This window comes from Biomphalaria glabrata, chromosome 17 (genome assembly GCF_947242115.1).
Source record: "Biomphalaria glabrata chromosome 17, xgBioGlab47.1, whole genome shotgun sequence".
Lineage (NCBI taxonomy): Eukaryota > Metazoa > Mollusca > Gastropoda > Planorbidae > Biomphalaria > Biomphalaria glabrata.
The window spans coordinates 5,201,782-5,475,622 of NC_074727.1; the positions used below are offsets into that span (position 1 = coordinate 5,201,782).

The 273,841-nt window shown below is 36.4% G+C and overlaps 13 protein-coding genes and 1 long non-coding RNA gene across 25 annotated transcripts; 5 read left to right on the plus strand and 9 right to left on the minus strand.

Moving 5' to 3' along the window:
• Positions 1–2,218: 2,218 nt before the first annotated feature.
• On the minus strand, positions 2,219–10,698 carry LOC129923696 (zinc finger protein mnm-2-like). The gene is made up of 4 exons (XM_056016052.1): positions 10,454–10,698; positions 7,356–7,498; positions 2,969–3,018; positions 2,219–2,862 (listed from the first exon to the last, which is right to left on the minus strand). The coding sequence occupies exons 1-4, from the start codon at positions 10,682–10,684 to the stop codon at positions 2,855–2,857; spliced, it is 432 nt and encodes a 143-aa protein (XP_055872027.1). The 5' UTR covers positions 10,685–10,698; the 3' UTR covers positions 2,219–2,854.
• A 2,246-nt stretch (positions 10,699–12,944) lies between these two features.
• On the minus strand, positions 12,945–13,990 carry LOC106061123 (uncharacterized). Its single transcript, XM_056016195.1, has 2 exons — positions 13,223–13,990; positions 12,945–13,064 (listed from the first exon to the last, which is right to left on the minus strand). The coding sequence occupies exons 1-2, from the start codon at positions 13,988–13,990 to the stop codon at positions 12,945–12,947; spliced, it is 888 nt and encodes a 295-aa protein (XP_055872170.1).
• Positions 13,991–19,874: 5,884 nt separating this feature from the next.
• Positions 19,875–48,764, minus strand: LOC106060475 (uncharacterized). Of its 2 annotated transcripts, XM_056015930.1 has the most exons (18): positions 48,730–48,764; positions 46,403–46,671; positions 45,321–45,390; positions 43,966–44,077; positions 43,178–43,232; positions 40,612–41,694; positions 39,530–39,605; positions 38,757–39,367; positions 38,433–38,511; positions 36,501–36,606; positions 35,562–35,674; positions 34,322–34,413; positions 33,595–34,209; positions 33,289–33,400; positions 29,091–29,244; positions 28,511–28,613; positions 26,491–26,620; positions 19,875–24,581 (listed from the first exon to the last, which is right to left on the minus strand). In XM_056015930.1, the coding sequence occupies exons 2-18, from the start codon at positions 46,595–46,597 to the stop codon at positions 24,463–24,465; spliced, it is 3,825 nt and encodes a 1,274-aa protein (XP_055871905.1). In that variant the 5' UTR covers positions 46,598–46,671; positions 48,730–48,764; the 3' UTR covers positions 19,875–24,462. The 2 variants fall into 2 exon arrangements, with proteins under 2 accessions (XP_055871905.1, XP_055871906.1); XM_056015931.1 differs by lacking the exon at positions 48,730–48,764 and having other exon boundaries at positions 19,875–24,578; positions 46,403–47,028.
• Positions 48,765–53,789: 5,025 nt separating this feature from the next.
• On the minus strand, positions 53,790–61,875 carry LOC129923794 (DNA endonuclease RBBP8-like). Of its 3 annotated transcripts, none has more exons than XM_056016511.1 (7): positions 61,519–61,875; positions 60,551–60,678; positions 59,250–59,454; positions 57,890–57,992; positions 56,816–56,963; positions 55,809–55,912; positions 53,790–55,614 (listed from the first exon to the last, which is right to left on the minus strand). In XM_056016511.1, the coding sequence occupies exons 1-7, from the start codon at positions 61,584–61,586 to the stop codon at positions 55,609–55,611; spliced, it is 762 nt and encodes a 253-aa protein (XP_055872486.1). In that variant the 5' UTR covers positions 61,587–61,875; the 3' UTR covers positions 53,790–55,608. The 3 variants fall into 3 exon arrangements, with proteins under 3 accessions (XP_055872486.1, XP_055872485.1, XP_055872487.1); XM_056016510.1 differs by having other exon boundaries at positions 55,788–55,912; XM_056016512.1 differs by having other exon boundaries at positions 55,788–55,912; positions 60,551–60,683.
• Positions 61,617–68,172, minus strand: LOC106060476 (uncharacterized). The gene is made up of 7 exons (XM_056016196.1): positions 67,975–68,172; positions 66,211–66,268; positions 64,221–64,330; positions 63,408–63,646; positions 62,333–63,295; positions 61,736–61,878; positions 61,617–61,656 (listed from the first exon to the last, which is right to left on the minus strand). Exons 1-7 carry the CDS (start codon positions 68,039–68,041, stop codon positions 61,617–61,619), a joined length of 1,620 nt encoding a protein of 539 aa, XP_055872171.1. The 5' UTR covers positions 68,042–68,172.
• A 272-nt stretch (positions 68,173–68,444) lies between these two features.
• Positions 68,445–77,233, plus strand: LOC106057720 (splicing factor 3B subunit 6-like). The gene is made up of 4 exons (XM_056015885.1): positions 68,445–68,552; positions 74,730–74,848; positions 75,304–75,442; positions 76,987–77,233. The coding sequence occupies exons 1-4, from the start codon at positions 68,529–68,531 to the stop codon at positions 77,074–77,076; spliced, it is 372 nt and encodes a 123-aa protein (XP_055871860.1). The 5' UTR covers positions 68,445–68,528; the 3' UTR covers positions 77,077–77,233.
• Positions 77,234–78,982: 1,749 nt separating this feature from the next.
• On the minus strand, positions 78,983–97,944 carry LOC106052020 (serine/threonine-protein kinase mos-like). Of its 2 annotated transcripts, none has more exons than XM_056015887.1 (7): positions 97,680–97,944; positions 85,134–85,772; positions 84,835–84,963; positions 82,327–82,472; positions 81,291–81,462; positions 80,611–80,705; positions 78,983–79,449 (listed from the first exon to the last, which is right to left on the minus strand). In XM_056015887.1, the coding sequence occupies exons 2-7, from the start codon at positions 85,705–85,707 to the stop codon at positions 79,198–79,200; spliced, it is 1,368 nt and encodes a 455-aa protein (XP_055871862.1). In that variant the 5' UTR covers positions 85,708–85,772; positions 97,680–97,944; the 3' UTR covers positions 78,983–79,197. The 2 variants fall into 2 exon arrangements, with proteins under 2 accessions (XP_055871862.1, XP_055871861.1); XM_056015886.1 differs by lacking the exon at positions 97,680–97,944 and adding an exon at positions 90,234–90,464.
• Positions 97,945–103,748: 5,804 nt separating this feature from the next.
• On the minus strand, positions 103,749–111,101 carry LOC106052023 (uncharacterized). The gene is made up of 3 exons (XM_013207267.2): positions 110,732–111,101; positions 108,379–108,531; positions 103,749–107,292 (listed from the first exon to the last, which is right to left on the minus strand). The coding sequence occupies exons 1-3, from the start codon at positions 111,012–111,014 to the stop codon at positions 107,054–107,056; spliced, it is 675 nt and encodes a 224-aa protein (XP_013062721.1). The 5' UTR covers positions 111,015–111,101; the 3' UTR covers positions 103,749–107,053.
• Positions 111,102–111,356: 255 nt separating this feature from the next.
• LOC106052022 (uncharacterized) lies at positions 111,357–116,414 on the plus strand. Its single transcript, XM_013207266.2, has 3 exons — positions 111,357–111,678; positions 113,043–113,195; positions 114,267–116,414. The coding sequence occupies exons 1-3, from the start codon at positions 111,429–111,431 to the stop codon at positions 114,467–114,469; spliced, it is 606 nt and encodes a 201-aa protein (XP_013062720.1). The 5' UTR covers positions 111,357–111,428; the 3' UTR covers positions 114,470–116,414.
• A 5,331-nt stretch (positions 116,415–121,745) lies between these two features.
• On the minus strand, positions 121,746–143,569 carry LOC106052016 (uncharacterized). 2 transcript variants are annotated; one of them, XM_056016103.1, is made up of 6 exons: positions 141,429–143,569; positions 134,010–134,147; positions 132,438–132,653; positions 131,871–131,955; positions 130,304–130,501; positions 121,746–122,500 (listed from the first exon to the last, which is right to left on the minus strand). In XM_056016103.1, exons 1-6 carry the CDS (start codon positions 142,998–143,000, stop codon positions 122,418–122,420), a joined length of 2,292 nt encoding a protein of 763 aa, XP_055872078.1. In that variant the 5' UTR covers positions 143,001–143,569; the 3' UTR covers positions 121,746–122,417. The 2 variants fall into 2 exon arrangements, with proteins under 2 accessions (XP_055872078.1, XP_055872077.1); XM_056016102.1 differs by having other exon boundaries at positions 132,438–132,656.
• A 59,865-nt stretch (positions 143,570–203,434) lies between these two features.
• Positions 203,435–211,771, minus strand: LOC106071357 (uncharacterized). 3 transcript variants are annotated; one of them, XM_056016305.1, is made up of 2 exons: positions 211,686–211,771; positions 203,435–208,626 (listed from the first exon to the last, which is right to left on the minus strand). In XM_056016305.1, exon 2 carries the CDS (start codon positions 208,463–208,465, stop codon positions 204,590–204,592), a length of 3,876 nt encoding a protein of 1,291 aa, XP_055872280.1. In that variant the 5' UTR covers positions 208,466–208,626; positions 211,686–211,771; the 3' UTR covers positions 203,435–204,589. The 3 variants fall into 3 exon arrangements, with proteins under 3 accessions (XP_055872280.1, XP_055872281.1, XP_055872279.1); XM_056016306.1 differs by having other exon boundaries at positions 211,701–211,767; XM_056016304.1 differs by having other exon boundaries at positions 211,505–211,765.
• Positions 211,772–213,515: 1,744 nt separating this feature from the next.
• On the plus strand, positions 213,516–243,923 carry LOC106071358 (uncharacterized protein C2orf50 homolog). 4 transcript variants are annotated; one of them, XM_056015942.1, is made up of 5 exons: positions 213,516–213,735; positions 216,373–216,528; positions 240,816–240,974; positions 242,534–242,573; positions 242,739–243,923. In XM_056015942.1, the coding sequence occupies exons 2-5, from the start codon at positions 216,488–216,490 to the stop codon at positions 242,928–242,930; spliced, it is 432 nt and encodes a 143-aa protein (XP_055871917.1). In that variant the 5' UTR covers positions 213,516–213,735; positions 216,373–216,487; the 3' UTR covers positions 242,931–243,923. The 4 variants fall into 4 exon arrangements, with proteins under 4 accessions (XP_055871917.1, XP_055871916.1, XP_055871914.1 ...); XM_056015939.1 differs by lacking the exons at positions 213,516–213,735; positions 216,373–216,528 and adding exons at positions 222,620–222,885; positions 223,997–224,180; XM_056015941.1 differs by lacking the exon at positions 213,516–213,735 and having other exon boundaries at positions 216,321–216,528.
• A 1,725-nt stretch (positions 243,924–245,648) lies between these two features.
• On the plus strand, positions 245,649–253,687 carry LOC129923693 (uncharacterized). The gene is made up of 2 exons (XR_008775693.1): positions 245,649–247,920; positions 253,224–253,687. It is a non-coding gene; the product is annotated as an uncharacterized LOC129923693 (long non-coding RNA).
• Positions 253,688–257,155: 3,468 nt separating this feature from the next.
• LOC129923808 (uncharacterized) lies at positions 257,156–271,627 on the plus strand. Of its 2 annotated transcripts, XM_056016550.1 has the most exons (9): positions 257,156–257,269; positions 259,100–259,191; positions 259,651–259,811; positions 261,777–262,023; positions 263,325–263,600; positions 265,837–265,989; positions 266,868–266,897; positions 269,602–269,653; positions 271,482–271,627. In XM_056016550.1, exons 1-8 carry the CDS (start codon positions 257,259–257,261, stop codon positions 269,643–269,645), a joined length of 1,014 nt encoding a protein of 337 aa, XP_055872525.1. In that variant the 5' UTR covers positions 257,156–257,258; the 3' UTR covers positions 269,646–269,653; positions 271,482–271,627. The 2 variants fall into 2 exon arrangements, with proteins under 2 accessions (XP_055872525.1, XP_055872526.1); XM_056016551.1 differs by lacking the exon at positions 266,868–266,897.
• Positions 271,628–273,841: the final 2,214 nt, after the last annotated feature.

Here is a 273,841-nt window from a genome sequence, read left to right on the forward strand (position 1 = left end):
TACTGAGAAGGTGCGCACTGGTAGAGATAGACTGAGAAGGTGCGCACTGTTAGAGACTAGACTGAGAAGGTGCGCACTGTTAGAGACTAGACTGAAAAGGATGTCAACATTAGGAAGAAAAGAACAAGCTCCGCCGAAGTCTAGAGCCGATATGAAGAGACTGTGCTAAAGACAAATGATGTTTTATGTGCTTGTGATGTCCTGTGAATAAACATCGTTGCCTCGTTGAGTCTTCTCCCTTAAGTTATTTCAATATTATGTCAATCAACGTAGGCCTATCATATCTCATGATTCATTCTAACCTGCCAGTTCTCAATGTTTAAAGATAGACAAGATGTGTACCTCTGACAAGACACACTAGTGCTTTTAATTGTTCTTCTTTTAAACCCTATCTCTAGAGACATTGACTGACACTGCCGTATAATGAACTCCTTCAGGCAAGCACTTAAGTAACTTTGTTGTCACTTTCAAATGAGGTCAGTAGGTTTCTAGATAAAAAGGCCCACAGCTCAGGGTCTTATCGAGCAGACGACGCCCAAAGTCGCCATTGTACTAATATTTGTATTTTCCCCGTTCATCGATTTTATTTGCTACTTTCTGACTGTCTGTGCAAACTGGCATTGATATCCGTGGCCAGATATTGAAAAGAAAGATCTATAATCTGAAACTCTTCGAGTATATTTTCAGGACTTCTAAAGCAAACAGATCTCAAGGCGATTTTGAAGTGGAACGATTTTGAGTTTACATTTGTGTCTAAATCTGGACTCTTTTTTTCTCCCTTTCAAATTCAAGCTTCGATTGTCAAGCTAGTATGTCCATATTTAAGATAACATTTTTTTTAAAAATTTCTTTGACATGTAGCGTGTGCATATTTGTACAGGCTAAATTCACATTGTACTCTCGTCTCTGGGTGGCCTAATGATAATCTGGGGAATTCTAGAGCAAATGATATAAATCCCGAAAAGGGTGTCTCGACAAATGAGCTTCTGTTTTGATTCGTTAAAACGTATATTCACCAGCCACACACGATTAATGTTTTTTATGGTAATTCGTGTAGTATTTTTCCAAACAAAGATACCGTGTGTTTTCACGAGATTTAAAGACAGAGGCGCCCGCTCGGTGGTATATTTTTTTAGATTATTAGAAAGCTTATTATCAACTCTGTCTGTCTGTTTGTCTGTCGAGCACAAGTTTTTTTACATGTTATTTCTCACATTTCCTTTTGTCTGATCAAGTTGAACTTTCTACAATTATTTATTGCCCCTCATAAAATATGTATCATTACCATCGAACGAATAAGTTATCCTAGTCATCTTATATCAGATTATCAGTATACATCCTCAAATCTCAATTTAGTCCATAAAGACAGTAGCGTACAAGTTTTTTTTCTCATTTTCTCTCCTTGGGAGATAGTTAAATGTAAGTTTCGCCTCATAGGCCTATTTCTTTTATTATATCCCCTTCAAGCACGATGGGACGGACTAAGAAGGTCTGAGAGAATCAACTGACAAATTTTCTTCTACAAAAACAAACAAACAGAAATATCCACTAGAAAACAAAAAGAGTGAGACATTATCGATAATCGGCTACTAAATTTGTTTTCCAGCTTAAAGGAATGCCAAACGATTCTCTGAAATCGCTCTTGTGACTTATATAACATTTAATTTTAAGTGTGAGAACCACTGGCGATTTGCTCTCTAATGTTTTTGACAAAGTTTTGTGGAACTGCGCCATGATCCCGATAAATAAACATTTGCTAAAACTTGACTCTGTTAAGAATCCAAACCGTCACGCCTGATAGCTTTGCGAATGGTTGCAGTGGAACCAGCCATTTGGTCGTGGTTCGCCCGTCTCGCCCAATTGATTGAGTCTGTCCGTTTGTGTGTCTGCGTTTGTGCTTGTGTAATCTGGAGCTATTTTTAAAACGAAGCTGTCAAATAAATCGCTTCAGGCCAGGTGACACTATACGGCTGTTCTCACATGGCTGAAATGTTTCAATAACAGACTAATGAGATAGATTCACAGTAAGTAGCCACGCGTAAAACTAACAAGCGTGGAAAATAAACGAAGTAGGGGGGGGGGAGGGCTGCCAAGAGGATAAAAAACAATAACTCGTAAATACTAAGAAAAAGGTACGAATAAGAAACGGGAAAGGGGCTATAACATATATTACACAAAAGTTTCCAAAAAAAAAAATTATTGTTTTATTCATGTTGAATGTAATATGATATACAATCAATGGTAATAGCATGTCGTAGATAATTTGCAAACATTTACTAAACATGAGAATCGAAGACAACATGTAACTTACTTTTACCGAATGGACCTCATTCACCAATCGTAAACAAACAACATTTAGCCACATGATTCTCTATCTCATGTATACAAATTACGCAATCCATAAAGGCTGTCACGTGATACGTTTTTTTCTCTCAATGTTTTAGCAATATTATCACGTGGTTAAATGTTGTTTGTTTACGATTGGTGAATGAGGTCCATTGTTAAGTAATAGTTCTTGTTTTATTTTACTTGTATTTTGTTAATGTACTCTGTCTCCCCTCCTCTCTTCCCTACCTCCCTTGTTCTCCCTCCTATACTTCTATTACTCTTCTCCCTCCATCTCTTTTTTCTCTTTTCTCTCTCATTCCTCCCTCTTCCTCTTTCAGTGCCTGTCCCTCTTCCTCCCCCCTCTTTCTGTCTATCCACCTCTCTCACTGTCATTTTTTCCCTCTTATCTACATGGCAATTCTGGATTCATCAAAGTAAGCATCATTTAGTCTTGTACTTCCAAAGGCGGCTCTAGGTAGATGACTCTGGGACACATTAAACTCCACACCTCTGAAACAGGAGTCACTCAAAAAGCTGAAGATATAAATACAAAATAAAATTTTAACATGCAGCGTAAAAAAAATTCTCAATTCCGTAACCTCTACCTTTAAGATTTAAAAAAGAAACTGACTTTTGCTACCTGTGAAGTTAACTGCGTGGGTTTTCAGGTGTGTGGTCAAGTTTGACGATCTGTAAAGAAATAGGCAGAAATAAGATTTCTAATACATGTGTGAAGGTGAAGCTTTGTGTTTGACTTTTTAACAATGACTGGGTTTTAAACATAGATTTTAAACATTGACTAGTTTTAATCATTAACTTTAAACATAGTCCGTTGTGAAACATGGTCTGGTTTGAAACATGAAAAGTAAAGTTCGTCTTTTAGACCTTGCGATCTATAGGGCAGATGACGTAAAGATCATCTGTTTCTGTGGCCTACGGTTAACGAAGGTCGTCATGCTCTACTTTACCCAACTAATGTCAGGCACCCATTAGAGTCGGCTGGTCTCAGTGGAGCCCTAAAAATCCCGAATTAAAAATCCAGGTCTTCACGAAGATTCGAACCTTGGTTCGGAATCCAAATGCTTTACAACTCGGCTGCCAATTCCCTGGCTTCAAACATAGTTTAAACAAAAACTGGTTTCAAACATAGACTTTAAACAAAGACTGGTTTTAAACATAGACTTTAAACAAAAACTGGTTTTAAACATAGACTTTAAACAAAAACTGGTTTCAAACATAGACTTTAAACAAAGACTGGTTTTAAACATAGACTTTAAACAAAAACTGGTTTTAAACATAGATTGGTTATTTATTACAAGCAGCCTAAGTTTGGAGGTTCGCAAGCACTAAACAAAAACTTATGTCAAGGTTTATATGATAAGATCATGGCTACGAATATCCAAAGTACACATGCGTTCATTAGATCATTTTTTTGGGCCATTGATGACACGTGTAGCCTACATTTAGACATTTAAAGTTTAGGTCTCGTGCAGTGCAAACAATCAAACAGTCAAATATTTTTTTATAACTATTTTTATGATTGTGGTCATAAATTCCTGACGCTGACAGCGTTAAAATCAATACTGAAGAAGTCGAATGTCGTGAAGTGAATCCCGTTTCACTTCCTACACCGATCTAACGATAGGAGGCCATCATTCTACAAAGTTCTCTGACACGATGTTATCGGCAACGTCTTTCTCACAATTCTTAGTCTTAGACATACCCAGGGCCGGATTTAAGCGAGGGCAGGCAGGACAAGTGGGTCACCACAACAGAAACAAATTCGAATTTCGACTGGCCAGAACTTTTTAGTTACTGTGTATATTGTATGTCTTTATTTCGCATTTTTACAGACAATACTTTAAATCTTACGATTGACAACACTATCTTGGTTGAGAAGTGTCCGCATGTAGCGTGCTCGTAATTTTTAAATGCAGCTTCGGATACACTGCAGTGCGTCAGTCTAAGGCCTTACACTCCATAAACATAAACATATGCATATTAAATATTTTTTTTATAGAAGGAAAATGAAATTTAATTTACAAGTCTTCTTATCTTATCTTATATGATACAGACGTTACTTAAAAAAAAAGAATTTGATTACGTCCTACGCGTCATGCATATTAACCAATGACGTAAATTCTGCCAAGTCACTGGTTTTCCTGGCTAGCTCAGGCAACCCATTCCATGCTCTAATAGCACTAGGGAAGAAGGAGTATTTGTACAAATTTGTCCTAGCATATGGAACGAGAAGTGTTTTTCTGAGTATTTTATTAAATTTTGTTTTTGTATTTGAAGATTATGGTTCAGTGTTTTATGTTTAATTGCTACTTTACGTTTAAGTCTGTAACATTAGTTGGGTAAAGTAAAGCACGACGACCCTCGTTAACCGTGGGCCACAGAAACAGATGATCTTTACGCCATCTGCCCTATAAATCGCATGGTCTGAAAGAGGAACTTTACTTTTTTATGTTTCAAACCAGTCTATGTTTCACAACGGACTCTGTTTAAAGTTAATGATGAAGTCTTCTATCTACTCTATTTTTTTCGTATTAAATTTGAAAGGCTATTAGATATAAGTATTACTATTAATAAGGGGATTTTTAAAATTAAACTTTCTAAAAGATACAGGGGCCTCCGCAAAAATCTTGCCCCGGGGCCTCTCCTTACTTTCATCCAGCCTCGGACAACAAATTATTATGTTCTACGTGTATCCATGTGTGAATTTAGTCGTGAAGGCTAATTAGAGACTAAAACTCTGCTAAGTCGTTGGTTTTCCTGTCTGATTCAAGCAACTCATTCCATGACAGGATCTAATGGAACTAGAAGAGAAATAGCGCTTATAAGAATCGTCCCAATCCTATGGCTGCTTGGTCGTCAAGTAAGCACTTCGGACTATAATCAAGCTGGTCCTGAATCGGAACCCTGCCCACTTCCATCCTTTGCCGTCCGGCACGAGGTTTGACCTAGAACAGGGGTTCCCAACCTGTGGATCGCGACTCCTTTGGGGTCGATTGACGATTTGCCAGGGGTCGCCTAAGACCATCGAAAATATGGATTGTTATTGTCTACTCTTCTATTGCTGTGTTTGTGTAAAGGGGGAGGGGTCGCGGCAAAGTGAGGAATTGTAAAAAGGGTCGCGGAGCTTAAAAGGTTGAGAACCGCTGACCTAGAACGTAACGATCTTCATTTCTGAAGGAACGAGCGTCCAAGACTTATACGACAAAGAAATATGTCATATTTATTGACATGTCCTTCTGTGCATACTATTAGGTTATGCTTTTGTATTTGTAAGTTATAAATATAGTTTGGTGTATTCTGCATAATTGTTTCAATACTTTTTAGTCTTCTGTCCTCAAGTGTCCCTGAGCTTAATTAGTGTTACATGTGAATATTCATTTGTTATAAATCTCTAGACTCTTTTTTTTTCCGTTTGTATAGTTTCTTTATGTTCTCAGAAGTGTAGTTTTATTTTGTTTGATTTCTAAAAACCTCTTTAGACACCTTTCATGCATGTCACTATAATAAACCCCTGTCTACCTGACATGTTTCTATATTTGTTTGTGTCAGGGGTGTTTTGCCCCCTTTAATTACTACGATTATCAAAGTAAATGGCATCAAAATGTTTTGTTCTTTTCTTTCTGAAAATTATATGAGGGGGTGTGTGCTTGACAATATAGTCTGTACTTGTAAACAACGTAATCATTCATTCGAACCAATGGCTTTATATAACTATGGCGAGGTGGAAGTTTTAATTGATTATTACCTATGGTTATTATTATTTTTATTACGCTGGAATCGCTTGTAGCCACAATTAGTGCATTATCCGCCTACAAATAAAGTGAATAAACAGGGGAAATCACCGCATTATAAGTTTATAAACATATTTTTATTGCATTCCCTCCCTTTAATTTCGTTATCCATTTCGTGAAACACTATTATTGTATTTTCACGTTTCTCACTTTATTTGTTTCAAATAAATGGTTAATTATAAATTACATCAGCATTTAAACAGTTTAGTTGTGGGGGTTTTTTTTTGTCTAATTTTATTGTGGAAATACTATAAGCACCTAGAAAAGTTCATATTTCATTAAAAATAATAGACCTTTGAATTGAGTCACCATAATAACCATTTATCTGGCAGAGAAGAAACAAGTCACCGAGCTCAGTAACAGAGATAAGTACAACTTCTTTCGTCACTTAAAAGTGAGTGTGTGTGTCAGAGAGAGAGAGAGACAGAGAGAGAGAGAGAGAGAGAGAGTATGTTTCTGCCGGAACATGGGCGTTGTCTCATTAAGTTTTAAATTGAGATTTCGACACAAAAAGACTGAATTTTTATCAGGACAATTTTTTTTCATCACTGATAGCAAACATTTTTTAAAATCACTTTATTTCTTAACACCAAATCTGTTGCTTGCCCTTGCATCGAACTCATTGTCTTTTCTTTTTTTTTTTTGTTTGGTAAATAATCTCGTCAATCACTGAACTAGGTGAAAATTAGCAATCTGTTTCTTTGCGACTCAAACCAACAATGTCGCCATATTTTTTAATCTTCTGTTTTACACGTAAACCACGTCGCGGGCCGGATATAACCCGCGGGCCATAGTTTGGGCATCACTGTAGTAAATGATTTTGGAAGGTGAAAAAAAAAAGGGAAAGTCTTTTCCTGGTTAAAGGCTCTTAAAAATGATTTATCTCGAACTTTTTTGGACACTCCGACGGGGGAGGGGAGGTAGCAATGCAACAAACAGATAATCTTAATTTATATTGAAATTTGACATTTTTGCGTACAGCCCGATCTGATTAATCTAATCTAATTAATCTGATTAATAATCATATTTAAAAAAATGAATATAATCTTATTTAGCAATTCGACATCATAATCTTGTTTCCCTTTTTTGCTTAGATTATAATTCAAGACTATTTCCTTTGCAGTCCTACAACATTGAAGAAGTACATATATATATTACATACAATCGATGGATTGCGTGTCTACTCTAAGGAGTTCTGGAACTTTAGGGTCTTACCTGTTAAATGCTTTTCTGCATACGGGGCAGACAAAAGGTTTGTAAGCTGAATGAGTCAGTCTGTGTCGCGTGAGATTCCCTGGCTGTCTAAATGCCCGGCCACACAAATCGCAGACGAAAGGCTTGTCGCCTGTGTGGATTCTCTGAAAACCAATAATATAGGTTTTATGACAAAATTTAAACTTGATAGGTGCTAAGCTATTTTGAGATATGGGGTCCTCTTAATGTCCAGAAATGTCAATGCCAAATATCATTTTGGGATACCTAAAGGTCTAAATGGATATACTATAAAGAAGTGTATAAATAGTGAAGTAATAAATCTTTGAATTTAACTCATTATTATTCATAAGTTTGGGATCCTCCAAGAAAGTTGAGGAGGCTTGATGGATGAGTGGTAAAGCGCTTGGGTTTCGAACCGAACGGTCCCGTGTTCTAACCCTAGTGAAGACTGGACATTTTAAAATTTCGGGATCCTTAAGGCTTCGCTGAGTTGAACCTGCTCTAGCCTTTAGGTAAATACTGAGCTGATAGGTTTTATGGTATAAGATTTACCATGGCCTATTATTATGAAGTGTGTGTGTTTCAATGGGAAGAGGTTAGCGATTTTGGTTGGTGGCTATGTAGTGTGAATGATGCAAGATAGACGGCTATGTCGTCAGCGGTCTAAGGTAGGACAGACGACTCCTAAATGTCAGAGTGAAATGTCATGTTTTTGTATTGAGTTCGATTTTGTTATAAATACCATTTTATATTGTTATAAACCTGGTGATGACACAGATGGGGGTAGTGCTGTGTGTGTTCTTAGCCTACCCAAATCGCCCCAGTCCAGCGCAGGACGAGCGGTCTTCTGTGACCAGTGACAGTACACGCCAGTTCGGCAAGGAGCAGTGTGTAAATATTACGCACGCAAGTCACAGCGATTGTGATCATTCTGAGTGGTCAAGAACGTTCCATCTGATTCTAGGCCAGTAGAGACACTATATAAGAGCGAGTATGTCAGAAAGACTGGACTTCACGTTACCTCGCAATGTGACCAGTACGAGGCGAGAACCAGCGCGGTGTGTGAAGTCAGGCGGAGCAAGACTAGGTTTTTGTAAAGACAGTGTTAATGTTGTTGCCAATTGCGATGTATTTGTAATTAAACTGACTGATACTTTGGAGCCCTGAGTTGTGAGGTTCTTTAGTTCGTTGTGTCATGTGGTGCAGTTACAAGAGAGCCTGGATAGTAGGAGAGATCGTAACAATATTATTACTAAAGTCTGCCACATTTATTTATTTCCTCTCAAGTTAAAACCTGTCTATATTGTAATAAAAGTTATATTTAGTCTTGATCACAAAGAAGTTATTTAAAGTTTTAAACTAAGATATACTGCGATTTAGTTGTCTACCAGCAGTTTGGTGATACAAGTCAACGACCACCAACAACACTTGCTTTGAGACGAAATAAAGTTAAATTATTCAAATGTTGTGTATCTCATTAGTTGAACTGTGCAGTGCAGTCCAGATGCTTTCATTAGATGTAAGGACGCAAGTACAATAAAAACATAAAAAAAACAACAACGCATAACTTGGTTTTTGATCAATGTAATGGCATACCAAAAGTATTGCATTAACTCTTTCTCTCCGTAATTATTTACCACATTCTTGTGGAATCAACGTTGGTATCGTCAGTTAGGAGAGAAAGAGTTAATTTGCTATTGAAATATCAGTACATTAAAAACAGAGGTCTTCACCAATCTTAGGATTAAAATTTCTTACGTTTCACAGAACAGAGGACAAGACTGGGAGACTATCAGGATAGATATGGCACTAAAATATCACTTACAAATATAAAACACAATTACTCCAACCACCCCTAAAAATAAATACCTAAAAAGACACAAAGACAAAAGCACATTTCTTATTTCATACAATTTCTCCTTTTTTTTCCTAGAACCATTACAGCATGGAATAGGGTTGCCTAAATCAGCCAGGAAAACAAATGACTTATCAGAGTTCAAATCTCTAATTAACACACAAGACGAATTAACACAATCATTCGCGTAGGACGTCATTTTCTTCTCTTTCTGAAGGAACGTCTGTAATTTATAAGGTAAGATTTTAAAAAAAAAAGCGTAGTCTTATTTCTAATAGGCATTTGGTTAATCCTTGTTTAGCATTGATATTAATGAGATAATAAAGTTGATGATTATTAATGAGATAATAAAGTTGATGATTATTAATGAGATAATAAAGTTGATGATTATTAATGAGATAATAAAGTTGATGATTATTAATGAGATAATAAAGTTGATGATTATTAATGAGATATTAAAGTTGATGATTATTAATGAGATAATAAAGTTGATTATTAATGAGATAATAAAGTTGATGAGTATTAATGAGATAATAAAGTTGATGATTATTAATGAGATAATAAAGTTGATGATTATTAATTTGATAATAAAGTTGATGATTATTAATGAGATAATAAAGTTGATGATTATTAATTTGATAATAAAGTTGATGATTATTAATGAGATAATAAAGTTGATGATTCAATAATGTCCCTAGCTCGATCACGAAAATATAACTCTATCCATGAGTTGCTCTAGGCAAAGACCTAGACCAAAGGATGGCTGCCTGGTCGTGCGGTTTGTGCTCTGGACTGTCGTTCAGATTTATCGATGTTCCAGGGTTCAAACCCTGCCCGCTCCCATCCCCCGTCGTCCTGCGGGAGGTTTGGACAAGGAAGTAATTATCTTCAACTCTGAAGGAACATCCGAAACATGTAAAACAAACAAAGACCTGTTGATGTTGGTCTAAAGTAAAAAAAAAACTTCCCCTTTCAGACCTTACGGTCTATAGGGCGGGATGATGTTAAGGTCTTCCGTTTATTTGTCCAACGACCAACCGCCTTTACTTTCCCCAACTAATGTCAGGTACCCATCAGAGATGGATGAACTCAGGGGCGGCCTTAAAAAATCCCCAAATTCAAAATCCCATTTTCACCGAGATTCGAACCCAGCACCCCAGGTTCAGCTATTAGTCTACCAGATGATGTTGGTCTACCTGGTTAGATATTAGAGATCTGGAACAACATTGTGATTGACCCTTACCTTGTGGGTGAGCAAAGTGTTGCTACGCGAAAAAGCCTTGTGGCACACCTCGCACGTATGCTTCTTGTAAAGGCTAGTCTTGGCAGCGGGCCGCTCCTTCGGTGTCGGCACAGAGGAGCGCCCATTGGATGACTGCATCAGGGAATTCCCACTTGGCGCATGTATCATCATTGCTCCGTTTTCCCCCAGAAACCCTTTATTATGAAAATCGTCGTTCGCACTCAAGTACATTGTGTTGAAATCTGATGCTAGTGAACTGTAAAAAAAAAAATATAAAAAATTCGCATGAGTTGGCAGACTTTAAGTCAATGATTAACATGTATGACTTAATTGACTCAGGGACAAGCGTAGGACGTAATCATCCTCTTGTTTTGAAGTAACGTCTGTATTTCATAAGATAAGATAAGATGAAATAAGATAAGATAAGATATATTTATTTGTGTAAATTACTGGGCCTATGTACGACTATTGTATTTTTATTGTGTTAAAACAATTAATTGAGGATTTTCACAAAACAATGTCAAGAAGCTATAATAAAAGATGATTGTTATCAAGCAATAGAAAAAAAAAAGAATACTTTTAAAAAAGAAAGTTTATTTAAGGAAAAGAACCGCTAATTACTGCCATTTATATGAAAACTATAGGGTTTAGCACCCTTTCTGCTTTATTAATTAATTAATTAGTGCGCGATTTCTCAGATATAGGATTACTGATCTGAACCCTCCGACATGTAAAATGAGAACGAAGAACTAAATGATTAATTAATTGGTTGATTTTTGTATTTAATCGTACATTGTCATCGGCTATGAATAATTATGTAAAATTTCAACTTGATCCGAGAATGGGAAGTGGGAGAAAAAACAACAACCTCATAACATAATAAGGGGATTAAATCCATATATACATCCACATCTCTCATTAAGTAGAATTATTTCCCTTATTTCGATATCAAACATAATAATTAATTAATTGTGCACAGTTTTAATTTGGGAGAAGAATCATACTCAAACTTTTTACCAGACAGACACGGTGAGTTGATATAATCTTTGTAAAAATTAGTTTTTGCTGCAAGCTATCAAATTTGATTCTATGGTGTTAAAAAAAAAAGTGAACTAAATGTATCGAACTGAATACTTGACTAACCAATACTTTCTATTTTCTGTGCACCGGATACACCAAATAGCTAGCTATATAAAGTCATAGATGAAAATATCCAATTAAGAAAAAAAAAATGTGAAGAACTTAAACTGTAAACCTTTAAAAGTATAGAAGCATTATTGCTTTTTAATCCATAACAGATCCACAACATGACGACAAGATACCAATAAAAAGCTGTAGATTTTTTGTTACTATATAGTACACTGATGACACATTTTTTTGGTTACCTATGTCTTGCATACAATTTAATTTTAGTAGTATTTTAATACTGCTAATGTTATTATTATAGCCATAGCTAACTTTCTTTTATGTATCTGCAATTTATAAGCTATTCCGTTTAGAGCGCAAACATAATTTCAATATAAAGGATTAGACATTCACTCGAGGACAGAAGTGCAACTTTAAACTACTTTAAAAAAAAAAAACGAATGGACAACACCTGGATGCTAGTGTGCATTTTAAAATTACTGATAAGTGCACATCCAATAACAAAATTACTCTAAGAATTTCAGCTCTCTTTTTTGTTTAGTTGGCAACATTAAGGTTAAATTTAGTTCCCTTGACATAATTTAGTTCGTTGAAAAATCTCCATAACTCAATCATATCTTAATCTTTACCAAGACAGCAGTATTCTTCAACTAATAGCATCGGGTCAGAGAGTTCGTGTGCTCCTTATCAGGGGTTGCCGGCATTTCTGTCTGTTCTGTGGTTCTATTATTAGATAAACGCATGTCTTCGAGTCCGAAGATTAATGAGGAATGCAGTATTTGCAGTGGCTACGCAGCCCCAGCAGTGACCTACACATTTTGGCACATCCAGGGCAAGCATAGCCTTGTCCGCAGGTGGTCGATTTAGATTTTCTTTTAGCAGTCTGCGCCTGTCCTCGGCAGCGGATTTTCATTTGGTCTCAAATGTGTATCCCGCGGCTTATATGAGTGACCTGCAGCTGTCTCGTTCTGAGGCCACATGCAGCCAGGTGCTCTCTTCTATGTCAGCTAAGGCAAGTTGGCGCCTAAGCTGGTCCTTAAAGCGTTTCCGTGGGGCACCTCTGTTACGTCGACCCCCTTTTAGCTCACAAAAAAAAAAGTTCCCATACGGGTTGCGTGCCCTGCCCAGCGTAAATGTCGGACCATAAGAAGTCCCTCTATACTGTCCATATCGGCGTTCGATATATATATATATATATAATTTTCACGCCTTGTACGAGATTCTACAATAGAGATGATAATGGCTACAAACACAAATTTCATTCTTTGCAACTTTATGTACATGAACCATGACCTCTGTGGAAAAAAAAACTACTTTACTAATTAAATATGATTGCATTTTTAACTCACATATCACAGCCTGCTCCAGCCGGTCTACGGTCCTGTGTCCAGGGAGGAAGGATTGCTTGTCCGGGTAATAAATGAGGCCAATGTACATAGTCCTGAGAAAATCTCACGCCAGCCAACTAAAAGTAGAACACAAATTAAAGAATAATTTCTTTTTCAACTTGCTGAGATGTGGGCTGGGGAGAAAGTGGGGCCGAAAAGGAAACCTTAATGTTATTTATAAAGCCTTTAGTCAGTCAACTTTTTGTTTGTTTGTGCTGTTTTAATAATCTATTACCTGAGGTTCGAACTCCATTTCTTCACGTTGTCTGCAACGAATTAATCCGCTTGTGTAATCGTGATAAGAAATGTGACGTCCAACAGAGCACTGGCCTAGATAGTTTTGATGTTGAAACATTTGTTTGTAACGTGTCGCACTGTGACCGTAAAACGTGCATTCTGGTGCAGGCGGTAAACCGATTGGTAAGCTGCTTATGTCGGACTGGTAACAGCCAGTGTCCGCTTGGGATCCTCTCTGACTGGTGGAGTGCTTTCCAAGAATGTCTCGAATCGAGTAGATTCCGGAATGTTTAAAAGCATTGTTATCTGGCTTTTCGCATTCTCCTTTCTCCAGACCATTTATCTTGATTCTTTCACTATTACTTATTTCAAGTGAGTCTTTAAAAACATCGTGACCATTTAGGACTTCAGATTTTGTTCTCACTAGTTCTTCCGGGCAGGAGCTGTCCGGTTCTGTTTGTTGTAACTCGACACATGGAGACGAGCCCAACGCTTCCGACTTCACGCCATTTTGTTTTTTTGTTCTGCGCAGGGACTCTGACAACTTCCGGAGAAAGTCTGGAAACGGTATGCTGGTGTCTACAGATAATGGCGCTCCATTTCCTCGAGAAAACGAAACTGAATGAACGTTTCCTAAAGTTTTCTGTGATAAACTTTGTTTCACAAAGCCGCAGTGTGTATTAAATTGTAGCGGGATCAGCGCTTCCTCTTCAGGGGTTAGAACTCGTCTTCTACTTTGCGTTGAGAAATAAGATTTAGAAAACATGATATTTTGGGATGGGATTTCTCTTGCAAAGCAACTAATAATAGATCTACATATATATATATATATATATATATATCTTTATGATCTCAATCACAACCAATAAGTAGGTTGTACCAAATAAGAAAAAATAAACAGGAATACCAGACGAACGAGCTAACTACACGGATTTGATCACGCGTCTTTTAGATTTTATTTTGTTTCAAAATGTTATGAGGAAAAAGGTTCAAGCCCCGCCTTAAACCAAAATGGCAGCTTTTTATAAAGATGTAAAAGGGGTAGTGTATATTGTATGCCGAGCTGTCAATCAAACCTTCTGGCTGCTCTACCAGTGGTCAACTAATTTAGTTTCACACTTTCTATTCGCTAGTGTGTGACCATTGATTTGGTCAGTTCGAAGCTTGATGTCACGTGAGGAGAGGCTCTGTCCAGCCGTGGAGAACTCCTTTTTTTTTACCTCTTTGTAATACAAATTTACATTGAGGAGAGGGGGGGGGCGATGTTTGAATCTCCGCTTGACCAGCAGGATCAGATACATTTGACATGATTTGAAATTTCAACAGATTTATTGTAGGTCCTAATACTAGATCTATATTGGCCGCTTTCAGTCGTAAGACTAATGATAATCTACATTCCACTTAAAACTGAAGGCATTCCTTGCTAAAAGAAAGAGATTAAAGTGTAGCAGCCTAAGTTGAAAAAAAAAAACCTTTATAAAACAAGGTTACAAAGACAGTTTGTGTGGAAACACAAACTCTAAATCGGCCCCCAAAGTGGTCCACCCAGGCAGGTAAAAAGGCAGGTTTCAATATGTTCAGAAAGAACACCAGAATGAAATTCTATCAAAGAAAAATGACAGAGAAGAATGGAGAAAGAAGGTTGGCAGATCTTCTGTGGTGCCCCAGCGGTCCAGCAGACCAAAGGATAGGTGAAAGTGAATGTGAAGTTAGATGGGAACCTGACCTAACAGATATCTTATAATGAATATCTAATTGATGTAATTGTTTTCTAAAGGGTCAACCTCTTATTCAAATCCTCAAGTAAAAAAATATTTCTGTAAAAAAATAAAATTCATTTAGTAAGGTGTAGTGTGACACGCATGCAGTACACGCGGTAATATGAAAAACTATTTATTCATTTTTGTTTTAAATTATATCCAGCTTATATGAATACTAAATAGATTTTTTCTCTTTAAAAAAAGGAAACTTGTGTGTGTGTGTGTAAATGTATAGTTAGAATGACAGAACTTATTTAACTTACTAATACATTTGTAAAAAAAATATATTTTTTTGACAAAAAATCTAAAACCATTTGCATAAATGTGTTTAAAATATTGCAATATCCCCCTATTATAGAGACTCCAATGTCTGTTACTATTAATAGTGAATAGTAGTAGAAATGGTGTAATTTTATGAAAAAACTGCTTGCATAATTAGATTTTTCGCTTTCAGAAAAAAAAAGTAGCCTTTGCATCAGAACTTTGAATGATCTAAAATATTATGATGTCGGATTTTCGCTATCTTTTCTAGTTTCTGAGATCTAAACGGGACGGACGGACAGACGGACGGACAGATAGGCCACACAAAACTAATAGCGCCTTTTCCCCTTTCGGGGGCCGCTAAAAAATTGACTTTCATAACTAATAAGCACTAATGAGTAGTGAAGTAAAGTTCCCCTTTCAGACCTTGCGATCTATAGGGCAGTTGATGTAAAGGTCATGTCTCGGTGGCCCACGGTTACTAAGGGTGTCATGTGGTCAGCACAACGACCAACAGCCTTTACTTTTCCCCAACTAATGTCAGGTACCCATTAGAGCTTAACGAATAGGCCTAAGGATGTATTAATATTATTGTTGTTATTGAACGCATTGAGCGTTCATAACAGCGCTATAGAAATAAAATTATTATGAATTTTCACATGGCGTCTAGTGCACTCTATTTATAACAACTAACTTGTCCTACTATTAGCTTGTGGGTGTGCTGGCTGATTGCTCATTTAACGCTAAAGCGCTTGGCTTCTGAACCGAGAAGTATCTGACTTTAGTTTTGGAACGTAAAGACCTTTGGCCACAATAAATCTTGATGACCGTCGGCCATAGAAAAAGATTACCTTAACATCCTCTGCCCTACAGATCGCGACTATTAGCTTGCTATCTCTTCCTGTCCAGAGTACAAAAAAAATAAATTGATGATAAATGATAGCCCAATATCAAGTCGGAGGCGCTGTGGATGAGTGGTAAAGCACTTGGCTTCCGAACCGGAGGTCCCGGGTTCGAATCCTGGTGTAGACTGGGATTTTTAATTTCGGGCTACTTAGCTCTAATGAGTGGGTACCTGGCATTAGTTGGGGAAAAGTAAAGGTGGTTGTTCGTTGTACTGGCCACATGACACCCTCGTTAATCATGGGCCAGATGACATTGTCTGTTCTATAGACCACATGGGAACTTTATTTTTTAATATCAGCTTTATAAAGTAAAAGTAGACTTTGAAAGTTAAACTCTTTAACATATAGTTCTGTCATAACTTCTGTCTAGCTCCAAAGAGCATTTGACATTTGCTTGGAAATGTAGGATGTCTGCCTGGTCGTGCGGTTTGCGCGCTGGACTGTCGTTTGGATTTATCGATAGTCCCGGGTTCAAACCCTGCCCGCACCCATCCCCCGTCGTCCTGCTGGAGGTTTGGACTAGGAAGTAAACTATCTTCAACTCTGAAGGAACATCCGAAACATGACAAACATTTTACTAACATCTTGTTAACGTACTGACACTGAGCCAAGCATATTACGCGTTTGTCGTTGCTCTAGCCACATGACACCCTCGTCACTCGTTGTAAAACAGAACCGTCAGTGTACTTCTATATCTAAACAAGAACAGCATATAAAATACTTAAAACAACAACAACAACAATACCTCTTTTATACAACTATACTACAGCTTGTCTTCGTGTCCAAAAATTAATGACAAGTTCAACTTATAGAGCAGAACGTCACACTTGATTTAACGTCCTCTGTTTCTTATAGAGCGATTATTTTGCATAGAGGTAGATTATATTAGAATTAAAACTTCATGTTCATTAGCATACGATGCGTAAAATTATTCTTTAATTTATTAAACTCTGCATTAATAATCCCTTACATTCGGAATTTCCCGAACGCTGTAGCCCTTTCAAGAATGCGATAGCCCTTTCATAACCATTGTTGGATCTATATCTAGACCAAGTTCAAAAAAACAAAATGAAATTTATTTAAAGTTTTATCAAGATTGGTCAAGCGGTTTTTATTTCTACACGGGGACACATACATACATACATAAGCCAAACATTCTACTTTATATATTAGATCATGGGCGTAGCCAGGATTTTTTTTCGGGGAGGGTTTGGGGGGGGGGGAGGATTCCCCCCCCCCGACACCCCCCCCCCCGCGGAAAAAAATGTATATATATATATATATATATATATATATATATATATATATATATATATATATATATATATATATATATATATATATATATATATATATATATATATATATGTGTGTGTGATTGTGTGTGTGTACATAATTAATCTTTATTACATCTGACCCTTTCGGAAGACGTTTATTGTTCATTGTAGACTCCCCGCCCTTGCTAGCAAGAGGGTCTGGGGGAGTTCGCAGCGCTCCCCCAGCGCGGGGCGAAGCCCCGCCGCCGGGCACTATTTCTGGTATGAAAGCCAACAAAATGCATATTCTGAGGTATCTAGAGTGCATTATCTTGCTATTAAAAAGTTTTATTTTAAAAACCTAATGTGCTATTCTTACTGACTTAGACCCTCACGCGCCGTTCGGCGCATTTTCCGGCAAGCTGTTTCCGCAACTCTTATTTTGCGTAATTCATTTTGTGTGAGAACATGTCCCGCAAAACCTCATGCGAAGCTCTGTCACAACCTTACTAAGGATTCGACTCCCAGTTCGGCATATGATTTCTTTGATTTAGACCCGATCTCTATGACTGACTCCTAAAATCTTTGTTGAGACACATTTAATGTTTTTCAATTTCGGCAGAAGACTATTCACACTTTATTAATGGAGCCCAAGCCACTGGTAGCAATTTGTAACCTTTCTTGACTACGCTCTTGGAATTAAATGCCTGTATTTCGCTTTAGATTTTATATCGAAAAGGAAAGTTTTTTCATCAAATCATCTGTTGAGGGGTTTTAAACTAAGAAATCTCTGGAGTTTTTTTTTTGTTTTGTTTTTAATTCAAAACCCCATTTAGCTACGATCATAGAATTTGGTGACTGTAGTTTGCTTTAAAATAATATTGAAGAGAGAGGTTTTCAACTCTAAACGCTCTGTAGGGGAATTTTAAACTCAAAACCATCTGGAGGGGTTTTAAATTTTAAAGAAAAAGCCATCTGGAGGAGGGGGTTTTACACTCAAAACCCCTTTGGCTACGCTCATAGATTTTATAGTGTGTAATTTGCTTTTTTTTTACATTGAAGAGGTACTTTTTAGCTTCAAACCCCAACTGGAGGGGGGGGGGTTTGAAACTCAAAACCCCTTTGGCTACGCTCATAGAATTTTGAGTGTGTAATTTGCTTTTTTTATTTTGAAGATGGGGTTTATCGTAAATTTTGGAGGGGGTTTTAAAATCAAAATCTTCCTGAACTGTGCTGTTGGAATTTGGGGATTGTTGTTTCCTTTTTTTTTTGTTTTGTTTTATAGAAGAGGGGGATTTAACTGCAAAAACCTCTGGTAGGGGGTTTAAAATTCAAAACCCCCTGTAGGGGGGTTTAAACTCAAAGCCCCCTGGTAGAGGAATTTGTATCTCAAAACCCCCTGATAGGGTTTTTTTAAATCTCAAAACCCCCTGGTAGGGGGATTTTAACTCAAAACTGCTTCGGCTGTGCTGTGGTAAGTGATGATTTAGTATTAAAATCTCACCTAAAATAAACAAAATGAAAGCAAAAATCAGTCACTTAATTCCGTCCCCCCCCCCCTACCGAGGGGGGGGGGGGGTTGAACCCCAAGAACCCACCCCTGGCTACGCCCATGTATTAGATATATGTTTAAGAAATTATAAAAGTCAGAATAGAGTTTTTCAGTTATGGCCAACGAGCTAGTAACTTTTTTTTTTCCCAACAATATACATCCATTATAAAAATTTCTAGAAAAATCTTTAGAGCCGGTTTTTAAAAAATCCTTTTACAGGTTACATCGTTTCTCCGTGAAGTTCTGACTGCCATAGAGCTCTTCAAAGCTCATAAAGACAATTAGATTAAAGGCTCTCTTGTTAATAACATGTCTATTGACATGAGCCTTAGTTGAGTATTGAGCTCCCTTAGTTCTAGTCAGGGTCACACTTAAAACTTGTATAACAACGTATAATCTTGTTTACCGCAACGGTAGCGCTAGTTTTGTGCTAACTAACTTATTCACCTTCCGCCGGGGAGATTGCCCCTTCTGTTTCATCAGAATAGAATCCTTACCTGTTTGTCGTACTCACCGCTACGCAGATTAAGTAACGCGTAATTTTTGGCGTATGCCAAGCCGCTAATTCCTCTTTCATTGTCATGGGACTGGTCAGTACGGCAGGGCAGTGACCAGGTTACCGGCGTGAGGCTAAGTTCTGATCGACAGCGCGAGCCATCTCCACGGTGTCTTCACGCCTGTGTTCAACATTCACCACGTTACCTGTACCGGGCGATCAACAAGGCTTTAAATTATGTATTGTGCTTATTATGAAGAACTCTGTTGGCCCATATGTTACATTCGAAAGGGTTTCGACAGTTTGATCTATTTTTATCCATTTTGGAATCGTGTTTTGTTCTGAAAGCAACTAGATCTAGGTTGTATTAATAATAATAATAATAATAATAATAATAATAATAATAATAATAATAATAATAATAATAATAACCTTTATTGCCCGTAACGAAATTTGAAATTTGTCTTACAATTTGTGCATTACACCAAACAAAACATTAAAACTATTTTTAAAAAAATGTACATTGACACCAGACTCACTCATAATGGACCTCAGTCACCAATCATAAACAAATAACATTTAGCCACGTGATTCTCTATCTCTTCTATACAAATTAGTAATACACAATGGCTATCACGTGGCAGTTTTTTTTGGCGTTGTTTTATCAATATTATCATGTAGCAAAATGTTGTTTGTTTAAGATTGGTGAATGAGGTCCATTTACATGCGAAAACTTTATATCGAATTGTTTCTATTTAATGATTTGATTGCCAGATTTGCAAAAGATTTTTTGGTGTCTGTTTGTCTTTGCCATCTCTTTTGTGATGGTAAAATCACAAAATTCTGACCCAAAGGGTGATATTTTTTATTTCTAGAATCTTTTTAGCTTTTTTTTATGGATGTTTGTCTCAAACAGCTGCACAAATAGGTTTTTTTTTTTTTTTACCAATTACTTAACCAGCAGCATTTAGGATCCTAAAATGATATGAAATTCTTAACTTTCTGTATTCTAACATTGCTCTGAAAGCGGCGCTCGGGTAAGGCTATTAGACAAAAGTGTAGTTTGAGTCGAGTGGGTTGCAGATTAAAGAGAAAAACAAACTGTATTACGCATGATGGTTGACCTTTGACCTGATAGTTGATCACGTGGTTAGCTGATTGTGGTCGTCTGCCCACCTATGAGCTTTCTAGGATGCATTTGCTCCCGTGAAGGCAAGAATCGACCGCATGGTGTTCCCACTAGTGCTCTTACAACAAAGAAATGCCCTTGTTCCTAAGTAAATAGACCACTCCATATGTCCATCAGGGAAAGATTGTACAGTAGTTGTTTTTTTTTTTGTTTTTTTTTTGAGATTTCATAAAGTCTCTAAGTCTATCTTTACGTAGAAATACAATACGTGACGTCAGCTAATGCATGCACGAGTTCAGGTTTTGTATTCAATGTATTCTCAATAGGACAAACAAAAAAATGAAAGTGAAAGGGAGACAATCTGAGTCTCATTCTTATGACAGATTTTTACAAAAAATGCAGATTCAAGTTGAACCAAATAAAAAATGTAATAAAAGAGTCTTTGAGAACAAAAGCCCATGTATAGCATTCTGTCATAGTTCTAAATACAGTGAATAAAATTAACATAAATAACAAACAATAGAAAAAAGAATGCTTTTTAAAACCAAATCTTGTCTAGGGGAAAATAACCGCTCACTATGTGGGTTAGCCCCCATTCTGCTTTATAAAACCAGATTAAATAGTGGTAAATGATTAACTAATTGGTTAATTTTTGGATTGATTCGTGTATGTTATCGACTATGAATAATTATGCAGAATTTCAACTTGATACAAGAATGGAAAGTGGGGGAAAAAACTACTCAAATGTAATCAGGGGACTAAATTCATATTGCATATATATATATATATAGGCCTATATATTTATATATAATGATAAGGCTAGTCTTCGAGTTCGAAGATTAGTGAGGAATGCAGTATTTCCCGTTGCTATGCAGCCCCAGCTGTGACCTACATATTTTGCCACACCCAGGACCAAGTATAAAAATAAATGTAACATATAATATACAACAGAATATATTATATTATTATAATCACATTTATGGCACTATAAAAAATAAATGTAACATATAATATAACAATAGAATATACTATATTATTATTTAAAAAGTATGGCTGTATAAAAATAAATGTAATATTCAATATACAATTAAATATATTATACCATTAAAGCCACAATTATACAATTTGATAGCAAATTATAATTTACCTTAAAAAAAAAAAACTAGTTTGTATATATTATAAGAAATGCAAACATGTCACCAAACTTTACAGTCACTAAAAATGTGGGTCTTGCTGTTCGACATATCACAAACAGAAGACAAACATTTCATTTCATTTAAACATGCTGCTAAAAAAAAATATAATATAATACATTGTGGAAGAACAAATAAAAAGTTTTTATAGTAAAATGTTTTTATAATAAAACAACAAAATTTTTAAAAATCAAAATATGAAATCAAAATATGGTCCCTAACAATGACAAAATGCAAAAGTTTTTTTGTCCCATGAGAAATAAATTGAATGCCTTCAAGATTCCCTTCTTAACAGTTTGTAGAACACAATGCGAGAAATGCAATCAATTAATCAATCATACATCAGTGGCAAGAGATCAATCATATAACAGAATGGTAACATTTAGCAAGTTTTTTCTCAAAAAACAATTTAATATTGACTAAAAATAAACAAATGCTGTTTTTTTTTTCAAAGCAAATTTGATTAATCATATTCCCAAAAAATGGAAAATAATTTTAAAAAATTATATAACACCAAAAAAAAAAAAGCAACTTAATTTAATGTCATAACTGGCACAATAACAATTTATAGAACGTACCTGGCACATTGGCATTTTTAAAAACCATACCTGGCACATCAGCTTTTAATAGAAAAAACATGACACAGCAGCTTTTAACAGATGATAGCTGGCAAATTAGCTTTTTATAAAGCATACCTGGCACACCAACACTTAATAGAACATGTTTAACAAAACCTTTTTCCTTTTAATATTTGTTTGTGTGTCCTCAGGAAACAGAAGAACCTCCGTTGCAAGGCACAAGTTTGTAAAGTAAAGTAAAGTCCCCCTTTCAGACCTTGTGGTCTATAGGGCAGATGATGTAAAGGTCATCTGTTTCTGTCGCCTACGGTTAACAAGGGTGTCATGTGGCTAGCACAACGACCAACCGCCTTTACTTTTCCTTAACTAATGTCAGGTACCCATTAGAGCTGGGTGGACTCAGAGGCACCCGAAGATCCTGAAATTAAAAATCCCAGTCATCACCAGGATTTGAACCCCGGTCCCCTGTGCGGAAGCCAAGCACTTTACCGCTCAGCCACCGCACCTCCTAGGCACAAGTTTGGCAGACTTGAAATTACAGAGTTTATTTAAACTGTCCATAACAAAAGCTTCAGCTATTTTACTGATGAATTTACTTTCTATCATGGATAAGGTAAATGGAAGGGACGGCAAAACGTAAGGAGGTCAGTGAAGATCTCAGGTGGCATAGTCCAGTGTTGAGCTCATGAGACCACGCACTAATAGATGCTGAAATGTAATTAATACTGCGATGACAAAATTATTATCTCTTCAACTCTATCAAAGACAAAATTTAGTTAATGACTAACAAGGGCAAAGAGTTCCATCATTTCAAATAACTAAGATTTTGATTTTCTTAACAAAAAATTTGGAATTTTCAAAATGGTACAAAGTAGCTTGAATAGAAAATACACCCCAGACAAGTCAAAGATCACAGTTTCGAGACTTAATTCAATTTTAGACTAATTAGTTAACTCTTTCTCTCCTAATCGACAATACCATCGTTAATTTTGAACTCATTAAATTAAATTAATGTTTAATTTTTTAAACTTGGCTTTGAATTATATAAAAAGAGCATGCATTTCCCTTTAATTCTATACCAAATGCAATATTTTCTGATAACAAACAACAAAGCTATTGAAGCCCAATCAGGGGTAGTGAAATAGGAATAAGCAAATGAAGAATTCCTTCAAAACGTGGAAAAATAATTGCGGAGAGAGAGAGTTAATGAGAACTGAACGAATGAAGTGCTAATGGGTACATAAGATCTGTTCAGCATAGTGTGCAGGCATTACTGAAACTGATGTAAATTATAGGCTGCAAACAAGTGTAAATCATTTTAAAGGTTTGTAAAGGAAATGCTAATATAAACATAAAGTTATAATCTCAAAAAACATTAGGATATATTCATATAAAAACTATGAAACAGTAACAATTAAAAGAATGGTAAACAGTATGCCACAGGATTAACATGCCCACATTATATTTTATAGTGGTCTAATAGAGGGCATAAGAAATGAAGGGCAACACTCTTAAGATACACTGATGTATATAACATGAATCTCTTCAAAATTGACATCTTCAACAGTTGACAGAAAAAAAGCAATCAATAGGCCAAGACAAAGATGGAGGACAAATATATAGGAGAAGTCCTGGCAGAGTATGAACACATCAGAAGTAATAAAAAAAAAGGCTGAAGAGGTTGCAGCATCTAGTGATTAGAAATGCCTAACCTGTGAATGTATATCAAGGATTAGCTTCTTTAGTCACATAAGAAGTTGCAAAGGAAAAAGATTGTCTTCATATGTAAAATGCCACAGAATTAAAAACTATATAAATATACATTTAATATCTAATGTAGAAATGCATTTCTGAACACACAGTAAAGTGGATTGCTGTAGCTTACAAAAAAACAACAACATTTGATTACTTTTAAAACAAAAAACAGTAATCCATTTTTTAACTATTGCAAAATAAATTGCTATAAAACATAAAGACAAAATGAATGTTATGAACGGTAGCACAGATTCAACAATTTTAAAGTCCAAATACTCTAATACAATTTTTTTTAAAAATTGATAGCAAATAAAATGACCTAAAAGACCAGCTTAGAGAGTGGTTCCTGATGTTTAAAGCTCAGTATTTTTTTCTTGCATGTCTTCCGATTTAGACTTGAACAATTTGTCAAATGGTTTCCTTCTCCGATGATGAGATGGGGATTCATTCTGTTCACTAGGTCTGTTCTCTGCTAGAAAGAAATGAAGAAAAACATCTTTAGGACAAGCTTTTCTTTTCAAATGTTTGACAGGTTTTGGATGTTCCATTAGAGTTGAAGAGAAAGAAAACATCTTTAGCACAAGCTTTTGGAGTTGAAGATAATCGACTTCCTATCCAAGCCTCAAGACTTACTTATTTTGACACCTTCAACCAAATCACAGAATGAAGATGCATTCATGCATTGTTGTGACACAAGGGTCAATGTCACATGGTGCAGTTAGCTCAGGTTATCACCCCCTACCCACCCGGGAAAAAAAAAAACTCCCAATAAAAACTATCCTTAGTTCTTTTTCATGAACAATAATATACGAGCTAGTTAACTACATTCCTTGATTATCATACAACTGTAAAATTGGATGCTACAGAAAGATCCTAGGTATCACATACAAAGACTGCATCACAAATAAAGAGATTAGAGACATAGTACAGCTATTGCACCCCACAACGATATCCAACGATGCTCTACTGGATAAAGACATTTATGACAGGATAACAAAGCAATGGGCAAAAAAGGATAAAAAGCTGAAAGTCTTCCACCTCTCTGTTGCCTAAGGAGGATCTTCAAAATAAGGTGGCAAGTTAAAATAACCAATGAGGAAGTGCTATGGTGTTATCAGCAGCAGACGCCTTGGCTGGCTTGGCCACGTTCGTAGAATGCCAGTACGTCAACTTCCACAAGAAATTCTGTATGGTGATCTAACAGAAGGCAGGCGAGACGCTGGTCGTCCACTTTTAAGGTATAAGGATGTATGCAAACCCAACATGAAGCTCTTCAAAATCGACAGCTGGGAAAAAAGTGGCACTGGAGAGAGAGCATAAAGGAAGGGTCATGAATTGCAGATGCCATACACTACAGAAGCAGAAAGAAGGGCAACAGTGCCGGATGATTACATATGCCTAACCTGTGACCGCAGCTGTGTATCAAGAATTGTCCTCTTTAGTCACACAAGAAGTTGCAAAGGGAAAAAATGGTCTCTTCAGACGTAAAATGTCACACACATGGACCCCACAATGACCTGCTAACTAGTATTAAAAATGAAAACTAAGACTCTATGGCCACATTAGAAGGTCCTCAAAGCTTGCAAAGAACTTCTTTCAGGGAACTGTATCAGAAAAAGAAATGGTAGAAAAAGCGATGGGAAGACAACATAAAAGAATGGACCAGCCTGCCATTGAGAGAGATTCTATTCAAGGCAAAAGAGAGAGGAATGGAGAAAGACAGTCAGCAGATCTTGTGTGGTGCCCTAAAGGTCCTACTAAGGGATAGGTGAAAGGTGACGAAGGTGAAAATTAATGTTGATTACATTTTAAAATCTAGTTATTATGACATTTTATCAATAGTTATTACATATATTAAAATGTAAGAGTGTAAAATTAGAAACTGACTTAACATCAACTTTAATAGTCAAACCGAGACCAATCTTTATTAAGCTTAAAGACTTTTAGACTTTACTGAAACGGTTTTACATTATACTAGTATTTCCCAAACGTTTACTAGTGACTGTCTCAGAGACCTGAAAATTTACATTCTCCACCTCCTTAACCCTTAAGCCGCGTGTGGTAGTTTAGCCTCCATTGTTTAGGCACTCATTGTAAAACAGCTCAGCACTTTAAGGGTTAATTAGCTAAGGGGTCAAGCACTGCAACATCTCATTAAGCATGCACAATAAGCAGACACAAAAATAACACATCAAAAACTTGCTAAGTCTTGTCATGAAAAGAATGAAAAATTTTTTAAACAACCAGAACAAATATGTTCATTAGGGGTTCATGTAATAAATGAACAAAAATAAATTACTGATAAAAGTTTTTCCAAACACTGAATGACAGATTGTGTGTTATTTGATAAAACTTGCATTTTTATAATGACACGCACTTACCAGTTTCAGGAAAATCTATTGTCCAAAAGTTTTCTGGTGATCTAGGCCGAGGATGCTTGTCTCGATGACGTGAACTTTTATTTATCTTTTGTTGACTGACCTCGTCAGGCAATTCAAAACTTTGATAATACTAACAAAAAAATAATAATTTTAGACTGTAAATAATGGGAAATTCAATAAATTGTTATTTAGATACAAAAATTTATAGTTCATTAAATGAATACTTTGTATTGAAATTAAAGTCGTAGTCGTAAGAAAAGAAGTCAATGAACTATGTATGGTTATTTGATTAGTTAGCCAATTATGTGCTAGACATGGTGAGTATTATCCAAAGCTCTTTGATGTGATTTTTTTGCACTGTCAAATTTAAAACTTATGCATCTACCTCAGTAGTGTTACCAGTTGAAAGGAATCCTGGTAGTATCTGTCCTGGTAATATCTGTCCTGGTAGTATCTGTCCTGGTAGTATCTGTCCTGGTAGTATCTGTCCTGGTAATATCTATCCTGGTAGTATCTTGTCTACTTTTCATTTAAAGGGCATGATTTTTTCCTCCTAATTTTAGTTTTCGAATGTAGCCATGGATAGAAAGTCATTGCAGTACTATGAACTCCTTCAGATGGTTAGACTAATTGGTACCAACAATTATTCTTTTCATAATTTATCAACTACTTTTTCCTCCTTGTTTCCCTGGCTTACTGGGTCATTAAAAGTATTTATATTTATCTCCTAGATGGAAAGAAAAAAAAATGCACCCAGAAGATTTTCTTCAAGGCCCATTCAAGGGATTTAAATAAAGGAAACATGGATAGCACATCTGCTATGGAGTTAACTTCTCTTATACATGGAGTTAACTTCTCTTATACATGGAGTTAACTTCTCTTATACATGGAGTTAACTTCTCTTGTACATGGAGTTAACTTCTCTTATACATGGAGCTAACTTCTCTTATACATGGAGTTAACTTCTCTTATACATGGAGTTAACTTCTCTTATACATGGAGTTAACTTCTCTTATACATGGAGTTAACTTCTCTTATACATGGAGTTAACTTCTCTTATACATGGAGTTAACTTCTCTTATACGAATTACTTTAATAGTCAAACCGAGACCAATCATTATAGAAGGCCTCACCATTGACTTGCAACCTGTGGGCAGTTTAGACCAAGTGTCACATCATTGTTTGTTAGCTATTGTGACATGAACTAGTTGGGAATCATGGAGAACACCTATTTATTCTATTTCACGGGGGAAAAAAGTGAAACTTAGTTGGGAATTATGGGTTAGCCTCAGTCTGGGGTAGACCACATGGTCAGAGATGAGTTGAGCTGTAGTCCTTGAAAAGAAAGGCTGTATATTGTATGTTCACATAAGAAGAAAACTTGAAGCATTTGTAATAGTTCAGTATGTTCATGACTTGGATTAATGTTTTGTGAAATATCATTCACTGTGCCTTTAAGACTAGATTGTATATTTACTCTTTATCAATAAATGTGTTCTGTTTGCTAATCAAGAACTTAATTAGTGAATTTTAATATTTGTTGTGCTGCACTAGTTTAAGTAGTTATAGTAGACATAGGCGATCACAAATCAAGTGAAGAGAAAAACATTTGCCACACAGCTGTTATTTTAATGAGCACCAGAAGAGGTGTTAAATAAGATAAGATAAGATAAGATAGGATAATTTTTATTGATCCAATCAAATGGAAATTTAATAAAGTCCCATCGTGACACCAAGCTAGTAGCCACATCAAAGGTCTGATGTTACTACCTTCTATAATGATTGGTTTCGGTCTAACACACTCCATTGGCCCAAACCATTTTGGTTTATAAGCCCTTACAGTGGCTAGAAAAATCAGTGACTGTGCCACTTAAGCAGGTCCAGTGCTGGACTAATATTGTAAGATTTTATGAAATAAAAGAGATTTAGGAGATTTATACATATTAGAAATATTCTTTAGTTCAGAAACATATATATTGCCTGAATCAAATCAATCTACAGCCAACATTGACCTACTCACCGAAGAACATTCAGTACAAGTTGATCCTTTTAGTTTTTTTCTGGCCTCTTTACCTCTGACAAGTTGGACATGAGGGACTTCTTGAACAGTTTTCTTAGGAACTCTTTAATAAACAACAACCAAAAAATAATCAAACTTTTTCGGAAGTCAATTTTCTAATACTAGGGTTAAATATAACATAGGATGAAGGGTCGCTTAGAAAGATTAAAGCCTTCTCATCATGGTCAAAGTATGAAAAATTTAAAAGAAACTTTAATTAATTAACTGAAAAAGCGTGGTTTGATATTCGAACAGATAAAATAAGACTTGAATCGTATGCCAGATAAATGTATCGGAACACTGAAATTTAATCAATTTTTAATATTACTATTAAACCTTTACAATAAAAATAAGGCTGCATTCATATATTAACTCATATACATCATAAAATTATTTTTTTTAATAAGAATTCTCAATGCATTACTAAAAAAAAGGGGGAGGATGCTTCCTTAACTATTATTCATATGAGTTTACAATGCTCAGAAGTAACTGTTTTGATCACAGCTTTAAGGGGTTTTCAATATTACTAATGAGAATGCACCTGTCAAAGCTGTCCATAGATAGATCATCGAGGTGATGTTCACCTGTACATTCTTCATTCACTACATCTACATCAACAACAGTAGCTCTACCCATCTCGTCTTGTGTCAGATCTATGACATCCACGCAACTCATGTCTGCTACTTCACAGTCACCTGAATAAAATATATTCATATTCATTCATATCATTAACAAACAATCTTGATGATATTTAACTCATTCTCTCCTAATTGACGATACCATGGTTGATTTGACAACATCAAACTATTAGTTTGCGTTATATAACAGAGCGTCCATTCCCGTTTAATTATATACCAAATAAAATATTTTTTGATTAAAAAGTTATGGAAGTTTAATCATAAGAGGAAAGTGAACTCTAAATGAGCAAATTAATAATTCTGTAGGAACATGGAAAATAATTATAAAGAGAAAGAGTTAATGAAATTGGAAAATAAATAGAAAAACAAAAACAAAACACAATCCAATCTTAATTGAGTGGCTTCCAATTATAAATTGCCTCAAAAGAGGTCTAAAAATATGTTTATAAATGACAATTTTGTAATTCCAATCTAGGATTCTCAAATGAAAAAAAAGGGGACTAACTTTTAACAAGAGGCCAAATAATGTCTAGATGAAGTGGTTCTCTATCAATCGAAAGTATAGAATATGAATTTTTATCTTATCTTATCTTATATAATGTTAAGACCTCTGCGCGGTGTTGATTCTTGACAATCTGTCTAGTGTAGATCTGACTGTAGGTAACGCTGAACTCAACACTTCAGTAACACCGGCGAAAGGCCGAAACAATCAAATAGGTAGTCGACGCTGATATGTTGTTCTACAAATATGTTTAATACTCAAAAGGGGAAGCGTCCGATGTCAATAATGTCGTACTCAAGTCTACTACTCTACAATAAGCGTCCTCCTTCTAGCGTCGTTTAGAGCGTTCTTATTTTTTAAAAGATCTGTCACGTCACTTGTCGCTAATTAAAACTTTACCCTATTCCCGAAACAAATAACTAATTCCTAACTACTTCCTAATCATGTCATAACAATAATACAGACGTTACTTCAAAAAAGAAGATGATTACGTCCTACGCGTCATGCATTTAGTCATGCATATTAACCAATGACTTAAATTCTGCCAAGTCACTGGTTTTCCTGGCTAGCTCAGGCAACCCATTCCATGCTCTAATAGCACTAGGGAAGAAGGAGTATTTGTACAAATTTGTCCTAGCATATGGGACGAGGAATGTGCCTTTATCTTTGTGTCTTTCAGAGTATTTTATTAAATTTTGTTTTTGTATTTGAAGATTATGGTTCAGTGTTTTATGTATGAATGCTACTTTACTTTTGAGCCTTCTGTCCTGAAGGCTTTCTAAATTTAGTGATTTTACTAAAGTTGTTACTCTAGTCAAATGTGAATATTCGTTTGTTATGAATCTCACTGCTCTATTTTGTGTCTGTTCCAGTTTCTTAATGTTTTCTTGAGTTGAGGGGTCCCAAACGGAGGATGCATATTCTATTATTGGCCTAACCAAGGTTAAGTAACATTTTAGTTTTATGTTCTTATTTGATTTATAGAAATTTCTTTTAATAAATCCTAATGCTTTGTTTGATTTTTTTGTAGTTTCATCAATATGTGGATTCCATGATAGTTTTTCATTTATTATAACACCTAGGTATTTTGCGTTTTTAGTCTGTGATACTGGTTTGCCATGAATAAGATAAGTGGAATTAATTTGTTTTAGTTTTTTTGTTACTCTTAACAACTGACATTTTTCTGGGTGGAAAGACATGCTCCAATTTGATTCCCATTTCTGTAATTCATCTAATTCTCTTTGTAAAATATCTGTGTCTTGTGTTGTTTTTATTGTTCTATATATTATGCAATCGTCTGCAAATAATCTGACTTTTGTTCCTGAACTAATGCAATTTGGTAAATCATTTATGTAAATTAAAAATAGTAGTGGACCCAAGACTGTACCTTGAGGTACACCTGAGTTTACTGTTATCGGTGTTGATTTAGAGCCATTTATTATTACAGTTTGTTCTCTCCCTATCAGAAAGTCTTTAATCCACTGATGCAGTGGACCATTAATGCCGAAATATTTTAATTTTTTAAGCAAACTATGGTGGTGAACTTTGTCAAAAGCCTTAGAAAAATCTAGTAAGATAGCATCTATTTGTTCACTATTATCTAAACCTTTTGAAAAATCATCAATTAGTCCTATTAGTTGTGTTTCACATGATCTATATTTCCTAAAGCCATGTTGGTATGGTGTGAGGACATTATGTTTGTCTAAGCGGTTTATGATGTTGCTACATATTATGTGTTCTAGGATTTTACATGTGATGCTGGTAAGTGATACTGGTCTGTAGTTCCCTGTGTCAGATTTTTCTCCTTTTTTAAATAGGGGGGTGACATTAGCTTCTTTCCAGTCCTTTGGTACTCTGCCCTGGTTAAGTGAAGCCTGAAAGAGTATTTTGAACACTGGGGCTAGCTCATTACTTAGTTCTTTGAGTAATCTAGCTGGAATACCATCAGGTCCAGAAGCTTTATTTGGTTTGGTGTTGGCTAATAGTTTTTGAATTCCATTTTCTTGTACTACTATATCTTCTATGTTGTCTACTTGGTTCAAATTCAGTAATATGTCTTTGTCTCCTGGGGCTGAGAATGCTGATGCAAAGTATTTGTTTAGAATGTTTGCTTTAGTTTCATTATAATTATGTATTATGTTATGTTCATCTTTTAATGGCGCTACGCCTGTTGTTTCCATTTTCTTAGACTTAATGTATGACCATAGGTTTTTGTTGTTATCTTTAGATATTACATTGTTTATGTATTCACTCTGCAGCTGTCTGCTTACTTTTTGGGTTAAGTGTTTAATTTTTATATACTTTTTGTAAACTCTTTCTGCATTAGTTTCTTTAAATTTTCTACAGAGGTTTTCCTTCTGTTTACAAAGCTTCTTTAGTCTATTATATGAACAATAACTTGCTTAAATAGGTTTGCTAGAAATCTATAAAATATACATTTATAATAAACCATTACTGGATTTTTTAAATTCTTAATTTTCCTCATAAACAACAAGCTTGAACTGACACTGCAGAACTAAATTTCTTCTGTACACAAAAACTGATTTAGTTTCTTATCTGTGCACAAATGGATTATGTGTCAAGACTTGTAAATGCTGTCAAGTGTGTCAATTATATTGGGAAGAACCCCAGCATCGGGACTAAATGCCTAGGGGATTCTGTGACCTGACACCAAAAACATTTCACAAGCAATATTTTCTTGTATGTCATCAACAACTGTATCTTACAAAGTTGGCAGAGGGCAAACAATTCAAGAATCTTAAAATTCTGCATATTTTGTGGTTTAAAAACAAGTTTATTATGACATGTTTATAAAACATTATTATTTCTGCTTGGTGGAGGTTATATTTCCTAAAAGGGATAAGATATACAATAAGAGGTATTTGAATGAGCTCCTTAAGTTCAGCATATTTCTCAGCATTGCAATAAAAATGAGATTCTTCTTCTTTAGGCTAATGGAACATTTTAGTTCAACACAAGTTCCATCAGCACACTCCCATGATAGCTGAGTCAAAGACTCCAGGACCTGATAAAAATACTGTGTTCTTTGTCAAAAAATAAGTAATGTCAAATAATGGTAAGGAAAATTATCACTTAATAATTAAAGAAACCTATATGTGCCTCATTAAACTTGATTCAAACCAATATAATAATTTGATCAATTATTTGTGTACAATCCACAGCTTCACTTTGTTACTTGCTACACTGGCAGGTTAACTACATTAGATAAGTCAAAATTAAGTAAAGTTCTATTCAAACTTTGATGTAAAGTAAAGTAAAGTTCCCCTTTCAGGACCTTGTGGTCTATAGGGCAGAAGATGTAAAGGTCAACTGTTTCAGTGGCCTACGGTTAACAAGGGTGTCATGTGGCCAGCAAAACTAATGTGGGTGGACTCAGAGGGGCCTGAAGATACCAAGATTAAAATCCCAGTCTTCACCAGGATTCAAACCCTGGTCCCCGGATCGGACGCCAAGCACTTTAACACTCAGCCACCGCGCCTCCTAAAACTTTGAAGTGGGTATAAAATTATTTGTTTTCCCTTATCTGTGATCTATTATTAAGGGTGTTGTGTGACAAGCTTTACAGCCTTATGTCTTACCAGCTTGTTCTTGATTCTCCTGGCACAGTTTGCCAACTACAAAATCTTGCATGGAATGAGTTTGTTTGTTTTCTAAATTCAAAGTACGACTTGAATCTAAATGGATGCAAGGCTGAAAATAAGAAGTTTAAATTAGAAATGTTTTAAAATTAAACACGGTATTCAGTTCAGATGATATTTGTGTGTATGTTTATGTACGTATGTGTATGTATGCTCAACTTTATCAAATATTTATTGCCATTGTAATGTACTGACATCCGCTATAGGAAGAAAAATTATATAAGAATGAAAACTGTGAGTACTTACTGTCGGCGCCTCATGTTTTTCTTCTGAGCTCTGGTCAGCCATCTCTATTTTGTGTTCTGAAGTCAGCGGCACAGATTCTTTCCATACTTTGGCATCAGCTAAAGACAAGTGAGTTATTTTTTCTTCGGCATCTCTTAACTCTAATTGAAGTTTCTTGAAGCTGTTTAACTGAGGATTATTTTGAGTGGAAGATGCATTTTGAAACAAACTTTGTGGTCTCTCTAGCGCAGACAAACCAGCCGGGTCTAAATAATCATTAATCTTTCCTCCAACTGAGTTTTTTTCTTGATTTATGGCTGTAAAATTTGGGGTTGTGGAGTTTGGTTCATACATTTGTGATTTATAAGAATTTCTACAGCCAGCAGAAGCCACTGAGTCTGGACCACTATAGCAGCCTGGACCTGTTTGTAAACAAACTTCCATCTCAGCAGCCACGGAAGGGACAAGTTTATTTTGAGTAGAAACTTGTAGAAATTCTCTGTGCATCCTTTCACTTTTGTTTTTTTCTGCTTCTGAAATTGGAAACGAAGATTTCTCTGATGTTTGTTTCTCCTCTATATCCACAGTATCTAATGACTCCAACGTAGGCTTTATTTTTTTCACTTCTGGTATTTCCTGGTCAAGTGATGAGAACAAATTTAAATTTAGAAGTAAATTTGAATTTCTCGCAAAAAAAAAAAAAAAAAAAAAAATGTGTTTGGCATTTAGAGTTTTGAAAAGGATCTACCTCCTGATAACAGTTGCAACGCTTCCTCTGACTTGAAGACTGCGGCAATGAAGAATGAAGCTCACCAGCGTTCTGGTTGCAAATTGTGTCCACTGTAAGAAGACAGATTTGACATAAGAAAACATATTCAGTTAATCAAAACCTTGAGAAAAAAAAACAGCTTTATTTCTTCAGATTTAGCAGAACACTTTTTTTTACCCCCAAAATATATAGAGCCTTTTATACACCCATACTGGTTCTATTGAAATGTATTGTAATCTTACAGTATCTTAAAGAACTTAAAAGCAATAAACAATACAAAGTACTAATGTGCACAGACAGTAATGAATTATTTTACAGTAGTTTCTACTCAAAGCCAAATGGTACATGGAAAGTAATGTTCACGTGGGTTTTTTTTTTGGTTTTTTTATCCAATTGTTAACAATGGAGTCCTATGGCCAGCACACAAAGTACCACAATATACACAACAAATGCTAGGAACCAGGCAGAGCTCAGAAGCCCTACTTTCATTTGGATTCTACTTTAAAATTCTTTGTTTGGCAGCCAAGAGCTTAACCACCTGGCCCCGTGACTAAAAAGTTAACATGTTTTTATAATTAAAAGTTGTTCATGAAAAAAAAAAACAAATTGATTAAGTCCTGACAGTAAACAATAATAATGAATAGTCTTTGAGTTTCAAAATTAAGTATTTCATGTGACTACCCTGATCCAGTTGTTACCTGCATATTTTGTCACTTTTAATGCAAACAAAGCCTTTGTCTGCCAGGAAGCTAATAAGATCTATTTTCACTGTCTGGGCTTGTCTTCTACAAGGGTCTTCTTTGGGTCTCAAATGGAAGTTCTCCAACTGCCGCTTTTACAGGGCATTAGCTGTTTTCCTCTATGCAATGTGACGGTCCCAAGCCCGGCTGAGAAAGGAGGAGGTTGGGTGTAGGGCTACCCTACCATGTAGAAAAACCACTAGCTACAGAAACACCAAACCAAACCTATGTGAAAAACTGCAATACATCCAGCCTGGGCTAAGTGTTTTTAAAGTGAAAACTATATTGTGCAGACCAAAACCCCCTTTAGACTAAATGTCTACCACAATAGTAATGAAATATCTAAACATTGGTAAAAACATTCTATCAAAAACACAAAGCAGAAAGTTTTTTCAAATCAAAATAAAACATACTAAAGGAAAAACCAAAAAGCAACAACAGATTAGAAGACTCATACTTTCTAAGAACAGAAATATTACCTAGTGGTTGTAAATGTGATTCTTTTCCTTTTAGCATTGCAATGAAGCATTCTTTGAGAACATCAATTTGTTTCTGCAAATGAATGCAGCTAGAACAACAACATTCCTTCAAACTGAAAAAACAACAACAACAACAACTAAACTCTTAAAATAAACATTTTATAATAAAATTCTTGAGCATATTTGATTTATATAACTAAAATTTTTAAAAAATATTACATTAAGTGTTGATAAACTCACTGCATGTTAACTTTTCCTGAGGTGCAAAACAACATAGAGTAACCAATTAGATTATAACTATAGGTTACGATCTAAGTTCTAATATAAGAACTTGGAATAAAAAAAAAAAGAAATTTTTTTCATGTTTTTGTATTTAGAGTTAAATAAGTTTTTAAAAAAAAAAGTGTTGTCTGATATCAATGTCAGGTAAATCTTATAATGAAAAAAAGAAAAAAATATTTAAGAGAATGAAAATTAAGAATTGGCACTAAGAGAATAGAGTTAGCTCCTCTACTTGACATTAAGAGAATTGAGTTGATTCCAATGTACTATAGAAGAAAGTTGTATGATGCCTGTTCTGTTAAAGAAAGTTGTATCATATCTGTTCCATAGAAGAAAGTTGTATGAAGCCTGTTCTGTACAAGAAAGTTGTATGATGTATGTACATTAGAAGACAGTTGTATGATGCCTGTTCTGTAGAAGAAAGTTGTATGATGCCTGTTCTGTAGAAGACACTTAATTGTATGATGCCTGTTCTGTACAAGAAAATTGTATGATGCCTGATCTGTACAAGAAAGTTGTATGATGTATGTACTGTAGAAGAAAGTTGTATGATGCCTGTACTGTAGAAGAAAGTTGTATGATGTGTGTACTGTAGAAGAAAGTTGTATGATGTGTGTACTGTAAAAGAAAAATGTACAATATATGATGTTTTCCTACTTTTTGTTTTCTTGATTTGAAAGGTGATATAACATCTGTTGTGAAGATCTTTCTGCAAATGTCAAGGAGTAATCTTTCTGTATTGTTCTGCTTTTCCCACTTGAATCTTAAATGCAAAGAAAATGTATTTTAAGGTCCAGATAGAAGGTAGAAATTTGAATTTTGCAACTCCATCGAAGCAATTTATTATTTCTTAAGAATGTGAAATTAAAGAAAACCTTCTGATGTAACTTTCCCACAAATATTCAAAGATCAAATTTGTTTTCGTGACAAATATAGTATGATAATATTTTGCCTTTAAGTTTTATTCCTGTGTATAACCTTTCTAAGGTGCAGTATGGCTGCCTGGTCATGTGGTATGCACTTGGAATTGTCCTACACAAGGTCTGGGCCAGGCCCAACCCTTCAATTGTGACAATGAAGACTTACAGACGAAAAAGACAGATGAATGATTTACGATGATTCAAATTGTTTCTGATAAATTGTTTTAAATTCTCTAAGCTAAACTACTTTACATTTTCCAAACGTGAAAATGTAAATCCATAAGGCGCAAGCTTTTTGGTGTCTCCAGTTGTGTAAAAAAAATATGGAAGTATTGATGAGCAAAAGTATTTTAATACACCTTCTGATATTTGTGTGTTTACTTGACAGCACTGTCAAATCAGAGTTCTTTCCCTTGTAGCACAAGGTCATTTTATATTTAGTAAGTAACTGTGATTTTTTAATATGGCATACTTGACATTGTTAATTTTGTCTTGTGATATCGAAATCTCTCCAAAAATTCCTCCTTTCATATTAAGGTTCCAAGTAATGCCCCCGTTTCTTTATATCATTTTTTTTATCAACTTTTTATATTTTATTGCTTAAAGAATTTAATAGAATATTAAGATATTTAAAAGTTGGTTTTGGATAAACTTCTCATGAATTAATGTAAGAAATAGATTCACGGGTTTCTAATGAAATGATTCATAGTCTTCTTCCTTTTCTTTTAACCTTTCGTTGATGTGGCCCTCGACAAGAGTGTTGGAAATTAAAATGGCCGAAGAAGATTGAGCATCACTGCTTTAATGGATAGCTGACATTTCTTGGGGAAAAGTAAAGGCGGTTGGTCGTTGTGTTGGCCACACGGCACCCTAGTTACCCATGGGGCACAGAAACAGATGACCTTTACATCTTCTGCCCTATAGACTGCAAGGTCTGAAAGAGGAAATACTTACTATCTCATGTCATGATGTCGAATGTGAAAATGCAGGGGTCCCTTAAGAGGTAAAGACCCACAGGCCCTCTAATCCTTAGCTAGGCCACCGTACAGTATGTTTTGTTTTGGAGTTGGCTGAGCCTTCTTAGTTGAGTGGTGTAAGAAGTTACTGGTATATGGAATGTTTTTTAAAAAAGTTAGTTTTTTACATTTTTAACTTTCCACAAACAAGAGTCCAATAGAGAGCTAAACAAGATTTCAGGGTTCAAATAAAGAGTAAAAACTAAAATATAAGTAGCACTTTCAGACCTTGTGATGGTAGAAGATGTGGTAAAGCTTGTCTGTTTTTGCGGCAGGTAGTTAACAAGGATGTCATGTGGCCAGCACAATGACCAACTGCTTTTACATTCCCAACATAATTTCAGGTACTCATTGGAGTTAAACGGACTCAGGGACATCCTAAAAATCACAAACTTCAAAATCCCATCCTTCACCAAGAATTGAGCTCAAGAACCTTCAGTTCAGAAGCCAAGCACTTTACCACTCTGCTGCCACACCCCGTAATGATGAGAGCTACTTAAAATTGAGCCATATAGTTAAGTGCAACAGATAATGGATTCTCTGAAGCGTTGTAAGTCATAACTTAACCACAGAATTTGTTTGAAGTCAATCTACGGTGATGGATGGAAAATTCTACATTTTAAAAAGAGACTTAAAAATAAAAGGAGCTATACCTGATAAACAATTTGGTGACTCAAGAAAGCGTCGTTTAGCTTCTGATGGTACAGTAGTCAGCCATCGAGATGAACAAGACTAAAAATGTATGGAGAATTAAATTGAGCTGTATTGAACTCTATATATTTGTATTTATATAAATTTATATTTATATTGTTCAATGACACTTCAATATTGAAATATCAACATCTTTAACGCACTACAGCCAATTAAAAGAAAACAAAAAAATTCTCATTAAATATAAAATTCTCAATAAAATGTAAATCTTTCATTATTACAAAAATAGTGCAATGTACAAATGAAAATAAAAGACATGCTCTTACGATGGGACTGGATGGTGAAGTAGGTGATGTCTCTTCATCATCCTCTATAACAATAAAATCAATATCAGCATCTGTAGTCGCAGGAACATTTTCTTTATTGACGTCAGAAGAAATTACACGGTCCTCCAACATCGCAGAAGATTTTTTATGGACATCCAAAATGGAAGCATTTGACTCTTGAGAAGAAAGCGAATTGCTATCTACTGCTGAGACATGCCTATCAATGTTTTCAGGTGAATAGAAAAATGAATTTTGAGAGGTTTCAGAAGGTACTAGGTTGTTTACTAAATTCACATGAAAATGTAAATTATTGGTGGACTGGAAGGATGTTTCATTTTCAGAAGTTTCAGGAATTACAAAATTTTCTTTAGTGATCATTCCAGTGTCTGGAAGAGAACAAATTGTGTTGTGTGATGCTTTAGTTTTATCAGTTTCACAAGTTAAATTTTCTTCAAAGACTATTCCAGAATCAAGCAAAGAAGAACTTCTGTTGCTTATAGCTCTAGTTTCATCTGTTTTGCAAGTTGAATTTTCTTCAAAGACCATCCCTGAATCTGGCAGAGAACAACTTCTGTTGCATATCGCATTAGTTTCATTTCTTTCACATGAATCTGAAAATCACAATTAAATATTAATCCATACTTATTATACTATGTTTCACTAATTCTAAAAATACATTTCAAATATACTTGAAGAAAGCAACTTCAACATCAATAGCTTGAAATAAAAAAATAAGGTTGGATACTTTTAATATTTTCTAAGACACTGCATACCTGAGTAGTCATTTTTCTCAAGGAAGCTGAGGTCAGAGGTTGAAGGTGACAAGGCCAACCAATGAGGAGAATGTGGCTACAATTTAAAAAGAAAATTATTGAGAATTTTCATCTCGGAAGTTTTTATTCTTTTAGTCTCTCTTATCAAGGAATCATATTTAATAAAAATATATTCTCTACATACAGCCAAAACTTGTTCAATCAAACTAAGAATTAAACAAAACTTTTTTACTAAAAAGTTATAAATAACTGAGGATAGATTAATTCTACCATTTAAGATGTTTACATCAATGTATATAAATGCCAGATCTTCTCTTAGGAAGAAAAATCTGTAATTTAAAAAGGTAAGAAAAAAATGTTTATTATCAAATATTTTGTTATCTATTTACCATGTCTGATATGATTTTATGTTAAGTCCAGCTAAAATACTGGAAATAAACGAGTTTGATATAAATGAAAGAAAAGTGGTAACCAATGTAACAAGGTTTGACTATATACATAAATATATGTTTTAAAAGCCATTAAAACTCTGGAAAATATATATATTTCTAATTGGAGAATATTAATTTTCTAATATTAAAATAAGTGATATTCAGAGCTGTGAATTTCGTTTTTGTTAGTTCTTTTTTTTTAATGCAAACCAAATACTTAGGTTCTTATAATTTTTAAGCTTTTTTTTAAAACACCCAACAGTATTGAAGTATGTTTGTGGTAGTAAAAAAAAAAGAAGTAAATTTCCCCCTTTCAGGACATGTGATCTATAGGGAATATTATGTAAAGGTCATTTGTTTCTCTGGCACATGATTAAAAAGGATGTCATGTGGCCAGCACAACAACCACCTGCCTTTACTTTCCCCAACTAATATTAGTTTCCCATAAGAAAGAGGTAGACCCAGAGGCGTCCCAAAGATCCCAAAATAAAAAATCCCAGTCTTCAACAGAATTCGAACCCGGGACCGCTCGTTACGAAGCCAAGCGCTTTACCACTCAGCCATCACGGCACCTTTAAGACAGTAACAATATAATTTTATTTGATATTCAGATAAAGGCATAAAAGAATAAATGTAAAAATATATTCTTACGGCAGAACTTAATGATGAGTGGCTGCTTTCATCATCCTCTATAACTATAACATCGCTGACATTGTTCAGAGCATTGCTTCTTGGACTTTTTGGGATGTTGTCCTTCTGCCCCGAGAAGCTTCTTGGTGTATCTTCTTCACTACCTTTGCTGTGTTTAGCCTCAGAAGAAACAGAGCTGTCGTCTTTCACTAGCATATAATTTGTATCAAAATTCATCAAGAAATCATCTAATTTTTCTGTATTTTTTGAAGGAAGCCCTTTATTTTCTTCTAGCCTAACACAATTTAAATCTTCGCTTTTACTAGAAACAGAGGGACCAGGGTTTGGGAAGGACAATAAATTATCTATTTTTGCTATGATGTTTGTTATATCAGTGCTTTTGTCTGCTAAATTTTCAAAACTTTTAGTATGTAACAACTTCAAACAGCCTTTATCCCCATCTGAGTAAGTAGGGCTAGTTGTATTTTCAGATGTTTCACAGGTAAGCAAAGTTTCTGCTGATACTTGCAGATAATCAGAAGGAACCCATTCATCTGTTGCAGATATTGTTAAATTATTCATGTCAATGTTTACTGAATTTACAGCTGGTGTAGATGCACATTCTAAATGAGGTGTAGATGATATAGAATGAAATGAGAAATTTGAACATTTATTGTCATTAGCTATTCTGTCATTCTCTGACAGTTGTTGTCTTATTAAAAACTCAGGGCTAGTACTAGTACATCTGGTTAGGTCTGTTCTAAATTTCAACTGTTGTTGTTCTAAACTGCTAACACTTATCCCGACAGAGATCAGTTTAGGTGAGCTGTCATCATCTATTGGAGAATCCGCAGCCAGTTCTTCCATCCCCAAGTCTTTTTTACTTCCGTTTATCAGCACGCCATTTTCAAACAGCTCAGCATTGGTGTAGTGATCCGTACTGCCAAGGCCACAGGAACTACTTTTCTCTGCATCACTTTCTCTATTATCCCCAGAATTCTCTTCACTAGAATAGTGTGAGCTGTAAAAAACGTTTGTTTCATCATTACTCTTACTTTGGTCTTCAAGTTCCTCCACAAGAGTGATAGTGTCCCCTGTTCCTCTCTGTTCATGAAAATTAAAAAAAAAAAAGTCACATACAAAAAATTAAGAACAGACTTAATTATTCCAATTATTACAGAAAGCGGAGTTGAAAAGGCTATAATGTCAACAAGGAATAGCAAGAGGATAATAGGTAAGACAATAAAAACAACTTAAAAGCTGTCAATAATGATATAGGCTTAGAGGGCAAAGATGAAATGTGTCAAACTGAATGGAATTATCCAGGGTTGACATGGGCCAGATTGAATAAAATTGCTCAAACAATTTATAATTTATAAGATAAGTGTCACATATTAAGGCATGTCATTGTTGCTAATAACAACGGAAGTTGTGTAGACTATTTTTTCCAGAAAACACTGATTCGAAATCTTGCTGTAAAGCTAAAAATAACTTGGAAAAGTCCAAAGGGGCTAAAAATAAACTTAGACTTCACATCAAGCAGAATCTTAATTTTTATGAATTTAAACTTTGCACCATAGACTTATATCTAGTCTGGAAACCGGAAATTAATTCTTATCCACGAGTGATCAATTCACAGACCTATACATATATAGATTTTTATGTACGTAAACTCTTTTTTTAGGCTATAAGGGGAGTCACCCCAATCAATCTTTTCTGTCTTAAAAAAGTAATGATCTTTAGTTTTCAAAGTTTAGAAATAATGCAAAATCATTTCTGGGATATTCACGCCACTATATGAAACAAAGCCATTTCCTGTTTGTTTCCAATGAATTTCAAAGCCCTAGATGGAAATAATTCATGTTGATTTAAATAATCTTATGTACCTAGATCTTTCTAGATTATGTATCTAAAAATTGCAAAATAATAATTATGAGACGAGAGTACTCTTATTTTTGATGTTCAATTACTAGATCTAAATCTAAAAATTAAATTATATGTTACATAGGTTAGGGTTGAAAAAACAACAACTTTACTTCTTTTAACTACTTTACAAAACAACGCCTTGATCCAACTTTCTAAAAAAAAAAATCTCCACGTCCAGTCTAGATATAGTATATATAAGTCTTTGCATTAAATGTACACATAAGGGGAGACAAGAGGTTAAATCAGCATGTTGTTTGTTGTGGTTTATTTCAATAGTTTTACTGAGGATTTATTATTTCCATTCCTTTACATTGTCACTTATTCGGTGAAAGAGTTTATTCTACAATTCTAGTTTCTGATTGAGTTATTCCATTTTCAAAAGAGGATTTTGGTACAATAAAATCTATTGTATGAATCCCTGTCAATGCTCCTATGTTGGGACACTATGTTATTAAACCTAAAACATTATAGTTACATGACATCAGTCATTACAGTGATATAGTTATAGCTGCCTGTGCATGCAGAATGCGCTGAGGTGCAGGAGGTTTGGGCTAGAAAGTAGATTACCTTCAACTCTGAAGGAACATCCAAAACATGTAAAACATTTACATTTTAACCTTTTACTATATATTATATGTTATCCACAAATATATATACCTACCACATCATATGAGCTAATGATAGAACAATCTGTATCGGGATGCACATAATCACTCCTGATGAAAAAAAAACAAACTTACTCAACATTGCTACCGTAAAGTTTATAAATTATTTTTTTTTATTTTACATTATAGTTTTTTTTTATATTTTTACTTAACTTAACTTTAAAAATTTGTGGAACCAGATCACTAAAGGCTAAAAGTACTGACACAGAGTATAATCAAATGGTGAAGTCTTTTTACTTTATTCTAGCTCATTAATGGTCTGACCTAAAAATAACTAAAAGTAACTAGAAATTTATCAACGTTGGTATCGTCATTTAGGAGAGAAAAAGTTAACATTGAGATACACATTCATTAACATGTATGTATAGACAGTCAGTTCATCCTTGTTTGTTGTATGTTTGTATGTTGTGAAGCTTAGTGGATTCTTCAAAGATTTTAAAAACCAATCTGCTTCCCCAAATAGCTTGATATTGCAAAAATTGAAACATATAACAAATAAAAAGGTTCTGCCAAAGAGTTGTAAGTACAATCTGCCCGTCTGATGATTTGTTCAGCATGTCAAAGCCTAAAAGAACATGTAAATATATCAAAAAACTTTTTCAAGCAAGTCCTATAGGGCTCACTTCCAGCTGATAGACTGAGTGAATGACATTAATGTCATTAATGAGATGACAGGCCAATCTACCAAAGTGTCAGTTATCTACTTCCTGGAAGTTACAGGATAGAATTTAATAAAAAAATACAATGTCTACAATATTTAGAACTAGCAGATTCGAACTCATACCAGTCATTCTCCTGTCTTGATCTCTGACATATACTACTAAGATTTTCTAGAACATCCGTCCTGGATGTGAAAGTATTTTCATTGGAACTGGAAACTAGAGCATTTTCAGACACTAAAAAATATTTATAAGAGATGAAGTTAATTAAAGAAAAAAACAATTTTAAAAAATAATAATAAATAAAATAATAAAGTAAAATGTTATGATAATAATACAATTATTTGCAGTGTATTTATGTGTATTTATAATATCAGAAAAAGTATCAATTTATAAAAAGAAGCTTTCAATGACCAAATCTTCTGGTGTGGCCAGGGAAAAAAGATAACTTGTAAGCATTTCAATATTTATGTACCAAATAAACATTAACAATGTTTGAGGACTACTGAGTCCAATGCATTGTCTTTTAACAAAGCTATTTGAGGACTACTGAGTCCAATGCATTGTCTTCTAACTAAGTTATTTGAGGACTACTGAGTCCAATGCATTGTCTTCTAACTAAGTTATTTGAGGACTACTGAGTCCAATGCATTGTCTTCTAACTAAGTTAGATTGACCTGAAATTTGTGATGAATGCACATAGACATGAAAATCAAGAAGCAACTAACCAACACTGAACACTTGAACCATTATCTTTAAATACAAAGAGCCAAATTAAATACTCAGAAAGACACAAAGATAAAGACACATTCCTCGGTCCATATGCTAGGACAAATTTGTACAAATGCTTCTTCTTCCCTAGTGCTAATAGAGCATGAAATGAGTTTCCTGAGCCAGCCAGGAAAACTACTGACTTGGAAGAATTCAAGTCATTGGTTGACATGCATGACTAGATACATGATGAGTATGACATAATCATCTTCATCTGTTTTTGATAGGATTAAAAAAAAAGAGAGTTCTTAGCAGTTGTTTTTTTTAAATACGAGATTTAAGCTCAAGAATTTATTAATAAAAATGAAGATATGATAAAGTGTTTGATAGCTTTTTTATTATCAGTTTTTATGCACTAACAATGAGATGTATAATTCAAACCCAGTACACCAACACAGGGGAAGAGCAGTGGCTGAGTGGTTAAGTGCTTGGCTTCTGAATCTGGAGGTACTGGGTTCGAATCTCTGTGAAGACTGAATTTTGAGATTTTTAGGACGCAACTGAGTCTACCCCTCTAATGGGTACCTGACTTAAGTTGGGGAAAGTAAAGCCGGTTGGTTGTTGTGCTGGCCACATGACAACCTGCTGATTAACCGTAGGTCAAAGAAACAGATGACCTTAATATCATCTGCACTATAGACCGCAAGGGTCTGAAATGTTATTTTACTTACACCAGCACAGACACACTATGAATATATGGTAGATTTACCTGCATTATCAAAAGTGTCCAAAAAGCTCAAGTCCAAAATGCTCAAGTCAGTAGGAAACAACAAAGGTGGCTGAAAGAAAAGGATATATATATATAAGTGCTACAAAACATTTACACTGTTGTGTTTAAAAAAAGGAAATCCAACACAATTTGTCCTGCTGTCATTACCTCCCGCAGATTTGCAGCAAATAAATGAAGCAGAAATTCCAAATCACAAATATCCTAGTATTGAAACTTTTGAAAGAGCAAAACAAACTACCAAACTATCGTGATTACGGTTGATTACTGTAGTTCTTAATGAGATTGTGACAGAACATCACATGAGGTTTTGGGGGACATGTTCTTCGACAAAATGAATCAAACATACCAAGAGTTGCGATTATGCAAGGCCTGTAAGGGTTACTTTACTTTTTAAAAAATTATAAATCCTTTATCTTGCAGTAAATAAAAAGTATATTTGTTTTGGGAAATTATTTCTTTTTAATTAAGAGATTTCTGTGAAAGGTTCTGTTATTAACCAGTTGAGCTTGAATACAATACTAAAGTGTTTGATAAGTGTTGTAGAGAGATGTGGTTTTGTTGGATGTATGGCTGAGTTGTATATACCACTTGGCTACCTCCTAAATCATTTAATAACTAAGAGTAAAGTAAAGCAGCCCTTTGGGATCTAAAGGGCAGATGATGTTAACTTCATCTGTTTCTTTGGCCTGTAATTAATGAGCAAGGTGTCATGTGGTCAGCACAACAACCATCTGCCTTCACTATCCCCCAACTATAGTCAGGTACCCATTTGAGTTGGGTGGACTCTGGGATGCCCTAAATACAAAGAAATTCAAAATCCCAGTCTACACTGAGATTAGAACCCAGGCCGAACCACTCAGCCCTGTGATTTAATATTATAAGCCTGTCACAACCTTTAACCAATATCTGAAGAAGAGGGTTCTGGAGCTAACTATTTCAAATTGTCATTTAATCACTAAGTATTCAATTGCTCTATAATTGATGTCCTCTCTACTAAAAATACCTTCGAAACTTTTTTTTTAGTAAAAAAATAAAAATAAATAATAATTTTAAAAACTTACAGAAGAACTGGGAGATGGAGTATTTGTTTTGTCATCTTCGTCATTAATTACAATGACATCATCAAATTTCTCCTTTTCTTTAACTTTGTTATTCCCGACATACATCAAATGTTTGTTGATCTGTGCAGGAGTTGCAATAGGACTGCTTAATACCTGATCTAAATGGCTTAATGCATGTTCTGTATGTCTAGCCATTGAATGTGAAGACTATAACAAGCCTTCAGCGCCATTAATTTCAAGTTTTGTATTGGCAGAAGATTTGACTTGGTCTTATAATGAATATTTGATATTTACATATTATGATTATGTAAATTAATATGAAAAAATAATTATTTCTAAAAATAATAGACAAATACTTTTGCTGTGAAATTAACTTTGTTTTGGCAATTGTAAACATAGAGTATTTTTTTTATCAATTAGACCACATACTGTTGATCCTAATTATTATCAATTGTTTGATCTTACCTTATCTTACAAAACTCAGACATTACTTCAATAAAGAAGATATAATTACGTCCTACGTGTTTCATGTGTCAATCTGGTCAAGCATGTTAAAGCAATCAGTGACTAAAACTCTGCTTAGGCATGCTTTTATAGTAAATACTTATATAATATAGGTCAATATATCATACTAAAATCTCAAAAGTCATAACCTTTATAATGGTGAAAATACTAGACTCTAGATCTGTCAGGAACTAGAGTCTATATATATACTATTACCTATTAAGAGCTTTTAAAAATGAGATAAAAAAATAAATTATTCACAGTGAATACAGAACATCACAATATTATGAATAAATCTAGAATTTAGACATTTGTACAAATGCTCCTTATTTCTTCCCTAGTGCTATTAGAGCATGGAATGGGTTGCCTGAATCAGCCAGGAAAACCAATGACTTGGAAAAATTTTAGTCATTTTGGTTAACATGCATAATATGGCTAGATTCTAAGATTGACCTAGGAACACATATATAGTTACTAGTACAGTCATACAGCCAACCTCTACAATACCTTGCTTATGCTGATGACATTGCCTTATTGGGTAAAGAAACCTCTGACATCGCTAGAGCCTTCATACAACTAGAAGAAGCATCTCGACCAGCAGGACTTGAGGTCAATGACAGTAAAACCAAGTACATCACAATGACAAGAGACAATCAAACAAAGGGACAAAATATCAAAATCAAAGACCACGAATTTGAAAACGTCCAAACTTTCAAATATCTAGGAAGTACTATTAATTTCAAAAATGACCTAGTAACAGAAATAAAGGAAAGAATAGCAGCAGGCAACAGGGCATTTTATAGCACCCACCATCTACTTAAGAGCAAAATGATTTCAAGTAAAACCAAGAAAATAATATACAAAACTATAATAAGACCAGCAGCAATGTATGGAAGTGAGACCTGGACACTGACAAAGACATCTGAAAATTTACTTAACACTTGGGAAAGAAAAATCCTTAGGAAAATCTATGGTGCCATACAGGATGAAACAGGGTGGAGGACACGCACTAACCATGAGTTATATCAATTATATGAAGACCCACCAATAGTGAACGAAATAAAAAAGAACAGACTACGTTGGGCAGGTCACCTTGAAAGAATGTCAGACAACAGAGGGGCGAAAATCGTATACAGGCAAAAACCAAAAGGCAGGCGACTCAAAGGCAGACCCCGAATGCGATGGATAGATGACGTGGAAGCAGATCTGAAGCAGCTTGGGGTTAGGGCGTGGAGACGAAAGGCCCAGGAGAGATCTGAATGGAAGGATGTGTTAATGCAGGCCAGAGCCCTCCATGGGCTGTAGCGCCACTGGGATGGATGGGATGGACAGTCATACTGGCATACACCGAGGACGTAATCGTTGGACATATCATAATTATCTTCTCTTTTTAAAGTAAGTGTCTAGATTGAGATTCTAGATATAATCATAGATCTATATATTTATTATTATTAATATTTATAATTATAAGATATGACTAGACTAGTCACTCTAGACCTTACTAATACTAATAATTTAAATAGATCTAGATCTATATCATAGATCTATATTGATCATGCATGTCAATCTGTATTTGAAGATAGATAAGAAACTTTTGGACTAAAGTTAAAAGTAAATCAATTTTTAATAAAAAAACATGAACATCTGAATCAGATTCTGATGATCTTATTATTATATTATTGTAACTGTGAATTATTTTTTTTTTATTATTGTTATAAAATAATTATAACGTTTTTTTGTGTGTGAATGTGATTAAAACACAATCAATAAAAAAAATATAGATCTAGACCTAGATCTTAAATCTAGATTCTAGATAGAGAAACCTGATTCCACGTATCTTCTAGTCACGTATATTAGATCTAGAGTAGAGTCTCTCAGTCTATAGTCTATAGATGTAGTCTATAGATATAAATCAATGTTTTGGTTTCGTTTTGGTGAAAATTCCGGGAAATCCATATCTAACTTCCTCTTCTAGAGAGCTTTCCCGCAAGTAAAACAAAATCAGATCTATGATAAAAATGTTTCTCAAACGCTTGCGTTCGCTGGAGATATTGGGGGAGGGGGGGCTGTATATAATAGGCTACGACAGTGAAGTCCTATTTGTAATGAAAATGAAAAGAAACTTGAAGACACGTATTACTATATTACAATACATTTAGCATCCAATTTAGATGGTCATTAAAGCTTTTCGCTCCAGTTTTTTTTTTTTTCGAAAATGGTGTTTTATTAATAATTTAAATGTTTGTTTGTTTGTAAAATGTTTTACATATTTCGGATGTTCCTTCAGAGTTGAAGATAGTTTACTTCCTAGTCCAAACCTCCCGCAGGACGACGGAGGATGGGAGCGGGCAGGGTTTGAACCCGGGACCATCGATAAATCCAAACGACAATACAGCGCGCAAACCGCACGACCAGGCAGCCATCGTTTTCAATACTAGAAAATTAGTTTTCTGTAGACATTATAGGAGCTTGCTGCAGGTTCTCCCTCCATCAAGCAGGGAGTGTATAATGAGAGAGAACAGGGTTGGATAGGTAGATGCAAGAATTTTCCTACATTTTGAAATTGAGAATTTTCTTTTTCATGGTAAGCTGACTGAATTTACCTCTAGGCGACATGAGCTAAAGGTTGAGGCCCCCACCCTCGAAAAAAAAATTTGAGAAAAAGCCAAAGAATAAATTGCCTTAGGGCTAAAAATTATTTTTGCCCTTGATAGATTAGTCAGCAAAATTAGATTGTTGCCACTCCTTGATCATGATCACATTCTTATATGCTTGTGAGTCTTGGACGTTGACTGCAGAGTTAGAGAGGAGGTATCCTAGCTATGGAATTGAGATGCTACAAAAGGATCCTAGGTATCACATTCAAAGACCGCATCACAAACCAAGAGACAGGGTTACTGCAGCGATTGGACCCCAAGATGACCTGCTATCGTAAAAAGCTGGTAAGCTTAATCTCTATGGTCATAATACAAGGTCTTGGGGGCTTGCAAAGATCTTCCTCCAGGGAGCAGTGCCAGGAAAAACCGAAATGGCAGACAAGGAAAGCGATGGGAAGAAAGCATAAAAGAATGAACGGGGCTGTTATCGAAGGCAGAGAGGAATAGAGCTTGTTAATCTAAAAACACTACACTTAATAACTATAAACAACCACAACACTCTAACGCTAGATTCAAGAGTCCATTTATTTACACACACTCATAGTACGAGGTTACACAACACTGTGATATGAACTTTCTTTTCAAGGGGAATAACTCTACATACTGATAACAAACAAACAATGTTAACATTAATTACAATTTCTTTATTTTTTTTCTTTCTTTCTTTCTTTCATTCATTCAATTCTTCCTCTTTTTCTCTTTTTCATTGCAATTTGGAAGGCTAAGTAAAACTGAGTATATAGGCTACACAACGAAACAAAAATAGATGATAGTAGGCCTACCTCTGACTACCTCGAAATATAATTTTAAAAAAAGAAACCTTTGCAAGTGTCCTTGTCTACTTTATACAATTCAATCTTCTCAAAACATCAAGGAGAATGTGTAGAGTGAGATTAAAGAAAAACAAAAAAATGTCAACTTTAAAAAAGAAATGTAGCACTGTCTAGTAGGCCTATGTTCAGAGTTGCCTTAGCATTAGGCCTACATTCAATAAAACTTGTACAGCAAAATTTTAACTAATCAAAATAATAAATTTTATGTATGCATAATGTAATAGTGTAGGCTACGAACATCAATAACATACAATAAAATGACATGATATTAGACCTGCACATGTAAATGAATAGATTTGAGCAGTTATATGTCATATGGTAAGAGGAGTATTCTGGAGATAAATAACTTAATTGTAGTACGTCTTCTGACAGTGTGTGTGCATTCAAGAAATAGATCAAAATTTGAACAAAAATGAAAACAAAAAACAGGTATCAGAGAAACGTAAGCAAAGTACTAGTGGGAAGCGAAAATAAAACCAAGAACAAGTATCATAACAATGAGAGAAACAAAAATACGGTACATCATGTTGCACAATATACAAATAAATGTAAATTAGAAACAGACAGATTTCAGACTGTCTTCTTTATGTGCCCGTCTCAACTGATCAGCATTCATATTTGGTGTTTGGCAATGCAGGGCCTTGGTCACTCATCACGGCGATTCGTGTACCTTCGTATCTGGTCAAACATTGGCTGTAAGTTGAAAAGTATCTAAATGTCAAACTGTGCACACCGAATGGAGTCAACATGGGTTGTCGACATAGGGTTGATAAGACTAGGAATAGAATCAAATATCCTGAGGATTGGGGGGGGGGGGTAAAACACTAGGTATGGAGCCATACAGCCTAAAAACGTAGGGCTTAAAAGACGCCATGAATGGAGTCAATAGTTCTGAGGATGTTGTGGTGGTAAGCTGTCCCACCAAAAGACTTGTACTGTCAGACGTCACCTTGTTTCTTCACTGTTTCTGTATTCTCTGAGGGTAACGTTGGTGTTAACAGTGGCACGTGTAGATAGCATCTTTCTGTTGGTGGTGTAGGCACTAACCAGAAATACACGTAGTCTCATACGCCCAGGTTCCAAAAAACGTTCTTCCCACACAAAGATGATTAAATGTAGTGGGGTAAAGAAATGTTGACAATGCTCTGGAGTCTGATCAAATGTAGTGGGGTAACAAGACTGGGGGGGGAGGATCTGTTAACAAGCTGCTCTGTTGCAGTGCTGTTTTCAAACTTGATACGCGTCGTATGAATCAAGAGTGACTCAAAGGCGATACGAGGAAGTAATGCCAGTTGTTAAGGAAAACAATGTCTCTTTACACAGAAAACTTGTGGCTAGAGCAGATAGATTCACACTGTCTCCGACTAACACACAGATGTTTCCTTCTGGTCGCTAGATCAAAGGTCACTAAGTCAAAATATTCTGCCTAATATTTCGACACAGGTGTGTTCAATTTGGTTTTTTTTTAGTCACATGAACTGAAAGTAGTCTCCACACACACACAGTCAGCTACAGTATGATTATAATTCTCCCTGACCGTGACCTTGAAGAAGTATTGTCCTAACTATACTAGCAGCTCTACTACACATGTGTAACTTCAAAATTCGTGCACATTCTAGAAGCAGGTCAGCCTTGAATTTCTCTACCACTGTCAATCATAAAACAATTCATCGCTTTGCTGAAGAGTGCACTGCCCTCATAACCTCGTTGTGAAATCTTTCTCTCTGTGGTCTCCAGTAAACGGACAAATTCCCTTTTCGTCCTCTACAACTTTGAGCGTTTCTGTCAGATTCTCCCAGCTGTCTGGACATTTAGACAAAAGATGTCTATATGACCCACAAGATATACATCTCAAAACATTTCCATCACGACCTAATGGGTTTAAACCTTTCTTTCTTGGTTGAGAGAACTGATCTCGAGCAATGTTTCTGACTTGACCTTCACTTCTAAAGTGACTTCCACCTTTATATAGTCTACTTCCATGATGTTCCACTTTCAGCTTGCTGGTGTATTTCAACTGCTCTTTATCTCGTCTTTGAAAGCTCTTGAAGTTTTCACGTCTGCTGTGGTTCAACTGTTGTTTACCTCGTCTTCCCAAACTGCTAAACGGTTCATGTTTCTTGAAGCCAGCCGCCCATAAAGCCTCCTCATTCTCTGACAAACACCTTGGCTCAAGTTTGATACAGGCATCGAACTTTTTCCCTTTACTAACTTCTCCTTTGAACTTTCTAAGAGATGCCTTCGCTTCTTCATACAGCGTCTCCCGACGAGCAACTTCTCAGTTTGCCTCATTCTTGCCTTTCTGAGCAGCTTGAAGGCCAGAATCTCAGGTAAGATTTTCATTCGTTTCTGTTCTAATCTCCTATACTTTGTATCAGATTCTGAGATAAAATCATGTATGGATTGATTTTCCCTTTGCCTGAAGTTTTCAAAATCATCAAATTTATCAATACTGTCTGCCAAGTCGTCTTTGGCCAAGTTCGTATCTAGAAACTTCAACAGTTTCTCGAAACCTTCCTGACACTTGAGCTCCGACAGCTCTAATTGCTCAAATACCTTCTCTCTAATCCTTGACTCACTGCCTTGTGGTAATGAAAGGGCTACGGCTATCGCTCTCTTCTCTTTCTTTAGCTCCGTGATTTCATTCCACGCTAGCAGTTCTTTCTTATATAATTCATAAGACATTTTTCAAAACGGATGGAATTTCAATTCTTGTAGCCATTATCGCTTTAAATAGGATCAACTAAGTAAATACGTTTACTTACACGCTCTGCTACCACTTGTTAATCTAGAGACGCTACACTTAATAACTATAAACGACACCAACACTATAACGCCATATTCAACAGTCTATTTATTTACACACCCTCATAGTACGAGGTTACACACAACACTGTGATATGAACTTTCTTACCAAGGGGAATAACTCTACATACTGATAACAAACACATACACACAATGTTAACATAGAGAAAGACAGTCAACAAATCTTGTGCGGTGCCCCAATGGTCTAACAGACCAAGGGGTAGGTGAAGTGAGGAGAATATTTATCAATGGCAGGCCTGTTCTTATTCCCATTTCTTACAGGAGGTTCCTTCAGAAAAGTTTATGTCCTGGCCCAAATCTCCTGCTGGACATCAGTGTTCACATTCACAGACCATCCAGATGACGATGAGCTGAACACATGTTAGGAGGCCATCCAATGGAGGTTTAGACTTCAGCACAGTTTGTTTCCCTGCAGCAGTATTCCAAACTAGCAAGCAATAGCAGTAATAAGAGACTGATGAGCTGAAATGTAGACATAATCTTCACGACATTTGACCCCATAAGGCCTTGAACACATTGTTTTAGAAACTGCATAAATTTTGAGCATATAAAATTAAACCCAACACAAAGTAAAAGAGTGTAAACTTATTTAATACATGATCACATTGTTGATACAAAATAAATTGTACATTTCAAATATAACCAAAAGACATACACAGATCATTATTTTAAACAATTTCTTTAAAACACCAATCAATTTAATTATAAGTCCCCAAATTCTATTCATTTGAAATTTATGACAAGAGATCAAGGTAATAACTCAGAGAATTGCATTCTTTGAAATATTATCTTATACAAATGGATACAAAAAGTACACTTGTCTTTGAAGCAGGAATGTTAACAAAGCAATCTCAAATACCCATAAGCTATGACTACTTAAAGGTCAGTTAAACACCAATTGTAAAAAAAAAAAAAAGAGTAGCTTGGACTTGGAGTGAGCACAGTATCTTTTCTTAGAAAATACATCTAACGGACGTTCTTTCTAATTCCACTTAGTGGACCAAGGCGATGTACCATTCATCCATCCCAGTGGCGCTACAGCCCATGGAGGGCTCTAACCTGCTTCCACACATCCTTCCATTCAGATTTCTCCTGGGCCTTTCGTCTCCACGCCCTAGCCCCAAGCTGCTTCAGATCTGCTTGCACATCATCTATTCATCGCATTCGGGGTCTGCCTTTGGGTTGCCTGCCTTTTGGTTTTTGCCTGTATACAATTTTCGCCCCTCTGTTGTCTGACATTCTTTCAAGGTGACCTGCCTTACGTAGTCTGTTCTTTTTTATTTCGTTCACTATTGGTGGGTCTTCATACAATTAATGTATCTAAGGCGATGAACCACTGACATTAAATGTACTTGTTTGTATGAAGGGCTAAAGTTTGGAAGAGGTGGGGTGGTGTGAACAGCAGCACAAACCACCATCAGAAACACAGAGCTAGATGGACACTGATGACCTAAATAGTCATAGTAAAAATCTAAACTAAAATCTAAATCTAAACTTGGTTGAGATTTCAAGTTTAAAACTTCAGCTTTGGAAGGCGAGCACTGTAACACTTAACCACTATGCTGTAATACCGGTACAATAAACGTGGCAAGTAATTATGAGTTCAATTGAATTTGTTTAGAAGTGTAATTAAATATTTATAGAGCAAAGCTTGTCTTTAACAACTATGTGCCTAACACTTTATAACTGAAACAGTGACTACCTATACATTAGATGCCCCCAACCATCTCCAACAAGGTTTACCTATTTTGGCGCATATACCCAGCATAAATTAAAAAAAAAGTAACAAACAGTCAAACAAAATTGTACACCCTGCACATTTATATACGCCACATGTGCAAAGTGTGACTTGCCGAAACAGCCAGTACATAAAGTTGTTGCTTATCATGGATATTGAAGATTATCTGCCCCATCTGTACTATTTGTTTTCTTTTCAAAGCCTAACAGCAAACTATAGGAGGTATAAAGACCCACCGGTGTGTCAATAGTTTCAGTTAAGCTATGTTTATGAGTAAAATGAATTTTGTTTACCCAGCACAGCTGCTATTCATTTGTAAAAATTTGTATAACCCGCAGGTTATATGCACAAAAATATTGTACTACTACCTAGTGTATTATTTTAACTTAAGCCTGAGTTTTCTTTTGTTATTTAGCTTTGACAAAGTTGAAAAAAATCTACAATAATGTACCACTTGAAAGTTTCATGGCAACAGAACACTTGTCAAAAATTTTACTTAAATTCACAAAGTAATTTCCATCTGGATTTTACATCAACACATGACACTATAAATTTTCAATATATATATATACATTATGTGGTTGCAATCAAGACTTGAACTTGTTAAGTACAATCACAAACCCTGTCTCTAGTTTCTTTCTACTTTTTCTACCCCTGAAAAGAAAGAAAAAAAAAATAATTAAAAAAAAATGTCAAGAACAAAAAGTTTAATTTTCAATGTCTTCAATGATTGAACTTTTCATTATAGACAAAAATCCATTTTATCATATAGATCTAACTAGAAAGTTAATTGAACAAAATAACTTTATAAAAAAAAAATGATTGACCTATAAAAGCTTCTAGCTTACAGGAAAGTCTTCCTCATTTCGAGATTTGAAACGCTTTTCAAGACGTCTGCGCCTGCGAGGGTTCTTTTCACTTTTCATTGGAGTTTCACTTTTTTGACAATGACCTAAAATTTGAAGATATAACTTGCATTAAATAATGCATCATTATGACAAATATCTCAGTCAAAAAGCTACATGGCTGAGTTTCAGAAAAGAAAACAGAAAAAATAGCAAGGGATATGGTACATCCAAGGTCAGAATTATGGTACATCGAAGGTCAGAGATGACAAACTAAAGTTAGTAGCACTAGATGTCAAAAACATTCCACTACAAGCTTTGTAAAGGCGTTTGAATAATAGAAATGTTAACTGGTATATTTTTTTAAAGTTTAAGATGAAATTTAAAACAAAAATTACTTTATAAGCATGCTCAATGTACTCTGGACTGATCTCTTTTGTGGAACCTTCAGGGAGGGGCTACCTGGGTGGTTTCCTTGTGGTCCTCGACTGAAAGCCAAGTGGTTTATTCCACTTAGCCACACATTCTTAGAATAAAGACCTTAAAGTAATTTAGGAGATGTCATATAGTTTTAAGGAAGATGCTGTGGCTGAGCGGTAAAGTGCTTGGCGGAGGTCCCTGGTTTGAATCCTGGTGAAGACTGGGATGTTTTAATTTTGGGATCTTAAGGCGCCCCTGAGTCAACCTAGCTCTAATTGGTACCTGACATTAGTTGGGGAAAAGTAAAGGCGGTTAGTCGTTGTGCTGACCACATGACACTCTCATTAACCGTGGTCCACAAAAACTGATGACCTTTACATCATCTGCCACATAGATCACAAGGTCTGAAAGGGGAACTTTACTTGTATAGTTACAATGTAATATTGGTTTACGATAGTTGAAAATATTTAACATAATTCTATATTAGATGGGTCAGTCTTATAGAGAAGGGATAATAATGTATAGTTAAAAATGAACAAGTGATGCATATATTCAACCTTGACAATGATATATTGATTGACAAAACTTACTCTTATCATAAAGTTCTGCTGTGTCAGGAAAGCCTATTGACCAGAAATGCTCTGGCGTACTTGGTGGAATATACTTGGCGCGATGTCGGGAGCATTCATTCATCTTTTGTTTCATGGCCTCATCAGACAAACCAGAATTTTTATAATACTGGAGAAACAAATATAATATATATAAATGAAACCAAAAAAAAAATAAATCTTAAAACAATCTTTAGATGACCATTCTACAAAACTGAAAAGTAAACATTGGTCAATAATAAACTTAATACAATCCAACTTATTATAGCCAGCTTTTTGCTGCTGAGCTGTGAGCCCTTTTGCAGATTGTGCCAAGGAAATATATGTTCATTTTCAGAAGAAGCTTAAAAAAAAGGATGTGCAATAATTTGTGTGTCCCAGATGTTTTAAAGTTGATAGTGAAAAGCAGACTAGAAGTGTCTGTTCCATTTCACCTAGTATCTACACTACTTTGAATACTGCCCTGTCTGTCTACATGAGATTCTTTCTGTCAAGCAGTTTAAAATTATAATAAAGCAAAGATATTTGATTGAACGACCGCAGTTTCTAACAATATATGCACCACTTGAAATGAAACAAGCAAAATATAAAGGGGAAGAACTCCGCCCTTAAAATTATATCAATTATATTTTCCTTATTTGATATCAAACAAAATAATTAATTACAAATAATTAATTGAGTAATTTTGGATATTTTTGTATAATAATTATTCTTTTGTTAAATAATTGCTTAAAGTATCAAACTGATTGGAGAATGTGTGAGGTAGAAAGAGCTAGTTTAAGAGGACTAAACCAAACAAAATTTAGCCATATCTGTGAATACTGAAGTATTTCTTTCCCTTGTTGGTATCAAACTAAATAATTAAATACCTGTAATTAATTGTCTAATGGGTTACTTTTTTTAAAAATGATTCATGTCTTGTCTATGCCAATGAATAATTATGCAAAGTTTGAACTTGATCCAATAATGGACGTGGGAGAAATAACATGTACACACTTTTTACCAGACAGACAGAGTGAGTTGACATAAGCTTTCTAAACTTAAAAACCAGCTTACCTCATAACATTCCTGACAACTAAACCCTTCCAGTTTTTTTCTGTCATCTTTCTTTCTTACAACCTGCACATGAGGGAACTCGACAACAGCTTTCTTAGGTACCCTGTTACACAATACAAATACATGTAAATATTTGTTATTGAACTTAAAGTAACTTAACATCTTTTATACATATTTAGAAAACATTAAGTGATTAGTTATATCTCTTAGAAAAAGAAAAATGTTTTTTTTTTAAACTTGAAGGTCAAGGTCAGTACAGACTCAATTACAACAGAAGAGATTACCATGGCTATTTCAGTCCTAAAGAACAATAAATGCCAGACCTATATATATGGTGTCAGTGGATATGCTAGGAGGGGAGAGCGGTGCCTTGTTGACAGAATGACTAATCTCTTAAATCTATGTTGGTTAACGTATAAAGTCCCAGAAGACTTGTCTTCCTAAAAGGTGGGCAATTCAGCAGATTGCATCTCTTTACCAATAGTCCAGTATAAGACATTGGTCCCAAATCACCCCAATAGAAAGAAAACTATCTGGAGAGCTCCCTGATTTGGAAACCACTGCACAGTTCATCTCATGTATTGGTCTAGTCATCTGAACACTCCAACATAACAATGACAACGAAGAAGAAGAAGAAGAAGCAGATTGCCAAAACTGGAGTGGTATTACCCTCCTCTTTGTCACTGGCAAGTTTTCAGCATGTTCTACAGAGACTTCAATAGGTTGTGGATGAGAGGCTCAGAGAAGAGCAAGCAGGATTCAAAAGAAGCAGATCTTCATTCGACAAAATATAATGCAACAAAGTCTTGAATACCATCACTGGCTAATGATCAGTTTCATAGACTTCACAAAGAGTTTGATAGTGTGCATGGAAAATCGCTGTGGAAAATAGTGAGAGAATATGGTAGCCCTGAAAAATTTATCCAGATCCTACGAAACCAATCTAGCCACTGAATTAAAACAGAAAAAGAAAAAAACAGTTCTTTAACAAAGAAAGGAGTAAAGTAGTGAGAGAGTTAGAGAAATCAACAATTTTTTTTGTTGCCCACGCATATCAGCAAGCCATTAAAATTCAATGAATTAGAGTTGGTATAATTTTTCAAAGCTAAAAATTACATATGAAAACTTACTAAACTGAAACACTTTTAACATTGAATAACTAAATTTTATCCTTTATTTACTTTCTCATCGTACTAGAGCATTGAGTGACAAACAGAGGATGAGATTTGCAAGTTACATAAAACAAGAGCAAATATCGAACACATCACTCCATCAGTAAGAACTCATCTGTCAATGACATCTAAGATTAGCACTATGAACCATCTGCCCATAACATTCCAGATTAGTAGAAAGGATTCACCTGTCAAAGCTGTCCATGAAAGATTGCTCTACTTGCACTTCTTGTTCAGTTTTAGCCTGTGCAAAATCTGTATTTGGATCCACTAAAGTGTTTCGATCAATCTCTTGCAAAGCCCCATCTAAATCTACAAACACTTCTTCTGCTGTGTCTTGAATGTCCACATCAATAAAGTTATCTTCATCATTTTTGTAAACTGATTTCACATCTAAATGAAACAAATTTGGTAACTGACTAAAATGTTGAAATACAATGAAATAACAAGAAAAAAGAATAAAAAAAAACAGCACTTGGGAAATAAATAAAAAAATGTTTTGTTTGTTGCTTATCTTGCTTAACCAAGTTTTTGATGCATAGCAATTTATATCAACTATTTATATTTAACCAATTGGAATTATTCTTGGTAGTAAGGTCACAAGAATGACCTTAGCTTAAAGAAAAAGAACAGACGTGTCAAAGGAAATTTAGATACATCTCTGAGAGACATCTTAGTATATAAAATAAGTCAATGACAGAGTGAGTAGGTCAATAATAACAGATCCATCCAATAAGGCGCAGTGGCTGAGCAGTAAAATGCTTGGCTTCCGAATCTTGGGATTTTTAATTTCAGGATCTGTGGGTGCCTCTGAGTCATCCCAGCTCTAATGGGTACCTGACATTAGTTGGGGAAAAGTAAAGGCGGTTGGTCATTGTGCTGACCACATGACACCCTCGTTAACCGTGAGCCACAGAATCAGAGGACCTTTACATCATCTGCCCTATACACCCTTATAGATCGCAAGGGCTGAAAGGGGGAACTATCCAAAAAGTTCCAAGTGAAATGTATAAAATCTAGTGCTGGACGCTGCATACAAAATCCTTTTAATGACCAAATATTCAGCTGTAGCCAGAGGAAATAAACTTGTGTGTATTTCAATACCTAACAACAATGTTTGAGAGCTACTGAGTCCAATGCACTGTGTCCTCTACCAAAGTTAGATTGACCTAAACTTTGTGATGAATGCACATAGACATGAACATAAGCAAGCATCTAACCAATAGCAAACAAGAGTTCTAAGCAGTTAGAAGTTTTTAAATAAGAGATTTAAGCTCAGGAATATATTAATACAAATGAAGATTTAATAAAGTGTTTGATAGAAATAAAATATATTATTGAAGTTTCCTGTAACTAAATTGAGTTAATCTAGAAAAAAAATCATACCCTGCACATTACAAATATTTTACAAGATTTTAAAAGTCTAACAAAAAGTATAATTTAACATAAAATATTTAAATTTTTCAAGTATTAAAACAAAACAAAAAACCTTTCAAAGATGAACTGTTCAGACTTTCTGTAAGGACCTTGTCAACTTTGAGCCCCAGCATAGAGTGAGTCTGTTTGTGCTTGGGCATAAATTTAAAACTGGAAGGAATACTACAGTGAAGTTGTGAACTGCCCTGCCGGAAAAGTGAAAAGGATAGTCAATATCGGGTAAAAGTAAAATTAATAACCATGCTTAATATAAACAAGAAAAAAAAAAAAAAAAGAAATAATAACTGAATCAAATTTTCATTACAGAAAAATAATAATAAGGCTTGTCTTCAAGTCCGAAGATTAACGAGGAATGCATCTAGCTACGCAGGTGATAACGTGGTCGAGAGGCCAAGTACGCTTGAACTTGGCTTGGCTACATAGAAAGGGGCTCGAGGTTCGACACCAGACTCGGGCAAAGTTGTGTTTACTGAGCGCCACTGGTCCACAAATGAGACTGGACCAAAAGTGCTCTGAGCATGCTATAAGCATGAAAGTAGCACTATTTCAAAGCTATAATAATAATAATAATAATAATAATAATACCCTTTTAGGACAACATTAAGTCAAAGATTGCCATAAACAATGAAAGGAAAAACAAACTGACAAGCCTGTGACTATCTGAATCTTCATGACCAGACTGGTCACAGTTGCTTTGCTTTTAAAAACAAAACAAACTTTTTAGGTTTTTATTCCAGTAATTGTAAAAAAATTGGTAATTAAGTGAGCAGACTTTTCCTGCCTCCAATAAATCTGATCAGAAAGATGCCTTTTATTGAAAGGACATATTTAACAATAAATGAAACCATGTTTATAGTGTTAAACAGTGACCCTGTGACCTTCTACTTCTGTTCATCTACAGTAGATGAGTTTTAGACAAATGTAAATCCCATTATTGTCAAGCTTATATGAAAATTACATTTTGTAGCTTTGACAAAGTGTAACTTTAGGTTAGAATGTAACTATATTTAGAAAATATACCCGTAGAGTGTGCTGAGGGCTCGGACCAACAATCTCCTCATCAGAATCCTCTTCCTCATTTTCATCATCCTGGAGAGTTTCTTCCGACTTGTCGCTTTTCAAGGGGACAGTTTGATTTTTGCTATCTCCACCAAGTTGCTCAGCAGCAACATTGAAATTTTCCACTGAGTAATTGGGTGACTCGTTCACAAGAGTCCTGCTGGAATCTGAGTCTAACTGAGAGGATGCTGGCTGGGTTTTTGATGATGACCCTTGAGATCCCAAGCTCTGGTTAGCAGTGTAAAATTGTGAGACAAGATTGGGAGCTACAGTTTCATCCAAGTTGTCCACTGACTTCTCCAATATTAATCTTTCAGTTAACTGCATTTGAGGAAAAAACAAGATAATATAAATATTCGATGAAACTCAATGAGAAATAATGAAATATATTCAAAAGAAAAAAAAAAGGAATAATGGATTTTAAGTAATAATTATTTTTCTATTGCTTCATAAAATTTCTGTCTCTGTTTTAAAAGTTTTTACAATTTTCTTTAGGCATGGTTTGAACTCAGGATAAATGGATAAACATGAAGACGCTTTTGTCTTAATCTATTTAAATGTAAAAAAAAACTTATCAATACATTTTATCATCATCTAAAGATTAACAATAGTCTATTAGAAAATGTTCTAAATATTAATATTGAATATTGATACTGAATTTGGCAAATAATCAAAATTTTACTTAGGTCACACGTGAAACACTAGAATGGCAAAGGCCTATGTGCATCAACACTAACAAAATAAAATAAAATAGAAAAAAAACACACAGGCTAACCTGAGAATGAGAATTTGAAAACTCTGAAAGATGGATATTTGGGTTGATACTGCCATTAAGATTGAATGTCAACACATCTCTGTCATGCTCTTTTGCTGAGTTGATGACATCTTTTCTAGCCAAAGTTGTTTTTGTACAAAAAGGTGCTACCGGAATTTGAAATTCAGATTCTTTCACGTGACTGGAAGAGACTGCTTCATGTCGTTTCTTTTCTTCCACAAAAAAGGGGAGATTATTTTTTTTCTCAACATTCATCAACTTTGATTTAAGTTTGTTTTGCTTGCTAAGATGTTCTGGAAAGACTTGACTTAGTGTTGATTGATAATTGTTTTGAAAAGAAGATTTTTGTTTACCTGGAACCTCTGTGTTCTTAACCATAGATAGACTTGAAGTATCTTTAGCATCAGTGGATTTGGATGGACTGGAAGTATCTAAATCAACTTTACACAATAAATTGTTGTTCTTTTCCTCGGCCCTTACAATTTGTGTAAAATTTCCATCTTTGCGTTTGCTACTAATACAGGTAACATTTTTTGTTTCCTCATTAACAGAGTGAATAGTGTCTTGCCCTGGAAATTTATTCACTATTTTTTTGGGAGTCAGATTTTGTGAAACTGGGTTACATTTGTGCACATGTGGTTTAGAAGAAGCTCCCCTGCAAGCAACTGTTATTGAGTCTCCATAATCTGGACTCACGTGTCCGCATGCACCTGTTTTTAAAAAGTCATCCATTTCAATAGTCTCAGGAACAATGAGCACATTTTGACTTAAAACGTCTGCTGCTTCTTCATCAGATTCACCATTTAAGACAACTGGGTTCTCTTCCCTTGTCTGACTTTCTAGCTTTTCTGTTTCAGGAACAAGAACTTTGGAAGAATTTTTCTCCAAAGAGGTATTACCTTCTATGCTCTCGGTGTGTGACAGGTCCAACAATGTCTTAATTCTTTTTGTTTCAGGCCTTTCCTGGAAAAATAAAAAATGATATAAAAAAAAAAGACAATATTAAAAATTGAATATTTTAATTCTAAAAATTAGAATATGAAATAATTTAAGATAATTTATAAATGAGATCCACCTCTTGATATCGATTGCGCCGTTTATTTTCCCTTGTGAGTCGTAACTTTGAACTATGTTTCAGATTAGAATTTTCCTCTTTAGTAAATGATTCATTCCTGCTTTCATCGGTGCTAGGACTAGAATGGGACTCTTCATGCTTATTGTTAGCTCTACTTGCAGGCAGCTTCAGCTCTGAAGTGTTTTTTGAATCTAAAATTTCTATTGTGGTCTCAGCATTCTGATTCAGAATCTTGGCTCCTTAAAAGGAATCAGATAATTAAGTGAATTTAGTTATAACAAAAGCTTTATAATAATAGGGAATTGGTGTAAATAGTGTAAAGTTAATGAAAGTTAAGAAAATGTTCCGTGTAATTTTGTTTAATGACAAATTGTCCTGGCATATGTGTGTACCAGACTTTTTTTTTTGTAGTGCAATTTGCTGTTAAGGTGCACAATTCAACCTCCTGTTAGTCACTTGTGAGATTGTCTCCCTTTTGAGTGCGGAGATACAATTTTATGATTTCAATCCAAGTTTTTGTTGAATTTGATATTATTTAAGCTTTTCTTTTAAAATAGCTCAATGTCGTCTTGTCACTACTATGATGCTCAAAGCTGGAAGTATTTTAGCCTTTTATACACTCAAAAGTTTTAGGTTAAAAATGTATTTTTCAGAGCAATCTCTGCTTACTTTAAATGAATTAACAATCAATAATCTTTTAACTGCAAAAAAAAAATATAATAATAATAAAATAACACTAAAAAAATATGATTTTTAATTTATTATTTTTTAAAATGCTAATGTACTTTTCAAAAAAAAAAAAAAGAGACATACTTAAAAGTTGAATAGTGGAGTCTTTTTCCTTTATCAGAGCATTGAAACATTCTTGTAGGGTTTGATTTTTTTCTTGTAACTGAATACAAGTTAAACACTGTTCTTTAGGTCTGAAGAACAAAATGTCAAGATAAAACAAAAGTTCTCAAAAGAATATCTTCCTCTAAATGATAATCAGAGTATATAATATGTAATTTATAAAGCAATAATAGCAATCTAATTGCAAAATTAACTATTAAACAAGAAAAACATAAAAAATACTTAGCTTATAGAAGTGTAATTGTAACAATTAGTTAGGAACAGTCATGTATTTGTAAATTCGTAATAGATCTATACTAACAATAATAAATCTGTGTGAGTAGAAATATTTTTACCAATTGTTTTTGTTAGCGCTATGATCCTATCACTTATCTGGACCAGTTTGGGGGGGGGGGGGGGGTATATCTTGACTTTTAGGATATCACAAGTTCACGCAACTCTTATGGGTACTTGGCTGGATGAATACCTCCCAGCTAGAAAATTAGTGGATAGTTGGAAATGCAGAAGACGTATTCAGATGCAGTCTTTTATGCATCATGGCACTAGACTAACTGATAAAGCTGGCCTCTCCACCAACCGACAAAACATTCAACGTTTTCATCCCCTTCCCCCTTGGTTTCGCCCAACAACCACAGACATACGATTGAAACTAGTAGACCCTAATGCAACTAAGCTTAGTCGTTCATCTAACGACCTTCAAATTCTATCACTGGAGACCATTAATGCCTTCAAGCCCAGTGCTATTTTTGCATATACTGATGGGTCACATTGATAGATTCTGGAAGAGCAGGCTAGGGAGCCTACATCGACTTTCTTGGCTTTTACCCAGTAAAAACCTTTTGACCATGTGGTAGTGTTTGCAGTTTTGATGCAGAGACCATGGCAGTCTGTGAAGCCTTTAAGGTCATTGACTCTCAACTCGGAAAGGGACATTTGAGGGCAACACAGATTGTTGTGGTCACTGACTCAAAATCTGTACTACAGGCTTTGCAAAGCCCTGGACCATGGCCCACCAATATTGACAATGTCATTTTGGGCTCACACAACATAAAGCAGCGCTATGGAACCCCTATAATAATGCAGTGGGTACCGAGTCACATAGGCCCACCAGGGAGGGCAAATTCCACCAACTGAATAGGCTGTAAGTTTTCATCATGCCCTGGCTATAATTAAAAAAACAGAAACGAAAAAGTGGTTTGAGTGCTGGGACAAGTCCCAAAAAGCCTGTGGAGTCTGGGAGTGCATGAGGCGCCCTGACCGCACTTCCCCGTGGTGGAGGCTGTCCAGGCCTGAGTAAGCTATTATAGCACAGTGCAGGACAGCCCACTGTCCTGTTGGCTAATATTTCTCACGGCTATGGCAAAATTTTGATTCACAGTGCCCCAGCTGCGGGGAAGAAGAGGAAACCGTGCTTCATATTCTGTTTGACTGTCCCAGACTTGCTGATCTCCGTCTCGACAGGTCTGGGAAACCAAAAATTCTCGACCTGTTTGGTGACATATACGCACTACGCAAGACAGCAGGGTTTCTGTCCAGGGCTTTTGCAAGAGAGGATTTGAGCCTCTCAAGCCCTCACTCAAATGGAGTTTGAGGATGATGATGATGAATGGGTACTTGTTTTTAGTTTACGAAAGTAAAGGCAGTTGGTCCTTTGTCTGGCCTCATGACACCCTCATTGACTGTCTGTCATAGTAACAGATAAGCTTTTATAATCTGCCCCTAGATCACAAGGTCTGAAAGGAGTACATTACTTTATATTGTGTATCATCAATATTAAGACTTTAAGGACATTGGTACCCACATTTCTTTACAAACTACAATTAAACCTAATGACTGATTTTCTAAACTGCAAAATGCAGGTTTTGGTTTTGTAAGTGACATGGACATACCAACAAAAATCTTTTTTTTTTAAGTTGAAGATCTATTTATAAAAATAAAAATATAAACTTACTGGTTACATTTCAGGTTTTTATTTTCTGAAGTCAACACATCTATTTTGGCATTTAAGTCTGGAAAAAATAAATTATAAATATTACATACCGGTATAGTATTATCTATAGTGAATAATAATTAATAGATTTCCAATATATTTCAATATCAATAGTACATTAGTCTAGTAGGTATAGACAATATATTCAGACTTTATCAACACCACTCTTTGATCACGAAACATGAAAGGGACCAAGATGCCTGTGAGTAGTCGCTACATGAACTCTTTAAATGTTGTGTCTGTTCTATTTATATTATTATTTGTTATGTTTCTGTTGTGTTGTCTTTATTATTAAGTGAATTAAGTCTCATTCTCATGATCAAGTTGTGTATTTCTTTTTTAGATTTTAGATTCTAGTCTTAAGTCTAGATCTAATAATCTTTAGAATCTAGATTCTAGATCTAGACTCTTATTATATAGATATCTAATCTATATTAAATGTATATTTTATTATAATATATTTTATTAATTAATTTTATAAACTAAGTTAGATGTATAATATTCTAAAGTTAAACTGACAATACTAAGACTTAAGACTGAGAAGACTGCTTGACAAGATTGATCCTTAGTCTTAGTCCTTAATATAATTATATTATATATTCTAGGTCATCGACTGGTTGGTTAATGTCTTTTTCTAATAAGAATGTTTGTTGAAAGTTTAGTGCAGCTTGGTGTAGTTGTGTCAGGTTACATTTATTCCAGAGTAAGATTTTTCTTTTTGGTTTTGTATTGGCTACTGCTTTATTATGTGTTGTTTAATCTAGTTGGCTTTTTAATGATTTGATCTAAACTTAGGTTGTGTAAAGTTTCTATGAAAAGCTCAATTTTATGTCCTTAAGGTTTTGGTGTTTATCTATGGTTAGTGTTTTCCAATTTATATCAGGTAGGTTGAAATCACCCATAATCCAAAAAACTGCATTTTTATTTGTCTCTTTAAGTGTAGTAATCTGATTACATAGTTCCTGCATGTATTCTAAACTAGAATTTGGTGGTCTGTAAATGCTGCCTATTATTAGGGATGTTGAGGTGGTATTAATTTTACAAAATGTTGATTCTACATTTTTTGAGTTAGGTAAGGTAATTTCTTCTGCTATAAGAGTGTTTTTTATTGCTAAAAGAACTCCTCCATGATTATCAGCCCTATCTTTTCTAAAAATTTCATAATTACTATTGAAAATTTCTGCATTATAAATTTCAGGATGCAGCCAAGTTTCTGTTCCTGCAATTATGTCTGGTTTCTCACATTCTAATAAAATTTCTAAGTCTGCTGTTTTGTTTCTAATGCTTTGAAAATTTATAACTAAGGTTTTAAGGTATTTTGGTATTACTTCTTTAGTAGGTTTGTTTAGTGAGGCTGTTGTATTAATTTTAGTAGATTTAGGTTTAACAGGAGTGGATCTGGCTAGTGGTTGGTGAGTTTGGTTCGGGATGGTGTTTAGGATGTTGTATGGGCTAGAAGTAGAAGTGTCCGCATCAAAGGACTCAAACAGTCCTGATGTAAACTGAGGTAACCCACACGATACACAGTGCCATGATGCGTCTACATGATGCGTCTGTACTAAACTGTACTTAGACTCTGACTCTAGTCTAGAGTCTTAGTGTAGCGGGCTAGCCTCTAGACCTAGATTAGTAGTTACTAAAGTAAGACTAAGTTACTACTCTTAACTCTACTAACTAGGACTAGCCTCACTACGACACTTCACACTAGGAATAGATCTACCTCACCTGAGACAATGTTTTTATGTATGCAATAAACTTGTTTTAATGCATTAGTGAGTGATAATGTTTCCATAGTTTGATAGTTCCGTTTTAACCTTGATTGAGCATTGAAAATGATCTAGTCTAGATCGATTGATCTGATCTAATCTATTGTTATTGTAGACATCGGTTCCTTACGTCAAATTTCCCACAGTTTTTTTTAGTGGAAAGAACTCTATAGACTAGTATAGACTCTATAAACTAGATCTAGTTCTGTTATATATGTCAGTCTTGTCTAACATACCAGTTGGGCTCCATTTTATAGTCTTTTTTTTTCCCCTTTGATCTAGATGTAGGTCTAGATCTAGTATGTTTCAAAACTTAGATCTAGATCTAGATATCTAGCTCTTTTCTTCATGTTCATACAATTAATGGTCTTAATCTAGAGGTCTATCTTTACATATTCTAGAACTAGATTTATAATTTATAAGATAACTCTTGATGCTCAACAGTGTAAAATCTAAATCGTAAAAATGTAAACAATAAAATCTGGTCATAACATTGCTTCCTTAGAATTTAAGATGGCGATGAACAAGAGAGGAAACGTAAGATAGCTTATAAATTAAGAAAAAATAACAACACAAAACCGTTATCCCATAATTAGATTTAGTCTTTCTATGTATCATCAATAGTTTCAGCACTTAGCTTCACAATTGTACGAACTAAAATCTATCTACAGTAACTTACGTTTATCGAACAAGTTAAGCTCATTCGCCGACATTTTTTATGTTTGAATTTGTGTATCTCCGTAAAAATTAGACCTAGAAAAAATCTGATTATATCTATGAACTCCTCATCCATTTTTCTTAAAAAGTAGACATGTTTTATTCTATTGCTACTCAAAGTTAAACTTATATTTGATGTTAAAGTGGGTCAGGTCGATGATTTCAAAAGCTTAAATTATCGAACACTTTTTTACCTTTATCTTATCTTATCGAACATATTAAGAACTTATCGAACAAATGAGAAGTATGGTGTTTTAAAAGTGTTATAATCTTAAAATTTTGTGAAAAGTATGGTGTTTCAAAAGTGTTATAATCTATATTTTTTTTATTTATATCATTTTCTTTTTACGCCATGTCAAGACAGACAGATTTTAGTCATTTTCACATGGTCCACATCGAAGGAATCTATCTATCACTGATCAGCTCTGCTTAGAAACTGACTGTGCTAAGCCCAGTAACGCATTACCGTAGTACTTATTTAGGTCTAAGCTATTTTGAGACATAAGGCCATTATTAAATTAAATCCAGATATTATCTATTTGAGGGAGAGCCTAATAAGCTTTGGTAGCCAATAGATAATCCTCCCCAAGTCATTGCAGGATACAACAGTTTACTTGGTTGACCTAAAAACAAAACATACGGTACGCGGCCGTACGTAACTAGCCGCCGATCTAGCACGCTCAGTGTATGTAACAGCCCAAAAGTCAGTGCTAGATATTTTTCGATCTGGGCGGGGAAGGGGGGGGGGGGTGCTGAAAAGCTATGGTAGCCTTGTTACCTATAGATGTAGATAGATCCGCCCTCCCTAAACCACCTGGTTGACCAAAAAAAAAACACCGTATTTTAGAACACGCTTAGTATTTGTCACAACACACACAAACAACATATCTATATATCTATCACGCGTAGTGTTTGTGACCTAATTAGCGGCTTGACCTTAGGTACTCGAATGATGGCTCCTCCCCCTTTCCCCTCAACATTGTTCTTACTACAACTTTAACAATGTTTTGGGGCTGCGTTGGTGGCCAGGTTTACACCTGTGTGTTGGGCTGTCACTGACCTTTTTTTTTTTGTTGTGTGTTAGTCTGGTGGCTGCGTTTGGATTGAGTCTTGAAATTTACGTTGTTAATTTGCACCAGGGGTGCCACTTTTCCGGAATAACCCGGAAATCCGGGTTTTGAGGGGTCCGATTTTCCCCCCTCCGGGTTTGCCTTCTACAATTTTGTTAAAATCCAGGGTTTTAGTTGATTTAGATTTTTTCGAAATTTCTGGTCATTTTCTCCCGTTAATTTTAGTTTGTTAGTTCCGATCGCGCGAGCCGCCATTTTTAAACAAAATCGACCCGTCTCATATCTCGCGATTCGCGAGACTTTCACTTTGCATGCGCACTAAGCTTTATTTACCGGTACAGTATTTTTTTTTAAGTGACAAAAAAGTGTAAACATTCTAGATCTATAGAGAATTTCTAGATCTACGGAACGCGCCTCGAATCGGCTCGATTTAGAGTCTAGATCTATTTCTTTGATCAATCTAGAACTGATCTAGACTGTAAAGTCTTGTATTTAGTATAGATATAGTCTAGAATAGTCTAGATCTACTCGCGTACCTAGCGGCTAGTCCTAGATCTAGAAATAGAAAGAAAAAAAAATTCACGCGTGAGAAATTATTATTTTTTTTCTTTCCGTGTTTTATATTTTAATATTTGTATAGGTTGCTTATAGACGTAGGGCCTTAGCCTATGTCTAGACTAGTCTAGAGCTATATTGGTCTAGAGTATTATATATGTAGGATCTAGATTTAGGATATTTACATCGTTTTTAGATCAGAACTAGATCTAGAATCAATGATTGAAGAATTAAATTAGTAAGTTTGCGTTCGCCTGAAGACTTAGACTACTTAGAGGCTAGAAAAAATAGATCGATTGGTCAATAGATCTTGATTTATACAAATAAATTATAATTATGTATAAGCAGTCCAGCACATTCTAGCCATCTAGGTCTACATTTAAATATTAGAAACTAAATCTAAATGTTCATTTTGGAGTAAATCTGGACTAAATCTCAAATCAATTTGATCTTGTTACAATAGATTTACAGGTCCATGCATGTACATTGATGGAATCAGTTTGATCAATGTTGATTAAAGTTTAAAGTAGGCTGCTTCAAATGAATAATGAGGGAAAAAATGTTAAAGAGAGAAACATCATTTAAAATAACTGTGTTTGGGGGGGGGGGATGTACAAACATTGTTAATATAAAATTGTACTAAATCCTGTTAACTTGTATTACAAGCTTTATCAATAAATACACACAAGCTCTATTTATTATAATTATAGGCTTACTAATTACATATTTAAAACATGGGGGGCATATTATGATATAGATCTAGGTAGTAATTTAATACTGTTCTTCTTTCGTAAAATTTTGGTGCTTAAATTGTATATGCCGTACGTTTCAGGGTTGGTAAAGTTTAGGGTTTATGATTTCAGGGTTTGTAAAATTTGGAAATTCGGGTTTCAGGGTTTACTTGGTCTCATGGGTGGCACCCCTGATTTGCACTGAAAAAGTGTGAATGTTGGAGAGTGGAATTGCGTAAGAAGAAAGCGCGGGTAAGGGGGTGTAGGCAGAATAAGAGAGTGGTTAAATGTGTTATTGTTATTATTTTGAGTATTTGTGATGTTTCAAAGGAGTGTCTTTGTAGCGCATTATGAGCTTTATCATACTTTATGGTACATGGTACTTTATATATAATTTTTTAGGCCCTGCGCCACACGTCTAGATCGAGAAGCACAACTGACTATGTATTTGAGGCTGACGTCACATTTTAATGGTCGATCAATTATTGATGATCTCTTGATACAGTGTCTGGACTGTTTCTCTCCCCCCCCCCCCCCTTTTTTTTACCTACCAAAGACATTTTTATTTCAAAATACCATATCTACATTCTATACCCCCCCCCCATCCCCCCTTTAGCCCTTTCGTTTTATTAATATCTCTTCACATCAAGCACATGCGCTAGGTATTGGTTTATAAAACATAATTCAGAAGTTAATAGAATGGGGCATCTGAAAAAAACAACAACACAACTGGATATATTCTAAATTCATTGTTCCTGTGTTATATTCTATAGTTGTTGCTGCTATGGTAGCACAACGATGATAATAGCATCAAACTATATGTGTCATAAAATCAAGCTTTTAAAATGGGTACAATTAGTGCATATCGATGTAAATCTATTTACTTAGAAAAATATAGCACATCTACGGTAAACCACAAATAGCTGATACAAATTGTAACACATGGGTAATTTATATATGTACTTTGCATTACATTATTTTTAAAAATAACAATTAAAAAATATATAATTTAAATATTTTGTGTTCTTTGGGTTATATCCCTTTGATGTTTATTTTTAACATTAAAATGGCGTTCGATATCTTACGAAGCTGAGATTGCTTATATAAAAACTGCTATTATCGAACACCCCCTTTTTAAACCTCAATTTTCATGTTTAGGTAGCAAAGGACACTTTAAAGAAAATTGTTGTAAATATTTCTCAGCCTAATTAGAAGCGTATTATATAGGTTTTGTTGAGCTGAACATCATTGGCATTAAAAAATACCCTTAACCCGAGACTCACTTCACTCTTCCCAAGAGGTCAAAAAAAAGTGAAATTTTTATACCAATATTACCAATGCACTTTGAATATAAGTAAAAAAATTATCCTCGGGTGAAAATGAAACTAAATATAACTTAACTATAAAGAAATGGACGGTGCACAATAGGAATGGACTAGTTTCGTCATAATCATCGAAATAAAGGAGAATTTTAAAAAATACAATGGGGTGTTCGATAAGTACCTTAAAACGAAGGTGTTCGATAGATGTAAGTTACTCTAGATCTATATTTGTTTTATAGTAGAGTCTAGATATTAGAGATGAGTAAGTGACTCAAAAGTTATTAAAGTTGACAAACACAAGTGACAAGTCTCACTGACTCAGTGACTGACACTTTGAGCGTAAAGTCACAAGAGAGCGTAATTTATGTAAATAACTAGATTCTAAACTTTAAAAGTAGATAGTTGTCTACAGTCTACTTTCTGAGACTGAGGTGAGACTAGACTTCACTAGACTAGGCTACTACTAGGAGTAGGAGTTCTAGATATATAATTTATAATAGTCTTATCTTATTAATTTGTACATTAACAATACAAACGTTACATTAAAATTCAAAAGAAGAAGATGATTATGTCCTACGAGTCATGCATATTAACCAATGACCTAATGTCTGCTAAGTCTCTGGTTTTCCTGGCTAGCTCAGGCAACCCATTCCATGCTCTAATACTACTAATAGTGCTAGGGAAGAAGGAGCATTTGTACAAATTTGGCCTAGCATTAATGGTGATTAATGGTCTTTAGTCACCCTACTAACATAAAACTAGTTCTATGTGAGTATGTCCCTAGCCTTGTGAGGCTAGTGTGACTAGAGTAGATCTAGAGATCTATATTTTGAGGATTTCATCAGTAACTTTAAAAAAAGGATTTAAAAAATTTCAGTCTTTACTTTTAAAGAACTAGTTTTGAATCTTTACTAATCTATAGATCTACTACTCTCTAAGTTTAGAGCAGGGGTTCTCAACCTGTGGGTCGCAACCACCTACGTTGTCCAATGACAATTTGCAGGGGGTCACCTAAGACCATTGAAAGCATGATTTTTTTTAATGTAGTATACCTTTTGCACCTGCCAGAAGTCCATTCACAGTCAAAGATGAAGGTGTTCCAGAGAAAGAAAGAGTCTATTTAGCTCTATAAATTGCGATTAAGCAAAAATAATTTCTTTTTATTGTCAGTAACTGAAATCTGGTGTAGCAGTCATAACCTTATTTGTTTACTTTCATTTTCAAATTTGTAGTAACATATTTTTTGAGTTACATGGGTTTTCCAGACTATACATAACAATTATTCACATTTGGATTACATTTTATACAATTAGAAAAAGCACAGTTTTTTTATGTTTTTGAACAAAAATAATTTTACTGTTGGGTCGCCGCATTGTTGTGAATAGGAAAAAGGGTCGCCAAGCTAAAAAGGTTGAGAACCGCTGGTAGATAGTCTAGGTGTGTTAGCCTTTTTTTTTTTTGTGCTAGTACTAGTCTACTAGTAAATCTAGTTCACCTGCTTGACTTATTATAGAAATCTAATTATACTGATTGAAGACTATTATGGACAAAGGTACTGAAAAGTCTAGTAGAGTGATCTGACAAGTTTAATCAAATATTCATGTTTTTATATATATATATATATATATATATATATATACAATTATGTAGATGATTTTAGATGTAGTTTACCTAACATAAAATTTGAATAAAAGAAATTAAACATTTATTACTTTTCTTTGTTATAGCACGGTAGCATTTTTTAAACACTGAAATAGATCTAGGTATATTTTAAATATGTCACTGAAACTAAATGTTTGTAAAATGTTTTGGATGTTCCTTCAGAGTTGAAGATAATTTACTTCCTAGTCCAAACCTCCTGCAGGACTAGGGGGGATGGGAGTGGGCAGGCTTTTAACCTGGGACCATCGATAAGTCAAATGACTTTCCAGTGTGCAAACCACACAACCAGGCATCCTTCCAATTATAGTATTTCTTTTTCTATTTAGTTAAGTTTGTGAAATCAATGGTGACATTAAATGTTAAGACATGCCTTGCCTGATGTGCATAGACCCATTCCATTTTTAAAATCTTGAATCTTCTAGAACTTCATTGTTGACTGAGCCTTTTGATGACAGAATTAGCTTTGTGGGTGTTATTTTCTTTAATTTGCTTTATTTTCATTCTTTGTTTTTTTTTGTTTTTTTTTTGTAATTGTATGGCAACCTTAGCTCTTCCTAGAATGAGACTAGAATGTTATGGCCTAGAAATTCATATGGAAATGTTATTAAAATGGGAATGATGTTTGTAAAAATGACAATTGCACTATCTAATCAATAGGTGCGCCTGCCGCCAGAGGTCAACAGAATTTTGTATGTCAAGAATCTTCCCTATAAGATTTCTGGGGAGGAGATGTATGACATATTTGGCAAGTATGGAGCCATCCGACAGATTCGCGTGTAAGTTATTTTTGGTCTCAATAACTCAAATCATACTTTCATATTCATAAAATAAACAATTTTGTAAGTGAAAGAAAAAAAAACATCTGTAGTTAAAGATGGCTAAGTGGTAAAGTGATTGGCTTCAGAACCAAGGGGTCTTGGATTCAAACATCTTTGAAGACTGCAAATTTGATCTTCAGGATTTTTAGGACGCCCCTCATGTCCATCAAATTCTAATTGGTATCTGACATTAGTTAGGGAAAAGTAACTTAAAGGCGGTTTGTTGAAGGGCACATGAAACCCTAGTTAACTGTGAGCCACAGAAACGGATGACCTTTACATCATCTGCCTCATAGATCACAAGGTTTAAAGGGGGAACTTAACTTTTTTTTTTTTTATAGATATATTTTTCTAACCAATTAGGCCTACATTTGCTCAGTTTATTGTATTTTGTTTATTTTCTTGCTACACAGAGGGAATACCCCGGAGACAAAAGGCACAGCGTTTGTTGTTTATGAAGATATATTTGATGCAAAGAATGCTTGTGATCATCTTTCTGGTTTCAATGTCTGTAACAGATACCTTGTAGTGCTCTACTATCAGTCCACAAGAGTAAGTTGCATTCTTTGTCCTTTTCACACAAAGCCAAAACAAAAGTTTTCACCAAGCCTAAAACAAAGTGCAATTGTCTTAAAACTAGTTTGTTTTATATATCATAAAACTATAAATTATTTATTAAAACTTATGACCATTCTATTCATTTTAGATATAAATGACTTTTTTTTTTGACTGAAATAAAAACAAGATTTACAAACATTTAGTTTTAAATTTTTTTTTTCATTGAGTCTTCCAGCAAAAAGAAGAAAAAAAATGATTAAAAGTTACATAAATATGATCTCTGGTTGTAAAACAAACAGGAAAATATAAGTGGGAAAAATTATATCCTTAGTTTGGAAAAGTTTTTTTTTTTATGATATCAACTAAGAATTTATAACAGGGTTCTCCCTCCCTCAAGGATCTCCAAGAAAAGTATGCAAAATCTGGAAAAAAAAAATGTGTTCAGGTTACATGTTCTGAGAAATCTAATCTAAATGCTTTGCTTTTGTGAAAGGTTAAAAAAAAAAAAAACGTGGCACAGTATGCATTCATAAACTATAAAATTTTTATGCAAAAAAAGTCTAAACAAAGATTGGAAGTGATCATTTTGTGAAATTGTACATGTGTTTCACCTTATAATCATGTTTTTTTAAGTTAAAATAGTTTTTAACTCAACAAGGATTTTCACTACAATAGTCAGTGATATATCATTCCCAATTTACTTATTATGACCTAATTGATTATTAGAATTTCCATTAATATCTTACACAGACATAATTAATAGATCATGATGGCAATTTTTATTTATTTATTTATTTTAGCCAGTAAATTTTGGTTTGCCTGTACATATGTAAATGTATGATTTCCTTTGAAAACATTTCAGGATATTTATCATTTTTTTTTTAGATTACTTACAAGTGTTTGTTTTTTTTAGAATCCATTTTGTGTACCAATTCACCTTTTCCTGAAAAATTCCTGGATATCTCCTTAAATACCCCAGTGCCAATTTAACACTGCAGGGGGGGGGAAGTTATGAACATAATTAATAACAGGCTAACTCTTCATTAGGCGGTAAACAGAGTAGCCTTGTTTCAGTGACCAATGGCCTATGATCATAATACTCTGCTGCCTAGTACTGGTACTATAAAAAGTCCTTTGTAGTTGATGATGACCACCTTAGGGAGCTAAACACTAAACGTCTCATTCAAAGAATACATATTTGCCATAAGTTCACTTATTCTGGTTTCAGTGACTAGATTTGATTTTGTAAAACATTTTGTGTTTTGGATATCAGCTTTTAATCGTTTTCAGTGTGAGAAAAAAAAATCTCCTGCCCCCTTCATTTGAATGTAGATAAAAGAAATACTGCTGTTTAGAAAGTAAACTAATCTATTTCTTTACAACTGCCACAAGTGATCCCAAATGTAAGAGATCTGCTTAAATTAATACATGTTTACATCTCTAACTTGGACATTGCAAAAACAATCCACAAAGGGATGTAATATAAATGTATGGACACCAACATTAGTGTAACATCCTCCATTTTTTTTTTTGTCCAGGCTTTCAAGAAAACAGACACAGACAAGAAGAAAGAAGAGTTAAATCAGATGAAGTCAAAGTATGGTCTGTCCACACCAGAAAACAAATAGTTCCGTTTTTTATTTTCTTGTGTTCATCTGTAAATAGCTCATTGTTATTTTACTGGCATCTATTTGTGTTAGTCCAACAAAGCGCTTGGTTATGAGATATGTCCGTGTCATTTGTCATTAATATACATGCTGTCATTAAAATGTTATTTTCATCTCATTTCCAGAGATTTTTATTTATGCTTGCTTTTTTTTTTTTTTTGGTCCTGAAAGTGATATGTGATGTAGCATGGAATGTCAAATTATCATCATTTGTATGTAGATTGAAGACAATTCCTCCGGCTCAGCTAATATTCATGAGAATAATTATACCTAAGCTATGCTACATATAAAGGACTAGGCTGGTGTGAATGTTAAATTAGGGTTAGTGCTAAACGTAAATTACACACCCAATAATATACAAGACCTACTGATGCATTTAGTTGTATTCAATGAGCTAATCCCATTGACTAAATGGAAAAGTGGTTTGAGTGCTGGGACAAGTCCCAAAAAGCCCGTGGAGTCTGGGAGCGCATGAGGCGCCCTGACCACACTTCCCCGTGGTGGAGGCTGTCCAGGCCTGAGCAAGCTATTATAGCACAGTGCAGGACAGGCCACTGTCCTGTTGACTCATATTTCTTGCGGCTATGGCCAAATTTTGATGATTTACGGTGCCCCTGCTGCGGGGAAGAAGAGGAAACCATGCCTCATATTCTGTTTGACTGCCCCAGACTTGCTGATCTCCGCCTCGACAGGTCTGGGAAACCCTAAATTCTCGACCTGTATGGCGACATTTATGCACTACGCAAGACAGCAGGGTTTCTGTCCAGGGCAAGAGAGGATTTGAGCCTCTCAAGCCCTCACTCTAATGGAGTTTGATGATGAATCCCATTGACTCAGGTAGTAATAAAAAAACCTTGTGTTTAAAATATTTGCCACATATTTAACAAAATGTGATATTGTGCAATGCCATATTTGTTTAAAAAAAAAATTAACCATTGGACCCTTTTTTTTTTTTTTATGTTGTCACCTCCACATAGGTGTACGTAATATCAAGGAAAAATAGGTGACCAAGTTATTTTGTTAGTAGTATTTTCTTTTCAACCTCACTACATATGAAAACGTTCACATACAGAAATCTATTAATAGTAGACTATATATATAGACTTGGGTTGATCACCCAGTTTAAATGTGTTGTGTTCTAGACCTCTTTAAGTCTTCTTTCAAGACATTAGAAGCCACAGTACTATATTATACTTTACATATACTCTACAGTAAAATATGGGGGATATACAAAATAACACGTTTTCACAGCTGTGATCTATGATATTGATAACAGTTGTATAGTAATTTGTGAAAGTATATTCGCTATTATATTTGAAGTATTGATTAATCTCACTTTGCGACCCACATAAACTAGATTAAATGATTTGTCTTTGTCCTGCAAGGATGCCTTTAAAAAAAAACTCCAGTCGCCTATCTCTGCTTCCCTCTAGAGGTGCTTGCTAGGCATGTTGAGTCCAAAGGAGGACTGCAGTATTTGCATGTGTGTATGCAGCCTAGTTGTGATTACATTTGAAATCTAATGAAGACAAAACTTTTTCCAATGGTCGACACCTGTCTTCAACAGTACATTTTTTTGGGGGTCTCAAGTGTATTTCTACTCATTTGTAAGAGGAGTCAGCTGTCTCTTGTGAAAGCTGCCAGCTCTCTACGTTTGTTAAGGCAAGGCTCCTGAGCTATTTTTTTAAATCATTTGGGGGGGGGGGGGGTACCTCCTTTACACTGTCCCCTCTCAGCTCGTGTTAAAAAAAAATTGCTTTTAGTATATTTTTGTCTAGAATTTTTTCCCCCACATCTTATTAGTTGGAAAAAAACATTAAGTAGGCTTATTCTATGTTAAACATATTTACAGAAATAAGAACACTGATTGATGCTGCGAAAAAAAACTTTTAATGGCACAAAAATATTGCATAGAATCATAGAAAAAAAAAATCTTTTAGACTTGATTCTTGAAAATAGTACAAAATTTATACTTTGTAAATACTTTTTTTTTTTTAAATGTTTTTTTAAATGTAATTTATCTTTATCTCTGGTATACTAGTAGTATAGAAAACAAATGGACATTATGTAATGGAGAATGGATTAATCGGCTTGCTTTTCTATCCAGTCTCTTTGCCAAGAAATGTTTTTGAGATTGGCCAAACACTGCAACACCTCGGTTGCACTTGGCCTGGCCATAGGTTCAGAGTCCCAGCACTGTGTGTAGAGTTCCTTGTATTTGATCTCCATGATGTCGTCTCCAGTGTAATGGTCAGGTGGTCTCTTGTTGGCCTTGACCACCTGGTAGATGAGCCAGTGGGGATTAGCACCTATATGAGGGGTCTCCCTCGACACCTGAAAACATTGGGGCCAACATTATTATTTTAAGTGAAAAAAAAAATTTAATTGATTAACAATAAGATTAAAATTCATTAATTAGAGAATAAACATTATTTTAAGAACCAACATTATTATTTACTAAACGCTTAATGTGTATTGTTGGGAGTAGCCATTTTCAGCTCCAGAGTAGGGATTAGCACCTATATGAGGGGTCTCCCTCAACACCTGAAAACATTGGGGCCATTATTATTTTAAGTGCAAAAAAAAAATTAATTATTTAACAATAAGATTAAAATTCATTAATCAAAGAATAAACATTAGTTTAAGAACCAACATTATTATTTACTAAACGCTTAATGTGTATTGTTGGGAGTAGCCATTTTCAGCTCCAGAGTTCAATATTTGGGCTTCTGTAGATGCATATGATGCTTTCCCTGGTCATGGCCACATTCTCATATATAAATGCAAGTCTTGAACGCTGACTGTTGAGCTGGAGGATACTAGCACCAGACTTGAGATGCTAGGTATCACTTTTAGTTTTGAGTTAAGGCACATCGGCACAAATTTAGGCCATGTCATGCCCGGGTATCACTTTTAAAGACCGCATCACAAACGAAGAGATTAGAGACAGGGTTACTAGAGAGAGTGGACCCCACGATGACCTGCTAACTTTTGAAAAAAAAAAAAACAAACGGAAACTACAACTCTATGGCCTTACTACAAGGTCTAGGGGGTTCCTTCAGGGAACAGTACCAGGAAAAAGAAGAAGAGGCAGACAGAAAGCTATGGAAAGGCAACATAAAAGAATGGACGGGCCTGCAATTGAAAGAGGTTCTATCTAAGGCCAAAGACAGAGAGGAATGGAGAAAGACGGTTGACAAATCTTGTGTGGTGCCCCAACAGACTATGGGATAGGTGATGGTGAGGGTCATAATGATGTAATTAAATTAAGCTATGGCTGTTTGCATTCTAAAGATTGCATGAATTAAACGATAAATTGAATAATGAAGACAAAAAACAACAGCTGAAGGTTACAATAGAGCAGTGATGTCACAAGGTCACTCATTGATCAGGTAGAACTGTGCACAAGACAAGAACAGATGTTAAGTAGTTGGATCAGTTTTGTTTCCCAAATATGTGTAAGCTAAAATGGTATAAACTGCCATCTGTACCTACCAATTGCCATAACGTAATTCCCAGGGAATAAATATCAGCTTTATTCGAAGGATAACATCTGTTCATTAGCTCTGGGGCTCTGTAGGCCAGAGTTCCTGTAAATATATGCAAGGGGAGGTAATTAAGACTTAGCTTTTTCACGAGAATTTTTTTTTTTTGTCTAAAGTAATAGGCCTATTATTCTAAATATAGGCTATTAAATATTAGTAGTAGTAGTAGTACAAAACTGAGCTTCAAGTGCATGATGAAGTCAAGCTACTTTAGTTGAAGATAGCGTTTATTACTTCCGATAACCCTCTTGTCTTATCTTATAAACTGCAGACGTTTCTGCTATAGAGAGAGTAATTATATCCTGCGCGTATTCATGTGTTAATTAATGATCCATATTGATTAGAGACTTTGCTAAGTCATTGGTTTTCCATGCTGATTCAGGTAACCCTTTTCATGCTTTAATGGTACTAGGGGGCACTTCGCGAATTAGTCATAGCATATGGAATGTCCCTTATCTTTATTTTAGGTCTTTCTGAGTGTTTCATTAGGTTTTATTTTTTTTTTTCATTCGTAAATTGTGTCGGTTCAGTTTATATGTTAATATATCTATTCATCAGCTATTTTTGTGTTCAAAACCACAGCTATACAGACTAGCTAACGTTTAAATAGTTATGCAAAGATTAAGTCACCTAAAAGCTGTGTGTATTCCACGTCTTCTTTCGGAGCCCCCGAGCAGGTCTGTGTCAAGCTGCCAAAGTCTGCCAACTTGCACCTGTCATCCTCTGTCATCAGGACATTTCTTGGTTTGACATCTAGGTGCACCACATTGTTGACGTGAAGGTAGTCTATGGCACGAGCAATCTAGAGACACAAAAGTTGTGGATGCAGTGGAAAACAGATCAGAATAAGAGCATACATTTATAGTTTGCTGAAAACATGGACCAAAAAATTTGAACTTTTTGAGAAAAACAAATATCTTTGGCCCTATAAAGACGATGTTTTCTCATCACGACCCATGTTATGTGTGACGTTTTTTTGTTAACTCTTTATCTCCATAATTATTTTCCATGTTCTGACAGAATTGTTTATTTTTCGCATTTGTACATTCCACCCTGTTATGACTTAATTCAAATAACAATTTTGTTTTTTCTCAGAAAACGTTACTTTGGTATAGAATTATAGGAGAATGCATGCTCTTTTTATACAACACAAATACACGTTTATAAACCAAATATAAATTTAATTTAATGGGGTCACATCAACGATGGTATCGCTAATTAAGAGAGAAAGAGTTAAACTATTAGGCCAACATTTGATCATCTGTTCATTAAACAACGGAGAAGGGTCAACTATTTAAACTTGTGTATGAAGTAATTGGAGTGTAAACGTGGTCATGCGGTAGGCGCGCTAGGCTGTTGTTCGGTTGTTTCGATTCTCCCGGGATCATATCCTGCCGGCTGTGGGAAGTTCGGACTAGGAAGTAGATTATCTTCAACTCTGAAGGAACATCCGAAATATATTTAACAATTATCAAAGTATAGTTTTCACTAAGTGGACGGGGAAACTACAAACAAAAAAATACAACTCTCCAATTTAGTCTACATTTAGTCGCCCTAAGTTGCCCTCTCGTCAAGGAATCTTGTATAAACTTCTACTCAATGCACGAGGAAGTCATATAGTTTATCTCTAGTCTGACACGCTCATCTTCCATTAAGTAGCACTCACTTCTGAAGCAAATCGAAGCCTGTCCATCAAGGATATGTCGCGGTTGACGTCATCAAGAACAGATTGAAGCGTCCTGGTGCTGACCAGCTCCATCACAATCAAGGCGTCACCTCTGGACCCCTCACACATGTTAACTCCCAATACATCTGAAAGTAAAGATTCAGGTCACGTGACTATGACAGAAGTGGGTCCAATATTTTACTAATTCAATTGATCTAATGGGAAAAGACGAGTTTCTTTGAGCGTTAATGAATTTCGTTCTTTTCAGAAACACTTAGCCAGAGAGACTAAGACTGCTTTATTGAACCCTCATGAAATTGGTTGTGATTACAAGATGACTCTTTTCTCCAATAAAAACAACAACTACAAAAACATTCACATAAATAGAACAGACACAACATAAAGAGTTCATTGAGTGACTAGACTAATATTCAATATTCGACTGGGTTTGCTTTCCCGCAGATGGTGCCGGGGGATGGGCCTCAGTGTAAAAAAAAATGAAATGGTACAACACGTTGGTCACAAGATCGAATCTTAAAGACATGAGCTGAAGAGCAAAAGGTCATTAATAAATAAAAAGGATATTAGAATTTAATCTTGCATTATATTTTATTAAGACATTTTTCCAACTCAATCTTTAACTTTCTATCTCAACATCAAATTTCTCACCTTTTAATTTTCTATCTCACCCTTTAATTTTCTATCTCACCCTTTAATTTTCTATCTCACCATCACATTTTCTATCTCACCATCACATTTTCTATCTCACCATCACATTTTCTATCTCACCATCACATTTTCTATCTCACCATCACATTTTCTACCCGTCTTCAATTTTCTATCTCACCAAAATCTGACCCAGGAAACTACAGACCAGTATCACTTACCAGCATCACATGTAAAATCCTAGAACACATAATATGTAGCAACATCATAAACCACTTAGACAAACATAATGTCCTCACACCATACCAACATGGCTTTAGGAAATATAGATCATGTGAAACACAACTAATAGGACTAATTGATGATTTTTCAAAAGGTTTAGATAATAGTGAACAAATAGATGCTATCTTACTAGATTTTTCTAAGGCTTTTGACAAAGTTCACCACCATAGTTTGCTTAAAAAATTAAAATATTTCGGCATTAATGGTCCACTGCATCAGTGGATTAAAGACTTTCTGATAGGGAGAGAACAAACTGTAATAATAAATGGCTCTAAATCAACACCGATAACAGTAAACTCAGGTGTACCTCAAGGAACAGTCTTGGGTCCACTACTATTTTTAATTTACATAAATGATTTACCAAATTGCATTACTTCAGGAACAAAAGTCAGATTATTTGCAGACGATTGCATAATATATAGAACAATAAAAACAACACAAGACACAGATATTTTACAAAGAGAATTAGATGAATTACAGAAATGGGAATCAAATTGGAGCATGTCTTTCCACCCAGAAAAATGTCAGTTGTTAAGAGTAACAAAAAAACTAAAACAAATTAATTCCACTTATCTTATTCATGGCAAACCAGTAACACAGACTAAAAACGCAAAATACCTAGGTGTTATAATAAATGAAAAACTGTCATGGAATCCACATATTGATGAAACTACAAAAAAATCAAACAAAGCATTAGGATTTATTAAAAGAAATTTCTATAAATCAAATAAGAACATAAAACTAAAATGTTATTTAACCTTGGTTAGGCCAATAATAGAATATGCATCCTCTGTTTGGGACCCCTCAACTCAAGAAAACATTAAGAAACTAGAACAGACACAAAATAGAGCAGTGCGATTCATAACAAACGAATATTCACATTTGACTAGAGTAACACCTTTAGTAAAATCACTAAATTTAGAAAGCCTTCAGGACAGAAGGCTCAAAAGTAAAGTAGCAATAATACATAAAACACTGAACCATAATCTTCAAATACAAAAACAAAATTTAATAAAATACTCTGAAAGACACAAAGATAAAGGCACATTCCTCGTCCCATATGCTAGGACAAATTTGTACAAATACTCCTTCTTCCCTAGTGCTATTAGAGCATGGAATGGGTTGCCTGAGCTAGCCAGGAAAACCAGTGACTTGGCAGAATTTAAGTCATTGGTTAATATGCATGACTAAATGCATGACGCGTAGGACGTAATCATCTTTTTTGAAGTAACGTCTGTATTATATAAGATAAGATCACATTTTCTATCTCACCATCACATTTTCTATCTCACCATCACATTTTCTATCTCACCATCACATTTTCTATCTCACCATCACATTTTCTACCCCAGTCTTCAATTTTCTATCTCACCATCACATTTCCTATCTCACCATCACATTTTCTATCTCAGACCATCACATTTTCTAATCTCACCATCACATTTTAATGCAATGCATTACATTTCCTCTCCCTTTTACTCTCTGTGTGTTCAATGTGAACTATTAAAGAACCATAATAAGTAAACTAATCTCAGAAAGCGCTGCAATGAAGTCACTCACTGACAATATTTTCATGCCGGAGATTCATGGAGAAGGCGAGCCTCTCTGCTTGCAATATTTCTCTGTGTATCCCGGAGCCTCGCCTCTTCTGTACAACCTTGATAGCCACTGGGCGGCCGTGTAAAAGACCTAAAAAAAAAGGGGGTGGAGGGAAAGGGTTAAATTAGAAGATTTATATTTTACTGTAAACATTTGGAAAATAGGAACGCGTTGAAAATTTTGATCTGGGTATAAAATATGCTATTGACGATAAATGACGATAATATTAATTTAATTGTGTATACTTAATTATTAATCACCTTTATAAACTTGACCAAAAGCGCCCTTTCCTATAATACTTCCGAAAATGATGTCACAACGTCGGATCAAGGGTTTCGGTGAGGGAGCCATGTTAGGGGTGTACCTAAGCACGCCACTGCTGGATCGCCTTCGTTTGAAGATGGACTGGTAATGCTGCTGGTTGCAGCTCTGCAGGGGGTCTTCTAAAACAACCGGGACGGATGAGCGCTGAGAAGCCGACAGTGGCGAAGATGGGCATGGCCAGGGTTTACTCCGGATCACAGGCTCAGGGTTCCTTGGAGGGTCGGCACTGCTGAAATATCGACGGTTGTCGTGAAAGGCAGGAGCTTGATGCTGCGTAGAGGCGAAAAGGTTGGCCGGCGTGGAGAAGGAGGGAAAGTCCGATGAGAAATTGCCGTTGCTGTGGTCGCTGGATTCCTCTTCAATCTCTGACGTCCACTCTGCTTGGGAGTCGAAAACTGTCCGGCAGCGGTGCACGATGACCTCTGGCAGAGGAGGATTGTCAATCGTAGCAAGAGACAAGCGTTTTATGAGGACATGTCGGAGCAAGTCCGGAGAATTATCGCTGAGCATTCTTGAAGAATGTCTACCACCTCATGTACACGAGAAATGGGGGGCCTCTCGGTGGGCTAGGCTGCCTAGAAATAGAACATTAAAAATTTAGGTTTTAGTTATTATAAGAAATATAACACAAGGCAAACGTTTTTATATACCAGGTATAAAGACGAACATTTTCAGTAATAATTAAATTTCTTAATTTATCACAGAAAAGTGTTTCAGGTAGGCCACACAGACTTGTTTAAATCAGGAGGAGGGCCGGCCTTAGGCATAGGGAGCCGCCAAGGGCCTCCGATTGGTGGGGGCCTCTGACAGGACCCAAAATTCGTATAAAGAAGAAATAGCAACACTTGTGCCCAATGCTGTTGGAGTAGACTAGGTTTTAAATAAATTGCGTAATATTTTTTTCGCTGCTTAGTTTATATTTTTTTCAATTACATTTGGAGCCACCAAATTCACTTCGCCTTAGGACCTCCAATTATCCAAGGCCGGCTCTGGCAGGAGCTAACAGTTTCTTATATTATAAATTACAGATATTCAAACAACAAGACCTAAGGTTCCTATACTTCATTAAAATTGTCTTCATGTCAATTAACAGTGTAAAACGTCATTTAATCCTTTGGTTTTCCTGTATCATTGGAACACCTCGCTCCTTAGACTACTCATCCTTCATCTTCGTAATAGAAGACATTGCCATTATTTTCATTATTAGTTTATGAATTGACTTTTAAAAAAAATCTGGATAAAAAGACACGCTCCATTTCCATTCTCATTTTCACACACGCGCACGCACACACACACACACACACACACACACACATTTTTACATTATAAAAGTAAACGAATGTCCTGTTCATATAATTGTGATTATACACAGTGACAGTAAAAAAAAAAATGCAGCCTTTCATATTAAATAGTTTTTCCATAGGCATACAAATAGATTAGTACTTTACTTTACAATGCACAAAAGGAAAACTTCAATCGTCTATAGGAGCCAATGATATTTTGGTCCACAAAATTATGAAACCCGAGAATATAAACAAATTGATTGACGATACATCGGATGCGCGCGATGTAAGTACACACACACACACATCTGATACATAAAGGGCCTACACACAAAAATATGATAGACACACACATCTGGTACACATTTGATACACAAGTTTGACAAACACACACTCATATCTGGTTCACACACACACACACACATCTGGTACACAGAAACATCTCAAGCTCATACAAGCTCATCGATAACGCACGTGCAGAAATAGATGAGTGGTCAGAGTGGTCACACGAAACCAAACGATACTTAAGACAATCATTCGGTGAGCTAGATAAGTTCTTAAACATACTTTTTTTGTTTTGTTTACCCCAGCGATGTTGCTGTAGTACTGGCTGAAAAATAACAATGACTCCCCCCTCCCCTCCTTTATGTTTCTCCCACAACATCCACATCACGAACGCCAACAAACGAGCTGAAAAAAACAACAGGATAATCAACGCAGGGCGAAGAAATGTGATGACATGATTCTCTCCATTGTAGCGTTTCTCGAAAAGCACATGGCAAGAGTGTGTAATACTGACATTCTTGCGCAAACGGGTCTCCCCAAAGCTCAAGACAACGCCGCCTTCGCTGGCTAGGTCATGTTCGCCGGATGGAGGACAATCGCATCCCGAAAGTCTTTCTTTACAGGCAACTCGCGTCTGGCTCAAGATAAACTGTTCATCCCCACCTCTGTTATGTGGATTTAATCAAACGTGACCCTCAAAAGAGTGAACATTGATACTCACCATTGAGAAGACATAGCCCTAGACCACACTACGCGGAGAGAGATGGTGACTAAGAAAGCTAAGGACAGCGAAAAATCATGAGCCTCAGCTCTGTAAGAAAAGCGTTTACCATACGACAATTGTTGGCCCCTCTACCGCCAAAACAAAAGCCTTTTTAACCTGCCATAGATGTGGAGGGGAGTGTCTCACCAAAATAGGACTCCACAGTCACATGAAAAAGTGTTATACGAAATGAACCATAGTCGTTACGACTGAAGGAGGCCAACCACATAGCAGCTCTCTGTAACACTCGTCTGTGAGTTGTTAGGAATAAGTAGCAAACTAAGATTACTTAGTTCATTAACTAAACGCTTGGCTTCCGAACCTGGTCTCTTGTTCGAATCTCGGTGAATTTCGGGATTTTTGGGGCGCCCCTGAGTCCACCCAACTCTAATTTGTTCCTGACTTTAGTTGTGGGAAAAAAAAAGTGGTTGGTCGTTGTGCTGGCCACATGACACGCTGCTCGTTAACCAAGGGTAGTCCACTAAGGCTTCATGTGTAGTCCACTAACTAAGGCCTAATCAGTATCGGTAGTCCACTAACTAAGGCCTCATGGGTAGTCCACTAAGGCCCCATGGGTAGTCCACTAAGGCCTGAGTAGTCCACTAAGACCTCATGATTAGTCCACTAAGACCTCATTAGTAGTCCACTAAGACCTCATGAGTAGTCCACTAAGGCCTCATGAGTAGTCCACTAAGGCCTCATGAGTAGTCCACTAAGGCTTCATGTGTAGTCCACTAACTAAGGCCTAATCAGTATCGGTAGTCCACTAACTAAGGCGACATGGGTAGTCCACTTAAGCCTCATGGGTAGTCCTCTAAGGCCTCTTGGGTAGTCCACTAAGGCCTCATGGGTAGTCCACTAACTCTAAGGCCTAATCAGTATCGGTAGTCCACTAACTAAGGCCTCATGGGTAGTCCTCTAAGGCCTCATGGGTAGTCCACTAAAGCCTCATGGGTAGTCCACTAAAGCCTCATGGGTAGTCCACTAAAGCCTCATGGGTAGTCCACTAAAGCCTCATGGGTAGTTCACTAAGGCCTCACGGGTAGTCCACTAAGGCCTCATGGGTAGTCCACTAAGGCCTCATGGGTAGTCCACTAAAGCCTCATGTCCTCATCAGTAGTCCACTAACTCTAAGGCCTCATGGGTAGTCCACTAAGGCCTCATGGGTAGTCCACTAGCACTAAGGCCTCATCAGTTGCAAAGCAACAAAGTTATCTTACAGAAATAATGAAAGCTTTGGGCACTAGCTATGATCTGGATGATCGCAGCCACAAAGTTGTCTCCTCTCTACACAGCTGATGAATCAGAAGTGATCAGCGCCATTGAAGTTTTGGCTATTGTGTAGCACACTGTGCTCCAAGCTTTCTAAGGGTCGTCGGCTCCTGTTTCCATTTGAAAATGTTCCATTCTAGATAATCATGTAGATCAGCGGCCCTAAGTAGCTAGACCTTGCAATATAATAGGAAAGATTGTGTAAAGTTCATCTGTTTCCATGGCCGATAGCCAACGAGGGTGAATGTGGCCAGCAAGAGACGACCAAACCGTCTTTATTTTCCCAACCGGGTAGAATCACGCTAAAAAATTCCTAAAAATTTAACGGAATTCGAACTCGGACTTCTCGGTTATGAAGGCATGCGCTTTATTACATCAGCCACATTGCTGACATATGACTTAGAGATGACATCAAATGTCATAGAAAATGTGTTGATTTAAGCACGAGATACTTAGATACAGCCTAACAGTCTTAGCGTGTTACCATTAGGTAGGTAGGTCATCTTGTTCAGACACATGAAGCCTTAACATTCTCACAAGACTTTGAGTACCTCAGATTCTTTATCTTCACAACTGATAGATCTACACAGCTGTTATGGTGTGTGTGTGTTTGACGGTGGGAAGAGGTTAGCCATTGGTTGTGAATGATGCAACATAGGTGGCATTGTCGCCACTTGGACTAGGTTAGGACAAACGACTCCAGAACGTGAGACTGAAAGGTCGTGTAAGTGTAGTGAGACTTTGTTAAAAGATATTACTAAAGTCTACTTATCTTATATAATACAGACGTTACTTCAAAAAAGATGATTACGTCCAACGCGTCATGCATTTAGTCATTCATATTAACCAATGACCTAAATTCTGCCAAGTCACTGGTTTTCCTTGCTAGCTCAGGCAACCCATTCCATGCTCTAATAGCACTAGGGAAGAAGGAGTATTTGTACAAATTTGTCCTATGGGATGAAGAATGTGCCTTTATCTTTGTGTCTTTCTGAGTATTTTATTAAATTTTGTTTTTGTATTTGAAGATTATGGTTCAGTGTTTTAAGTATAATTGCTACTTTACTTTTTGAGTCTTCTGTTCTGAAGGCTTTCTCAACACATTTGATCACAAGTTTAGTTTGTTTATATTATAAATAAAGTTCTATTTAGTTTTGTTCACAAAAGAAAGTTATTCAAGCTATTTCAAGTTTTATTAGATAAAATATATTACGCCTACAACGGTTAACCCTTAAAGTGCTGAGCTGTTTTAGAATGAGTGCATACAAAATGGAATTACAATTATGATATTTAGAGGCTAAATTACCTCACGCGTCTTAAGGGTTAAGTTGTAAAAACGCTCAAGTTGTAGGCCAGCAGTTCGGTGCTACTACAAGTCAACGACCAGGGCATGGGTCAGTATAAAAAACGAAGAATGAAAGTGAAATACTTACAATGAGGTCAGTATCAAACGTACCGCTAGTGATCCCTACATGAGAACATCATATTTTGCATTCGGTTGTTCTCATGCAGTGGGGTGAAATGCGACGTAACTGTCCCACAATCGAGTTGCTAGACTAGAGCACGGGGGATCAACTCCTGGCGTCACAACACATCATGAGTTTGACAACATTTCGTGAGTTGTTATTTGTCAACAGGGGTTGAGTCCCCTTGTATTATCTCCCTTCTCCCCCACCCCCTGTCCCTTTTCCCACATATCATAAACTGATTAATGTATATATATATAAAAACGATTCCGTGTATATGGACGTGTGTGGTGTGTGACAATGCGATGTGTGTGTGTGTGTATGTGTGAGTATGATGTAGTTATTTCCCTTTTAATAAAAGCGATGTTTCTGTATTAATGGTAAGTCAATAACCTTGGCCTGTCTTAACCTAAGAGGAAGAATAACAAGAGGAGAAACAGCGCGTTCTTTTTTGTGTGACCAAAACTGATGCGAGGTTACGATTGCGCTGTCTAGGGGGACAGTCAAGCTGAGCGTTTCTTCGGATGTCGTTTTCAGTTATACTAGTCCGCGCTTGTCCGCGATATAATCCATCTATTTATAAGCAAGCACTTTATAAACATTACATTTTATAATTTGTGAATAAGAAAAAAAAATGTTGATATGAAAGACTTGCAGCACATTTAATTAGTTATACATATTTGCATGTTTCGGACATTCCTTCACACAGACCTGTGACGTGGCAACGAGCCATTGGTCTAAACTGCCCACAGGTTGTGACGTTGCAGGTCAGTGTTCAGGCCTTCTTTAACGACTGGTACACTGACATGGACCACTGCTTCCTTCAGAACTGTCACCGATCGCTTAGAAAAGGGTAAAGGGGACACAACTCTTCGCTAAGAAATAGCTTTTCTTTCCACGATGTAAATGTACGAAAGCCTGGCTTAGAAAAGGGAAAACAACTCTTCGCTAAGAAATAGCTTTTCTTTCCACGATGTAAATGTACGAAAGTCTGGCTTAGAAAAGGGAAAAGGGGAAACAACACTTCGCTAAGAAATAGCTTTTCTTTCCACGATGTAAATGTACGAAAGCCTGGCTTAGAAAAGGGAAAACAACTCTTCGCTAAGAAATAGCTTTTCTTTCCACGATGTAAATGTACGAAAGTCTGGCTTAGAAAAGGGAAAAGGGGAAACAACACTTCGCTAAGAAATAGCTTTTCTTTCCACGATGTAAATGTACGAAAGCCTGGCTTAGAAAAGGGGAAACAACACTTCGCTAAGAAATAGCTTTTCTTTCCACGATGTAAATGTACGAAAGCCTGGCGTAGAAAAGGGAAAAGGGGAAACAACACTTCGCTAAGAAATAGCTTTTCTTTCCACGATGTAAATGTACGAAAGACTGGTTAATAAAAAATCTGATTGAATTTTTACAAATCTTATGGTGAGTAACCATGTAGGTCTCTTCAAGGATCCTTGGTCTCTATATTTCTCCTACTTTCAATTCTCAGCGCAAGTAAAAACTTTGCACCATTATCCACTAAAATACACGAATCAATTGAAAAATGTGACCAATTTAAGCCTTTTATCATAATTATTAGAATTTTTTGTTAATACAGACGTTACTTCAAAAAAGAAGATGAATACGTCTTACGCCTGTTCCTAGGTTAATCTAGCCATGCATGTTAACCAATGACTTAAATTCTGTTAAGTCGTTGATTTTCCTGGTTGGATCCATACTCTAATGGTAGGCTACAAAATATCTTATAAAATCCTATAGTTACTTCAAACGAGAAGATAATTGCGTTATACGCCTTTCTTGTGTCAATCTAGCCATACATGTTAATCAGTGGCTTTAACTCTGCTATGTCTTTGGGTTTTATGTCTGATTCAGATAACCCGTTCCATGCTCTAAAGGTAGATAGTATGTGAAAATCTAATTTTCAATAGCGCTTTTTGGTTTACATATCTAAACGTGACAGACGGGCGGACGGACGGACACACCACATAAAACTAACAGCGACTTTTCCACTCTTGTGGACTGCTAAAACAAATATATGTAGTAACAGACAAGCGGAGGGAAATAACTCTTCATAAAATGCACTCAGGGGTCATAGTGTACAAGCATTTATTTCCCCGCCTAAGGGAAATAACTCTTCATAACATACACTTATCTATATAAACTATACGCGCATGTATTATTGGTATATACATTTTAAAAAATCTAAAACACTTAAAGCTAACAGTTTTAATCTATTTAGCGGTTCGCGCGCGGAGTGGCCTATTTCAGTGTTTTAGATAGTGGTCATTGAAGAGTCAAGAGAGAGCTGAAAACTTATGACAAGTGAACAGGGGCGTAGCTAGGAATTTTCCATCATTTGGAGGCCCCTGGGGCTTGACCTTTTTTTTTTGGGGGGGGGGGGGGTGCTGCATTTTGCGTAATATTTAATATTTAATGTAAAAAAACACTCATTTGGGGCCCCCTTCAAGTGGGGGCCCGGTGGGATTTTAAAATTCTCTCCCCTCCTCCCCCCACCTTAGCTACGCCACTGCAAATGAAGTGAATCAAAGTGAGTTGCTAGATGATCCTACAAATTCAGTACAAGGTACAAAAGTTTAAATTACCCATACTTAGTTTTACATACCCACACTCTCAAATACTACACTCTAGAGATAGTCAGACCTGGGCTTTCAATAAGAATACAAGAGCAGACAATAACCCAAAATGTGAAATGACGTGTCCGAGTAGAACATCTGGCGCAAATCGACTAGACCACATTAGGCAACGATGACAACACACTAACCAAAGAGCCAGACAAGTGCTTATGAAACCAGAAGGTTTTAGAGTTAGGCCTGTTGTTCGTTTCAATTTTTTTAGGCAACGATCTGATTTCTCTGGACAACGCTTATCTCCCGTTTATGGCACTGTCTCTATTAAATACATAGAAAGACAAAAAGATAAACACATTCCTTGTTCCATACGCTAGAACAAGTCTGTGCAAATGTTCCTTCTTCACTAATGCCATTAGGAAATGCAATGGGTTGCCTAGAAAACCAACGACTTAGCAGAGTTTAAGTCATGGATGTTAGATAATAACATGAAAAGCGTAGGGCTTAATTATCTTATTTTTAAAGTAACCTGTGTAATATATAAGATAAACTTAAACCATTTCTTCTTTGCAAAGCCATATATTTATGAGTTTATTAATTGTATTGTATCCAACACTTTGTTGATGTTATCGTACCTACTTCGTCAAATCCCCTCGACATTTAAATTGCTTGTTGTTCTTCATATAGGCATTTCACTGTAGCTTAGTGGACTAATAGTGGTGGTTGAGTAGTAAAACACTTGGCTTCAGAACCTAGAAGTTCGGGGTTTGAATCTTGGTGAAGACTGATTTTTTATTTCAGGATTCTTAGGGCGCCTCTGAGCCCACCCAACTCTAACGGGTACCTGACTTTAGTTAAGGAAAGTAAAGGCGTTTGGTTTTTATGCTTGCCACATATGAACCCTCGTTAACCGCCTGCCAGTCTGCCCTATAGTCATTCATTTCTGGAAGAAGTAAATTCATTATTTATTTTTATTTGCTACAATAGTTAAAATATATATATCAATTAGATCAATGGTTTGAAGAAATATGTTTCTATTTTAAACACAACTATGCAAAATAAAATAGAGATTGTTATTTCATAAGGCTAATTGGAAAAATGGATGGCATTAACTTATCCTTTTATCTTTCAAAGAAAAAAAAATCCCAAAAATTTTAAATAATAGGATATAATAATGACAGGAATGTATAGGAAGGTTGCAAATCAATCGTTCGAACGCTAGGGTCTAAGTAGGTCTACATTGCCAGATTTTTTTTCGTCAAAAAATAACACTAGATTGTAATCCTTAAAATCATTAAAAATATCCAGAGAATAACCCACAATGCACGCACGCTGTTGCAGACGTCATTAACAATGCGTCAAATAAACTGAAACAGTGATTCTTACATTGTGCGCTGAGGCGCCCTGGAATGGCTACAACTTTCTAACAGGCTTCGTATTGTCATAAGCAGGGGCGGAGCAAGTTTTCATTTTAATCCAATACGAAATAAGGACGAAATAATAAATACTAGATCTAGCAGTGACTTTTCCAAAAGACAACATAAGTTGGCGGCAAAAAAAAACAAAAAACGTAGGCCTATAGCAACGGTTAGTCTATGTATAATTATTCTCTCGATTTGGTTTATGTTCTTCTCAAATAAGTTGTATAGTTATTCTACTGAAACAGAGGGTAGTCTACCAGTGCAAGAGGAAGAACATCTTTGTGCTAGTAGGCCTACACTGAGAACATTAATGAAACGGTAGAACAAGCTTTAACTCTTTTAGAGGACAAAGTTATCAGTCCCAATATATAAAAGTTATTGTTTAATCTAAGAGAACAAATTTATCAGTCCCAATATATAAAAGTTATTGTTTAATTTTAGAGGACAAAGTTATCAGTCCCAATATATAAAAGTTATTGTTTAATTTTAGAGGACAAAGTTATCAGTCCCAATAGTCACTTTGTCATTTCATCTTATACACGGCTGAACGGATGTAAAAGACAATAATTTATACCTCAGGCTATTTGTGTGCGGCGAAGACAAACTTATAAGAAACATAAGTATCTTCAACAACAAGGTTGACTTTGCTAACACAAAACTAGCTGGTTCAAAGGCTATACACCAGATTGGGTCTAAATGTGAGAGGACAAGACATTTCGTTTAATCTGTTGCAGCACTGCATGTGACTTTGATGTTTTTCTATGTAATTTATCAGACGTACAAGAATGTCACCACTGCAATGTGGACTCTTGTGGTGCTTCGAAAGAGGATTGTTTTGATAGCTAATGTTCTGTCAGCCAAACTGAAGGAAATTCAAAAATTTGAATTACGGACTGGACATAATGACTAACATAACCCGACATTATCTGAAAGTAAATGGATTCAAAAGAGTAGAAAGTTTCTAAAAAAAAAAAATAAAAAAAAATAAAAGCAATAGATACAATTAGTGGATAGCAGTAGCTTAGTTTCATACAAAGAAAATTTAACTAAGAAGCCTCGTATACATTATTTGTTACAAATATATAAAGAGAGAAATAGAAAGAGACAGAAACGAAAGAGAGAGGAGAGAGAGAGAGAGAGAGAGAGAGAGAGAGAAAGAAAGTTTTTACAAAACTTATATTAACTCACTTAATTAGTTAGTGGTAATCAATTATTTTTGTTTCATAAAGAAAAGGGGAAATAAAGCTTGCAGTATTGATAAAAATGAAGGAGATTGGGCGGTTCTTCAATTATATAAGCTTTGTTTTTTTTTTAAAGTATTTTTTATATATATTATTTTATTTAGAACTAAGAATACTATGTGATAAATAATAGCATAATAATAATAATAAAATAATAAAGTTAAGTAATTTTTAAAATTGTTTTCTTTAATCAAGGGTTAATCAGATTATTTTCTTTTTTAAATATTTCCTTGACGTAAAGCAGACATTCAGTTCATCATGGAGTATTAAACATACGGCCCCGCGAAATAAAACATTGCGAGAATCGCTGAACTCAGCTACGTCACTGGCTTACCCCACCCCTTGATTTGTCATACTAATCTCATAAGCCTTGCTAAATATAGCACATCTGCGGGAATCTGGTTGGAATGAAAGAAGTTAAAAAAAATAAGGCAAGTTTTTACAGAAGATCGACAAATTACGATTCATCGAGATGTATCAAATTTGTTGTTGTTGTTGTTGTTGTTTTGTTGTTATTGCGTTCATAACATGATAATGGCGCAATATCAAGTTTTTCTTTTCTGGTCAAATGTGTACAAAGAGTCTTGTAAATATGCATAGTGCAAAGCGCTTTTTTTAAAGGGATGAGCAATGACCTTTGAACTCCGCCCTTGTGTAACGCACACATACCACTGTTTAGTTGTCGCTGTCTTAGGACAGGTATCCCAGAATGTGAATAATTATCTGAGGTGCAGGGTTTCACCATTACGGGATCTACGTAAATGCCATTTTAGAAATTGAGCAGAATACAAAATCACTCTTTTGTGATTGGTCACGTCTGCACCATTTTCTAGCTGCCTTCCACTTGATACTATGAAGAGCCATGCAAGTGAGTGGATAATCAATTAACTTTAATTGTGAGAATACACGTTAGCGCTATAAGGGCTAGCCAAGTCATAGACATTGACTCACTGAGGCTAGATTGAAGTACCTGGCTATTAAAAAAACGAGACCGAAAGAGTGAGAGACAGACAGACAGAGAGTTAAAAAGTAAATAAGAAAATACAAGAATGAGAGAAAAAAAATTAAGCCTACTCGGAACAGAGCAACGAAACAAACAAACAAAGCATGTTAAGTAATTTAGACTTCTACACAGTGTAACTTGTAACCTGTTTAGTAAATTGGATTTAAATTGGGACTTTGCATATTAACTCTACTTTGGACATTACATATTACCTCTTATCTTCTTCTTCTTATCATTTATATAATACATAAGTTACTTGAAAAAAGAAGATGATTACATCCTACGCGTCATGCATTTAGTCATGCGTATTAACCAATGACCTAAATTCTGCTAAGTGACTGGTGACATCACATATTAACTCTTCTTTGGACATTACATAGACATTACATATTAACTCTACTTTGGACATTACATATTAACTCTACTTTGGACATTACGTATTAACTTTACTTTGGACATCACATATTAACTTTATTTTGGACATCACATAATAACTCTACTTTCGACATCACATATTAACTCTACTTTGGACATCACATATTAACTTTACTTTGGACATTACATGGACATTACATATTAACTCTACTTTGGACATTACATATTAACTGTAATCTTGATCACACAGTTATTGTTGTTGTAAACCTTCTTTAACAAACGAGCTCTCGTGACCTACAACATATATAGGTTATGTTACTTACAAATTAATAGCTTGTCCACAGAACGCAACAAAATGGGAACCAGATAGAGTCAGAGAACTCGGAAGTAGGACTATCAGGAAAAATTCACAGAAGTTTTGAAAGAGATTTTGATATGTAAAATACTGGACCCTTTCTTTATATCACTTCACCCTTTCTTAGTATCGCTGGACCTTTTTAATATCACGGACACTTTTTTTTAGTATCACATCAGCCAATGTTGTGTGCAACTAATCTTGACATTTTCATTCTCTTAATTGTATTCATATTTTAAAAAGAGGTTTGGGCTTTTATTAATCTTTAGTCCACAAGAGCAAGTAGCCTACAAACTCACTCTTCATTGGATTATATGTAGACCCTGCTTGTTAAAACAAACAAACAATTTATTTTGATTTAGATGTTACATTTTTCATTCAGGTGTTAGCTGAAACATTAAAGGCCTAGGTCTAGATTTGAAAATCCACTTACCAGTGTTATTTTAAAATGTCAACGATTTCTTTAAGATGTGTCCAAATATCGATGTATTCTTTAGAAAATAAAATGACACAACTTTAGAAGAAACACAAGTCCGAGTTATTTGGTTTCAAATCCATGTGTGAATCAATGTCATACTTGTACACTTCTAACTTGTACATTACAATGGTGTACACTTTGTCTGAACTAGTATCGAGGGGAATTTCACATACAACAAATGAACTGTATATGCTACTAGAATCTGCTTGCACATCGGTTGATTGAGCTTCCTCATGTAGCTACCAAAACCCCTGCACAAATTAGATCTATATATATATATACATTTAATATAGACAACCAACATTCAGATAACACATTTGAAAGAGCTGTGCTTTTAAAGGACATTTCCAAGAACGGTTCTCAAACAGATGTTCCTAAAGTCCTAGCATATCAGAAATGACTTTTTGGTTAGAGATGTGCCTAAAAATGATTATGTCCTAGCCTAGCAGATCAGGGTTTTCGATTAGAGATGTGCCTAAACATGATTACGTCCTAAACCAGCGTGCCTAAATGCCAGGGCTCGAACCGTGGACCAACGAAATGACAGTCCAAAGCGCGTGCCCAACGACCAGGCAGCCACGCCAACCAAAATCTTCTGCAGGATGAAGTCTTCAGAAAAATTAATTATTATTTTTTGATTAAAAGCACATTTGTAGAGTAAGTTTATTTTGTTTCTAAAATAGTCAAATATTTTTGGAAAGAGAAATTTAGGCTTAAAAAAAAGGCAAATTGTTATGCTATCAGTATCAAGACATCAGTTTTAAGAGACTTAAACTCTGCTAAGTCACTGGTTTTCATGCCTGCTCCGTATAGCACTAGAGAAGAAGGAGCACGTTTATGACTTTGTCCTAGAATACGGAATAAGAAATGTTCCAGCATCTTTGCGTCTATCTGATGATTTTGTTATGCTGTGTTATGTTTTGTATTTGTAAATCTTTGCTATGTGTTTTAAGTATTATTACTGCTATACATTTCTGTCTTCTGTCCTGAAGTTTAGTGATTTTGCTAATTTCTATCTTCTGTCCTGAAGTTTAGTGATTTTGCTAATTTCTATCTTCTGTCCTGAAGTTTAGTGATTTTGCTAATTTCTATCTTCTGTCCTGAAGTTTAGTGATTTTGCTAATTTCTATCTTCTGTCCTGAAGTTTAGTGATTTTGCTAATTTCTATCTTCTGTCCTGAAGTTTAGTGATTTTGCTAATTTCTATCTTCTGTCCTGAAGTTTAGTGATTTTGCTAATTTCTATCTTCTGTCCTGAAGTTTAGTGATTTTGCTAATTTCTATCTTCTGTCCTGAAGTTTAGTGATTTTGCTAATTTCTATCTTCTGTCCTGAAGTTTAGTGATTTTGCTAATTTCTATCTTCTGTCCTGAAGTTTAGTGATTTTGCTAATTTCTATCTTCTGTCCTGAAGTTTAGTGATTTTGCTAATTTCTATCTTCTGTCCTGAAGTTTAGTGATTTTGCTAATTTCTATCTTCTGTCCTGAAGTTTAGTGATTTTGCTAATTTCTATCTTCTGTCCTGAAGTTTAGTGATTTTGCTAATTTCTATCTTCTGTCCTGAAGTTTAGTGATTTTGCTAATATCTCTAGTCAAATACGTCTGTTCCAATTTCTTTATTCTTTATGTATAAGAAGAAGATGCAATTAGGCTAAACCAAAATAATAAAGATAATAATAATAATAAATGATAGAATTTTTATATAACACCCATAAGATACAGCGATAAAGACAGACATCCTCCCTTGTAACTGTTAGATTATGTAATTAATTTTATTAATTACAGGGGAATGGATAGGAAGGAATACCATCTTAGTCTGTATGACGAATATAAAATTAGAATCGCTGTAAAAGTTCGCTAGTTAAGATGTGTGTGATGTTGATTCAAGTGGCTACTTAACTTGCCCCTGCTGCCCCTTGGAACTCCAGTGTGTGTGTGTGTATTTGAGTATGTGTGCATTTGTTGTCTTCACTGAAGATAGATATCTCAGAATAAAATCATCACATCTCCCTAAGCGAATGTTTCTCAGTAAACATATAGGTCTAGTTGTCAACGACTCACTGGTTGTCTAAATGCGGAACTAAATAATGCCTTTTTATTACTTCGCTTATACCAAGTCTGTCTGTCTGGTAAAAATCCTATAGGCCCACACGTTATTTCTCCCATTCTCGGATCAAGTTAAGACTTTGCACAATTATTCATTGTCGATGACAACACATGAATCAAACATACAAAAATTACCAATTAGCCTTAATTAAATAATTCAGCTTTGCATGGAAAATTTACTAATCTAAAGGGAAATAACCTTTGCAATAATGAGAGAATAGAAATGGTATGTCTATGAATAATAAATATGGCAGCGATTGAACAGTGCTCTCCCCATAAAACGCGAAACATAATCATGATATAATCGAGTGTTGTTTTTAAGTTTTATATTGAACTTGTTAAAATATATATTTAACTAATGTTAGACTGGGCAAGACCGAATTTCCGACACTACTAGACTTAGCGACAACCCACGGACTCTTAAAGAGCGCCTACACATTTCAAAAATAGAATTTTGAAAAAACAATATGCATATTAAATTTAAGAAAATAAGAGAAATTCCATTTAAAACCGTACAGGCCTATTTTTAGATTTATCAATGTTTATAAGAACATTTATATTGAGGCTTGAAGTGGGTTGGGGCCCACACTTATTTAATTAACATCTTGCACTGGTCTAAGTCTGATTTTCATAAAGGGGGTCTTCTGTGTAGCTTAATTGATGTAATACCAAAGTGTTTCTAAGCTATTTTGCACTTTATAAAAGTATACTCAATTTTTGTGCACTTAAAGGACTTCAGAATGAAATCTTTAATCTTTAGTTGGCAACAGTGATCTTTCAATCCTTGACATTTAGTTCTTTGTAGGCAATGTAGGCTATGGTTCAAAATCTCTACCTATCTTCCTCTTTCTGTTTTCTTGAGGTTCCATTTTATCGCCTCTATATTTCCCTTTCAATTCTTTTTTTTCATCTTAGTGTAATTTATTAGCTTAAAGAACTTATAAGGCGGATCTTAAAAGTCAAAATGTAATTAAGGAGCAGATTAGGTCTACTATGATGATTTATAGAAGAATGAAAATCGTTTATTCATGTAGGGTTGGACCTGAAGAAAAACCAAGCATAGCAATACATTTAATGTAGTTTTTTTTTGTTTGACCTAATACACTAATAAATAGCGGTGTTCCTACATTCAATGCTGTTCATATAAATATGATCAAACCACAAACGGACAGAAGCCATTAAAGAATGGAATTTGTTGCCTGAATCAGACTGGAGAGTTTAAATCATTGATTAACATTCCCAACGACTTTGACTCATTGATTAACTTTCATGACTAGATTGACGCATGCAATGCGTAGGATAGAATTATCCTCCATTTAGAAGTAACGTCTGAAATCTATAAGATCAGGTTTTGTTTTCATACATAGCAATGGGCAGATGGGGGGGGGGGGGCGGCGTTCTAGGTATATGTTGAACGAACGATGTGCTCTTGGTACTTCTGATACACGATACTAAATTAGCGATAGTAATTTTACACTATCTGATTTACTGGCATTGTTCATTGTTTTCAAATGTTTAATTTTGTCCTTTGGGCCTGCACACAATATTTTTGTCCTGCTTTGATGTGTGAAATAAGATCATGACAGTCTTCACAAGGCATGTCCGTTAAATAATAATTTATTTTTGGGTTTTAACTCAGCTTTGTTTACCTAGAGTGCTTTCCCTTCAGTGCACTGTTAGACTTTAATTAGAGCAGTGATTCCCAAAGTGGTCTATATAGACCCCCAGGGGTCTACGAAGACTTTCAAGGGGTCTACGAAAGTGAAAAAACAAATTGGGGGTCCATGAGATGTCCAAGGGGGTCTATGATAATAGATTTCATATAAGCAGGTCGTGACTTTAATTTTTGCATCCTATTAATGTAATTCTTCACACTATATATAATTTGTAACTTAGTTAATCATTTAAATATTTATCCTGCTATTCGAACGAAAGATTGTTGTATATAATTTCAATACTTATTAAAATAACTTAATTTTGTCTTCATGTAAATAATGTTTAACAAAAAGAAATGTAGACTGTCTAGCGTTGATTATATAAAGTTGTACATTCTTTCCTTGTCAACCAAGCGGTTACCGATTGCCTTTTTTATGACGATATGAAACTAATTACGATTGAGGATCATCTGCGACAATATCACCCTGATAAAAAGATATAATTTGAAAAACTTTTGAACATTCAAAGATAAAGTTCAGAATATACCCACAAAATCTCTATTCAACATCATGTAGAGAAGATGGTGGTTTATGAGTCTTACAATATCTGTTCACTTATAGCAAAATAAAGGTGTGGTGGTAGTGGTTAAGCGCTTGGCTTCCGTAATTGGGGTCCTGGGTTCGAATCTCTGTGAATTTTGAATTTCAGGATTTTCAGGGCTCTCTGAGTTCACCCATCTCTAATGGGTTCCTGACTTATGTTAGTAAAAGTAAAGGCGGTTGGTCGTTGTTCTGCCCACATCACCCTGCTCGTTAACCGTTGGCCAAAGAAACAGATGACCATAACACCATCACAATGTCTGAAAGGGGAAATTTACTTATTTATGGGAAAATGCGGAAAAACACCATAGGTAAAACATTGATTTTTACCAGCCGTTGTACTTTTAAAACCTGTTTTACACAAACCCACATCTGATATTATTAAAAGAATTTCTTTAAGCAACAATACAGTTCAAGGTTGCTTCGGTGGCATAAGTTATAAAATTAAAAGCTTCATATGTAATTCTTTGCAAACGACATATATAAGTTTGGGCTCAGCAGCGTCACAGGTTCTGACAGGATGTAGTGGTGTGTGCTGCAAACTGCATTATGGTCGCCGGCTCCTTATTTTTCCTCAGGTTAACCCACAAAACCTTTCCCATGTTTGAGTTGCAAGACAGGAGAGTTTTGAATTCAGTTTTACTTCTGCTAGGTGGGTAGCCATCCAAGACTAATGAGCCCTTCATGCGCGAAGCTTACTGGTTTAGGCGACAGTCACTCGCCTTCGCTCTTTCTCCCGATAATGATAACATCTTCTCGCTGTCTCAATATTTGAGCAACTCTACGTCAACAAATACACGAGAAACTGCTTTTTGCGAAAACTCTTACAATGATACTTAAGGCCATTGTGTTTGGAGATTCCAGCAATACATAAAGCTATTTTAATTGGTTTTGAATTTTATCAATAAAAAGAGAGATCTCTAAAATCTCTAATATGTAGCTTTAAATTACTTTTTCACTTTTCAACTCTCTACAGATAGAAATTAGGAGGCGTTTTGGCTGAGCGGTAAAGTGCTTGGCTTCTGAACCGGGGGTCCCAAGTTTGAATCCTGTTGAAGACTTGGATTTTTAATTTCGGGATATTTTGGGCCCCTCTAAGGCCACCCAGCTCTAATGGGTACCTGACATTAGTTGGGGAAAGTAAAGGCTGTTGGTCGTTGTGCTGGCCACATGACACCCTCGATAATCGTAGACCACAGAAACAGATGACCTTTACATCATCTGCCCTATAGACCACAAGGTCTGAGAGGGGAACTTTACTTTACTTTTTCTACAGATAGAAATTAGTTTTAAAAATGTTGAATTTACAAAAATTTGAAAGTTAAGCAGGGGGTCTACCGAAAACCAGAAAACATGGCAAGGGGTCTACGAGACAAAAAAGTTTGGGAACCACTGAATTAGAGCATATTTACAAAGCCACATTAAGACAAAAAGAACATGAGAGTCATTTTAAAATTTCTATTCCTTTTGTCAAAAGTAACTGCTTTAATTGTATACCGGCATTATCTAAATATATTTTCAAATTGATTTATTATAAAACCTACAAAATGTTTTTTTTTGTTTCCTTTTCTAGTCTACAACTAAATACGAATATAGAGCAGATAGATTTGTACTTTTCTGATAACATTAATTCATATTTTGAGATGAAGAAAACAAGTACACAAGAAGATGCATAAAATTTCATTGTATTGTAATAAAAATCATTTGAGAAAACTGGTTGAGATGATCAAGTACATAGTTGTCTTGTGTACAAGTGTAAAATAAACACTCATTTCAAGGTAAAAGGATATGTCACTTTAAATATATATATGAGAAAATATATACATGGGAATAAGTTTGGAATGTAATGTAAAAATTGCAACAAAACTCACACACATTTTTGTAACAATGTCTTAATTCCTGACAACAGATAATGTAGCTAAAGCTAAAGTCATTTAAATTTAGTTGCATAATTTAGAAAAAACAAACAACCACCTTTTAGTGATACGAAAGAGATGACAAGTACAATGGTAAATGACAAGTAAATTATGTGACATTGAGTAAAATGTTCAGAAAACTTCTCAACTGAAAGAGCAGAGAAACTAACTAAAAAGTCAACAAACAAATCTTTACAGGCTGCTGGCATTTAAAAGAAATATCTGTTTAAGATCTGAATAGCTATGAAATACAAGAAACACTGGTAATGAAATTTCTGGATGGTTGCTTGGTGATGTGGTATGTTTTAACCATGTCTAAAAGTACATTCAAAAAGTCTGAAACAAAGAAACAAACAAAAAAAAAGACAAATTTAATGTCCACTAAATAAATAAATACAGACATTTTTTTTAGATAAATGAAAAAAGTAATACTGGCATCACCATGAGAATAACAAATAAACTGGCATTATTGCTACATAAATGTCAACACAAAAGCTTTGATAAAAAAAAACAACAAAAAAAACACCAGATGCAGAAACTACTGAAGAAGGACTAAGACATCTTTGTAGAATAACTTGTGTATCAATAAAACCTGCTTAGGCTTTGCTATCCTGCCCACTGATGAAAGTACAGACTTGTTCCTAAGTAGCTACAGAATGAAAATAACACTAGTCCTACCATGGACAAATATTTCAGTACAGACGCCATACAAATGTCTAGTTTTATAAATCATTAAAGAATCAGAAATAATTCAGTTTTTGTTTTGTTTTATTTTGTTTGTAAAATGTTTTATATGTTTTGGATGTGCCTTCACAGATGAAGATAATTTACTTCATAGTCCAAACCTCCGGCAGGACAACGAGGGATGGAAGCAGGCAGGGTTTGAGCCCAGGACCTTTGATAAGTCTGAATGACAGTCCAGTGCGCAAATCGCACGACCAGGCATATGCAGATATTCCTTCAGAAATCAAAGTCCAAACATCTGCAAGATTGTGTGGGGTGGAAGCAAGCAGAGTTTAATTTGGGAACATCTTGAGAACAGCCTGAAGCATATAATATACCACACAGCCAAGCAACCATCCATTTTATTTTTTCCACCAGAATGTTTAAATGAGCATCATTACAAAAAGAAAAAACACAATTTTACTTGAACAGTAAAAGTTAATTACTTGAACAGTGAAAGTTATCTTATAAGTGACAGATATTTGTTCAAGAAGATAATTTCATCCAAAGCTCATTTAATTATGAGTGAGAGTGAAACAGATAAAATTACTGAATGACACCATCAAACTGAGGCACTGATATGTCAATAGACTAAAATACCACTGGAATGTACACCAATGTAAAACTATGTAGTAAAACTTATGTACAATATATCTCTCTATACATATTTCAATTTTCATTGAATTTACATAAAAGATAAAATAATGAGCATAGAAATTGTAAAAGGAATGTCTGGGGCAAAATATAATAAGACCCCTAATCAATCAATCATTAATTCATCTTTTTTAACACAGAAATGTAAATTTTTACATATAGATTTAGTGAACTATCTGAAGTTTTAAAAATAAATATCTTTTTGCAAAACAAAAAATCTTCAAGGGTTAAAAAATGATGGCTACATTTTAAAATCTTCACAAAACATTGCTTACAAAATACAATTCTGTTTTCTGATTGATTATTAAATACCTTTTTCTATCATGCCTACAGAATTAAACTTTTTTAAAAACATTGAAATTTTATTTTCTTATTTTACAAATTTTTTTTTGACAAGACATTAGAATGTCCAGTCTTTTACAGATGGACACAGAATAAATTCATCTGAAAGTACCGGTATAGGAACAAATTTAAAAGATTTTTTTGTTTTGTATGGTAGCCCAATATAGTATGAAATGATAAGATTGAACAGATTAGAACAGAAAAGATTAAAAGAAAAATGTACACATAATGTAAGACCATTCTGTCTTTATGATGGACAAAGTATAAAAATTTTAAAATCAAAATGTGTCAGTTCAGGTATATTTAATTTATAATATATAGTACAGCTGTTGTAAAGTATGTACAGTAGAGTAGTAACATTTGCTGTAGAAAAACACTTAAAAATGTACAATACATATTTACAAAAATGTATACATCTCAATATTATTCTCTGAACAAGTCGCTTGTTCATGATGGATATGAAGATTTTAAAAAGTCACACTTTGGCCTTCAACGAAGTATGCTATCAAGACACCACATATATATTACATAATACAGCCCATGCTGACCTTTAAAAAATTATTTTTAAGTTAATGTAAACTAAGGTTTCACTAAGGGCACAGCCCTCTACACCAAAATCAGACTGATGCGTTCCCTGGTCATGGCCACATTCTTATATGCTTGCGACGCTGACTGTAGCTTGAAAAGAGGTTCCTAGCAAAGGAATTAAGATGCTACAGAAGGATCCTAGCTATCACAAATGAAGAGATTAGAGACAAGCTTTCTACAGCCATTGGACCCCATGATGACCTGCTAACTATTGTAAAAAAAATTTAAACTAAAACTCTATGGCCATATAACAAGGTCTTCAGGGAACAGTACCAGGAAAAAAAAGAGAAGAGGCAGACAGAAAAAGCAATGGGAAGACAACATAAAAGAATGGACGGGCCTGCTATTGAAAAAGGTTCTATTCGAGGCAAAAGACAGAGAAAGAGAAAGATGGTTGGCAAATCATTTTGACATTTTTTTTAATTAGCTGCCACAAGTCAGTGGTGTTTAACCCATTTATGCATGGAGGCCATATACAGTTCATGGTCAGCATCAATGCCATTAATCGCAAAGCCCAATGGAATATATCCTCTGCAGCTTAACTATGCACTGTGGGCTGAAGTTTCTAGGGGCAGGGTATGTCCCTGGGACCATAGTTTAGGCATCAGAATGTTATAAGCAAATATTCTTTGGACATCTTCTTTACATAAAATTCTACCCCTATGGTTTCTTTATCTAAGGTTTATCTTATTACCAAACATCAACATACACAACATACACACTGACACTAAACAGATCTTTAAACATTACTAATATCTAGCAAACTCTCCCCTAGCATATGTCTGAGCCCTGGCATCACGATCTTTGTAAGACTTGATCCTTAGGAAATCTACAGTGTGACACATTGCAGCAAAAAAACACAGCACTGGAACTATGGCACAAACTGCATAAGAGTAAGACAAGTGGTTGGACTCTGGCATGGGCAGCCACTTGGCGTCCTTAGCTGACATTATTCCAAAAATTATTATTGCTATAGCTACTAACAGACCTATGGGGAATAAACAAAAAAGAAGAGTTAGGTCTTAAGTTGTATTTTCTTAACTTATCTTATACAGTACGGATGTTACTTCAAAAAAGAAGATTATTATGTCCTACCACATTTCAAGTGTCAATCTATTCATGCATGTTAATCAATGAATTATATTTATTTTTGTTCTCTAAAAAATTCCTATCATTGCACAAGTAAAGTTAAAATTTGGTAAGAATAGAGCACATGAACTTTAAACAAATTGCACAGTTGGTGATACAGAGTTTTGTTCAGAGTAGGATGCTAACTCTAACCTAGATTGCAAATTAATACAGTTACACATATATTAGAAAAAACAGGAATAATACATCTTTATAAATGAAAAAGTAGAAAACACCAAACTGTGGGAGATGAGTGGACAGAAAAATATAGAAGTGCAGATCTTAGGGAGGAAGTGGAGATGGATTGGTCACACCCTTAGAAAAGATACCAGCAACAGAGCTAGGCAGGCCTAAGAGTGGAACCCCCAGGGAACAAGACGCAGAGAAGACCGGGAAGAGCTGGGAAACCATCAAAAAACTAGCAAGAGACCGTGGAGAGTGGCATGTTTTTGTCGAGGCCCTATGTTCCATGAGGAACTCAAAGGAGTGATGATGATGATGATAAATGAAAATTATTACTTGACTTGGATAACATTCATTTTATCATATTATATTATCATTGAGTAACAAATGAAAATAATGTTTCCATTTTATTATATAAAACTTTTTTTTCAATTCACATTACTTTATCATCAGATGTTAGCTTGTATCTCAAATTTTGCCCATGGCTATATCAAAAGTATTGTACATGTCCTGCACTAACAGTAATTACCCTTTAAATGTCTGCATACTACTCAATACACTTCAAAGATTTGTGAAATATATGAAAGAATTAGAAATCTCATCCTTCACATGAGTGCACTCAAAACCTCGCAAAGTTTGAACCATAGTTACATAGTTTTACTTTAAGCAAAAAAAAATTTTTTTAAAATAACAACATTACATTTCGTATCGAATCGGCTAAAGCCGGCAACTCCGGCTTGAAAGAGTTATATTGTCTACCCACCTTCATTGGCATTGATGATTGATGAAACCAGCAAGAGTCTATGCTCCTTGTAAGCACTGACCATCCTTGCATAGTAGAGAATGTTGAGAATTATACACAGAGGCTGAGTGATGAGACCAAGGGTGACAAAAATCACCACAGCTTTGAACCAAGCTGAAAAAAAAAGCCAGGTAAGAAACTCACATTTAATAAGTGACTTCCATTTAGTTTGGTTAACTCCCTTTGTGGAATTTTGCTGTGCTAAGTTTAAAAAAAATAATAAAGGGATCAATCAGTGCTAGATTGGTAGCCGCTAGATCTATATCTATTGTAAATAAAGCATCGTTCTAAATTTAAGGATATAGCTGTCAGTGTAGAGAGAAATTATCTGCAAGGGAACAGAATTACTGAAAATGAATTAACTTTTTAAAATTTTATTTTATTGTAAATACCGGTAATCTAACATTTATATTAGATTTTATTTTAAAGAAACATGAATTGGCTACAAAAGTAGGGGGAAGGTGGGGCTAGTTGTCACAGTTGTCAGATTTTGATGTTTTAAACATATTTAGAATTCATTGATTCTCACCAAACGTATCATGCTGTAACTTAAACATTCAGACAACAATTAGAGTAAATGAAATAAACTTTATCTCTTCATGTATCAGAGTTATACAACAAAAAAAGTGGCTGGGTTGAGGTTGTGACAATTTGCCCCTCACCGGGGTAAGTTGACACAGGGCATGGGGTAAAATGTCACACCTTAAAAAAATCACCATATAAATATATCTTGCTAAGTCTAAAAGAAAAAGCATATTAAGTCAAGACTTTGTTCTTGTAGTAGTTTCCTTGACTGGTCGTCGTGAAAGAATGATATATATATGAAGGTTCTGAAAAGTTTTGGACCTAACAAGGAAAGCTGTAGGTTTTTCTTCAAAATAATGTTTATTTATTGTTTATTTTTTTCTATATAATATTTGTAAAATATCTGTTCACTTCTTCCAGCAATGCACCCACTTCCAACCTATCTAAATAGTAGGACTAGGGAACTTCCAACCTATCTAAATAGTAGGACTAGGGAACTTCCAACCTATCTAAATAATAGGACTAGGGAACTTCTTTCCTAAAATAAATGTAGCGCTCGGAGGACATCTTTTCTGTATGTTGATGCTGGCATAACCTTTGTAAACAGCATTATTTAAGGAGAAAGTCGCTTAATACTATTTAGGTATCATCCATAAAAAGGAATCAATAAAACAAATAATTATTAATAAACAAATATTAATATTAAAATTTGTTTTCAAAATGTTTAATCTTCATTGGGGCAAATTGTCACAACTGTGACATATTACCCCAACCTGTGTGACAACTTGCCCCACAACAATTTTCAGAACATTTAATCCAAATAACATTTTTTTGGATCAAGCGTTAAGAAAAAACCTAATTTTAATGTGTAACTAATACACAGAGACATGAAACAGTGTAATGTTAGACAATCATTTTAATATTATAAGTGTTTTACAACAAAATGACACAAAAATAAAATTCCACTTTCCGAACAGTCAAAAACAATGAATCATGATAATTTTAAAATGCGAAAAGGTATTGACTTCATTTTATAACTATTTGCAAATGTTTCCATAAACATCTCAGCTGTAGTTTCAAATTTTTAATAGCGCATCACATTATACCGATATAGTGTTTGTGACAACTTACCCATGTGACATTTCGCTCCACCTTTCCCATAATATATAAAGAAAATATTTTTTTTTAATTAAATTAAAATTGAGCACACATAATGGAAATATATAACAAATTTACTAAAAATTGATAGGTTAAACTTGAAGATTTAACCTTTAAGTTAGATCCATACATTTTATCCATTTATTAAATACTGAAAAAAAAAACAACTAACTAAATACAGAAGTGTATAAATTTCATAAATGACTAACAAATTGTATTATTTACTTTTTTTCTGGTCCAGCAAAGAAAAGTGAAAAAAGTAACACAATCTAGGACAGTTAAAATAAAGACAAGGCGAGGCATAAGCTGCCCTTTAAACAATTTCCAAAGGGCACTCTTCTGTTATATTATGTGTCATCCTAAGGTCCACTGAAAAACTGTAAGCACTGCCTCTCTACTGCCCGCAACCCCACATTTACTTGAACAATGCTTTTTCAAGTTTTTGTAGTGTGGATTTGTAATACACATTTAGATCTATAAGTTATATGTAATAATGATATCTAATATTATGTTGTATTATATTAAAAATGGTGAACAAATAAGAACTAGGACTAGAATGAAAAGTCTAGACCAACTAATGTATTGGAACTAGACTAACTAGACTATATTAGATCTATACATATATGTTTACCTGGATAAATCCAATCTACGATTTTCCTCAAATCTCTGTCAAACACATAGTTACATCCGTAGTATCTGTTCCCTAATATGTCGTTGGCCCAGGATGGCGCTGGGTAGCCGTCGGCTCTGAAGCAAATGGACCATAATCCGATACTGGGGATACCTGTGTCTCTAGTTTTCTCGGCCTGCTGCCAGTACGGGTAGGCGCTGGCGAACAGAAGGGCTATGATGGACACTCCAATAAGAATAGTCCCAGCAATTGTCCAGCCCGTCACCCGTCCAGAGTTCCCCATTTTGAAACAAGATTTGTTGTGTTTTTGTAAGGAAATCAAAATGTCATAATTTTAGGAGACACATCAAGTCTATTTTCGGCAGGAGACAGGTAGAGTTCAGTTAGGACTACAGGTAGAACAAGCTCAAAGGTTCATCAACTATTTCATATAACAAATAAACACTTTTGTACTTGCGTATTGACAAATATTGAATTACTCTATATTGATAGCGACGTAATGCATATATCCTTATGCCTAATTTAATAATTAACTTGCCCTTAATTATCTCTAAATACACATGAAAGAAAAAAGATATAAATTATAAACGAACCTTTTTACGACTTTAAAATAGACTCGCCCAATGTCGCCAAGTCACCAGGACAGGTGCGCGACCTATATTTTTCTGATGAGGAAAAGACACAGAATTTGTCGAAAATGGGCATGCTTGGCATCGTAGGATTTGGCTTTACTGCCGGTGCCTTGTTGTTTATGATTGTGGCCTTTGCTAGCCCTTACTGGGTTGAGTCTTTTGAGGAATTCAAAGGGACATTTGTCAAGCTTGGTCTTTGGGAGTTTTGTTTTAATGATTACACCTTCTACAAGGATTACAACGGCAAGCGATACCTGGGATGTTTCTATGTGTTCTCGCCAGAGATAAGACCGATCTGGGAGTGGGTCTCCCCTCGTAAGTACAATACGAAATCCATATAAGTTGTTGATGTAACACAATATAGGACTACTGATAATTTTGTTTTTGAAAGGACATATAGAGTTTAGCTATTATTGGGATGAGAGTAGGTCAAATCTATAGATATAGATCTACAATGCGGAAGCGATTGTCAACAACCATACAATAATGGCAACCGGAAATAGATGAGTTCTAGTCTTTAAATACTTAGAATCTATAAGACTATATAGATATAGCAAAATATTATTAGTTACTAATTAAGATGCTTATGACATATAACTTTGATCATTTAATCTAGATCTATAATTCTATTAGATCTACAGCTAGAGTCTATTACTTGAAAATTTACTGTTAACTTAAACTAGTCTAGATTTACTGTTTCAAGCCTTTTTTTTTTTTTTTGACAGGTTTTACTAGCTTTAGGTTAGGCCATTTAATGATTTATTATGATTTAGCCAATTTAGGGCTCTACTCATAGTTAAATAATTAAAAAAATAAAGTGATTTATAAATAAAGAATAGAAGATTAAAGTTGACTGTCGCTTAGTTGTACAAAGTTGTAGAGCCTTTTTAAAAACAACACAAGACACAGATATTTTACAAAGAGAATTAGATGAATTACAGAAATGGGAATCAAATTGGAGCATGTCTTTCCACCCAGAAAAATGTCAGTTGTTAAGAGTAACAAAAAACTAAAACAAATTAATTCAACTTATCTTATTCATGGCAAACCAGTAACACAGACTAAAAACGCAAAATACCTAGGTGTTATAATAAATGAAAAACTATCATGGAAACATTAAGAAACTGGAACAGACACAAAATAGAGCAGTGAGATTCATAACAAACGAATATTCACATTTGACTAGAGTAACACCTTTAGTAAAATCATTAAATTTAGAAACCCTCAGGACAGAAGGCTCAAAAGTAAAGTAGCAATCATACATAAAACACTGAACCATAATTTTCAAATACAAAAACAAAATTTAATAAAATACTCTGAAAGACACAAAGATAAAGGCACATTCCTCGTCCCATATGCTAGGACAAATTTGTACAAATACTCCTTCTTCCCTAGTGCTATTAGAGCATGGAATGGGTTGCCTGAGCTAGCCAGGAAAACCAGTGACTTGGCAGAATTTAAGTCATTGGTTAATATGCATGACTAAATGCATGACACGTAGGACGTAATCATCTTCTTTTTTGAAGTAACGTCTGTATTATATAAGATAAGATAAGATAAAATATTAATATAACCCTCTAGATCTATGAATAGACCTATTATTTTTGATAATCATTATATATATATCTAATTATTAATTATTATTATTATTTATTGCTATTTTTTGTTTTTCTTCGCAGCTTGGTTTGTGTCTGTTCAGGTTATGGTTTCAGCATCTCTTTTGTTTATCTTCCTTGTGACCGTGGCCTTGACATTAAACACATTCAAACTCTTCCCTAAACATTTACAATATGCACTGCTTACAGGAACTGGTGCAGCCATGTTGTTTACTGGTAAGTTGAAACATCCACTTATTATTACATCTGTTGATTCCATGGACTTACTTAGACATAGTCCACATAGATCCTGTCTCCACAAAGATCTGTGACATCATGGTTATGAAACAGAAATAATATAATGACCTTGAAAAAAACAAAAACAACAGTTTCTTACCAAAAAAAAATCCATAGTATGTATTTAAACCCATTATTTTAGTGTCAACTCAATAAAATGTTTGTTTTTTTTCTTTAGGATAAATATTTAAACATTTCTGCACTCCTCATCCTTTGTTCCACAGCACACAATCATTATTTAACTCATTATAAATCTTAAATGGTTGATTAATGTAGCTAGTTACCTATAGTACCTCAAAACTAATAATGTATGTATATTGCTAATGATTATATTTTTTTCAATAACTATCATTTTATAAGCAATGGAATAGATTGCTTTTACATCCACTACCTTTACGATCCTTTATCCCATTCCTAAATACCTCTTCTAATGGACTTATCCAAATATGCATCTCAAATTATAGTTGGCACTGTTATTCAGTTGTCTTGATGGTCTCAGGCTCAAACCCTGCCTGCTTCCATTCCCCATCATCCTGTGGGAGGTTTGGGCTTGGATGAAGATTATTTTCAACTCTGAAGGAACATCTGAAACATATCAAATGTTTTACAGATGTGACTTGTAAGCTGGACTATCGTTTGGATTTATCGATGGTCCCGGCTTCAACCCCTGCCCGCTCGCATCCCCGTCGTCCTGCGAGAGGTTTGAACTAGGAAGTAAACTATCTTCAACTCTGAAGGAACATCCGAAACATGTAAAACAAACAAAGTTTCATAAGTTCCTTCAGAAATGAAGATTATTACCTCCTATCTCAGGCCTAGGCTCCTACAGGGCATCAGAAAATGGTAGTGGGCAGAACCTGGCACCATCGAGCTGACAATCTGAATAGCATACTACATGTCAGGTAGTCATCGTTTTCAACTGTTATGCAATGGTTTATAATGAAAAGAGGTACGCGCCTAACAGACATTAGCTTTATTTTTGTTAAAATGTCTTTTTTTTCTTTCTTTTAGTTGTGGTCATCTTTATTGCCCTTGTTGTGTTTGGTGTCTACAAGGAAGACAGGCTGTGGATTCCTCGACCAGACATGAATCTTCTCTCCTGGTCTTATGGTCTATGCTGTGTGTCTGGGTGGCTTTGCCTCTTTGCTGGCGTATGCTTATTGCTTGCAGGGAAAGAGAAAAAAGATGAAGATAGACCGAAACCTTATATGTGATTGATAATGTAGAAGAATTAAGAAAATATCTTTTCTACTTTCAATAAAATTTCATGTCTTCAATCAAGCTAGACTATGGTGGCATAAAATCCAGTCGCTGTTTAAAAAAGAACAACTTAGTATTGGTACTATTATGAGCTCAAAAGGACTACTACTTGCAAGATTCTATTAAAAGTGAACGTTGAATTTGACAAGAAAGTAAATATTTAGATCAGTGTTTTCAACTTAATTATTCAGAATTTTTGGCCTATAAACCTTGTTGACTTGATTAAAACAATATAGTTATTTAAAAAATACAACATGAAGGTACCCATTGTCCACTAAATATGAGGTAGGGAAAATTTAGAGTCTATTTTAATTTCAAATTTAATTAAAATAGTTAGAAAGATCAAAACAATGAAATGTTTAAATGAAGCAAATAATTAATTGAGATTCTGCCCTATCAGGTGGTGCATTGTATAGAATCTCATGAAACATTCCAACCAACAATGTGTTTTTTGTATTCCAGATATTTTGTATATATATGTAGAAAAATTATTTGTTATATTTTTTTTTGTTATAACTTGTATATATTCTATATATAAACAAATAACATATTTTGTTTTATCAGAGTTTTGTTCAAAAAATTCCATCAATTCAATGATTTATTTTTTGAATGTTTATAATATTTCAAGACCAACATAAGCCAACATTTCAAAAACCTGATTTCACCAGCCTTATCATACAGCATGTACATATGTTAGTGACATTTTCTTTTGGAAGTAGGAAATCTTGTAAAAAATGTAGTGTATTTTTTGCGTTTGTTTTTTTTAGTTAGGTCATAATAAATGGAAGTGGTCATTAGTATTGTTACCTCTTCATACATTAACTTCTGGCCTCAGAAACAAGTAAATGCAAAAAGTAAAGTTTTCATTTCAAGATCTATAGGGCAGATGATAGAAAGGTCATTTGTTTCTGTGGCCCACAGTTAAGGAGGGTGTCATGTGGCCAGCACAACAACCAACTGGCTTTATTTTTTCCCGACTAATGTTAGGTACCTGTTAGAGTTGGTTGGACTTAAGGGTGCCCTGAAAACCCTGAAATTCAAACTCAATACCCATCTGTTTTGAAGTGCTTTGCCACTCAGCCATCATGTCCCATCAGAAACAAGTACACTTGTCTTATGTGACTATGTGTAACAATTTAAAATCAAATCCTTTTTTACTTTATCATTGAGTCATTCAGGGTTAATAGTCAGGGTTTATAATTCGCATAATATGAAAAAAAGATATACCATAACAAAAGAAAAATATGCTTAAAAGTTTATTAATTATTTTTTTAAAACAATTTTTGACATTAGATTAGTCAAGGTTTATGAATACTATACATTAATTAGATGTGAATTAATGTAATTCCACAAAAAAAAGAGTTAACACAATAATCAAGAAGCTTGTTGCTTCATTTTTAATATATATTTTTTGTATTTTATTTTAATGTAAAGTTGTAAAAATATGAAGCTATTGATTATTCAAGTCAACTGCTACTGGGTAGACTAAATATGTCATGGTAGTGTCACTTTGAGTTTTCAACTTCCCATTCATCTCTTGGACATCCAAACAAATATTACTGTTGACTGTAAAGATTGAAATATTTTTTTTTTCTTTTTTGTTGATGTTAACATTTAGTGGTTGAAAATCTATTCATCAATTTCAGTTTAAAGAAATTTTAATAATGCAGTTCAGTTTGACTTAAGAAAAAAATTGCTGAGAAATATGTCATTCCTTTTTTTTTTCAATTAGGTTAAAAAAAGTTCAATGAATTAATTTTGTTTTGGTTCTTTTGTATCAAAATAAGGTTTTTCATTTGTTCATTATATCATCGTTGATTTATAAATTTTTTTCCTTATAGAATTTGCTGAATCTGTAAATAATGTTGATTCTAAATAAATTTTGCAATATTTTTAAAATGTTTTTTGTTTTCTGAGTTTTTTAAGTAATTTTCTTTCTCAATATTTTTTTGCCAAAAATGTGTCTTTTTAGTATTTGGTGGCACTGGTTTCGTTTCTTCTGGAAGTTGGGGGTGAGGAAGTGGTAGACGAACTGCTTCTCAACAGCATTTTAATTTTGATTGGCTCAAGTTTGTGCTGGTGAGGCAAGTGTTCTATAAAATTGTACTTTCAAAACAATTCCAGTATTAATCCAAAATATCATCAAATTTTTGTCATCTATTAACATGCTTATTAAGTATATACTCCTTGGCGAAAAGAGAATCTAAATTGACCACCTGCGGACAATGGTTATGCTTGCTCTGGATGTGGCAAAATATGTAGGTCACAGCTGGGGCTGCACAGCCATGAGAAATACTGCATTCCTCACTAATCCTCGGACTTGAAGACAAGCCTTATCATGTATATCCTCATTGCAAGAACTCAGGGCTGATGCCCATACTGTTAGGACTCAAGAAGAAGATGAGGAGCAACCTCCAATAGACAGTTGCTTGGTATGTAAGTTGTGACAAAAAAATGTAGGTCATAGTTGGGACTAGGTCGTCACATGAGGTAATGCAATTTCCCTTCATCTTTTGCTTAACTCTTACTCTCCTAACTGACGATACCAACGTTGATTCCACCAGAATGTGGTAAATAATTACGGAGAGAAAGAGTTAAAGACGATGTCTTATTGTCATTATCATCATTAGTGAATTAATCTTTTTAGCTTTATGAAAAAATACTTCAGATTTATTGCTAATCTTTCAGATTGAACTACAGGTGATGAACAATTGAAATGTTAAGTAGGTAATTGACTTTCGTCAATTTTGACAAATGCCTTCAGGTTACTTCCCTTCCCTTAGATAATTAGAAGCCCTAGGCAAAGTGATTTTGATGGCCCCAAATGAAATAGAACAATACAATTACGCAATAACATTGGGGACAAGTTTCACTATTTCTTGTCTAAAAAATGGTTTTGAGTCGAGCGGCCCCGACCGATAGGAGGCCCTAGGCCGGCCCTGCTATGCCTTTATAGGCCTACTAATCTTTTTATATCTTGTATATATATTTGATTGAATATCCTTAATAAAGGGAGGTAACAGACTTATCAAACGTGTGATTCTAATTGTGTTGTCACTTGCAACGTATAGAGATCGGATGAATTCGCTATGTCGTAAATACGAAAATGCTATTCTGAAAAGAAAATTGATGCTTTCTGTCCTTTACTTCTATAAGGGTCAAGTCACTACGAAAAGGCCTTGTCGGATTTCTTTCTGGAGAGATCATCATGATGATTTATAGAGATGTAGGGCCTAAGCAAGCTGAGAATGAAGCGCCTCATTTTAGCTCCAAATTTATATGAACTTGGAGATGTCTTCTTTGACCAAGTAGTCAGAAGTGTCACAGATCACAGGAGATCTTTTAAGAAAATAAAAAGGCGGGATTCTGAGCACATCTGATTGTTTGATTAGCATCGGTGTCATATTTATAATATTACATGCCTATAAGTTTGGTCTTTCTCGCCACACGAGAACTGGTAAGTGGAAGAACCCATCTTTACAGGCGAGTTAGAGTTAACTTCCCTTTCTCTATAGCGTGTTTTGTTTTTTTCTCTACATCTCAATTGATTGATGAATTCCCCATTCCTCTGAGATTCGAACCTGATCCAAGCCACGTAATCATTAATCGCCTTTTTAAAAAAAATTACTTAAAGCTCCATATTTCGTGATCTGTTCTTTTATGCAGTCAGTTGAAAATGTATAGATAACTCTTGCTATACAAATATGCTGTATATTTATTCACAAGTTACTTCCCTTCTTGAGTCTGTCGATACTTCCTGTTAATTTCATCTTGAGGAAAGAAATAAAAAGACAAACATGTTTAAAGTGGGATTATATTTTTTTTTTAATTCTGGGGTTAAGAGTAAAAACATGAATAAGAAGAAACAGTAAAAAAATTATTTTAATCTGACGTTTATGAAGAACATAATTCTATCTAATGAGTAGGATATGCCTACACATGTTTTGAATGTAGAAAGTCTATACATCTATTTACAATAATGATATCACAGACATTGTGAACAAATAAAATTACAGTCGTTAAGATTCCAGCTCAGTCTAGGATCAACCTTCAAACACTGTATTATAAAAAAAAAAATCGATTTTTTTTTCAAAAAGTTTCTATTCTATGAATTACATTTTTCAGAACACACAAGCCATATTTCACAATGAAGTAGACAACCACATCAGTTTGACCGTACCGCATTTTTTAGGGTCATTTTTGGGGAGTAGTAGGCCTATGTGAATATAATCATATTTTCTCCTCTACTGATCCGGCACTCCCCCCCCCCTCTCTCTCTCTCTCTCTCTCTCAGGTCTTTTCCAATTCTTAATAATTTTCCATTACTTTGATCATCAACGTCGCAGTTCTCTTTATAATGATCTTGTTCTTAATGGGCTTGATTCGCAGGGCACCGACTCCAGAAATTAATAAAGAAACTCTTAGCCCGATGCCTTGCGAATGAAGGGACTCTACTTCATTTCTCTTGTTCGTGTTTTGACATGTTGAATAAGAGACGTAAATATTGCTGGAGAAACGCCGTAGGCTGAAATTATGAGAGTATAAGATAATGTCGTAAATTACTAAGAATAACAAAAAGGATTGAATATTTCTAAAGGCAATCAAACTCTATGTTCTTTAATCAAACAAACGAATATACAACCTTATGAAATTCATTCATATTAAGCACATTAATCTTAATAACTACTCTATGGTCCGCCTGAAAGATAAAACATAAGCATCTTTTGAATAAACATATCTAGGTTCATAGATTAGGCCCAAAGACGAAATAAGCTTGTTTGCTTTAAAGTGTTAGGTCGTAAGTTAAAAACACACGGAGTACAGTTGTATGCACCATCGTTGGTTTGACATGTTAGGCATGATACCGATGAGGAAAGATTATTACCTGCCTCAGGACGGCTGGGAATGGAGTAGGCAGGGTTCGAACCATGGGCCTTCGAGACGACAGTCCACAGTTCATACCACATGACCATCGCTATTTACCAAAAGCATATACAAGGTTCTAAACAAATTAATTATGTACAATAAAGATGCAGCGATGGAGGAGCTATATATGTATCCTACACTCTTAAACCATCATTTAAAACAAGAAAATGCTCGAAGTTAAAGATTTGAAAAGAAAAACATAATTAACTCACACAAACAGTTAATTTTAGAAAGTAACAACATTTAGTGCAGTTCAAGGAAGATAACGAGACGAGAGTGGCTTAGATGAATAAATATTATTTCCAGCCATCGTCCATTTTTTACCAGTGGTTCACTTAAGGGGCGAATGCTCGTGTAAAAGTAAGTAAAGTCCCCACTTCAGACCTTGCTATCTATAGGGAGGATGATAAGGTCATCTGCTTCTTTGGCCAACGGTTAACACGCTGGGTGTCAAGTGGCCAGCTAAACTTTTCACCAACTAAAGTCATGTACCCATCAGAGTTGGGTGGACTCAAGGGCGCCCTAAAAATCCTTATATTTAAAATCCCAGTCTTCACCAAGATTCGAACCAGAACCCAAGGTTAGGAAGCCTGGCGCTTAACCACTCCCCAATGCTCCTATGGGAAATGGATTTCTCTATTGGTGACAGCATGTCGGTATGTTATTCCTAGGATCCTTGACAGACATCGGTGCTGTGTCACGTTTTAGCTTATTTTCAACCTTATGAATGATTTCCCTGTCTCGCAGGCTTAGTGGCAGAAAGGGCAATAACTGTATATAGAAGTGGATCTTGGTCTCCAGGATAATTGAGTTGTCTACCAATGTCAGCTATAACAAGAAAGCTGAAAAGGGGAAAGCACAAACTAGGCCGTCCACGTCTAGGATAGTGTCGAGCCTTCTTTAAAGATCCAAAATCAGAGGTCACCAACTTGGAAGAGCCTTGGAAATCGCCTAAGACCGATCTCTGAGGAGAGAGAGCTTTCCGCTCTATAAGCTGAAAGGCGCTGGAGGATCTAATACTAAGAAGGTCTAAGACTAAGGCTGCTTTATTGATCCTTATAGGAATTTGTTTTGATTGTAAGTCTCAGATATTTTGGGTCCTCTGTGCGTTGAATGAAAACGAAGCACACCTAATGACCCAAACTAAAGGAAAACACAGGAAATGTCTCTCTGTGGCATTTTGCGTCTCGAGCGACTTCTCCCTTTGCAACTTCTCGTGTGACTAAAGAGGCCAATCCTTGATACACAGCTGCCGTCAAATGCTGAGCATCTACAATCACTGGGTTCTGTAGCGCTTTCTCACTTCCTTCTATTTCTGGTATGATGCCATTGGGAATCCGGGACCTTTCCTTTATGCTTGCTTTCCATTCGGATGTATCCAGTGCCTCTTTTTCCTAACTGTTAGTGTCGATTTTGAAGAGCTTCATGTTACGTATACATACATCAGTGTACCTTAGGCGTGGGCGACTAGCGCTCTTCTGCTTTCTGTTAGATTAAAATTGGACCATACAGGGGGTCTCGTGGGAGTGGACCTTGTTGCATTCTGTGAACATGACCAAGGCAGCCAGGACGCCTGTTGCTGATAACAGCGGGAAGGTCCTGACCCCCTGCACTCTTCGGCTCTCATGGTTATCTATTGTTTGTTTCAAGCTTTATTGCACACGCATATATCTTTCTACAGTTAAGGGGAAGCTAATTCAACTTAAACCACCACACCATTCAGGTACAATTTCTTTCCCCTGTTCGATGCCAAACAAATAAATATTTACAGTCTGACCCACCCGTCAGACAGAACAGTGTACACTGTTCTCATTCAAGCCGGTGAGAGGGAGCTCTTGTTCACTTTTGCTGGCCTAGAGTTCCCAGGGCCGAAGGCTCAACTCTACCTGACAGTTTAAGAAGAAGAAGAAATCAATAGTTAATTAAGTAATAAAAAAAAAAATTGATTCTTGTGTTGTCAGGTAAAAGAAATAATCGTGCAAAATTTCAGCTTGATCCGAGATTGAGTATGGGAGAAATAACGTGTACAAGCTTTTTACCAGACAGAATTGATATAAGCTTTGTCAAAAATTTACTCTATATAAATTTTAAAAATTTCGTTCTTTGTCTTGTAAGGAATATACAGTTAGAATTAACAGAGGGGGTAAAATAAACAATAGGACTCCTACTAAGTGCAAATTGAAGGTACGGTTATGTTCAGCCTATAGAATCTGAAAAATTCGAATTTGTATGATATATATTATAAAAATCCCAGTTATAAATTCGGTCTACAGTCTATTTCTAATAATTCAACAGTACCAGTCGTTCTTTGCGCATTCTATTTATTTTTTTTCGTGTTAATGAGATCTGAAAGCTGAAGACAATAGAATCAAAATTCATCAGAACTAAATTTGAAATAAATATACATTTAATGTGGAACATTCGTATAAATAAATAAGGCTTGTCTTTGAGGCCGAATTTTAATGAGGAATGCAGTAAGTAAGCCTTTGTAAGTGACCTCCAGCTGTCTCGTTCTGGAGCCGCATGCTATCTTCTATGTCAGTTAAAGCAAATTGGCGCCTAAGCTGGTCTTTCTGTTGCTGCTAGGCAGAGTTGACGAAAGAGTTAAGTCATGCGCTTTGGGCTTTCGTCTTGATGGTCCAAGGTTCGAACACTGTCCGCCGCCATTTCTCGCCGTCCTGAGGCACTGTTTGGCCTAGGATGTAAAAATCTTTGAAAAAACTTCCGAAACATGTAAAACACGCACTTAAAACTGATCCATAGCAATTAGTTGATATATAACACATATATGGCAGCCTAGCGTGAAGCAGTATAACGCAGTATATGGCAACTACATTATGCAGTGTGTGATAGTTCATGGTAGTTTACAGCAGTACATGGTGGGTACACGGGAGCATAGCGATCGCGTAAACTTATATGAGAAATCGTTCAAACAGGCTACTCGTGGTTCATTTCTCTTGGCTGTGGTCAGTGGCGTCACCTCAGATGGTTGGTTAATGTGGTGGTTTCAACAGGTGCTACAACGACATCGTCATCCTTGTGGTTCATGTTGTAGGTTTCTGAAAGGAAACAAAACAATCAAACTCAGTAACACAACCGAAACAATTAACCATCAAATTCAGTAACACAACCGTAACAATTAACAATCAAACTTAGTAACCCAACCGTAACAATTAACAATCGAATTCAGTAACACAACCGTAACAATTCAGAAACACCACAACTCACAGATACATTAGTGACCTTGGTGTACTTTTTCTATTTATTGGTAAGCTTCGGACAGAAGGAAGTCGTTAGCCTTTCCTAGGAGAGGAAAAATAAACTAAATTCAAACCTCTACGACCCCAAACATATTTCAAGGCTTCGGAAGTTGCCTATGAAGAAAACCAGGAACCAGCGACACCTAAGCAGTTTGCAGCACAGTGTTCCACTAGGACAGAGCATGCTGATACCAAACTGTATCGGCTATTGCCGTTCTTTGGATATAGCTGTGTGGAGGGCAGTGGCGTAGTTAGGGTGGGGGGAGGGAGGGTCCAAATTTGAAAATCCCCTCCCGGGACCCCACAAAATGCAGGGGCCTCTATAGAGGTCAAGCCCCCCCGGTCCCCCAAATCCCTAGCTACGTCACTGGTGGAAGGGGGGGGGGGCTGCTGTTTTGGCGACATCGTTCCTACAATTGAAAATGCCTAGGTATGAAACTCTATGAGACAATCGATTGTCGCTTCGGGGGGCTGAAAGAAAGGCCATATTGCCTCAATGGAAATTGGTTTAACTTAGAGCGTGAAAAGATAAAAATATAAATATCTCCAAACATTTAACCGGAAGTACGGGTGATGGTGAGAAATACATTTAACTCTTTTTCTCCTCATCGACGATACCATCGTTGATTTGAACTCATTACATTAAATTTTAATATTTGATTTTATAAACCTTACTTAGTCTTATATAAAAAGTGCATGCATTTCCCTTTAATTCTGTACCGAATAAAACATTTTCTGATAAATACCACTGAGCAAATTAAAGCATCCAGTCGAAACGTGGAAAATAATTACGGAGAGAAAGAGTTAAGTTTTTTTTTTAGTCAAGACTGATTTAAAATTTAGTTCGGAAGGCAGTCATCGGGTAGTCAACATTGAGAAAAGTCGTAATGTATTGAGTCTGTTATATTAAGATAAAATAACTTTTTTTGCACTTTTGACACATGTAGAATCAAATTATATAATACTAAGGCTTGTCTTCAAGTCCGAAAATTAATGAGGAATGCAGTATTTCCGGTGGCTACGCTGTCCCAGCTGTGACCTACATATTTTGTCACATCTCGGGCAAGCATAATCATTGTCCGCCTGTGGTCGACTAAGATTTTCTTTTCGCCGTCTACGTCTGTCCTCTGCAGCAGATTTTCATTTGGTCTCGAATGGGTATCCCGCGGCCTTTGCAAGTGACTTTCTGAAGCCGCATGCAATCAGGTGCTCTCTTCTATGTCAGCTAAGTCAAGTTGGCGCCTAAGCTGGTCACCTCTCGTACGTCGACCACCATTTAGCTCATCAAAAATGACTGCCTTTGGCATACGTTAGTCCCCCGTACGGGATACGTGCCCTGACCAGCGTAATTGTCGGACCATAACAGTCCGTCTATACTGTTCATTAGTGTCCATACCAGCGCTCGCAAGGCACAAATTAATTTTGACATTAAGGAAGAATTAGACTTTCACTCTGTGGTTTCAAACTTATTTATTAAAAAAGGGGAAACTAACTATCTGCAATAAAGCAGATTTAATACGAAGATTAGCTGCCAAGCAATGAGATAGGGTTAAACGTGTAACATATTTCGTCTTTGGAGAGTTGGCAAAAGTAAAAGTTCAATTTAGCGTCCTTGATATTTAGTTTATCGTGAAAATCTCTAAGAAATCGTTTGGTCAAAGCACCAAAAGTAAAAAGAATGAAAAGGAAAGGAATTGAGAAATCTTATCTTATCATTTATATTACATACGTCCTTGGCATTTCGTGTGTCAATCTAGTCATGTATGTTAATCAATGACTTAAACTCTGCTAAGTCGTTGGATTTCCTCGTCTCTGATTCAGGAAACCAATACCATTCTCTAATAGCACTAGGAAAGAAGGAGCATTTGTACGAATTTGTACTAGCATAGTGGTTGCTTAGCATGCCTATGTGTCTTTCTGAATATTTAATTAGGTATTGTTTTTCTATTTGTAATTATGGTTCAGTGCTTTATGAATAATAGCTAATTTACTTTTTAATTCTTCTGTCCTGGAGTGTCTCTAAATGTAGTGATTTTACCAACAGTGTTACCCCAAACCTAATTTACTACAATGTAATTCAAGAGACGCGTAGGGACGATTAAATCAAACACTTTTCAGCATGATGTCAACTTTACCACAAAACTACAGACCAGACAGCGTTGAGATGAAATGTATATAAAGAAAATAGAAAAAAAAAGCAAATTTTTTTAAAACAAATAATCAATTTAATGCCATGGCAACTGGTTAAAAAAAACAAATAATTATATAATGTTTTTTTTTTTTTGTTGTTGTTATTCGTAAATCAAAATTTTTATTTAAAAACTTAAGAAAGCTGGCTATGTATTTTTAAGACCTAATTAGGGAAAATCTCCATTTGTAAAAAGAAAAAAAAAACATAAAAAAATCGCCATGCATAAATGCTAATTATTTCTAATGAGCACTTTATACATAACCGCTCCGCCAAATTTCTCACTGCAAACAAAGTTGATCTATTTCTAGTGATTGATTAACAAGGGTGTCGCTGTGGGGAAAATCTGGCCACTATATCATATATATATATATATATATATATATATATATATATATATATAAATACGTTTTTGTTTAACCCAGTGAAGGCCAAGTTGTAATCTTCTCTCACATGCCATTCACTTCCTGTCCCCCCCCCCCCCCTGATCCCTTGCCGAAAGTAAATAGAAGATGATGATGACGCAAATATTCTATAGATAGGAATCTTTCTTCATTACAAGGCTTCTTACACATCCTGATTCCGACACAGCGAGTCTCAAACACTTTTTTTTTACCAGCGTTTCTCAAACTGGGGGAGGTTTCTGACAAGGGGAAACAACGTCCTCACAGCTGGGTTTTATGGAGGGAGAAAAAAAAGGGGGGGGGGTCGAGCCGGGTTATTATTTTTTCATGGGACGAAATAAAATATTTTCATAATATTTATAAATCCAGGTTGGAAAATTAACCCAGTAAAATGGCCATGTTTACAAAATTAAAATATTTTAAGTAAGAGAACAAACACAAAATAGAGCAGTGAGATTTATAACACAAGAATATTCCAATATTGATTAGAGTATATCAGCATTCGTAAAATTGCTACACTCAGAGACACTTCAGGACAGAAGAATAAAAGTAGCTTGTGTAAAGTAACTATAATACATATAAAAAATTGAACCATAATTTACAATTAGAAAAACAAAGCCTAATGAAATACTCAGAAAGACACAAAGATAGAGGCACATTTTCTTATTCCATACGTTAGGACAAATTCGTAGAACTGCTCCTTCTTCCTAGTGCTATTAGAGGATGGAATGGGTTGTCTGAATCAGCCAGGAAAACCAACGACTTAGCAGAGTTTAGGTCATTGATTAAACATCCATGACTAGATAGATGGACACATGAAATACGTAAAACGCAATTATCTTCTTTTTTTTTTTTTTTTGAAGTAACGTCTGTAATATATAAGATAAGATAGAGACGTTGCTTTATCTTGTAAATAGGACCTTTAAAAATGTGAACCGTTTTCGAGATACACTTCTGCAACAGTATCAACTCAAAACTCTTGAAAGAAAACATTTGAAAACGCAATTCTTCTGGACTTGATTAGCCTTTACTGGACATGAACATGATTGTATGACGAACACGCTCATTACAGACGCACGTGCGCTATATGTACCAGGCCTAGAATGTCCCTCACACTATAGTATTGGCCACCTGCTGCTTCCTTATTTTGAAATGCGCATTGGGCCAAATTACACCTCTGCCACGAACCGAAACCAATCATTATAGAAAGCCGGAACACTGATCTGCGACGTCGAAACCTGTGGGCAGTTTAGACCAATAGCTCGTTTCCATGTCACACATCCGACGTCACGACGTGTGACATGGCAACGAGCGCAGTGGTTTCCCAGATCAGGCAGTTCTCTGTATAGTTTTTCTTCTATTTGAGGGCTTTGGGACTAAAGTCTTGATTGGGCCTCTTGATATAGTATGCAGCTTTGAAAGAAATGTTCAGCATTCTATGACACGTACAATATCCCACTCATTAAATAAATTCATTTTATGTTTCACCATTTAATTGTTTCGAATCCAGGTGAAGACTGGGATTTTTAATTTCGGGATCTTCAGGCGCCTATGAGTCCACCTAGCTCTAATGAGTACCTGACATTAGTTGGGGAAAAATAAAGGCGGTTGGTCGTTGTGCTGGCCACATAACACCCTCGTTAACCGTAGGCCACAGAAACAGATGACCTTTACATCATCTGCCCTATAGACCACAAGGTCTGACAGGGGAACTTTACTTTTATTTTTCAACTTCAAAAAATATTTTATCATTTATCTTTTTTTTTTTAAATTGTGGACTTTCAATAGAGAAAATCAAAACATTTCTGCACAGTTACAGTTGTAAACAAGTTGATTGTATTTCACTTAATTTTTATCCTATTCGAACTGTGGGGGCTGTCCACATTAACTCTCACGGGATTTAAGTAAACAGCTTTAATTAATGAGAGAGGATATGAAACGCTGGCACATATGTTATATATATATATATATAAAGGAAAAAAACACCATGTCTCAGAGGCAGCTCCGATATTTCGTAGCTTCCCATCAACAAACCTTGAGACGGGTCACGGATAAGAGCAGAAAGTTGCAACTAAAAAGAACTGACAAATTTCACGCATATATTTTATTTTATTTGGATTTTTCTTTTTAACAAAATTTTAAAATTGATATGATGAAAAGGTCGGGGTAGTGTCTGGGGAACTATTTAGTAGAAAATAAAGATATACATTAATAAAAGGCCAGGTGTCCAACATAATGACACAGGATGACCGCATGGTAGTGCAATATTAGTTCTGAACTGCCGTCTCCATAGGCCTGGGTTCAAACCCTGCCCTCAGGACGTCTAGGGATGTTAGGTCTAGGATGTAATAATCTTCAATTCGTCCGAAACATGAAAAACAATTAAAAAAAAATATGTTTAGTGTTCCAATGTTGGCTACTTAGGCTGCTCACAATTAGCTGTCAATTTGAGTAGAACTCGGACTATAAGTTTCGGGCAAGACGGTTGTTGTAAGATGTGATTCCTGATGAAGCGCGAGTCTCTTTTTCTCGTGGTGTTGCTTTTCGTTTCTTTAACGATCCTATTTTTTCCCTCTTGCCATCATGATTTGAACATTTGACCGTCACAAGGAAGGTATAAGACACCGATCACAAAAACAGACACAAGAGCTCTTTTGTTCCTTGCCAATTAAATCGTTGAATAAAATGTAACTTAGACTGATGTAAATTGTACATGTATCTGTTAAAACGAAACTAGGATATGGACGTATATTTTGTGTGCTATTGTACACATAGTTTGTTCTAACTCAGGGGTTCTCAACCTGTGGAACGCGACCCCCTTGGGGGGTCGATTGACGATTTGCCAGGGGTCGCCTAAGACCATCGAAAAAAATGGATTGTTATTGTCTATTCTTCTATTGCTGTGTGTGTGTGGGGGGGGGGGTCGCGGCAGAGTGGGGGATTGTAAAAAGGGGTCGCCGAGCTTAAAAGGTTGAGAACCTCTGTAATTTAACTATATATTTTTTTTAGTAATGCACAATTGTAAAACAAAGCTCCTCACGAATAACAAACATTATTATTATTTATATTTGTATAATTATTATTACTTTTGTAGTACCTTTTCTTTTCTGGCACCTTTCTTAGCTAGCTCAATCAAGGGAGCTGTTTTAAATATCATCAACTATCATAATATCGAAAGATCTTTACAGCAAAATATTTTTTATACCTGTAAGAGCATAAGAAAGGACACTCATCCGCCCTCTCCCTTTCCTACTAACCCAAACATAGAATAAAAGTAATTCAAAAATATTCGGGCCCCAGGATGAGTGAGTTATTGATTACATCAGAGTCAGAAGATCAAATAGACAAAGTTACTGGGCAGCAGTCCTCAATAACTCGTACTTGACACGTACGCCCAGTTTCAGTAGCACATCAGGGGAGACCACTGAGAGTAATGAGTAACATCCAGTCGTGTAATATCAATAGATCATTGCCAAAACCTATGTGAGCACCGAAAATTCTAATCACTTTTAACGTAATTGCTGAATTTAATCAAACGAAGGGCAACCATCTTTGGTAACAAATCTATGATAGTTTAAACAAAAAAAAAAGTGTATTGTCGTCATCCGTGACATCTATAAGGAAAATACACATTTTAAGTGCCATTGAAGACTAAATCAGTCAGGAAGAAAAACCATGACTCTTTAAAGCAAACAGGTAAGATCGTGGCCGGATTTAATTATGTGGAGGCCCCTACAGTTTTTCGAAAGCTTTAATAAAGATCCACTTATGAATGATTATATGTAAAAGTATATTATATATATATAGCTTCTCCTCAGTGGTCGAAGATGAGCATATTTCTCAGTCCCTAGGGACTCGCTTTAAAAAGCCGGCCGCATACGTAGCATTGGTTGATTTGGTCAGTTGCAGATAGGTCCGCTTCTTCTCTCAGCCTTTTGTTGGTTCTGCGCTCCTTCACCCTGGCTATTCTTCTTGCTTCAAATCTCGAGACTCCGAGACTTACAGCTTCACGCCATGAGGAGCGATCTAGAGCTAGTGCTTTCCAGCCGTGAATGTCGATATCGCATTCCTTGAAGGAACTCTTGAGGGTGTCCTTGTAGCGCTTGTATTGATCTCCCTGGGAGCGCTTTCCTGCACACAACTCCCCGTACAGAGGTCGTTTGGGAAGTCGATTGTCTGGCATGCGGACTACATGTCCCGCCCATCGAAGTTGGGACCATTTTACTGTCGCATTGATACTGTTCATTTTCTGTGTCTAGTATGTGGTCGGACCACACGGACCAACGCACCACATTCTCATCTAAAAGCATATTTTATCTTACATAAATGCAAAAGAGCTCTTGTAATTTAATCTCACTTTCTTTTTAAACAAATATTTAATATTCATATTTTAGTTTTAAAAAGTGTTATTTTTTGTTTTGTAGACGCACTCTCGTAAATTCAGGGCTGTATTTACTTATTCCGAGCACGCGACAAGTGGACATTTCTGACATTTCTCTGAGTCTACCCAGCTCTAATGGGTACCTGACATCAGTTGGGGAAAAAGTAAAGGCGGTTGGTCGTTGTGTTGGCCACATGACACCCTCGTTAACCGCAGGCCACAGAAACAGATGACCTTTACATCATCTGCCCTATAGACCACAAGGTCTGAAAAAAGAACTTCACTTTTACTCATCCATTAGTTTTGCTAATGCCAAAAAAACAACAACAACAACAACAAACAACGCAGATCTATATTGTAGCCTTCAAGTTTTAGTTTAGAAAGGCGAAATGCCATTTTGTTTGTATTTGATTAGTTCCACGATTTTTAATTTAATTTTTAAAATGTTAAATTTCATTAATCTTTAACGTTTTGTTCGATTTTTTAAATAATTTAATATTATATGGTGATTGTATTAGTTTTAAATTTTTTTTTTTTTTTAATATTCCCATCTAAATAGCAAATGCGTAGTCTTATAGTAATGACTTAACTTAAGGGAAGGGTCACGAAGGTCATGGTCAAGCTCTTACCTGACATAAAAATAATTCCCCCGGCAAGGCTGACAATCATTATGGCCAGCACCAGCCAGACGATCATCTTCCCGGCGTCCATCTTGTAGCTGTCCCGCCTCTTCCCGGTGATCAGGTCAGTCAAGCTGGTGTCACGGCCGTACGGGTGGCTGTTGTCCTCATCGATGTCCACGATTGCTCCTTGCCGCATGATTTGACCTGAGACGCACAGACAAAGCAACAGGAAACAGAGAGAATAAATTTAAGAAACCAAACATGTTTAATGGTGCAACGTTTTTTTCGATAGCCATTGTGTATGATGCAGTTCCTTTTGTTTTGTAAAATGTTTGACATGCTTCGGGTGTTCCTTCAGAGTCTGAAGATAATCAACTTCCTAGTCAAAACCTCCCGCAGGACGACGGTGGATGGCAGCGGGCAGGGTATGAACCCAGAACCATTGATACGTCCGAAGGACAGTCCGGCGCGCATACCGAACGACCAGGCAGCCACCTTCGTTAAAGGGATACTCCGATGGTGTTGACAATTTCTTAATATAATTTGTGTTTTGATTTACCGAAAATGAATATATTATTCTTTTCTTTTCTGAAAGCGAAAAAATATAATTTAAAAAATCAAGTACGCATGCAGTTTTTTCATAAAAAATGCACCATATCTACAACTATGCACTATTAATAGTAAAAAAAACAACCCACTGGAGGCTATTTAGTAAGGGAGATGACCATTTACCATATTTTTAACACATTTATGCAAACGGTTTTAGATTATTTTTTTTTACATTTGTATTGCTAAGTCAAGTAAGTTCTATCCTACTAGCTACTACATTTACAAAATAAATGTTTACTTTTTTTAATGAGAAAAAAATCTATTTAGTATGCATATAAGAGGAGCATAATTTAAAACAACAATTAATAAGTAGTTTTTCATATTATCGCGTGAACGGCAGGACAATGAAGGATCCACAGTACACATAACTAAAGGAATTTATGTTTTTTTACGAAATGTTTTTTTTTTTTCTAGAGGCTTTGAATAAGAGGTTAACCCTTTACAAAACAATGAAATAATCATTATAAGATATCAGTTAGGCCAGGCTCATTAATACTATACATTCACTTTCACCTATCCCTTGGTCTGCTGAACCGTTGGGCCACAACACAAGATCTGTCAACCTTCTTTCTCCATTCTTCTGCCATTTGCCTTCGATAGAATTTCATTCTGATAATCTTTCTGAAAATATTAAAACCTGCCTTTTTACCTGCCTGGGTGGACCACTTTGGGGGCCGATTTAGAGTTTGTGTTTCCACACAAACTGTCTTTGTAACCTTGTTTTAAATTGGATAATATATTTCGGGATCGGAGAGATACTAAGAGGTTGTCTTGTATATCTATCTATACTTGGCTTAAGATTTGTATCCATTTGATTAAGAATGATCTTATAAACAGAAGAGTGGGATTAGAGAAAATGTAGCTGTTTAAATATATAAATGAGAAAATGTAGTTATAATTTTGGTAATATTTAAAGTGGTTAAAATTTAAAAGTAAAAAGTATAAACTAAGGGCATGTACTCACTAACGACATCCGCTAAACTGGGTCGTTTGCTGGGCTCCGTTATTATTTCCCCTTCAAAGGCGTCGTTATAGTAACTGAATGTGTTCTGTAGAAGTACAGGAAATAGATTAGAGCTCTTTTGTATCAGAAGGGAAAGCAAAACGTTTTGAAGTAGGGTCTAATTTGGAAGCTTGTCACTCAAGATACTCCTACAACAGTCGTTACTTCTTCTCTCTCTCTCCCTCTCTGCATCCTCTCTCTCCATGTCTCTCTTTCTCTCTCTTCGTTCTCCCTTTTTTTTTCTCTCTCTCTCTCTATCATCATTCTAGGTCATACCAAAAGGCTCTTAGTGCTCATTAGCGCAGGAAAATCGGGCGTAACAGTTCGACTGTTTCATTTGGTTTTAAAAGCTTATTAGGCTTTGAAGGATTTCAGAGCGCAACATTCAAGAGCCTGTCACGTGATCAATGCTGTAGCTCCTCCCCTTGGTTCTATTCCTGCGTATCCCAAACCTCAAAGTGAAGCTTATTAAAGACATTCGCCCCACAGTTTGAGAAACGTTGTTCAGTTCTATGAATGGTATCTTACCTTAATGTGGGTTTTGTTAAAAGACACAGATCTGGAGGTCGGTAACTCTAGGTTAGGTAACTCTAGCTTGACCGTTCCGTTGACATCTGGAAGCCGTTCCGTGAAACTGTCTTTGCTGGATGAGAGAGCCGGCACGCTGGTGGACTTGAGAATGCCTTTCAACTTCCGGTCTGTGTTAGGGGAGTCCGAGAGAGCGATGACGTCCTGCAGACTGACCTGCTGAGCAGCATCAGAGTTGAGGTAAACACAGATATGGACAGAAAAAACAACAACAACAGAGAGAGAGAGAGAGAGAGAGAGAGAGAGAGAGAGAGAGAGCGAGAGAAAAATTCTATCTTGGCTAAACTAAAAAAATCGAATGTCATCGATATTAGCGTTTACCCAATAAAAAGTACTTCCGAAACTACTTATATCAAAGCTAACTCATGACCTCCTATGGCAGCGGTTCTCAACCTTTTAGGCTCGGCGACCCCTTTTTAATACCCCCCCCCCCAACTCTGCTGCGATTCCCCCCCCCCCCCATAAACACACACAACAATAGATGAATAGACAAAATGATCCATTTTTTTTATGGTCTTATGCGACCCCTGGCAAATCGTCAATCGACCCCCAAAGGGGTCGCGACCCACAGGTTGAGAACCCCTGTCCCATGGCAATGCTATTGATGATTTATTGCCTGACATAATTGTAATTAACATTATTTTCATTTCAAAAGAATGACGCAAGAGACCGGAGGGACAGATGTACGCTCTTCAGTGCAACGATTGGGGAAACAATAAAAAGGCGTTTTCGTTGATTAACATTCATTAAGGCTTACGTTTAGGAAACTAACTTATCTCTGTACTCTTCTATGTAAAAGATTTAATAATATATTTAATAATAGATTTAATTTCTATGTATTACAATAAATCATCTCTATAAACTGTAGCCTTTGTATCAATTAAGGTGCGGACATTAAATTATTAATGCAGGGTTGTTGTTTTTTTGAGGTCTATAAGAATTTTTCCATAGGCTTCATCTATGATGGTAGCAATTGCATCGCTTGAATGATGAGACACTTGTCCTGGGTTTGAATTCCAGTTGAAACAGCTTTTAAATATTTCCATAATTTACCAGATTGTGCAGTTACATTGTTCATGCGTCTGAGAGTGTACTTATATAGTGTCTGCTGCCGTTCATAAAAAAAGTATAAATAAATTTATAGAGATAATTGAACAAAGTCATAATACTGCTGTAGAAGTATTTAAATTAATTAAGTTATACAGCAATTGTAGATATCGTATGCTGACCTACGCATGTGTTGAAAATAACATCGAAGGATTTGTACTAGACACGTGACTTGTTCTGATTTCTGACACTTTATAAATTATCCTTGAAAACTGCATTATCGATCTTCTCTCCCTTTAATTCTATTTATTGTTTTTTCCCCCCTTATCTCATTCATTTATCTGGGTTCTCTCCCTCTTCTCTCTCTCTCTCTTCTCTCCCTTTACTGTCCGACATTGAAATGAAACCAAAAAAAAAAAAATGTAAATAAACACCAAAAAAAAAAAATGTAAATTGTGTCTTTACGTTTCTGAATGTAAGCTTTCGTCTGATTGGTTTCTCTGGCGCAACCTTGTCCGGAACAGTTTTGTCTGTGTCCTCGCGAGTGTCAGAGTCGAGGTGGATTTCTGTGTCTGAGTCTTCAAGTGAATTCTGGGAAGAAAGCTGAATAGATACAAGGGAAAAAATCAAAAACATCTGATAAAAACTAATATGTTCATAGAGAGAGGGAGATAGAAAGAGAGGGAAAGAGTGAACGAGAGAGAGGGAGGGAGAGAGGGAGAGACAGAGGGAGATAGACAGAGAGGGAAAGAGTGAAATAGAGAGAGGTAGGGAGAGAGGGAGAGACAGAGGGAGATAGAAAGAGAGGGAAAGAGTGAAAGAGCGAGAGGGATAGAGAGGGAGAGAAAGAGAGTGAGAGAGATAGGGGAGAGAGAGGTAGAGAGAGAAAGATATAATCAGGTAAAGAGAGAAATAGAGACAGATAGAGAGTGAGAGAGAAAAAGAGAGAGGGAGAGAAAGAGAGGGAGAGAGATAGTGGAGAGAGAGGTAGAGAGAGAAAGATAAAGAGGTAGAGAGAGAAAGAGAGTGAGAGAGATAGTGGAGAGAGAGGTAGAGAGAGAAAGATAAAAAGGTAGAGAGAGAAAGAGAGACAGATAGAAAGTGAGAGAAAAAGAGAGGGAGAGAAAGAGAGTGAGAGAGAAAGACAGAGAGGAAGAGAGAGCTAGGGAGAAAGAATGAAATAGAGAGAGAAAAAAAGATAATTAGTGAAGAGAGAAAAACAAGCAAAAAAAAATGTACGCCAAAATTACAATTATTGTTTATACTAAAGTTGTAATAAAATTTGTAACTAAAAACGTTTTTCAACTATTAAAAGTAAGGCTCGTCTTCGAGTCTGAAGATCAAGGAGAAGTGAAGTATGTCACGTGATCTGCAGCCCTTCCTCTGACCTACATACTTTGCAACTATCAAATACAGACAAAATCGTTGTCTGCAGATGATTTATTTGAGTTCTCTTTTCGCCGGCTACTAAGCAGTTTGAAAGGTACACGTTACGTCTTCGTATATTTACTAATGATTCAATTTGAGATGCGGTGCGACATAATATGCAAATGGATTAAAACTATAAATAAACAGCATACATTATATAAATATTTTGACTACTTTAATTCAGAAAGGGAGGCCTACGCCACTCGGAACTATAACAATGCTCGTAGAAAATATGCTATTAAAAATGAAATATTTCTTACTAGGAGAATGCTGCGATGGCTTGGTCCGTATAAGATAAGACCTCGCATATATGTTACAGCAGGGTCTGCTTAGCATTGCGTGATTGCCTGCTGCACTTTTGCCTAATCCTCGGAATCAACAATGCTTTGTTATTGTTTTGATCTAATTAGTTAATGTAATTATCTTTTTTTTTGTGCTAAAATTTAAAATCACTGACACATGTGGAGGAGGATAATAACAACTCTAAAATAAAAAAGGGAAGTAATGCTCTGTAACATATCACGTTGTTTGGGTTATTATCTCCCTTACACTACGATTACAGGAAAAGATAAAAAAAAAAATGCAACTGAGCTCTTCAGACTACAACCGGATGTTGTAATTGGGTTCATTGCAAGAGTGACGGTAAACAAAAAGCCATGACGTCATCCATTGAGACCTCTTTAAGAAATGAGAAATCACCGCGGAGACGACGGTTCAAGGACATCAAGTGAAACCCAAACTGAGACAAACACTTTTTTTTTTTTCCCTTTTAAGAAGCGGCCATTTTTTTTTCTTAGCTAAGCTTCATTCACGTGCTTGTTTCTTTGCTTATTCTTGATTCCACACCAGCGGTTCTCAACCTTTTAAGCTCGACGACCCCCCTTTTTACAATCTCACTCTTTGGCTACCCCATCTACACAGCAATAGAAGAATAGACAAAAACAATCCATATTTACGATGGTCTAAGGCGACCCCTGGCAAATCGTCAATCGACCCCTAAGGGGGTCGCGAACCACAGGTTGAGAACCCCTGTTCCACACTCTGTTATAATATGTTTTTTTTTTAGAGAGAGAGAGAGAGAGAGAGAGAGAAATTCCATGTGACTTAATTATAGCAAACATCTTTTGTGTACTTCCCAACTGAGATGAAGGAAAAGGTAAAGAATCCTACTGACAGTTGTGGTGGTATAAGTTGAATTAGTCCCCCTTAAGGACTCTTGAGCCCCCGAGTAAACATTTTATTTGTATGCATGGAAAACAAACGATGGCGTAAACATTCACCAAGACACCTCCTTCTTCTCTCCCCCATTCCAAACTGGTTGAGACAAGCGATAGGATCATAGCGCATTCAGAAAGCTTAAAGCTAAACAAAAACAATTTTTTTAATCGCACAGATTTATGATGTCTAGGCCAATCATATCTTATCTTTCTATCTTATACAATACAGACGTTACTTCAAAAAAAGAAGATGATTACGTCCTACGAGTTATGCATTTAGTCAATTTAGTCATGCATATTTATCAATGCCCTAAATTCTGCCAAATCACGGGTTTTCCTGGCTAGCTCAGGCAACCCATTCCATGCTCTAATAGCACTAGTGAAGAAGGAGCATTTGTACATATTTTTGTCCTAGCATCAGGAACGAGGAATATGTCTTCATCTTTGTGTCTCTCTGAGTATTTTATTAAATTTTGTTTTTGTATTTCAAGATTATGGTTCAGTGTTTTATGTTTAATTGTTACTTTACTTTTGAGTCTTCTATACCTAACCCTAACCCTAACTCTAGAGAAGTCATCAAATCATCATATTAATGAAGTCATCAAATCATCACATTAATGAAGTCGTCAAACCATCACATTAACGAAGTCATCAAGTCATCACATTAACGAAGTCATCAAATCATCACATCAATGAAGTCGTCAAATCATCACATTAACGAAGTCATCAAACCATCACATTAACGAAGTCGTCAAATCATCACATTAACGAAGTCATCAAACCATCACATTAACGAAGTCGTCAAATCATCACATTAACGAAGTCGTCAAACCATCACATTAACGAAGTCGTCAAACCATCACATTAACGAAGTCGTCAAACCATCACATTAACGAAGTCGTCAAACCATCACATTAACGAAGTCGTCAAACCATCACATTAACGAAGTCGTCAAATCATCACATTAACGAAGTCGTCAAATCATCACATTAACGAAGTCGTCAAATCATCACATTAACGAAGTCGTCAAATCATCACATTAACGAAGTCGTCAAACCATCACATTAACGAAGTCGTCAAACCATCACATTAACGAAGTCGTCAAACCATCACATTAACGAAGTCGTCAAATCATCACATTAACGAAGTCGTCAAATCACATTACGTGAACAACCTTTAGGTAGTCATCCTCGAGGAAAAATCAAGATTGAAGCCATCAAGGCACTGGGACTATTCCCCATGGCATTAGATTACTGCAACACCGAGATTCGCCGAGGGCCTTCCGACTTTTCCTGTTTGTTAATCAAAAGTAGATCTGTCAGACGAAAATCTAACTTTGATTATTTTAGTAGTAGTTAGGAGTTAACGTATCATAGTGCGACTATTGTCAAACTATTCAGTATCATTCTTAGATTCGCTTTTTTTGAAACATACAATCCTGCAAGACAATTTGCATACATTGAACAACTGCTACATCAGATCTAGACGAAGTGATCGTCTTTTCTCGTTTAACTCTTTCTCTCCTAATACACGAGACCATCGTTGGTTTAACCCCACTTTAAATAAAATTAATGTTTAATTGTAAACACTTTCCTTTGTGTTCTATAAAAAAAACATGCATTCCCCTTTAATTCTAGACCAACTAAAACATTTTCTGATAACAAACGAAGAAGATATTGAAGCTTAATCATAACAGGGGAGTGAAATAGTAATGAGCAAAATGAAGAATTCCGTCAGAATGTGAACTAATAATTACTGAGAGAAAGAGTTAAGGCATATAAGCCAAATTTGCATAGCGCTGGTTATGTGTGTGTGTGTGTGCGTGTTAATGTTGTTTGTGTTTGTATCTATATAGTTTTTTGTTATAGAAGTACACAATTCAAGAGATGTGGAGGGGGGTATTATAGTCTTGTTTTCAGGAAAGGATGAAAAAGCAACTATCCATTACAAACTATAGTTACTTAGACCAAGCTATTACTAGTGTTAGGCGCTTCAGCGCTGTGTCTTATTCAGATATGTCAAACGGAACTAACACTCAAGTAACGAAATTAAATAACACAGTCGAAAGGCCAACTATATAAGGTAGTCGACGCTTATAGTGAATGTCGAACAAGAAGTTCAAGAATAACGAAGGGAACTGTCGAATGTCGACCAACTAAATCTCTGCGTTCATAAAAAGCTGCCTCTCTTTAAAGCCGTCAAAAGTCGTCTGTTTATATTTCGCTATTCTTCCTAAAATCCTAGTCTTATTTTTACAAGTCGCGTCATTGTCAAAAGTCAAAACTTTCCCTTTCTATGAAACAAATAACGAATTTCTTATCGTACCCTTAAACTAATCAAACATTCTAGCTGTGGGTACTCAAAGCTACAGACTTAAAAAAAAAAATCACAATGTATAATATTAGGGGTGGGCAATGGTAGAGTTCGTGAACAAAACAAAAACAAAAAAACATGTTGAACGTTTTTGTCATGTCAGGCTCAGATGGTGAGCAAGAAGTTGGGAGATAGCTAGATAGGGAGACGTGGAAACAGCCGCATCACAAACACACTCTCGCGTGCGTTGCATCGTAAGTCGCAATCAGTCACATTCCAACGTTGCTTGAGTTCAATACTGAGAGCTACAGCTGCCAGGTGTGTGTGTGTGTGTTTGTGTGAGAGCGTGAGTGAAGGAGTGAGCCTGTTAGGTGTGGTCAGACCATATTGTCATCACAGTCATCAGGGCCTGACTCTAGTCTCATCAACGCCGTGTAAGCCTGCGTAATTGTAATGTAAGGTTGCCGTTGAGCCGGCGCGTTCATTGGAGCTCAGCATGATGGTTAACAAGAAAAACATAAAAAATACCCTTTTTTAAAAAACACACACAAAAAAAGCTTCTGTTAAGTGTAGTTGTATCAATTAGTTTGGATCAGTTTTGTAATTGAATTTTGTAGTAGATCTAGACTAACAATAAAAAATCTGTGCGATTAGAAATATTTTTACCAATTTTCTTTTTTTTTTGTTTGTTTAGCGCAATTTCATGCTTTTAGCTTTCTATGATCCTATCACTTGTCTGAACCAGTTGGGAAAGGAGATGGGGGGGGGGGAGGAGGAGAAGAAAGGGGTATTTGTGTGAATGTTACTGTGATCGCTTTTTAGATGCATTTAAAAAAAAAAAAGTTGTACGACTAGAATTCGAACTCGAGGGCCCAAGCCTTCTCAAGGGCACTAATTCAACTTATACCTCCACAACTGTCAAGTACAATTTCTTTCCCTTGTGCGATACCAAACAAAATAACAAATTGGGTTTTTTTTTTTTTACATTAATTCTTGTTTTGTGAGGTAAAAGAAATAATACACCTCAGCTTGGTCCGGGATTGGGTTAGGGATAAATAACGCGTAGAAACATTTTACCAGACTGACAGACAAACAAAGTGATTTTTGTAAAAATGTTAAGTATTTTGGTTCCGTTATCAGTGCCGGAAGTGGTAATGGATATAAGCACTCCACTACCTATAAAATGCTTCCTAATGGCATGCATCTCAAATAGATTCTGACAACCAGTCTAACTTCTGGCCTTCACGTGTGGCTCAGATATTGAGTCCGGCGGAACTGTTCTAACTAACAGAAGAAGGGGCAAAGGCGAGTAACTGGCGCCTAAACCAGTAAGCTTCGGACAGGAGGGGCTCGTTAACCATGATTGGCTACCCACCTAGGAGAAGGAAAACTCTGAATTCAAACCTCGGCTGCCTTGCAGCTAGATCCCAATCACGGGAAAGGCTTCGGGAGTCAAACCTGAGGAAAAATCAGGAGCTGGCGACCCTAAGGCAGTTTGCAGCACCCAGTGCTACACCCTGGCAGAACCTGCGACGCCGCTGAACGCCAAACTGTATCGACACTGCCGTTCCTTTGGATACATCCGCTGCGTGGAGAGAGGGGAACTGTGTGGGCGACATCGTTCCAACCTCAGCTAATGCCCAGGCATTCATCTCATTTCCATGAGATGATCCGTAGTCGATGAAATGATCCGTAGTCGATGAAATGATCCGTAGTCGATGAGATGATCCGTAGTCGCTTCGCGACTGAAGGAGGCCATGTGTTTGAATGACCCAAGGTTAACGACAGTGTCAGGTAGGGAAGACCGTGTGTCCTAATACACTAACTCACCATGCCAGTCTTTGAACTGGTGAACCACGGTGCAGGAATTAAGCATGCTATTACACTGCCACCAAACTCTACAATCTGATACCCTACAATCTGATACCCTACAATCTGATACCCTACAATCTGATACCCTACAATCTGATACCCTACAATCTAATACTCTACAATCTGATACCCTACAATCTGATACCCTACAATCTGATACCCTACAATCTAATACTCTACAATCTGATACCCAACAATCTGATACCCTACAATCTAATACTCTACAATCTGACACCCTACAATCTGATACCCTATAATCTAATACTCTACAATCTGATACCCTACAATCTGATACCCTACAATCTGATACCCTACAATCTGATACCCTATAATCTAATACTATTAATCATCTTCTTTTTTGAAGTAACGTCTGTATTATATAAGATAAGATAAGATAAGATAAGATAATACCCTACAATCTAATACTCTACAATCTAATACCCTACAATCTGATACCCAACAATCTGATTCCCTATAATCTAATACCCTATAATCTAATACTCTACAATCTGATACCCTACAATCTAATACCCTACAATCTAATACTCTACAATCTAATATGTATCTCAGATAGTATTAATAACAAACAAGTTACAAGGCGTCAACAACAGGCCTATATATATTATATCTAGACTCGACATGGAGACCTATATGTATTATATCATGGACATGGAGATCTTTCAACACTACAAAAAATGTCGTGAATTTTTTTTTTTAAAGTTGAAACAAGGCGTTGTTTTGTAAAGTAGTTATATAAAGTAAAGTTTTCTTTTTCAACCCTAACCTATGTAACATATAATTTAATGATTAGATCATAGACTTATATAAATATTAATAATTGAGCATCGAAAAAAGAGCAATTTCGTCTCATAATTATTATTTTGCAATTTTTAGATAGCCTACATAATCTAAAAAGATCTAGGTAATCAGTCTATTTAAATGTACATAAGATGACTAAAAATCAATAGACATATATAGGTCTGTGGCGTAAAAGTTTAAAATAAAATACTAATTGTTTATACACAAGTATAGTACATATACACTAAATATTTACCTTATCTTCGATCGACAGATTCGATTCCTCTGTTTCAAGTATCCGTTTCTTGTTCTGATTGCTTATTAAAGTCCTTATAATGTTACTCACTGTGAACTCTGCTAAGGTATCGTGAGAGGCAGAGATCGGTATCGAATCTATCGATATGCCCCTTTGAAGGGAGTCGAACAAATGTCTCCTGCTTGCTAGCGCCGCTTCCGTCTCCTCCTCCTCCAGAGAAGAAGAGCTCCTAAGCCTGGGTTTAATTTGACCTAGATTAGAGTCGGGGAGAGTTACTTTTTCTTCCAAGTTCTCACAGATATTTGCACGGGAAAGAAACTCGTCATTTCCGCCGTCGAAATCCAGGACACAGGAAGAGTACAGATTTGTTGCGGCCGAGCGATCGAGCCGAGCAGGGTCAGGGGTTGGTGTGTGTTGGCCTGCGTCCGATTTGTCCACTTCCCCACAGGTCAATCGTGGGAGCTCAGAATCGTTTTCGCCTGTCCGCCCGGGAGGCGTCAGTGAGGGTTGCAAGCGATCTGGCAGAGAGATTACCCGATAATTCGAAGTGTCGTTTGTGACGGATTGCGGAAGCGGGGAAGCGGGCGAGTCGCCTCCAGGGGAACGACCCTGTGAGTGATCGTGACCGATCGAGCGCGCGAGATGATGATCTGCTGCGAGTTCTGATTCCGCGTGCTCTAGTATTGTTTCTTCAACAGCTTTCTCGGCGGAATGAATGTTGTAGATCACTTCCGTCGGGCTACCAATCCCCGAGTCTGTGCTAATACTCTGTGGAATGTCTTTTTCGGTTGATGCCATCTTTCTCGAAGTGGAATTTAAAATGATCGGGTCTTCCATTTTCTCCACTTTTTCCCCGTGACCTTCTCTCGGTCGCCTTCGGTTACGCCTCTTCTCTCCGTCTGATTGAGCAGCAACACTCTGTGTTGAGACCATCTTGTTTAACCGCTTCCGGTCTGTTTGTTCAGTCAAAATATCAGGGTCAGTGCCCGTTTTTGCAAGGTCGTCTGGGGTTATTTTTCTATTCATGGGAATTCCCGATGAAAAGCCTAACCCTTTCCCCGCAATCGTTAAGTCAATGTCGTCCCCTGACGTTCTCTCGTTGTACGACTTTCCAGTGAGTTCTTTGACATCCATTCTTGTTGAAACAGACTTTGAAGTTTCACTTCTGTGGTCGATCTCGCTCGAATGCTGCGAGTTCTCAGAAATTTGCTTCGTTCTACGAGTTTTGCTGCGATGAACGAGTTCCCGGACAGCGTTGGCGAAACGTGATTTTTTTCTCAAGGTTGGGCGCTGCGGTGAGCTTCCGGTGGAAACACGACGCTCCGGCTTTCGAAGACATTCGTTCAAGTCCTCACTTTTGACGGAGGATAAAAACCGCGTGACGATTCTAGACTTCCCGACGTCCTGTACTTCGCTCTCAAAGTTCACGACGCTTACAGAGTCGTGCTTAGACCTGCAGTCTGAACGATCTGGGTTTTGTTTAATTGATCCTTCTCTGTTGACATCATGCACGTATCGATCTACTTGTGTTCCCTCGGCAGACGTCAGCCTCCCTACCTGCTTTGATTCCATCTCAATCGGACTGTTTTTAACTATCTGTAATTCTGTGTTTTATGCCATTGTTCCTGCATCGCGTTCACTTAATTGTTTCTTTTTATTACTCTATCAAATCAATGAATATGTTCCGTTCTTTTTTTTTTCCTTTCATTAAAATCTTTTCAAACAATAATAACCTAACGGTTTAATTTCAGTCTTTTCAAGCGTAACTAAAAAAGAAAAAAAAAGTTAACCTTTCAGACCTTGTGGTCTATAGAGCAGATGATGTAAAGGTCATCTGTTTCTGTCGCCTAAGGTAAACGAGGGTGTCATGTGGCCAGCACAACGACCGACCTCCTTTACTTTTCCCCAACTAATGTCAGAGCTGGGTGGACTCAGAGGCGCCCAAAGATCCCGAAATTAAAAATTAACAACCAATGGATAAATTTGGAAAAAAAATGCAGTTTGTAATTTTCATTAAAACTTTTCTTTTCTAAATACAGCCAAGGACACTATCTACGCTGTATCGAAATATCACTGTTGCTACATTAGTGCTACATTAGTGCTACAAACGAAAGAGTTTCGAATATTTTACAGTGTATATATCGTATACCTTCTAAATCACATAATTTCTGTACACCTGATACACCAAATAGCTATTTATAGTTTTTTCTCCATATATAAAAATTCTAGTATAAAAACGATGGCCTGCGCATTTCTTATATTATGTCCTAGACTATGATGTCTCTTTATTTCAAATCACTAGTCATATAGGCTGTGGTAGGCTGTGGTAAAATACGATTCCAACACGTCACATCGCCAAACCACATCCTCGGAAATTAATCAATGAAATTGTCGCAGGCGTGTGATGGCGCCATTATTTATTCTTCAAAGCCGGTGCCCCGGACACTTTGCCGGCCTGTGTGTCTCTATTAGCTGTTGGTGCGTCCAGGGTGGAGGGCTGTTATGTCTTGTTTTATGTCCCATTTTTTCATCTTCCAGGGAAATAGAAACAGACCGGCCGCTGGAGAGAACATCAAAGGTCAACTGCGCGCGCAATGTTGCCAGCTCGGTTCAAACGTTGGACAGAAAAGTTGCTCTTATCTGAAATAAAAAAAAAAAAAAGATCTCTGAAAAAGAAACAATGAAAGAAATATAAAGATTCATTGTTAAATCTAAGACGCATGTCTTTTAACTTTGTACTAACGAAACCGTCTAAGAAGTGAATTCTATTTATACTGTTGTAACCCTTCCTTGCACCAGTGCTTGAGGTGCGCACTAGCGCACTAGTGAACGTAAACAGGGCGACACTAGAATGGAGAGAATAACAGTGCATCAGGGATTGTGAAGAGTCTGAATGTTTGGGAAACTAAGAGGCCAACTTTTGGTGCTGCCTGAAAATTGTAGTAGGGACCTGGAGCGAAGCGGGGAAGGCTGTCGTTGGTCCACATTCGGGTTAAGTAGCAAAGGACTGGTATACTTAGTAGTAAGACCCTGAGGAAGCTGAAGGATGAATCATCATGTTATGTGTTTACCATAGTGAATAAACACAACTATTTATTTCCTGTTAAACTGTGTTGAGTTGCATGCCTTTTCGTTGAGTGCCTAACCTAAAGTTACAACAATACGTTGAATAGCACTGCTAAATGTATTGTTATAGGCCTATAGTACTCCAATAGTAAACGACAGGGCAATACACATTTCTTAAAATTAAATCATTTCTATAAAAAAAGTCATTTCTTTAAAAAGAAGTCATCTCTTTGAAAAAAAGTCATTTCTTTAAGAAAAAAAATATATTTCTGTATGAAGAAACTATTTTATTTAAAAAGAGAATTATTTTTTTTTATCTTTAGCCAGGACTTAAGACTGAAAGGTAAGCTACTGAGTGTTCCACTTCCTAGGATGTAAAAAATGTCAAGGAGCTTTGCGAATCTTTGTTCTTCATTTCATTATAATTGGGCTCCCACTGCCGATTTATACAGTACCCCAATATTCTGAAAAAAATCGAAACCTATTTATTTATTACAATCTATCAAGGGGACGGAATTGTCAAATATATTATTTGTTAATGAAAAACGAAATTTGTGTATATTGCTCCATTCTTGCTTATTTCCCTTGCCATAATACATATTTGCGCTAAAATATCATTAGGCTAATGGTATTTGATGAATATGTATCTCACGTGTGTGGATTGAATAGCACCTGAAGACACAAGCGACACTGCCAGGTTCAAAAGTTCAACAAAGTAACAGGTTGTCAGTCTTAATGTATCTCTAGCCTTAATAAATGTACTGCGATAGAAATCTTGTAATACTTATGTTAATATTAAAATCGATTTCCATTTCACCAGCAAGTAAAAAAAAAAAGGAAATACTTAAAAAAAACAAACACAAATAATTTTACATAAGGGAATGCACAGCACAATCACTGCCATATCTCTCAATACTGCAAGGCATATTTCCTCTCTTTCTATATAAAACTAAATTCATTAATAAATTACTACTAATTAATTAACTAGTTGGTAAATTGTCATGGACCATGAATAATTGCGCAATAAGTCAGCTTGATCCGAGAACGGGAAGTGCGGAAAAAAAAAACAACAACCTGTAAATAAATCCACCCTGACAGACAAGCAGGCAGACAGTATGAATTGATAAAAGCTTTGTGATCCGCTACTACTTTAACCTTTCTACCCTCATATTTGTTTACTTGACAACCTCTCTCTATACCAGCGGTTCTCAACCTTTTAAGCTCGGCGACCCCTTTTTACAATTCCTCACTTTGCCGCGACCCCCCCCCCCCCTTTACACACACACAGCAATAGAAGAGTAGATAATGACAATCCATATTTTATTTTCGATGGTCTTAGGCGACCCCTGGCAAATCGTCAATCGACCCCCAAAGGGGTCGCGACCCACAGGTTGAGAACCCCTGCTCTATACGATAAATCGACACTTAAGGATAGATGACCCTCCCCCACACTCTATTGTGTTCTCCCCCCCCCCCCTCTTATTCGTTCTCTTACTAAGAAATTTAAATTCCCCCTTCAGACCTTGCGATAATGTTAAGGGCAGTTGATGTTCCCCACAGGTCAATCGTGGGAGCTCAGAATTTCGCCTGTCCGCCCGGGAGGCGTCAGTGAGGGTTGCAAGCGATCCGGCAGAGAGATCACATGATAATTCGAAGTGTCGTTTGTGACCGGATTGCGGAAGCTGGTTAAAAAAAGCAGGATGTCATGTGGCCAGCACAACGAACTATCCCCCCTTACTTTCCCCCCCAAGTAAAGTCAGGTACCCATCAGAGTTGGTGGACTAAGGTGCGCCCTGAAAATCCCAGTCTTCACCGAGATTCAAACCCAGGGCCCCCAGGTTCGGAAGTTAAGCGCTTAACCACTCATCCGACACGTTTAGAAATGTTATTACTTAAAGTCTATTTCATTTATTTGATCTCATATTAACTTGATTTTGTCTATATTATAAATAAGGTACTGTTCACAAAAGGAAGGTATTCAAATTATTTGAAGTTTAATTAGTTCAGATATATTACGATTGTCAACCAGCAGTTTGGTTGCTAGGGATATGCGGCCGGTAACAACAAATCATTTTTTTTAACAGTACAATTATTATTTCGCAATTATGGAGAACAAAAAAAAAAACGAAACAAAATATCTGACAAATTGATGATGAGGTTCTGACTTAATTCAATAAGGCTTACAATAATACCACAGCTACTCTGATCAGACACTTCGAGACACACTGTCTAATCCCTGGAGTCCAACTGGGGATGATATTGTTCTTTATGTCCCGGAGACACTTCAGACACCTCCATCCCACCCCTCTTCATTTTTTGTTCCTTCTGTTTTGCTTTGAAAATAAAGTAAAAAAAAAAAAAAGGAAAGCTAATTGGAACTGGCAAGGCACTCATACTTCCCCCATCCCACCCCAGCTGGTTTTTGACTTTAACTCCCAGCAAGTCATGCTGACATAGAGGCTTCTCGTGCAAGTGTCGAGATAGCAGCGAGGAGGAGAGAGGAGGATAAGATTTGTGTTTTTTAATTTTTTAATGTTTTACTTTTATTTTTATTTTTTTTTAAAAGAAAACCTCAGAATTTGCGCTATTCAGTTTTAGCTTTATCATCATAGGAATCCTTGGGCCTTGGGCCTCTTTTATCTTGCCTCTTTTGTGGGCTTTTTTTTTTAAATATGTTTTTATTTACTAAATGCACTTGATTACTTACTCATTTTACGTACTTAACAATAGATAATGTCGAGTCCAGAATTTGATAAACAAAACAAAAATGATACTATTTTGGTATTCAAAATTTACATTTTTTTTACACTTTGAAAAAAAAATCGTGACATCTAAGACTCTATACTCTACAACCTTATTATGGGATCGAATGTCTTTTACGACAGAAGCCTTTGAATCAAAGAAATTATGAGTGGTGAAAATTTTTTTCCTAAAATGTTTATGTTTCTTATTCATACGGTAAGACAAACACATGCAAGATATGTTCCTTGTTAAATAACTTTCAGTCTGAGAACATACACCACCGCAAAATTTTATTTTCGCGGATTTGTTAACTCTAAGGAAAAGATGGTTTCATAGAATAGAATAAAAGAGAAACTTAATTGAGCTTTAAAAACATTGTAGAATATTTTCTGGTTCAGTGCCCTTCGACACCTTGAGAAAACATTAAAGTGAAAGAAAATAAGACTTGAAGAGTAGAAAGCATGGAACAGGATCGTGAGTTTAAAAAAATCAAATAGAAAAAAAAGCAGAAAGAAATAAGTCTGGAGTTCAGCGATATGTTTTAAAGATAAGTGTGATAAGCGTAAAACGTGTGATAAGTGCCATACTTGTAATTCTTAAAAAAAAATTCCACCATTTTGCAAGGGTGATAAGTGAAATACGTGTGATAAGTGTAATAGTGTAATACGTGTGATAAGTGTAATACGTGTGATAAGTGTAATACGTGTGATAAGTGTAATACGTGTGATAAGTGTGATACGTGTGATAAGTGTAATACGTGAAATACGTGTAATAAGTGTAATACGTGTGATAAGTGTGATAAGTGTAATACGTGTAATACGTGTAATACGTGTGATAAGTGTAATACGTGTGATAAGTGTAATACGTGTAATACGTGTAATACGTGTGATAAGTGTAATACGTGTGATACGTGAAGTACGTGTGATAAGTGTGATACGTGAAGTACGTGTGATAAGTGTAATACGTGTAATACGTGTGATACGTGTGATAAGTGTAATACGTCAAGTACGTGTGATAAGTGTAATACGTGTAATACGTGTGATAAGTGTAATACGTGTGATAAGTGTGATACGTGAAGTACGTGTGATAAGTGTAATACGTGAAGTACGTGTGATAAGTGTAATACGTGTGATACGTGAAGTACGTGTGATAAGTGTAATACGTGTAATACGTGTGATACGTGAAGTACGTGTGATAAGTGTAATACGTGTAATACGTGTGATAAGTGTGATACGTGAAGTACGTGTGATAAGTGTAATACGTGTGATAAGTGTGATACGTGTGATAAGTGTGATACGTGAAGTACGTGTGATAAGTGTAATACATGTGATAAGTGTGATACGTGTGATAAGTGTGATACGTGAAGTACGTGTGATAAGTGTAATACGTGTGATAAGTGTAATACGTATGATAAGTGTAATACGTGTGATACGTGAAGTACGTGTGATAAGTGTAATACGTGTGATACGTGTGATACGTGAAGTACGTGTGATAAGTGTAATACGTGTGATAAGTGTGATACGTGTGAAAAGTGTGATACGTGAAGTACGTGTGATAAGTGTAGTACGTGTGATAAGTGTAATACGTGTGATAAGTGTAATACGTGAAGTACATGTGATAAGTGTAATACGTGTGATAAGTGTAATACTTGTGATAATTGTAATACGTGTGATAAGTGTGATACGTGAAGTACGTGTGATAAGTGTAATACGTGTGATACGTGAAGTACGTGTGATAAGTGTAATACGTGTGATAAGTGTAATACGTGTGATAAGTGTGATACGTGTGATAAGTTTGATAAGTGTAGTACGCCTGATAAATGTAATACGTGTGATAATTGTAATACGTGTGATAAGTGTGATACGTGTGATAAGTGTAGTACGCCTGATAAGTGTAATACGTGTGATAAGTGTAATACGTGTGATAAGTGTAAAATGTGTGATAAGTGTGATAAGTGTAATGCTATTGTATGTGTTGCTCTAACGCTGTCCTAAGAAAAAAAATATTTTGGAACTCCAGCGCCATGGAATTGTGCCTCCATCGCCCTGTCTTAACCATTGCTCTGTCTGGGAGTGATGCGAGCAGACGTACGTTTGGTGTGCCATGGCGCTAGGGCTAGATGCAAGGCTAGTGAGTTCACCTCTCTGTACCACACTAGCCATGGAAAGAGCTGGGAAGCCATAAAAAAAAACAATTAGCAAGAGACCGTGGAGAGTGGCGTGTTTTTTACTGAGGCGCTGTGTTCCATGAGGAACGCAAAGGAAAGATAGTGTGGATGATAACAACATACAATACGAATAATTAATATGTAATAATACAAATATGAATGAAGGAATAAGTCCACGGTGACAATAAAGTGCGATAAACAACTGTTCCCTCTCTTTCCAATTTGTCCCTTTTTGTGTCTTTGATCTACGTTTTGTATGTTTTATGTGGGATGGGTGGTCTAGAGGCTAAGAACCCTTGAACTTGGCTTGGCTTGATATGAAGGGGGCTAGAGGTTTGAAACCCGAGCAGAGTTGTGTTTACTGTTTACTGTTAATCTTCTCCCAGATACCCCCTCCCCCACTGGTCCACAAATAAGATTAGACCAAAGCGCTCTGAGCATGCTATAAGCATGAAAGTAGCACTGTATAAAAGCTATAACTTAATTAATTAAAAAAAAAAAAAAGTTAATACTTTTTAAAATTACAATGTCTTGAAATGTTAAAACGATAAAAGAATCGGATTCCGCAAAGAATCGGGGTTTAACTTTAAGATTGGAACTGGAATCGATTCTAACATTTCTGGAATCTAACATCACTGGAAGGCCTGTGGTGATGTCGTAAAGAAGGGACGTAATCGATACACTACTTGTCAACAAAATAAATACTTGCTTAGCAGGGCAAAGGAAAAAAAAAATAATTTGGAAACATTTTTTTTTCGTTTGTGCTGGAAGTTTTTTTTATTGGCTCGTGTAATCGATTTTAACATTGTTTTTGGACCTACAAAAGTACACCAAGATGTCCTGGTCAGGTTTACTGTTGTTCTGTTGTTCCCAAAAAGATTTGGTCAGAGTCCAATAAGATTGAAACAAGATTTATGGGGTTAGAATTTATGGACCAACCAGATTAAATACTGCACTCATCCTCAATCTTCGATATCGAAGACAAAAGACATTGCTTTAGATATACATATAACACATAGACTGGGGTTGGATCTTTAGGAATGAGCTTAAGGAATACTTCCTGGAGTAAATATATTTGTTTATCAAGTAAAAAAAAAGTTTGTTTGATCATACACAGCACCTGCAGTGCAAGACAATATAAACTTAGGAATTGTACCAAAATCACGTGTTGTATCTCACCAAAACATTCGAATGCTTGCTGGTCGTAGGATCGAGCTTCGGACTGTTATCAAGATGATCCGGAGTTTGGATCCCGTCAGATTATATCTTCCAGACGTCAAGCAAGACGTTTGCAATAGGAAGTAAAAATGTTAATCTCTGGTGGAGCTACTGCAGAAAGTTTGCGATAGTGGGTAAAAATCTTCATCTCTGGTGGAGCTACTGAAGAAAGTTTGCGATAGTGGGTAAAAATCTTCATCTCTGGTGGAGCTACTGCAGAAAGTTTGCGATAGTGGGTAAAAATCTTCATCTCTGGTGGAGATACTGCAGAAATTTTGCGATATTGGGTAAAAATCTTCATGACTGGTGGAGCTACTGCAGAAAGTTTGCGATATTGGGTAAAAATCTTCATCTCTGGTGGAGCTACTGCAGAAAGTTTGCGATAGTGGGTAAAAATCTTCATGACTGGTGGAGCTACTGCAGAAAGTTTGCGATATTGGGTAAAAATCTTCATCTCTGGTGGAGCTACTGCAGAAAGTTTGCGATATTGGGTAAAAATCTTCATCTCTGGTGGAGGTACTGCAGAAAGTTTGCGATATTGGGTAAAAATCTTCATCTCTGGTGGAGGTACTGCAGAAAGTTTGCGATATTGGGTAAAAATATTCATCTCTGGTGGAGCTACTGCAGAAAGTTTGCGATATTGGGTAAAAATCTTCATCTCTGGTGGAGGTACTGCAGAAAGTTTGCGATAGTGGGTAAAAATCTTCATTTCTGGTGGAGCTACTGCAGAAAGTTTGCGATAGTGGGTAAAAATCTTCATCTCTGGTGGAGCTACTGCAGAAAGTTTGCGATAGTGGGTAAAAATCTTCATCTCTGGTGGAGCTACTGCAGAAAGTTTGCGATATTGGGTAAAAACCTTCATCTCTGGTGGAGCTACTGCAGAAAGTTTGCGATAGTGGGTAAAAATCTTCATCTCTGGTGGAGCTACTGCAGAAAGTTTGCGATATTGGGTAAAAATCTTCATCTCTGGTGGAGCTACTGCAGAAAGTTTGCGATAGTGGGTAAAAATCTTCATCTCTGGTGGAGCTACTGCAGAAAGTTTGCGATATTGGGTAAAAATCTTCATGTCTGGTGGAGCTACTGCAGAAAGTTTGCGATAGTGGGTAAAAATCTTCATCTCTGGTGGAGCTACTGCAGAAAGTTTGCGATAGTGGGTAAAAATCTTCATCTCTGGTGGAGCTACTGCAGAAAGTTTGCGATATTGGGTAAAAATCTTCATCTCTGGTGGAGCTACTGCAGAAAGTTTGCGATATTGGGTAAAAATCTTCATCTCTGGTGGAGCTACTGCAGAAAGTTTGCGATATTGGGTAAAAATCTTCATGACTGGTGGAGCTACTGCAGAAAGTTTGCGATAGTGGGTAAAAATCTTCATCTCTGGTGGAGCTACTGAAGAAAGTTTGCGATAGTGGGTAAAAATGTTAATCTCTGGTGGAGCTACTGCAGAAAGTTTGCGATATTGGGTAAAAATCTTCATCTCTGGTGGAGCTACTGCAGAAAGTTTGCGATATTGGGTAAAAATCTTCATCTCTGGTGGAGCTACTGAAGAAAGTTTGCGATAGTGGGTAAAAATCTTCATCTCTGGTGGAGCTACTGCAGAAAGTTTGCGATATTGGGTAAAAATCTTCATCTCTGGTGGAGCTACTGCAGAAAGTTTGCGATAGTGGGTAAAAATCTTCATCTCTGGTGGAGCTACTGCAGAAAGTTTGCGATAGTGGGTAAAAATCTTCATCTCTGGTGGAGCTACTGCAGAAAGTTTGCGATAGTGGGTAAAAATCTTCATCTCTGGTGGAGCTACTGCAGAAAGTTTGCGATAGTGGGTAAAAATCTTCATCTCTGGTGGAGCTACTGCAGAAAGTTTGTGATATTAGGTAAAAATCTTCATCTCTGGTGGAGCTACTGCAGAAAGTTTGCGATATTGGGTAAAAATCTTCATCTCTGGTGGAGCTACTGCAGAAGGTTTGCGATATTGGGTAAAACTCTTCATGTCTGGTGGAGCTGCTGCAGAAAGTTTGCGATATTGGGTAAAAATCTTCATCTCTGGTGGAGCTACTGCAGAAGGTTTGCGATATGAAGTAAAAATGTTCATCTGAGGAGAAATATCCGTAGAAAGTTTGCAATAGGACGCAATTATGTTCATCTATGGAATAACGTCCGTAAGAAGTGTGTAATATGACGTAATAATCTTCCTCTGGAGGAACGTCCGTGGAAAGTGTGTAATATGACGTAATAATCTTCCTCTGGAGGAACGTCCGTGGAAAGTGTGCAATAGGGCGTAGTAATCCTCATTTTTTAATTTATTCCATTATCGCACTTTTAGCACCAAAAGTATAGACATTTCTTTTACTAGCTGACTTCCGGTGATCTTGCTTACTTCGCTTTGGCCAACAACTATTTTTTTTTATTCCGGCTGAAGGTCATTCTTAGCCAATAAATCATGGTATTGAAAAAAGGTTAACTCTCGCTGAATTGACTAGTGACACAGGGCAAGCGGAGCCCCATACCAGGCCTGGTTTGTGACGATTTACAGTGTTAAAGAGCTTAGAAACAATGGAGTTGATTGGCCTTTATTACGGCTGAGTGGAGCGCGTGGAATGCGCGCACTGTCTCAGCACGTTCTTAACGTAGAATTAGGTTCTATTGATGATGATGACATACTTACATAAGTCACAGTCACTGCAGGAATGTGAATCATCACAAAAAGAGCTAGTATATGTAACAGTGTATTGTTAAATGTAGGCCTAGATCAACCAAATCTTATATTAAAGTCGCAATGCAAAACGAAATGAAGATAAACAGAAAATGAAGCATTCCATCATATAACAAAGTCGATAAGCAGCACAAATAAAATGTACAATAAACCAGGGGTGGGCAACCTTTTTCTACCGAGGGCCGCATTAATTGAGAAATTACAACAAGAGTTAGCAATTTCTTGAACTTATTTTACGAACGATTTTTTTTTATCTATCAGATGACTGTTTACATCACAAAATTTCACCACAAATGTATAGTAGTACTTAATACTTAGTACTGGAACATACACAAAATAGAGCAGTGAGATTCATAACAAATGAATATTCACATTTGACTAGAGTAACACCTTTATTAAAATCATTAAATTTAGAAAGCCTTCAGGACAGAAGACTCAAAAGTAAAGTAGCAATTATACATAGAACACTGAACCATAATCTTCAAATACAAAAACAAAATTTAATAAAATACTCTGAAAGACACAAAGATAAAGGCACATTCCTCATCCCATATGCTAGGACAAATTCGTACAAATACTCCTTCTTCCCTAGTGCTATTAGAGCATGGAATGGGTTGCCTGAGCTAGCCAGGAAAACCAGTGACTTGGCAGAATTTAAGTCATTGGTTATTATGCATGACTGAATGCATGACGCGTAGGACGTAATCATTATAACGTCTGTATTATATAAGATAAGATAAGAAGATATAAAGTATATAATTGTTTACTCTCGTGCATAATTTTCCGGAATCTTGGAACTAGCTAACTAGTTGTTGTTTTTCGTGTGACTGCTGTCAATTACAGTCAATCTTCATTGATCTGTTGATAATTTTCAAACAAAAAAAAAGGTTTGTTCACAGTTGAAAGTGGTTCCAAACAATGTGAAAGTTTACAGCAACAGTTTTTTTTTTTAAACTCCCGCGAAAGAACTGGTTGGAACTTCCTCTTTCAGATCATAATTTGCTTGGAGGTACTTCCTCTGGAGCTGAATCAGCTTCTGCACTGGAAGTTAAGCTGAGGGTATTGAAAACTGGTTCCAAGTTCTTGACGTCTTAAAATTTGCTTTCAAATTCCACAATCACAGAATCCAAATAAGTCTGGCACTTTTCAACCATTTCACTTGAAATAGTTTCACCTTTCAACAATTAAAATGAAAAAACCTGATTTCACTTGCTGGCCCCAAGAAATGGAATAGCTTTGTTTGAAAAGATTTAAGATGCACATACATTTCATGTGCAAACAACATGTTGCAATGTTTCCAATGATAAACATGAAGTCTGTCTTCAACTAACTCTTCATTAGAAATATTAGTAACAAAGTCACAGTCCATGTCCTTCAAGAAACCTAACAATTTCTTCATTGAGATTCCATATTCTTCTAATGCTAGGCCAGTGGATGCTACTGTGTTACCGAACATCGGAATGTTTTGTTTCCAAATCTTCAATTTACTTTTCGGAATGGCCAGTCAGGGCCGGCCTTAGATACTTGGAGGACCTAGGCAAAGTGAATTTGATAGCACCCAATAAAATAGAAAAATATAAGCTAACTGCGAAAAATCTTAAAGTATGCAATTTATTAAAAACCTAGTGTACTTCAACAATAACAGTGAATATTGGCTTTTTAGCTATTTTATCTGTCTAAATTAGCAATGTAGAAGTCCTTGTACGAGGCCCCCCAACAATCGTAGGCCCTGGGCAGCTGCATAGTTTGCCTATGCTAATGATCGGCCCTATGCAAATAGTGTTCTTCTTACGACTTATCATTAACTCAGCGGTTCTCAACCTTTTAGTCTCGGCGACCCCTTTTTTTTTTTCAATCCCCCACTCTGCCGCGACCCCCCACCCCCGCACACAGCAATAGAAGAGATGAAGAGTAGATAATAACAATCCATTTTTTTCGAGGGTCTTAGGCGACCCCTGGCAAATCGCCAATCGACCCCCAAAGTGTCGCGACCCACAGGCTAAGAAACCCTGGTTTAACTAATATTCAATGCAGCTTTGTGTATGCGTTCCCTTTACTAGTTTATGATTGGTCCCCTTACAATCGTAGGCCCTAGGCAGCTGCATAGTTTGCCTAAGCTAATGAACTTTCTCTTTTACTTTCTGCTCTCTCTCTTTCTTCCTTTCATCTATTTTTCTTTCTTTCTTTCTGTTTCTCTCTCAGCCAATCTTCCCCTTTCTCTCTCTCTTTCACACAAACACACAGACTTTCTCTTTCACTTTCTTTCTGCTTCTCTCTCTCTCTCTCTCTCTCTCTCTGTCTCTGTCTCTTTCTCTCTCTCTCACTCTTACTAATTCCTTCTTTCCCTCTTTCTATTTGTTTTGCTTACAGTCAATCTGTGTGTCTCTCTCTGTTTCTTTCAGTTCCTTTTTTTTTCTTTCCTCTTCTTTCCCTCTGTCTGTCTCCCTGTCTGTCTGTCTGTATGTCTGCCTGTCTCCCTGTCTGTCTGTCTGTCTCCCTGTCTGTCTGTCTGTATGTCTGTCTCCCTGTCTGTCTGTCTGTCTCCCTGTCTGTCTGTCTGTATGTCTGTCTCCCTGTCTGTCTGTCTGCCTGTCTCCCTGTCTGTCTGTCTGTATGCCTGTCTCCCTGTCTGTCTGTCTCCCTGTCTGTCTGTCTGTATGTCTGTCTCCCTGTCTGTCTGTCTGCCTGTCTCCCTGTCTGTCTGTCTGTATGTCTGTCTCCCTGTCTGTCTGTCTGCCTGTCTCCCTGTCTGTCTGTCTGTATGTCTGTCTCCCTGTCTGTCTGCCTGCCTGTCTCCCTGTCTGTCTGTCTCCCTGTCTGTCTGTCTCCCTGTCTGTCTGTCTCCTATTCTCAATGTCCACTTCCTATTTTACCAACCATTAAAAAATCTAAAATCATCACTACACAAATGGCAAGAAGCGTAAGAGACAAACCACGGACGCCCATAGCATGCGTGACGCACTCTCCCGCACGTGAACGATCCGCCGCATTCATCGTCCACTAAGAGGATTGACCCCCCCCCCCCCCCCGAGAGCACGAGGGTTCTCCGCCATTCTCTCTATCCTATTGCGAACGTTAAATGTCAACGGGCAGTGAAGCTTCATTCCTTTGACGGATCAGTTCTCCAAGGGTTGGCTGAGCATGCCGCATAATGCCAAGTGAGTACCAAATAGTTTTCTCAAAGGCGATTATCTGTCATTACAGTTAGACAAGGGAGGTCACACGTAAAGAATATAGAATGAAAGGGAGAGAATTCTCATGACATTTTTTTTTGTATTCAATGAGACTGAATTTCAAAGTGAAGATAATTGAGACGACTTGTTCATTGACACATTTATTTTCAACTGAGAACATCGAACATGAATTGGCATTCCTTGATGAGGTGTCTTGTACAAAGCAAAGTTAACTTAAGCCTACTATTCAAACATGGCAGAAGGGATTTTTTTCATTTATAGTATATTTTAAATTACTGAAAGTGTAGTTAAATCCACTATCCTAGTGTACATCAAAAGACTATAGTCTACTCTTTTGATGGCAAACTTTGGTTTGAACTAGGGTTCCAAATGCGTTAATTGATTATATTTTAAGCTTTACGATTGTAGCCCTGAGGCTAAAGTTTATGGAGTCCTAAATTTCAAGGTCATGTTTTATATGAAACCTTTATTCTCCCCCTCTCTCTCTCTCTCTGATTCTGTATGTATATATATATATATATATATATATATATATATACACATATAACTCAAAGATTTTGTTTTTCTAAGAAAGTGTGTTTATATACTTTTTACAGGATCACGTGATCAGAAAAAAAAAAGTAATTCGATGATTTCGATCAATGGGTAAACACCGATCCCTGCACTATCCATTAGTGATTAGAGAGAGGAATTGATCTTACCAGAGACAACAAGAACAAATCAATCAAATTCATTGGAACAATCAAAGAAAAAAAGAACAGTCTAAAAAGAAAAAACAAAAGTTTAAGTGGCTAGCTCCTAGACTGTCAACATGATAGTCTTGAGTTTGACTACCGGTATAAGCTTGCATTAGTTGCTTAGACACAATGGCGGTAAAAACAAATGAAGTCCATTGCAACTGGCCATCTGTCGGACAGACACAGAGCAGAAAGGGGAGCACTAGAACTAGCAGAGTCCAGGCTATTAAACCACTCAAGTAGGCCAGTCTTTCGTGAGCGTTTCCAAAGCAGTTCTTCAAAGCTTGAACAAACACTGATCCTTCCTATATAAAACAACTCTGGACAGCTCTTGTCAACCTTAACAACGACAGCAATGAAAATGTTCTCTAATTGATCTCATACCACATTGAAATAGAAGGAAATGAAAAAATCTGATACACTTGCTCAATAGGGGAGAAGAAGCTGTCAAAAACTTCTCTCTATTCGGAAGAACTGAAGACAATAATAATGAGTAGGATGAGCCAAAAATGGACAAGGTCCCATCAAAATTTTAAGATAGACGATGCCCAGATGCCCATTATACGACAGACCAACGTATACTTGATCGCCTTTTTTGTATATCAATCATCATCATCATTATTATTATTATCGAACTCTTTACGAAGGAGAGCTTGAGAAGCTCAAAGCCTCTCTTCCAAAAACCTCATTTCCACAAGCCTCTCTTCCGGGGCGAGGTACTTTATTGGCGCCCCCCTCCCCATTTTCCATGAACATCACATAGAAATATAGGCTGCTAGTGGTGCCCCCCTCACTACGTCTCTGCTTCCAAAAGCCTCTCTTCCAAAAGCCTCTCTTCCAAAAGCCTCTCTCTTCCAAAAGCCTCTCTTCCAAAAGCCTCTCTCTTCCAAAAGCCTCTCTTCCAAAAGCCTCTCTTCCAAAAGCCTCTCTCTTCCAAAAGCCTCTCTTCCAAAAGCCTCTCTTCCAAAAGCCTCTCTTCCAAAAGCCTCTCTTCCAAAAGCCTCTCTTCCAAAAGCCTCTCTTCCAAAAGCCTCTCTTCCAAAAGCCTTGCATGAGCCTGTGCGTAATGTGCGTAGATTAATGTCACCATACAGTCCAATAGAAATGTGACTCCTCAGAAAGGTCGAAACGGAATCCATCCAGACATCGACAGAATTTTACTATCTTGTTGACAAGTTTGTGTTTCTTTAATCCAAAGCCTCTTTTCCCCAATGTGACAGCAGTGAAAACTAAAAGCAGCTAGTAAATAAAACATAAAACTGTGGAGTCGAAATGTCTTGTTTTTAGCCGACGGGGCGACGAAATTCCCCAGAAGCTGTCCCATCCCCGGCATCGGCTTAATATATAGGCCATCAATTGAAGTTTAAGATCGATTCGCCGTAGATATTGACTATAGCCGTAGGTCTTCCATCTCGGGGAATTCAACCATCGCTTCAGTTTTCCGCAAAGTTCTTATCGATAAAATTGTTTGAAAGCAATGACCTTAATCTTCAATAACATGCAGATTAAAACTATTTTATTCAATGACCTGTTTACCATTTATATTTTATAGTTACCAATAAATAAGAGTTCACAATTTATATATTTTTATTATTTGCAGAACATTTATAAAATTATAAAACTACATTTCTTGCAATTTTCGAAACATGTTATTTACAACGAAGGACAAATAGTGAGCCGTAAGTTGTGGATTCATGTCCAAAGTGTCCCGACTCAGAATATAAAACCACTTTATCAAGAAGCGACTACAAAAAACGAAGTCGAAGCCACCACACATCACTCGTATAGTGAATAGTGCAATGTTAAGATGTATAAAAAAGACTTCAGTGAATTTAATATTTTTTATGTAGCTACATCAGATGTGTGGCCCACTGGTTGTTGGGTATATAGTCTCGTCTATATATTGATTCTGTAGGCAATCAGAAAAAATAAACATTTAAATAGCCCAGTTTCTAGTGATTGGAGCCCCCTCCAGCTACCCGCTATCCCCCCCCCACACACACACATTTATAGCTGGTAGCTGGGAGTAGCTGAATTAGTTCATTACACTATTTATTACCATACCATTACTGTGTAATTAAAATTAAATTAATCTGTAATCCTTTTCCCATTAGCTGGGACGCAAACTGAAGACGCTTACAGATTACCTCGATGACATTTGGTAACAGCGTAGAAACAAGCAAAATATTTTTTAAAAATTACCTTAAAAAAAAAGAAAGAGTTTATATCAGGGAAAGAACCGCACAATCACTGCCGCATAAATCAATTTTGCAAGATTTATCTCCCTTTTCTATAGAAAACAAAAATAATGAACTTCTTCTTTAAGCTCGATAGGAATGCATTTTTAAGGTTAAAGTAAGATCTGATCTTGTAGTGTCAAATGATGATGGAAATATAATGATCATTTTATCCTATAAATTTAAATGTAACAAAACAACAACTTTATATCCGCTTGACTTATATGTCATCAGTATAAAGTTCCATCTAAATTAAAGTGCCATTGACATTAAAAGTTAGAATATATCATTGTCAGGGTTTTTCGTTCATTTGCAAGTGAGCCACCTTTTTAACAGCCCCTGTTTCTCTGAACACTGATAGTGTAACATTAATAAGCTAACTATCGAAAGTGGTTTTCTTTGTTTCCCACAGGAGGTTTGAACCTGGACAGTAGGCCTAAATATCTCTTTGAACACTGGCAGGGAAGTACTACGTGTCAAAATCGACCCTGGCATTACTGGACCATCTGGGCAATATTCTGCTTACTGTCGTCTGCCAGTGGTCAAAGTAGGACTGAGTGGCGATCTTTTGGCATCGACATTCTGATGTTCGTTAATCGACATTCTCATGTTCGTTAATCGACATTCTGATGTTCGTTAATCGACATTCTGATGTTCGTTAAACGACATTCTGATGTTCGTTAAACGACATTCTGATGTTCGTTAAACGACATTCTGATGTTCGTTAATCGACATTCTGATGTTCGTTAATCGACATTCTGATGTTCGTTAATCGACATTCTGATGTTCGTTAAACGACATTCTGATGTTCGTTAATCGACATTCTGATGTTCGTTAATCGACATTCTGATGTTCGTTAATCGACATTCTGATGTTCGTTAATCGACATTCTGATGTTCGTTAATCGACATTCTGATGTTCGTTAATCGACATTCTAATGTTGACTTATCATAAAGTGTGAATAGTTGAAGCTCACAAGAAGATTATTACATTGTGCTCTGCGGATGACCGCAGGCCAAGTGGGACTATATCACCGCCACTCGTTGATCAGGGAACATGAAAAGGACCAAGATGCCTGTGTGTAGTCGCTGAATGAATTCTTTATGTTGTGTCTGTTGTATTTATGTGTATTTTTCTGTTGTGTTGTCTTTATATGAGAAAAGAGTCCTTGTAATCACATCAAATTTCCTTAAGGATCAATAAAGCAGTCTTAGTCTTAGCCTTTTTGGACAGCGTTAAAGGGAAGTCCCCCCCCCCCTTTCCCGAAGAAGCGCAATAAAGATCAAATCAGGCGCCATTTTGCCTGCACTTGCATTGAGAAAAGATGGCCTCTAAGAAAGAGACAGCTGGAGAGCTCACAAGAGATTCAATTGACATATATTGAGACCAGAAGAAAATACCTTGTCAAAGACATTCGCAGACGACGAAAACTTAAATTGATCCCCGGCGAATATCGGCTTTGTCTTCCTAAGTTGTGGCAAAATATGAAGGTCGCAACTGAGTTTGAGTGATCATGTGAAAGAATGCACTCATCCTTAAATTTGGAATAGAAAACTATGCCATATATCTTCCAGTATTACGGAAAAGGAGCAAGACTACCTATTACTTTGTAAAGTCAGAATAAGATCTTTTACAAAACGTTAAGACGCCCTGTTGGGCCTTTTAACAGAAAATACTATAGCATTTTAAGGGCCTTTCTGTCATTCTAAGTGGTCCATTTGTGGCGAGCCTACCAGCACATTTGGGTACCGACCCACCGAATGTCCATATGGAGTCCACCAATGACCGCTGGTAACGGCTGTACAACAGTAGTTCTGAACACATGCGTGTATGTTGAAACAGATCTAGACACAAGAGTTTTACCAAAAAAAAAAAAAAAAAGCGTACAGTGTCTAGGTTCTCCCCAAACCCCACACGTGGAGATAGTAATTGATTTCAGGATGGATATCTCTCCATCAAAGAGTGATCTATTGATTGGTTCTAGAAACTGGGCATACGCCAAAGAAGTACGCAACAAACACACACACACACACAGCCCCGAAGCTTTGATATACGCCTTCTAGCAGACACACATACGCTGATATGATATACACCCACACAAATACACATCACACATGTTGAGACTTGAAGATAGGGATGTTGGGAAAAAAAAGTTTATTCAGCTCTTTAGAGAGATGGAATGTAGATGCTGCTGATCACGTGATTCACAAATCGTCGGATGAAATTTTAAATTCATTGAGTGTGTATGTAGGTTATGACAGATCAAGGTTAACAAAGTTATCAGTGCGTTTATTTTGACGGTGTATTGTGTTCTATTAAGAACTCTTCCGTAATATGCTAAGATGTAACAAAATAGTTTTCATCCTTATAGTTTTTCGGCTTTCATGATCTTTTTCTTCTCTTTCTCTCCACATCTCTCTTTCTTCATTTCTCTTTGTGTCTTTCTCTCATCTCACCAATGCTCTCTTTCAGTTTCATTCTGCTTTTTAAAATCATCTGGTTCCTGGCTAACGAAACGAGGGGTTACGGGTTCGAATCCTGGTAAATACTAGATTTTTAATTTCGGGATCTTTAGATCGCCTCTGAGTCCGACCATCTCTAATGGGTACCTGGCAATAGTTAGGGAAAAGTAAAGGCGGTTGGTCGTTGTGCTGGCTTAATAACACGCTCGTTAACAGTGGGCCACAGACACAGACGACACTTATATTGTATCGTCTGCCCCATACATCGCAAGGTCTGAAAGGGGAACTATATTATGTATATATATATATATATATATATATATATATATATATATATATATATATATATATATATATATATATATTGTTATAGATATTAATAATATATAGAATTAAATCCATGGTAAGGGACATAGAAATAATATAATAGAGAATGATTAAGAGAAGTAAAAACAAAGAAAGAGAAGTGCTATAGTGGAGTAACAAGATAAAGAAAGGTAAGGCCCTTGAGAAATGGTGAGAGAGAAGAGTCAAAAATACGAAATATAAAGTAAAAGAGAAAGATGTCGAGAGAGAGTCAGACAGAGAGAGTGAGACAGAAAAAGAGAGAGAGAGAGAAAGAGAGAGAAAGAGAGCGAAAGGAAGAGAGAGAGAGAGGGAAAGAGAGGAAGACAGAGAGTGAGACAGAAAGAGAGAAAGAAAAAGAACGAAAGAGAGAGAGAAAGAGAGAGAAAGAGAGAGAGAAAGAAAGAGAGAGAGAGGGAAAGAGAGGAAGACAGAGAGGAAGAAAGAGAATTTGCGAAAATGAGAGAAAGGCTGAGAGACGAAGTGGATGAGAGAGAAAGTCAGAAAGAAAGAGAGAGAGATTAAGAAAGAGGTTGTGAAAGAGGGAGAGTAAGAGAGAGAGAGAGAGTGAGGTCAGTGGAGAGCGTGAGACCACGGAGCATGAAACACTTAATTGTTCAGTGTGAGTAGTCTCAAGAAAAATGAAAGGGAAAATAAATCCCGTGAAAGTTGAAAGTAGGACAGAGCCAAACAGAAACAACAAATTAATTTTCTATAGAGATAAAAACAACAACATTTTTTAAAGACAAAAAGACAGTAGAAGAAAGACATTATCTCAAAGAATGCAAAAACAAAACAGGATGCACTTTGTCACTACATAAAGTCAACACCAAAACACACACACACCAGCCAACGCAAACATAGACACAGTCCTCCACACACGACCTTACGTCATGTCGGTGTCGAAGCTTGTTGCAGATTCTAAAAGACTCTCAAAGACGTCGCCTTATTAGATGTGTCTTGATCTAGATCTCTGCTGGGAGCATACCTTTACGAACATTTCAAAATTGAAATAACGAGGACTGGATCTAGACTTGATAAGGATCCTTATAGTTCTTGGTCTTTGATGACCTAAGTTATTTTTAGAAATGGGGTCCCTTGCAATTACCATAAGGCATTTTTTTTTCTTTGCTTGATTCTTAATAACGATCGAAAATAATCATGGAATCAATTTTGTTAGATCTATATGTACACTTGATTCCAAAATGCTAAGAACTTTTTTCAAAAAATTTCATGTGCCTAGCGAAGAAAACCTAATTGAAAAAAAAAAAAGCCGCAATTTCATATTAGAACTAGAGGACATATAAACAGTTAAAAAATAATATTTCTTCTAAATGAACCTTGCGGCTTTAGTGGACCTAGGTTATTTAACCCATGAAAATGCTTTTAAACTAATGCGCCTGGCTTCCGAACCTGGGGTCCTAGATTCGTATCTCAGTGAAGATTGGGATGTTAATTTCGGGAGTTTTAGGGTGCTCCAGAGTCCACCCAACTCTAATGGGTACCTGAATCTAGTTAGGGAAAGTAAAGGCGGTTGGCCTCATGACATCCTGCTTTTTAACCGTCGGCCATAGAAAAAGATGACCTTAACATCATCTGCCCCATAGATCACAAGGTCTGAAAGGAAATGTACTTTACTTTTGAAATTCCTATCTCTTATTTGAAATAAACCCTCTTCCCCCCCCCCCCCCGAGGCGCGGCGGCTGAGAGGTAAAGCGCAGGGCTTCCGAACCGGGGGTTCCAGGTTTGAATCCTGGTGAAGACTGGGATTTTAATTTCGGGATCCTTGGGTGCTCCAGAGTCCACCCAACTCTCAATGGGTACCTGACTCTAATTAGGAAAAGTAAAGGCGGTTGGTCGTTTTGCTGGCCACATGACACCCTCGTAAACCGTAGCCTCAGAAACGGATGACCATTACATCATCTGACCTATAGAAAACACAGGCTGAAAAGAAACTTTACTCTACCACCCTACCTTTTTAAATTATGCTAATATCTTGCAGCAAACAACATCGATTTTGACTTCTTTTTTAAATTCTTCCTTCTAGGTCAAAGTTCGTCACGAGAATACACAACAACACAACGAAAACACCAACCAACAACAACAGGTAAATATTGTTATTTCACAGTTGGGTTTTAAAATTGCTAATTCTCTGTGGCTGGCCAAGAGTGCAAGTCTTTACTCATTTTGAATTGAGTACACTTTCGCGTCACGAGCAGTGGCGTAGTAACCAAGGCGCCAATGAGGGCTTCAGGGCTCTTGACTAAAATGGGCCCACAGAGGTCATTGAAGGGGTGCGTGGTGTCTGAGAGGTAGAGTGCTTTGGTTCCGAATCGATAGTCTCCAGGTTCGAATCTCAGATATTGAAATTTGAGATTTTTAGGCCGTCCCTGAGTCCACCCAACTCTAATGGGTACCTGACTTTTGTTGGTGAAAAGTATCAGTCAGTCGTTGTGCTGGGCACATGACACCCTCGTAAACCATGGACCACAGAAATAGATTAACTTTACATCGTCTGCTCCATAGATTGCGAGATCAAAAGAATTTGTTTTCCTTTTTTTTTAAGGGGGGGGGGGGTCATAGTTTGATCATTATAGTTTTTTTTCAAAGTAAAAAAAAAAGTAAATGTAAATTTGGCTAGAGACTACATCTAGGTCTAGATCCAACATGGGGTTTTGAAAGGACTGTCGCGTTCTTGAAAGGACTACCGCTTTCGGGAATTTCCGAATGTAGTTCATTATTGATTCAAGAATTTAATAAAATTAACATTCAAGAAAATTGTGCGCATCGTGTTCTGAGTCTAGATCTAAATGCTGATCATTGGAATATTAAAAAAGTGTACTAGATCTACACATTCTCTTAACCAGGACTCTTTCTCGGGGAGAAAGGGAGAAGGGACGGGTTAAAAATGTGTTCTATTGTTTTATAAACTAACAGAAAAAGATACCTCTATAAGTTAAATAAAGTAAAGTAGCAATGATACATAAAACTCTAAACCATAATCTTCAAATAGAAAAACAAAATCTAATACAATACTCAGAAAGACACAAAGATAATGGCACACTCCTCGTCCCATATGCTAGGACAAATTTGTACAAACACTCCTTCTTCCCTAGTGCTATTTGAGCATGGAATGGGTTGCCTGAGCTAGCCAGGAAAACCAGTGACTTGGCAGAATTTAAGTCATTGACTAAATATGCATGTCTAAAGGCATGACGCGTAGGGCGTAAACATCTTCTTTTTTGAAGTAACGTCTGTATTATATAAGATAAGATAAGAAATAAAGAAGGTATTTTCTTTTTTTTTCCCAAAAGTTTTTAAAATGTTTTTCTTGCTAAATGAACTTCTGTATAGAACGTTTCAAAGGTGCATTCGCCTCTATAATGGGCCTACGCTGGCAGGACTACCTTACAAATAACCACGTTCAGCTGGTAGCCGGTGTGGGCAGTATAAAAGCACTACTTACCATCGAAGAGGACAATTATCCCACTTGTGGGACGATTGCAACCCAAAGTGTCTCATGTCATGATTTCGAATGTTAAAATACAGGGGGCCCCTAATGAGACCAATTACTTCCCGGCCCCTCAGATCTCTACGCCACTGAGAGACGGCCTGAACACTGACCTGTAAACCTGTAGTCAGTAGAGACATATAGCTCGTTGCCGCGTCACAGGTCTGTACACGTCACAGGTCTGTACACGTCACAGGTCTGTACACGTCACAGGTCTGTTGTACACATCACAGGTCTTTACACGTGGCAACGAGCTATTGGTCTCCACTCCCCACAGGTTGCGACGTCGCAGGTCAGTGTTGAAGCTCTCTATAACGCATAGTCTCGGTTGAGCACAGTTGACATGTAAATGTGCTTTGACAGTTTCCTTGGATGTCAGTTGGTCTTATCTATAAAGTATTCCCTTAATAATACTTACGACTAAGGATTACTTAGATGTGTTGTTTGTTTTGTTGTTTTTTTGTCCCAACATTTGAAATAAGAACATTAAAAAATTAGAATTGCTTTTTTCTTTAAATAGAAAAGGGTAAACGAAACAAAACAGGGATCTCTCAAAGACTTAATAACTTTCCACCTCAGCGCTTGGCCCCAAGGCTGTCACCCACTCAGCGATGCCAGGACTGCTGAGATAAAACTTCAAGACACAGACATCTTAATGTATGTATTCCTATTTCTAGAGAAATCCACATTAAAAATAAAATTGAAAAATATACATAGAAAAACATCACAATATATTCTGAAAGTTCAGAAACAAAAAAACAAACAAAAAAAAAACAAAAAAAAAAACAGAAAAGCAAATGGGGAGAAAGAAAAACAAAACAAAACAAAACAAAACAAAAAAACATTTGTTGACCGTATGTTTGTACCGAAAGACAGGAAGGAAAAGACGTGCTCACGGCTGGATGTTGCATTAACTGGCATTATGGAAATAGCTGGGAAAGGGGGGGGGGAAGGTTTGGGGTTGTAAGATTGTAAGTAGAATACATGAATAAATCATTGGATTTTCCCGGACACTGAGATGCGGTCCCGGCTTATTCCAAGCCTTACAGAGCGATCTAGAGTTCATTGCAAACATGTCCTTTATTTGATGATATCCATTTCTTAAGTGGGAAACGGGAAGATATATATATATATTGTTTTTATACGTATGTAAGTCTACAGCTGTAGTTCGTGTATGTGTGTGAGAGACAGTATGAAAAACAAAGAGTGAAAAGGAACGAGATAGAGAGATGGGCACAAAGACGAAGAAGGAATAAAGAGAAACAAGAGAGAGACTAAATAAGACAGAAAAAAGAGTGAAACGGAGAAAAAGGGACAGAAAGAGATAAAGACAAAGACAGATTAAAAAGGGGAGACAAGAGGAGTGCAAGACAGAAAAACTGCAGACAGAGGTCTCTACAACATGGAAACGAGCTATTGGCTTAAACAGCCCACAGGTTGTGACGTTTCAGATCATTGTCAGGCCTTCTTTAACGATTGGTCACGGTGGTACAAAACCACCTTCCATACACGTCAGAATATCTGGACGCGTTTTGGCGACCAAGTTGTGAGGCTTCCAACTCGACAGTCTTGTGTTCGAATCTCAGTGAAGACAGAGATTTGGAACTTCGGGATTATTAGGATTACCACGAGCTCACGCAATTCTAATCAACTCTGATAAATTCCTGACATAAACTCGTCATTGTGTTGGCCCCATGACACCATCGTAGACCTTCTTCCTTAGAAACAGCTGAGCGTCACTTTATTTGCCCGATAGATGGCAAGGTCTGGAGGCATACTTTTAATGGTCGTGGCCAGAATGCTTGGAGTCCCACCCACAATAATCTCGAAACAGTCGGGAACCATTTCTATGAAGAAGTAAATCAATACCACTTTATTAGTCTAGACAAGCGTTCTTAAACGTCTCCAAACTCCACGGCTATTAACGATTCACCCAGAGCGGATAGAGAAAAAAATATTTAAGAACAGACAAAGTATAAGCCCAGAGCGCAATGATATTTTTTTTTGTATCTCTTATTTGAAACAAACTTGCCCCATGACGCTGTGTGGAAATTTGTAACCCATTCAGAGTTTCAGACCTTGCGATCTATAGGGCAGACGATGTAAACATCATCTGTTTCTACGGCATACGGTTAGGCTGAGGTTGTCAATTGTAGTCAAATCGAATTTCCATTTGATTGGATCAATAAAAGTTATCTTATCTTATCTTACTTTGCCAGCCAGCACTACGACCAACCGGCTTTACTTTCCTTCACTAATGTCAGGTAGCCATCAGAATTGTGTGTCCGAAAAGTCCAGAAATTCAAAATCCTAGTCTTCATCGAGTTAAAAACCCGATACGTCTTGGCTAGGAAGCAAAAGGGCTTTACCACTCGGCCACCCCCAGCCCCCTGATTGTGGAAATATCATCCTAAAAAGATTCTTCTGTCGAATGAATGCGTCCTAATAGTTTGAAGAAATAATAAAAACACATTTCGGACCTGGATGCGATGACAAAGAAAAAGAAGAGAAAGCGTTGTGGGAAAATGTTGAGGCGATATAAGTAAACTTCAAGAAAAACCTTTAAAAAAAAAAAAAAAAAGAAGAAATAAAAAAATAAAAAAAAAAAAAGGTCAAGGACACTAAATGAAAATATTTTGTCAACTTAAAAGCTAAATAGCGGCAGCTGATATTCGTTTTAATTCGGTTGTTGTTGTTGTTTTTTACCACTAATAGTTTCCTCTTTGTTTCTAATTACTTTGAACACATCATTGTCATTATGCTTCTTCTATTTTAAAATTATCTTGTGCTACAAATGAACGAGCTTAAAAAATGTGTGATTCTACAGTTCCAAACGTGTACAAAAACTTAAATAATAATTTATTTTTTTAAAAATACATCCTATCCACACTTTGTTGATTCTAAACACCAATGGCACCAGGCATTTAGTTTTCCCTCAGAGATAAAACATCTTTTATTAAAGTAAAAAACAATCTCTAACACATTATTTTTTTCTTTTAAACACTCTTAGTATTGGTGACATAAATAACCTACTGAATCGCAATAGTTCAGGAACAAAAGTTAGATTACCTGCAGACGATTGCATACTATATAGTAAAAGTAAAGTAAAGTTCCCCTTTCAGACCTTGTGGTCTAAAGGGCAGATGATGTAAAGGTAATCTATTTCTGTGGCCTACGAATAACAAGGGTGTCATGTGGCCAGCACAACGACCAACCGCCTTTACTTTTCCTTAACTAATGTCAGGTACCCATTAGAGCTGGGTGGACTCAGAGGCGCCCGAAGATCCTGAAATTAAAAATCCCAGGATTCGAACCCCGGTCCACGGTTCGGAAGCCAAGCGCTGTACCGCTCATCCACCGCGCCTAATATATAGAACAAGAAAACAACAGACGATACTAAAATTTTACAAAGAGAATTAGAAGAATTGCAGAAATGGGAATCAAATTGGAGCATGTCTTACCAGACTTAGTACCCAGAAAAATGCCTTTTATTAAGAGTAACAAAAAAAAAACAATCAGCTAATTATATTATTAACCTTAAATGGCCAGTTCAACCAGTTACGCAGACAGAGAATATCTAGTTGTTTTAATGAAGGAAAAATTATGAAGGAACCTCCATATTGATAAAATTATGAAAAATGTGAACAACTTTAATGCTATTACACCCTGGTAGGCCAAAATTAGAATATGTGTCCTCTGTTTGGCATTCCTTAACTCAAGAAAACATAAAGAAATAAGGAACAAACGCAAAATATAGAGTCGTGAGATTTACAACAGGGAATATTGACACTTGATTAGATTAACATCATTAGTAACATCACCAAATTTAGAAATATGTCAGGACAGAAGACAGAATTATCGTCTCTTTCTGAAGTAATGTCAGTATTTTATAAGACAAGTTTACTCAACCTCTCGAGAACAAAAACCTGGCCACAGCGGAAAGCCGCAAGTCGAGTCCGGAAACTGATTGTTTTACTTTCTCTGAGTTAATACAAAGTACAAAGTTAGAAAGTATATTCCCCATTTAAACTAGCATTCTGTACTCGAAACAATATATAAATATAAAGACCTATTCCAAGTCCTGTTTTCTGCAAATATTTTGTTACCGCTGTTGTAAAAGCCATTTTTTTTTAGTTTTAAGGCTTGTAAATCTGTGAGGCCTGAGCTACACTTCAATAGGTCATTTCAAAGTGGCTATTGAAAAGTACTAGCCACGGCTTGTGCCATTGATGAATAAGTAGGCCTCTGATAGATGGGTATGCTTACTATCTGGTTGAAGTGTTGGCTACTTTGCATATTACTTCCTTGTAAGTTGACACACTTATTGGAGGTCGCCAAAATACTTCAATATATGTGTGCCTGTATTCATTTTTCTTTCTACTATGTACTACTTTCTACTCTATGCTGCTCTCTTTTCTTCTTTCTCTCTCCTTCTGCATCTCTTCATCTCTCTCTCTGATCTCTCTTCTTCTTTCTCTATGTGTCTGTACGTGTCTCTCTCTTTATCTGCCTTTTCTCTATTCTTCTTTATATCTGCCTCTCTCTCTCTCTCTCTCTCTCTCTCTCTGTCTACCTATCTCCCTTGTTCTTTCTCTCTCTTTTTCTGCCTTTTCTCTCTTCTTCTTTATCTCTGCCTCTCTCTCTCTCTCTCTCTCTCTCTCTCTACCTATCTCCCTTCTTGTTTCTCTGTGTGTGTGTGCTTCTCTCTCTCTCTGCTACTCTCTCTCTTTTTTCTTCTCTCTCTCTCTCTCTTTATGCTTCTCTCTCTGCCTCTCTCTCTCTCTCTCTCTCATATATATAGCGAGATTATGATAGACAAAAGGACCATGATTGAATTTTCCTTTAAATGAATGAGAAGATAACCACATCACTCAAACGTAAAACCCTACGCCGAAACAAAATATGCACGCGTAAAAATACAACCAGATAGTGGCAGCCGGTGAATTCACTACGTAAACATTGACAGACGATAACAACTCAATCACAGTCCTTACACAACAAATTAAAATTGCTTAACAATCAAAGACATCATAAAAACATTTTTCCCCCTTCTAAGTCATTTATACCAACACAAACTATTGCTTTAGTTAAACAATAGTTGATATATAAATTCTACTGGAAAAGAATACACATTTGTTATAACGAATGCATAATAGTTAGTTTAGCTTCAATAATTAAAAAAAAATGTAAAAGGACTTTGAAACAAAAGATTTAACTTCCCTACTATAGAAGGACCAAGTCAAAACTTACCTAAGCCAGAGAAGCCACAACTGCCAAGATCTCCCGTTTGCACAGCGTAAGTGGCAATTTATACACATTAATTGGTGGGCATGAATGAGTTTTGCAGTTTTACTAAGGTTAAAGTTCATTTGAATAAGTAATAATATAAACGTTAATTAGAGGAGTTGGAGTTTTTTTTTGTTTTGTTTATGTTTACAACAACCAGTAGAACACGTTTTTAGGTGGAGAAACATTTCGATCCACGCTCTAGTACATACACATGTTAATGCGCCCAACCTGAAAATGGACCGGCCTCTCACTTCTGCTAGTTTAGGAGAAGCTTTCGGTGCTGCAAACACAACCCTGATAGGTAGCCAGGCGGTTTATTCAGCCGAGTCACACATTTTATCTATGAAATTTGTATTCTTTTTGAAAAAGCGAAACAAATTCAACATGTTTATACTTTTTAATATAACTCATCTAGTTTCTTATAGAGAAAAATTATAGGGCAGTATCGATTTAGCATGTTATAAGTCAGTGTGTTTTTGAGATCGAAGTGACTGTCTTTTCGATGGGAAACATAAAGCAGTATCGATCTCTGCATTTTATACGTCATTTCACAATCACTGAGATTGAAGGGACTGTCTTTTCAAAAGGAAACATATGGCAGTATCGATCTCTGCATAAGCCATTTCACAATCATTAAGATCGAAGTGACTGTCTTTTCAAATGGAAACAGGGCAGTATCGATCTACGCATAAGTCATCTCACAATCATTGAGATCGAAGTGACTGTCTTCTAAAATGGAAACATAGGGCAGTATCGATCTGTCACTTGTAGCGAGATTGATGTGACTATTTTGTTTGTTCTGTTCTATTTTAATTGTATTCTCTTAGTGCATTGGATTTCAGTGACTTGAGTAATTCGATTTTGATTTGTCTGTCTTGATTGATTGATTACCTGTCTTGTTTGCTCCTGTTTTAAATGCTTCCTTCATTCTGTTTAACTGACCTAGTTTATTGATTCAACTATTTTGGTTTATTTGGTTTCAGTGTCTGACAGGGGTGGACAGGGTGTGAGAATCGGCCCCGGCATTTATAATCAGGCCGAAAAATGCGCGCCTTTTTTTGACCATCCATTCGTAAAAAGTTCCACTTTCAGACCTTGTGGTCTATAGGGCAGATGATGTAAAGGTCATCTGTTTCTGGGCCTACGGTTAACATTGGTGTCATTTGACCAGCACAACGACCAACCGCCTTCACATTTTCCCAACTAATGTTAGGTACCCCTTAGAGCTGATCGGACTCAGAGGCGCCCAAAGATCCCAAAAACAACCCACCCTCAGCCTTCACCAGGATTCCAACCCGGGACCCCCGGTTTGTAAGCCAAGCGCTTTACCATTCGTACCTGTTCACAAATGTAAAGTTTGATAGTGCACCAAAAAACGAATACTCGCATCAATGAGTGGGTCTGGTGTGAATGCATATTTTGGTTTTCTATAGTTATAATGTCTTGCTGGGTGCAATGCACAGACAAGTAAGCCACATTTCCTTATAGATGATAAAGATCATTATTATCATTATTTATTGCCAAAAAAACATGTATTTGTAATTGTACGAAGCGATTCTTTAATAATACTAAGCTCGACACCAATGCTTTAAGTCTACACTTTCGTGAAACGTGACAAAACATGCAGGTAGGAACTGAGTCTACGTGGCAGGGGCGTAGCTAGGAATTTGCCATCACTTGGGGGCCCGGGGGTTTGACCTTTTTTTGGGGCCCCTGCATTTTGCGTAATATTCAATACTTTACGTAAAAAAAACACTCATTTAGGGGGCCCCTTCAAGTGGGGGCTCGGGGGGGGATTTTAAAATTCTCCCCCCTCCTCCCCCCCACCTTAGCTACGCCACTGCTACGTGGACATGTGAAAATACTGCACATATTTTAAATCTTCGGACTTCAAAACCTACTTTAACTCGACTACACCTTTGATCTACGTGAAGTCCACTCCGTCTATGACGTAAGGTAAGTCTACTACACCTATGACCTATTGAGTCTACACTTGACCTTTTCAACAATGACGTGATTTCACCAGATTACAGACATGGAGATCAGGTCGCGTGTCTCTGTGTCGACTAGTTGTGTGTATGTGTGTGTGTGTGGGGTGGGGGGGACCCGGCACAACACCTACGTCAGGTCAGCGAGAGAGTGTTGTGTCAATGACAACACGATTGTTACCTGTCGCTATTACAAAATAAATGCAAGATGTCAGTAAACAACTTTCAAACATACTGATTGCACACATCCCCCTTAAAGTATTAACACACACAAACACGCAAGGACACACCAACACGCATTTCAACCTTTGTTTAGATCCGATTGTCTGATCACGTGACGTTTTCAATAGTATGCACCACAGTTCATATGTCTGCACTCTTAAGTATGACATGCCACCCTAAGGTTTGACATTTATAAGTTTGGCACTTTTTAGAGTTTGACATTTTTAAGTTTAACACTCGTAAGTTTGGTACTTTCAAGTTTGACATCCTATAGTTTGGTACATTCAAATTTGACATCCTATAGTTTGGTACTTTCAAGTTTGACATCCTATAGTTTGGTACTTTCAAATTTGACATCCTATATTTTGGTACTTTCAAGTCTGACATCCTAAAGTTTGGTACTTTCAAATTTGACATCCTATATTTTGGTACTTTCAAGTCTGACATCCTAAAGTTTGGTACTTTCAAATTTGACATCCTATATTTTGGTACTTTCAAGTTTGACATCCTAAAGATTGGTACTTTCAAATTTGACATCCTATATTTTGGTACTTTCAAGTTTGACATCTTATAGTTTGGTACTTTCAAGTTTGACATCCTATATTTTGGTCCTTTCAAGTTTGACATCTTATAGTTTGGTACTTTCAAGTTTGACATTCTATATTTTGGTACTTTCAAATTTGACATCCTATATTTTGGTACTTTCAAGTCTGACATCCTAAAGATTGGTACTTTCAAGTTTGACATCCTATAGTTTGGTACTTTCAAGTTTGACATCCTATATTTTGGTACTTTCAAGTCTGACATCCTAAAGTTTGTTACTTTCAAGTTTGACATCCTATATTTTGGTACTTTCAAGTCTGACATCCTAAAGTTTGGTACTTTCAAATTTGACATCCTATATTTTGGTACTTTTAAACTTGACATCCTATATTTTGGTACTTTCAAGTTTGACATCCTATAGTTTGGTACTTTTACATCTGACATCCTAAAGTTTGGCACTTTTGAGTTTGGTACTTTAGAGTTTGACATCCTAAAGTTTTGGCACACTAACGTCACCATTGTTTAAGACGACACCGAGACGTTTAAGACATTTAATAATGACCACATTTAATAATGACCACATTTTGTGATTGAAATAACCAGGAGGTACCAGGGGGCACACGTAACAATAGACGCAGCAATATTTAAGAAGTAACAATAGACATAGGTAGACATGTAAGCCAGGAGCGTAGCAAGATACTCGTGGGCCCGGGTTCAGGAATACGATAGTGGGCCACCACTCCCCTCCCCAAGATTATGACAAAAGTTGTCTCGAATATATCAGTACATTTTAAAAACGTCATTTCTATGTGGGTATGGTTACTACCTTCTGAAAGTGATGGTGTAATGATTGTTAATTAATTTACAGCTTTTGACAGGTAGGCATAATTAAATTGTCTCATGACACTAAATGGTTTTGTATACCACAACTTAAATTTACGATCTCGTGTTTAATATAAACAAACAAAAGTTTTCTAATCTGATTGGAATTTCGCATTGCTAAAAAAAAACCTTTGTTAATAAGCAGATATATAATATAGAAACATGATGAATGAATGGTTTAATAAAAATACATACGAATTTAAAACATTTAAACTATTACATTCAATACATTTTGTATTCAACTTTGTAGTGCTCTCATGGGTCCCTATTGGTCATGGGCCCGGGCTCATTGAACCCCTTCGCGCCATGGATGCTACGCCACTGACGTAAGCCTACAATAATTCAACCATACAGAATGCATCCACTGTCAGAGACAGCGAGCAGGAAATAAAAATTAAAAAGCCCTTACTGAACTAAATAATGACTACAGCGCTCCGAGTATCTTTTAATTCCTTTAACGCACAGCCAGAAGCCATCTGATGTAGGCTAATAGAAAAAAAAAAAGGGCATCTTTCCGGAATCGATAATAATCTTATCACGAACTTAATATTCTTGCACTGGTCATTGATGGAGTTTCACAGAGTTCACCTTCGTTGGAAATAATTTCCCTCTCAGCAATGAATAAATAGATACAACCATTTTGTTTTCTTCTGTCATTGTATTTTCTTTTATGAAATTTAAGTACATTAATGTTACGGACAAGATAAGAGCAGTTTAGAAAATATCTTATTCTAAGCAGAAACAAAACAAAAAAAAAGTTGGTCCATAAAAAATATAGTTTAAAAATATACCAGGGGCAGACTTCCTTTCATTATTGCTCCTTCTTCCCTAGTGCTATTAGAGCATGGAATGGGTTCCCTGAGTCAGACAGGAAAACCAGTGACTTGACAGAATTTAAGTCATTGGTTAACATGCATGACGCGTAGGACGTAAGGATCTTCTTTTTTGAAATAACGTCTGTGTTATATAAGATAAGATAAGCTTGGAGATTTTCAAACTAAACAATGTCAAGGACGCAAACTCGAACTTCAAGGTTGCCAACTAAAACAAAAATTACAAATGAAAGAGGATAATATTTTTTTTTAACCATTCCAGTTTAAAAAAAACAACATAGCTTAACAGCACTTCCTTTATTATTTACACCGGAAACACCAATAAGTAGGCTATTTATAGTTTTCCCACCATGTATGAAAATCTTCAACGGGGATCTCTTAGGGCAGAGACTTTGTAGGTTAATATTTATTGTTGAGTAAAGTTTGTCAAAAGAGCTCTCTTCACATTATATAGATCCAATGTTTTAAATACAGTACTGTGTTGGTGAAGCTATTAGGGAACCGTGTGTTCAACATGAATTTGAAAACTGATTGAATGTTAAGTCATAAAACACTGAACCATAATCTTCAAATACTAAAACACAATCTAATAAAATACTCAGAAAGACACAAAGATAAAAGTGCATTCCTCGTCCCATATGCTAGGACAAATTTGTACAAATGCTCCTTCTTCCCCAATGCTATTAGAGCATGGAATGGGTTGCCTAGCCAGGAAAACCAATACCTTGGCAGTTTTTAAGTCATTGGTTAATATGTATTGCTTGATGCATGACGCGTAGGAAGTAATTATCTTCTATTTTGAAGTAACGTCTGTATTATATAAGATAAGATCAAAGTCGAGTCATAAAAAAACAGTGCAAGACAAAGTTAAGAAATAATAATAAAGATCTAATTTAGTAACAGGTAACAGCAGTAGTTTAACATCTTATCGTGCATACACATGCACTTAAATTCTCACTTAAATTTTCAATAGTAATTATGAAATTTTTAGAAAAGATAGGGCTGATAATCATGGAGGAGTTCTTTTAGCAATAAAAAACACTCTTATAGCAGAAGAAATTACCTTACCTAACTCAAAAAATGTAGAATCAACATTTTGTAAAATTAATACCACCTCAACATCCTTAATAATAGGCAGCATTTACAGACCACCAAATTCTAGTTTAGAATACATGCAGGAACTATGTAATCAGATTACTACACTTAAAGAGACAAAGAAAAATGCAGTTTTTTGGATTATGGGTGATTTCAACCTACCTGATATAAATTGGAAAACACTAACCATAGATAAACACCAAAACCTTAAGGACATAAATGAGCTTTTCATAGAAACTTTACACAACCTAAGTTTAGATCAAATCATTAAAAAGCCAACTAGATTAAACAACACATTAGATCTCTTCTTAACCAACAGACCTGGATTAGTAGTTGATTATGAAATTATCCCTGGTCTATCAGACCATGAGATCATAAAAATACACAGTCAGATAAAAGCAGTAGCCAATACAAAACCCAAAAGAAAAATCTTACTCTGGAATAAATGTAACCTGACACAACTACACCAAGCTGCACTAAACTTTCAACAAACATTCTTATTAGAAAAAGACATTAACCAACCAGTCGATGACCTCTGGAATTTCATTAAAAACCATCTTAAAAGCATTATAGAAAATCATATACCAACTAAATACACATTAAACAAAATAAATAAATGCTGGTTTAATAATAGACTAAAGAAGCTTTGTAAACAGAAGGAAAACCTCTATAGAAAATTTAAAGAAACTAATGCAGAAAGAGTTTACAAAAAGTATATAAAAATTAAACACTTAACCCAAAAAGTAAGCAGACAGCTGCAGAGTGAATACATAAACAATGTAATATCTAAAGATAACAACAAAAACCTATGGTCTTACATTAAGTCTAAGAAAATGGAAACAACAGGCGTAGCGCCATTAAAAGATGAACATAACATAATACATAATGATAATGAAACTAAAGCAAACATTCTAAACAAATACTTTGCATCAGCATTCTCAGCCCCAGGAGACAAAGACATATTACTGAATTTGAACCAAGTAGACAACATAGAAGATATAGTAGTACAAGAAAATGGAATTCAAAAACTATTAGCCAACACCAAACCAAATAAAGCTTCTGGACCTGATGGTATTCCAGCTAGATTACTCAAAGAACTAAGTAATGAGCTAGCCCCAGTGTTCAAAATACTCTTTCAGGCTTCACTTAACCAGGGCAGAGTACCAAAGGACTGGAAAGAAGCTAATGTCACCCCCCTATTTAAAAAAGGAGAAAAATCTGACCCAGGAAACTACAGACCAGTATCACTTACCAGCATCACATGTAAAATCCTAGAACACATAATATGTAGCAACATCATAAACCACTTAGACAAACATAATGTCCTCACACCATACCAACATGGCTTTAGGAAATATAGATCATGTGAAACACAACTAATAGGACTAATTGATGATTTTTCAAAAGGTTTAGATAATAGTGAACAAATAGATGCTATCTTACTAGATTTTTCTAAGGCTTTTGACAAAGTTCACCACCATAGTTTGCTTAAAAAATTAAAATATTTCGGCATTAATGGTCCACTGCATCAGTGGATTAAAGACTTTCTGATAGGGAGAGAACAAACTGTAATAATAAATGGCTCTAAATCAACACCGATAACAGTAAACTCAGGTGTACCTCAAGGTACAGTCTTGGGTCCACTACTATTTTTAATTTACATAAATGATTTACCAAATTGCATTAGTTCAGGAACAAAAGTCAGATTATTTGCAGACGATTGCATAATATATAGAACAATAAAAACAACACAAGACACAGATATTTTACAAAGAGAATTAGATGAATTACAGAAATGGGAATCAAATTGGAGCATGTCTTTCCACCCAGAAAAATGTCAGTTGTTAAGAGTAACAAAAAAACTAAAACAAATTAATTCCACTTATCTTATTCATGGCAAACCAGTATCACAGACTAAAAACGCAAAATACCTAGGTGTTATAATAAATGAAAAACTATCATGGAATCCACATATTGATGAAACTACAAAAAAAAATCAAACAAAGCATTAGGATTTATTAAAAGAAATTTCTATAAATCAAATAAGAACATAAAACTAAAATGTTACTTAACCTTGCTTAGGCCAATAATAGAATATGCATCTTCCGTTTGGGACCCCTCAACTCAAGAAAACATTAAGAAACTGGAACAGACACAAAATAGAGCAGTGAGATTCATAACAAACGAATATTCACATTTGACTAGAGTAACACCTTTAGTAAAATCACTAAATTTAGAAAGCCTTCAGGACAGAAGGCTCAAAAGTAAAGTAGCAATCATACATAAAACACTGAACCATAATCTTCAAATACAAAAACAAAATTTAATAAAATACTCTGAAAGACACAAAGATAAAAAATTCATCCCTTGCCATTTTGACAGCTCTGAAATCATGCAAAATGTTTATTTTTTGGCTTCGGGTAAACCCATTTTCGCAAAACTACTTTTATTTTCGTAGCGACAGAGAAAAACTTGAAAGGATCATTAGCTAAGTTTAACATACATCTAAATCCAATCCACTAGATTAGTAAACACAAACTAAGGCCCGCAGCCGCGGGTAATGTCCGGCTAGTTTAATATAAACTTTTTCAATCAAAGCACGTCATAACTTGCAATATGTAGTTCGAACAAAAATGTATCCAAAATTTTGAAAAGCGTTTGAAGCATCTCAAAGATATCAACTACCAAGTACTATCCATCGATTTTTAATATTTTTTTTTTCAATCAAAATTGCGAAACATTTTCTTGACGAGGTAACAGAGAGAGTCTTGTGTTAAACGAAGGTTGAAAGTATTTCCGAGTAGCTTTGACATTATCCGGAAATCTTAGTTTCGGTTTGCTAGAGGAGTGGAGTTTTAAAACTGATGCAATGTCTGAAGAGCACTGGTCAAGACTAATTAGAACAAGATTACTTAGCCTAAGATTGATGTTCTATAGAATAAGATTGCTTAGATCGATGTCCTATAGAACAAAATTTGCTCAAAAATGATGTCCTATTAGAAAAGACTGGTCAACACGGAAGTGCTGTTAGAAGAAGACATTAAAAAAAAAATAATGTCCTGATAGAACAGTCTATAGTCTATAGCAGCGGTTCTCAACCTTTTAGGCTCGGCGACCCCTTTTTACAACCCCCCACTCTGCCGCGACCCCCCCCCCCAGCACACACACACACAGCAATAGAAGAACAGACAATAGCAATTCATTTTTAGAGGGTCTTTGGCGACCCCTGGGAAATCGTCAATCGACCCCCAAAGGGGGTCGCGACCCACAGGTTGAGAACTCCTGGTTTATAGTATCAGGACGGTGGCAAGACCACAAGACCACGCGACTTACATCTTACTTACTTTCACCTTTTGGTCAGTGTTTTAATTGAGAATATAACAACGTTAAGTATGAAAAATATTTATAAAAAAAAATACTTCACTTTTATTGAGTGAAATTTCAGCAATTATTTTGAATCGAATAGTTTTTAATGACTCAAATTTGAACCAAATACCTGCAATACCATATGAATTTTTGTTGTGCTTTGTTTTTTTTTTTTTTTTTTTGTAATTGCGGTGTTCAGGTGCGAATCTGTCAAAGCCATGTCTTATCAGGTACCTAAGAGGTAAAATAAACCTGTGTAGGAATCCGTGCAGCAGTTGATGAGCTCTCTTGATACATTCATACATGAGTGCATGAATGAGTAGCATTTTAGGAATGTATATATATACATATACATCCTTTGTTTTCTTTCTCTCTCTCTCTCTGTATTTCTCTCCATTTCTCTCCTTCTCTCTCTCTCAGCCTTTCTTTCATTATCTCATTATCTCTCTCATTATCTCTCTCATTCTCTCTCTCATTATCTCTCTCTCATCTCTCACTCTCTCTTTCTATTTCACTCGCTTCTATTTCTCTGTCTTTAACACTCACTCTCTCTCTCTCTCCCACTCTCTCTCTCCCATTCTCTCTCTCCCATTTTGTCCCCTCTCCTTCAATCTCTCTCCTTTTCACTCTGTTTCACTTTCTCTACTTTTCTCTCCTTCTCAGTGTCTCTATCCTTGTCTCTCTCTCTCTCTCTGCCATATTTTCTCTTTCTCTCTCACTTTTTCCCACTACCTCTCGACTTTTCTCCACTATTTCTACTAAATCTCTATCTCCATCTCTACTAACGCTTTTACGACTGATAGTATACAGAACGAGAAAATATTTTTAAAATTCTTTAAAAAATAAACAACTTATATTAAATCTATTTGTATCAATTAGTTTGCGTCAGTCATGTAAATAAATTTGCAATAGATATAGACTACAATAAAAAAAGCATTTATAAAAATATAAAAAAGGGGGAACGACCTGAACTCATACCACAAGCTTTCTCATGCCAACACGGAAACCACCCTGCTAGTGAAGAGTTAATGAACATGGAAGATTGTATAGTTATCTATTGTTTCTACAGCCTCGTCCTATTTTTCAGTGTTCACTAAGACTCGGACGACGACCTGTAAAGGGGACTAATTCAGCTAATACCACCACGTCCACTTCAATCAAGTACTAATTCTTTCCCTTGTTTGAAATGCCAAACAAAATAATTAATTACCGATAGTTAATAAACCAATTGGTTAATTTGAGTAAATTGATTCTTGTATTGTCAGGTAAAAGAAATAAATGTGCAAAATTTCAGTTTGATCCGAGGTTGGGTGTGGGAGAAACAACTTGCATAAGCATTTTACCAGACAGACAGACAGAGTTAATATAAGCTTTGTAAAAATCTGAAATTGTAGAGATATTTTCTCAGACCAAGGGATGGGATAGCAGCCCGCCAGCAGACAAAATGATTCTAATGCACATACAGAGTTGTAAGCAGACATGACCTTTGCTTTATTACCGCGTTATCGAACACATTTGACCGGAACAGTCATAACTACACGACTGCTTATCTCCCTTTAGTTAGATTAGTTGCGTTATTTCCCTTGAGAAATCGTGGTCAGACGACAATTTTTTGGTCAGTTTTTTTTCTTATTCTACTTATTAGCTTAACAAATTACAGAGGCGGATCTAGGTATTTTAAGTCCACACTGGGGGTATTGGTAACAATCACATGAGCATTGTGAGTAGAATCAGGGCCGGCCTTAGGCATAGGCAAACAAGGCAGCCGCTAGGGTCTCAAATAGTTGGGGCTTCGCATAGGATAAAAAAAAAATAGAGAGAAAAATGGCAGAACTTGGATCAGATCTCAATGATAGTAAAGCAATATAACTCCGTTTATAAGTCTAACTCTGCGATATATGAATTTCAGTTATTTGTCAAATAAGATATAGACGGGCAGGTTTTTAGGTTTTTAGGGGGTATCTAGGAGTTAGTTTTCAGTGCTGCCATTAGGTGATCAGTAAACACAACTCTGCCCGAGTCGGGTGTCGAACCTCGAGCCCCCTTCTAGGTAGCCAAGCCAAGTCAAGTTCAAGCGCACTTGGCCTCATGCATCTCTTTAGTAATTATCAATTTTTTTGATTATTGTAAAACTCATCCCAATATTTTACTTAGATTTCTAGTGTTAATATCTGTATTCAAATAAAGACGTTAAGAATGTTGTCTCACGACCGGATACGCCAATGCATGCCCACATCCGTTTTACCCGGCATCCTCCCGCCAAGTTAACTTCCTTGCTGCCAATTTAGATATTGCTATAACTTTCGACTCGGTCTACCCTAATACTACACAAGTTCTTATAAAAGCAGAACATGAAACGCTGATTGATTGGTCTCTATGAAAAATTGGCTCCCTGAGATCTATGCATGTTGGGCAGAAGTGAAAATCTGGCAAAGCTGGGAGCCAATCGGGGAATAAGTGTTGGCATTTTTTTCTTTTCCCTCGTTTCACCCTCACTTCTAATTGGAGAGACATTCCATTAATATCAATAAATATATTGACTTGTCGAGACCTGGCTTAGACGTTTGGATAAGTGCGAAAATAAATATCTTTCAGTGCTGTGTGTCTAGGTCAAACTAGGCGGACTTTATAATACAAATTACTTTTAGATTTGGATCTATTTATGTGAATGTGTGTGTGTGTGTGTGTATTTGTATGTATGTATGTATATATGTATGTATGTATGTATGTATGTATGTATGTATGTATCTGTCTGTCTATATGTATGTATCTGTCTGTCTGTCTGTCTCTCTCTCTTGTTTGGCCTAATGTGAAAGCTCCGTACGGTCATTTTACGGTTACGGTGTAATGTAAAATTTCCCATGCGCTTTTTAATACTTTTAAAGCTAGTTGTTTTTTTTTCCCCCGTGCAGTCAATGCGATTTAAGTGGTTGAGGAATGCACATACAAATATTTTTTCCTAGAATACTAGAGCTAGAATACATTGGCTTGGGAAGAAATAAAGTAGAAATAATGTCAAAACATAAGACACGCATACATTAGGAGTAGGACAGCCAACTTTTCCACTTTACTAGAAATAATCTAAAATTGGACAAGACTATATTTGTCCCTCTCCCCCTTTTTTTTTTCCGGTCACAAAATGACCTTCGATTTTGAGTAAACTTGTCCTTCATTCACCAAAAGTGGTGATGTGGTCACATGACCTGCGCAAGGTCCGCCCACAATCTCTATACTCGTTTTGTCACTAGGATCTAGCAATGTCAAGGTTAGGGCTAGAGAAGACAAGAGGTGGATCAACGAGTTTCTTTTCCTCAAACACTGTTGAATTGCCTTTCTCACCCTATCTCTCTATCTCTTTCTTTCTTTTTCTCTTTCTTTCTTTCATTCTCTCTTTCTTTCTCTTTTTTTTTCTATCTCTCGCTTTCTCTCTTTCTTTCTCTCTTTCTCATGCTATTCTTTGTATATTAGTTATCTTTATCGTTCTTCTTTCCTCTCTCTCTCTCTCTCGCTCTCTCTATGTCTCTCTCTGTTTGTTATTGCATGTACATCAAAATATATTGTTACGATCTTCTCAACCCAGGCCTTATACAAACACTGCTAAACACAACACAGCACATCTAACACAAGAACTTGACAACAAGAGCTTCAATAAAAAATGTGGCGGTTTAATGATAAATACATCGACCACAGCCAATTCAATACGATTGGCTACAACTAACTTGAAATGCTTTCTTGTACTTGACAGAACTGCCTAACTAAACATTACTAGTCTCTCTAGCTCGTGCAGCTACATTTTCGAGGACTCCCAGGGCACCACAGTCCTTCTGCCTTGCTGTCCTGGACTCAACTGTCCTTTCTTTGCATATTGTCTCTCGACCGTGAAGGCTCTTGATCACATGACCACAACACAGGTCATACTTGCGGTTATTAGCAGTACTGTCCCTTGTCTATCGACAGCCGTTGACCAGTTGACAAGTGTGATTGGCCTGAGTGGTGTGTATCAGTAGGCCGCACACATTAACCCTTTCAGTCCGCCATTGGAGTTACTACAATATGTATTTAGCTGAATGAACTTCCCAAGAGATTGCGCCCACAGACACACATCCTCAAACAGCTCAGGAAAAAAAAACGTATTTGTTTGTGTGTGTGTAGGTGGAAGTTAATGCATTTGGGCTTAAATTGGATCGCTGTTTGATCATGTGGTAACTGCTTGGGACTGCTATCCCAATGGTCCCGCGTTCTAAACCCTACTTACTCTCATTCGCTGCCTTCCTGTAGGAAGTCTGCAGCTTATAACGTTATTAACTCTTTACATACTGATTGTCAGCAATGTCTATATTTTGATCACCCTAACCCTAATCTTGAGGCTTAGCGCAGTTAGGGTTAACGGAGTTAACATTCAGATTTAAATAGTTGCAGAGTTATGGTTAGGGTTAATAAGCAATGAAATATCGGAAAGTTTTCTGTCTGTTCTATTGGAAGTAAAGAAAGAAAAACGATGCGGATCAATGTGGTGCTGGTATTAGAAATAATACATTTTAGTAACATTGAACTGTCGACATTTGCTATTCACAGCCTGAAAAAAAAAAAGATTATGTGAGGTGGCCCTTAGCAACTCGATCAAGTACATTAATTAGGCTTATTGTGTGTCAGGAGTGCGCCTTGTGTGGAGAAAGACGAGAGAGAGAGAGAGAGAGAGAAGTAAATCTGAGAGTAAGAGAAAGACAAGAGACAGACAGACTGACAGACACACATACAGACGAGAGAGAGAAAGAGAGAGACAAACAGAAAGAGAGAAAGATTTGAGATGGAGAGAGATTGAGTGTCTTTGAGTGAGACAGAGAATCAGAAAGAGAGATTTGAGATTAGTGTCTTTGAGAGAGAGAGAGAGAGAGAGAGAACTAGAGAGAAAGAGAGAGAGAGAGAGAGAGGGTTAACAATATTAGTTTACTAAGGATTTAAATATTAATAGAAAGCCTGGAAAAAAAAATACATTCAACTATTGCTCGAAAAGAAAACAAATTAACAAGGAACTTAAGCCGATACTGAAATCAATCATTTGTCAATAAAGTGGGCGTTTCCTTAGTAAACCTGTGCCTGTGTCTGATGTCAACGCTGTTAGTGTTTTACCATTTGTCAACGTGGGTTTTTTTTTTCATTGCACAAGTCCAGAAACATGTCCACAAACACGTCAACATGTTCTCAAAATGTACACAAACTGGCCCACAAACAAGCCCCTCAAACTGGCCCCACAAACAAGGCTGAAAACGATTTTGTTTTTGTCCAACAGCTCGTCCGTCACACATGGTGGACAGCAGAAACACAAACTACATAAACATCTGGTTAAAAACATATTTGCATTCAAGCGATAGGAATTCATTGGTTTTGTCACTGTCGTTAAGAGAGACGCACTGCCTTGTATCTAACGTCATTGGCAGCGAAAACATCATGTCAATTTTTCACTTGGACAAACTGTGTTCAGGCAAAGATTCGTGCAAAAATATCCAAAAGTAGACCTTGTCCGTTGAGCGCCCCAAAGACTTAAACTTGTTATCATTGACCTGAATGACGTTTCAGATATACGTAATGTTGTTGGTGTCATCCAGAAGATTATCTACTTCTTCCGTTAACAGTCCAAAGCGAGAACGGTGCTGCTAAATTAACCTCTTTTGTGGGAGACACGATGGACTGAGAAATCCGAATTCATTCGCGCTTAAAGTCACAGCTTTGAGAAGATCTTTGACCGTTTGGCGTATTTTAAAATATCGGCTGCAAGTGAAACCAGAAAAACTGCATATGTGTAATCAGTGCCTGTTTCTCGTGTGTTTCTGATTTATCTTTTAATTACCGTCCAATATTCATCTGTTCTTGAACCAGTTTCTGTGATGTTGCTGTCTGTCCATCTTAGCACATAAGTGACTGCTTAAAAGCTCATCAGCTGTCACATTAATGAATCCTGGTGAAGACTGGGATTTTTAATTTCAGGATCTTCGGGCGCCTCTGAGTCCACACAGCTCTAATGGGTGCCTGACATAAGTTAGGGAAAAGTATACGTGGTCGGTCGTTGTGCTGGCCACATGACACCCTAGTTAACCGTAGGCCACAGAAACAAATGACCTTTACATCATCTGCCCTGTAGACCACAAGGTCTGAAAGGGGAACTTTACTTTTTTTTTTAAAAGCACATCAGCTGTCACTTTAATGACAATCAAAAACCAACTTGACCATGCTGAGGAACACTTCAGGGATGGCATCTTGAGGAAGGTGAGAATGCCGGCAGACAAACTTGGCATTGAGTTGGTGCTGCCGAGAATTAGGAGTCGACAAACACACCGAACACGACTTTACATTTCGTATCTTAATTCGCTAGTTTCTTCATTAACGTCTCGCTTTTCAAGCAATTATAATGCTCAGTTCAACCTGTTTTGTCTACATACTAAAACAATTCAAGGGGCTGCAACGCAAAGAAGAATTTCATAATTGCCAGATAGACGTTCATCGCCGGCTTCTCCATCGTAACGAGAAGCGATTTAGTAGTAGGCTCAATAGTGTAGTAAAGTTTTGACAGCGTTTGCAATTTTTTTGTTTGATGGACCGCTGGGATGCACGGATCAACTGAACAAATTGTTAAGTAACTAGTTTGTTCACGTTTTATTTATGTTTTTAATTTCATGAAACAAATATTTACAGTGAACTAAATATCGCATAGATATGGGAGGCGAGAGGGCAACTGTTCTTTTCTTTAATATTTTCTGTAATAAAAAGTTGAGACTACGACTTTTTAGCCATAGTTGGCAACTAGCACCCCCCCCCCCCGCAACAAAAATCCTGCGGGCGCCCATGTCCACTTCAACCTTTGCAGCCGCTGTAGGCCCCGCGTTAATTCTAGGTGTAAATTATTAAGTTAAACCATTATAACTTATAACACGGCTCCAACAACCTCCTGATTTTCCAGGAGCTGCTGGAAATTTCCTGAAATTGCAAAAATATACCCAAATGTCCTGGAAATCTCCGACGTGCTAACCACTCTGCTAGTGAAGATTGTACATTAATCATCGTTTTTTTTTTTTTTTTTGAAAATTTCAAAATAAATAAATAAAATGAAGCAAAATGATTTAAATTAACAACAACTACAATAAAAATAATCACCACTACATTACTGAAACATAAAAACAAATTACGCAATCTCTGTAAAATGAAGAGATGTAGGCTACACACACACACACAAGTGGAATATTTAATGACCGACTTACTTGAAACATCGAACTTGTTTAGGTCGCTAAATGATGTTAGTCAATTTAAAATTCGATTACACTTTCCAAGAGAACAAATCAATGCAGTCGTTACAGAGAAGCCATTTTCACTACTCTTATTTGTACAGATTTGGCGATGTATGGAATGCGTGTTTGTTCCTAATCTGAGGTGACGTAAGGGAGCATACATTGTTAGATGATGAAGAAAAGGAGCATTAATTGTTAGTCTTGTAGAATGATGCAAGATAAGAGGCTCTGTCATAAGCTAAGTTAAGATCGAGAGACGAATCCAGGTCGCCAGAGTGTAATGACGCGTTTTTATTGTGAGTTAGATTTGTTTAAATATCACTATTTAATCTCAAGTTGAATTTGTCTATATTCTAATAAAAGTTATATTTAGTTTTGTTAAAAAAAGAAGTTTATTCAAGGTATTTCAAGCTCTCTAATTAAAATACAATACATCTGTTCAGTTAATTATTAGCAATCTTATACTACTAGTCCACGAAAGACCACAACAATGAAGGGGTCTATTTTTGGATTTCATGCGATGGTCTGGTGGTGGGTTCCATGAAGAGCTTTTAGTAAGACAGAAGAAGGGGTCAGTCTGTGAGTAGAGCGGCATTCGTTTAACAGTGTCACTACGTGACAGACAGGGGCCGCACCATCACCGATGTAGAAGTAATATTCCCCAGCAATCTCCAAAGATCGACAGCGCTGTGCGCTCGCGTGACGCTCGCCATTATCTGACTTAATTAGGGAATTACAGCGCCGGGACACTGTGGAAAGGGAGGTGAACAAAGCCAAGACAACAGAGGCCGGAGAGGAAGTCCCAGACAGATAGTTACAGGAAGATAGACAGATCGAGAGACGAGTGCATTATGGGCAGCAAGTACCATGGTAAACAACATTAGCTCCACTGGCTACAATACGAGTTGACAGCATGCCGTTGACGGTCATTTGTGTGGGTGGATCGACGCTACCAAAGAGTAAAGCATTCGTATGTTTCAGATTATTTGGTGAATGGTAGAGGCATGTACCATATGCAGTGTTCGAGAAATAATGTCGTAGAGGGGTTCCTTGCGCCCGGGACCGTGACTAATTCAAAGATTTCTGTTTATTACTTGTTTTTAAGTTAGACATGTTTTAAATGAGCCTTCAAACTTGAAGATATCGCACCCTAGCTCAAACCTTGCAAAATAAAATAGAGAGTTACATAATGAGTAGAACCGCCCAATCACTGTCATATATCTCAGTACTGCAAGGTTTACCCCTCCTTTTTTAATATAAACTTGCATTAGTTACCACAAATTGATTCACTAAATATTTAATTTTATTGCTTGTTTCATGCATTGTCATCAACTACGTATAATTGTGGGAGGCGTGGTCGAGAGGCTAAGTACGCTTGAACTTGCCTTGGCTTGGCTACCTATAAAGAAGGCTTGAGGTTCGACACCCGACTCAAGCAGAGTTGTGTTTAATGAGCGCCTAAAGGCAGCAAGGAAAACCTACCCCCAGATACCCCCACTGGTCCACAAATCAAATTGGACCATAGCGCTCTGAGCATGTTGTAAGCATGAAAGTAGCGCTATAAAGAAGCCATAATTTATTTATTTATTTAACTGTGCTAGAGTTCAACGTGATCCTAGAATGGGAAAGGGGAAATAAACGTGTAAAAGAATCCACCGAGACAGACAGACTGACGGAGTGAGTGAAGTGGTTAGGTTGAGGTTTGGGTAAGCTGACACAATTTGTGGGGTCAAAAAAGTCACATCACACACACACACACACACACATATCACTAGAGTTGTATCTAGATGTCAAGTTGTTTATTAACTTTGATTGAGTATGTTTCAGTGTTTACAATAAATTCCTGCAGTTCCGGGTGCTAAAAAAAATAAAAAAGTTTGACTTCAGAATGAATAAAACACAAAACAAATCCAGGAAGAGAAATCCAGAACACGTGAGTAATCCAATAATAATCACGGATATCAATCACAAGCATTAAGAATGTTTGTTAATCTCATTAAATTAGCTTAAAAGAAACAATCCCTTCTTTGAAAAAATAAATTCTCTAGCATACGTCATAAATAACAGGTTAAAGGTTTGGAGATTACCAGACTACGATTCATCGAATGACTTCATTTAATGAGAACTCGTAGAGACTCCATTAAAAAAAAAGATTTCTATTTTTAGATTTGCTCCATGTTCAACATCGTCAACAAGTTTCGAATGGGAAAAAAAAATTGAACTATTAAGTTAAAATACATTTACTTGGACATTTTCTAGTTTATTGACCAAATTATTTATCTATATCAAGAATTTTCTTGGCAGTTCAGATTTAAAACACACATTACCAGGATGGATACAAGTACGTGGAGGTTCCTTTTTGTGAATTCCCCGGGGCTGAAGCCCAGCCTGCCTTCCCTTTATTTCCGGCCCTGCATATTTCAAAATGTGTTCCACGTATGGCATGTTTTAAATGTTCCTTCAGAATTGAAGATTATTTCATCCCATCATGAGGACGTTGGAAGATGGAGGTGGGCAGGGCTCCAACCAGAGATCTCCGAGACGACAGCCCAGAGCGCAAACCACACGACCAGGCAGCAATCCTGCACTACACTTTAGTCTTCATTGTTTTCTCGAGTAACTTGAGGGTGTATGAATGGGGCGAATCTGGTGAGACGATCAGCAATTGAGGCGCAACATTTTAAAGTGCTGTTCGAGTTGCGTTTGAAGAGTTTTCTCGAAACGATTTCAACCCTTACTTCCTGGTTGACATCCTATTACACTACAGTGTTGACCACTCAGGCAAACACCAATTGCAATGTTGGCAACATGTTTGGTTGTACACTCTCACTATATGGCCTCCTTCAGTCGCGAAGCAACTACGGATCATATCATGGAAATGAGATGAATGCCTGGGCATTAGCTGTGGTCGGAACGATGTCGCCCACACATCAGTTCCCCCCTCTCCACGCAGCTGTTGTATCCAAAGGAACGGCAGTGCCGATACAGTTTGGGGTTCTGCTAGGGTGTAGCACTGGGGTGCTGCAAACTGCCTTAGGGTCGCCAGCTCCAGATTTTTCCTCAGGGTTGACTCCCGAAACCTTTTCCCATGATTGGGTCAAAAAGGTGAAAATCGAGTTACTGAGACATACATACATGCATACATACATACATATATACATACATTCATACATACATACATACATTCATACATACATACATTCATACATACATTCATACATACATATATACATACATACATACATACATACATACATACATACATACATACATACATACATACATACATACATACATACATACATACATACATACATACATACACATACATACATACATAAATACATACATACATACATACATACATACATACAGACAGATAGGCAGACAGACAGACAGAAAGTTAGACAGATAGATAGATAGATAGATAGATAGATAGATAGATAGATAGATAGATAGATAGATAGATAGATAGACAGACAGATAGATAGATAGATAGATAGATAGATAGATAGATAGATAGATAGATAGATAGATAGATAGATAGATAGATAGATAGATAGATAGATAGATAGATAATTAGCCAACGAAAAAGAGAGACAAAAAGAAATATGGTGAGAGAGAGAGAGAGAGAAATAGAGATGGAGAGAGAGTCTCGGTGAGAATGGGAGATAGAGAGAGATTAATTAAACGAGAGAGTGGATGTGTGAGAGAGTGTGTGAGTGAATGAAGTGATTGGATGTTAATAACATTTTAGTTTAGAGAGTGATAGATTGACAGTTCAATCAAAGTCTCAATACTCTTTAATTTTTTATAAACTCAAAAACTCGCGAGTAGCCCATCGCAAGTACATTGGTTGTCATAGTAACACAACCTCCTTCTCCTCTTCATGAAGCCTGCCCTGGCCTAAACAATCTATTATAGAACAGCGCAGGACTGGTCACTGTCCCGTTGGTTCATACTTCGTACTTCGACTCACGGTCCCTCCCTCCCCCACTGTGGCTATTCTTTTCGACTACCCCCTCCCCCACTGTGGCTATTCTTTTCAACTACCCCCTTCCCCACTGTGGCTATTCTTTTCAACTACTTGCTCCCCCACTGTGGCTATTCTTTTCAACTACCCCTCCCCCAGTGTGGCTATTCTTTTCAACTACCCCCTCCCCCACTGTGGCTATTCTTTTCAACTACCCCCTCCTCCACTGTGGCTATTCTTTTCAACTACCCCCTCCTCCACTGTGGCTATTCTTTTCAACTACCCCCTCCTCCACTGTGGCTATTCTTTTCAACTACCCCCTCCTCCACTGTGGCTATTCTTTTCAACTACCCCCTCCTCCACTGTGGCTATTCTTTTCAACTACCCCTCCCCCAGTGTGGCTATTCTTTTCAACTACCCCCTCCCCCACTGTGGCTATTCTTTTCAACTACCCCCTCCTCCACTGTGGCTATTCTTTTCGACTACCCCCTCCCCCAGTGTGGCTATTCTTTTCAACTACCCCCTCCCCCACTGTGGCTATTCTTTTCAACTACCCCCAGACTTGCATATCCTCGTCTCGATATGTCTGCGCAGTTACACGTTTTGACCTGTATGCAGACATACGTGCATTGCCTACAACAGCAGGGGGTTCTGTCCAGGGCTTTTGGAAAAGAGGACTTGAGACACTCAGACCCTAATTTACATGAAGTTTGATGATGATGATGATAAATAATGACGGTATCAACTAAAATCAAATAGATGCAGAAATCAGGATAGAAAATGGTATGTCATTTAATCAATTTAGCCTTTTTGGTCAATCTAGCGTTAGAAATTAAAAAAAATATTCAACTGCAAATGCCAACGTGTGTTTGGGAAAAAATATAGAAATACTAGATAGAAGACAAACAATCCATTTTGAATTTTTAAAAAGTTGCAATTAAGGAAAAAAAAAATACTCCTGTAAATACGATAGAGAATGACCCATAATATAATATAAATATTGTGTGTTTGTTTTAGTATTTGCTTCGTTTATTTTGAGGAATTCAAATCCATATTTTTAAGTGATAAGGAAACAGAAAATGCTTACTTGTGATTGTTATCACTTTTGGGGAGTTTCACGATAAACTAAACAGCATTACTGAACAAGGTCAAGGACTGTATTACTGAACAAGGTCAAGGACTGTATTACGAACAAGTTCAAGGACTGTATTACGAACATGGTCAATGACTGTATTACGAACAAGGTCAAGGATTGTATTACGAACAAGGTCAAGGACTGTATTACGAACAAGGTCAAGGACTGTATTACGAACACGGTCAAGGACTATATTACTGAACAAGATCAAGGACTGTATTACTGAACAATGTCAAGGACTGTATTACTAAACAATGTCAAGGACTGTATTACTGAACAAGGTCAAGGACACTGTAATTCGAACTTTTTCAAAAACAAAGCTTATTTTGTACTCCGTTTACACCAAAAAAAGTTTGCTATTTATAGGTCTTACGTCATGTATACAAATCTTCAAGTAGGTAAAGTTTTCCATTCAGACCTTGTTGTTATAGAGCAGATGATGTAAAGGCCATCTGTTTCTGTGGCCCACGGTTAACGAGGGTGTCAAGAGGCCAGCACAACGACCGATCGTCTTTACTTTTCCCAAACTAATGTCAGCGACCCATTAGAGCTGGGTGGACACAAGAGTTGCCCGAACAATCCCGAAATTAAATATCCCTGTCTTCACCAGGATTCGAACCCGGGACCTCATGTTCTAAAGCCAAGCTCTAAGCCATCGCGCCTCCAGATAGTGTCATACACAATGTCATACACACATAACTGATTGATAGTTTTGGGATTGAAAAAAATATATCTTTCTCTCTTTCTCTTTCCTTCTATCACTCTCTTGTCTTTCCTTCTATCACTCTCTTGTCTTTCCTTCTATCATTCTCTTGTCTTTCCTTCTATCACTCTCTTTTTCTTTCCTTCTATCACTCTCTTTCTCTTTCCTTCTATCACTCTCTTGTCTTTCCTTCTATCACTCTCTTGTCTTTCCTTCTGTCACTCTCCTGTCTTTGTTTCTATCACTCTTTTTCTCTTTCCTTCTATCACTCTCTTTCTTTTTCCTTCTATCACTCTCTTTTTCTTTCCTTCTATCACTCTCTTGTTTTTTCTTCTGTCATTCTCTTGTCTTTCCTTTGTCACTCTCTTTCTCTTTTCTTCTATCACTCTCTTTTTCTTTCCTTCTATCACTCTCTTGTCTTTCCTTCTATCACTCTCTTGTCTTTTTAAATTTGCCTGTTTAAAAATATTTTGTCAACTTTGTGCTCGATTCTTTATTCTTTGTTTTTCTCTCTCTCTTTCTCTCTCTCTCTCTCTCTCTCTCTATTTCACTCGTTGCATGGGAAATCCCATTTTCAGCCCTCAAGCTAATGACATACATAAAATGTTCCAGTGTCTCTTATGTTGCACAGTTCCAACTCAGATGAGGAGCAAAAGGTATTTGAACAATAAAATGCATGGTACACAAATATTGAGCCTTTTTCATTCAACTTGTTCACCACCAGTTTTAATGTCAGAATCTCTTGCCCTGCTAGCACTATATTGCAGGGGGAAAAAAAGCAATGAAGCAATGTTTCAATTTGCTACCTTACAGTTACACCTCCAGCAGCTAGTTGACATGCCTGTATTCAGTTCTGCTAGCCCATTTAGGGCCTCAGGTTTCAGGTTTTATTAGGTCGCCTGCAATATCAATTGTTTTAATTTTTTTTTTTTTTTTTATTTTTGTAAATATATTTTTGTAAGGTCGCCTTATCTGGAAAATTGTACTGTATTATTATGTTCTCTTATGCTAAGTGTGTCCTATTTAAATATAAAAATATGTGCGTCTTTATAACATCCTTTGTAAATGATACATTCTAGATGTGAGTGTATTTGAATAGTTATTTTAAATGTACGTTTTAAATTTGGAAACAAGAAAGGCATTAAAAATATTAATTTTTAAAAAAGACAATACCTCCTTTATACAACTAATAGAGCGAATGTTTAGATCTACTAGAAATTTATATTATTCCAATAGTAGGCCTTTACGACTAGACTTAGACGATGCGCAATATGTCCCTTAACATTGATTTAACTCTTTCTCTCCTAACTGACGATACCAACGTTGATTCCACCAGAATGTGGTAAATAATTTCGGAGAGAAAGAGTTAACTCATTAATTGAATAACGCCTACATGCGGAAATGGCCCAAGACGTCTAGTCCTTTCAAGATAAATATTTTTTCGTTCTCTCGCCCAATTTGAATTAATTTCTTATTTTACCTTCAAACTAGATTTCCCGCGTGCGGCCGACGAACTAGCGATTCTTTCCCCAGCGATATACATCAACCTTCGAATTACTAGGACAATCCTTATAGCCCAGTGGTTCTCAACCTTTTATGCTCGGCGACCCTTTTTACAATCCCCCACTCTGCCGCGACTCCCCCCCCCCCCCCGCCCCACCCTCAATAGACAAAAACAATCCAAATTGCCGATGGTCTTAGGGCGACCCCTGGCAAATCGTCAATCGACCCCCAAGGGAGTCGCGACCCACAGGTTGAGAACCCCTGTTATAGCCGTGTTCTAGATCCGTGTCCATGTAACCAAGGTTCCACCCACCCATCAGCCCTCCGGAAGTTTACACGAAGCTACGAACTGAACAGAGGCGTTGTAACAAAGAAACAAACTAAACAAAAAAAAAAAGTTAAGAAAAAAAAAAAAGGAAATAAAACGATTTTTTGTAACAAAAGCAATCGCGAAGATGAATGCATCCCCCTTAGGTCATCGGTCACGTCTGCCGCTTGAACGTCATGTGACCAATTCAAAGGGGACCTAATTAAGCCACATTTAATGAATGGGGGATACACATGCAAGTCATGGTTACCTCCCCTCCGTCTGTTAAACCTCCGACAGGTTCTGGCGATTACGTTTAATTGACATCGGAGTGCCGACTAGTAGATGACTTGTTTACTTACACCCCCACATTGACTGTTGAGACACACACACACGCGCGCGCGCTTTGACACACACTTTCATGCAGGGTCTTACCAAATAGTAGCTAAGATCCAGATCTTCAGGCTGAGAGGCATGGCAGCGATGTAAAACTTACCTCTATCCTCATGTCAGATGTACGCCAACAAAACAGTGGTGTCTGAATTCCAGGGTTCACATTCTAAAATTTCGTCTGATCTATTATCATAATTAAATGACATCTACTATATTTAATAAAAATATGACATCGCCGTACCAGTGTCTCATAATTTAAGAAAAATTGAATTGGAAAAACTAAGAAAATATGGGAACCGAAGCTTAGAGATAAGAAGGTTATGGGAGTTGTCTAAAATAACAATATACCCTGTTTGTTATATCAACCGAGGGGATAATGACAACTGGCCTCAGAGATACCTTCAAGGCTCTTAACATTCCTAGGAACATTCTCGTTGCCTGTCAAGAGGGCGGTATTGCTGCCCATGAGGGACACTACGATGAAAAAGTCATGGAAAGATAACTCTTTTGTTTCTGCAAGTCGGACTAGAGTTACCCCACGTAACTTTCGCGGTGATAGAGATCTAGGCTCTGGAAAAAAAGGGGGTGGGGGGGGGGCTTATGCTTCCCTGCGGGCTGGCTCGTTCTATTTAAATCTGAAGGAACATCGTTAACTCCGAAATATTTTATTGTCTAACTTTTTACAGAGTTGTCCCGCTCAGCACCACAGTTCTAAATCTACTCCGCTACCTTACTAGACTGACTGGGCAACCAATACCGTTTGCCGAGAGTGAGAACCTTATGAATAGGGAGTATACATCCAAATGGAGAAAACAGTTTCTGAGCATTTCAATTCAGTTTGCGGAGGAAATGATTCTTTTGGTACTTTATGTATTTCTGAGTTGAGTGTTTATTACAGAAGAAGCTTTTATTCATTATGCGCATGCGTTCTGTTCATCAAAGATGAATTTCCAAAAACAAAACTTTGTGTCCACTGTGGAGTCTTTGTTTACATGTCACCCTGTCGTCTTCTAGATGTGAATGAAATTTATCTGTGGTTGTCGATTGTGTATGTCCTACTCAGAGATAAGACATTGGGGAACATTTGTCATACACTAGAATAATCATATCATACACAGAAGACATGTCGTACACAAAGGAACACATTCCATACGCAGGAATAAACATATCATATGCAGGAGCACACATGCCTTATGCAAAGGAACACATGTCATCCAAAGGAGCTCACATGTCTAACACAGGAGCTCACGTGTCTTACACAGAAGCACACATGTGTTACAGTGTTACACAAGGGAACACATGCCACACAAGGGAGCAGACAGGTCTTACACAAGGGAACACGAGTCATCCACACGAGCTCACATGTCATACATTGGGGAACACATGTCATACATAGGAGGTACACATGCAGTCAACTGTGGTATACAAAAAAGACATTATTGATAAAAAAAAAAACACCTTGCTGTTTCACGACACTTTTGGTCAGTGAAATCACCCAACCAGGCCCCCCCCCCCACACCCGCCCTTACCTCAACGGTACCTGAACACAACCCTCCTTCCTTGTCTCCGTTTCAACTTTTAACAACAAACGAAGGTAACAGAATTTCATTTGACAATAATATTAAATAAAGTTATCTTACCTTGTCAAGATTATGTATACGAGAATAAACGAGTCAAATGACAATTATGTAAGACACTTTCTAAATGTAATTATATACTGCTTTGAAGTAGTCTCCTTTTAGATTTATCTACCATTTTTCAGTTATTTCATAGACACATAGGTCGCCGCTAATATATTTCCAATCCACCTTATTCTGATGTAAACAAAGAAATGAAATCAACAAACACATACGCAGAAAGGGGAAACAAATCCAAGTTTGTATTTAGTGCCAGTCGCGTCCCTCGCGCCCCCGTACCCGCACACTCGCTACGCTTAGTTTCCACGCCTCCAGTCCTGCGGAGTTAACTCCCCGTGGTTCAAGTCTGTGATTGAACTGACTAGACTGCGTGTGGGCATCGAGTAAAGAGTTCTAGTCAGATAGACGAGTCACTTTACCACACAGACTGACTTGTTTGACATGAACTGACTGACTTGTTTGATATGAACAGACTGACTTGTTTGACATGAACTGACTAACTTGTTTGATATGAACTGACTGACTTGTTTGATATGAACTGACTGACTTGTTTGATATGAACTGACTGACTTGTTTGATATGAACTGACTGATTTGTTTGATATGAACTGACTGACTTGTTTGATATGAACTGACTGACTTGTTTGATATGAACTGACTGATTTGTTTGATATGAACTGACTGACTTGTTTGATATGAACTGACTGACTTGTTTGATATGAACTGACTGACTTGTTTGATATGAACAGCCTGACTTGTTTGACATGAACTGGCTGACTTGTTTGATATGAACAGACTGACTTGTTTGACATGAACTGACTGACTTGTTTGATATGAACAGACTGACTTGTTTGACATGAACTGACTGACTTGTTTGATATGAACTGACTGACTTGTTTGATATGAACTGACTGACTTGTTTGACATGAACTGACTGACTTGTTTGATATGAACTGACTGACTTGTTTGATATGAACTGACTGACTCGTTTGATATGAACTGACTGACTTGTTTGATATGAACTGACTGACTCGTTTGACATGAACTGACTGACTCGTTTGATATGAACTGACTGACTCGTTTGATATGAACTGACTGACTTGTTTGACATGAACTGACTGACTTGTTTGATATGAACTGAATGACTCACTTTCTTGACATGAACTAACTAACTTCTTTGAATCGAACTGACTGACTTCGTTGATATGAGCTAAAGTCAGGTACTTATTAGATTTGAGTGGACTCAGGGGCGCCCTAAAAACACCGAAGTTCAAAATTCCAGTCTTCATCATGATTCTAACCCAGGACCCCAGGTTCAGAAGCCAAGTGCTTTACCACTCAGCCATCGCGCCCTCCCAAGAAGATTACATTACCCAAATCAAGCAATTGGAAGAAAAAGAATTTCATGGTATCACAAGGAGTTAAGGTTACCATATTTCAAAAACTGTTTATTGGGTTTTCATTTGTTTCCTGTCACAGAAACGTGAAAGTCCTCACTCAACACAGACGTGTTCATAGCTCACACGACCTTGAACTTGGGAGTTTCTTAAAAGCCAGTGTCTTTAATTGCTATGAAGGCGGACAAAATGCAAAATGTTTTTTTTTAAATGTATTTACTGATCAGTGAGAATGCAGTGGCGTAGCAAGGTACCCGTGTGCCCGGGTTCAAGAACACATTGGTGGGCCCCCCTCCAACCAATAAGACAAATTTAGTGTGTGACAAAAAATAAGTAAGCTAAATGTAAAGACATTCCAATGTAAAGATCGTACTTTTTTTTTAAAGTAATTATGTCATAACGTTTGATTCAGTTAGGACTTCATAAAAGTAATAATGTCTTAAAAGTCAATATTTTTACCAACTTCTTAACAGAGTTAAACGACTTAAAAGTGTTTGAAATTAACAAACAAACGTTCTTCCTAAGTTGTGGGCTCCAACTGGCCATGAGTCATGAATTCCTTCGCGCCATGGTTGCTACGCCACAGCTGTGGGCTCTTATTGGTCGTGGGCCCGGGTTCATTGAACCCCTTCGCGTCATGGATGTTACGCCACTGCGAGAATGTAAGTAGGCATATTATAAATATTTTAATGCCCAATTATGGGCGTAGCCAGGATTTTTTTCGGGGGGGGGGGATTTTTCTCCAACCCCCGGCCAATATATATATATCATGAGCGTAGCCAGGATTTTTTTTCGGAGGGGGGGGGGGGGGTTGGGGGGATTTAAACTAAAAAAAACCCTTGGCTTGGATTCGCTCATAGAATTTTTAGTGTGCAATTAGCTTTTTTTTCATATTGAAGAGGTATTTTTTAGCTTCAAACCCCACTGAAGGAGGGGGAGGTCAAACTCAAAACCCCTTTTGGCTACGCTCATACCATTTTGAGTGCGTAATTTCCTTTTTTTTATATTGAAGAGATATTTTTAAGCTTCAAACCCCACTGAAGGAGGGGGAGGTCAAACTCAAAACCCCTTTTGGCTACGCTCATACCATTTTGAGTGCGTAATTTCCTTTTTTTTTATATTGAAAAGGTATTTTTTATCTTCAAGCCCCACTGAAGGGGTGTTTAAACTCGAAACTTCCTTGTCTGCGCTGGGGCAAGTGATAGTTTAGTATTAAAATCTCACCTAAAATAAACAAAATCAAAGTTACAGAATGAAACATAGAAGCAGGACCATCTTTTCTTATTTTTCATATTATTATTTTTTTTTTATTAACATTATGTTTTCAGATGTTAGCTAAATCACATGTACATCATATGTCACAACAAACTAGGTCAAGATATCCTTATAATACAAGAATGAGAGTCAATTGTATGAAAATGTAGAACTGCATGCATTAGTTAATATCTTAAAAAAAAACATTACTAAGGAATCTAGGAACCAGTACTCATGAAAAAAATACTACATACATGTTATATAGGTAGCCTCCCCTTAACGTTTAATTCTTATAATATATTCACAAAAATGTTGACAACTTTTAATATTTTATCCATATGAAGACATTTTACTAGAACAGTGTTCCCCAAACTGTGTTTTGTGGAACTCAATTTTTTCCACAAGGCCTGAATAGGAGTTCCAAAAAAACTACTGAAATAATTAAATAGTAGGCCACCACATAAAATTAACCTCACTACGAAATAAGCGAAGTGTTCCGTTAAATACTCAGAATGTACGAAAAAGCTTGGGAACCACTGTACACAAATAAGTAAAATGTTTCTAGTATCAGCCATATTAATGCATTGCTTCATTTGATTATACAGTTAAACAAAATAAATAACAAAATAAAACAATATTCAACAATACGAAGGTTGCCTTGGATATGTTGACCTTTACATCATCTGCCCTACAGGTTGCAGGGTCTGAACTTTCTCTTTCTACTGTACACCTTGGATAGCAGTGTTTGAAAGTTACAAAGCACACTTTCAATAATGTGGTTTAACTAAAGGGCTGTGTACAGATTATGCAACACAGAATTATGACTATGGACATACAATTTTGAACATAATCTATCATGTTCTTTTAACCAACATGCCCCCAAATCATTTTATTCCAATGCAAACATATAAAATTTATTTCAAACAATCAGCTAAGTCAAGATCAAAACTGAATTTTGAAAAAACCCACTAAATTACACTGTACTTAATATTATTTTAAAATAATGTGAATTAATTATTTTTTTTTTTTAATTCACAACAGAATGTCACAGAGGAGTCACTGGACAAGATGAAGCTCAGCTCCTGAAGACACCTATGAAATGGATGGCAAAGCACAGAAAGTTTCATGGACACCCGTCACACCAGCTGAGATAAAGATGAGGCTATTGCTAGATGACTGAGCTCAATGTCTAAGAAAGTTTCATGGACACCAGTCACACCAGCTGGGATAAAGATGAGGCTATTGCTAGATGACTGAGCTCAATGTCTAAGAAAGTTTCCTTAGTTTGAAGAGAAAAATGTGATTAAAAAACATTTAAATTTATAATTTTTTAAAATTCTTTTTAAAACAGCAGCAAAATTATGGACATTTACTCAGTTTCTACCTTTGTGATTACTAGTTGGATTGGTTTGGGGAAGTCAGTTATTAAATTGTAGCCCAAAAAAAACAACAAATCACTTCGTGTACATTGATAAAGGGGGAGCTGGAAGATTCAGGCAAACAAAAAGACTATTTGGAGCCTTGGAACCAAACAAAAAGACTATTTGGAGCCTTGGAACAAAACAAAAAGACTATTTGGAGCTTTGGAACAAAAATGTTAAGAAACAATACTTTAATAGACCCCAAAAAATACATATTCCAACGTTTCGACTCTGATGATGTACATGAAAATAAATAATTTCACTACAATCGGGAACAAAAAATGGTCAAGGGAAATAGCTGAATATCTATTACAATGATTTGAACACAATGTTGGATTTCAAACATGGGAAAATTGTAATTAAACATTCTGCATCTATTGTTGGACACATCTCCAGCTATTTATTATTGCAATAGTACAAATTGTGAACCTAGGATACTACCTATGTCTTAATGTTAAAAAAAACCCAGTAATAATACAAAAGTTTAAAGAGCGTATGTTTTGTTTTTACATAAACTAATGCTCTTTTTTTATTGTGTATGACATAGACTGAAGGCAGTAAAGTGCTTGGCTTCTGAACTAGGGGTCCTGGGTTTGAATCTTAGTGAAATCTGTGATTTTTAACTTCGGGATCTTGTTAACCATGGGCCACAGAAACACATGACATCTTTATCTTATATAATACAGACGTTACTTCAAAAAAAGAAGATGATTACATCTTACGTGTCATGCATTCAGTCATGCATATTAACCAATGACTTAAATTCTACCAAGTCACTGGTTTTCCTGGCTAGCTCAGGCAACCCATTCCATGCTCTAATAGCACTAGGGAAGAAGGAGTATTTGTACAAATTTGTCCTAGCATATGGGATAAGGAATGTGCCTTTATCTTTGTGTCTTTCTGAGTATTTACATCATCTGCCCCATAGATCTCAAGGTCTGAAAAGGGAAATTTACTTTACTATGACATCTACTAATAGAGTTTTTTTAAAGTATAAATGTAAGGGGAAAAAACTACGACTTTTAATCAGATGAAACTAGCATTTAATCAATCGATACTAGGTAAAAATGTCAGTTGATTTAGGACTTAGTTAGTATATTATAGGTCAAGGTCAGTTGATAGATCATAAAGAAAAAAAAGGTTCCCTCAGAAAGATCTAACGAAATAAAGTTCACTTTAGTCTGTGGCCAATGATAGAACTGAATATGGTGATCACTTAGATGACTGTTATTTCTCCTAAAAATGGGAACTACCACAGAAACAGAAGGATCCTTAAATGCTAGGAAAAATAACACACCAGGAAGCCACACTAAGCAGGACATGAACCACAGACATGCATGGTTTTAACAATGAAGAGAAAAAAAAAAGATAGGATGGACTGGTATGAAGAACATCTTTCTCCAATAAAGAAATATTTGTTTTACATTTTGGAATATGATGGTCAAAAACTGACAGAATAGTGGCAGCTGAAACTAATACATTTGTGTTGACATACATCGAGAAAATTTTTTTTCTAAAAGAGGAGCTGTAGTTGGGTAACTAGTTTCAGTTGCTGGTTGGAGCAGGGATTTATAAGAATTTGTTTAACCTCAAGTGTTGCCTCAGCTCTAAGGAATTCCGTAATCTGACAATTGTTGGAGTACTATAACTAAATGAAGGCTGACCAGACAGGTGTTAACATTTTTTGGTACAGCCCATCTTTCATGTTATAACATGCTAATCAGCATATCAGGAAAAGGAAGATGAGGCGGACAGAGAAGGCGATGGGAAGACAACATAAAGGAATGGACGGGCCTGTCATTGAAGGAGGTTCTATCCAGGGCAAAAGACAGAGAGGAATGGAGAAAGACAACATTGTTCTTGACCCTTTAAATATTTAGGTCTAGAAGAAGATTTCCTTTATGTAAGTAGTGGTGAAAAACGTCAGGGGACTCAATATGGATTAGGATTTACAATTTACAATATATACTGAAACACTTTTAGCTTAGTAGTACCTTTATCTGATTATATAGCACAATAATTGAAACATACTACTACTGTATTAACTCTTTCTCTCCTATTAAACGATACCATCGTTGATTTGACCCCATTAAATTATTTTTTTTTTTTATTAACATTAATTAACAAGAGCATGCATTCCCCTTCAATTCTTTACCAAATAAAACATTTTCTGATAACAAAGTTATAGACATTTAATCATAACAGGAAGTGAACTTCAAATGAACAAATTTAATAATTCCGTCGGATCATGGAAAATAATTACAGAGAGAAAGAGTTAATTTACAAGCAATGTGTTAAGTTCACCTAGTACAATAGAAAAAAAAAATACTATGTTATTTTCCAAAAATTGAATTTAAACATTTATATTGGGATCTGGCTATTGCATATTAAAAAAAAAAGACTAGTTTATAAAGTAATTTCATGATATGGAACAGGTAGTTGTCCTATTATCCAAAAATATTGTATAAACTATTGTAACTTTATGTTCGTTAGCCTATAAATCACATACTGATATTTTTTCACTAGATATTTGTATAGCACTATGTAGAAGTTGTAGAGGAAGACCAAAAAGAACATGGCGATGCTGTGTACTAGATGAAGCTCAGAGGACAGAAAAGAGCTGGGAAGCCATTAAAAAACTAGCAAGAGACCGTTGAGAGTAGCATGTTTTTACTGAGGCCCTGTGTTTCTCACTGCACAAATGACATCAAAAATCAATTGTAATACTAACATGTTTTCCTGGTATGTCAGAAGCATAAGTTAAAGTGTTTATGTTGGCTAACAATTTTCTTTAAGCAGATATATATATTCTTTATTCCTTGGATTTCTAGAACTCTATTAGATAAGCTTTTCTAACATTAAATTTGTACTCCTGTTGGCCACATAGTAATCTCAAATAAAACCCCTGGCTAAACAACAACCTTACATTGGTCACACACAAACAAAAAAAACGTATGTACACAATATACAATAACTCAACATTTAATCATAAATCAAGTCAATCATATACATTCTAGGGACTATTTCAAAAACATAACTGTCACATTGAGTGTGTAACAAAGAAGTATAAAGCATCTTTTGGTTAGCAAAAAATGACAATGCATTCTGTGCATAATTTAGAAATTTTGTTTTCTAAAATTCAACTAAGAAATAAATCTTAGATATTTAGCACTTTTTTAGTTGACATTGAAATTGGGTTAAATGTTTTGTGATTTCTCTAAAACTGTGATCTATCAATGTAGTACTTGAATAGTAAAAGAAAAACCAGTCAACAGACAAAAAAAATCAAACTGTACATGTAGGTGTAGACCTTTAGCAATGTAATTCTTAGTACATTAATAGTTCTGCTACTATTCAAGAACATTTATTGACAAGATTCAGATCCAGCAATCCCATAAATCCTTTGAAAACACACAGTATCTTCATTCATCCTTTGAATTTTTTCATTTCACTTTATTCTTTGTACAGTATCTTTATATCTTTTTTATTTCATTTCTTTTTCACAGCCTACTTTTTAACTTTCCCCCAAAAATATTGCAATAATATTACAATGCTTCAGATTGAGGTATAGCTCTGCCTGGAAGGATTTTTTTTACTCTGGCTTTTCACCGTCATCTCAATAGTTCTCAAAGCTGCTTGCACATGGTCCCCGAGAGACTTTTTCTGAGCAAAGGAGTTCATGATCCTAAAAGCCTCCATGACCTGCCGCTGCTGCTCAGCGTCATCGTCCATCAGAACAGGGGAGGGCGGAGGCAAGGGGTGAGAGATTTGAGAAAGGTGCATTGAAGGCTGCAGTGACGTGTGCTGGATGTTGATTTGGTTAGTGACTATATGGTGATGAAGGTTGGAAGCTGTGCCATGGTTGGCAGGAAGTGCACGCGAGTGATGAGGAATGGAGTGATGACTGGTATGAGATGTAAGACTTGTGGCCTGTCCCATTTTGTCATCGTTGTTGTCAGGCTTGATAAAGTCTCTGGACAACAATGCAGAGTCTATTGGCATAGCAACTTGGTAACTTGCACCAGGAAATGGCTCATATATATTGTGAAAAACAGGCTTCGGAATCTCATCATTGTAGGCGTATGTGACTGGTATCCCCCCATCATTCTGTATGCTACTTGAAGCGGGGCTTATAAAGTCTTTGCCCCAGACACATGAGCTTGGCTGCTGTGAAGATGCTTCCCAGGGGTTTGAGAACCGCTGATGTAGAAAGACAGGAGGTTGAGGGTTTTGCTGTGAACCCAGTTGCATGTCACTGTGCTCTGTCATTAAACTGGTTGAGCTGCCAAGGCTGTCTTGATGCACGTCTGAGGTGACTGGATGATAATGTACAACCTGGTTGGCACCATCACTTACCTGACACTGTTTTTTAATTTGCTTTTTCTTTTTCAGAGATCCATCAATGGTTTTGTCGCTGCCCTTTGTTGAACTTACAATGTTGTAACGATGCCGCCATCTGCCAAGCCAGCCGCTAGAAGCCTTGAAGTCTCTGCCCAGGTCAGCGGCCATCTTCCTTGCCATCTCTTTCAGTTTTGTCCCAGTGACATGGACACCCTCTGCTTTCTTATCCAAGTACCACTGATAAAGGCACTGGGCCACCTCAGGCTCTTTACAGAACCGGATCCTCTTTTGTTCACTGTGATCTAGACAGTGGTTTAGTATACGTTCTTTGTTGGCGTTGATTCTGGACATGGAGGACACAGAGACTCCAAACTGCCGAGCCACAGAGCTGAGAGTGGCGCCAGGTTTGTCCAGTGCTTTAAGCATCTGGGCTCTAGTTTCATATGTCAGTTCATGCCTGGGCTTCATATCTGGGCAGCCTTTAGCGTGTCTAAGGTTTTTAATTCTGCTTTTCTTCACACGACTAGACACAAAACCACATTTTTCACACATTACAGACCTTGGGACTTTACATTTTTTCTCACTGGACTCACCATCTTTCTTTTTTTTACTCTGACTTTGATTTTCATTTTCACCTAGAGATTTCTCTGGTGCCATCTCTGCACCGAAACTGACTTTAATATCAGAAATACCTTCGACATCAGCATTCATAACTGTACTTTCATGAGACAATTCGTTATCTTCATTTTCAGAGTTGGCATACAAGACTGCATTCATATCTGACACATTGTTCCTCTGCCTCCAGCGGAAGACCCAGCTCTCCGATGGCCAGAAGTCCTTACCCATGACTTGTGCGATATCTCTTGCTTTTTCTCGGATCATGGAGCCAGATATGTGTATCCCCATCTCGTGTTGGAATTTGAACCACTCACAAAGAGCTTTCTCTATCTCTGGCTCTTTGCTGGTTCTGTCTCTTTTTCTTTGGCTGTTGGAGAGCCCACTGGCCTTTCTGGCCAAGATGTCAACACGGTTTTTAGCTATTCGGCTTATGGCAGATGCAGAAACACCATATCTTTTGGCCAAGTGAATCATTTTGACACCAGGTTCTTCTAATGCACGAACAACTTGAACCTTCTCTTCCAAGGTGAGATCTTTTCTAATAGCAGACGCCGGGCAACCTGGCAAGTGCTGATTTTCTTTTCTTTTTTTGTTACTTGTAAGAACACCGCAATGTTCGCAAATGAAAAACTGCTCTGGTTTTTCACCATGGCGAACGCCATCTTCTCGTTTGATCTGCACAGAGGGCTCCAGAAGTTTGCCATCTTTTTCCAGGATGTCTGCAATGTTGACAGTGTCTTGCCTTTGAAGCTCTGCTCTGTCATGGATCATGTTTGACTTAGACATAAGGTTATGTCTGTGCTTCCACCGAATAATCCAGTTATCAGAAGGAAAGTAGTTCTTGCCCATGATGGATGCCAGATCATGTGCTTTCTCTTTCAGAAGAACATTGGAAATAGAAATCTTCTTATCAGGATGATGTTTTTCTATGGCCCGATACCATTTGAGCAATGCCCTGTCCAGCTCTGGATCCTTACACTCTCTGGATCTCTTTGACTTGCCACTAGAATCTCCACTGGAAGACTTCTGCATTATGAAATCTTTATTTTTGTTTATCCGACTAATAGATGAAACAGAAACACCAAATTTCTTGGCCATGGCATTTATTTTTGTGCCTGGGGCCTCCAAAGCCTGAATCACTTTAACTTTTTCCTCTAACGTCAAATCCTTTCTGTTTCGAAATTTACCCTTTGCCCTTATTCCAGAAAAATCGGATAGCAACCATTCATCTTCCTCAGGATGGCTACCATCTTTTTCATCAAAGTCGTTTTTGTTTTTCTTTGTATCAAAGCCTGGAATACATTTGCTTCTCATCTTTTTATTTACCTGTCCCCCTGCATCATGCTTGGATAAGATGTCTTCTTTCCTTTTGAGAATCCTCCAAAGCAAAGTTTTAGAAATTCCAAACTGTTCCAACACAGAGGCAAGTGAACTATCTGCCTGGTCCATTGCTTTTATTATTTCCACTTTTTCAGTAAGGCTCAGTACTTTTCTTTTATAACAGTTTGTTTGTACTTCAGATGAAGAGTTACTTTTCTTACTGAATGCTTTGCTTTCATTCTTATGTTTCTTTTTCTTAGATGACTGAATACCATTTATGTTGCTGCTGGCCAAAGCTTTAAAACCATTTTTCTTTGTAATGTTGGACAGGCCATCTGTCTGTGCTTTTGGGATGTCTGAATTCTGCTTTTTTAAAAGCAGCTTTGATCTGTAGATATGTTTAAATGCTTTCTTGTAGAGCACACCAAACTTTTTTTTCTTTGATTTGCGCTTGGGGGACTTGTTGATGAAAACATACTTGGTTAATAGCTTACACTGCCCGTTGGTCAGAGGCTTATCAACATTCTGGTTCCCAAGGAGTTTTAAAAGTTCCTGCCTATCTTGTAATAAGGCAAGCAGGGACTGCTCAGGAGCTGTGGTTTTACTTGAGGATTGAGGTGTGAATTTAGAAGAGGATTCAGTATAAAGGCAGGGTTCTATTTTAACACAATGTGATTCAGCTTCAGTAGTTGCCTCTAAGCAGACACCGCCATTGTCCACATCATCATTTGTTATAGCTAAATGATTCAAATTAGTAGAGTGAGTCTCAAAACATGTTTGGTGCATAAAAATAGAGCTCTCACTTGTGCTAATGTTAGCTTCATTCTGACTAAAAGAGCCAACAGCTAGACCATTGTTATATCTACACTTGATAACGCTTGCCTCAGAACTGTTATTAATAACATTGCTATCTACATTTTCCTTGGCAGTTTGAGGTATTTCATCTGGCTGTAGTGAAAGTGAGCATTCAATAGACTTCAACCCATTGTTTGAGGCTATAAAATATTTTTGCCGGGCTTTGCTGTTTGAGAGTCCAACAGAGCTGGCAATCTGACCTAATGCAAGGCCTTGCGCATCACCTTCAAAATGCTCTTGTAAGTTTGTATGGCCAGGTGATACAACATCACACCTAAAATCACGGTTTAGCTCCATCACAACATCAGTGACTAAAGCCAGCGCCAAACATTATTAAGGGCAGTTGGTGATATGTTGCTATAAACATAAACACTACAGTCTGTGTGATACAAGGTCAACCATGGTCATCTGACAGTGACATGAGATCCCTTCACAACAGTTTACATTATCAGCAGTAACTGAAAAATAAAATAAAACCCAAATCTTAGATACATACAGTTATGAAAACATTAAAATTTGATCAGATTTATTAGCATAGTAAAATCAAAACTCTGGTGATAATAATTATTATGTATAGTTGAATCATATGAATGAATCTGTCAACTCTTATCACAAAGTTTGTTCCTTTAACCTGAAATGCTTTTGACTTATTAATAATAGTTAGCAAAATGAGCATGGTTTGAGCTGACAAGAATGTGATTTTTTACAAAGCTTTTATCTACTCACTCTGTCTGTCTGTCTGTCTGGTTTGAACATGATTTTTCCTCCCATTTCCCATTTTCGGATCAAGTTAAAACTTTGCACAATTATTCATTAAAACTGCAAGACATGGATTAATAAAAAAAAAAAATTGAACAATTAGTCAATTAATTGTTGGAGATTAATTATTTTGTTGGATTTTAATATAAGGGGGATAAATTCTTCTTAATGATAGATGTGAAGAATTGTTTTTAAAAAGTATTCTTTTTTCTATTGCTTGTTCAAGTAATATTTTTATTTCTACAACTAAATAAAGTGTTTGATAACTTGAAATCAAATAACTCAAAAATCCTATTAACAAGAATTCACTGAAGTTTTGTTGTTTTTTTTGTTCTAAGTTCTTACTGAACAAAACAAAATAATTGGTTAATTGCAAGTCAGTTTAAACGCCCAGTTCCAGATAATTTAAATAAGTCATTAAATATTTTACATGCTCCGTATGCCTTTTCATCCCACCTTACAAGCCAGCGAGTTTGTGGTGCACATAAATCCATCAGCAGTGCTGCTATGAATGTGTGTACATGAAAAATAAAATAGACCCCCCCCCCCCACCCCCAGCCCTAAAAAAAAATTCTTGCAGTTTTTTTTAAAGATAATGGAGATATTTCATTACTTGAATTATGCAAGGTCCCTTTTCTGAACCCTTCTTTCCATACTCTACATTCCTTAGGAGCAATCATGAACAACCAGCATGGTTCATGGTAACACCGTAACACTTGTAATATTCAGTTATTGGAAGTAACACAACCAAAAGCGAGGTAGAATTAAAATACTGTTAGTTTTCATGCTGTACATAAAGCTGCATTTTGGGAAATTCAAATGTTTACAAAAACTCTCTTTGACAATAAATTTGATGACTTCCAAAGATAATTCTAGCTGAAAACATGGGTTTACATTCTGAAGTTAATATAAAGTTTGATATAAGGTCTTGGTCCTTTTCTTTTTAAATCAGCTTTTACAAAAGTGCGATTTTGTTTTCACTTTGGCGGGAGCCCCAATCGGTCATGAATTAGGGACCCCAACACACATGAAACTCTTCACGCCATGGTTGCTATGCCATTGCACTGGCTGTGGACCCCCGATGGTTTTGGGCCCAGGTTCATTGAACCCCTTTGTGCCATGGATGCTACACCACTAACAAGATTTATGATGATCCATCATTGACTATAAATAGGTACTTTGATAAAAATTTCAGACTCAATATATTGTAATGAAACTAATATAGTTAGATAGAGCTTTTTGAACCGAGTTTATTGATATACCTCATTTATGTTTCTAAGTTAATTAGAAGAGAATTTATATCAATTTTAGAGGCGAAAATTTAGCCTAAATTTTTTAAACAATTTGTGACCGAAAAAGGAAAATTTTGCAATAAAAATGCTGTAACTTATTTACTATTCGAGTTATTTGCATGTAATTTTCACCAGAAATACATGATAATGTCCTGATATTTATTTTAATTTCAAACAAGTGGTAGACTGTGACATAATTTTCTTATTACTCGTTTTTAAAGTGAGGTTACTTGTAAAAAAGAAACGATCGACAAAGAAGTACTTTTTCACATTTAAAAGACTGTAACTTTTGAACCTTAAGAGATAATTGAATACAATTTTTAACTGAGATGCTTGATTATTTGTTGATACTTATTTTACTTTTAAATTATACATAGAAGTCCAAGAAAATAATTTAACCCTTCATGATGAGGCACCATATGTCAAAAAAAAATGACAGAAATTTTTTTTTTTTTTTCTGTTAAAAAGGCTGTATATTTTTTTTTACTTTCAGACATAGATTATATGAATAAAATTTTCAACACAAAAGCATGAAATTAATTGTGTTGTTCTTCTTATTATTTTGAAATCTGAGATCTATGTAAGTTCATTTTAAAACTGGTAATTAATTATATTACAATTGGATCTACGTTAAATTGTATATATATCTAGATCTACATCTTTTTTATAGAGGCGATCTTAATTAGAATTTATTTAGAAAGACATAAATGATAGAGTCTATAATATTTTAATAGATCTATAATCTATATTAGATTAGAATTAGCTTAAAATTAGATCTAAATGTAATAAAAAGCCTATTCACATAATTCAGGCTATTACTACATTGATCTACATTTTTAAAAACTTTATTTCAAGTTTTTAATAATGAAATGTTCATAATCAAATTGAAATTCCTACTCATATTATGATTATCATGATACTCAATAGTGACAATAGAAATAGTCAACTATTGTCTCAATAGAGTTGACATTGTTAATGTTACCTCCTTCAATATTCAAGTCATTCACATTGTTACTTGTAAATGTTACTAATTGTAATAATTATAATTGTAACTAATGAGTAATGTCATGTAAGTTCAGAACTTCAAAGTTCAAGTTGTAGACTAGAATCTAAATCTAGACAGTTGACGGTGACCTCCTACTAGATCTAGATTCTAGACTCCTAGTTTTAACTTTCACTATTTGAGTATTCATTCATCACTCTGATTCTCAGTTATTTCATTCTAACTATTCTAGATCTAAGTCTAAATGACTAAAAAAAAATAAGGGTCTAAGTTGTAACGTACACAACACAGACTTCACAGACACAGTTTGAGTTTCAGAGTTTGTGAGTTACAGTTACAGTAGTAGTACTAGTAGACTTTTATTTTAAGTCTCTCTCTTTAGAGAAAGATCTAGACTAGTAGATCTATATCTAATTCTCTTCTGCGTTCTCAGAAGATCTAATGAATTTAAAATAATTAATACAGAGTTCTTATCAACCATATAAAAAGTAATGTTTGTTGACAATCAAAGTTATTGTTTTTTGTTGACGCTTTTAGAAATCGCCATTTTGTATTTCAAAAAATAAAACTTTTAACAGAACAAAGATACATTATACCCAACATGAAAATTACATAAAATTAATTTAATAAATCAACTATTTATCACGATGCGACATAAGCTATCATAAAAACAAGAAGATTAGATTTTTTTTCAATACATAAATCTAGACTAAATCAAGTATTAATTGTTTGTGAACTATGAAATGTTTTGGATCCCAAGGCATTAGACTTTTTAAAGCTACAGACTATGAGTAGTGGTTCTCAATTTAGTAGAATTTTAAATAGTTTTATAGATCTAGAGATTAGTATAGATCTAGATCCAATATTCTTATTATATATTTTCTTTAATGATCTAAATCTATCTATCTTTCTATCTATCTATCTATCTATCTATCTATCTATCTATCTATCTATAGATATATTTGATATTCTATTTGCGAAGTAGCTAGATATATAGCCATGATTGGGTGCTAATCAACGTAATCATCGATGTTTGTAAAAAATAATTCATTATATATATATATATATATAATATATATTATATTATATATATAATTTTATTCTAATTTACACATAGAATTAGCGCGGGGCCTATGAAAGTACGGGGCCCACTGTGATCGCATAGGTTGCAGTGGCCTGAGGCCGCCCTGCATCTGTGGCCTATATTAAATTTGGACCTTTTAACCATACTGCTTCCTCGAGTGGCTTTTGCAACAAGATTGATCCAACATTTAACTTTTTTTTGTTACCATTCAATTTCAATATTTCATAGCCAATGCAATGCTACAGTAAACCCTCTTTTTTTTTGCATTAGAAAAGTCACAATTTTCCTTAGTACGATCTGTTGTCTTTTGCATGAACAAACCAGGCCCACTATTAGACTTGCGTGCTTTACTGCCTCAAATGTCACTCAGACTTCAATATGAGCACTTTCAACATCTTCTTAATTAGCCCTTTATTTGACCTGCGCTCTCCTTAATTGGTGAAATTGTGCCAATGGCCCAAAATAAGTGTGTTTTTTTTACATTAAATATTACGCAAAATGCAGGGGATCCCAAAGAGATTAGGCCCCACGGGCCCCCAAATGATGGAAAATTCCTAGCTACGCCCCTGGAGTGTGCATTATAAAAATCCGTTAGAATAAACTTAAATTATTATCTCTTTCTCTCCTAACCGACGATACAAACGTTGATTCCATCAGAATGTGGTAAATAATTACGAAGAGAAAGAGTTAAGCTCGTACTTCAGGAAAACGGATAATAAAGCTCCCCCCATCTCAAAGCTAGCTTTTTTTTTTGTAGTCATGTTGGGGGGGGGGGGGGGCGTCACAAGAAAAAGCTTAATAAACACTGGCTTATGTCCCCCTTTTTTTTCTCTACAGGTTCACAGTCCAATATAGCTGGTACAGTTCCTTCAGCCCACAGCCGAGACAACACTGTCAATCTCTTTCATTGATCGCTAATACTAATAGGTATCGATTAGAACATCGAACGTCTCTGAGTATTGATTTATACATTGACTGTCTCGCACTGAGAACACCGCAACCCCCTCCCCCCCCCTCCCCCCTTTCCCCCAATAGATCGCCCCCTTTAATGGTGCGGTCGGCTGGAAACAACCAGCTACTGCTTACATACTGACAAAAAAAAACGGAAAAGGGGCTGGGGGGGGGGGGGATACAGGGTAATCGAACAGAAGAAAGAAGAGAGGGAAAAAAATGGGGGGAGGGGGGAGTTCTGTATCCACCCCGCTGCCTAGCACGCGGTGATGCTTCCCTGATTAGATCATTGGAAGTGCGCCGGCCAAACGTGATTGAATTTCACGGTGTTTGGACTGTATCCGTGTTTGGACATATATGAATTATATGACCTAGGCTAGTGGTGGCGTATACATACGCCTCACTGGGAGCTGTGATCTTGCTGGGTAGACTGATAATAAACGTAGACAAAGACACAGACGTCCAGGCTGACACAAAGGTAATTTTTTTTTTAAAACCATTTAAGTTGCCTTTTAAACTTTTGGTAACACTTAAAAAGATTTATTTTCTTAACTTAGTTCTCTATGTTTAATAAAATATTGAAGTACTTGTTTAGCTTTTTTTCTCCTTATATTTTTAGACGTAACAATTTAAGTAAGTTATTACTTCGTTATTATTACACTCAAAGAGCATTTATTTGCTGAAAATATCGAAACCTGCAATTTACTTGCATCGCTTACCAAACTGGGGCCACCTCCGAGTTTGAGTAAAAACGCAACACTCTTTGTAATTAATCTTGTTTAATATTATAAGTGAGCTCTGCGTCATATTTTTTTTTAAAATATATCAATCATCATAACCGTGCACTTAATTAAAACCGTTCAATAAACTTACAATAATCGATTGTGTGTGTGGGGGGGGGGGGTGGTGAGAGAGTGTACAGTCTACACTAGTTTCTGCTGAGCATTATGACAAATATTGTTAAAAGCATGTTTAAAATCAAGTACTGTGTATTTACATGGTTCGCTCTTTATCGCAAACCTCTATTTTGTTTTATTACAAAGCTTACATCAACTCAGTCTGTCTTTCTGGTATAACGTTTCGACAAGTTATTTCTTCCACACAATTCTTGGATCAAGTTGAAACTTTTAACAATTATTTATTCTACCTACCAAAGCAGGAATCCATCAAAAAATGAACCGATCGGTCAATTAATTATTGGTTTGTTTGATATCCAATAAGGAAAATAGCTTATACATTATTGAGTGATATAGTTGTAAGTGCAGAGTTCTTCCCTAAGATAAACTTTTTTTTTTTAAAGGATATTTTTTATACTATTTATAGAGACAAAACGAAATAAGCTGCTTGATAATCCTCAAGATAATCTTTATCAATGTTTTTTTTTTCCCAAAGTTATATCTCCCACACTAAATTTCAGAATTAGGTTTTAAAATTTCTCAATTATTTATTTCTTTTACACGCCAACATAAGAATCAATAATAAAAATGAACCAATTAGTTAATTAACGATTGGTAATTAGTTATTTTGTTTGTATATTGAACAAAGGAAAGAAATCGTAATTGACAGATGTGGTGGTATAATTTGAATAAGTCCCTTTGCACAATTATTACTTTAAGAAGTATTTTTCTTGATTAAGAAGGATAAATTTGGCAGACACATTTAAGATTATGTAATTATGTGTGCTCTGATAGTTCCTTCATGAATCTGACGAGCGTGATTTAAGTTGAATAGTTTCAAAACAGGTAAATGTAGTCATGCATTTCATATTGATTTATTGGGCTTTTCAACTAGCCGATAGACAAAGGTGGTGTTCTCGGGCGCTAGACGTCTAAATCAATATCTGGTGTAATTTTAATCAGGGAGTACGAATCAAATTTGATTCTCGAGGTGGAAACATGAAGCTCATTGTTTTACCAGCTACAAGAATCGAGGAACACAAAACATCTACTAACACAAACACACATCCGCTCACGTGTACACACACACACACGTTGTGAACAGATTAAGTTAGGGTTATAGTTTAGACTTTTTACCTTTACCTATCCCTTAGTCTGTTGGACCGCTGGGGCACCACACAAGGTTTGTCAACCGTCTTTTTCCATTCCTGTTTTTTGCCTTAGAACCTCTTTGAATGTCAGGCCCGTCCATTCTTTTATGTTGTCTTCCTATCGTTTTCTCTGTCTGCTTCTCCTTTTTTCTGGTACTGTACCCTGAAGGAAGGTCTTTGCAGCCTTGTAATATGGCCATAGATTTTTAGTTTCCTTTCTTTTTTTTTTTTTACAATAGCTAGTATCGTGGGGTCCAATCGCTGTAGTAGCCCTGTCTCAAATCTCTTCGTTTGTGATGCGGTCTTTAGACTTATAATTCTAGTTAACTTATTGTAAGTAGCATAGATACGTTTTTAATTTAAAAAAAAAACAGGCGAAAAAGGATGGATGAGATTTTAATACATAGGCCTAATCCCCTCGTAAATTTTAATTTAACTGTAGAGCAAATCAAACATGCTAACAAAGACAAAGGCACATTTCTTATTCCATATGCTGAGACAAATTCTTGTAAGTATTCTTTCTCCTCTAGTGCCATTAGAGCTTGTAACGGGTTGCTTGAATCAGCTAGGAAAACCAATGACTTAGTATATAGTCTCTTTTTAATATGTACGTGGGAAGCTGGCAAAGTGCATTGGGAAGCGTGGTCGTGAGGCCAAGTGCGCTTGAACTACCTAGAAGGGGGCTCGAGGTTCGACACCTGACTCGGGCAAGGCAGTACGGAAAACCAACTCCTAGATACCCCCTCCCCCACACAAATGAGATTGGACCAAAATGAGATTGGACCAAAAGCGCTCTGATCATGCTATAAGCATGAAAGTGGCGCTATATAAAAGCTATAATAATGTACGTCTAAATTGACACATGGATTCAAGGAAATTCTGAAATTGATAAGATATATAAGAAGAACCTCTTGTCTATCAGTGTCATACCTTTATATATATTTCTCCAACTGTGTCCAATTATATGTCAGTAAGCAAGAGTGTGTACTTTTTTTTCAATCAGACAGTCTCATATCTTTACCTCAATGAAGTAATCCTAGGAGTGTTTTTTTTCCCATTCATACACAGATAAAGACGGAATATTATAAGACCAGGGACGGAACGTAAGTAAAGTCTAGGATTATCTGTCTTGGATCGTTCATAGTTCTCTTGGATACTTGATATCTGAGCACAAGTCCAAACCATGGCCGAAGGAGCCAGTTATATGTTTGCTACCAAAAAGAGGTCAGTGATTGATATTAGGCTATAATAATATTAAATAATAATATAACTATATTCCTTTTAATTTTGGACGGTTGAAAAAGTGAAAAAAAAAATTCGATATAAAAAAAAAAGGGGGGGGGAATCAAAGTCTATGCCCCCAAATCATAATTAACATCCCTTTTTTACGTCAGCTCATTTTTATTCATTCGGAAATTATTTTTTTTTTAAATTAGATGAATCACTGGTGGCAATGTTGATTCTCAGATGTCGTTATAGACCAGCGGTTCACAACCTTTTAAGCTCGGCGACCCCTTTTACCACCCCCCACTCTGCCGCGACCCCCACCCCCGACTCACACATACAGCAACAGAAGAGTAGACAATAGCAATCCATATTATCGATGGTCTTAAGCGACCCTTGGCAAATAGTCAATCGACCCCCAAGAGGGTCGCGAACCACAGGTTGAGAACCTCTGTTATAGACTATTATTTAAGCTTTTTCATTTGTATATAAAAAAAAAATTAATGTATCTGTTCACCATTTTATTTTTCTTCTAAATTCTGTGTGGCTTCTTAACTAGACACTGGCCTCCTAAATTAATGCGAAAATGTCTGGACTTGTTCAAAGCCTGTATAACACTCATTGTTTATTTCCAGTTATGGTCCCTAATTGATTGTTGAGGGAGGGGGGGGGGACAGCCGTTATCGGTTTTGTTTCGTCTGTCAATGTGTTTTGTTTCGTCTGTCAATGTGTTTTGTTAAGTTCGGGAGAAACAAAATGTACTATTGAAAAATCAGTTAAAATCATTAAGTCCCGTTTGAGAGAGGTGCAAGCCTTTAGCTTTGGTCTTCTGAACGTGAATCGTTTATAGGACATGGAAAAAGCTACTAAATTTTGAAAAAACAAACAAACAAACAAACAAAACATCTAATTATAAAACTTCTCTCTCTCTCTCCCTTTCTTGCTCTCTGTCTCTCTCTCTCTCTTTTATGCTCTCTCTCTCTCTCTTTCTCTGAATATAAAATTTGTATAGAAACCCATAACATACAAATGAAAAAATATATATCCACTTCTAACACTTTCTTTTTTATATATATACAACATTGGCGTAGCCAGGAATTTTTTTCGGGGGGGGGGGTGGGCGGAAAAAAATATATATGTGTGTGTGTGTGTGTACATAATTAATCTTGATTACATTCTGACCCTTTCGGAAGACGCTTATTGTGCCCTAGAATAGGTTCTTCCTGGAATTAGTGGAAAACTTGTAGACTCCCCACCCTTGCTAGCAAGGGGGTCTGGGGGAGCTCGCAGCGCCGAGCACTATTTCTGGTATTAAAAGCCAACAAAATGCATATTCTGAGGTATCTACAGTGCATTATCTTGCTATTAAAAAGTTTTATTTCAAAAACCTAATGTGCTATTCTCACTGACTTAGACCCTCTCGCGCCGTTCGGCGCATTTTCCGGCAGGCTGTTTCCGCAACTCTTATTATGCGTCATTCATTTTGTCGGAGAACATGTCCCGCAAAACTTCATGCGACGCTCTGTCACAACCTTACTAAGGGTTCGACTCCCAGTTCGGCATATGATTTATTTGATTTAGACCCGATCTCTATAACTGACTCCTAAAATCTGTCTTAGCCATCTTTGTTGAGCCACATTTAGTGTTTTTCAATTTCGGCAGATGACTATTCACACTTCATTAATGGAGCCCACCCACTGGTAGAAATTTGTAACCTCTCTTGACTACGCTCTTGGAATTACATGCCTGTATTTCGCTTTAGATTTTATATCGAAAAGGAAAGTTTTATCGTCAAAATCGTCTATTGAGGGGTTTTAAACTAAAAAAAATCTCTGGATTTGTTTTTTTTAATTCAAAACCCAATTTAGCTACGGTCATAGAATTTGGTGACTGTAGTTTGCTTTAAAATAATATTGAAGAGAGAGATTTTCAACTCAAAACGTTCTGTAGGGGAATTTTAAACTCAAAACCATCTGAAGGGGTTTTAAATAAAAAAAAAGCCTTCTGACTCAAAACCCCTCATTAGCTTAGCTACGCTCAAAGAATTTTAGTGTGTAATTTGCTTTTTTTTATATTGAAGAGGTATTTTTTAGCTTCAAACCCCAACTGGAGGGGTGGGGGTTAAACTCAAAACCCCATTTGGCTACGCTCATAGAATTTTGAGTGTGTAATTTGCTTTTTTTTATATTGAGAGGGGGGTTTATCGTAATTTTTGGAGGCGGTTTTAAAGTCAAAATCTTCCTTAGCTGTTTTCTTGGAATTGGGGGATTGTCGTTTGCATTTTTTTTTAGTTTTGTTTACAGAAGGGGATTCAACTGCAAAACCCCTGGTAGGGGGTTTTAAACTCAAAACCCCTGGTAGGGGGTTTTAAACTCAAAACCTCCTGGTAGAGGGATATTTATCTCAAAACCCCCTGATAGTTTTTTTTTACTCAAAACCCTCTGGTAGGGTGTTTTAAACTCAGAACCCCCTGGTAGAGGGTTTTTAACTCAAAACCCCCTCGGCTGTGCTGTGGTAAGTGATAAGTTTGAACCCCCCCCCTGGCTACGCCCATGATAAGCACACACACACACTATTTTCTTTATTTCATCATGTATCATCATTGTGTGAAAGATTCATTGACAATTCATAGTTACTCCTAATGTAAAACACGTGTGATTACGTACAATGTACACTTCTTCATTTTTGTGGGTATTATAGATCATTGGTAATTTATAATATTTAGTAATTAGACTTGTATTACGCTTTATAGAAATGCTTTTTTTTTTTAATGTTTTGTCTTTATGTCTAGTGTCATATTAAATACTCTAGGTCCCCTAAAATGCAGCTTTAAAATATTATCAGGGCCTCGATCTTCTTGAAGCATGGACATTTCTAAATGAGTTGTAAAGAGAACAAAAAAATGAAGAGAAATCTGTTTTGTTTTGGCTTTGAAAGAGAGGAAATTTGTTTCCACAAACCGTTTGTAATAGACCCACTAAAACAACATGAGCTTCAATAAACACAATGATTTTATTCGTCTCTATTTCTGTTCTTTACTCCAGCCACTTGTTCTCTAAAACTGACTTCCTTTTACACACAGTCCTGACACACTGCTGTTCACTCAACCATGTACACTCAAGGTCCACTGGTCATTTCATACACACTGACACACTGCTGTTCACTCAACCATGTACACTCAAGGTCCACTGGTCATTTCATACACAGGCACACACACTGCACTACCAGCCACCCAAAACACATACACTATCACTTACTATCACACCGTTCTCACCTGTTTCCGGGTCTCCAAATAATTTGTTGTACTTCCCCTATGATTAGTCCAAACAAATTATACGATTGATAACGGACCTTCCCGAATCGTAATTTATTCCTGTCACGTGCTCTTATCAGTCAACTCCTAGAAAGTTGTTCCTGATACTGCTGAGAGTCTTACTCCGCGTACCTAGGTATTATACTATTATTCAACTTTCTCCACACATGTGGATAGTATTCAACTTTCTCCACACATGTGGATAGTATTCAACTTTCTCCACACATGTGGATAGTATTCAACTTTCTCCACACATGTGGATAGTATTCAACTTTCTCCACACATGTGGATAGTATTCAACTTTCTCCACACATGTGGATAGTATTCAACTTTCTCCACACATGTGGATAGTATTCAACTTTCTCCACACATGTGGATAGTATTCAACTTTCTCCACACATGTGGATAGTATTCAACTTTCTCCACACATGTGGATAGTATTCAACTTTCTCCACACATGTGGATAATGTTTAACTTACTCAACACATGTGGATTTTATTCAACTTACTTTCACACATGTGGATTTTATTCAACTTACTTTCACACATGTGGATACTATTCGGGGTAGGCTGAGTGGTTAAGCGCTCGGCTTCCGAACCTGGTGTCATGGGTTCGATGAAGACTCGGTGAAGACTGGGATTTTGAATCTCTGGATTTTTAGGACGCCCCTGAGTCCACCCAACTGTAATGGGTACCTGACTTTAGTTGGGGAAAGTAAAGGCGGTTGGTCGTTGTGCTGGCCACATAACACCCTGCTTGTTAACCTTTGGCCATAGAAACAGATGACCTTAACATCATCTGCCCCATAGATCGCAAGGTCTGAAAGGGAAGGGATACTATTCATTAGCTTTGCACATGTTGTTACATTTTTCTAGCCCCTAAGATTGATGGTTGTATGAATTATTTTAATTTTAGCATAAACGAAATTGATATCGGTTTAAAATGTATGAAATGTAAAGTAGTAAAATCTGACGTACGTACACATATTTTCCTCTCATCTTTCCCTTTACTCCTATTTTTTAAATCTTATATTAATTCAGTCTGTCTGTCTGGTACAAAAGATTGTATACGTTATTCTCCCACACCCATCCTAGCATAAAGTTGAAACTTTGCACAATTGTTCGTTGGTACAGGACAAGATATGAATTAATTAAAAAACAACAACTATTTGTCAGTTAATTACTGGTAATTAATTATTTTTGATACCTACAAGGGAAATTATTCCTTCAGTATTGACGGATATGGCTAAATATGTAGGGTTTGATCTTTAAGATAATAGTACACTTTTTTTCTCTCACACCCATTCTCGGATCAAGTTGAAACTTTAAACAATTATCTATTATACCTAACAAAGCATGAATCACTTTAAAGAAAAAAAAATGAACCATTTAGTCAATTAATTAATGGTAAACTTCTAGATTGTTAACAGATATAGTTGTAATTGCGGAGTTCGTCCCTTTTTCTTTTCTTTGAAAAAAGACAAGTACTAACATTTTCAAATGGATGAATCAACTAAAGCTCTTTTTTTTTTTAAATTCTTATCTAATCTTATAAATTACAGACGTTCCATTAAATCAGACGCTAATTACTTCCTTTACGTATGCACGAGTTAATTATAGACTTAAACTCTGCTAAGTCGTTGGTTTTCCTGGCTGTTTCCGGCGACCCGTTATGTGCCCTAGTGGCGCTAGGAAGAATGAGCACATGTATATGGAATAAGATGAGGCGCAGTGGCTGAGCGGTAATGCGCTTGGCTTCCGTACCGGGGTTCGAATCCCGATGAAGACTGGGATTTTTAATTTCGGGATCTTCGGGCAACTCTGAGTCCACCCAGCTCTAATGCGTACCTGAAATTAGTTGGGGCTCAGTAAAGGCTTTTAGTCGTTGTGCTAGCCACATGACACCCTCGTCAACCGTAGGCCACAAGGTCTGAAAAGGGGAACTTTACTTTTATATGGGATAAGAAATACGCCTTTATCTTTGTGTCTTTCCGATTATTTAATTAGGTTGTGTTTTTGTATTTGGAAATATGTTTCAGTGTTTAATTAATGTATTTGTGGGCAGCGTGGTCGAGAGGCTAAGTGCGCTTGGCTTGGCATGGCTACCTAGAAGGGGGCTCGAGGTTCGACACCCGACTCGGGCAGAGTTGTGTTTACAGAGCGCCTAAGGTAACTCTTAGATACCCCCTCCCCCCGACAGGTAAACAAATGAGATTGGACCAAAGCGCTCTGAGCATGCTATAAGCATGAAAGTAGCGCTATATAAAAGCTATAAATATATAATATATTATCACTACTGTCCTTTTTAGTCTTCTGTTCTGAAGTTCCTAAAATTTTAGTGATTTTTTAATGATGTTACTGTAGTGAAATGTAGTGAATAGCCTATTCATATTTATAAACCTCATGCTCTGTTTGGTGTTTACTTGATAATCTTTATGTTTTTTTTTTACTTGATGGGTCCAAACAAAGGATGCATATTCTAGTATTGGCATAACCCAATTCTTTCCATATAGAAGTAAATAGTTTCACAAGGACAACATTCCAAGTTGTAAGATTGAATGTCGCAATCAAACCAACATTTGTTTTCCGCGCATAGCGTTAATTTATTGCTATCGGAAAACTGTATTGTTTACCGTTGCTATATAGCAACCAAGATGGCGGGCTTCTTCCTCGCAGAACAAAAAAGAAAAATTGCGTGCCAGCTCGCGGGCTAAAGGTCTATGTTTAGCGACGTCTTATCTTTTAGTGGGTAACAAATAGCCTCGGACCGGCTCGGGTCACTTGTGCCACTAAAGTACGTAGACTATCGATTTCCTGTGTTTCTCTTTGGAATGTGCTGATCCAATAGTGTAGGCCTATATTTGGCATTCATGTTGGGAAGTCTTTTTCTAAATACATGTGTTTGTGTGTCGTGCCTTTTCTTTAAGTACGGAAAGTTTGTTTCGTTAAAAAGAGATCAAAGGGAAGTGAGCTCAGGTTTATTAAAAAGTTATAAGTGAATTCTATAAATAGCAAGGTTAACAATGGAAAGAAACTGAACGAGAGGTAATAAGAATAATATTGGTAAAAGAGTTAAGGGCCTTGTTTGAGTACACGAAGATAGAAAATAGTAATTTTGCACTTTTTTTTAATCAGCAGAAAGAGACAAAACAAGCAATTATATAACAATTACTGTAAGTTTATGATAATTAGTCTTAGTTTATGCAAATTATCTGAAATTCATTATTATCATAAAATTTAGTGAATGCGTGTGACCTGCTTCTACAGTGCAGTATTGATACCTGTCGTTATTAAGAATAAACAATAAACGGTGACTTAATGGTGGCCGAACTGAATGCCAAAAAAAATTGACTTTGGCATGACTGGCATCACTGCACATCGGCCCACATTACATTTAATTTCTAATGAATACAAATAGGGTGTTTCAATGTATTTTTAACCTTATACTAATAATATATCGCCTTATAGATCTATTATATTTTGTATGTTGTTCTGACCTTAAAAGCTAAACTGATTTTTTTTTCTCCAAATTTTAATCAAATTTTTTTTTCGGGGGGGGGGGGGGTAACATATGACATTGTTATTATTAATAAAAGTAATCAAAGAAGTTTGCTATATGTTTACATTTCGATTTTAAAGAGTCGATTTACTATCACAAGACATCTTTTTTAAACAGTTTAATAAATTAAGATAGAAAAAGAAAAAAAAAAAACGATTAGGAGAAATGTGGGCGCGAGATAATGGATACTAAAAGAAAACTTAAGAATAGAACAAATAAAAAGGGAGATTGAGATACTAAAATACAAGATTACAGAATAATGAAAGAACGATATATTGAAATTTAAGTGTTGTTACAAAATAGTTGTGCTACATGTGAAAATTTTACTCTGCATTGCGAAATAGTACATAAATACTAAGACATGCTTTTTAAAATACACAGATTATCAAAACTTCAGTATTCTGTACATTTATGAAAATTGTCCCATAGAGGTCGCGCTTTTACTTCTTTCAACGGTTAAAGAAAAGTTTAAAGAAAAGTTTCAACTAAATTATTGATTACAGATTTTTTTAGAATTAGGTAAAATGTATAGAATGTAATTACAACTGCTATGTAAATGCCCAAGTCATGTTTAGTCTTTGGTGATTTCGTGATCAGCTTTGTGTCAATTCATTCGGGAACTTGTTTTGGCTAGAAGCTATTTCAATCATTGTAACATTTGACAAAGTGGCATAAAGTATAATTATTCTTGACTTGCTGAGAGATAATTGCTCTAAATCACGAATTTGATCAATATGGAGCACCATACTAGTGGCTTGCTATTTTCATATTCCAAGCAAAAGTAAGTACAATCTAGATCTCTGCTTGCTTTAACTTTAATTTTTTTTTTTTTTTAAATATGCAATATAGTTTACGCGAGTTTGAGAGAGAGAGAGAGAGAGAGAGAGAGAGTCAGAGTCAGTGCTAACAGAGTCTTATCTTATATATTACAGACGTTACTTGAAAAAGATAATTACGTTTCTATGGAACTTGAAATGCCATCCTTATAAAATGCAATCTTATTTATATAAGATAAGATAATTAATAATGAATGAGTATTAAGCCTATAGGTCTACAATATACATCTTCCACACAGTTCTACATAATATCACAGTCACATAAATCTAGACTCACAAATATCAATATAGATCTAGATACAGGTCTACACTCTACTGGTAGTTGAAATTTACTGTAACATATTTTTAAACATCTAGATCTAGCCTCTGTTGATAAAATATCATACAAATTCTACAATGTTTACACACATTTAAAACTTTAACGAAACTCTATCTAATTTACAAAGTTGATAGTTTGATGAGGAGCTACGTGTAGGCGTACGTAGATCTACTGTTGACCCATTACAAACTAAACTTTATTTTTGTATTGTTGATATAGCCTGGGTTATACTTTTTAATAAATAGCATCGTTGACAAGATTGCGTTATATCCGGTTCGCAACAACATCGTCTGCTGCAGTTCAAAAATAATATCAGAACTTATTTTCTAGGTATAGATATAGATTTGTGTTTAAAATGTAGATAGATCTATATTTCTAGAATCTATGTGTGTCGAGATAAAAAAATAAATCAGGATTTAGCTGTTGACTATTCTATGTTGCAAACATTTCCTCCAATAAAATAGATCTAAAATTATTTAGTTCTAGTCTAGATAAAGTAAAAGATTAACTAAGATTAGATTTTTTTATAGTAAATCATAATGTTGTAAATTATAGTCCCCCATCATCTGGACTAAAAATTTAATCTAGATCTAAATATGGATCTAGATCTAGATATTCATCGTTCACGTTCATCTAGAATCTACTAAATCTAGCTCTAGCCATTAGTAGTAGTTAAGATCTACTCTAAGTTAAGATTACGTCTTCTGTTGTTTAAAAACTTTTGTTTTCAAAGATCTAGATTCTTGATCTGACATGTTTGCATCACACTCAGACAATTCGCCAGACAATTTCTTCACTAGCAGAAAATTTCATGCCATGAGCCTGTCTTTCGGAATTTATTTGGTCCTTTCCAGAAGGGTGATGCTACAGTCAAGCAAACATTTCCTTCTCATGGGAACTAAACAACACTTGGCTTTCAGTATCGGCCTTGGCCTTGGAATGGCAATTTCTTCCCCTCACGTTAAATACATTATGAAGCAGATATTTTACAAAAACTCATCAAAATAAAATATAAGAAGGAAAAAACAAACTATAAAGGAAAGGTCATTGCATATGGATCAATGATTATTTAATGTGTAACCGATCCAAATTTATTATTGATGGAACAATTCACCATTGATTCTGGACCTGCCTCAGATTTTCAACTACTTGCTTGAAAATATTAAGAAATCATATTCTTTTTTTTTTTATGAACGATAGCCGATAAATTATTGCTGTTATTAGTACTATGTTTCACATTATTCGCCGAATATTGGACGATGCGTTCTGTTTTTGTTTTTCACTGACCTATATGAATTATATTTTAATTATTATAATAATATTTTGTCTGTTGAATTATTTTCAAGAATACAAGGAAAGCAAAGGATGCTCCATTGGCAATATTTAAATTTTTCTTTATTTTATATTTAAACAATATTTAACAAGCGTTACAAGCTTATGCTTTGCTTATCGTTTAATTACTATCAATGTTGATGCCTCTAATGACATGGCGGTAAATAATGTTTATTAACGATTTGTTTAACAATAATAAATGCATCTTCACTTTGAGTTTTGGTGTTTTTGTTTAGTATAAATTTGTCTAAAATATAAAGATTTGTAGTTGTGTTTTTTTTTTAACTTTCAATATTATTTTATTACTTCGATCTCTCTCTCTCTCTCGTCATACTTCCTTTCTTTCTTTTTATTTCTCTTTCGCTTTTCTTAGTCATTCTCTGTCTCTTAATTTCTCTTTCTCTCGCTCTCTGCTCCTTTTGCCTATGTTTGTCTCTGTCACAGACTGGATCAGCTCAGCTCGTTGACCATGGAACGTGAAAAAAAAAATCAAGGCGTCAGTGTCTAGTCAGTCATTTCTTGTTTCATAAGCTAGGACAAACTTGTACAAATACTCCTTCTTCCCTAGAGCTATTAGAGAGCATGGAATGGGTTGCCTGAATCAGCCAGGATAACGAACGGCTTGACAGAGTTGAAGTCATTGATTAACACACACATGCCTAGGTCTATGACGTAGTCATCTTCCCTTTTGAAGTAACGTCTTTATTTTATAAGATAAAAGAAGATTGTTTGTTCTCTTTTGTGTAATGGTGTTTGAATGCTTGATAAAATAACGGTTCTTTGTAATCACAACACATTTCAAATAAGGGTTTATGAAGCAGTCTTATTAGTGGCGTAACTAAGGTGGGGCAGGGAGAATTTGAAAATCCCCCCTGACCCCCACTTGGGGGGGGGGGGCCCTAAATGAGTGTTTTTTTTTACATTGAATATTAAATATTACGCAAAATGCAGGGGCTTCCAAAGAGGTAAAGCCTCCGGGACCCCAAATGATATCAAAATTCCTAGCTACGCCCCTGAGTCTTCTATTATCTCTGTCAGCCGCATATGTTTTGTTTTCCTCTCGCCTATGTTCCTTCCTTATAGTTCAGTCTCTCTATAAGGCACTCGTGCTTTTAAAACCCAACTCCTGAGCCACCTATGGTAACAGTGCTACATTTAATCATTTACCATACTTCCTTTTATAACTGCAGCTTCAGATGCACTATTAGAGTCAGCCGATTTTACCAATGTTTGACTATCTTCATTGCCCACATTCAGACTACAAATCTATTTTAAAACGTTTTTTTTTTCCTACCACATTACAGGCGACCCCAATCTTTGGCTATTTTCTATTCTACAAATAGCCGTACAGATGATTACTTTTTATCTAAATATCTTTCTATGTTTTTTTTTGCACAGAGAGTTAAGATAAAGCAGATGACTAAACAATATATTAAATAAATTATAGCTTTTATACAGCGCTACTTTCATGCTTATAGCACGCTCAGAGAGCTAGGGTCCAATCTCATTTGTGGACCAATGGGAGGGGTGTGGTATCTGGGGAAAAGGTTTTCCGTGCTGCTTGAGGCGCTCATGAGCACAACTCTGCTCGAGTCGGGTGTCGAACCTCGAGCCCCCTTCATAGGTAGCCAAGCCAAGTTCAAGCGTACTTAGCCTCTGGACCACGCTTATTTAGAGAAAGATTCGTCTCATGAGAATCTTATAATGATAGGCTGAGAGTAAACAGGCTACCGTTCTCTAGAAATATTACTGATTCATTTTGAACATTTTGTCGATTGTAACTTAAATTTAATTCTGTAACGATCTTCCACGACCTAGTCATAAGTCTTACACGTAACTAAGGTGCCCCACGGACTAATGTAAGCCAGAGGCCTTCTTCTTATTGTTTTTGTTTGTTTTTGAGCTGAAAGGTGTGTAATAAGAAATAAAGGAACACTGAAGAGTAACCTAAAACAAGGCTTTATTAAACTAGAACGACACATGAACTGACGAAAGAGACTTGGACAGTAGCACACTAGATCAATGTTGTGAACACATTCTCACGACGTTACACAAACATAAACAAATAGTAACTATTTCACCACAAGGTGCAAGAAACACTTTTTTAAGACCAGCTTAGGCGCCAACTTGCTTAAACTGACATAGAAGAGAGTAACTGGCTTAAGGCGGCTTTGGAACGAGACAGATGGAGATCACTTACAATGGTCGTGGTATACACATTTGAGGCGAAAAGAAAATCCACTGCCAATGTCAGACGTAGACGGGGAAAGGAAAATCTAAATCGACCACCGGCGGACAATGGTTATGTCTGCGCTGGATGTGGCAAAGTAGGTAGGTCGCCTAGCCACAGGAAATACTGCATTCCTCATTAATCTTCGGACTCGAATGACCAAGGAGAGCATCAGTTTAATTTTTAGTGTCGAGGGCTAAGGCTTTGTCTTTTCAGATTGTTTTGAGCTTTGCAAGTGCTGCTATGAACTGTGCAATTCTGGCCAGTAGTTCAGGTTTGGTTCCTTTCACCTGAAACGATAGCTCCAATGTATTTAAAACACTTTCCAGCTTTTCGCTTCCAATACTGATGCCCATTTTATAACTTGTTATAATATTGGTTATAATCTATGTATTTTCGGCATTGATTTGCATATCAATTTCTGCAGCAGTCTTGTCAAGGTGCGTTACTAAGTCAGCTAGCTCTTCCTTTGGCCCTGTCAGACCATCTATGTCATCCGCCAATATTTACGCTGCCGTCATACCCACCAAGATCATCCTCCATTATCCTTTTAAGGAAGATTCTGAAAATCGCTGGTGAATGTAGGCAGCTTGTCTCACTCCATCTGTGGTTTTAAACCTGTCCCGAATGTTATGGCTGAAGCACACTGCTCTGTTCTGCTAGTAAAGATCTCAAAAGATTCAGGAAACTCGATTCATGCTCTAATGGCACTAAGGTTGGTCGTTGTACTGGCCACATGACACCCTGCTCGTTAACCGTTGGCCAAAGAAATAAATTACATTAACATCATCAGCTTATAGATCACAAGTTCTGAAAGGGGATCTTAACTTTTCTTTACTTGGAGCAATTCAAATAATGTGTTCAAACATTGGGAAAAAAAAAGTGACTTTATCGTTGCATCTTTCTGAGCATTTTATCTATATGGATATGTGTTTACCACAGTACAAAAAAATAATAATTTAAAGCACATTTCGTGCAAAGGTAGGTTTGTCTAATCTAGATATAATTTATATTGGTTAGTGGATACTAATTAATCTTTTCTTCCGTTAAAATTAAACATTGTTCCGACATTTTCTAAGTAGTGAACTTTTTAGAACGTCTCTTGCACTGTTGACAATGTAAGACCATTTCCTGCTTCTGATTAACTTTCGCTCACAATTTTGTACTTTTTACATTCAGATCTGTACATAGAAACCAACACAAACTGCACTAGCATGAATAATTAAATAGTAAAAGAAAGAATCTAAAGTTGTGAAGCAGAAAAGCTTTTGTAAACTGACATCTGATGTTTAAGTATGTAAAGCCAGTTTGACTTTCATGTCTATGATCTAGATTCTAGAGATCTAATGCTTTAAATGTAACTTTAAAGACGCCTTCAGGAAGCTCAACATGGTAGTCGTGATTATCTGCCAACTCGAAGCTGCTGAACAAATCTAGATCTAACCCAAATCTAAATATTGAAACCATGATTCCGCCACCTGAAACAAACATTGAAAAGCTCAATGACATCATCTACGAAGGCGTTCTGTACTTCGGCCTGCCGTCTGCCATAGCACTCTGCGTCGCTACCTACATCATGCGAGGTCGGGCCGAAAGGCTTGAGGCGACCACACTGGAACTAGCTCTTCTCTCGTGCATGCAGTACTATGGAGCCCTAGGCATTGGCTTCAGCCTAGGCATGACCATCTACCAGCCTTTCATGCAAAGGAAAATTGTGGAACGCATATACATGATGTAATGTCTTTGAAACTTTTAGGAGCAGGAAATCGAGATTTGGCAGACGATCGATTCCAGAAACACGCATCGCGAAAAAATCTCAACGCTAAATCTACCCGCGCTAATAAAAACTAAAAGCTGTGTCTCTAAGACCATAATAAACTTTGTCTCAACAGCAATATTAAGCAAACTCATCGTAGTCTCAAAATGACAGCGTCATAATCAAGTTTAAACAAACTAGACTTAGATCTATGTATTGACTTTTGCAGAATGCTACAGTGTAAGAACAGACTGCTCTGGTCTCATGTGCCCTCATTGAGTTGATGTGCAAAGAAAACTCAAGAAAAAATATACTGCCATATCCTGTCTTTGATAATTACAAAAGAGGTGTCGTCCTTTCTGTGAGGTTAATAAAATAAGAGAAATCTTTTTCTTTTTTTTCAAATGGTGCTTAATTATTTTTCTTTTTATGTAGTGTCGTGTCAGATGTACTACTCTCATATTCTGAGAGCCAGTTGCAACTCTGTTCTGTGAGCCAGATGTTACTTTGTTCTTAGATCCAGTTGTAACACTGTTCTGTGAGCCAGATGTAACTCTGTTCTGAGAGCCAAATGTAACTGTTCTGTGAGCCAGATGTAACTTTGTTTAGAGAGCCAGATGTAACTGTTCTGTGAGCCAGATGTAACTGTTCAGAGAGCCAGTTGCAACTCTGTTCTGTGAGCCAGACGTAACTTTGTTCAGAGAGCCAGATGTAACACTCTTCTGTGAGCCAGATGTAACTGTCCTGAAAGCCAGATGTTTCTCTGTTCTGAGAGCCAGATGTTTCTCTGTTCTGAGTGCCAGATGTAACTCTGTTCTGAGAGCCAGATGTAACTGTTCTGTGAGTAAGATGTAACTGTCCTGAAAGCCAGATGTTTCTCTGTTCTGAGAGCCAAATGTAACTCTAATCTGTGAGCCAGATGTAACTGTCCTGAAAGCCAGATGTTTCTCTGTTCTGAGAGCCAGATGTTTCTCTGTTCTGAGGGCCAGATGTAACTCTGTTCTGAGAGCCAGATGTAACTGTTCTGTGAGCCAGATTTAACTGTCCTTAAAACCAGATGTTTCTCTGTTCTGAGGGCCAGATGTAACTCTGTTCTGAGAGCCAGATGTGACTCTGTTCTGAGAGCCAGATGTAACTGTTCCGTGAGTCAGACGTAACTTTGTTCTGAGAGCCAGGTGTAACACTGTTCTGAGAGCCAGATGTAACTGTTCTGTGAGCCAGATATAACTCTGTTCTGAGAGCCAGATGTAACTGTGCTGTGAGCCAGATATAACTCTGTTCTGAGAGCCAGGTGTAACTGTTCTGTGAGCCAGATGTAACTGTTCTGAGAGCCAGATGTAACTGTTCTGTGAGCCAGATGTAACTGTTCTGAGAGCCAGATATAACTCTGTTCTGAGAGCCAGATGTAACTGTTCTGAGAGCCAGATGTAACTCTGTTCTGAGAGCCAGAAGTAACTGTTCTGTGAGCCAGATGTAACTGTTCTGTGAGCCAGATGTAACTCTGTTCTGAGAGCCAGATGTAACTCTGTTCTGAGAGCCAGAAGTAACTGTTCTGTGAGCCAGATGTAACTGTTCTTAGAGCCAGATGTAACTGTTCTGAGAGCCAGACTTAACTCTGTTCTGTGAGTCACACTTAACTTTGTTTTGAGAGCCAGGTGTAACTCTGTTCTGACAGCCAGATGTAACTGTTCTTAGAGCCAGATGTAACTGTTCTTAGAGCCAGATGTAACTGTTCTGAGAGCCAGACTTAACTCTGATCTGTGAGTCACACTTAACTTTGTTCAGAGAGCCAGGTATAACTCTGTTCTGACAGCCAGATGTAACTGTTCTGTGAGTCAGACGTAACTTTCTTCAGAGAGCCAGTTGTAACTCTGTTCTGAGAGCCAGATGTAACTGTCATGAGAGCCAGATGAACCAAGTAGACAACATAGAAGATATAGTAGTACAAGAAAATGGAATTCAAAAACTATTAGCCAACACCAAAACAAAGCGTCTGGACCTGATGGTATTCCAGCTAGATTACTCAAAGAACTTAGCAATGAGCTAGCCCCAGTGTTCAAAATACTCTTTCAGGCTTCGCTTAACCAGGGCAGAGTACCAAAGGACTGAAAAGAAGCTAATGTCAACCCCCTATTTAAAAAAGGAGAAAAATCTGACCCAGGAAAGTACAGACCAGTATCACTTACCAGCATTACATGTAGAATCCTAGAACACATAATATGTACAAACATCATAAACCACTTAGACAAACATAATGTCCTCACACCATACCAACTTGGCTTTAGGAAATATAGATCATGTGAAACAACTAATAGGACTAATTGATGATGTTTCTAAAGGTTTAGATAATAGTGAACAAATAGATGCTATCTTACTAGATTTTTCTAAGGTTTTTGACAAAGTTCACCACCATAGTTTGCTTAAAAAATTAAAATATTTTGGCATTAATGGACCACTGCATCAGTGGATTAAAGATTTTCTGATAGGGAGAGAACAAACTGTAATAATAAATGACTCTAAATCAACACCGATAACAGTAAACTCAGGTGTACCTCAAGGAACAGTCTTGGGTCCACTACTATTTTTAATTTACATAAATGATTTACCAAATTGCATTTCTCCAGGAACAAAAGTCAGATTATTTGCAGACGATTGCATAATATATAGAACAATAAAAACAACACAAGACACAGATATTTTACAAAGAGAATTCGATGAATTACAGAAATGGGAATCAAATTGGAGCATGTCTTTCCACCCAGAAAAATGTCAGTTGTTAAGAGTAACAAAAAAACTAAAACAAATAAATTCCACTTATCTTATTCATGGCAAACCAGTAACACAGACTAAAAACGCAAAATACCTAGGTGTTATAATAAATGAAAAACTGTCATGGAATCCACATATTGATGAAACTACAAAAAAATCAAACAAAGCATTAGGATTTATTAAAATAAATTTCTATAAATCAAATAAGAACATAAAATTGAAATGTTATTTAACCTTGGTTAGGCCAATAATAGAATATGCATCCTCCGTTTGGGACCCCTCAACTCAAGAAAACATTAAGAAACTGGAACAGACACAAAATAGAGCAGTGAGATTCATAACAAATGAATATTCACATTTGACTAGAGTAACACCTTTAGTAAAATCACTAAATTTAGAAAGCCTTCAGGACAGAAGACTCAAAAGTAAAGTAGCAATCATACATAAAACACTGAACCATAATCTTCAAATACAAAAACAAAATTTAATAAAATACTCTGAAAGACACAAAGATAAAGGCACATTCCTCGTTCCATATGCTAGGACAAATTTGTACAAATACTCCTTCTTCCCTAGTGCTATTAGAGCATGGAATGGGTTGCCTGAGCTAGCCAGGAAAACCAGTGACTTGGCAGAGTTTAAGTCATTGGTTAATATGCATGACTAAATGCATGACGCGTAGGACGTAATCATCTTCTTTTTTGAAGTAACGTCTGTATTATATAAGATAAGATGTAACTCTGTTCTGTGATTCAGACGTAACTTTGTTCTGAGAGCCAGATGTAACTGTTCTGTGAGCCAGATGTAACACTGTTCTGTGAGTCAGACGTAACTCTGTTCTGAGAGCTAGATGTAACTGTTCTGTGAGCCAGATGTAACTTCTATGAGAGCCAGATGTAACTGTTCTGTGAGCCAGATGTAACTGTTCTGAGAGCCAGGTGTAACTGTTCTGAGAGCCAGATGTAACTGTTCTGAGAGCCAGATGTAACTTCTATGAGAGCCAGATGTAACTGTTCTGTGAGCTAGATGTAACTGTTCTGAGAGCTAGATGTAACTGTTCTGAGAGCCAGATGTAACTGTTGTGAGAGCCAGGTGTAACTGTTGTGAGAGCCAGGTGTAACTGTTCTGAGAGCCAGGTGTAACTGTTCTGAGAGCCAGATGTAACTGTTGTGAGAGCCAGGTGTAACTGTTCTGAGAGCCAGATGTAACTGTTCTAAGAGCCAGATGTAACTCTGATATGAGAGCCAGATGTAACTGTTCTGTGAGCCAGATGTAACTCTGTTCTGAGAGCCAGATATAACTCTGTTCTGAGAGCCAGATGTAACTGTTCTGAGAGCCAGATATAACTCTGTTCTGAGAGCCAGATGTAACTGTTCTGTGAGCCAGATGTAACTCTGTTCTGAGAGCCAGATATAACTCTGTTCTGAGAGCCAGATGTAACTGTTCTGAGAGCCAGATATAACTCTGTTCTGAGAGCCAGATGTAACTGTTCTGTGAGCCAGATGTAACTCTGTTCTGAGAGCCAGATATAACTCTGTTCTGAGAGCCAGATGTAACTGTTCTTTGAGCCAGATGTAACTGTTCTGAGAGCCAGATGTAACTCTGTTCTGTGAGCCAGATATAACTCTGTTCTGTGAGCCAGATGTAACTCTGTTCTGAGAGCCAGATATAACTCTGTTCTGTGAGCCAGATGTAACTGTTCTGTGAGCCAGATGTAACTCTGTTCTGAGAGCCAGATATAACTCTGTTCTGAGAGCCAAATGTAACTGTTCTGTGAGCAAGATGTAACTCTGTTCTGAGAGCCAGATATAACTCTGTTCTGAGAGCCAGATGTAACTGTTCTTTAAGCCAGATGTAACTGTTCTGAGAGCTAGATGTAACTGTTCTGAGAGCCAGATGTAACTGTTCTGAGAGCTAGATGTAACTGTTCTGAGAGCTAGATGTAACTGTTCTGAGAGCTAGATGTAACTGTTCTGAGAGCCAGAAGTAACTCTGTTCTGAGAGCCAGATATAACTCTTTTCTGAGAGCCAGATGTAACTGTTCTTTGAGCCAGATGTAACTGTTCTTTGAGCCAGATGTAACTGTTCTGAGAGCTAGATGTAACTGTTCTGAGAGCCAGATGTAACTGTTCTGAGAGCTAGATGTAACTGTTCTGAGAGCTAGATTTAACTGTTCTGAGAGCCAGATGTAACTGTTCTGAGAGTCAGATGTAACTCTGTTCTGAGAGCCAGATATAACTCTGTTCTGAGAGCCAGATGTAACTCTGTTCTGTGAGCCAGATATAACTCTGTTCTGAGAGCCAGATGTAACTCTGTTCTGAGAGCCAGATATAACTCTGTTCTGAGAGCCAGATGTAACTGTTTTGTGAGCCAGATGTAACTGTTCTGAGAGCCAGAAGTAACTCTGTTCTGTGAGCCAGATATAACTGTTCTGTGAGCCAGATATAACTGTTCTGTGAGCCAGATGTAACTGTTCTGTGAGCCAGATATAACTCTGTTCTGAGAGCCAGATGTAACTGTTCTGTGAGCCAGATGTAACTCTGTTCTGAGAGCCAGATGTAACTGTTCTGTGAGCCAGATGTAACACTGTTCTGAGAGCCAGATGTAACTCTGTTCTGAGAGCCAGATATAACTCTGTTCAGAGAGCCAGATGTAACTGTTCTGAGATCCAGATGTAACTGTTCTGTTAGCCAGATGTAACTGTTCTGAGAGCTAGATGTAACTGTTCTGAGAGCCAGATGTAACTCTGTTCTGTGAGCCAGATGTAACTGTTCTGTGAGCCAGATGTAACACTGTTTTGAGAGCCAGATACAAGTCTGTCGTGTTCAGTGTATTTCCATTGTTGTCTCTCCGTTCAGTGTGCATATGTATGTTCTGTCCGTCAATATCGCCTCAGTATGTTCTGGCCACTTGGTACACCTCTTTTAAATTGTCCACCAGGGGCGCCTTTGAAATCTTCCGCCAAACGATTCCCTTTTTTTTATTCATTCAATGGCATATATTCTCCTTAATACGCAGGCTTCTTTTAAAATCCTTGCCTTTATGTCACGCAATCAGTTGATATCTCTCTTATAAAGGGCTTATATGTTGTGTTATCACAACAGGTTTATATCGTTCTTATAAAACTGTCGTAAAACATGTAATGTATCTTCATCTGTCACTTTTATACGGCTCTAGTCTTGTCTCTAGCAGTTTGACAGTTGTAAAAGTTTTTATTACGGCCACTACGGCTTTTGTAAAATGCTTTTATTACGACCGCTACGGCTTGTCTCACACTTGAGTCGATACAGCTTGGAAGCGGTGTGCTTCGACTAGACAAGGTGTTGGTTTCATCTTGAAACAACAGAACACTATTGGTAAAATTGTAGTGTTATACAATGAGAATGTGAAGTGTGTGGTATACATTTAGATGCAACTATTACAGCAGTGTCTTGAGCGGGGAGGCATCCAGGAAGTTCGCTGTCTGATATTGTGCTTGATATGAGCAGCTTGTGTTCAGCACAGGTCTGGAGTAATAATGGTCCTTTGCTGTTGCACTGACCTATCCCAAATTTGACTAAGACTCCTTTCCAGGTGTGATGGTCAGAGCGGACTCTTGCATTGAAGTCACCGAGAATGAGTAGCTTTTTTTTTTTTTTATATTTTGGTGTATCAGGTATGATGGAGCTTAATTCTTCGTAGAAGTTTGCTATGACTTCATCCGGGTTGGTCATGGTGGGTGCGTGACAGGTAACAATGAAAATATGTTTCTTGCCGTTTTGTAAAGGCAGCCCTCAGCCCCCTGGATGACAAAAGTATTCATCATCGAACCACGATGGATGAATTATTTATATATATTACAGCAGTATCATGCCCTCATAGTTATTATGATTAAGTTCAGACCATAGACATATATTTATTTATGTCTATGGTTCAGACTTTCAGAATAATTGTTTTTCCCAAATAAACTCTCTTGAAATATGACCCAAATTTTTAGCACTCTTCTGTCTTAAGAAATGAAATTTAAATTTAAAAAGTCCTTTTCAACAGAGACGTTTTGGCGCAGAGATTAAGAACTGGTATCACTAACAATTATGACGCAATCATTTTTTAAATCTGTATTTTGAATCCCGATTACATAAACATGATTATTTTATTTTAAAAGGCATTTTTCGTTTTTAGAAGAACATTCGTAAATTATATTTGAAAAACTAGAATATTGACTTGATTATCAAAACAGATAAATGTTAATAGCATTAAATTATGAACTTCCTAATAGTGTTTTCATTTGTATCAGTAACTAAATCAAATGCATACAACGTCAATTATTAACATTGTTTCATTACCAAAGTCACAAGTATCATTTTTTAACATTATGTTGACGAAATGACGTAACTTCCGACCATCTCTAAATCATTCAATTCTCTTTTGAGATTTTATGTCATTGTCTTGGGATAATCACAAAAAATGATGCCCGCCAAGAACGATTCGGAAAAATTGAACGACATTATTTTTGAAGGTATCTTTTATTTTGGAATACCCGCATCCATTCTGCTGAGTGGGGCCACTTTCTTCATGCGTCGCCGGGCCCGAAAGCTGGTGGCCACCACGGCCGAGCATGCAGTGCTGACTGGCCTGCTATACTACGGAGCCCTAAGCGTCGGCTTCAGCTTGGGGATGGGGCTGTACTCACCCTTCGCGGAGAAGAAAATTTTGGAACGGATACCATACAGCGACGTCGCTGCAGCAATTCGAGAAGGGAGGCGCCAATGAACAGAAAAGATGGTGCTCTGCTAGATCTAGATCCTGAGTGTTAGCGTCTTTCATTCAGCTAGATCTACATCACTTAGTATTACCAATTTCAGCATTGATTTCAACGCTTAGTCTCTTTTATAAACTGAACATTCCAACCACACATTTTAATGTTAAACAAACTATATGATCATTTCTTCTTCATTACTAACAATATAGTACTTTGGGATCAATCATCAATATCGGTCCTACATTTGAATGCCAGTTATTGAAACTACTAATAGGGATTCGACCCTACTGTGTTATCTCTCCACGCTGTTTTGTGACTTAAATTGAATCAACGAACAAGGGGATGTGTCGCCTTCAAATCTCATTGGAACTATATTTGGACTATAATTAGGAGATCTTTTTACATTTGTGTATTAAGATGAGTTTGAATGTTTTTAATGTTCTCTAACATTATATGAACTGTTTTTAAAAAAATTTTCTTTACACATATTTTAATCATTAGTCTTAATTCATAGAAATGTTAGGCTTCATATCGTTCTCGCTCTCTATTTCTATTCAGAAATATTTTGCATGTAGGACAACGATAAATGCGTACATATATATATATATATATATATATATATATATATATATATATATATATATATATATATATATATATATATATATATATATATATATATATATACCACATACATGGATCCTTCAGTTATTAAATACTTGTTTTTGATTTTCAAGACAGACCCTGCGGTTCTTTTTATATCTGATTGACCTATGCTCGGTAATAGAGATTTTAATTAATAACACAAAAAATGTATAACATAAACTTATTTTTATTAGTTAAACAATAATGTAATAAGGTTGAATTATGATTGGACTACATTTTATTTGAAAGAAAATGTCAGCGAATTCCTTTTTTTTTTTTTTTTTTTTTTTTTGTTGAGGAAATAGACAATTTGTTTTAAATCAGTTTTTTATTTTTTTATTTTAAAAATTGATCATTAGGCAATAAATATGCCAGTTGTCTACTGTGTTGTTAGCTTTCACCCTTTGTATTTTATTATATATTTATGAAGAAAAACAAGTGCTAAAAAATGCTAAGTAAAAAAAACACAAAAATAACACGAATATCAAGAATTTCACTTTAACTCATCGTTTTATTATCCACAAAAGACTCCCTGGGCCTGCAAACGATTTTTGCTACAATCATTCCTGCTACATGTCGCTACACAAGTACGGCAAACATCTTCGTATTGGCGATGTCGACCCTGGGAAATTCTGGGCTTTTATCCGGGAGGTGGGTTGACTACAAAAAATGTGATTTTAGATTGGGCAAAGTAATTGTAAATATATACATATTTACAACAGATTTTTAATAAATTTGATACATTTTTACTATTTGAGCCATGAATGGACCTTATTTTTATTAAACTTAGCTGCATAACATTTAGCGCCTGAGCTCTAAAGGGGAAGTAACCCTTGAGGGACCACGGGCAAGACATGGCCTTAATTGTGCCGATGTGCCAAATACCCAAAATATCAAATGTTACGATGAGTCTTAGCGAGACAACACATAGCTCTCTTCAACTGAAAGTCACATTTCTCAAACAACTCAGCACACACACACACACACTCACACAATAAGCAAAACTATCAGATAAGAGCGAAACACTAAAACATGAGCTTTTTAAAAGTGTCATGAAATACTTTGTAGAGGTATAAGTGAAAGCCGGGTCATTTAAAGTGCTTCCATTCTTTTCTGACATAGCTTTGAGTTGATGACATTTTTCTGATGCACCATTTTACCCTCACTGGCATTAAAAAAAAATGTAAGGCATAAGATGGCCTCGGAGTGAGACAGTTGGAGAGCTCTCACAAAAGCTGCGGGGCACACATTTAAGACCAAAGCCTTGTAGCAGGCAGGTGCAGAAGACGCAAAAAAAAAAAGCTTAAATAAACACCATGCGGATAACACCTTTGTCTGCATCAGATGTGTAAAGATATGTAGGTCAGAACAGGCCTGCATTCATCATTTATCTTTGGATTCAAAGGCATTGCCGTTATTAATGCAAACAAAACGAAACGAAACGGAAAGCTGAATACCAATCCATGCTTTTAATGTTCAGACATTGTCATATATTTATTAGCACGAAAGAAATTACTTTTACTACAGTGTGTTACACTTCATAAAATCAAATCATGCGAGCGATAGTACAATCATGTCACAGTTTCGCTTTAAGAGAAGTTTACATTAGAAAGTTCGATTTTTTATTCAGTAATTGGCCAATGGTCAAATGTTACAATCATGCCACAGTTTCGCTTTAAGAGAAGTTTACATTAGAAAGCTCGATTTTTTATTCAGTAATTGGCCAATGGTCAAATGTTACAATCATGCCACAGTTTCGCTTTAAGAGAAGTTTACATTAGAAAGTTCGATTTTTTATTCAGTAATTGGCCAATGGTCAAATGTTACAATCATGCCACAGTTTCGCTTTAAGAGAAGTTTACATTAGAAAGCTCGATTTTTTATTCAGTAATTGGCCAATGGTCAAATGTTACAATCATGCCACAGTTTCGCTTTAAGAGAAGTTTACACTAGAAAGTTCGATTTTTTATTCAGTAATTGGCCAATGGTCAAATGTTACAATCATGCCACAGTTTCGCTTTAAGAGAAGTTTACATTAGAAAGTTCGATTTTTATTCAGTAATTGGCCAATGGTCAAATGTTACAATCATGCCACAGTTTCGCTTTAAGAGAAGTTTACATTAGAAAGTTCGATGTTTATTCAGTAATTGGCCAATGGTCAAATGTTACAGTAACTCCTTAATGTGAGTGTGCCAGTGTGGGTATTTTTATATATTCACATTTTCATGTAATTTAAACAAGAATGTTTGCATTGCCTGTCACCTAGTTGTCTAAAATGGAGCTCCATCGGCAAGTCCCCTTTTTTTGTACGTTAGAAACAGTGTGATGTTTATATGTTTATTCTAAAACAAAAATACAATGGCTGGATCCTGGACTACCATGAAGCCATGCAGAATACATGCGTTCAATAATGGTAACTATTCAGCTGTGTACTTGCGTTCAATGATGGTAAATGTTCAGCTGTGCACATGCGTTCAATGATGGTAAATGTTCAGCTGTGCATATGCGTTCAATGATGGTAAATGGTCAGCTGTGCACATGCGTTCAATGATGGTAAATGTTCAGCTGTGCACATGCGTTCAATGATGGTAAATGTTCAGCTGTGCACATGCGTTCAATGATGGTAACTACAGTAACATGAATAACCATAGGTCTGTGGGTTAATGAGAAGATGGGTTCATCATTGAAGATTTTCATGATTAAGTTACACTCGCCTGACCTTTCTTTACATTTGCTTGTGACGAAGAACTATTTCGTGTGATGCTAATTGATGCCCTTGTTTTAACAGTGCGTATCACGACACCTGCATCCCGAGACCTGTAGTGCCTCCACCTGAGTTCACTCCTGGCAAAGCTCAGGGCAAAGATTTCAGTAAATTGGACGCTATCACACAGTCCGTTATATGGAAAGAAAATGTACACGCAGAACAGCGGTGCTTGAAAAACTGGTCAGTATTTTTAGGACACAAAATTTGTCACTTGACTACGTAGCAGTAGGAAACTTATCGCTTGAGATAGTAAGATACATTGAATAAGACAATATTCTAGAACTAAAATTATTTGTGCTTAGTTAGAGTTTAGTAACTAAACCGACGACACGACCATTAACTAAGTAACTTTAGAGAATCTATAAGGACGCACAACTTCAAACTTAGCCAACAACGGTAAATGAAAAAGATATAAGATGCCTAGATTAGGTCACCTGTTGAGGATATTTTGTTTTCCAATGGACACTCGTCCCCTGAGTGAAGTGAGAACCGAACGTCGTATGAGATTCGCTGGTCAAGGGAAAACACGTTCGCCAAAGTCAACCCTTACATAGAAGCCGAAAATCTAGACTATTGTAAAGATAGAAACTGATGGCGTGACCATTTTAGGAAAGGGAGATTATAGGAACATGACAGTTTTAGGAATGAGACATTATAGGAATGAGAAAGTTTTAGGAAAGTTGCTTTATAGGAACATGACAGTCTTAGGAAAGTGAGATTATAGGAGAGAGACAGTTATAGAAAAGTGATATTATAGGACCATAACAGTTTTAGGAAAGTGAGATTATAGAAGCGAGACAGTTTTAGGAAAGTGAGATTATAGAAGCGAGACAGTTTTAGGAAAGTGAGATTATAGAAGCGAGACAGTTTTAGGAAAGTGACATTATAGGAACATGACAGTTTTAGGAAAGTGACATTATAGGAACATGACAGTTTTAGGAAAGTGAGATTATAGAAGCGAGACAGTTTTAGGAAAGTGACATTATAGGAACATGACAGTTTTAGGAAAGTGAGATTATAGAAGCGAGACAGTTTTAGGAAAGTGAGATTATAGAAGCGAGACAGTTTTAGGAAAGTGACATTATAGGAACATGACAGTTTTAGGAAAGTGAGATTATAGAAGCGAGACAGTTTTAGGAAAGTGAAATTATAGGAACATGACAGTTTTAGGAAAGTGAGATTATAGAACTTGTTGTAATACAAATTTGGCGCTACCGACAAGTCAGTGAAACGAAACTATTTCACAGTCTGTGTGGGCTTTCATCATTTCAAGGAACCTGAAAGGTCGTCCGAAGAAAAGCTGGCTGGTCAAGGTAAAGGAATGGACTGGCCTTTCAATTGATATCCTACTAAAAAGAGCTGCTGACCGTCAAATGTGGATGGATTTAGTTACGCCCACTGTCACAGTATCCACAGACCCCCCCCCACCCCCACCCCAAAAAAAAAAAAAAGAAAAACAAACCAACACTTAGATTTTACTCTATAAGTCAAAGATTTCAAACAAAGTGTAAGCTGTGATATGGAGTAGTTTATGTAAAGAAGAGAAAAAAGTAAAAGAATGTATTTCCTCCCATAGAAAAATGTTTGCGAACGCATGAATTTGTAAAAAAAAATATAAAATATTAGAACTGGAGAGGGTAGGGTAAGTGGATAAGGCGGAAATAAAGGATAAATATTTTCATTCAACTTTTGATTCCGTGTTTTTTTTAATGCTTTTCAACTTCTGTTTTGTTAAACAGGGAAAACAACTGGGGCTTTCTAACAGAGTACGACGCTAAGGTAAGAACTGGACTTAAAATATTGCTTTTGTTTTTTACTCACCCGAATTGATTTCAACAAGCTAATTTATCTCTGTACTTAGACCTTCTGTGATACTAAAATCTTCTTACGATGTTTGAAAACAAAACTTCAACTTATCTGACCTCATTCTTCTCGTGTGTTTAGGGAAATGTGAAAGAGAAAGAGGAGCTTCCGGAGAAATCCAACATGTTTAGTGACAACGTCCCGAACACCAATTCCGGAAACTACGGCAGCAGACTTGACAAGGATTCTGGGAAAGCTATGCAGAGCTTAGAGTTCAAATTTTTCAGTGAGAGCAGACGCAAGAAGCTGCCGGAAGAAATGATTTGTTATTAAATTGCGATGTCGTTTTTTTGTTAAGGATTATGTTGTTATCACATTGTAAGAGAAACGATTGTATATTAAGGTTGTTATTCATTTTATAATTGAATGTATTTCATTCCCTGTTTCATAATTAGCCATTATCGAGCACAATACAGATAAGAGAAGGATTTAAGGCTTAACTCTTTTTCTCCACATCGACGATACCATCGTTGATTTTGACCTCATTTAATAAAATTAATGTTTACTTTTTAAAACGTGACTTTGAATTATATAAAAAAGAGCACGCAGTTCCCTTTAAGTCTAGACCAAATACAACATTTTCTGATAACAAACAACAAAGCTGCTGAAGCCCAATCATAACAGGTGTAGTGAAATAGTAATGAGCAAAATAACCCAAAACGTGAACAATTAATTACGGAGAGAAAGAGTTAAAACAATCGTATCTCTGCAATTATGTTTTGTGGCCAAATAAAAATGAGGGACGATGCTCTAGACATGACTAGTACGATCAATTAGCGATACTTAGTCATCGAAGGATCGATACTTTTAGACATTTTTATGTGCTCGCGTTGTTTAACAACTTTATCACATAACTCTCATAATTAATAACAGATTAATTTATTCTTAAGATGTTGATATTGGACGCTTGGTACTAACATCAAAGGTCACACGCTTGCGTTTCAGTTCAACATGAGACGCTGTTTTTTTACGAGCGCTGAGTAAAAAAGAGAGAGAAAGAAAGAGAGAGAGAGAAAGAAAGAGAGAGAGAGAGAGGTAATAGGAAATTCACACACACGCAGACGCTATAGATATTCAAAATTTTTCCATAATTTATATTTGTAACTGATTTGTACTCAAAGTGTTGCCTCTGTCTCATTACGAACTTATTTTTTTTGTTAAACTTTTGATTTGTATTTCATACGAGGAAGGTCAAATACAAAAGTATTTGTCTCATTGAATACAATAAACAGCACATTATAAAATGTCTGGTGTTACACACTATGATATTGTACTGGAGTTTTGTTTTTCGTTGTTCACGTGTATGATCCTGTTAATAGTAACAATCTAGAATTTTATAGCCAACTAATTGATTTGTTCTTGCAAAGTGGACTTCACAATGTCAGCACATATAGACATCCTCAGGGTAAAGTGGACTTCACAATGGCAACACACAAAGAAAGCCTCAGGGTAAAGTAGACTTCACAATGGCAACACACAAATACATCCTCGGGGTAAAGTGGACTTCACAATCTCAACACACAAAGACATCCTCATGGTAAAGTGGACTTCACAATGTCAGCACACAAATACATCCTTAGGGTAAAGTGGACTTCACAATGTCAACACACAAATACATCCTTAGGGTAAAGTGGACTTCACAATGTCAGCACACAAATACATCCTCGGGGTAAAGTGGACTTCACAATGTCAACACACAAATACATCCTCAGAATAAAGTTGACTTCACAATGTCAACACACAAATATGCCAACTGATTGATTAGTTCTTGCAAAGTGGACTTCACAATGTCAGCACATATAGACATCCTCAGGGTAAAGTTGACTTCACAATGTCAGCACATATAGACATCCTCAGGGTAAAGTGGACTTCACAATGTCAACACACAAATACATCCTCGGGGTAAAGTGGACTTCACAATGTCAACACACAAATACATCCTCGGGGTAGAGTAGACTTCACAATGTCAGCACATATAGACATCCTCAGGGTAAAGTGGACTTCACAATCTCAACACACAAAGATCCTCAGGGTAAAGTAGACTTCACAATCTCAACACACAAAGACATCCTCAGGGTAAAGTGGACTTCACAATGTCAACACACAAAGACATCCTCAGGGTAAAGTGGACTTCACAATCTCAACACACGAAGACATCCTCAGGGTAAAGTGGACTTCACAATGTCAGCACACAAATACATCCTTAGGGTAAAGTGGACTTCACAATGTCAACACACAAATACATCCTTAGGGTAAAGTGGACTTCACAATGTCAGCACACAAATACATCCTCGGGGTAAAGTGGACTTCACAATGTCAACACACAAATACATCCTCAGAATAAAGTTGACTTCACAATGTCAACACACAAATATGCCAACTGATTGATTAGTTCTTGCAAAGTGGACTTCACAATGTCAGCACATATAGACATCCTCAGGGTAAAGTTGACTTCACAATGTCAGCACATATAGACATCCTCAGGGTAAAGTGGACTTCACAATGTCAACACACAAATACATCCTCGGGGTAAAGTGGACTTCACAATGTCAACACACAAATACATCCTCGGGGTAAAGTAGACTTCACAATGTCAGCACATATAGACATCCTCAGGGTAAAGTGGACTTCACAATCTCAACACACAAAGATCCTCAGTGTAAAGTAGACTTCACAATCTCAACACACAAAGACATACTCAGGGTAAAGTGGACTTCACAATGTCAACACACAAAGACATCCTCAGGGTAAAGTGGACTTCACAATCTCAACACACAAAGACATCCTCAGGGTAAAGTGGACTTCACAATGTCAGCACACAAATACATCCTTAGGGTAAAGTGGACTTCACAATGTCAACACACAAATACATCTTTAGGGTAAAGTGGACTTCACAATGTCAGCACACAAATACATCCTCGGGGTAAAGTGGACTTCACAATGTCAACACACAAATACATCCTCAGAATAAAGTTGACTTCACAATGTCAACTGTTAGACACCTTATTTATATAGGTTAGTTATTTAGCGACGCACCATAGGAGACGCATATTGAACGGGACTAGTGACGTTTGGGATATGTTGGGTTAGAGACCGGAAAATCAGTTAGCGATAGAACACTCCAGGGTAACGACGTGTTTAGTGACAGAGACTTCTACTGTGGCCTTTTATCAGAATAAATCCATGTACAATTGTTCATCAGAGTCGACTACATCTCTTCACTTGTTAAAAATAGATGTACTTGTTTTGTCTGACTTGTTGCTCAACTACACGTAATACACCCGAACAATTACACCCAAACGATTGCAGAGTAATTGGTTGACTTCAAGACAGCCTGAACTAGCAACATCACAGTGGCGACCCCGAACCTCGAAGCCGGACCCCTGATGAAGCCGAACATCGAACCGGACCTCGAAGCAGAACGTTTACTCAGGTGAGGGTCGTGCACTCGAAGATATAAGATTTCATCGGAGTACGGCTGAACACAGCATCATCGCAGAGTGACTTTGTTCTAGATCTACATACAGTCGTCGCCTGTTTGATCGCACGTTCAACGAGCCGTTAACTCAGGGTGACCTTCGTCAGGACAGTAATCATCGCAACGTCTGGTCTACTTAACCAGTATATTATCAAAGCCTGATCTTCATATGCTGAATCGACCTACAACCAGAGAAACCGTTCGTTCATAACGGGTGAGAGATCGTTAGTGAACCTGTTGGACATATTTTTTCTTCGTCATAGGAGCCACATTGAGTATCAAGTTTTACCTCGTCAGTTTCGAGAAGGACAGTTTGCCCGCTGTCAGAAGTATTGTGAGTACTACAAGTTTGGTAGCTAACTAAATCGAAATCGCTCTGTCGTCTTACCCTTGGAGAGATTCTTGTGGAGCAGTTTGCTCATTGAACCGGTTGCTTGCCACTTTTATAACGGTCACTGTGTTTAACCTTTGGAAGGTTAGTGAAGTAATATTTAACAGTACTGAACATTGATCTATTTAGTATACGTCGGTCTAGACGATATCTAGACGTGCTGATATTGAAATCGTGGAAACAGCTACATCCACTTAATTTCGTTGAAAACCGTTAATCGTGTAACGGAACGTCGTCGGAGGTGACCTTGGTCTCACCTAGTCTACATTGGACAGTTTGGTCTAGTGAAGCAGAGTACAACAGCAAACTTCGTCGTACTACCAGAGTAGCAGCAGAAGCAGTGAACTATTTTAGAGAACCGTTATTCGTCAGCCCAGATCAAGTCATCGTCAAGAAAGTCGTTATTCGTCAGCCCAGATCAAGTCATCGTCAAGAAAGCCGTTATTCGTCAGCCCAGATCAAGTCATCGTCAAGAAATTCGTTATTCGTCAGTCGTCCAGATCAAGTTGCCGCCAAGAGACTGTTATTTGTCAGTAGTCGTCTACACAAGTCAAGTCATCGCCAGAAGAACCGTTAACCTATTCGTCAGTAACTGTGTACACAAAGTCGTCGGAACTACACATACGGTCATCAACAGTCGTCAAAGAAACTGGAACATTTTGCTGTGGCATATCAGGACATCTGTGGCATTACGTGGGATACTGGTAGCACCGGAGAACAGAGTCAGAACTGGAAGAGAGGCAGTGGAATTTGTTGTGATCTAGCATATTCGGGAGTCCGAACAAAGGGATCTTTCTTATCAAAAGCTAAGTGCCATTTTTCTTATTAGTGTATGTTTAGATTGCCCTTAGAAATAGATTTTGTCTAAATTTGGTATGTTAGCCTGAGTAAATTCAGGTGGTGCTGAAGCCTTAAACCCGTTCGGGGAAAAGACATAATTTAGATGAAAAGCTATATTATACGTTTAGGGTTGTAATTTGTTTTGTTTGTGTAAACGTCATATCCGTTGTTGCCTAGTTACTTCGTGACGTTATCATTGTGTGCCATATTGTCATATCCCAACCCATAGCGATAGTCTCATTTTAATTATTTCATTTGTTTATATTATTTTAAATTATTTATTTTTATTAATTTAATTAGATCTGTATTTTTTTTCACTTAATGATAGAAAGTGCGGGTAGGATTCTTTCATTGTGAATCAGACTAAAATAATTTTAGTTTGAGCGGTTAAAATCAAATATGATTTTGCCATGAGAATAATGCCGAAACTGGCTATGTAGTCAAACACTATCGTCTGGCTAAATTTAGATCTGCAAATTGTTGTACATCTCTTTGGTACAATTAAATCATCTAGACTCTAATTTGAAATATTATTAATTGGAAGATGAATGAAGGTAGTACATTCTAGATATATATATCTTGTTGAAGATATATTTGACACTGTATACACATATTTGTTTCGTATGGTTAAATAGAACCATAATCTACTCTAGATCTAGACTCTAGGGACAGTCTTTGATTGAATTTACTCTAAACACTTCACTGTGACTTCAGTCATACCAGATTTTAAAATTGATCATAGTTATTCATACTAGATCTAAAAGTCATAGTGCTCTTGATAACTATAGATCTAAATAGTATTATTATACATACTATAATATACTAGATTTAAATTTGTGTGTAATACTGGACCTAATATACAGATTTGAATATAGACTCTAACCATAATAACTCAGACTAGATTTATACATTTACTAAATCTATAGATAGAGACATAACATTTAAAAATTTGTATAAAAGTGTGGAAAAACCTAAATATAAAATAAGTTTAAAGTATAGCCATAACCAATATAGGCTAAGTAAAAATATATATAAAATATAAAATACAATGGCTACATCATCATATGTGGACCTTAAGGAGGTTAAGGAAACAGCTATGCAGGATGGAAAGGCCATGGAGTTAAAAGGAAAGGACTTAGCAGCTTATGTACAGCAAGTTGTGAAGGAAGAAACGGAACGTCAAAGACAAGAGATAGAGAGACAAGATAGGATCAGAAAGGAAGAATATGAGAAGCAAAAAGAGGACCGAGAACATGAAGCTAAAATGGAGAAGATGAGATTGGATGCAGCACAAGCCAGAGCCCAAACTGAACAAGGAAATAACACAAATAACTCAAATAATTATACCACTCAAAGAGACAACCCTAATTCACAAACATGGCTAAAGAGAAAGATACAAAGTTTTGATGAACAGAAGGATGACATTGGTGATTTTTTGAAAAGATATGAGGCAAAAATGTCTACATTTAATATGCCTGAAGAAGAGTGGTCTGAAATACTGATAGACTTTGTTCATGGTCAAGCTCTAACAATATGCCAAAATCATGACCATCATATTGATGATAGCTATCAGGTTTTAAAAAGAGAGTTATTGAATGCATATGGTCATAATGCTACAACTTTTAGAAAGAAATACTTTGACAATATACCATCATTAGGAATAGAACCCCAAACTACCATTAATATGGAAAAGGATTTTTTCAATAAGTGGGTAAAATTAGAAAAAGTGACAAACTCTTATGAGGGATTAAAAAATTTTATTTTAGTGGACAACTTTGTAAATAAATGTGATCCTCAATTACAATCTTTTATTAGAGAAAGAAATCCAAAAACTATAGATGAAATAACAGAAATAATGAGAGTATACAAAAATGCATATACAAATAAACCATTTTCTGATAGGGATAAGAGCAAAGTAGATTTAATAGGATACACCAAAGAAAATGTTGATAGAAGTAGAAATAGAAACAGATCAAATAGTGGAAATAGAAAATATAGTGAAATAACCTGTTTTAAATGTCAAGGAAAAGGTCATATAGCAGCTAACTGTAGAAGAGGGAATAGTAGGTCTGGAAGTAGAAATAGATACAATGAACAAAATAACAATAGATATAGGAGTAGAGATAGGAATGACAGGGGAAATTATAGAAATAGGAGTTACAGTAGGGAATACAAAAATAAAGGTACAGATAGGATATATTTCATGGAAGGAAATAGGAACAATTTTGCAGTGTACCCAGGGTTTGTAGATAGAATTCCGGTGGAACTAATCAGGGATTCAGGTTGTAACACCTTGGCAGTAAAAACTAAATTTGTCAAACCTCATTGGTATAAAGGGTTTACTAGGAAAGTAGAATTAGCAGATGGCACTATAAGGGAATTTAAAGCTATAAGGGTATACATTGAAACCCCATTTTTCACTGGTTATTGTGATGGCATTGCAATACCAGAAATGAGATATGATATGTTAGTAGGAAACATAAAAGGAGTTAAAGAATGTTCAAGAAAAGAATTAGAAGACTGGCAAAACAAATACAAAAACATAAGACAAAATCATGAAAACATAGAAACACAAAATATAACAAGTATGGTAATAACAAGATCAATGGATAAACAAGATGAGAAACAGGAAAATACAATAAATGTAATTAGTAATGATAAAGAAAAAGAAACCAGTAATGTAATACAAATAGAAAATACAGATGTTAAGGAAAAAGAGATAGAAAATGAAACACAAAATAGTCTTGAAACACAAATATCTCAAAGTGAAAAAGAAACAACACCCACATTTGCATTAGAACAAATGAATGATAATATTATTGGGAAAATTTATTCAAGAATATCAGATAAAAACAATAATAATCCAATGGAGAAATTTTGTATAGAGAATAAAATATTGTTTAGACAAACAAGTAATGATAACAAGAAAATAAAACAACTTGTCTTACCACAGAAATATTGGAAAGATGTTTTAATCATGACACTTGATAATAATTTAGCAGCACATAGGGGAGTAAAGAAATGTTATAGGAATTTGTCAAAACAAGTATTTTGGCCCAAAATGAAAGCAACAATTAACAAATACATAAACTCATGTGACATATGTCAAAAGAGATCTAACAAAAGTCTAGTGAATAAAGCACCTATTCAAGAAATGGATGAACCTACAGCACCATTTCAGAAAGTATCTATTGATTTAATAGGTCCTTTAATTCAAACTGAAAATAATAACAAATACATTCTAACAGTAATAGACATGTTTAGTAGATACCCAGAGGCAATCCCATTATCAAATACAAGTGCAGAGAATATCATTAATGCCATAACTCAAAAAGTAATTACAAGACATGGTATACCTAAAATTATATTGAGTGATCAGGGATCTCAGTTTAAGTCAGAACAATTTAAGAAATGGACTAAACAATACAATATACAACACATATACTCTTCGGTTTACCACCCAGAGAGTAACGGTTTATGTGAACGATATGGTGGTTCATTAAAAAGATCACTAACAAAGATAATTCAGAATAATCAGAACAAGTGGGATCATTACATTAACTATGTACTATTTGCTCATAGAAACAACATTCATGAAGCAACACAATTTTCACCATATGAAATAATACATGGAAGAAAACCTAGAGATGAATTAGATGTTTTTAAAGAAAATCTAATAGACAATGAGAATAAATTAAATAATGACAGTGAAACAACAATCACAACAGAATTAAAAGAAATATGGACTCAAGCATATAACAACAATAAGAAGTACAAACAAAGTGCTCATGAGAATCTAAATAAGAAAAGACAATTGAAAACACTAGAAGTAGGAAACAATGTATTAATATTGATAAATGACCTGAAAAATAAAATTGGTAAACAATGGAAAGGTCCATTTAAAGTGATAAAACAAATTAGTGATGTGAATTATCAAATTGAAATAAATGGGAAAATTAAAACATATCACATAAATAATTTGAAACTGTATCATGATAGAGAAGATGAGTTAATACAAAACATTCAGGAGGAAATAGAAAATAAATTTTCAGAAAGAGAAGAATGCTTGATGATAATAACAAATGAAAATCACAATGAAAATGATATTAAGGAAATACCTGTAATAGAAACAAAAGAGAATCAAACTTGGCAAAAGATTAATCTTAATAATTTAACTAAGGAAAAGTCAAAAGATATAACTAAAATAATACAGGAATACAAAGAAATTTTTTCCAGTATACCAGGAAAAACTAATATTATTAAACATGACATTAAAGTAACAGACACAAAACCTATCAAGCTTAAACCATATAGAATACCGCTACATTTGCAAGACAAAGTAAAGAAAGAAATAGACAATTTACTAGAGTCAGGTATAATTGAGCCATCAACATCTCCTTATGCTTCACCAATTGTGATAGCCAAAAAGAAGAATGGAGATATAAGGTTATGTATTGATTATAGGAAACTTAACAACATCACAGAATTTGACCCATATCCAATGCCAAATATAGAGGATATTTTACATAAATTAAATGGAGCAAAATTTTTTACTAAATTAGATTTAACTAAAGGTTATTGGCAAATACCTTTAACAGAAAATGCAAAACCTTACACAGCATTTGTAACACCATATGGTATTTTTCAATGGAATTATATGAGTTTTGGATTAGTAAATGCACCTGCCACATTTAATAGAATGATGAACATGATAATTGGAAACAAAGAAAATGTTATTTGCTATTTGGATGACATATGTATTTTTAATAATAGTTGGGAGGAACATTTGGTAGATGTAAAAGAAGTATTCAAAATAATAAAAGAAAGTGGACTTACAATTCAAGCAGAAAAAGTAGAAATAGGATTGGAGGAAATAATTTTCTTAGGACATAAAGTAAATAACAACATGATTAGCCCTATTGAAGATAACATAAAGAAAGTACTTAATATTGAAATACCTACAACAAAAAGACAAATTAAAAGTATATTGGGAATAGTAAATTATTACAGAAAGTTTATAAAGAACTTAGCAGAAATAGTGAATCCATTAAATGACTTACTTAAAAAAGGAAAACCTCAAAAAGTAGTTTGTAATGAGGAATGTGTGAAAGCTATTGACAGAATTAAAGATGTTTTTAGTCATGAACTAATATTAAGACTACCTGATAAAGACAAAATATTTTATGTCACAACTGATGCATCTGGTAATGCTATTGGTGGTTGTTTAATGCAGAACTATGATAACTTACATCCTATATTATATGTAAGCAGAAAATTGTCAGAGGCAGAGAAAAAATATAGTGTCATTGAAAGAGAAGCCTTAGCTGTAATATGGGTAATTACTAAGCTAGAGAGCTATTTAATAGGAAGGAAATTCATATTATTAACTGATCATAAACCTATTCAGTATATACAGCAAAAGAGCATGAAAAACAGTCGTGTTTATAGATGGTTCTTAGCACTACAGGAGTATAAATTTGAAGTGAAAGCTATTAGTGGATCTGTGAATATTGTAGCTGATCTATTGTCTAGAATGACATTGAAATGAAATAATTTTGTAAATAAACTATGATTATATTGAGTATGTAATATATATTAATATATTGACACCATTTATATGTTATGGAAAAGGGAGATAAGTAAAGTTGATATTAAGCATTTAAAAGTAAGTATGGATATTTTTTTTTTTTGTGTGAATCATTTCATATATCATTGACGAAAGTTAGTTCTATGGAAAAGGGTGAGTATAAAAGAAAAATGGACAAAAGCGTATAAAAGGGTGGTAAGAAAAAAAAAATTTATTGAATGTGTAAATAAAGTCTATAATTGTTTTTTTTGAAATATTGTATTTTATCAGATTACTGCCAGTGAAGAACATTTGTGAGTGTATGAAGTGCTCATAAGATGCCACATTTTCTTTCATAATGAACTGTGTACTAATGAAGATGACTTTGGAATGTTATGAACATTGACATGTATATGAGGAACTGTCAAGTCAAGATGAAGAGATCAAGATTTTATGTTTGTGGTCTTCCCCTTAAATTGAAAATGCCCTTGTAAGACTTGACAGTAGTGGAAAAATATTGACATATTTTTTTTTCAAGGGGGGGAGGAATCTGTTAGACACCTTATTTATATAGGTTAGTTATTTAGCGACGCACCATAGGAGACGCATATTGAACGGGACTAGTGACGTTTGGGATATGTTGGGTTAGAGACCGGAAAATCAGTTAGCGATAGAACACTCCAGGGTAACGACGTGTTTAGTGACAGAGACTTCTACTGTGGCCTTTTATCAGAATAAATCCATGTACAATTGTTCATCAGAGTCGACTACATCTCTTCACTTGTTAAAAATAGATGTACTTGTTTTGTCTGACTTGTTGCTCAACTACACGTAATACACCCGAACAATTACACCCAAACGATTGCAGAGTAATTGGTTGACTTCAAGACAGCCTGAACTAGCAACATCACACAACACACAAATATGCCAACTGATTGATTAGTTCTTGCAAAGTGGACTTCACAATGTCAGCACATATAGACATCCTCAGGGTAAAGTTGACTTCACAATGTCAGCACATATAGACATCCTCAGGGTAAAGTGGACTTCACAATGTCAACACACAAATACATCCTCGGGGTAAAGTGGACTTCACAATGTCAACACACAAATGCATCCTCGGGGTAAAGTAGACTTCACAATGTCAGCACATATAGACATCCTCAGGGTAAAGTGGACTTCACAATCTCAACACACAAAGATCCTCAGGGTAAAGTAGACTTCACAATCTCAACACACAAAGACATCCTCAGGGTAAAGTGGACTTCACAATGTCAACACACAAATACATCCTCGGGGTAAAGTAGACTTCACAATGTCAGCACATATAGACATCCTCAGGGTAAAGTGGACTTCACAATCTCAACACACAAAGATCCTCAGGGTAAAGTAGACTTCACAATCTCAACACACAAAGACATCCTCAGGGTAAAGTGGACTTCACAATGTCAACACACAAAGACATCCTCAGGGTAAAGTGGACTTCACAATGTCAACACACAAAGACATCCTCAGGGTAAAGTGGACTTCACAATCTCAACACACAAAGACATCCTCAGGGTAAAGTGGACTTCACAATGTCAGCACCATAGACATCAATAAATACAGACTGGAAAAAAGGAAGTAACTTCATGTAACTTGAAAACATGTATATCTATTGTATTCGGATTTCCGAATTATGAAAAATTGCATGATCTTCACGCTGAGAGATTTAAAAAAAACACTAGTGAAAATATTGTAATACTTATAAAGGTTACGGCTGAAATAGATATGAATACTTAACTTTTATACTGCTCATAAATGCTATATATTATATAATAAAGTATACAAAATTGCAAGTCACAAATTTTCGTTTCATAAAACTCGTTAATCGGCCAGTCTATATTTATTTATGTCTATGGTCAGCACATATAGACATGCTCAGGGGTAATTAGTCTTCTCCCCTTGCAGACATAACAATTTTAGGAGCAGACATTTAACGCTCGTCTGTTTCTTTGGCAAGCGATTTGTGTGGCTCAAACAACGACCAAACGACATTACTTTCCTCCACTAACGTCAGGTACCCAATGCCCCCCCCCCCCCAACTTGTACCAGTAATATTTTCAGTTCTTCTTCTACGTTCTCTTGAGGTTGGATGGTTCAGAAGATTTGTCAAATACCTGAGATGAACTGCACAGTGGTTTCCAGATCAGGCAGCTCACCATACATGTTTTTCTTCTATAATAGGGAGTGAGTGTTTTGGTGGCTCTTGATCGAGGATGGAGTTTTCAAGGACATGGTCAGCATTTTTAGCGACACACCACAAGGGAAAATGTATTAGTCCCAATATTCAGATTTTTTTTTTTTAAACAAAGAGCAACGAAAAAATTGCCTTACGTTAATTAAAAAGAGTGCCCATATCTCAAACATCTAGGGTGCTTTAACTTTACTAGATCCGGTCCTGGGTACGCATTAAAGCTATGTGGTAAATTAAAATTATCGAAGTTTGAAATCCAAGTCTTCCAAAGGATTTGAGATCGAGACCCCTTGATTTTACCATTGTACCACTGTACCACTTAACTGTAATAGTAATTTTTAAATATTTTCTTTGCTTTCACCCAATCATCAGATTATAACTGAAATGAAGAAGCTCGAACTCTTAGTTAAATAACTGATAGCAGCTAACCTTGTTATATATATATATATATATATATATATATATATATATATATATATATATATATATATTCTGTGGCATTTTACGTCTTGAGAGACGATCTTTTCCCTTTGCAACTTCTTGTGTGACTAAAGAGGCCAATCTTTGATACACAGCTGCGATCGCAGGATGGGCATATGTGATCACCAGGCGCCGTTGCATTTTCACCCTTCTTTCTGCTTCTGTTGTGTCTGACATCTGCAATCTGTGACCCTTCCTTTACGCTCTCTCTCCATGTGGATCTGTCCAGCGTCACCTCTTCCCAGTTGCCAGTGTCGATTTTGAAGAGCTTCATGTCGCGTTTGCATACATCCGTATAACGTAAAAGTGGACGACCAGCGGCTCTCCTGCCTTCTATTAGATCGCCATACAGGATGTCCTGTGGAAGTCGACCTACTGGCATAGTTATACATGTTATTTAACTCTTTAAAACTATGAGACGCTTTAGCAAATCATGCAGTCAATACATCTCTAGTAGTCCAGTCAGTCAGTCAGTCACGAAGGGTCCTCCCTACCGGCGAGACCATTCGTTAAAGAAGGCCTGAATACTGACCTGCGACGTCACTACCTACTTTTAACTCAATAATGTAGAAATTATTTCTCTTATTCGCAATCAAATAAAAATTAACTTGGCAATAATCAATTAACTATTTGATTAATTTTTTTTTTATTGATTGGTGTTACTATTATTGTGCAAAGTTTCAACTTGATCCGAGAATAGGTGTGGGGGAAATGATGTGTACAATTATATAGTGGGACCAAATCCTATATATTTAGCCATATCTTTAAAAACGGAAGGATTAGTTTCTCTTGTTGGTATCAAACAAAAATAATTAATTACATGAAAATAATAAACTAATTGGTTATATTATTTTATTGATTCGTGTCTTGTCTATGCCATTGAATAAATGTGCAAAGTTTCAACCTGATCTGAGACTGGGTGTATGAGAAATAACATGTGTACAAACTTTTTACCAGACAGAGTTGAAATAACCTCTGTAAAAATATTCTAACACACACAAGTAATCCACCCCGAGTACCTCATACATAAGCAAGGGAAATAATCTAGTAAATTATAACAATGATTGATACTAAACCAGCTTCAGGTCGACTCTTACAAGATAATATTGCATGGAGATCTAATAGAAGTCAGGAGAACTGCAGGTACCGGTAGTGGTTTAAGATACACTGATGTATGCAAGCGCGACACGAAGCTCTTCAGAATCGACACCAACATTTGGGAGAAAGAAGCACTGGGCAGATCCACATGAAGAGCAAGCATAAAGGAAGAGCCCAGGACTGCAGGTACGCCCGGTGTAGAAAGAAGGGTGTAATTATACAGGGTCTGTCACTAATGCCCAACCTGCTTCCTATTTTTCTATACCTCATGCAGACAAAGCCGTTGGTCAGAAAGAGGCAGCTGTAGACTGGAGAGATTTCATGAATGAGACCCAAGTACAGCCTTTGCCGTAGACAGGCGCAAAAGAAAAGAAAACCCGCAAACTAGCCTCGCATCATTTAACACCAAGAATGAATCCCAAAGATACAGGCTACCTTCAGCCTGTAATGTTTTTATTTATTTTGACGCCTTGGCTATCTAGATCTAGAAATAATGACTAATCCACACCAAAATGTTACTAAGGTATATTTATTATTAAGTTAAATTTCATTCTATTGTTTTAGTATTCGGTAGAACCTTCACAATTCGTGAGTTTTTAAGATTTAAATTAACACGTACTAAAAACGCAAAATACCTAGGTGTCTTTATAGTTGAAAAACTATTATAGTATCCTCATATTTATGAAACAAATAAAAAACTAATCAAAGCTTTAGGGTTTACAAATCAAATTAGAAAATAAAACTAAAATGCTATTTAACCTTGGTTAGGCCAATAATAGAATATGCATCCTTAGTTTGGGACCCCTCAACTCAAGACAACATTAAGAAACTGGACATAAATTTAATAAAATACTCAGAGAGACACAAAGATAAAGGTACATTCCTCGTTCCATATGCTAGGACAAATTTGTACAAATACTCCTTCTTCCCTAGTGCTATTAGAGTATGGAATGGGTTGCCTGAGCTAGCCAGAAAAACCAGTGACTTGGCAGAATTTAGATCATTGGTTGATATGCATGACTAAATGACGCGTATGACGTAGTCATCTTCTTTTTTATAGTAACGTCTGTATTGTATAAGATAAGAAGGTAAAAAAGAGTTTATAACAATTGAATATTCTCATTTAAATAGAGTAGCCTTTAGTAACGTCTCTAAATGTAATAAGATATAACATATACGATAAAATTAAATCACTAAATTTAGAAACCTTTCAGGATAGAGGATTTAAAAGTAAATTAGCAATTCTACATAGAACACTGAACCATAATCTATATTTACAAATACAAAACCTGAAAAATACTCAGAAAGACACAAAGATAAACTCATATTTCTCGTTCCATAGGCTAGGATGAATATATACAAATACTCCTTCTTCTCCAGTGCTATTAGAGCATGGAATGGGTTGCCTGAGCTAGCCAGTGACTTAGCAGAATTTAGGTCATTGGTTAACATGCATGACTAGATTGACGTAGGAACGCTCGTAGGACGTAATCATCGTTTTTGAAGTAATATTTGTATTTTATAAGATAAGATAAAATGGATGTAATAACTTTTGTTTTAAAAGAACGTCTGTAACTTATAAGATAATAACCACATCTAGTTCTAGATCTAGACAATGTAACGTTGTAGGCTCATGCTCTAGTTCTAGTCTAGATCTAGACCTTGTAATGTATAGACCTAGATCTAAGAGACTAGATGTCAAATTATTTAAAATGGATGACATCTTCGACAAAAACCGTCACCTTGGAGGAAACACACACACATACATACACACTCCATAACAAAGCTCCAAGAATGTTTTGAAATATATAAATGTAAAAAATTGACTAGATCTAAATGTAAAGTAATAGAATAGATCTAAATGTAAAGTAATAGACTGGATCTAATTGTAAAGTAATAGACTAGACCTAAATGCGAATAACAGACTAGATTTAACAGCGGTTCTCAATCTTTAAGGCTCGGCGAGCCCTTTTTACAATCCCCCACTCTGCCGCGACCCCCACCCCTACACACACATACAACAATAGAAAAGTAGACAATAACAATCCATATTTTCGATGGTCTTGGGCTACCCCCTGGCAAATCGTCAATAGACCCCCAAGGGGGTCGCGACCCAGAGGTTGAGAACCACTGGACTAGAATGTCACTAGATCCAAATTTAAAATAATAGACGAGATCTAAATTCTAGATTAATGGTTGTGCTACGAGAGACTGAAAGATTTCTTGTAAACGTGAAGTATTTCAGGATTTGATATGAATTTGATATCATGGCACACTATCACAGCTTCATAGAGTAGAACTTTGTTTAAAAATAACTTATTTTTCTTACTTTTTTTCCTGTTCACTCTTGCAGTAAAGTGATTGTCACAGCTTTGTTTCACTTCTGCATACATCTACACCTCTGTTTACCGAATGCTCTAAGGGAAAAGAACGGAGCATGGAACGGTTAGTCTTCATATTGCGGCTGCTGATTCTCATAAAACTTTTATTTCTTTGTAAACATTTAATACTAGACACTTTAATTCAGCTCCATAGCAGAACAGCGCGCATAACTCATAACAGGTTGGTATCTTTCCAGGGCTTTTGCAAGGGAAGATTTGAACCATTCAGCAGGGCTGGCCTTATGTGATAGGGGACCCTTAGACGAAGTGAATAGGGTGGCCCCAAATGAAATAGAAAAGCAAAAGACATTGAATGATTTCCATAAGCATCGTACAGTCTAGCTCGAGTTTAGCGCAGTAGGCCCTTTAGGGTATGTTTATGGTGGCCTAATGTTGGTATTGTAAAATATGGGGAAAAAATAGTATTTTGCAATTTACACAAAAACGGTGTCAATGAGTATACATTTTTTTACATTCATATGCTTTAGAAAAGAATGATTTTTCCACTATTCATATATCGCAGTGACTTTTTCCTTGACCAACGTGTACACCAGTAACCTGTGCAGGCGTACACATGTTGTCCCCGACCTGGACGTGTATCTGGTCATTGTGACCCTAAACATCTATCCCACAAACCTGCTCGCATTTGAGGACGTGATCGTCTTACTGCAAGATGGCAGCGAGGTGAGTAGTATCAGGTCACTTGCTGACCCAGGGAGGTAAGTAGTATCAGGTCACTTGCTGACCCAGGGAGGTGAGTAGTATCAGGTCACTTGCTGGCCCAGCGAGGTGAGTAGTATCAGGTCACTTGCTGGCCCAGGGAGGTGAGTAGTATCAGGTCACTTGCTGGCCCAGCGAGGTGAGTAGTATCAGGTCACTTGCTGGCCCAGCGAGGTGAGTAGTATCAGGTCACTTGCAGGCCCAGGGAGGTGAGTAGTATCAGGTCACTTGCTGGCCCAGGGAGGTGAGTAGTATCAGGTCACTTGCTGGCCCAGGGAGGTGAGTAGTATCAGGTCACTTGCTGGCCCAGCGAGGTGAGTAGTATCAGGTCACTTACTGGCCCAGCGAGGTGAGTAGTATCAGGTCACTTGCTGGCCCAGGGAGGTGAGTAGTATCAGGTCACTTGCAGGCCCAGGGAGGTGAGTAGTATCAGGTCACTTGCTAGCCCAGCGAGGTGAGTAGTATCAGGTCACTTGCTGGCCCAGCGAGGTGAGTAGTATCAGGTCACTTGCTGACCCAGCTAGGTGAGTAGTATCAGGTCACTTGCTGGCCCAGTGAGGGTAGGGATCATATGTTTGCCATCCCACAAACGACCACCTTCTATTACCGCCGTCTCCACTTATAAGTTGTGGAACTTTGGTAGCAATTCTTTTTAGTTTAAATTACAGGCACATACTTTACATTCTCTTTCTAAGTCAGGAGACTGCCAAGATTTGAAAAGATCACACGGTCTACTAAAGATTTTGTTGATACTCAGTCGTAGAGCTCGTCCGTTGTAGGGACACTACTTTCCTGATGCAGAACTTGAATATAAGTAACAAACTAATACTTTAACATAACATAAATTTTGGAGACTGCGGTGGTTGATCGGTAAAGCGCTTGGCTTCCGAACCGGGGACCTGGGTTCGAATCCTGGTGAAGACTGGGATTTTTAAGTACGGGACCTTTTTGCGCCTCTGAGTCTAGCCAGCTCTAATGGGTACCTGACAGTAGTTGAGGAAAAGTAAAAGCGGTTCGTCGGTGTGCTGGCCACGTGACACCCTCGTTAGCCTTGGGCCTCAGAAACAGATGACCTTTACATCATCTGCCCCATAGGTCTGAAGGGGAAACTTTACTTTTTTATACTTTGTTGTGTGAGGAGGGGGAATGAATAATACTTTTCTTTGTCCATTAGATGTTAGATTTTGGTTGTGTTATGTCCCTTAACATCATACTATTGTATGGTGTCTCCTACTGTCGGACTGCCCACTGACCCACGTGGCTTTTTTTTTCTGGATGCATACGTGATTCAGTTTGTCAGCATTTAATTTATGTAAATTCTAAACTAATTATAAGCCTTTTCTACGTTATCTTATATAGTTCGTCCATCTTAGTTCGATGATGACCACTTTGTCCTCCAGGAGGCTGAGGGCTTTGCACTGGGGTTTTGTGCCTCTTCATGTGGCTATGTGAGACCTGCCGGAATGTTAGGCTGCACACTGGGCAGGTTATTCCAGCTAGAGCTAGTGTCACTGGCCTTGCCTTTCTTCTCTGGCGCTTTTCTTCTGCCAGCGCTGTTCTATTTTCCTCAGCAATTTGTGTGCCAGTTTTCACAGCGCGACGCCATGATGCTCTGTCATGTGCTTCTGTCTCACAGGTGGCATGGGTCGATGCTGAAGACTTTCAGAGAAGCTTTGAGGGTGTCCCTAAAGCGTTTTCTTCGCCCACGTTGTAAGCGCTTTCCTTCCCTTAATGGCCATGTAGGAGTCGTCTAGTGATGCGGCGGTCTTCCATTCTGCCCATCTCAGCTGGGACTGTATCAGGACTCTTAGAAGAACTTAAGTATCTGGTATCCGTTATCTTAAATACATAGTAACATATAAACATACATATTAAGTACATATTAACATATTAATACATATTAACCACTGGCAGTGTACATCTGTGTAGGTGTGTGCTATCAAGGTTAGCCTCGAGTGTGAGGCTGGTCACCACCCAAACAGTAAGTGTATCTGTGTTAAGAAGGCGCCTTCAGCGTACCTACTGACCATCAAGGACAAGTTTCGAGCTAATCAATCCGTGCATGACGATCTCACCCACAGAAGCCAGCTCGGCATTTGGCTGGAAGTTAGAAGCACGAGCTCTCTTCTGCACAACGTGAGAAAGTTTCTTCCTTTCCCCAATGTGACATTGGCGCGTAAGTCTTAAAGGCTATATTCCGATATATAATATAATTATTACCCATTTTTAATACAATTTTTCAACAACAAAATAAATAATAGAATTGCTTTTAAAATATATAAATTTCAAACAAAATTATGAAGTCTTATTTCAAAAGCTTTTTTTTTTGCGATGTCCGTCTGTCTGGTAAAAAGTGTGTACATGTTATTTCTCCCACACCTTTTCTCGGGTCAAGCTGAAACTTCGCACAATTATTCATTGACATAGACTAGACATGAATCAATAAATAAAAAAAAAAACAAGGTTACAAAGACAGTTTGTGTGAAAACACAAACTCGAAATCGGCCTCCGAAGTGGTCTACCCAGGCAGGTAAAAAGGCAGGTTTCAGAAAGAATATCAGAACGTAATTCTATCAAAATCAAATGACAGAGATGAATGGAGAAAGAAGGTTGACCGATCTTATGTGGTACCCCAACGGTCCAGCAGACCAAGGAATAGGTGAAAGTGAAAAAATTAGATGTGAACCTGGCCTAACTGATGTCATATAATGATTATATAATTGATCTAATTGTTTTGTAAAGGGTCAATCTCTTATTCAAAGGCTTAAGTATACAAAAAAAAACATTAAACATTTCTATGCAAAAATTAATTTCGTCGTTGCTCCATTGCAGGTCATGATGCAGTTCACGCGATAATCTACTTATTAAATGTTGTTTTAAATGTTGTTCCACTTATATGCATATTAAATAGATTTTTTCCTCTTTAAAAAAGTAAATTTTTTTTGTGCAAATGTAGTAGTTAGTATGACGAACTTATTTAACTAAGCAATACATTGGTAAAAAAGTTTTTTTTTTTTTTTGACAAAAAATCTAAAACTGTTTGCATCAATGTGTTAAGTAAATGGACTTCTCCATTATTAAATAGCCTCCTGTGTTTGTTACTATTATTAGAGAATAGTTGTAAAAATGGTGTATTTTTATGATAAAACTGCTTACATAGTTGATTTTTTAAATAAGTTTTTTCGCTTTCAGAAAAGAAAAAAGAAGCCGTTGCTTCAGAACTTTGAAAGGTCAATAATATGATGATTTTGGATTTTAAATATCTTTTCTAGTTTACGAGACCTAAACGAGACGGACTGGCGGACGGACGGACAGACAGACAACACAAAACTAATAGCATCTATTCCCCTTAGGAGGCCGCTAAAAAGTAACCAGTCAGAAAATTAATTATTTAGTAATTCTAAGTTTGTTGTAAGTTTTTTTTTTATTATTTCGCACTTTTTCCCGCCATTATTTTGTGTGTTGTTTTTTCCCCAGCTAACCCGAGTGTCCACTTGAAGTTGGATGGGGTAAGGACAGACTTAGACGTCTGTTCCCACACTTTCCCGGTAGAGAGTCAGCACAGTATCCTGTTCTGCGTGAAAGGTCTACGCCGTCCCTCTATTGCGATGAGGTATCATTCAGAGAATCACGAACACGTGGGCACAGAGTGTTTCTATATGATGATTCTAATACCTGAAGGCCACTCTCTACTCGTGTTGTCCTATCATGACGATTGTGGCAGAAGCGGCTTCGTTCAGTGCAAAATTCGAGGTAAAAACGGTCAATGTATTATAAAAGAAGCATGGCACGGTGGCTGAGCGGTAAAGCGCTTGGCTTCCAAACCGGAGGTTCCGGGTTCGAATCCATGAAAAGACTGGGATTTTAAATTTCGGGAATCTCTGCGCTCATCTCTAAAAGGGTACCTGACATTAGTTGGGGAAGAGCAAATGTGATTGGTCGATGAGCTGACCACACGACACCCTCGTTTAACGTAGGCCAGAGTAACCAATGACTTTTATATCATTTGATCACAAGGTCTGAAGGAGAAAATTACTGTTATTAAAGAAATTAGGCTGAATAAAAGTTTCAGGGGCGGGTTAACGATTAGGGAGTACTGGTGAGCACTGTATGGTGGGTTAGTGCCGCCCTTTACTTATTTTAAACTTTTACTTATTGAGCTGTTCACAAAACGCTTGATGTCAAAGACCTAAAAACTGAATATAGAAATAGAAGTGGTGAAGCTAGGTGCTGAAACAAATGATGATACATTAAGCAGAAATGAACAGCAGCACCAGGGACCAAGGTTTTAAATGAGAGGAAGTAGTGAATTAAATGCGACGAAAATAAGGGACTGCGCCGACCAAGGCTCGAACCAGTGACCCCTGGTAACGACAACACCGCCTAGCGATAACGCACTAAGCGAACGTTTTGTCTACCCTTCTATTGCTGTATGTGTGTCTGAGGGGGGGGGGGGTCGCGGCAGAGTGGGGGATTGTAAGAAGGGGTCGCCGAGCTTAAAAGGTTGAGAACCGCTGCTCCATACCATCGGAAACTGAACTTTACTTTTGCCAACTAAAAAAGAATGGCGCTAACATTTCAGTGTGTTGAAGTTGATCTTCGTATCAACTTTTCTTTATTACTGATAAAACTTTGAAGTCCTAGAGTCAGTCTAATATTTCCACTATACTCAAAGTTATTTGTTCTGCAAACGAAAGGGCTTTAAAAATGTAATCCTGCATTGATTAAAAGTGCATACAATCTACCTTTTAAAAAAACAAAGCTTATAAACACTTGGGAAAACAAGCTAGCTATTTCTACTTTTTGCCCCCATAAATGAAAATTTTTTTAAAGTGAACAAAATATGTGATTTGAAGTTGGGAATGCTATTTATATGTAAAGTGGCAACGGTCTATGACCACAAAAGCCCCAGACCTACATCAATTGTTATGGAAGGCTGAAACACTGACTTGCAACGTCACAACGTGTGGGCAGTGTAGACCAATAGCTCGTCGGCACGCCTCAGGTCTGCAGCGTGAATCGATTTTTTTCTGTATTGTTTCCGATACTGATAGTTAGTTTTATCGCCTTTCCATAATTCCACATTGACCTTAATATCTAGTTTATGCAGGTTATGAAGGTTATCTAGAATAATCGGCTTTATTTTCCCGCGCACACTCAATGTGACCTAATAATACTAGAATTACTTCTAGTCAGCCGTTATTGTGTGCTGTCACGCGTTACATTTGACAAACATGTGACAAGGCGAGAGAGACAGACAGACAAAAGTGAGCTGATATTTACCTACCATTTACCTTACCTTTACCTATCCCTTAGTCCAGTGGTGAACAAATTACGGCCCGCGGGCCACATGCGGCTCGCGGAACTGTTTTATGCGGCCCGCGGACACCTACAGAAATCAGGTGTGCCCACAGATAATACATATCAAAAATACAAATGTTTTAGAAATAGCTAATTTTAAATATCTATATAAATTATTGCAATTTCTGAGGCGAAAGAAACATTGTCTTTACATGTCATTCTAAAAAAGCTTACAGTAAACGAAGATTATTTTTTATTTGCAATATTTCGAAAAAAATTCAGTTAAAAATTGAAACTCAGGCCACTATTATATTCTATGCTTTGAAGAACAGAGTTGAAAGTCTTGGGCTAGCTTGGAACAAGATGGCAAGTATAACAACTGATGAAGCCCGTGTTTTGACAGAGAAAAGCAGGTTTTTTTGTGTTTGGTAATGCACAAATTGTAAGACAAATTTCCTTACGGATAATAAAGATTATTATTATTATTATATTATTATATATGCGGCCCCCCAATCCCACAAGTTTTGTAATGCGGCCCTCGATGGGAAAAGGTTGCCCACCCCTGCCTTAGTCTGTTGGACCATTGGGGCACCAAGGAAGACTTGTCGAGCTGATATAAGCTTTCTAAAAAGTTCCCTTAGTTTCTTTCTTAGTCAGCATTATTCTTTGGACTATTTGTGCTTTTCAGGTGCAATGCAGCCTTACAATGAAACCAGCCTGCTGCATCTATTACAACAAATAAAGGAGCCGGAAGATGAAGGGAGAAGTCCTGTCCAGATGTTTGAAGCCAACAAAACGATGATACTTTCCGCTGTGGGTATCGTTGTTATCTTGGTTTCGGGTAAGTGTTTAACAAAGCTTCTATCAACTCACTAGTAAAAAGTTTGTACACGTTATTTCTTCGACACCAAATCTCGAATCAAGCTGAAATTTTGAACAGTTATTTCTTTTGCCTGACAACACAAGAATGAATACAAAAAAATTAACCAATTAGTTAATTAACTTTTAGTGATTAGTTGTTTTGTTTGTTTTATCGAACAAGGAAAAGAAAAGAAATTGTACTTGACTGAAGTGGTGATATACGCTGAATTAGTCCCCTTTATAATTTGAAACAAAGAATACATAACTCTACTCTACAACCTTCTATAAGCACCCCATTAGCAGAGTGGATAGTATGTTGGCTTGAAGAGGCGTGAGCCATGAGTTTGAATTCAGGTCTTTTTTTTTTTTTTGTTTGTTTGTTTTTTTGTGTGTAAATTTTAAAAAACCTAAAAGCTTTGTTGTTTTTTTTTAAAGTATTTTAAGAATGTTTTTCTTGTACTGTTTCTTGAGTCTGTTATGTTGCCTTAAGATAAGTGGCTGTTTTAGTTCCTCGACGAGGTGTCAAGAAAGGTTCAAGATAAATCCCTTTTATGAACCCTTTGACCTGGGAAAAGATTTTATCCCGTAGCTTTTCACTGACCCTTCTGTTGGGAGCTCCGTCAACAAAACGCCAAGCATACGAGGAGAAATTTGTCTCCCAGAATGTTATCTTAATTGAAGCATTCCAATCTCAACTAATATTACTCCTCAACATTGACATTTTGTTTCTTCTTTCTCTTCCGATTGTGTCGTCAAAAAATGGCTTTACCAACATCGTTATTACCAACTATGGCACTACCAACTATGGCACTACCAACAATGGCACAACCAACTGTGGCACAACCAATAATGACACAGCTGGATGCTTTGCTGCCTACATCGTTTACGGTACGTACAGTGGGACAACGAACATTTAATTTAAGTCAGTTTACCACGACTTACTACTATGGTGGAGGTCTGATTTTTATATGCCCTTTTCTATGATAACTCCACCGAGGATGGTGCCCAGCCCGGATGAAAAAAGGAGGATGGTTTTATATAGAGCTGAAAAACCACCAGCTGCAGAAACAATAAGCAGCAAATCAAAAGAAGTCGTGTACCTGAGTGAAAATGGACCCCCAGCTGGAAGGGTGTGTGTTGCATAGCGGTGAAAGCCAGAGACATCTGGAAGTCGAATGCCGAAAAGCATCGTATCCATCAGTACCACCTACACCACCATCACCACCAATACCGTCACCACCACCACCATCACCACCATCACCACCACCATCACCACCACCATCACCACCATCACCATCATCACCACCATCACCAGCACCACCACCATCGGTGCATGGGACGTCCGCACTCTTTGTGAGACTGAGCGCACAGTGAAACTAGCAGACGTCAATGGAAGAGAAGCGCGAAACGGGAATAGTTCAAGATCATTTTATCAAACAAGTTCCATCTTCCTGAAGATGCTGCTAGATTTTGATTTATTTTTTTTTGATTTTTGATTTGAGGCACATCGGCACAATTTAGGCCATGTCGTGCCTGCAGTCCCTTAAGGACTACTCTCTCTCTAAACAGCAAGGGCCAGATTCTATACAGTCATATCATTAAAAATCAAGGTCTATTCACAGTTAAAATAGTAAAGGTAGTAAAAATTTAAATATTTGGTAAAAATCTAATGTAAATAGTGCATGTTCACAAATTCATAAATCAGATCTTCGTAGATAGCACCACTTCCCGGATAAAGCCCAGTACCTTCCCAGGGTCGACATTATCAAATAGTGTTATTTAATTAGTGGCTCTAAAATATTTCGCCCTGACATCCTGGTATCTGGGGCAATCAACGAGGATATGTTCCACGGTGAGGCGAGAGTCACAGTACTCACAAAGTGGGGGCTCCTCTCTCTTCAGTACAAAAGAGTGCGTGATGTAGGTGTGGCCAATCCTAAGTCTGGACATGGTCGTGCTACTACTCCTTGTCAGACCCTTAGATGTGGGCCGCCACCTGACATCCGCCACAATCTGCCTGAGTTTACTGTGAGTCTCAGCCTCCCATTGGTTCTGCCACTCTCGATAGGTGGCAGAGGCAATACTTTGTCTCAGGTCCGAGTAGGGAATTTGTGTTACTGACACCGCATGATTTAGGGCTCTCTTTGCTTCTCTGTCTGCGGCTTCGTTTCCCTCAATGCCAACATGGGAGGGAACCCAGATGAAAGTGACATCCCTACGGTCGGCTGTTATTAAGATGCTGCTAGAATAGGAGATACTAGACTAGACATAGCAAACATTTATAGAAACAATGACTATCCTTGAAAGTACTATGTCCTAAGTCACACACACACAAGGAATGGATGTCGGCAGAAACGCTCCAGAAGCTGGAGAAAGAGAGAAGAAAGCAGGTCTGAAGAAAAAGAAAAAAAAAAGTAAAGTTTCCCCTCCAGACCTCGCGATCTATGTGGCAGATAAAGTAAATATCATCGGTTTCTGTGGCCCGCGGTTAACGAGGGTGTCATGTGGCCAGCACAACAACCAACCGCCTTTATTTTTCTCCAACTAATGTCAGGTACCTATTAGAGCTGGGTAGACCCAGAGGCGCCCAAAGATCCCGAAATTAAAAATCCCAGTCTTCACTAGGATTCGAACCCGGGACCCGGAAAGCCAATCGCTTTACCGCTCAGCCACAGCAACTCCTCCAAGTCATAAACTCATTAGGAATGGATATCAGCAGAAACGCTTCAGAAGATCAGGAAAGAAGAAGAGAAGGCAGCAGGTCGGAGGACAAAGAAAAATAAAAGCAGCGAGTATAGAGAAACCGATAGAAATGTCAAGCGTAGTGCCAGAACAGACAGGCAAAATTACATAATGGCTACCTAGAAGGGGGCTCGAGGAATGTCAACAACAGCAGCAGAAGCAGCCCTCCAGAACAGCAACAAAGACCTGTAATCAGTCATCGAAAAGATATCGGGAAATTTGCCAAGTCGTTGAGACCAGCAAAAGTCAAGCCTGGTGGCCTGATATCAGATAAAGTAGGACAGAAGAAGAAGTAGATCGAGGTTTTCCAAGAGCTTCTGAAAAGAATTGGCCCATATCCCAGGAGTCCCATGACTAGAGACGAGGCTGAAAACCGAGCACAGCGGGGAAACTCCTACATGTTCCTTCAATGTACCACAGAAGGCAGGCGAAAGTCCGCCATAAAACGGCCCATGAAAAAATGGTGTGTGGATCATGTCAAGGGCTGCTGGGGACTACCTCGCAACCCGCCATTGCAACGAATAAGGCTCTTAGGGCACCCCAACATGGGTCTTGTTCTACTACCTTATTGGCCTAGCCGTCACCTCTAACGACCTTTTCCAGCCGGGTACCACTTTGAGACTCGAAAGCGTAGCCCTGGGCATTTTCTTCCAACACCAATGATTGGGATTTTCTTTAAAAAAAAGGGAAACAAGTTGAATTACGTTGCCTGTGTGCAGTTGTAGTTCTTTGTTTATTTCATTATCCTTTTTTGTTTTACATTGCAATGAAGTTAAGTTTCTAAGTTTATGTTTTGTTTTCCCTACCAACATGATGTGATATATTTCTGGTCTTGTTTTTCTGTCTCTAGTGGAAAATGAAAACCGTAAGAAGAAGTCAGATTCCACTCGATGAGGACAAAGGTGATCGCATGATATTTTGTTTATTTATTTATTGTGTATAGTTAGTTCGCTTTCTAAACAAATATACTTCAAATAAATAATGAATTCAAGCTATGTATACACCAAAGACTCAAAAAATAAAAAAAATATTTACTGATTGGGATATACAGTATGTCAGAATTTCTAAATTCGCAGATATAAGGAACTAAGTTATGTAGAAATGCTTTTGAAACACAAATTTGAAGGCTAATTTTATTAAATAATGAAATCAATGTACGATGTTATGTATTTTCATGTGTCAAAAGTAAAAAAAACTACTTGTTTACAGTGTAATTCTTAAAATTACATCTAGATCCTTTTGATCTTGTCTCATGTAAACATGGAAAAGATCTACGAAATAGTAATACTTTCATATAGTAAGGCAATTTTTTTTTCGGGATCTTAAGTTTGTTTTATGGCTACTATACATACACTACGGTTCCAGTTAGTACCCCTGGAACATTTATGCCAAATGTTATCAAGATTGATGAAAAGGTTTTGATTTCTATTAGGGACATACACTCATACAAACACACACACATATACATACATACATACATACATACATACATACATACATACATACATACATACATACATGCATACATACATACATACATTCATACATACATACATACATACATACATACAAACATACATACATACATATATACATAAATACATACATAAATACACACACACATACATATATACACACATACATACACATACACACACATACATGTCTCATGTAAACATGGCCAAGATCTACGAAATAATAATACTTTTATATAGTAGGTCTTAAGTTTGTTTTATGGCTACTATACATACAATACGGTTCCAGTTAGTACCCAAGGAACATTTATGCAAAGTTTTATCAAGATTGGTCAAACGGTTTTGATTTCTATTAGGGACATACATTCATACAAACACACACACATATACATACATCCATCCATCCATACATACATACATACATACATACATACACACACACACACACACACACATACATACATATATACATACATACATACATACATACATACACACACACACATACATATATATATATTCATACATACATACAAACATACATACATACATACATATATACATAAATACATACATACATACATACATACATACATACATACATTCATACATACATACATTCATACATACATACATACATACATACATACATACATACATACATACATACATTCATACATACATACATACATACATACATACATACATACATACATACATACATACATACAAACATACATACATACATACATACATATATACATAAATACATACATAAATACACACACATACATACATACATACATACATACATACATACATACATACATACATACATACATACATACATACATACATACACACGCCTTATTTCTGCTTTACATTATAAATGGACATTTATTATGAGAATTTAAGTATTTAACAAAATGTAGCATCTGATGCCGCGCTTTAAATGTGCAGGCACGTAGCTCTAAAGATTTTGAGCATTGAGACCTGGTCGCTATCGTCAGCCAGGTAGCAGCGAGAAAATGACAGCCAGTATCCATTCCTATTTAGAAACCACTGGCAATATCCATTCCTATTTAGAAATCACTGGCAATATCCATTCCTATTTAGAAACCACTGGCAATATCCATTTCTATTTAGAAACCACTGGCAATATCCATTCCTGTTTAACAACGGAACAATATATAATTTAAAATGTCATTTCAGTAAATTGTTTTATTCTAGATTTTACTTTTTTTTAAATCTACAGATAAGGAAGATAAGATGTAACTCGAGTGTTCCTAAGTCTGGATTGTGGTTAGGAATGAAATACTATAACAAAAGAAATACCCTCTGATCATGTAATGAATATACACGTAATAATCTTTGAAGTAAAAAAATGTATGTGTACAACTATTTGCGTTTTTATGTTTGTTTTTACTAAAAGTGTTAAATTTCAATGTGTTTGTGATAAAAGAGTTTCAATTAGTTGATAGTTTGTTGGCGTTGAAAGTGATAAAACAGTTTCCATTAGTTGATAGTTTGTTGGTGTTGAAAGTGATAAAAGAGTTTCAATTAGTTGATAGTTTGTTGGCGTTGAAAGTGATAAAAGAGTTTCAATTAGTTGATAGTTTGTTGGCGTTGAAAGTGATAAAAGAGTTTCAATTAGTTGATAGTTTGTTGGCCTTGAAAGTGATAAAAGAGTTTCAATTAGTTGATAGTTTGTTGGCGTTGAAAGTGATAAAAGAGTTTCAATTAGTTGATAGTTTGTTGGCGTTGAAAGTGATAAAAGAGTTTCAATTAGTTGATAGTTTGTTGGCGTTGAAAGTGATAAAAGAGTTTCAATTAGTTGATAGTTTGTTGGCGTTGGAAGTGATAAAAGAGTTTCAATTAGTTGATAGTTTGTTGGCGTTGGAAGTGATAAAAGAGTTTCAATTAGTTGATAGTTTGTTGGCGTTGAAAGTGATAAAAGAGTTTCAATTAGTTGATAGTTTGTTGGCCTTGAAAGTGATAAAAGAGTTTCAATTAGTTGATAGTTTGTTGGCCTTGAAAGTGATAAAAGAGTTTCAATTAGTTGATAGTTTGTTGGCCTTGAAAGAAACAAAAGACTACTACAGATTTTTTAACTCTCTCTCTCTCTCTCCGTAATTATTTACCACATTCTGGTAGAATCAACGCTGATATCGTCAGTTAGGAGAGAGAGCATGATGTCTAACGTTAAACATTGGGCAGTTTTCTCTACGTAATTATTTACCACATTCTGGTGGAATCAACGCTGGTATCGTCAATTAGGAGAGAGAGCATGATGTCCAACGTTAAACATAGGGCAGTTTTCTCTACGTAATTATTTACCACATTCTGGTGGAATCAACGCTGGTATCGTCAGTTAGGAGAAAAAGAGTTGAAAATACTCATTCCCTCGGAACTTAAACCAGTATGGTGTGCTGTATGCTCATGGCCACATTGGTGTATGGGGAATCTCGGACGCTGAACTACAGAACCAGAGAAGAGGATACGAGGAAAGAGATGAAGATACTAAAGAAGGAAACTAGGTTTCAAGTGATAAGATTCAAAACAGCGTCACAATTGTAATTGGTTCCCAGTAAGAATTTCTGACAACTCTGAAAAAAAATAAAATAAAAGATAAAACTGTATGGCCGTATCGCAAAGGTCCTCAGGGCTAGTAAAGACCTTCCTACAGGGATCAGTACCATGTAAGTCGAAGACTGTAAAAGCGATGAATAAACGCTATCTCAAGAACGTCATTGAAAGAGATTCTCATCAAATCTGAAGACTAATAAAAAAAATGGAAAAGGATGTTCGACAGATCAAATGTTGTTCCCCAACTGTCAAAGTAAGGGATAGGTGAAAATGAAGGTGAAATTCATCCAATTATTATTATCATTATTATTATAGCTTTTATATAGCGCTACTTTCATGCTTATAGCATGCTCAGAGCGCTTTTGGTCCAATCTCACTTGTGGACCAGTGGGGGGGGGGGGGAGGGGGTATCTAGGAGTTGGTTTTCCGTGCTGCCTTTAGGCGCTCAGTAAACACAACTCGAACCTCGAGCCCCCTTCTAGGTAGCCAAGCCAAGCCAAGTTCAAGCGCACTTGGCCTCTCGACCACGCTTCCCACAATTAATGTATACTATAGTATGTATATTTTTAGAATGTATGTAAGCTTAAATTCTTAAATTGAAGTTTAGTTCTGTATTTAAAAGCCATTTAGTTAAATATTGTACATGATTCGAATGCTACTTTAGAGTTGAAGATATTCTATATCTAAATCCAAACCTCCCGCAGGACGACGGTGGGTGGCAGCGGGCAGGGTATGAACCCGGAACGATTGAGACGAACGAGCAACAGTCCAGTCCGCATATCGCACGACCAGATAGCCGTATGTTTATTTTAATACCTTGAAAGTATAAGAGGATATAGTATTAAATTATAAATACTGTCTTGGAGAGCTTTGTACAAAGGCTGTCGGACACACATTTGAGACCCAAAGAAAAACCCAATTGTCAGAAAACGAAAAAGAAACTTAAATACACCTCCCCCCCGCCCCTTTCACCGCGGAGAACTTTTTCTACATCAGATGTGGACAAATATGCCAGTCAAAACTGGGTAT

Bases quoted from the DNA above. Each gene is read 5' to 3' on its own strand.
- LOC129923696 (XM_056016052.1), bottom strand. From the start codon at position 10,684: ATGTACTTGAGTGCGAACGACGATTTTCATAATAAAGGGTTTCTGGGG. The intron at 7,499-10,453 runs GTAAGGGTCAAT...ATTGGTTTTCAG, and splicing joins ACACTTTGCTCACCCACAAG to AGAATCCACACAGGCGACAA. The intron at 3,019-7,355 runs GTAAGACCCTAA...ATTTCTTTACAG, and splicing joins TGCAGAAAAGCATTTAACAG to ATCGTCAAACTTGACCACAC.
- LOC106061123 (XM_056016195.1), bottom strand. From the start codon at position 13,990: ATGTTTTCTAAATCTTATTTCTCAACGCAAAGTAGAAGACGAGTTCTA. The intron at 13,065-13,222 runs GTAATAGATTAT...TTCTACTTTTAG, and splicing joins AAATGGAGTTCGAACCTCAG to TTGGCTGGCGTGAGATTTTC.
- LOC106060475 (XM_056015930.1), bottom strand. From the start codon at position 46,597: ATGGCTAGACATACAGAACATGCATTAAGCCATTTAGATCAGGTATTA. The intron at 43,233-43,965 runs GTATGAGTTCGA...TTTTTTCATCAG, and splicing joins TCAAGACAGGAGAATGACTG to GAGTGATTATGTGCATCCCG. The intron at 41,695-43,177 runs GTAGGTATATAT...TTTCATGAACAG, and splicing joins TCATTAGCTCATATGATGTG to AGAGGAACAGGGGACACTAT.
- LOC129923794 (XM_056016510.1), bottom strand. From the start codon at position 61,586: ATGATGAAAATGAGGAAGAGGATTCTGATGAGGAGATTGTTGGTCCGA. The intron at 59,455-60,550 runs GTTTTTTGTTTT...TGTTTCATTTAG, and splicing joins GAACAGTTCATCTTTGAAAG to ATGTGAAATCAGTTTACAAA. The intron at 57,993-59,249 runs GTGAATCCTTTC...ATTGTGTAACAG, and splicing joins TTCATGGACAGCTTTGACAG to GGTACCTAAGAAAGCTGTTG.
- LOC106060476 (XM_056016196.1), bottom strand. From the start codon at position 68,041: ATGGAAACATTATCACTCACTAATGCATTAAAACAAGTTTATTGCATA. The intron at 64,331-66,210 runs GTAAGTTTATAT...TTTGTTCTTCAG, and splicing joins AAAAACCTGAAATGTAACCA to ACCTAAAGAACAGTGTTTAA. The intron at 61,879-62,332 runs GTTAGCCTGTGT...CCTCAAATGCAG, and splicing joins TTTCAAATTCTCATTCTCAG to TTAACTGAAAGATTAATATT.
- LOC106057720 (XM_056015885.1), top strand. From the start codon at position 68,529: ATGGCGATGAACAAGAGAGGAAAC. The intron at 68,553-74,729 runs GTAAGATAGCTT...TCTAATCAATAG, and splicing joins CGATGAACAAGAGAGGAAAC to GTGCGCCTGCCGCCAGAGGT. The intron at 75,443-76,986 runs GTAAGTTGCATT...TTTTTTGTCCAG, and splicing joins TCTACTATCAGTCCACAAGA to GCTTTCAAGAAAACAGACAC.
- LOC106052020 (XM_056015887.1), bottom strand. From the start codon at position 85,707: ATGCTCAGCGATAATTCTCCGGACTTGCTCCGACATGTCCTCATAAAA. The intron at 81,463-82,326 runs GTGAGTGCTACT...TTGTGTCTCTAG, and splicing joins GGCTTCGATTTGCTTCAGAA to ATTGCTCGTGCCATAGACTA. The intron at 79,450-80,610 runs GTAGGTACAGAT...CAATGTTTTCAG, and splicing joins GAATTACGTTATGGCAATTG to GTGTCGAGGGAGACCCCTCA.
- LOC106052023 (XM_013207267.2), bottom strand. From the start codon at position 111,014: ATGGGGAACTCTGGACGGGTGACGGGCTGGACAATTGCTGGGACTATT. The intron at 108,532-110,731 runs GTAAACATATAT...TTTTTTTTTCAG, and splicing joins CGTAGATTGGATTTATCCAG to CTTGGTTCAAAGCTGTGGTG. The intron at 107,293-108,378 runs GTGGGTAGACAA...TATTCCCCATAG, and splicing joins AATCATCAATGCCAATGAAG to GTCTGTTAGTAGCTATAGCA.
- LOC106052022 (XM_013207266.2), top strand. From the start codon at position 111,429: ATGGGCATGCTTGGCATCGTAGGATTTGGCTTTACTGCCGGTGCCTTG. The intron at 111,679-113,042 runs GTAAGTACAATA...TTTTCTTCGCAG, and splicing joins CTGGGAGTGGGTCTCCCCTC to CTTGGTTTGTGTCTGTTCAG. The intron at 113,196-114,266 runs GTAAGTTGAAAC...TCTTTCTTTTAG, and splicing joins TGCAGCCATGTTGTTTACTG to TTGTGGTCATCTTTATTGCC.
- LOC106052016 (XM_056016102.1), bottom strand. From the start codon at position 143,000: ATGGAATCAAAGCAGGTAGGGAGGCTGACGTCTGCCGAGGGAACACAA. The intron at 132,657-134,009 runs GTAAAGACACAA...GATGCTGCTCAG, and splicing joins GAAAGCTTACATTCAGAAAC to CAGGTCAGTCTGCAGGACGT. The intron at 131,956-132,437 runs GTAAGATACCAT...GTACTTCTACAG, and splicing joins TTAACAAAACCCACATTAAG to AACACATTCAGTTACTATAA.
- LOC106071357 (XM_056016305.1), bottom strand. From the start codon at position 208,465: ATGGAGCTAAACCGTGATTTTAGGTGTGATGTTGTATCACCTGGCCAT.
- LOC106071358 (XM_056015939.1), top strand. From the start codon at position 224,134: ATGGAGCACCATACTAGTGGCTTGCTATTTTCATATTCCAAGCAAAA. The intron at 224,181-240,815 runs GTAAGTACAATC...TTGTTTTAACAG, and splicing joins TTTTCATATTCCAAGCAAAA to TGCGTATCACGACACCTGCA. The intron at 242,574-242,738 runs GTAAGAACTGGA...TCGTGTGTTTAG, and splicing joins TAACAGAGTACGACGCTAAG to GGAAATGTGAAAGAGAAAGA.
- LOC129923808 (XM_056016550.1), top strand. The intron at 259,192-259,650 runs GTTAGTCTTCAT...CATATATCGCAG, and splicing joins AAAGAACGGAGCATGGAACG to TGACTTTTTCCTTGACCAAC. The intron at 266,898-269,601 runs GTACGTACAGTG...TTCTGTCTCTAG, and splicing joins TGCTGCCTACATCGTTTACG to TGGAAAATGAAAACCGTAAG.